The sequence below is a fragment of the Aulonocara sp. 'chitande type north' Nkhata Bay genome, linkage group LG5 (assembly GCF_057382095.1).
Source record: "Aulonocara sp. 'chitande type north' Nkhata Bay isolate Kocher_YH1m ecotype deep benthic linkage group LG5, A_spYH_male_GT1.1, whole genome shotgun sequence".
NCBI lineage: Eukaryota > Metazoa > Chordata > Actinopteri > Cichliformes > Cichlidae > Aulonocara > Aulonocara sp. 'chitande type north' Nkhata Bay.
The window spans coordinates 18859357-19147714 of NC_141348.1; the positions used below are offsets into that span (position 1 = coordinate 18859357).

At 41.6% G+C, this 288358-nt stretch overlaps 2 protein-coding genes across 7 annotated transcripts in view; both read right to left on the bottom strand.

Annotated features, from left to right (window-relative positions):
• Positions 1–46310: 46310 nt before the first annotated feature.
• Positions 46311–227642, bottom strand: plxna1b (plexin A1b). 4 transcript variants are annotated; one of them, XM_086291844.1, is made up of 32 exons: positions 227533–227642; positions 193895–195323; positions 176890–177072; positions 141732–141872; positions 128598–128698; positions 126613–126736; positions 125267–125420; positions 124114–124213; positions 117253–117367; positions 102749–102949; positions 91106–91202; positions 88335–88525; positions 81848–81999; positions 78962–79085; positions 78700–78836; positions 75831–75998; positions 72947–73040; positions 71687–71923; positions 69765–69908; positions 68318–68552; positions 65035–65177; positions 63510–63766; positions 60881–60947; positions 57949–58095; positions 57402–57561; positions 56890–56993; positions 56594–56690; positions 53786–53976; positions 51485–51654; positions 50955–51167; positions 50718–50868; positions 46311–49783 (listed from the first exon to the last, which is right to left on the bottom strand). In XM_086291844.1, the coding sequence occupies exons 2-32, from the start codon at positions 195071–195073 to the stop codon at positions 49688–49690; spliced, it is 5673 nt and encodes a 1890-aa protein (XP_086147970.1). In that variant the 5' UTR covers positions 195074–195323; positions 227533–227642; the 3' UTR covers positions 46311–49687. The 4 variants fall into 4 exon arrangements, with proteins under 4 accessions (XP_086147970.1, XP_086147968.1, XP_086147969.1 ...); XM_086291842.1 differs by having other exon boundaries at positions 56582–56690; XM_086291843.1 differs by having other exon boundaries at positions 65029–65177.
• Positions 227643–283607: 55965 nt separating this feature from the next.
• The window catches only part of chchd6b (coiled-coil-helix-coiled-coil-helix domain containing 6b), a 52293-nt gene continuing 47542 nt past the window's right edge, over positions 283608–288358 (bottom strand). For 2 of the 3 annotated variants that reach the window (XM_086291845.1, XM_086291848.1), the window contains 2 exons: positions 285049–285097; positions 283608–283769 (listed from right to left, as the gene is read on the bottom strand). In XM_086291845.1, coding sequence (XP_086147971.1) covers positions 285071–285097 — 27 coding nt within the window. In that variant the 3' untranslated portion in view covers positions 283608–283769; positions 285049–285070. The remainder of the gene's footprint in view (positions 283770–285048; positions 285098–288358) is intronic. The other variant, XM_086291846.1, reaches the window with a different exon arrangement.

Below are 288358 nucleotides of genomic sequence, written 5' to 3' on the forward strand. Positions count from 1 at the left end.
ATTATACAGCTTATTGTGGTAAAGTTTGCAATGATTTATATTTAAGATGACAAGCTGGTTAATCTATAATGGGCAGTGCATCAGGGCAGCACAGGTCAGCTGATCTGTACACAAATAAAATTATGCAAATTAGTATTTGACTTACACTATATTGCCAAAAGTATTCACCGGTCTGCCTTCACACACATATGAACTTAAGTGGCATCCCATTCATTCATTCATAGGGTTTAATATGATGTCGAGCCACCCTTTTTAGCTACAGTAGCTTCACACAACGATGTGTGCTGCTGGTAAAGTGTCTGGGCTGCCTTTCCTCATAAGCCATCCCTCAAGATTCTCTCCATTTAAAGCAATGCGCTATCAGGGACTCTAGCATCTAGTCCTTTTACTGAATCACTTTTTCGTGGGAGGCTTTCCACCAGGTTTAGGACTGTGTTCTACAAGAAACACATTCGTGAGGTCAAACACTAATGCTGGATGAGAAAGAGTAGCTCGCAGTCTCCACATCCCAAAGGTGCTCTGTGAGGTCAGGTCAGGACTCTGTGCGTAAATTTGGCAGCATGAAATTGTCCTAAATGTCTTGGTACCCTGAGGGCTTAAGAGTTCCTTTTACTGCAACTAAGGGGCTGAGCCCAACTCCTGGAAAAACAACACCGAACCACAATCCCCTTCTATCAAACTTTACACTTGAAACAATACAGTCAGACAAGTACCGTTCTCCATTCAAACCGCCAAACCCAGACTCGTCCATTGGATTGCCAGATAGAGAAGCATGATTCTGCATCTCCACTGCATTAGAGTCCAGTAGCAACCTGCTTTGCACCACTGCCTCTGAAGCTTTGTCTTATACTTGGTGATGTGAGACTTGGATGCAGCTGCTCCTCTATTTAAACCTATCTCATGTTCTTGAGCTAATCTGAAGGCCACATGAAGTTTGGAGGTCTGTAGAAATTGACTGAAGAAAGTTGGCGATCTCTGTGTGCTATAAACCTCAGCACCTGCTGACCCCCTTCTGTGATTTTACGTAGCCTACCACTTCATGGTTGCTGTTGTTCCCAATTGCTTCCACTTTGTTGTGGAAATAATTGGAACACCTGAATTCAAAATAGCAATTTTGCTACACCTGATCTTAGGATTCCTCCACCTGCCAAGTCCCATTTTAACTCCTCTCCAATTCAGTACTAGCAGCATGTAACCAATAAAGTGACCAGTTTATATCATAGAGATATTAAAAGACATTAACTAAAATAAAGTCTTTTTAGAGTCTTTTGTGAATAATTACCAAATGTTACTGTTGTTTTGTTGGAAGTGTTCATTACACTTGATACCATCAATTTGTAACAGCGTACAAAGTTCTTCACATAGGGAGACTTGTTATATTTTTCTTTTAAAATATATTTAAACCCAAATGTGCTCGTCTACAAATCTCAACCAAGCAGCGGGTGAAACAGGGCATGAAGTGCAGTCTCCAGAATTACAGTCCTGTGATTTATGCCACTCTCATTGCACCAGTCTGCCTGTATGCTGCTAAAAGAAGCATAGTGAACATCAGTTTTAACTTTCAATACAGCTATCCAAACAGTGTTTATTTGGGTGTGTGATTATAAAAATCAATGAAAAGCAGCATAATTTTATCTAATCTTGAAGAGAGGACTGCAATCAGTATGTAGGAGCCCCCTTTGTGTGCATGAGGAAAACACATTTTTCACAATGAAGAAGCACAACACTTTACAAAGTTAAGAGATACGTCCTCTGCTCTGTGCACGATGCCAGACTTCGATTTGATAAAAAAACACGCTTGTTAGAGATTTATTAACTATTAAGCATTAACAAAGATCTATAATTATTAATTATCATGTTACAGCAATCATCCCGATCTTAGATTTTTAACAATTATTTTTAAATAATTTTACCATTAATATCAATACTACATGTAGGCATTTAAACTGTTGGGCTCTCCATGAAGGTTTTGTATCTAACGTGACCTTTTTTTCTGATGTAAAACCTTAAATCATATTTTTAACAATGACAGCTCAGTCATAGCCATAAACATTGTAAGGATAAAAAGTATCATTTTCACCATCTGGTCCAATACAACATAAAGTTTGAGTTTGTTCTGAAGGCGTTTAAGTTATCTTAGTTGATTTATAGCAGAAAGTGACCCAGCGTTGTTACGGGGCAAGCTAACAGTGAATAATAAAGACACATCTGTGATTGTCAACTCTCATATCTCGAGGATGAGCTAATGTGCGAATCTTTGCACATGTGCAGTTCGCGTCAGCCTGTTTGTGCTCGCTTGTGTGTATAAGAGAGCAGGGAGGAGGCAGCATTTGTTAGGCGGTGAGGGGAGATTGTGTGGATCATCGCTGTCTCCACTGGCTTTGGCAGCGTGCCCAACATCTGCAGGCCTGTGTTGTAGCTCTAGTGTGATACCAGGGTGGCACAGCCCATGATGGATTACAGTCATTGCACAGGTACCCATGCAAAACTAATGTGTATATAAGCAGGTGTTAACAGCCACAGTGTTGTGTGTGTTTACACGGTGTGTATGTGTGTGTAGGTGTGTGTATGTGTGTGTGTGTGTATTTGGGGGAAATTTAGTATTTGTGAACAGGTGGAACAATGTTGAAAGAGTGTGCTTGTAATATGAATGTAAATAAATATAGAGACATTGTTTGCACAGAGACAGATAATGATGCAGATTGAAAAGTAATGTATATTTATTTCATTCTTTCCTCACTACACTGACAACTGATGAAACAAGAAACCCCTTGAGCAAACATCATAGTGCATGTTTCTGATTTTACATCCTGTAACACGTTGCGCTGAAGACGCTTTTCAAAATCTAAGGAAATGATGCAACATTTGGATTATTTTCAATATATCATACGTTTTTGCAGATATTAAAACATTTATTGCTGTAAAACTTTTACAGCAATAAAAAATGAAATATGAAACTCAAGGCTTGGACCTTTAGAACTGAGGACATTTCACTGGCCAGAAAGGTGCAATGAAAGATGCAGCTAAGTTATATAATTACACTATATGACTTGAATATGTGTATATAGAATCTATTGTTTCTGAAGACTGGCTCACATTAGTTCTAATAGGCAGGATTTCTTTGGTCTCCTCGGTACTTATTAGATTTTCTGAGCTCTCTTATTGCCAACCTCTCCTTGGGTTTTTCCTGTGATATCACATTTATATTAAATGTTAAAGGTACATAGACAAGAGAATCTTTAAAAAAAAAAAAAGGTATGAGAAGAGGCGGGGTTTTTTTTAAATTAGTTTAAGTAAAACATTCTGGAAATAAGCATGCATCTTCTCTCTGACCAAAGTCCAGTTTATGTCTGTGCCTTCAATACTTCCTGAGAGCATGCCCAGTGCTGAGTTCATAACCCCAAAACTAGGTACATCATCCTCATTTCCTGTGTTGTTTTTTAATAAGCTGTCTGAGCCCAGTAACACCTTTTAGTTCCATCCAAGCTATCTCCAATATTTTCCACCATCCAAGCTAAATACTCTTGCAGATTTACATACAGATTAGCCTTGTACATTTTTTAAAGCAGTGTATGTGTTGCAGTGCAATGTGGCATATGCAATGTGACAATTGAAAACAGACTAATTTACAAATATAATCTCACTCTATAATACATTTAAAGCATTATGGTTTAGAGATTGGTCAAAGATACTGCCTAGCGCTGGCCAGATGCTTGTTGTCATGTTTCAGGTTCGGTACAGATGTGGCTAAAATTTGTACTGGTATTTTCAGACCCAGTGTTCACAATGTGCATTCAAATTTAGGATTTTTGTTTTTTGAGGCAGAATGATTTCCTCAAAAAAGAAAACCAATTTCTCCATGTTATATGTTTGTGTTATATTTATATGAACTCTCTTCTACATCTGTGTGTAACTCAGTTCAATTCAATTTTATTTATAAAGCGCCAAATCACAACAACAGTCGCCTCAAGGTGCTTTATATTGTAAGATAGACCCTACAATAACACATGCAGAGAAAAGCTCAACAATCATATGACCCCCTATGAACAAGCACTTTGGCGACAGTGGGAAGGAAAAGCTCCGTTTTAACAGGAAGAAACCTCCGGCAGATACCTTGTAAACTGATCTGCACAGAAGGAAGATTAGAGAGATTAGAGTCAGCAGCTGCAGCTATAATTCAAAGGATGATAGTTCAAGTAAAGACAGGAAGCTGACATTTGTTAAGCTAGTAACTGGATATTAATGGCATCCCAGAAACATTTGATCAGTTAATCCTAAGTGAAAGAACAATTTTGAAATACTAGCTACAGGTTAGATTAATTTGTCTTGCATGCATATCCTATGTGTATTTTAAAGCAGATTCTTTTCATAAATCTTTTATTTGTATGGGTTCTGAGGCTTCTGCCCAACCCATAGTCCCATCCCACAGCACCCCTGCTGTGACTATTTGTTTACTAAACTTGGCATCATGTAAAAACAATATTTAATTTCAGTTTGTGCGTTTTCCTGCGCATTTTCATGCATGCATTCATAGAGTATATGCTGTATGTGAGTGCGTCCATGCGCATACCTCCTCTTCATCAACTGTTACATACACTGCAGTAAGCCAAACAGGCCAACTGAGAGTCTTAAAACAGTCAAAAACAACCAACCTCTTCAAGTCTTGTCTTGGAGCTTTTTCTGTCAGATTTCTGGCTGTTTGAATGTGTTTGGTTTCCCACTTGGCTCTCCTTTCTCTTGATATCGCATGCATTGCAGTAGCCCGACCAGCAAAGCCTGTCTATGAAAAATGGATTTCTCCCAGTCTACATTGCCATGGCGATGCACAGCTTACCCGCCAGTTCTGCCCTTTTAAGTATTTGCATCAAAGTTGCTGCAGTGATGGGGAGGTGAGGAACAGTCTGAGCAGGGATTGATTTCACCCCTTGCTCAGCATCAAAAAAATAATAATAATTTCATATTTATAATGATATGATATACAATAGCAGCATTCTGGGTACAGTGTAGGTTTGTGTGCCTGTATGATAGTCTGTATTTGAGAGAGAGAGAGTTATAGGCTCTATAAGTGATTCCCTATGAAAGCTTATATTTTAGCAGTACAACATGCTCCAACAAAACATGCTCAGTATAAAAAATATGGAATAAAAGGAGAAACTGAGGCGAGGATTTAAAACCTGTCCGAAAGAGGGAGCCCTCTGCCACAAATGATATTATATTTAACTCCAGGTCATAAATAGAGTTAGCAAAACTGGGTCAACATGATCCTAAATTATGCAGATGCTGGGCTAAGTTTCAAGCCAAAGCCATTCATCTGACATCGTCTACTGCTCAAGAAGGTTCTCAGGCATGCTAAAATGTGCCAATTCCTTCAAAAATGTTGAGGTGTGATGTTTTAAACAAAGACGTGCAATTCTTTGTGGATATCTGCCACTCTATCTTTTTATATGAGCAGCACAAGACAGACACGTTGTAAATCAGTGTGAAGCGTGTCGCTGGTGGGTTAAGAAGGATTTGGCATGCCCTTATCTTACCTTTGAACACAGCTCTGATTAAGACAGGGATTTCAGATAGCTTGTATAAACAACCCGAGGTATTGTAGAACTGGAGTCTCATAAACAAGTGTTTGAAGAAAAAGTGCAAAAATATCACAAAGTCTCCAATGCTATGGAGAGCTGAGAAATCATGTTTTTGATAATGAAGATGTCTCTTTATTACACTGAGACAAGAGAAACGAAGGAGAAAAAAGAATCAAAAGTTTTTTTGATCAATTTTTCCTTCCATTCCTTTCTGAAAGGGTTATTGAGACGTGTAGTTACTATTTTAGGGTCATGTTTTAATGAGGCGATGGAGAGACGGTGTTGATCAAACACATTAACTGTCGGCGCATCGCCAGTTAGATGTAGAACATCTGCTTATAGCTGCACACTCCGCAAAGCTGCATTTTAGCTTGCTATGATACCAGAAATGATTTTCTATTGATAAATGTCCAGTTGTGTCATTTGGATTTCAAAGACTAAATGTGGTGCCCACCTCATCAATCTGATTTTACTCTGAGTACTACTGTAAAAATACTTTTCACTCCTGAGTGATGATTAAACCTAAAAAAAAAACAGAGACTACATCGTAAAATGGATCATACAATGAGGGAAATAATTATTTTGAATTAGTAAAATTGCTCACTTACAAACAAATGACCAGTCTCTACTTTTTATGGGATTTACATTTTAACCCTTTAAGGTCTATGTATCATGTTTGACACATACAGTTTTTTTTGTGAGTTTTTGAGAAATAAATGAATAAATTGTACCGTACATTTTTAAGCATTTTTTTTTAAAATGCCAGATGTAGCAAATATGATACAACTTAAAAGTCATTTATGGAAATTAAAAGTGAATCACATTTGTCACATGGTTCAGTAAACTCTCCATTTAAAAAAAAAAAATTTTCTGACAATAATTGCATATTGCATATCAACCAAAAATCCACAAACACACCCTGTGAAAGTTTGCACACATCTCAGGAGGGATTTTGGCCGTCTTCTCTTTACAGAAACTCTCTAAATCCTTGGTTTCTTGGCTGCTGCTTGGCAGCTCAAAGCTTCAGCTCTCTTCACAGATTTTCTATCAGACTTCAGTCTGGAGATTGGCTAGGCCACTCCATGACCTTAACAGGCTTCCTCCTTGGTTGCCATCTTCACTGTTCTGGCTGATAGGAGGAGGTTCTCCTCCAGTATCTTAGGGTACATGGCCCTCTCCATCGGCTTCTCAATGCAGTGAAGTAGAGCTGCGGAAGAAGTTGCTTCTGCTGCAAGATTCTATTTCGTAACGCTCTTGTGTGTTACCGTTGGTAGTTTTGGTGACTGTGGTCCCAGCTGCCTTCAAATCACTAACAAGTTCCTCCCGTGTAGTTTTGAGTTGATCCACTACCTTTCTCATGATCATCCACTCCACGTGAACCAAGATGAGAGGTCCAGACAGAGGGCGACTGATGATCATTTTATATTTTTTAAATTCCTGAATAATCACACCAACAGTTGTCACCTTCTCATCAAGAGTCTTGCTGATGATCTTGTAGCCCATTAAAGCCTCACGCAGGTCCACCGTCTCGCCCCTGACATCTTTTGACAGCTCTTTGGTCTTGCCCATGGTTGTGGAGAGGTTGGACTAGAAGACACTGATTCTGTGGGCAGGTGTGCTTTATGCTCATAATGAGATCAGATCAGGAGTGTAATTTATTGACTGGCTGATCTGTGGGAGACAGAACTGGCTGGGATGTAGGGCATCAGATAGTTCTTTCACTCAGTGATAAGCAAATAAACGTATGTCATACTTTTTTTCCTCTGCATTTCTGGTTGATATTCTGTCTGCCTCCATTAAAATGAAATTACCTAAAAAAATAAAGCCTGTTCATTTCTTTGTAAGTGAACAAACTCACAAATTTAGCAGGAGGATCAAATAAATGGCAGCATAAAAAGCCACCTCCACTTTCTCTCTTGGAGATATAGATGGAAATGAGCATAATGATCTAGCCCAACAGTCTGTCACCTGCTCAGCCAGCCAGTTAGTCCTTCTGCAGCACCTCGTCTATGTCCCAGGACCGATACAAAGGTTAGAAAATGGTCACCACTGTGAGTGCTCTCTCCGTCTGTTGCCCATCCACACCCCATTTCCTCTCTTTCATCTTGCTTTTGTGTTTGTCTCTTTATGCAAAGCTTAACCCTCCCTCCCTCTCTGCCTCTCTTCACCACTATCCTATCACATTGTTTCTCCCCTCCATCTCATATCGCTCCTCCCTGCCTCTGCATCTTACCTCCTCCCCATCCTTCTCTCTTTCTCTCTTGCATCTGTTTGGTGTATTCCCGGGGGCTGTGAGGGGCCAGAAGGGTCCATGAATAAGTCATTAACACTGGCCCCTCAGACTCTGTGATCATCGCCAACCTGTTCAAAAACATGGTTCCCCGCCACCTCTCTCACTCCCTCTGCACCCCTCTTTCCACATCCATAAGCAATGAAAACATAAATAAATAAAGCATTAGGGACTGTGTGTGTGTGTGTGTGTGTTTGCGAGTTTGTGCATCTCTATGTGTTTTTGTGTCTGAAGACTGCTCTGTGTTGAACACAACAGCTTGAAATCAAAAGAAAAAAGTTTAGAGATGTCCTCCGCTCTGGAGAGAAAGGATATTTTATTGGGCCAAATGAAATTGAAGGCTGTCATATACACTTTACCGACTAAATAACAAACATGTTCATATACTGAGTTTTCAAATATTCTTTGTAGTGTTATTGTTGCTAAGCTAATGGTGCATTTTCGTCTGTTTACAGCAGGTCTGTCACAGTTAATCAGCACTAAAAGCATTTGGTCAGCACAGTTTAACGAGCAGGAGATTGTAAAGGCTTCTGTAACCCGTTTTACTGTCGCTCAGGAAATAAATTTATGACGAGCATTGGAAAAAATCAGCTGTCACAGACACGCCCCTTTGCACGTAGTGCCTGAGCCAGTGGAAAACCTGGGGAGACTAGCAAAGTGTAAATCAGTTGCTAGGAAACATGAAAGGCAAATCAGTGTGAAGAAGTCACTGTAGCATCACAATCTTCACTCAAAACACAACCCAACCTAACTTTGAACTCTGGAAGAGCTCATACAACCAGCCTCAGTAGAGGAACTACAGCTTAAGGCATCATATCGTTAGCTTCATAGCATAATTGCCTAAGTCAATGACTTAGGCACTTATGCTATGAAGCTAACGATATTTGATTTCACCACTTGGATGTATTCTTGCTTCTTGATTAAAGCAAAGTAAAAACACATTTTCATCCCACAGTGGAAACTTAAAAAAAAGTTCTAGTACTGCATAAAGTTGTCTGGATCAAAAGTATGTAGACCTAAAAAACAACAACAAAGGAATGCATGAATAATGTACTCACTGCAGTGTATTTCAGTGTGCCTACAGTTGGCCTTCTATGTCAAACCAACCAGACTCAATATCAGGAAAAGACCGCATCACTGACAAAATATGAAATATGAATTAATTCCATCTATCTTTATATCCATTTTCTTAATTGCTGTCTCCTCCAGCTGATTTTGGGAGGCAGGATACACCCTGGGCATGTCCATCACAAGGCCAGCCGTAGTCTGTTCCATATGAAAATATAGTAAAATCAAAAAGACACAGTCTGGTTATGTAGGGTTAACTCAGCAATAAATACCCAAATCACAGGCAGTGAGAAGGTGAGTTAGCATGGAGATAATCAAAGGTAAAGATAACCATAAGTTAAGACTGACTTAAAATGATATGTAGAGATAGGAAGTGAGATTTAGACCTACAGTATTTCAGTCCAGTCACTCTGTGGGCTGTCACATGCAACTTGTTTAGTTCAGACTCTTGGGTTAAAGGTAAAGGACCTCATTCACCCAATCATACACATACATTCATACGTGCATTTCTTTCTATACCCGAGCATCTTGTTAAACACACTCACCCACCGAAGGACGGTGGGCAAGTCGAGGTTCAGCATCTTGCCCATAAAACACATAAACATGCACACCTGGAGGAGAAAGGAAGCAACCCATGAACCTTACAACTGCCAGCCTGACCCTGAGCCACAGCCACCCCAAAAAAGGCATGAAAATACTTTTAGGTTTCTCATTGGTTTCTTTACTTTTATAAATATGTGATGAGTCTGCAGTATACTTACTTCCATCATATTTGATGACAGTATTGTCAAAGCAGAACATTTTTGTTCTACTGGCCCCTCTATGACCTACAAGTGCTCATCAGAAATGACCCACAAAACCCATCTGACAAAGGAGGTTAGAAAAGTTTAAGGAGTTACATGTGTCTTATTTTAACAAGCGTGGAAGAAAAAGGTATTCGATGAGCTGTTTGAAGCAGTTCGGCTTGCAGTGTGATGAGAATTCTAATTCACTGATGTGATTTGGCGCGTTTAAAATTTTGTTGTGGTTACCTATTTAGATAATATACTCTGTTTACTCGATGACATGGCAGAAGTGTCTTGTGAACACTATAACAGCCAGTTTAAATACGCAATATCTTTTTCAGCAGGACTGTAGCTACATTACCTCTGAGGACGAGTCAGAAACGATTCATTTCCACAGTCCCACCATCGTCATCTATCCAGTTTTTCTAATAATCTGACAGAAAATTGCCACAGGAGGAGAAAATGTTCAACTTCCTGGCCAGCTATCTATGCAGACTACTCACCAACAATGTTACCTGAATGCTTAACTAGGTGTTCACTCTAAATAATACAATTTTCTGCACTGCAGTGTTTGAAGATTATTTTTATGTCATGTGGAACTAAATGCATATTGGGATTATTGCTAGGTTAATTAACAGCAGCAAAAAACACATGCTGCCCAAGTATTCTAGCTAAAAAAAAAAAAAAACAATCTCAACTTGCTGCAGTAGTTTCAACTAATTTGCACTGTAAAGGTCATTTATGAATACAAATTAAATCAAATCCAAACTAACTTCTTTGACAAACTCTCATTTTGATGTGTTCTCTGAGCAGCTAAGCAGGAAACAGCTCATTTCAGTCGTGCAGGTTTTTGAAGCAGGATCCACGAATTATGTTTTTTTCTCATATTTGTTGGAAGTTTTTGAATTAAATACATTTATTTATGTTACCTGGCTCATCTGCCACCAATCAAGTAAATACCTGATTTAAGCATACCTGAGCTAAGCCGTGTGAAGAGAATAATGAACCCAGTTTCATCAGTCAGAATAACTCCAATAAACTCCAAAAGAAGCTATCTTGCTGTTCCTAGCACATTGTTTCCTAACTCATACACCTGCTCATCAGAAGTTGCACAAGGTGTATCTTTTCACCAGCAAGGCTCAGCTTGTTTTCCTCTCCGCTGCCTTTGTGTTTGTTCATCCATCCGAAAAATTGTCCGTATTATCAAAGCCTCGGTTGTTGTGCATGTTAACAACCCTATCAAAGAATTCCTCTAATCAAAGAAGGATTATGATTAAATTATGCCATGCATATAACATGAATATATAATTTTAATCAACAAAAGGTGATGCAAGACGATTACCATTATACTTTCCCAGCCCAAAATACCATTGTTTAGAATCTGCATCTTCTTATTCTGGTTTCATTAACCTCAAAATGTCATAGACTGGTGACTTGCTCGGATATTCCTTCCTCCAACAAATGATTGTTGAAAAAATAATATATAGGTTATTTTACAGCACAGCCAGACATTATTATTCCACACTGATGACAGAAGATCTTGGCAGAAAAGGAACAAATGTTGGTTACGTTACTCATAGTCATTTCAAATTTACACCTCTCAAGCTACAGTAAGTGAAGGACTAACTACAGCAAATTACAGTCAAAAACACAAGACAATGCTGTCTCCTCCGCCGCAGGTGCAAATAGTGCCGCTAGGTTTGAATTTTTATTGAAAAAGGATTTAATGACCTAGAAGGATTCCTTCCTTCTCTAAAAATTAACATGCCATTGCAAAATAAATTTACCAATAGTTTCATCATGCCAACCATGTGCCAACTCAAAACCATTTCCAAAACTGCAAATCCAGATGCAGACTATTTCTTTGCCCTTTGTTGGGTGACTGCTGTGAAATGTAAAGCATCAGCTAGATATTTTGTTTGCATTAATAGCACCTTAGAACAGCTTAGTTAATCACATCTGCAAGGATGACAAAATGGTCCAAAACATATTTTTGTGTAGGTTCTCAGTCATCCAGGTCATGGGTGTCTTGACAAAAAGTCAAATGGACTTCCAACTTAGCCAGCTGAGACTCTGTGCATCACCACCAGAAATACTCCCTGTGGTGAAGGACTCAGAAGCTGGAATCTCTTCCAGATAAGGATCCATAAGTGCCTGGTTGATCGGCACAGCCCATCTGAAAGTGTTAAGCAGAATACTTTTATTAGCATCGAGCCAGGTGTAGAGTTTAAAGTTACTACTGCAGATCCATATATGACACAATAAAGAAACAAATAGTTAAAAAGAAGACAGCTTCACTTCTTTATCCAGTTCTTCATCAGCCTTTTTCAGTTCCAAATTCAAATAGTGGAAAGTCCCTGGTATTTAACCCGTATTGGGAGTTTCTCTTTAGGAGGTGGTCCTGAAGGTTGTTGACCTATCATTGATAGAGCAGAGGTCCCCAACCCCCGGGCCCTGGACCGGTACTGGTCTGTGAGTTGTTTGGTACAACAGTTCAGGCTCAGGTGTGAAATATATGGTTTTCAATGTTTTTATCATTTTTTATTGTTATTTTTATATCATTTATATTGTTAACTCGGTTTCCCTGCGTCTTTTCCCGTGTTATGAATAAATCTTCCTTTTTTTAGGTACCTGTACTGGTTTTATTTTGTTGTATTTATCCACGACACCTTAAAGGTGAAAATATTGTCGGACATAAATGGTCCGTGGCGCAAAAAAAGTTTGGGACTGCTGTTGTAGAGAACTGGTTCCCAGCAGTCCAGTTCCTTGGAATTGTTAGTCTGCCTGCCTATCAATCCAGCTTATAGGTTCTATTTGCACTACAATCAGCTGATTTAAGTTCGTGTGTCGGAGCAGAAAATTGTGGCGCAGTCTACAGCGTGGATATGGACATAACTTTTATTTCAGTTGCAGAAAAGGACAAGAGCACGATGGTTAAATTCAAAATGCATCCAGGAGAGAAAGAACCATATTATCCTGCTAACACATCTTCAACTCTTTACAAGCATCTGCTCAGGCAGCATGCTAACGCTAAGCTAGCCAAGAATGCAGAGTGATGTTAAAGCTGAATGCAGAACTCAGGCCGACAGCCAGACCCTGAACTTCAACAGGTAACACAAGCAGTGGTGAGCAGTCAGGCTCACTGTGGCGATCGCTTTGATGTTTCTTTGTGCTGGTTTTCATCTTTGGATTTGTGTTCATACCTAAATATTAAGATACAGAGTGGATGTGTGTCCTCAGATAGGATTTGTGTTGGTGTGTGGGACTGTTGCCTCAGGTTTATATTGTTAAATGGTAATTAAGAGACAAATACTCATTCACCCAATCAAATACTCTCACAAATCTTAAACATGCTTTTTCTTGGTCTTCCGTTAACACGACTTTCTTGCCATCACAGTTAATTGTGGCACTTAGATGCCAGTAAGTAAAAATATAAGAGACAAAGCTATACAATTCACTTTTTCTTTTCTGTCTTATCCAACATAGCTCGGCACTCTCTTAACCTTTCTGGTTATGTGTCTCCCTTTCAAACTAGTCCTCATACAACTGTGAGGCTCATTCACTCTGTCATGGCTTAGTGTTTTTGGTCTCTTAGCTCACATCTGTTAAAAAATTAAACTCTTCTATTATATAACACTGAAATGTAACGGGGCGCTGCAGAACAGCACACACTCTACGGTGGAGAGTGAGTAATGACGGCACTTACCCACTTTCGACAACCTCCTTTCTGTCACTCTCTCTCTCGCACACTGTACACTGATAAACATACAACACAGAAAGTGCACTCTCTCTGGCTCTCTCTCTCGCACACACACACACACACTCACACACACACACACACACACAATAGACCGATAGATATAGAGAGAGAACGTGGAGCCCTATTGTAGATGATTTGTTTGACATTTTAAAGTACAGTACCTTTCCACAACTGCTGTTATTTTACTCAACACAATAAACTGCACTTAAATATCAATACCATTTTAGCCAGGATAACCAAATTTGACTTCATATTTGTGACAGCGGCATTTTACCAGCTTTTCAGATAGATCGTCTCTATTTATTGTTTTTTTCTTTCCATATGAAATAAAGTCTCAAATAGACATCATTCTTCAACTCGGAGTGGCTAAATGTTCCTTATCGCAGCACAGCAACCCAAGTATTAAGGGAATTACTGAAACAACATGTGACTTTTGCACATTTAAAGACCACACAGGCTTAGTTTGTAATTCTGTAGTCCCAAGTGGCAGCAAGAGATAACACTTTGAATTTCTGGCAAAAAAAAATGTTTGAATAGCTTCATTACTGGAAATGATGTAATATGTTATTGTTATAAATGCAGAACTAAATTCCCTATTTTTTGGAGTGTGATAAGGCTAGCAATGCAAAAATCCCCATGACAGCATTTGTAAGTCCAGCTATCTGTAAACTGAGTGCTTAAACATGTTAAGAGAAGCTTGTGTATGCTGCTGGGAAGTTTGGGCTATTCATTGTCCTTGAAAAGACCACCAGCAAGGATTTGGGAAGGAAGCAGGCTTAGAATGACATCAGTGTAACATCTTCAAATCAGCTATCTTCAAATCACAAACAGCTAGGTGGCAAAACGTATAACTTGATAGCAAATACCCTAGACATGCAACAGTTAAATAAAAAACAAAAGGACTGTAGCTGCTTCGCCTGTTCTTTAATAACACTGTACATTTTTGGGAATTGAGTTTACAGGATTAGTAAGGACGAAGTGAGGGCAGATATGAAGAGGATGAAGAGTAGAAAAGTGGTTTGTTGGGACCCGTGGAGGTCGGAGGTGATATCCAGTGACATCTCTTCTCCATAATCAAGACTATCCTTACTAATGTGCTAAAGGAGTTTAAAACTCCACTGCTAAATCGAACATTTAGACCAAAATGATCAGTGAGTAAAAATGTTTCTCTTACATTGATAAATTCACAGAAGCTGATGTACTTGCTAAAGATGTTTGTTTCCACAAACGTGCTGATGGTAACTGATGTCAGAGCAGTGAAAGCAGAGCCAGAGTCTACCACGTAAATCTCCCATCAGTCTCCAGGTCAAAGAGCGTCTCTGGACCAACTAACTGGACACAGTCACACCAATGAAACTGAGACCCATCCATCCAGATGTTCCACTGTGGCGACCGCCAAAGGGAGCAGCTGGAAGAAGAAGAAGAAGAAGAAGAAGAAGAAGAAGAAGGAGAAACCTCGAAGATCCGAGGAGACCAGTTATCCTACTTTTGAAAGCAAATAATTTTCCTTTATTCATGTAGGACAGCTTGTATGTTTTATTTTTTGTTTCATAATGCATATTTTGTTCCAAAACTGATTTGTTAAGCATTAACTGCACCTTTATATGTACTAATTATATATGCACTAAACCCTCCTTGCCATGACCACGGCAGTTACATAAGAGATGCTCTTGACTTATGCACTGATAACAAGGTTGCTAGCTCGTCTCCCAGAGGATGCAGCCTGATGAGCATTACGACCACAGGACAGCTTTCCACCTTGCCTCAATGCCTTGTTTTTTTCTTTAGCACTGCAAAAATTTAGCTTGCATTTGTATATAAATGTTAGCGATTTCCACTATAGAATTATTTCTGTATTTAATGAGAATTCAAAGATTTTTCTGGAGTCTCCTCATCATTTATTTATGCTTTACACTTTCTCACTGAGCACCATCATTCTTGAATTGTTTAGCCCAAAAAGTCTTTTCACACACTGATGAATCGATCACTATAAAACTCTTGCTCTCTGCTCTTTTTACACCTATATTTATGTCACAGGTGTCCCAATAACCTATTTTCCTGCCCTACCCATTTTAAATTGCTATTATATTTCAGCTCATCCATGCCTTTGTAACTTCGAGACTGGATTACTGCAATTCACTCTATTTTGGTCTCCACTCTGCCCTCCTTCATAGATTACAGACAGTCCAAAATGCTGCTGCACGCATTCTAACCAAAACTAGGAAGTTTGCCCACATTACCCCCTCCTAGCTGATTTGCACTGGTTGCCTGTGAAATACCGTATCCAATTTAAAATTCTGCTGTTTACTTTTAAAATCACTAACAACATAGCACCGAGCTATCTTAAGGAACTCCTAAGCTCATATGTTCCTGCTAGGGCTTTAAGATCATCCTCACAGTTACTGTTGGTGCAGCCTAGCTCTCGGCTGAAGTCTAGAGGTGATCGAGCGTTTGCCCTGACTGCACCAGAGTTGTGGAACAACCTTCCGATTGGCATCCGGGCGTCTGACTCTATTCAATCTTTTAAATCACGGCTTAAAGCGTATTTGTTTAATCTTGCTTTTTCTACCGGTTAAATGCTGGCCTTGTTTGCAGTGATTTATTCTATTAATTTTCCTATCATGCTTTTATTTGCGCTGTGCATGTCATATCGCCATTGTGTTTTGATGGCATAGTTATATTGTGCTATAGTTATGTGCTATAGTTATACTTTTTTTTATTGGTGGCTTTTTCCTGTGAACATAATTTTACACTTTTATTTTTTGTTTTTATGACTTTGATTATACTTGTGTTAATTTGTTTTATGTTAAGCACTTTGGCATGCCGTTGGTTTTTAAATGTGCTCTATAAATAAAGGTTGTTGTTGTTGTTGTTGTTATATTTGGCGCTTTATGAAAGCAATAACATTCCTCAGTTTCAGTGAGTAAAATTTCACTTAAATTCAGGGTTTAGATGGTTTGTATTCTGTTTTTATGTACATGTCATAACATTTTTAGAAACACAGTTTTATAATTTATTTAATGATTTATCTAAATCACATTCATTAAATTGGATTTTAGACATTCCCAAAAATCCTTAACGTCAATAAAGTTAATGGCAAAATATAAACAATGCTCATGTTGCTTAACTCTATTTTGGATGGATCCTCAACTCAGCTGCAGCCCCAATTACCGAGTTAGATTAATAAACTGGGTGTGTTTTCATTTGGAGTGTCGTGCCCAGAGCAGCTTTAATGTGCTCTGAGACAAGCCCGTTGCAGATTGGAGGCTCTTTCAGCACACACTCGTGGCAGATGAGTCCTAATGCACAGGAAGTGGATGTGCAGCTGTGTGGCATGCAGGACAGAGGAGGAGGAGGATAGAAGGACGACAGCGGGAGGATAAAGGGAGGGAAAGCAGGTGGGGCGGTCAGGGTGGAGGAGGAGACATCTGCCAGGAGGGCTGGCTTGGCTTGACATTGGAGGGAATAGAAGGAAGAAAGAAAGTCTCTCAGGCATTCCTCTCTACCCATTTATCAGTCTCTGCCTTTTCCTCTCCACCGTTTTCACACTGCATCTGGACTCACTCTGTCCTTTTTTTCCTTTTCATCACCAGTGTTGGATTTCTCACATGGCGTCACTTTCGTCTTCCTGACCAAGCTCTATATGTCCTCTGGTCTTTCATCCTTTTCTCTCGATCCTTTCATTGCTCTCTATCTCTCATTGGCACCTTTCTTTTCCACTTCTGCCTCTTTGTGTGTGCTTTTTAACCATTTTCACATGGCTTCATCTTTTCATAGGGAAAGCTTGCCGTCACATTGGTGCCAGCGGTGTCTAGATTGTGCCGCCCTACCAAGCGAGTGGGTGTCAAACGCAGACATCGGCACAGCTTGCCAAGGATATGGCATCACACTGAAGCCAGTGGCTGCAAAGAAACATGAATATATGTCTGCAGCCACCCACTCGTGTAAGACCTGATACCTTTGATTTACTTTGAACTGAAGCCTAGCTCCATTTCAAATAAAATATAATGTGAAGTCCTTATTTTTTTTGCCACAGTTTTAATGCTGGAGATGGTCAGATTCGAACTGTCCAGATAAATCAGTTGATACCCTTGCTACCTATAAACTGTATAGTAACATCAAGTCAAGGTAGATTTATTTATGTATGTATTTATTTATTGAGTGGCTGCATGCGGCAGCTTTTCATATATACAGTTTTAAAAGCCCTAATTTAAATACTGTGTTATGTTTGACCCACCAACATCATATTTAAATGCTTTTGTCATTTTATGTTTTTCACATTTTATTAGCTTTCATTATCAGGTAACTGTTAAAAAAGCTTAAGCATGAACTGTGCACTGATCTTAATTTTTTTTCTTAAAGCTCAGTAAAAAGTGAACAATGACACAAAACAAACATCTAAACTAAACCTACTAAAAGCAACTTTCATTTATATTCATCAGAGGTCTATAACATTTTTGCTCATGAATAGCTTAACGATAAATATGTTAAACAGGCTATTAACGCGTTGTTACGCCCCACTTAATGAACGGAGTGTCGACTGGAGTGAGGGGTAACACAAAGTGAAAGGGAACACATGAACTACTGGAGAAAGAGATGTCAGTATACAAGATTTATTGCCTAAAACTACTACAGTACAAAAACACAGGGAAGCTCTTTTCTTCAGGGTCTCCAAGGCCAAAACAATAAACAAAACACCCCCTTTTAGCTAGAAATCAAAACCAAGTACTCACTAACCAAAAACAAAATACAATGGCTGAGCTCCCTGTCTAACCAAACCAGGAGAAAACAGGTGAAACAAAAATGGCAGAGAACCCCTACCTGCTTCCACAATGACAAACTAATTATCACAATAAGGGTACACCTTCGCTCACAATAAAAGAAAGAAAAACCAAAGTTCACAGAGGGTAAGTTCTCACACACATACACACAAAGGCCCGCTGCCCAAAACTCTACAGCTCACAGCTCTGGCAACATGAGGAAAATGGCAGGGGGTGTGGCAGTTTAGGATGGCAGACTATATGCCGTGGCTGACGAGCTGGAACACACCTCAGCTGCGGCTCATGAGGCAGACCTGCAACACAAGAAAAGGAGAAAAACAACTCTTCTACAGAGGGAGAGCCACTAGAGGTCAGCGACCGTAACACCCCCCCACATAAAATATCACATACAGTAAACAGACACCTTTAACAACTGCCACCAGGTCCGTTACTGGGGTTAAGGGGTTAATACTGGGTCCTGGACAGTGCGTCAGCCACCACGTTGTCCACACCTCTCTGATGTCGGATGTCTATGTTATACTCCTGAGCAAGCAACGCCCATCTCATCAGTCTTTGGTTATGATTGTACATGTGCTTTAGGAATACCAGAGGGTTATGGTCAGTATAAACCATGACAGGGGTGGTGGTTGACCCCACGTACACGTCGAAATGCTGCAGAGCAAGCAACATGGCCAGGGTTTCCTTCTCAATGGTGGAATAGTTGAGTTGATGAGGCTTGAACTTAGCTGAGAAGTAGGAAACCGGGTGACTGATGCCATCAACTCCATCCTGCAACAGTACTGCTCCAGCGCCCGTAGCGCTTGCATCCACTTCTAGCTTGAAGGCCTTGCTGAAGTCGGGAGCAGCCAGTACAACTCTGTGCAGTCCTGTGAAAAACTAAGTAAACCATCACTGCATCTGTGGGTATTAAGAGGCAGCCAGGTGCAGTGAATCAAATGCACTTGATTAACTGATCATCAGCAAGTGTGAGCACCTCTATAAAAACATACGCTTTGGCATTTGGCTGGTCTGGAGCATTTAGGTGTGCGTTAATCTGCCCACGTCTCAGTAAATATACCCCAAGGTCAGATTGGGCAATGCTCAGAGAAACTCCAAAAAACCCAAGGGCTTTGCAGGCCTCGGTTAGTGCATTAAATGTTAGAGTTCACAAATTAGAATGAACTAGAAAAGCTGAATAAGTGTAGCTTGAAAGGTTTGCCAACAGAACGCCTCTTCGCTCTAAAAAGAAGATGGCAGCACAGCTTAGGTTTGCAAAGTTGCATCTAAACAAACCAAACAGTCAAAAATGATCTGTCCAACAGTAAAGTTTGGCTAGAACCTAGTCATGTAATAATACAATGACCACAAGCAAAGTAGCAAATCTACAAGAGAACGGCTGAAAGAGAAAAGAGTCAAGGTGGTGTAATGATTCGTCATTTCAGTCAGGACCTCAACCCGACTAAAATGCTTTGGCAGAACCTAAAGAGAGCTGCACACAAACCTTAAAATGAAGCAAGACAAGTGGGTCAGCAACAATGTGAGAGACATACAGACTACAGTGCATGATAAGTTACTGCAATGACATAATTTTTAAAACGCACATTTGGATATTGGTATAGGTTAAAAAAAAACTCTCTCTAAATCACTGTTGAAATTCCTTCCACCTGCTATAAATTCAGTCTAACTACAGAAACCAGATTCTGTGCACAGAAAAGAGCTGCAAACTTTTCAGAGCCACCTTTCAGGCCTACAGGCAGTGAGTTTTTGATAGTTGAAAGGCAGATTTCAGTGGAATATTTCTTTAAGTGAACTCTGCTTGCTCTTCTCAGCCTCCACCTGCGTGCAGCGTTGCTGTGCACAGAGACAGTGTTTTATTCATAGCTCGGTTTTTGATTCTAATTTGAGCCTTTTGGTGGAAAGCAACCATAGAGCTCACACAGAAACAGGACTGCAGCAGAAAACACTTCAGGTAACTCAAAGTCAGAAATGCATACATCAGTTCCCATATTAGCAGGCAACATTCAGAAGATCTTTGAAACAGTTAACAGAGAAACAAGTGTTAAATCTTAGTGTTGAGGTTCAGCACTGGTGTGACAACAAAGGAAGAAATGAGGGGTAAAGAAAAGAAAAGAGAGAATGTGTCAGAGCCACGAGAGATAAAAGATCTGCCAATGCGACTGACAAGTGAGAGGTGAGAGATTTAAGACATTAGATGGATGAGAAAGAGCTGGGAGGAACGTACGCACAGACATACAAAAGCACATTATGAAAAATGCTTTAAAAAACAGACAAAAGGAATGATGCAACAAGGACAAAAGAACTGGAAGAGGCAGGTAGAACTGATTCACATTTTGTGATCTCTTTAGTAAAAAAAAGTGTGTTTTGAAATGCTGAGGCCGAAATATTTCACCGTCTTTTAAGTTGTGACAGAGGTCAGCACAGAGTCAGTTGTTCTTTGGAAAGGGCAAATAACATGCTGCAAGTAAATTTGGAGCCAATAAATCAGAAATGGCAAAAAACATTTTTATGAAGCATCAACATCATCCTAGCTGATCCTAGCCTGGTGTTGTACGTGGGAAAAAAAAGATGCTTTATTCATTAATTGTCATGGTCCGCGGCCCGGCGTCTGAGGTGCTGATGGGATGCCCACTCCCGTGGGCGTGGCCCCTGACTCCACACCTGCATCCCATCCCAGGCGATCACCAGGTGGACCATTTAATCCTGCCCAGCCTGCTGCTCCACGCCAGTCCGTAATCGTCCTTCAGCGATCACTGCTCGGCGTGTTTTGAGTCACCAGCCTGTCCAGAATTTGGATCACGATCAACCCCAGCCGCCTCGCCCTTTCTGGAGCTTCTCCCCACGGACCCTCACCCCTCCCTCCGGTTCCCTTGGCCCCGCTATCATCGTAAGACGCGTACACTACCTCCCCTCGTATGCTGCCGGTTTACCCGCACCCCAATAATCCTTTTTTCTTTTTCTGTTTCAGCCTCCCACGGTCCCGCTCTCGGCGTTTCCTGCGCGATTCTTCTCCCGGTCCCTCGGTTTCTCTGGTTCCGTGCGTTTTCTCCCTTTTACTCTCCCGGGACACTCTCAGTTATAATAAAGTTTATTTTTTCTCTCGTACCGCTGTGTGTGTGTGTTCTGCTCCTGGGTCCAGCTTGTGTGTTGAACTTCGGTTCTTGACATTAATAAAATAGAGGTAATTTGAAACCTACTACCTACTTGCAGAACTGTTATTGTAACCGTCTCAAACAGACTCATAATGACAATGATTAGAACTGAGACCCAAACGCAGACAAAACAGGCACAAGCTGCACCCTGCCTTGATCATGACTGCTCTGGTCTCGGTGGTAGCACCCCCGAGATCAGCAGTGCAACAGCAGGGTGGCGACTGGCCCGGGCCGTTGTGATGACCCTGCTCTGACAGAGTGTCAATACAAAGCAATTTACAAGCGCATGAAAAATCGACCCTCGATAACAGGCAATTTCTCTGCTCCGCTGCCTCAAGAGGCATGACCTGCCTCGCGAAAGTGGGCAAGGAGGAGGTGGGAAGGCAAAGAAGAGGAAGAAGAGGAGGTGATCTTGGTCCAGTGGATGTGATTACAGCGCACTGTGCTCTAAGGAGGGATGGGCGGGGGTTGAAAAAGTGGAGCAGTAATGGGGCAGGGAGGTGACCCGGGGCAAGTGATTGTAATAGTGATGTGTGGAGTGGGGAAAAAGATTGTGACGAGTGTGATGGTTGGATTGCAGAAAATAAATCAGGGAGGAGGAAGCCTGAAAGCTCTGAAATATGCAGAGCTGACAATGACACGCAGAGAAGAAGAAATTATTATCCAAGCGACAGAAAAGCAGGGACACAGCCGCTTGACAAAGCAAGGTAGTTTGTGGAGAAGGAGGGATGGGCCGAGGTGTTGCTGTTGTTGATGAAATGCGGATTGTGTTGTGTGTATTTGTGCACGCGTGTGTGTTCTGGAGGCCACAGGTGAGGACAAAGATAATGACCTCATTCCTCTTCTCTTTTGCCGAGACACTTTTTTTCCACAACAGTCTATTCATCAAAGCCTCTATCCGTCTCTCCATCCCTCCTCCCTCCCTTCTTTCTTCTAATTTTGCTCCCTCTCTGTTGAAAAGCCAGAGGTCACACCTTCATCCAAACAGACAGGAACACACACAGAAAAGGAACTGCTTATCACAAACGCACAGACATGGAGGCAGATGTCATGGTTTTGTTTTTTTTTGTTTTTTTATAAAACAACACTTCAGAACGACATCATCTGAGTCATGATCAAAAACTGCCAATGTGCCATAAAATGGGAAGAGAGGTGCTGTAAAATTAACCACAGTCATCATAAATAAATGTTCTGGATGAACAATCATGACTTTTTAAACATTCTTCAACAAAAATGCTTGTGAGAGGTTTCTTCTTATAAAAAAGGGGGCTGTTATGCATGCTTTTATCTTTCATTAAAGTTTTATTTTGTGCTACTAAAATTTTACAGCTACTAATTTGACTGTGTTAAAGGGCGAGGAGTTAGTGGCAGTGATGGTGTTTGGTTGAGGGTGAAAGGTGGGATACACTGTGGTGGTCACCAGTTTGCAAGGGTAACAAAAGATTTATGTTTTTATGTGAAATCTATGCTGTAGCTACATCGTAACTACAAACCCCTCTAAACCTGTACCAGGCAACCTGCACCGTAACCTGATGTGCACCTCCCTAGAAATGTAACCATCTAACACATCGACGCAGCCCACAACTATTGTGACTGGCCTGTTCAGTACCGTAAATTCCTCTTGGATATTTCCAGGAACTTTTTACAGTAGGAAAAAGAACTAGCATTTTATTTATTTATATTATATGGCACCTCATATACAGCTGGAAACACCTGGACATGACTATGATTATTAACCCATAATCCAGCACACACAGTGTTGGGGAGTAACGGAATACATGTACCGCCGTTACGTATTTAAAATACAAAATATGAGTAACTGTATTCCGTTACAGTTACTGTTTAAAAAGGTGGTATTTAGAATACAGTTACTTTGTTGAAATGAATGGATTACACGGCGGTATTTTCCTGTTTCATATGTGAGGTTATGCTCTCTCTATTTTTGGTTTCCACACCGGTGGAAACCCAAACAAAACACGCATTAAGAGGCTCTAATGCCTGTGTCTCAATCTCGCAGCCCATGTCACCTCTACTTGCGGCCCGCATAATGACATGAAGAAATATTTTAAAAAATTATTCACAAAAATGATTTAATATGAAGGCAACAGGCAGCGTGTTACAGGCATAGGCCTAAAGAATGTAGCCCCATGAGCAGTGTAGTCCGTGCTGCAGGGAGAATGGACTGCCATACCCGTTATGTGTCTGTGAGCGAGTGAGGAAGAAAAAGGAGAGTCGAAAAGTACGAGTTGTCACTGAGCAGAAACGGGAGATGGAAGCATGTAAATATAATAATAACCACTGCAGACAACAGTGCCTGACGAGCCCAGTTGTAAATAAGCTATTAAGACTCGACTGTACACCGTGTTGGTGTTTTCCTCCGAAACAATAAGTTCCATTGGAGCAGCCTTTCAACGCCTCTCTGTGTCTCTCGCTAGCAAAGTTGACCCAGACAACAAAGTAAAGCTATTTTTCAGCTACGAGCCCGACACGGTGTTCTGACAAACCATCCTACTTTGGCAAAACGTCCTACCGTAAGTAGTTTATTCACATTTCTGCTGTCACAGAGTAATTCCAGCACAAATTTAAGTCTGTATGACAGTTTGCCACTTAACTTTGCCCATCAGAGTATGCTTGTAGCTCATATTCATAAAGCCAGGACGGTTTGCCACTTCATTTTATCCATGAAAGTATGCTTGTAGGTAACATTCACAAAGGTAGCATGGCTTGGCAATTCATTTTACCCGTCACAGTATGTTTCTAGCTCTTATTAACAAAAATAGGATGATTGGCCACTAAATTTTAGCCGTAAAAGTATGCTTCTAGCTCAGATTAACAAAGGTAGGATGATTTGCCACTTAATTTTACCCGTCAGAGTATGTTTCTAGCTCTTATTAACAAAAATAGGATGATTGGCCACTAAATTTTAGCCGTAAAAGTATGCTTCTAGCTCAGATTAACAAAGGTAGGATGATTTGCCACTTAATTTTACCCGTCAGAGTATTTTTCTAGCTAATATTCACAAAGGTAATAATATTCACTTAATTTCGTGTTGTGCGCATGCGCAGAAACAACGGGTAAGATGGTTTGTCAGGTAGGATGGATACCCAGAACACCGGAACCTGACATGTTAGCCAGAAGTCCCTTTACGGTTTTACAGTTTGGAGCCTTTACGGTTTGGAGCCGCAGACCTGTTTTATATATGCGCGGAATAGTTTTCTATACGAGATCGCTGCAAAAAGTGCAGCCTTACCTAATGTCCACCCTACTGTTACTCATTTTCTATTAAGATTTAAAAATCTAGTTGGTATTGGTATGGCGAGTAACCTTCAGTAATAGTAATAAATCACACAGCAATAGTACATTCATGTAGTTGTTAAAAACATTATAATATATTAAATAATCCAAAGTATTCAGAATACGTTACTCTCATTGAGTAACGTAACGGAATACATTACAATATACATTTTGGGGCATGTATTCTGTAATCTGTAGTGGAATACATTTTAAAAGTAACCTTCCCAACACTGACCACACACCAGCATAAATGCCTGCAACGACAGCAGCCATTCACGTAAATATTCACTGTAAAAGTCTAATGACTGAATTACGCTTTAGCGGGAAATCTACATTGTAGGTTATCATACAGATTTCCTGCTGAAGCATAAATCAGGCAGAACCCTTGACACTCAAAATCACACCTACCCTGTAGGGTCAATTGAGAGTCACCATTTAACCTAACATGCATCTCTTTGGACTGTGGGACAGAGCTGGAGTGCTTGGAGAGAACCCATGCAAGAACACACAGAAAAGTCTCAACTGGGTGGTGGGTTTGAATCTGAGACCTTGTTGTGAGGCAACACTGTTGCAACAACTGCACTTCCAAAATACTGGAAGAATGCTACTGACAAAAGAGGTCAAGCTAAAAATCTAAGAAAAAACAATAGTCCACCGAAACACAACAGAAAAGACATTTTCTCACAAAGAGTTCAGGTCACAAGTCACACACAGCTTGAATACTGCCAAAGGAGCCCACTGACACTTGTTGAGACATTTCTCTCTGCTCTCTGGGCTCAGGTGATTAGCAAGTGGAATCAGCTGCGTTCAATCACCTGCCACGGAGAGGAGAAAGAGTCTGAAGGAGAACAGAGGAGAACCCAGCACACACACACACCACTCAGCAATCTCATGAATGATGATGACAAAGCCTACAAGTTCTTTTTATTTTAATCTAACCTATCAAATGACTCAATTTCAGCTAGAAATGGTGTAGCTCAACAGGATTGCATCATCAAAATAGGTTTGTATTATTTAAGTAGTAGCTGCAGGAGTGCGGGGTGTTATTCCTCACTCTGACTTCACATTTGTTTTTCTCAGTGCTCTAACTCCGCATGAACCTTCACCTCACCAGTGTGGAAACATTTCCTCTCCCCTGCTCCCTGTGGGTTTGATCAAGGGATTTATGAGCAGTGTTATCATGGTTTGGCAACCAGGTCCCGAAATTCAATCTTATATTTCTGTTAGGTCAGTGTGCATGTTCTAGTGTCTTCCTTCCACACAGCCCTCTGCATGCTAATCAGTAAGTAAATGAGATTATTACACTAAAAATATTAAGCTGTAGGGTGCATAAAACTCAATGTATCTATAATGTGAATTGTGTTGACATGCACAAACACAGATCTGACTGCTTTGCCAAATCTTTGTATCATGACAGCAGCAAAAGTAAATCAGGCTATTCAAAATGCATTCTAGCAAGCACTGGAAGTTATACAGCCATCATCCAAACTGTAGAAGACATTTACACCCAAATTGGAGGGCAGCACCAGTAACAGTTGATTTTTGTTTTGTTTTGGGGGCTGAGAGAAGCAGCAGGTTTGGGGGGGAAAGAAAGCAAATGTAACTGTAGGATTATTAAAAACTATAGAAACTTTCTCAATTCGAGGCACTGTTTTCCATCATTATCCAGGGTTTAAGACACAGAGAGTCCGTCTGAAACATCTTCAGTTTAACTTTACTGTTCATTGGAGCTGTTATGGAAAGTTTAAATGTAATTGGCCGTTTAAATGTTTAAATGTAAAGTCATGTATCAGAACGTTGCTTTGTAGTATTTCAGGAACAGAGCATCTGAAAGAATTGAAAATGGTTTATGAAAGAACTGAATTTGAAACATAAACTATTTGGTGATTAGTCTCCCATGAAGCATAGTGTGTAGGAGGAAGTAGGACATCCACCAAGGGTAGAATTAGCAACTAGTAATTGAGTAGGATGTCAAGGGGGGGGGGTTGTTGTGTGGTAAGCATTTCAGGTATTTTCTTTACTCATTTATATAATATAACAAATATATGATCATATTGCGTTTGCTGTTAGCCAAATTTAGGGTTGCTTTGGTTGGTTTACTAGTGATAGTTTTTATAGCCTTTCGCTAGCTACTTGGCTAATGCTAACTAAATGTTTCTATAACGTGACTGGGCAGATGTAATGTTGATCCTGTACCAACATTATTTTGATGATGCAGGAACAGCTCCAACACGGGGATATCAGATTGTGTGCAAATGGTCCCCAGATGGGATTTTAATGGGGCCATATGCCCCCCAACAACTTAGTTATAGCACCGCCCCTGCTTCCTGTATTTAAAACATCACTTAGCGGCAGAAACAATACAACCTTATCAACATGTAAATTATATCTTATGCCTTATGAATTAAACTGTACTCTTATGCTTTGTTGGGATTGTTTGCACTAGTCTGATTTGATTCTCGCAAAGCCCTCCAACTGTTTCCACCTAACTCTGATTTGAATTTGGACGCTTTCTCTGAGATGCAATCTCTGTAATGTTGTAAAAAATCATCCTTGCTAGTGTGACAAGAACACTACGCATAAAAACTCAGGTGAGGATGAAATCCATCTCTGTTGAGGTTTGTCACATCAACATCAATGCTGAAATTGTGATATTAAAAACACAGACATGCTTCAAATAGATGAACAAGAGTGGAGTCACAATTTATCTTCACTTTGGAGATGTGTGTGACTGCCGTGCCATGAATTATGTGTAGGCAGAATACAACCCCTTGTCATTACACAAGCCATTTTGTTCAATGATTTAAGATATTCGCGAGTCCTGTATATTGAATGTCAGCCTGTATGACAGCGTGTTCCCGCTCCCTCTTGTCTGCATCGCCTTCCAAAGCTTTTTTCCGTCGCGTTCTTCATTCAATAGTAATTCTCTCTTTCTCTCTGACTTCCTCTCCTCCTCCCTACATACTCATCTTTTCGCTTGTCACTTTCCCTTTATGTCAATTACCATCTCTCTGCACTTTTCCTGCCTTTCTCTCTGTCCCCGCTCGCCCTGCCCCACACCTTTTCTATTCCAGTCCCAAGATTTCCTCATTCTTTCCAGCTATCACATACTCAATCCCCTTCTTTTTCTTTTTTTTTTCTCCCCATAGTGCTTCCTGCCTGCGTGCAAGATTTCCTCATGCATTTATTGTATATTCCTGCTGTTTTCCAACTTGCTCTCCTCCTTTCCCATCATCTTTCCTCCCATCCCACACATTTCTTTCTGTCCAACATGTAATATCTTCTCTCCTTCTCCACATAAATCCCAGTAGTGAGTGAGCAACCTGAATCTGTCTCTGACCCCGTTCATTTTGCAGTTCAGGAACCTTAGAAAACCAGGAGTGTGCTTACCACCTCACCTCACATCCACTCATGAGTGCATGTGAGGTCCGTGTAATCAAACCTGGAACGATATGGCAGCTAGCTTTTGTATGTTTGCACCACAAGTGCATTTCACTTGGCTGTGCTTGTTCTGCGTTTGCTTATGGAAGCCAGTTTGTTGGAGGTGATGGGTGTGTGTGTGGGTGAGTGTGTGAGAGCACTTACCGTACAGTATGTTTATCAGTATGCCAAGCAGGGAGCCTTAAATGGATTTTAGCTGGAATGTATCAGCTTTTTTTCAGAAAGGAAGAACCTCAAGATTATCTCGCATTGCCAGTGTCTTAAATATGTGTGCATCTATTGTTTAGTGTTTGTGTGCGTTTGTGTGCATCTTTACGATATCGTCTATGTGCACAGTGTCTGGTATGTTGTCTGTAATTGCCTGCGCCTTACCATCCATCACAGGGATGGGGGTTTTCACATTTTCTTTACTCTTTCTAGTCAAGAAACTTGTTCTCTCTTTTGCTCAGAGAAAAGGGGAAAACTTTTTCGTTTTTCAAAAAATGCCTTTGACAAGTGCTTTTTCTCTCTCTCTCTTTCACACACTGAACATGCATAACAAACTTTCTAGAAAGAGATTGCGTAGGGGGCTGGATGGGGAACAAGAAACCTCATATCTGCCAAGTAGAAAAACAATCAAGACAGATAGCACTGACTTGTCAAAGAGTGTGACACCACCAGGTCCCACCCTGGGAAAATGAGAAACTTTGCACTCACACAAAACACAGCATCCCTGCAAACGTGTTTTTGGTTTTTTGGGGTTTGTTTTTTTTTAAACAATTTGATATTCATCTTTTCTCTCGCGTCTATTAAACTTGCAACTAATGCTTTTGAGATTTATCAACCCTTACTTTTTGGGGGCATTTTCCTCACACTCAAGGGCGGCTATGCATTCGCACAGTTTAGTGACACCATTGTTGTCAAACACTAATAGCAGTGACACTTGCAGTGACACAACCTGAACGCTAATTTCAATTTTAAATTGGTCTGAGATCAGATTTTCATTACAGTGAAACAACAAAGTCATTTGTGCTTTTTGTACTTTTACCTTTTCAAAGCTGTCAAACACAGCCTTCAGCCTCGCAGCAGGACTGCATCTCATAAGATCATCTTATCTTTTGACAGTTAACACAAGAAACAATTACACAAGAAATAATTCAGCCGGCATTGGAAACACGACTCTTTAACTGGATCGGGGTGGCCAGCTCCAGGCCTCGAGAGCCAGTGTCCTGCAGGTTTTAGATGTGTCCTGGATCCAACACAGCTGATTTAAATGGCTACATTACCTCCTCAACATTTCTTGAACTTCTGCAGACGCCTGATAATGAAGTGATCATTTGATTCAGGTGTGTTGACCCAGGCTGATATCTAAAACCTGCACTTGAGGCCTGGAGTTGGACACCCCTGCTCTGATATTTCAGTAAGACTAACTCTGGAGCAGGGTGACCAGGTGCACTGCGTTATCTGGAATTGTGGCATTCATAAGGGTGTGTGTGGTGTGCTGTTTTGAGTATATCAGTTAGGCTCTAATTGTCAGAGACAAGGAAAAAAAAAATCTCCTCACGTTTGTGTGGCACAATGAAGCAGAATTTTTTTGTGAAAAAAATTGTCAAAAACTAAACCAAAAGAAACAAGATGTGATTTTTTTTTTATATCTCCTCAGTACAGGAACATGTTAATATGTGTAGTCACACACCACTGAGCTTGACAAGTCTATAGTGTGCGTGTGCGTGTGTGTGTTTGGGTCCACAGAGACAGTGACCTGGACACAATGGTGGAGTGGGTGCAGTTAAATGGACCGTGGCTGAAGCAGTGGACTCAGTCACTCAGAGCTCACCTTTAGGTGGCAGCATGGGAGCCTCAGCCTCTTGGACACACTCGGAAATTACAGAGTCACAGCTCGACTTGCCAAATCAGCCAGGCTGCATAAAACGCTGTGATGTTATTTCACAGAGAGCATAGAATAATATTGATATGCACCTAATTACTACTGATATATTTACCAACGGGAAACAATCTTTTCTGTCTGCCTGGAGCAGTGTGCCCCACAACTACTTGAAACCTTTACAAATCCACTCAAAACTAATTTGAGATGTCAGAGCAAATTAATTTTAGCTGTCGGGTATCAAGAGTTTTGACACATAGGAAGCAGCAACTGATCACTCAAAGCGTAGCTGGACTCACCAGGGATGGTTGCAACTGCTGAAAATGTTTGGGGGGTTTTTTAATGATAATTTTAACTAATACCCAATATGGTATATTTGCGCTTGATGTCGTTCACAAGTGGTTTCTGGGTCACAAACTCCTTTACAGAAATCTCTAAAGAAGCAATGGAATGTATTTAGTTTGTGTTGCTTGTCAGATTTCTGATCCATCTGGCACGTGACATAGATACACAGATGTTTTAGTTCTTTAGACAAGACATAATGTGGATTGCACAACACTGGACATTATATTCTTCATTTCCAGTTAATACTTGTACAGCTGCTGTTATTGTGTATATATTTATTTATATTTCTTCATACATTCTTATATAGTTCTATATTGTATATTTTGTTGTACAGTTATTTTATTTTCAACTTTAATTTATATATTTTATCTTATTCCTTCCTAGTTAAATTTACCCTTTTTAATTTTTCATATTTATTTCCTATATTATTCATAGCCTTTTCCTTTTTTGTTTTCTTTAGGTCACGAGCAGTTGTCCAAGCATTTCACTACATATCGTACTGTGTATGACTGTGTACGTGACAAATAAAATTTGAATTTGAATTTCTTTAGTGCAGGTAATTACACCCCAGTGTCTACAAAGAATTTAAGGATGTGTCTCCAGGAGATTTTATTTTTTGACCTCTGGCTTTTTAGTGATGAGCAAGATATCAAAGGATGGCTTTTAAATGTGAAATCTCATGGTGGAAATTGAGACTTGTAGCACAGAGGTGTAACTAACGATGTAAATGGTGGCCGATGATCAGAAACTCTGCTTACACAACACTGGCACCGCGCATGGTGTCTCGCTGCCATGTACCAACATATTGAAATGGAGCTGTCCCTAATGTTGTTAGTTACACCTGCACTTTTCCTGCTAAGGAGCATAGCAGGAATCCGATGGAGAGATAATATAATAACGGCATCGTATCGGGGAAAGAAATTATCAGTAATTCTGCTGATGAAAATGGCTCGCTGTGGCAGCATGCTGCAGGTCAGATCCCATCTTTGTTCTCCAGCAGCCCAGTCATCGATCTGGCTGAAGAGCCCGACTCTGACAAGTGCCCAGGTGGTGGAAACGATGGAAGGGGCAGCAGAGATTGAGGAAGTGGCTGATAGGATGACGGCCTCATCTTGGTAACAACTCCCTGGACTCTCAGATCCTTTCACCTCCTTCCACCTCTCCTTCCTGTTTTCCTCCCTCTGTCTTCCCTTCCTGTGCCCCACAGGACTCAGTGGAGCGATGGAGGGAAACAGAGCCCAGCTACCTCCACCTGGTCATTATCAGACAAACACCTGCTGCCTCTTCCCCATGCCTACTATCCTCTCATGCTCTAAACTCTTGCCTGTTTTGGGTCCCTTGTTCTCACTCAACCCTTACTAATAGGAATATCTTGTTTTATTTTTTTGGCAGTGCACAGCTACAGGTGTGCAGAATAAAATTGAAAGTCAGTGTGCGTCTTTCATAAATGATCACAAATATATTTGTTTATGTTTGTGAAGCTGACTTGTCCTCTGCCTGTTTTGCCGTTGCATCGAGAGGAAGGTGAAATGTGTTAAACCGGTCGTTACGTTCACTCTCAACTTTCTCCCAACAATTCTGCGGTGATGCCTGTCCGCTAGGTTACCATGACTACCTGACACTGAAGGCACCTCTTCATCCATCTGTGCCGCAGCAGTCGCTTCCACCTTGCCCGGCTCTAACCTATCCACCCACCATTCCTTCCATCAGTTCTTCCCCCTGCAATACAAGCAGCATTCGCCCATAGAAAGGAAGATAAGGTCGAGGCTGCTGGCTTTTTGAAAGCACCGGCACCGCAAGAGCTGAACTCAGTCGACAAAAGCAAGGGAGCGACAAGCAACGGGGGCTATAAAAAATTCATGGCCAATAGAAGAAGGCACTGGGAGTCCTGCAGTATGTGAACTGCACTCTGGAAACTTTTTCTCTATTTTGCAGTCTTTTTTTTTTCTTTTAATGTTCTCGAATGGATTCCAGGCTTTCCAAACTTTACTACATACATCTTTATTGTCGAAAAATACTGAGAGAAAAATCAAATAAGTCAGACAAACTGTGAAAGTGAATTTCAGTTTCAAATGCTTTTGCAGCCCTGGGCTGCAGGACTCGTTTAGATGTGCTGTGCATTGGAAATTAAACTATCAAGTTATTTTTACTCTTCTCTGTAGTGCTTTGTTTTCACCCAAACACGAGTTTTTGTGTTTAAGCAAATGTGAGTTTTCATTCTTTCCAACAAATGTTTTTCCTCAGTAAACATTCAAACAAGTCAAAACTGGGAAATGTGAGGTAAAGAATGATGACTCCACATAGAGGCAGTGAGCCTCATCTTGCTCCCAACTTCTCACTTATGGATGTTTGATTGCTTTGCATCACATTTCAGCTCTCTGAGTCATCCTTTTTAATGTCTAAGTTTAATGTTGTAATCAGTCTTATTTTTAACCCCACCCGTCATCTTTTAACAAACCTAACCAAGAACTTTTGGTGCGTCAATCAAATAAATGGGGAGGGAACAGACTGGTGACTTTTCCAGGATGTACCTGCATTTTGCCCTATATAGTAGCTGGGATAGATTCCAGCCTCCCCATGACCCTGAACTGGATAAGTGGAAGAAGATGGATAAATTGATAATCATTGAGTCACAAGCTGCATGTAACATGGTCAACATGACCAAACCTAATATCTGGTGTCTGACAGACTGGGCCGAGTGTTTCAGACACTGCTGATGTGCTGGGATTTACCCACACAATCAGAGAATCATCTGAAAAAAGAGAAAATATCCAGCGAGCAGCAGTTCTGGGGTGAAAATGCCTTGTTGATAGCAGATGACAAAGGAGAATCGCCAGACTGCTTTGAGCTGATAGAAAGGCAAAAGTAGCTCAAACAGCCATTCGTTATAACCGAAGTATGCAGAAGAGCATCCCTGAACGCTGAATGTTTAAACAGATGGGCTACAAGTGCCGCTCCCGTAACAGGAAACTGGGGCTCACTAAAATGTGTTAATAGAAAGTTGCCTTGTATCAACAGTTCAGTTCAGCTGGTGGTGACGTTGTGGAGGGTATTTTCTTGGCACATTTTGGTCCCTCTTGTGCCAACTGAGCATCATTTAAAGCCAAAGTCCATCCTCTGAAGGCTGCTTCCAGCAGGACAACATACTTCACTGTATTCCAATGGCCTCCACAAGCACCAGATCTCAATCTACCTTTAGGATTTGTTGGAATGGAAGATTCACGTTATGGATGTGCAGCTGACTCTGCACCAACTGTTTGATCCTATATGTCAATATGGACCAATATGGATCTCTCAGGAAGGTTTCCAGCTCCTTGTTGAATCTATGCCTTGGAGGATTAAGGCAGTTCTGAAGGTAAAAGGTAGTCCAACCTGGTACTAGAAGGTTGCACCTAAAGAAGTGTGTAAAATTTCACTTACTGACACTTTTTCTACCTCTGGCAGAAGGTGAAGGTTTTTAAAACAGGACTATTTGCTTGTGGGCTTCAACACATGTCACAATACTGATGAGAGAAGAAACGTTGTGCCTGTCTCAGACACCAGCAGCTTTGGCAGATTTGCAGTAGTTGACACTCCTTGAATGAAAACAGGTTGGGGAGTTCCTGCTGTCGCATGTGCTGGTTCAGTTAATAAAGTTAATAAGTTAACAGTTAATAAAAGAGAACCGTGATCACTGTTATTAATTCCACCTGTGCTTTTTCTACTGTGTCAAGTCAAAATGTCTACTGTGAAAAATGTCTATTGTACCAGAGATGAATGACACAGCCAGATATCTTCTGGCCTTTGGTAGTGAATGGAGTTATTTTTATGTGTTCTCGGCACAAGCTGATGTATGAGCTACTTGGGAATACAGACTGTAATATTCCGGCTACAGTACATAAAAGCATATCTGAACATTTGGCAGCTGAGGGTGGTTGGTAGAAGAGCAGAAGCAGCAGAAATTTCATATCGTGCAGTAATTCAAGCAGTTTGTAGCGTGGAGTAAGCAGCAGCCTGAGCAAGCACTGTCAAAGATTGCTGGACTGCTCTAAGATGAACTCTTAAACAGATAAAAAAGGAAAGACTTTCATCTTTTCATGTAGTACATGAACTGAAATTCAGCAGGTGATTGCTACTAATTTGGAAAAGAAATTGCCTGGTCACTACATGTTAAATCATACATTTTAAACAGTAAACTCGTCATACTTCATATCTGTATGTTAAACAGTTCTAGTAAAACTAGAGCCAGAAGGGGAATTGCCATGTTCAAATATGAGACGTACAAAGAAACAACTGATTTGGCCATATTATTAAAAAAAAGGAGGAGTATTTACTGAGAACACAAACATTCTTTTTTCAGGTACGAGTTTGCTAGGATGAGAAAGACATCTGCATCGGCTGATTGCGACCTACACCCATTTTCATGAGGAGGTCCATTGTCCCTCTTGGGGGACAGTTCCACAGGGCTTAAATCTGGGACTCTACACCATTTGAACTGAAGAAGCGCCTCAGGTGAGAGGTGAAACGTCCTCAAGCAACTTAAAAAAGTCCAGAAGCTTTTCTTTCCAAGTTCCTTAGACTACGATGACCTGGATGACGGAGAACCTTCACAGACATGACAAAGACATCCTTGCTTTCTTCTATATTTTCCCCTAAGCTATCTGCCTCCTGATTCTATCTGACTGGGCTGAAGGATAATGTTAAGCTCAGAAGAAGTAGTTGTACTATACTAGACATTTCAGCTGTTTGTACGAATACGATGCCACATGAGATCAATCATTGCATCTGTAGCAGGTTGAAAAAAGCTACATGTTTATTTTTGTAAGAAAACCAATTACCCGCTTATTTTTTGTTTATTATTGTGACTTATTTTGACATTGTTATGTGTTGTTATATTGGTTATATTTCATTATGCCAGTAGATGGTGCTCTTGCACTGCTGTGGAACTACCAGAGAGACTCTAGCTATAGGCTCTGCGCATGCGCAGCTCAGAAATAAATGAGCTCCGGCCTGAGCAAGACGCTAACTTCGGTGTCCTCTCTATTAATCCACAGGTACTGACAAACAAACTTTTATGTTACTGAACTGGTTCTAAATGTCATGTAAGTTGAGTAACAACTGTTCGGCTATATTTTGAGATGAGAGTGATGATGTTGTTTTGTGGTATTTTGTTGTAATGAGTATTAGTGTATCATCGGCATAATGCTATAATGCTACGTAGCACTATAAGTATATGCTATGACAGTGGCAACCTGCGACTTCCGAAAATGTGTTGTAGTGTTTGTTTTAGTGTTAGCCAAGCAGTACTGAGTACATGTATTAAGAGGAAAGCTTTTTGTTGGTGAAACAACGTTTGCAGTCGTCTGCCGCCATGTTATGTTGCGTTCAAGGGACGCCATGTTCAAAAGTAATAGCGTATATGGCGCGAATGTGGGGAAAGGTTGTGTGAATGTGGTATGTTGTTATGCTTTAACCGTGAGTGTTTTGTTTAAGTTGTGAGTATGTAAAGTCATTTTGAATTAGTTTGTATTTATTTTGCTTTTGAGAGAATGCTTTTTGTAACTTCATTTTTGTTTATGAACTCTGTTATTTTATGGGAAGAATGCATGGTCTAGTGTGATTTGTATTGTGTATATGTAGAGAAATAAATGAGCTCCGGCCTGAGCAAGACACTAACTTCGGTGTCCTCTCTATTAATCCACAGTTTGCTCATATTTGGCTACGCAGTGCTCTCTAGCCTGTGTGCCGCTTGCTGCCGGTCCAGATTCCCCTAGGTCTGGTGCCGGTAACACATCCACATTTCCAAAGCTATTGTTTAAGAGTGAGAACCTCAATAAGGCTTCAAGTCTTGCAGCTTTATGACAGCATCCCATGAGGCATCTACACATAAAACTCAAAGGCCAGTGAGAAACATCAGCAGGAGCTTAAGCTGTAAGGTTTAAGCAGGTGTAGCACAGCTCCCCTGAGCCCAAGTGTCTTCACCAACAAAAGTTAATTACACATTTCTCTTATCTTCTCTACCACACCCTGGTGAAGATCTGTACACCAGCAGTTGAACCTTGATCTCCAGGTAGCTGTCAACTCCAGTATGCACCCCTCCACCACCACTACCACCACCTCTACCCCCGTGGTTAATTAATTGAACTAATTAAGGCTCCCCGTGTTAGTTCCATTGCCAGGCAATGTCCATGCCTTATCTCAATCCCACAATTCACTTGATCACAAGCTGCCGTGTTTGATACGTTCCAAAGAAGTGATTAATTAATTCATGAGCGGCGGGTCGTTAATACACACCACGTCCCTCTGATATCAAAGTCGCGGCGGTGAATGCACGAGAGGTTGTGTGGAGGCGGAGTGAAAGGAACATGTTGGGAGCCACTCTGAAGATGAGGCCGGCAGGCAGGCTCAACGTGAGGGTTAAAGGGCGAAGCATTAGGCTGAACCTTTTGAAGACTTAAAGAAGCATCTGGGATCCTCTGATACGTCTAATTAATAATTTATTGTGAAGTTAATTATGCTCATTGTGAGAGAATGTATCCTGAATTTTATTCACTTGACTGAATTTAGAAACAAGTGTAAACACAGCTTTTCCAATACATCTGCTTCTTTCCCTTATCTTTAAAGAAGACACAGCGCAGCTTTATCTGCTTTAGACCGCGACACGTTATAATTAGTGAGCAGGGATATACGTATATAACGGATATAATTATTCTGCTTATTGTCTATCGAAGTGCTCTTTCAAGAGCCAATCAAATAAATGGAGAAAAATAAGCAAGCAAACGATGTGTACATATCTATTTGACTTCTTTGTTGTGCCCCCTCAAAGCTTAATGCCACAATAGACCTAAAGAGATTCATTCTTCTCTCCGAGCAAAAGCAGTGCCTTTCAAGTTTCACTGAAGCTCCAAGACAGAGAAAATTTAAAAAAGAATCCAGCCAAAGACACCCATTTGAAGATCAAAAGGGGCTGTATTGTGTGTATGTTTTCATGTGAATGTGAATGGGGGGCAAAAAGGAAGAGAGAGAGAAAAAGTGAGATCGCCGAGGACCATTAGCAACAGTTCCAGAGTATTTTATCAATCTGGTGCACTCCATCAGATGGTTAAGTTGGGATTAAATTGACTGATGATGTCTTGCGTGGGAAGGTTGCAGGTGACCGGACTGACCTCCAGACTGCACGCAAACCACTCATGTATGTACACATGGAGCTGATGATAAAATGTATGCATGTTGGAAGCATAAAGACAGACTCTGCATCGTTGTGTGGAGGCGTGCAGGGTGGATGGGCTAATCGGACATATTCCTCTGGATCCTTGGAGGGATGACCCCATCACCTGGCGGAGAAGACGGTTAAGTCCACTTCACAGCAGGGTGTGGGTCTCCTAAGGGAATGTTTGAATGTGTGTGTGTGTACCTGGGAGGAAACTTAAAGGTGAATGAGATGACAGCTGAAAGTCAAGTTCAGCTCATTAATTCTGAGCATTTAGACTTAAAGGAAAACGGGGAAAATACATCAAACAATTTAACTGATCTATATAATCATCATCCACACCGAGTGTCTGGACAGTGTTTGGGAAATATGGTCCAGAAGATACCATAGAAGACCTCTTTAAAAGCTCTAAAATACTCTATATAGATTGTTATCCCATGTGTGTTAATCAGGCATCAGGAAGCCTTAGGTCAGTGGAGCAGGGAATGGATTTTCTGTGGCCCTGACGGAGGAGACTCGGTGCATAATGGCTTCTACCTGTGGAGAAAATAACAAGCCAGACGGAACGGAGGAACATCAGCCAATGATCTTTCATTCCACTGCAGACACTGACATCAAGTGAAAGCTTCTGCCAACATGCTCCTGTTGGCTCGGAGAGGTTGACTATAATTAATTGATGAAAAGCGATTTTTTTCCCTCTTTTTTGACATTTTAATGCACTTAAATTATTATTTTTAACTGCATTAAAGTATTTTTAAACCTATTAGTCAGTGTGCAGCACGGAAGACACCGGTGGCCTGGTTTGGCATCATTACTCTTCGACTAATGATGCGGTGCCTGCAAACTGGAAAAGTACATCTGTGACTTTGCCACTGCTTTGTTGTTGGTGATTGCAGTAACACAATGGCTTCCAATTAATAGTAGGTCTTCCACATATATAAATACTTTTTTTTTTAATATGAAAGAAAATGTGTAGAATGAGCACCCGCCTCCTCTTCACTGAAACATGTCTACATGCAGCACAGTGGAGGGTTTTGGAGGGCTTTAATATCCTTTAACACTAGAAGGAGTTCATGTTGACCTCCTGTCATTTCTAAAATCATAGAACTCTGTTAGAATAAAACCCTACTACCTCAGATTTCTCATTTTCCCCAAATAGGTTCATTTTCAGTTATATTTCAGACTCGTCTTATAGTGATTTTTCTCATGAATCTACACTCAAATAGTAACAATAATAAAACATAATACAATAGCAAGGTCAAAGACTGGCTTTGGTCAGGCGGGTAACCAGCAACCAAATGGCCACTACATGAAATATTTGGTGATGGGAGAACCTTACAAATAGAGTGGTCACACAGAAGTCATATTCAAATTCACCTGAACACTTCTTACACCAGGAGAAGCAAAATCCTCTGGTCTGATGAAATAAAGGCTGAGAAGATGTCCACAATTTTCAGCAGTGTGGTTGAGGAAGAAATTTTTTACTGGCACCACTGATACCATCCCTGTAATAAAGCAGTGACTGCTGGTCACATAGAGGGCAGGTTTAATATAAACATTATAGAATAATTCTCATTCAGATTGCTAATATCTCAGGATGTAAAGTCTGGGTCAAACATGTTTTTGCTTAGTCTCTGTGGAAAGTGATTGAAACCAAAACAGAAAAAGAAACGATCTTCGGTAAGACGAGTGCGACGTGCCAGTGTGTGATCTCTGACGACATTTCAAATGCACTCTGCATTCAGAGCGGAGAAGACCTAAAATACACCAGCAAACAGCTAAATCGTTGTTTGCTTTTCCATTTTTCCATCAGAAACCTGGAGGACAAGTATTAATCAGCCGTGAAATGAATTTATTAAAACTGTTTGCAGTTTTATAGAAATAAGCAATTATGAATCATGATTAAAGTGATTGATTGTAATGTTTGGCTTCTAATTTTGCGTTCAAAACAAAATAATAAAAGACAGCCAGAGATTTATCATAATGCAATGTTTAACCTGCCATACGGATTTCTGTAATTATTTCTCTCTGTGCAGTGATCACACAGTACTACACAGTAAGGGAATCTATAACTGCATTAAATATAAACATGGACCGTGCACACAGGTGAACGTGTGTAATAAGTTTGCACACACACACACATTATCAACAGAACTAAGAGCGTGTCACAGCTTCATTTGAACTTCTTGTCGTTTACAGTACAGTTATGTTGCCGCACTGACCTCATGTTCATTAAAGACATGAGTGGCTGTCACTGTTCAGCTAGAATGTAGATATCATACTAAAAGTTGATTCTATTGATCTGGGCGGTGCGTTTTCATTGGGAGAAACATGAAGTCACCCAGTCCAAGTTTCCCCAGCCTTATAAAGAAACATTTGCATGATGACCAGTACTAGCACCACTGATTAAGAATGGGCCGTGAGGTCAGTTTCATGATCATTAATATGCAAATTGCCATGACCACGTATCAATGGCCGTGAGTACCATTCACAGAGAGCTGGGAATGGCTGCAATCAAAGCATTGTTAAGATGGTGAGTGATGTACCCCTAAGCTTCCTCCTCGGGTCAAAGATGATCGTTGCTCTCTGTCCGAGTTGTGCACGTCTTCGTCTCTTAAAAAGTGAAGAGTAAAAATTTTGAAACATCTCAGTGTTTCGGCCACTGAGACACAACAAGCTGCAAATCCACCCATCCATCTTCTTCCACTTATCCAATTCAGGGTCTTGGGGGAGAGGGCTGGAGCCTATCCCAGCAGTCATAGGGCAAGAGGCAGGGTATGCCCTGGACAGATTGCCAGTCTGTTCCAGGGCTAATACAGCGAGACAGACAACAATTCACGCTTATATTCACACCTATGGGCGATTTAGAAGCATCAGTTTCACTAACTCCACTAACTGCATGTCTCTGGGCTGTGGGAGAGAGCCCATCCACATGCTGACTTTCCCTGTCTGTTGTGTGGCATTGTGCAGATTTCGTCAGCGCCTTTAGCACCTTTAGCTAAGTGATGCTTCAGGCCTGCGGCCCCTTTTAAAGCCCTGTAAAGTTGTGGGAGCTGCAAAAGACTCCCTGCATATATTCTTTTCATTCATCGCTGACTTTCAGCGAGCGTTTGGATTCATGTCACAGTTGAGCCATTAGCAGCTAACCTCACACATTACTTAGTACTCACTATGCTTCAGACTTGCACTTGCCTTGGGGAGCTTTGCATGGCATGACTGTATACATCTGTGGTGGGCTGAAGGTTGGCAGCTCTTGTACTTAACACCCACTCCTCTCCTTTACTGTGGGTCTCTACAGACACACAGCTATTTTTATTTTTTTGTGTGTGTGTGTGCACCCTAAGTTAAGAACCTTGACAGTAATCCATCTCACAGCGTCCCCAACCAGTTCCAGCTGTCACCTTTGCCTCGCCAGCAGCCACTGAACCACTCACTGGATTTAGGGGCCCTATAGATACCACTGCCACTCATTGTGCCCCGGTTCCACCATCCACTTGATGCAACGCACACTGACAGACACCAAAAGGCTCCTCGGTTAAAATAGAATTTCAATTTCACCGGGTTTTAGTGCGTGATAAAACACAGTGCCCTCTTCAGTTGTAGCTAAAAGAGATTAAAAAGGAAAGTAGAGTTGAGGGGGGCAAATATAGATCATGGCTTTATTAACTATGGCAATAGAATTCTGCATGCAAGAAAAGAGGTGGGTGGGTGAAGAAACGAGCATCTTGTGCTTTGCAAGGAATTTATCATAATGTACGCGCGGCAAGATCATTTGCCTCTTGACAGGATCATTACGAGATTCAGTGCTCCCACGACCATTACGCAATTTCAGCGTTCTTCCTCGGATGGAATTTTAATTGAATTAGCCCGGATGGTTACACATGGTGTGAACGATAACATTTTTTGTCAATCTGAGCTCATTGAATGCGCTGGCGGGCGGGGGGAGTGCTAACGGGTCAGGGCAAGCCAAGAAAAAAAAGAAGGGACAAGGTACTTTGGTGTCTTCTCCTATGCCTCTCTTTTCAGTTGCAAAATAGATGCCGTGAAAATCACTGGTCTGGCCGCTCTGAGCTGCCTGATGATCTGCTGTTGTTATACGCTCAAAGCCACTCTTCCACGCAAGTGACCATGTAAGCTGAGGGCAATGCAAGCATGATGTATGGTTAGAAGGTAAATGTGTTAGTATTAGCACCTCCAGAGAATAAAACCCCCACCAGCAGCTCAAGTACAGTCCCGTAAGAATGATTAATGATGCCGGTCATGTTATGAAAGGCAGGGAGATGGAGAAGGGAAGGTATTGTGCTGACAAGAAGGTTCCTCTTTAATGTGAACATTTTGATCCTCAGTTCTTTGATACTAAATGACACAGCCTATTAAGGCGCTGGAATTAATATGAAGGCTGAGCATCAATTGAAAAAATGTCTACCATGGTGCTACCCAAGGTATAACAATTTTCAAGCCACATGAGAGGTCCTGCATTTTGCACTTGGAAAATTTAATAAAAGATCTTCAATACCCACCCAAGCTTAAACGTTTTTAAAACTACTCTCTTTTTTGGCCTGGTTTAACACAATATAGTATTAAAGAGACCAGATTATCCTCACAAACTGTGTTAAACACATTGCAAATTGAAAAATGCTGTAAAAGCACAGAAGACACAAAGGAAGTCGAATAAAACACAACAAAAATAGAAGAAATGTAATTAAAATTGAATAAACAATGGAAACAGAAAAAAATCCTAAAAGCTTCGAGAAGCCTCAAAACACAACAGCTAATATCAAACATGTATCTACAGTATGACGTGAATAATGTGAGAGTTTGCCAACTCTAGTAGTTCTGGTTTAGTTTTTAAGCATTTTTAGGAGACAATAACCTAAACAGTTGTTTTATTATTTTGTGTCTTGTGTGCTTTTGCAGTACGTTTTTGTTTGACGATCTTAAGTTGCAGGACATTTGATCTCTCAGGGCCACCGTAGATTACTCCTGATGACATGAAATACATTCCTAAAATGATTCAGTACCACCAACAACTGTAATGATCCGCAATAGAAACACTGATCACTGTTAAAGGAGCCCCTTTTGCAAGCCCCAAAATGGAATTAAACTTAACAGCGGCATCACACTAACCAAGTCAACATAAGCTTCCTTTCTTAAGGTATAAAAAGTTTTACACAAGTCAACAAATAGATCGTGATGTTTTCCAACTCAAGTAGTTCTGATGATGTGCAGAACTTTACAAGATATAATTTTTAAACATGTGCAGGTGAATATTTACTGTAACATTACTGTGCTGCTTTCTGGTGCAGCTCGTGTGGCTCCATAGTGTGGTGAGGTTCCACATTTGGCTAATAAGTGAAAGATCCTGTTTGATCCTGGAGGAGACAGAAAATCCCTTTGGGATTCATCAGAAAGGGCAGCTGGTGCAAAATTCTGCCAAATCAAACTACTTACTGACATAGATGGGCAGTAACGCGTTACTGTAATCTGATTACTTTTTTCAAGTAATGAGTAATGTAAGGGATTACTATTGCAAAATCAGTAATTAGATTACCGTTACTTTCCCGTAGGAACGCTGTAAAACACAGCAGAAAATAAATAAAGTCAAAGACTCAGCGGTCCTGTTGCTCTATTTTCACCTGTAAAGCAGGAGTAGTGTAGGCGGAGGTTTACCCTGGTGCAGGTGTGCCGCAGCGGTCAGTGGAAGAATCTGCGAGTTTTTCTGTGAGTTTCCCATTACCTCGTTGCGCACTCGGTGCTTGCTTGGAAGTTTAGGGGTTTTTTTCGCTGTAAAAAGAAGTTTTCTTCCCACGCATGATGGACACTAATGTTTTTGTCACTTTTTATGGAATCAAACTCAAAGTAAGGTCAGTAGGGGAGACCGGGGATAGTTGTAACATTTTTGACATTTCTGTCTGTAAATTGAAGCTCTTTTAAGGTAGTGGATTCAAAATGTAATGCAAAGTATTTACATGTCTCTGCTATTAAATAATGCAGCTATTTTCTCTGCAGCACAATTACCCATTGCATGGTATGGTCTCAAACACAAAGACTGAAATGTTACAATTAACCCCATAGTCTGGGTTAGTTGTAACATATCCTGGGGTAAAATGTAACACAATGAAATAAGGGTACTAACAAAATATTAACATGTAATCTTTGTTTATTCAACACATGAATGCACTTAGAGCCATTTATGTAGCTGTGTGTGTGTGTGACAGAATGCAGAAATCTAGCTTTTGAACATATTCCAACCCCCCAAAAAAGACATATTATGGAATTTTCTGCAACTGAATATTTCATTAATTTTGGTTGGTCTTCCTTGAGTTTGGCCTCATTGGCTCAGTGGGCATTATAACCTACAACTCTTGCACCAATTTTGAACATAACAATGAAGCTGAAAAAATGTATTTGTTCACCAGCATCGCAATTCCATTACTTTTTATCATGGCTTACCTTGGTGTGGTTTGCAAAGTGCTTCAGAAAGATGAGGGAATCTGTTTCTTGCACCCATCCTGATTTATTTCCACTACCAGTACTTCCTACTGGTCCATCTCTGACACAGTGGTCTGCATAATGTGGGAACACAAACAATGGAGGAATTGTGTTGCCAATGGCATTAACCGCATATACAAATGTGACCAGTGAACCTCTCTCTGCTGATGTCGTTGCCCCAACTTGTTTAATATAAGTTAAAGTAATAGTGTGGCAAGTTGTAACATCTGCATTATTGTTACAACTAACCCAGACTGTTGCTGTTACAACTGACCCAGACTCCTATAGCCATGAACTAGCTAACATTACAGCCAACGGCTAAAACATTAGCACTAAAGACCTACACAGAATATATCCCCATAGACATACAAATAACATAATTTAAGTTTGATGAGTTTAACTGCAAAGCAGATAATGCTATCACAAATTGAAATAAAGTAGAAAAACTTACTTTTTGGCATACAAATTACTTTTTTTCATGTTAAATTGTCTGTGTTTGACAAAATGTGCTGATTTTTCACGTGTGATAGCAGAACTGAATTGGGCATGCACAGGATGAGTCACATCATTTGAAACTTAGCCCTGATTGGAGAAATTGGAAGTGTTACAACTGACCCACGTTACAACTATCCCCGGTCTCCCCTACTTCCACGCTTTAAACGCTGCACGCTCATACTCTCTCCCGCACTCGATATATTATCCATTGTTGATCTGCACACAGCTGTTGTCATGAACGTTGCACTTGCTTACGTCACTGTCATGCGACATTCTCGCAAAAAAAATCACGGTTTTAGTAACGCAGTAACGCAGCGTTCCTTCGGGAAAGTAACGGTAATCTAATTACCGTTTTTGCAATAGTAATCCCTTACTTTACTCGTTACTTGAAAAAAGTAATCGGATTACAGTAACGCATCCATCTCTGTAGAAGAGTGGCATGGGGTGGCAAGGGCCACCCTAAAATGATCCCTTGTCACCCCAAGTGCCATCCTAGTTTTGCATATGACAGTGTTTATTAAAACAAGATCGCATTAACACTTTGAGCGTAGTTACAGTCAACAGTGAATATAAATGCTAAAACTGAAAATATTGCATAGTGTTACACACGCTCTGCCCCCCACCCCCCTCAACCATTAACAAATGGTTCAGCCCATAACACGGACCGGCTTTTTTCTTGTTTTCAGTAGCTTAAAACCGTTTTAACGCTCTAAGGAAAGCGCAAAAACAGTAAAGAAAAAAAGTCACCACTTTCCTATCGGTGGAAGAATGTACCATGTCGACCAATTAAAAATAAATGTCAACACGTGGGATTTGGTTGTTTAGGAAGAGGGGAAAGTTTTGGGAGTGATGGTAACGCCAGCGAGACAGAGCGAGCGAGTGTGAAAGAGAGTTTTTAGATATAGGAGATTTATAACGTTTAGTGTGGAGTGTATAGTTAGTGTGTTGTCTTGTGTAGTCGTTATTTTGTTTTGTCAGTGAGGGCACTAATGAATGTCACAAAGGCACATTTGTAAACACTGTCACTAAGTAGAAAACCAGCGGAGTGATACACCTGTTGTCAGGCCTGCAGGTTTATCCCGGTGCTGTTCTCCTCTGTCTTTTGGTGGAAAAACTTTTTTTTTTTTTTTTTTTTTTTTTTTTTTTTTACTGGCACACATAATTTTTGGGGCATCTTATTGCGACACCAGATTGTTCTCTCATTTTAGTTTTAGTAATATTTTGAAATGGTTGTACAAAATAAAAATAAAAATGTCAGGTGTATTGGCTGCATTTTTAGATAAATAGTTGTATATGTTTACAAAATGTAAAATTTATATTTGCATTTCAAGTTATAAAAATTTACTAAAACATGTATTTATTTAAACGTGTATACTTACTGCATTTGAATCATTATAACCATATGTAACCACCTGCATATGTGTTTGGGGAAAAAAGGCTTTGATTTTGCTACCCCATTTGATTTCTTTGCCACCCTAAGAAAATTTCTCTAGATCCGCCCCTGGGTGTGACTAGGGCCTTGTGGTCAGAGTAAAGCAGGCAGCTAAACTTTCCTGGCAAAAGACTGTTTAAAGTTGTGAGGGTGACTCAATCGTCCATCGAGGGGGGCAGCATAAATGTAAACATTTGAGTAGCGGATTTTGGGGATCTCAAATTATGTGTACAGCAGACTGTCAAGTGATTAATGCAAGACATGTATCAACAAAGCTGCTCAACAACAACATTTTCATCTCTAAACACGGCTGATGACAAAATAAAAAAAATAAAATCCAAGCCACAAATTATTTAGCAAAAAATGTTTAATCTCTCCTTGATGCGTGTTTATTTACAAGTAGTAAATCTGCAAAATAGGAAATAACAGAATATTTACACAATGAATGTTAACCTGCAAACTTGTGACAGTCGCTTCAAGTCTGAAACTCTAAAAATGTATCAGTTATTGTAGTATTAAAATTCTTTAGCCACTATACTTGAAATTCCTTTGCTTTGCGTTTCCGTGGGTTCTATGCAACTTCCATTTTGAAGGAGGAAAAAAAAAGAAATAATGAATTTCCAAGAATCAGAAGCGAGCAGGAAAAAACACAGAATGATGCCAGGACTTCATTTGATTCAGCAATGGTTTGAAAAGGCAAAAATGTGATGAAGCTGAGAATTAAACATGACTTTGAGCTGAGTCTACTCACTCTGAAGGTTGACAACAGCAGCAAACCCAGCAATTCAATCTACAGCCTACACTCTTAGGCCACCGAGTAACAATAAACACAAGTCAGCTGTTGTAGTAAACAGTGAAAAATGAATAGTAGAGAAGGGCAGCTGGAAAAAAAATACATGTGGACTTGAGAAGAAGGTCAATTTAAAAGGCAAGTAGCCATGCAAATGATAAACAAGCACGACTCCCCCAGCAGTCGTTTAATCAACAGAGCTACGAGTGGAATAGGACACAAATGGAGCATGAACCTGAGAATGGATTGAGAATGTGTAAGTGTCTTTGAAAAGCCTGACAGATCATCAGCTGGACACCACAGCCTCAGTTGTGATGAGGGAGTGAGTGAATTTGTCCCTACTGCACTCATACAGACCATCCAGAGGACTGCTGTTAACAGCACCACTGAGTCTCAGCAGTCATTCATTTCCACGTGATCTATACAGAGAGAGCACCAAAATGTATGAATGCAGTAAAAAGTCAGAAGGGGGGAAAAAAAACAAAAAAACAAATCCAAAATATGATTACTTTTTTTGTTTTTCATAATAGACTAAGAACATTTTAGTGAAGGATTTCATTTCTATTAGAAATAATGTAACATGTGTAACCAACATGATGACATGAAAAGGAGAAATTTCTATCCAAGCATGGCCAGAGTGGTCCCTTTAAGACTGGCAGGTACATAGTGAGCTATCAAGTCCCAGCGAGTACTGGGATGAAGCTCGTAAGCATACAGCTGTAGAAGTCATGTTGCATCTCAGACATGTACAGTAAACAAAAGAGGATTGGACAGCATTTATGATCAGCATAAAATGACAGCCCTAATGTTCGATAGAAAAACAAGGTACAAGAGTTAAAGCAGCAAGTCACATTTCCATCACGACAACACAGACGCTCATCTGATTCAACAATTTCATTTTGATCCTAGAGATCAGGAAAATAAACCTTGAGTTCGGTCAAGTACTTCAACTTCAGGCAAACTGAAGAGACTTTTGTCTTCTGCGTACCATAAAATGTACAATTTACAGATAACAAATGAAAGTAAAAACAAAACCAAAAAAAACAACCTGATTACAAAAAAAATGGCAAACAGCTTTTGTTCATCATGAAAAAGTATACAATTTACAAATGAAGCAACAACAACAACAACAACAAAAAAACAAAAACAATATACAGACCAGTTTGGTTTTCGGCAAGCAGAAATAAACCCCTCTTATTTCTCACCATAAAGTCAAAAACCGTGACTTCAAAAAAAAAACAGAAACAAAGAAATCCTCTTATGAGAGCAGTAATATAAAAAGCTTAAGCCACACATGGCAGTAGGCTAGTTTTGAAACAAGAGCTGCAGGCAAAGATGAGGATTACTCAGCCTCGTGTAGCTAATGAACCAAAGTGTCTCACCTCTGTACACTTCTATACCCTCCTCGTGGACAGAAAGCTTAAACCCATGTCTCAAACATATATGTTCTCGAGGTGGAGAAATAACACTAAGTCTTTTCTTTGCACCTCTGTTGTGAGAACAGAAAAAAGGGGGGAAAGTGGCTTGAGGCTGGAAATGGCTTTTCTGACTTTGTTTCTCCACAGTGAAGTTCTACTTGACCTCACTGTGGTTGCTGAATGAACAGAGTCTGTAAATAATAAAGACTTTGCTCCTGCAGAACCGTCAGAAAATGATCCTTTCAGGGATGGCTAACACAAAAGCATGACCTCTGGAAAGTTAGACAGGGTGGTATCAGCGCAAAGAGGAATATTTAAGGTAGTGCAATGTAGCTACTTCATTGTTCCGTCACTAAACTACGAGCCACTAAAACTGTCACCTCTTGACCTTTGAATTAAAGAAACAGACACCAACGTGGCCATGATAAAGCAACCATCCTGTAGGTATATATTTGGCTTTGTGAAACCAACAGATTGCACTGATTGAATAAGAAACAACAGCAACTTCATGTTATCACCGTGACACCATGAACTCTACCTGGAAGATGTGGAGATGGGCGACTTTGTGTTTTTTCTTTGTCACTTTCAACAAGGATCCTATGATGGGTTGTTATTCAAAAACTTCTTTTCAGTCACTAGGCATGTTCATATTTAAAATCATATGGTAGCACATTCCATCTAACAAAATGTCTTTGCACTAAACAACATTCAAAGAAAACATGGCACAGTACGACTTTTTTGTTTCTTTTTTCGTTGTTTTTTTTGTCCACATCAAATCGTGTTTTGTCTTATTTTTATTGTATTTGTTGGTTTGAAAAGAAAAAAAAAAAGAAAAAAGTTTACTCCCTAATCTTTCTTTAAAAACGTAGCTGTATTTATATATAATATCTATATAGTCTTGCTTTGTAACGTTTCTGTAAATTGTGCAAATTCAGCAGTAATACAAGTGGCGAGAGATCAGAGAGTGGGCAGTTGATTACATTTATACAAAAAAGAAAAAAAATTCTAACTGTGACATCTGGAGTCACATGACCTAGAGAGATCCTCTCTCCATTGGCTCATCACAGATTGGTCCGTTCCGCTAATGATGCCGTATATGGAGTTCTTTCCAGGCTTCCGTTGTTTCTTTCCTGACCATCGCGTCATCACAACAAAACTCCTGAAATCAAAATCAAGCAAACCACAAACACCGACATCCACAATAATCAAATGCTGTCGAGTTGACATGTTCTCCATGTATGTATGTGTGAAAAAACGTCCCGTGTCCTAGCCTCTCACACAGACACACTGTATGGAGCTGCAGACAAACACACACACATACACATGTAAGCGTACACAGGCCCCGCCCATCTCTGCCGAATCCCCCCATTTTGCAGTATACTGCCTCGGTCCTTTTGCAGTTTCGTCTGTCGTATTGTTTGGGGGTTGGAGTTTTGTTTGTTGTCTGGGTGAGAGGAACGTGGGAGAGAGACAGATGGAGAGGAGGAGTGAGGAGGAGCAGGAGGTGCTCGATGGTCCTCAGCTGGTCAGCGCCATTGTGTCGATGACCTGCTCCAGCTTGCTCCTCAGTCTCTGTCTCCTTGCCTGCTCGTCTCGCTCCAAAGCTGACAAGATCTGGGGGGAAAAGGGGTTAGAGGTCAGCAAATGCTGCAAAAAAACTTACAGCTCCTGCTTTCAAAGCACAAAGATGTTATTCCTACATAAGGATGAATAAGGACTCCCACATGGCTGGGTCATAAAGCATGCAAAAGTTGGTTTAATTTATTCAGTTAGCCCGACTAAATCGCCTCTTAAATGTCTTTTTTTTTTTTTTTTTTCGCCTGTCCCATTTGGTTCTTTAGCCGTCAGAATTGTTGTCTGAAGACCAACAAGGATACCCAATGGATTTACTTTTCCAAATGGATCATCGTGGCATTGCCGTATTGGTCCATTTGATCGACCTTTGTTTTTATTATTTATTTTATTTTCAGTTGTTACAGACGGGACAGACATGAGTGAGGGATAGGAAAGGGAGAAAGAAAGAGGAAGGAAAAGAAAAACAGAAGGGGAGAGGGACAGTGAGAAAGGGGGGGGGGGGGGGGGGGGGGAATCTCCTGGATCACCTGTTGAGAGAAAAAGAATAGAAAACAAGCAAAAAAAACAAAAAACAAAGCAACATACTAAACACAACACCATCGCATTAATCTAGCTAAGTGTAAACAGCAATAAATACTAAATATTCAATGTTGTTGTGCAGCACGCAGGACAGACAGCGCACAATGTGCTTTGAAGTAGCAGCCAAGAAAGGTGTAATTTAAGTCTACGAGCAGTGAACACCCGTGTGCACACCTGTGTGGATCAGCGCGCTTGTATTCAAATGGTTTCCACATGTAATGGTCTGCAAGAGGATTTAAAGAGCCATAGCCCTGTCCCCCAATCGCCTCTTAAATGTCAATAAGACTGAAGGTAAGTCTTTGTATACAGACAAAAGTAACAGCTTGTATTTAGTATGTAACATTAGTACAGCTTTGTTTCCTTCTCTTAGGTAGTACTAAGACTTAAATCTCACCTCGTCCTTGTACTTGATGATGTAGGAGTAAATCTCATGTAGGGCTGACATGCTGTTGAACTGGTTAGCATGCAGGCGTGACTGCTCTGCGAGGTAGGCACTCATGTCCTGATCGCTGATAGCCGGCATCCTGGAAATGTCAGAGTAGTACCTGGACGAAAACAGTTGAATATTTGTATGAAATATAACAAAACACACAAATGTAACATTCACGTCTAATCCACCATGCTTACATACCTTTCTACCCAGTTTTTATAGTTGGGGATGTCTTTAGCATAAAGCAGCTTGTTTGATGGTGAGTCCTTCCCTAGTTTATGCTCTGAGGTTGAACATGAATCCATGAAGGTCTGAGCCACCACAGACAAGCAGGCATCTGTAATACTGTTCTTGTGGATGTCAAATACAAACTGTGGGTTCTTGATCACGTTCACCCAGAACCTCAGTGGAAGACTGGAAGCAGTAAGAAAAAAGGATGAGCTGCAGAGCTACAAGGCCTGGTCTATTAATGTGCAGAGATACCACACCAGTGCATTAAGCTGCATACACACTGAACAAGCAGTCTCGAGTGATTAGATACTAGAACTGGCAGGGAAAAATACAAGCGTGGTGCATTCTGTTGCACTAACAATGTAAAAGTGTTCCATATTTGTTGGCTTACTGTCCAATATTGTTCCTACTGAGCAACACCAATGCCAACAAAACACAAACCAGCAATCAAATATTGCCAGTCATGCCCTTTCACAGCTTGCACACGCGCGCAAACTCACCAGTTGCTCTTCCAAGTGTGCCGTACATCAGGGTCTGATATGGAGTGTTTGTCTGCCTGCTCGTCCAGGAAGTCAAACATGTACTTGATGGCGAGAGGCAGAGCGCTGCCTCGGTGCGCTGTGCTGAAGATGGTCTCAAACAGGTCATCCACAAATTTCTGGAGCGTACCCTGAGCACAGGAATCAATACTGGATTAGGAGTTTTACTACACTAGTTGACATTTTCCTGCTCTTTGGGGCTTTCACGCAAACAGCAGCATGCAAAAAGTGGTGAAACAAATTTTAGAAATGTGGAAAACTATGTGCCAGTTTGTTTGTGTACATAAGATTTTGTCTCCAAAGATGGACATATAGAGATAAGTGTTTTGTCCCCGTTACACTTAATGTTTCAACAGTCCAGTTACACAACTGCCTTTGCTTGCACATTCTTCTTTGCTGTCGTGGCTGCAGGCGATGGCTGTCAGTAGCAGGTACTTGGGATGACTCTGCTGTCAGTACTTCAACTTTGGGAGAATTTTTGATGATGTTGAGCACTTAGTGTTCTTTACAGTATTTAGGATAGGGCCCAATGAGAGTTCAGCCTAAGGCTGTTCTGCAGTGTTTTACCACATCGCACAACTCTGGAGAATTCAGAATCCTAACAAAGTTCTCTGAAGTTGAAATGATTTGATATTTCCCACAAGTTGTCACACGTTTGTCCCCGTTTTCAAGCATCCAGGCCACGTTTTACAAAACCTTTTTTGAAGCAGCCACAAGATGAATTTGCAGTTTTGTATTCGTTCACACATTAACAAATCAGCTTCCTAAACACACACACACACACACACACACACACACACACACACAGGTGTGGGGGCTGTAATAAATAAGAACAAACTGCAATGCTTTAGGTGCCCCCACCCCATTTGTCCTCCTCTGGCTTGTATGTTAATCACTTCCCAGTTGAGGCAGCATTGATGCAGCTAACCTTGCAGTTTCATAGCGGGGAGCTCATGGGAGCTCTGCAAATGAGAGCAAGAACCTGACATGGTTTTAGCATATGGACAAATGACATTTTATAATTAATGCAAAGAGGTATGTTTATATTCAGTGGTATATGAGCAGAAACCAACAGAAGGCCACGTGTTTTTATGTGTGTGTTTAAGATGTGCCAGAATTCACACATTAAAGTCGTCCATTTCTCACATTTAACAAGTTTAATAAAAAAATGCTAATTTGGCTTTTCATACATCTAATAAAACCCTTTTTTATATACCCCCTCGTTTCTCTGGCCCGAACAGCAAATGCTGACACTTAACTAGACTAAAACATTTGTGTTGAAGGCAACATTTTATCATATTATATCGTCAAGTTAATCATTGGAATCCATTATTCAGAGAACAGAACCGCTCTTACTCTTGAGGAAATGTGAAACCAAATGGGTGCATTTTGAATAAGAGCTTTTCTCTTAATGACTTTAGTTGGGTTTTTTTCCCTTGTGCTTAAGTGCAGTTTGTAACAATTAATGCAAAAATTAAACAAAGGTGTTTCTTGAAGGTAATTAGCACTGCTAAATTAATCCTTAAATAACATTATTTTATCATCACTTATTTTAGTGGAAGTATGAATTTGGGCAAAAGCTTTTACTTTATAGGAAACGTGTGCTTTAGACTGTACATAAATATATATGGCTGCAAGGCCTTCACAGCCATTTCTTAGCTGTTCTTTTATAGCTCTGAAAAGCTGTTGTTGCTTTAGCAGCTTCAGCAGTTAAAGAAAATAAAATAGTTTCTGTTTCACAACCTAATCTAACAGACATGGAGGCTCAGTCACACACTGCTCCGTAGTGGTTAACAACTAACTCGGGGAAGAAATACAAATTACCTGCCGTTTGTTTTTGCACAGTATCAACAAACACTTGACCTAACTCCAGCCTTTAAACCAACCTCTCTGATCATCATCTGAGGACACATGCTGCATAAAAACCTAAACAGTTTCCACAGTGTGGTCTGGAGGACATGGAGGAATTAGGTGAATAATGATCGTGGGGTACTGGCCTGGGCCTAAAAGCCCCGAGGCCACCAACAGAGGGCCCAGTAACACCAACCAAACAACTCAATAGTCAAAGGTCAACCTCCTAATTAAGACTCTGCATATGTGTGTCTTTGTGGAAAAGGTTACGAAAAATGTTAATGAGCTTAGAGACCACCACCAAACAAAGGTCAACAGGGGCTGCTGGTGGAAATGGGCTACATGACAGGGATGTGGTGGAGTCGGGAGGCTGGGTCTGCGCGTGTGAGAGAATACGCAGCCTCTTTTTACCTTTGTGGCCAACAGTCTGGTCAGGTAGATCTCAGACACCATCTTGCTCCCTCTGTCTCCCTCCCTCTGGTCTGAGTGGTCGTGGTTCTTCACCAGATGCCATAGCTTGGTGCCGCTCTCGAGGTCAGGGGTGATCATGGGTGTTCGGGAGCGCAAGCTGTCTGGACTACTGGCTGTCCTGAGCATGCTCTCTGCACAGAGATAAAGGAGGACGTGTTGGAGAAATAAGTCAAAGAGCCAAAAACCTTCATGCTGCTCTGTGTGTTAAATGCTATAAATTATGACTCATGCCGTCTTAATCACCATTTCAAGGAGAAACATTTATATAAGAAGAAAAAACAATGAGACAAATGAAATATCTGGCATAGCTGAAGACGGCAAAATCTGACTGAAGTTAAAAGCACTATTGAAATGTGACAGCTTTTTCTACTTACATGTCACTCTTTCACTGCAAAATAAATTCATCTATCACTCTCTCACCTGCCCCCTCTCTCCTTTTGTCGGACATTGATGTCATATCTGTGACACAGAGTATTACGCTTCCACTTTGAATGCTTGTCAGCTGCGTGACAAAGCAGCAAAGGACTGAGGGGTTTGAAATTGTCAGGACAGAATGTGAACCAGGTAAGCTCGGAGCAAATATGATGGGGGTGTTAGTGAGTATTATGTGTATGCCACAGTGGCAGGGCTCTGGAGTAGAGTTACTCTGTACAGTTATAGAGGTAGAAGAGAGGGGGGGACGGGGGAAAAACGTCGTGAGGAACTGAGATCTACTTCACAACATTAAACCAGTTATTACAAATATGGCATTTTGACAGCTCTGACATTTTGTTAGCTTAAAAATGTATCTAAAATATGCTGTTCTCCATGTGACTCTTTGATTTCACATATGTAAGAAACTTTCAAGATTTCTGATTCCTTTGCAACAACTTCAGTGCACCACTGCTATACTGTGTTTAGCTACGCTGTTGTTTTCCATGTATGCCCCCAAGAAGGCCAAGCATTTGTTTGAACAGATGTTCGAGGTTAAGGGATCATTAAACAGTCTTCTGCACAATCATGTATACAAGGGAAGCTTCAGGTAGCTGTCTGTGACAGCTACCCCCCCAAGGCAACTTTACTTAGACGAAGGAAGGCAAACACAAGAACAAGTAGTTTAAGTGAGCTAATATAACCAGATGAAAAACAGCTCTATTTTCCTGATCTGCCTCTTTAGGCTGAATGAAGGACATCAGTTTTATGTCTGTTAGACTTTCATGTGAACTAATATTACACCTGTAATAATTTATCACATAAGATATGAAGAACATCAGTGGACAGAACTGTGGCGTAAGTGAGTAATAGGGCTGCCACAAACGATTATTTTGATAGTCGACTAGTCACCGATTATTTTTGCGATTAGTCGACTAATCAGATCATCATCCATTAGACGTAAAACTACAGCTTATTGCACCAGCAGCATCTGCTCTTATATAACTATCATTAGCTTACAGCTTTAAGTGTTTAAGGTATGTGCTCACTAAAAGTAAAGACAAGATGATAGTTTGTTAAATTTTTATGAAATTTGCAGATTGTTTCGGTGAAGTTTAATAAACTCCTTGCTATCTAAACTATAATAGGACACTGGAGTATATTCTGGAGCATCCCACACTTCTGATAATCAGCTGTCTGCTTGACGTTTATTCAGCTGTGCAAAAACTATAACTTTAATCTCAGACAAACTGATTTACTCAGGAACAAATAAAATACTAAAAAAAAAAAAAAAAGCCAAACAATAACATTTTAAGTTATCTAAGTGACTCATATATATTTAACCTGAGTAGCGAAAGACGGCGGTGGGTTTGAAAACGATTTGCGGGGAGTCCGGTGTTCTCACGGCGCTAGTGAGCCTAGCCCCCGGCTCGCTAACGAGCTAGTGGGTAACAGATGTCTCCGAAAACGTCGGAGCGCTTTTGAAAATATGTGGTGTCCTGATAAACTGAGCAGATATTTGAGGTTTACACAGCTACATTCTCGCCTGAAAATATGTTAAACGTTTATTTTGTGACCCAGAAAGAAGAATAAGAGTAACATTAAAACTAACTAGCTGCCGCCATTGTTGGAAACTGCGCTGGGCCGCGCTATGAATTCTGGGACACAGCTGCTTCTTCTTCTTCTTCTTCGGGGTTTAACGGTAGCTGACATCCTTGTACATGCAATGCTGCCATCTTCTGTTTCAGTCCGTTATTACACTCTTAAATCCTGCCACTTATTCCTGCGTCTTTTGTGATCTTACAAAGTTTCAAACGACGCGTCGACTATTAAATCAGTCGTTGACGATTTTGATAGTCGACGTAATCGTGACTAGTCGACAAATCGTGGCAGCCCTAGTGAGTAATAATAAAACTACTATCCACTCCTCTACAGCAGAGAGGAGAACTGACACGAAACTCTTTCAAAGGTTTGGAACTCACTTAAAACACTGTGTGGAGAAATGTACTATATTACTGATAAGGGCACAAATACTTGATTAGCAATATCATATTTAATGGCTTCCAGGGGCCAAAGTATGTAAATTGAAACCAGTATTTGTGGAACAGTTTGAACCAAGTCCCAGGTCATGTAAACAGGTGTGAAAAGCACTGAGCTAATTTGCTAATGTAGATGAGACAGATGCCAAATTAACATGTGAAAGGTTCTGAATGATGTTTTTAAAGGTTCTTTCTATGAACAACATCCCAAGTTTTGCAAATAAATAAATAAATAAAATTAACAAGTCAGAATTTTTATAATTCCACACATACAATACACACACACCTTCTTTCGTACCGTATCTGCTGAGGGATTTGGTGAATGTGGAGGAGTTGGAGATGTTGTAGGCCGAGTTCTGTTTGGGTACCAGGGCAATCACTGAGCCATCTGTCACCTGAAGCAGACATTCAACCAGCAGCAAGATTATTGTCCAGCCAAAGAAACTTTCACAGTGCTCACATGGAATTTATTTCTGGATTTTTCATTTTGATAAGTAACCTAAGAATCCATAAATACGCCATCAATAAGAAGCACAGAGGTTTTTCTCCAGCATAGCTTCAAGGGATTCTGTGCTGTATTAAGAAGCTGGTTACCTGGTAGTGAGCTAGGGTGTTGAGTCTCTTCCAGTCATTGTCGATCTTAGTGGTGACATCTTCATCCTGAAGGATGATACGAGCCATCCTGCCCTGCCGCCATTCTGTCAGACACACACAAGAGTGCTAAGTAAGGTTGTAATGTCTAATAGAAAGGGAATAAGAATCTTTCAAGACAGACAGCATAGACAGAGTCAGTGCCCCTTTTAGGCACACCAATCAATTCTCATCATAAACTTAAACTTCCAAACAGCAAATCAGGTTTCTACGACTTAATCTACTGTAATTAGATCGAATTCAGAGTGAGTGTAGTGCAGTTTTACGGACTTTTAAACACATTACTAGATGTTTTTTAGGATCAGAATTCCCACTCCTGTCAGAAGTGCCTCCCTTCTGTGTCAGAGAGCTCTTGAAGCAATTCCCTCTTTATCTCCCATAGCAGCGCAGCTGTGTGTTATGACTCTCCGTGTGATTTGATATTTGTATGTTGTTCATTTTTTCCAGCTCCTTACCAAGGTCCATATCTGAGGCCTTTGGTCTCTGGGAATAAGGCGTCCCTTTGTACACAGCATCCAGCAGCTTTTCCTTCACCTGTGTCACTGTGTCACAGTTCAGGCTCTTCACTGTCACCTCTGGAGCATTTTCATTCTCCGGGTTCACACAGTGCAGCGTCTACAAATGCAAAGGGCAGAAGGGAAAGAGCACAGGTTACATTTAGACCAGAGGGTCAGCACAGGCTGGAAGTAATAACTATTGATGTGTTAGAGCATGACCCTGTGGTTGTGTTTGACCTGCAAAGAAACACTTCATATGGCACCTCAGAATCAGTGTTAAAGAGCAGAAGGGGTGCACAGCTAGCTATTTATTCCTATCAATACAGGCATAATAATGATTTAGCAGGTTGGATCCTGTTTTGATAAAAGAATATTTTCCAAAATTACTGGACAAATATCAGCTCTGCATCATTGCGCTGTTTTAGTTGTAAGCATCCATCTGCTTTACAACCTTGTTCAGAAACAAATGCGCCTGTGTCCAGAAAGTATGTTTTTGAGTACTGACCAAAGTCTTGTAGTCAATTTGCTGTCTGATGAGTTTATCCTCGCTCAAAGAGTAGCGGGCTTCTCCTGTGATTGCATCTATTGGCCCCTTTTCCATTTGTTGCTTCATGGCACAGTACAGCATGAAGAGAGGTTCCCCGGCACATTCCTTCAAAAAGTGAGACACGCAGTTGTATTATGAAGTAGGAAGAGACAGGTATCAAGGAAAAGTGACAAAAGGTTATATGAAGAAAAGGAGAGAAAGACATACTGTACAAAGTGAAAACTGAACATTGAACTGTTCAAGAACTTTCCAAGCAAAAACACGGCAGCAAAAAGTGCATAGCTTTTCAGAGCAACTCTTCAATTATATTTCTAATCTTCTTTAAGACAACCACAGGCGAAGCAGTAAAGGACAAGGCCACGGCTTGTGTTGGCTACCAGCACACTAAAAACAAAAACCCTCCCCCCCCTGACACAACCTCCAGCCTCTCCCCTGTGTCTCTTCCTCAGTAAGAAAAAATAGCCTCTATTTGTGTGTGTGAGCAAGTGAGTGAGCAAGGAGGAGAGAATTTATAGTGTGAGTGAGTGGCAATTGATGGAGAAGTTAATAGAAGGTTAACGACTGAGGGGTGAAAAACGCTGGGAGAAGCACTTTGGTGTGTGAGACGTGTCAAATGGGCAACAAGCACTGGGATGTTGGGTTCCCTGTCTCTCTTTTCTTCACACTCGTTTCTGCTTCCCCTCTTTTCCATTCACTTGTTCAGCAGGCCTGCAAACTAAGCACTGCCTGTATGGCTTTGTATTTTCTCCTTACAGGTGTCATGTGCCGTCTTTCCTGACTTCTTGTTAATATTTTAACACTGCACAGTGTTGATTTTAACTAATTGAGATATATTTATATTTTATGACCTTCAAATTAGGTGCGCTGATGAAAAAGCATTAAATTATGATTTAATTACTTGCAGCTCAGGAGGTCAGAAAGACTGAGAATTACTGGTTTAGATAATCTATCTTAATCATTGCTTGTTTAGAATAACTTAGTGTTGCAATGCTGTGCAAATCTCTGATCTCAGCAAGCAATTTGTCGAGTACATGTTTATCGCTGCAGACAAAACTGATGACGTAAATGCGAAATGAGGATATGTGTGTGTGTGTGTGTGTGTGTGTGTGTGTGTGTGTGTGTATATTTAAAAGCGTTCATGGTGTGATAATGTTCACATTAGTGTTTTTTAACCAGTGATTCACATTTTCTGTCTGCAGCTTTGTGCCTTGAGGCAAAGCCGAATATTGCAAGTGCTGCCCTCCGAGCTTCATTGGACATGTTCATGCATCAACGCCAGTCAGTCATCTTGGTGAGCTGTCAGATGAACTCTGTGGGATAATCTAGCACTGCCTGCCTCCTATGGTGAAAACACAGCACACTGGCAGACGTCCTCTCTGTCTAGCAGCATACAAACCAGCTCTGCGCTGCGTCTCAGTCCTTCTGTCTCCTTCAAATGGTGCCAGTGAGGAAAAGCAGCACTGATGCTATACGTTTCTAAAAGCATTGTGTCGCGCAGACATTTTGCTGCGCTACAGTGTTTTTGACTTCAGTGTCCTGTTAAATTAATTATAATATATGCCATTTGTTCATTGAATTAATCTAAAGCAATCACATTTTATAATTCGTCTAAAATTCTCTCTAAAGCAGAATAAAGTGACCATGTGATCCCACACAAGCTTGTGCAACAGAGGACAAGTGAATGCTTAGAATAGGGTAATGGATAAAAGGATTTGTTTTCCTATCTCTTGTTCGTTTCGTAGGTTAAAGCTCTATCTCTTTGAACAGGTACTTGACCTTTACCCATCTCTATTTACACCTGGCTGAACTCTGAAATTGTTCCAGGCCTTTCTTTCATGTTACTCCCAAAAACATAGGAGAAAGAAAGGCATTAAACTGCAAAGGTTGGATGAAAGCGAGGCTTAATCTTGCTGCTAGCTACAGAAACTCTTTACTTCAGTACTCATCCCCCCACCCATATTTCCCTACACGCCCTTTAAACCCTCCAAAAACACCTCTGCCCTCTTTTTAACCATTTTCTTTCCACAATCTTCCGTGTTTTTGCTTTTTTTTTTTTTTAATTGTTTCTCTGTTATTTTTGTCTCCACTAAAGTTCATAAACACAGCTGCTGAAAAAAATCCCTAACAGTTTTTCTGATAACCCACTCCCCTTTTACTGAACCACACTCTCGCCGTCCAGTCTCTAATTTGGAGCCAAGACACACATGCGTGCACAACCAGAACGGACACACTCGCATACACAGATGCTAACTGGGATCCCCGAGGGCTTGGCTGGTTTCTTGTCCACCAGAATGCCTGCCCTGGCGGGGGTTTAAGGCCCCGCTGCTAACTGATTAGTTGCAGCAATGTTTGAAAGCTGAGAATGTGTGTGTGGAAGCAAGAATTTATCACATTTTAAGCTATAGTGAGTCCCTGTGATATGAAATCAGAGAGAGGATTTCAAAAGACAGACAGAAGAGAAATAAGAGAATGCAATTGTGTAAGATGTGTGGCTTCCTGTTTTGATAAGCCCCAACTGTCTGAAGAGCCATCCAGACACACAGCCATGCATACACGCACAGACACTTTCCTGGCTCTAAAAGAATCAAGCTTGGGACAAAGAAAGGACAGGTTAGTGCGACAGTCTACGGTGATCAAACCAACATGGCCAGCTGTGTCTGAACAGTGCTTCAGACTCTGCAGATCCCTCAACTGGTAGAAAGAAGAATTTACCACATGAAAGGCAGAGGTAAGGAATAGGAACCCTGCTGCCTCTGCCTTATCTAATGCTGCAGCTGTGAATGTGTGCGCTTGTTAGTGAGACATTTTTCAATTCTCAAACACCAGTGGTGATGCTGTTGCTTCTGCAATTGTGTGTATCTGTGTGTGTGCGCCTCTGGGACAGTTTTACCTTGAGGAACTTGTAAAGCAGGAAGGTGAACCAGTTGGTGAGCATCTTCTCAGCAACCGACTCCGTCCTGGGAGACCGATGAAAGAAAATGGGAGAGAGAAAGGAGAGGGTAATGGGTGAGGGTGAACTGGAAATAAAAGACAGTAGTATGTGCCACAAGTGGAGCGTAAAGTCTCTGTATGAGGAGGTTTTGGCATCTTGGACTGCCTGGTTATAATCTATGGTCAAAAAAACAAACATTTGAAACACGCTTGCATGTCAAAGACACTACATGACATTATCAGTCTTCATGCAGTTAATCTTCAGACAACCAAAGAAAAAGATAATGTAAGAAAGCAAATCCTTCAGTTTCTTACATTGCTCCATCCCCTCTTCACACTACCTCTAGGCAAACCCACTAATCTTCATAAAAAATACAGCAATTAGTATAACTCGCTAACTTCTCTCGTTAATCACAAAGCTGCCATGTAATGAGGGGAACCTCCGCACGTGCATGTGTCAAGCAAACACGTGAGCAACAAGTGCATGAAATGAAAACCGAGCAATTAAATGACTTATTGTGTCTAATTTGTTAAATACCTGAGAGGGACACCGGCACTCTAGGTATGTGGGTGGAAACAGGGGGGGGGCAAATAAAAATCTTTCTCTGTGTTACCGCCACACTTCCATGCTTTTCACATTAGAAACACTTGTTTTCTCTTATATTGACGTGGGGTACACCTGTGTTACTAGGTTATCTAACTGGGCCACGTTCCAATACTTATCGCAAATATTAGTCGTTCGGTCATTAGGACGGCACCATGGGTGAAATGTGAAGACAGCTACATTATGCTGAAAAATTTTCATGCCCAATAAATAGTAAGACAGAAAAGAGGAAACTCTGGAAACTAGGCCAATGTAGTAGTAAAAACCAATAAAGGCCTGTAGCACAAATGAGACACGTACTCCTACGCTTCCTCAAACCTTCCTGTTTGACTGTTGGATTTATTGAATGGATGCAGAGCATTTTTTCTTTTTCATGCCTGTCAGCAAAATAGAGAATGAATGATGAGGCAGCGGAGAACGCAGGTACAGAAAACATAACGAGTGAATAAACCGGGACAAACCCCGTTTCTGAGCACGTGACGTCCACTGGTAACTTCTAATCTATGCCCCTGAACATCATTTTTGAACACGTCGTACGGGAATAAGCGATGACGCATTTGTGTTTTTGCCAGCTGCACACAGACAATGAATCTCAACGCACAGTATACAAAACAACTGCACCCAATGCAAAAGTATAATTTCATCAAAGGAGGTGGAGATCCCCATGGGAGAGGACTTTTACATCTATCTATTGACTAAAAAGACCTAAACAGGGTGAACCATGTGCAACAATTGCAGAGCTTATTAACACCGACTCCTGAGGCAAGTGTAGTTAACAGGGACAGCGTGTTGTGACCATACGCCCCAAGAGGGGATTGGAAAAGACTTCACACAGGCACGCTGGCTGAGAGTCATTTATTTGATTAGATTTTTAATTAAATATCTCTCTGAGGAGTAGGAGAAGAAAAAAAATGTAACTTTTTTTTATCATTTAATGTCTAATTCCAATTTATTTGGAGACAGGCCATTTCTCTAATTGTGTCTTTCCTTAAATATGTGTATCCTTTTCTGCTCGGCTGTCAGCAGTAGCTCATTTTCCTTCTCTTTTCTCCCTCTGCCTATCTGCTCTGTACTACCCTTCCCTGTTCTTTCTCCCTCTTTACCATCTCTCCTCTATATGTTTCACCCTTCATCAATTTCCTTGTAGCTCAAGTCTCCCTCCAGCCACTTGCCCTCTTTTTCTGTCAATCGCTATTTCACTACCTTCTTTTACTTCAGCCACTTTTATCTTGCTACCTTTTCCCTTTTCACATCTCATTTTTGCCTTCCCCTGTTTCTTACTTTCCCCTTTCCCTACCAAATCCTTCTCTCTTTACTCTTCACACCAACTCTTGTAAATCCTCCTCTCCCTCTTTGCATCCCCTGCATCTCTTGTACTTCCCCCCCCCTCTTCATCTTTCTCTGTGTGTTTGTGAGAAATGAGAGAGCAGTATGTCTGACTGTGGCTCCAGTGGGACTGTATGTGTGCTCAGGGGTGTAATCCTCTCTGACAGGGACAGGGTTGAGAAATAGAGAGGAGGTAACGTCACACAGGCCTCTAAAAGCTGCAGTCACTGTCCCCTGCCTTCCTCCCTCATAACTTCAGCCGCAAACTGAAAAAATACATCACTCGATACTCTGACAAAGAATATATGTTCATGTTCTCCTCTTCCCTTTTTAATGCTACAACAGGTCTAATTACGTGGATTATTTGAATGTGCAGCAGCACTGACATGACGAAATGAAAAATTAACACTACTTTTTTCCCTTATTTTTTGTTGAATTTAATATAATTAGTCAGGGGTTTTTTGTTAGGGTGCTTCCTGTCAAGAACATCCCAACACAGCGAATATAAGAAAAAGGAAAAATACCTGAAAACACACACGCACAAATGCATTTCCTCAAACCCGAACCTGCAACTAACTGGTGCACGTGTGGCATGTTTTTTTCCCCAAAGCCAGATTTTAGCCCTTTCCCTCCCCTTCTTATTTCCTGCTTTTTGTACCTCCTGAGTAAGAGCTTTGGGTGGTTCTTGCTTTCCAGGTTTTTGTCAATGAGGTCAGACAGGAGCTGTTTGAGGACACCGGTGGCATACTCCATCTCTCCTTGCAGTGCTGTCATGATGAGGGAGGCCACGTTGCCCCTGTCTCGCATAGAGAAGGACCTCTGTGCTTCCAATGTGCGAATGAAGGTCAACAGAAAGTGCTTTTTGGTGAGTAGCTGGCCAAACAACGTCAGGGCCTTCTCCACATTGGCGGGTACCTGAAGGAGAAGGGGACGGAGGTGATGAAGGGGAAGGAGAATTGGGAGAAGAAGGAGTGTTGAATAAAGAAAAAAAGAGGCAGTCAATTGTTGGACAAGGAGAAGATAAAGTGAATGGAGGTGATCATGGTAGGTTTAAGGAAGCATACAATTCACAGAGGAGAAGAAGACAACGAAGAAGGAAAGGGAAGGTAGAAGGTTGGTAGAAAAGAGTAAAGAAAGATCAAAGATAGCGATATAGGGGAAAATTAGATAAAGGGACTTGAAAAGATTGAAAATATGATGAACTGGTTGTGAGTTATAGCTGTGCAATGGATTCATGAGTATGTTTTAAAACAGGATTTATCAAATGACATGAATAAAGAGCCACGTGTGCTCTATTTTCTCTCCATGCATAATCATGTCAATACTCTTATATTTTCCACATGCATGTAGGAAACGGCACATTGCAGCTTTGAAAACCTGCCTACTGTTGAACCAGTTCTCTCTATCCTACAACCCTCACTGTCATCCCTTTTCCCTCTTCTCCTCTCAACGTAACTGGCAGGCCTCCCCTTCTCAGGTAAAGAAAGTGAGGCTTGAAGTAAGAATGTGAGCTTTAGGCAGTAATAAGAAATTGATCTGCCTGCTAGCGCACTATTGTGGCTTGTGATTGCCTGGGCCATCCAAATGAAAATCCAATGTTGCGCTACACTATCCCTTTGGAATATAGTTGATAGCACAAGCAGATAGTGAATTCCTCTAAAGCTTGTCTCTGTAGTCATAACCTTATGTGCATGTCAGTGCACCATGCATGCATTTTCCAGGTAAATGCGTGCGTGATACTGTAATGTACAGAGAAATGACAGTGGTACAGGTGCACCTTGCATTACAGTGTCCACAGCGCTTGAGTTCATGTTAGTAATAGAGTGTTTCCTCTTGAGAAACGAACAATAGTAGAGCGGAGTGTGTTTTATTGAACATGTGAACACTGCTTTTTCAGGAGCCTCAAACAGGCTCAGTACTGTAGAGGCAATCTATCACTTGTGCGGAGTCTTAGTGGAGCTCAGACATTGCCCCTCAAAACAGCCACAAAACTAGAGTTTGTCCTGAGAGTTTGGACTTGAACCCTTCTGTCTGATATCTTGGACTAAGATGCAGTTTTAGAAGGTTTGGATTCAGATTGCCTACCTCTAACATGATTTTCAAATCTCACCTACATGAAATCTATGAAACATTCCCTCATCCTGTGTTTGTGTGTGTGCAGGGTGCTCTCTACTGACCCGTACCTCCATCTCCTTGAGAACAGGGTGGTCCTCAATCCCAGGAAAGAGGACCCTCATGGCATAGGTGCGGTAGTCCAGGAAGGGGATTCCTGCTCCATCCAGCTCCTGAGTGAGCTCATGGATGTCCGTCTGCAATTCTGCAAAGGCTGAGAAAAGAAACGGGAAATGCTTACAAATGTATTTTAAGTTCCAAAAGAGAGACACATTTCTCAAGATGAAATAAAGAGCAGACTGCCATATACAAGACTGTTTAGTTGATTTTGATGACACATTTGGTTGGAAGTGGTGCTCTGTGCAGTGTTTAGCATTGTCAGCACTAGCACAACACAAAGGGCTCATTTAAACACACTTAATGACTATGACTTGTCACACTTCTTTCTTATATATCCCAAAACAACCACTGCTTAATAGATGTAAAATACATCTGTTCATCTGCAAAAACATTGCGGAAGCATTTTCCTGGAAAACTGAGACATTCTGATTGGTATTTATTAAGTACTGGATGGGGTCGAATAGGATAAAAACGATAAAAAACAAACAAAAAAACTACTAAGGGGTAAAGCTGGGCATTAAAGATTTAAAGGTGTTTATTACTATGTTAAATACTTTCAATTTATATTTTTAAATAGTCAGAAATTGGGGGAAAAACATGCAGAAAAGAGAACCATAGTTTTCAAAATAATCACACTTAAGATCTTGGCTTGTCATGCCATCAATCTGATGTTTGGAAACATTCCTGAGGAGGAACAGAAAAAAGGAACACGGATGATATGAAGAGAAGGTGGAGGTGTCTCAAAGAGCAGCAGTGAAAAGCAGCCTTATGGGATCACTCTGTGCTAAGAGTGCAAAGAAAGAGAGAGGGAGAGATGGCTGATAGAGAAAGTATTCTGGAGCTGCTCAGTGGCTGGAGGGGAGTTCAGGATGCAGTTGCACACATGGCAAGCCTGTGAGTACACACACATTATACACCGCCACCTCTCATGCTTGTATTCCCGCACACACCCACACACACACACAGTTTTTCTGTTGTACCCCACAGCTGAACACATAACCTTGTGCCCAGATGATTTATGTGAACGCACATGTCAATGTTTTCACACTTTTTCCATTCCCACAAAGTGTGTGTTCTGACCCCATTCTGTATACTCCACTGGCTTCACGAGCCACATCTAGAGGGAAAATATGGGATCAAATCCATTCTCTCACACATCACATACAATAGTGTATACAGCTAATGGTTTTGGTGGACTGCCCCAAATCTATTTTATAAACATAAAACTCCCTTGAGGTAGAAAATATACAGCTATATGGTTCTATTAGCACAGCTCTGTGTGTGTGTGTGTGCGCCATATAGCATCATCCAAAATACACTAACACATGGAAACACAACTCAAACAAATAACGAAGCAAAGCCCAGACTAACAGATGGCTTGTGTCACCCTGTCCCTCTCTTCTAATCTCTTTTCTCCCTCCCTTCCTCCTTTCAAAGTGACATCTTAGAGGTCACCTTTCTCCCCCTTATGGTTACCTCCTCTTAACTACATCCTTCCATCTTTCTCTCATTTATCCGTTTAGTTTCCTTCTCCACCTCTCAGCATTATTCTACACAACTCTCTTTGCAAGCCTATAATGTTTTAGTTGATCTCCTGGCTAAGCCTTTCTTGATAGAAGGACTTTATTTCCATCATTCCTTATTCATCTCAAATAGTCCCTTCTCTCCATGTTGTCCTCTTATTTGTCCACCCAGCTCCGTCTGCCACTACATATTTATCTAGCATCCTCCATCTTCCCATCCAAGCACACACTCTCTCCATTTTGAAATTTGTTCTCCGATATTTCTTTTCTCTTCATTTTCCCACCCCTTGCATAATCTTCCTGTCCATTTCTTCTTCTTCTGCCTCCCATCTACTCCCATGACTTGTTTGCTATATTTATCTCCCTCACTCTCCTCCCACTCCAAATCTGCCCTCTTGTCTTCCAGACAGTACTGACAGAGAGGGACAGACGGGGTCAGGGCACATGGACTCACTTCTACACACTCCAGCCAATCACAGTATGACCTGCAATGTGAGTTTAGGTCTGTGTGATTGGAGGTAGTTGCAAAAGAGCAGGATGTAAAGATGCGAGCATCGGGTGAGATGAAGGAATAGCACGCAAAGGAAAAAAACAAACCACAAAATCATCCTCTGAACAGATGACTGACAGTTAAGACTCAAGGAAACTAATCAGATAATCCCAGGTTGTGGCCACAGTAAATCAATTATCATAAATCAGCATAAATAAAGCTATTGCGTACCAATCTTTTTTTTGTTTTTTTTCCTTTTTTACATTAAGACCTGGCTCCTACATGACCCACAATGCAACTTGGCCACATGTACTTTATCCAGATATTCAGGTGTGGTATTAAATCTCCCTTGACACTATAAAAATGCAACTGACCTCTGAATGAAAATTTATATTTTTATATTTAATAAAAGCACAACAAGTCAGTGGAATGAGTAACAATAAATTTATGACATACCTACTATATTTGACATTCACTAAAGAAATGCAACAAGTGAAGTGATCTCAAATTCAAACGCATTGCAATGATCAGAGTTATCAGTATTCCCCTTCCCTTTCTCCCCATCTGCTTTTCTCTCTCTCCTGCCAGACAAACCCACAACAGCATCAGCAGCTTCTCACTCAATCCATGCCGTCTCCAGCCAAATGAATATATGCTAATGTATTGGTGTGTAAGTTTCTCTCCATCTCTCCCCCCGGTTCAGCAGTTGCCAAACCACTCCTTCCTTACAATCTCACACTTCTGTGCCCTGTCTCTATCTAACCTCCATCTAGCCCTCCCCCTCTCAGTGTGGATGGTAGCGAGGCCAGCCAGGCAGCTCTCTCATGGGGTGGAGAGCCAACATCTGGTGGCTGGCTCAGATCAAAGTAGTCCTCTGGAAACACACCAATACCCAAGCTCGCGCATACACACACACACACACACACACGCACCGCTGCCACCTAACAGCGGAGGGACAGTTGGCAGTGAGAGTGAGGGGGAAATAGAGAGCGGGAGAGAGAAATGGATAGGACTACTGAATGGAAGTTGTTCAGCTTTTTAGGTAAGCTGCAGTGTGGGAGAGATTTGGGGGCATGGGAGTTATTTGTGAAGAAAGATGAGAGAAGTATGTGGGAAGAGAAATAGAAAGAAACAAGGAAATACCAACATAATAAAAGTGGGTTTTCTCGTTTTGAGTGGCTAGCATCACACCCCTGACACACAGGTTTTGTTTGGACTCACCTTCCTTGCACTCAAGGGCCACCCTAGACTCCAGGTTGTCCATCTGCAGCTGTAATCGCTTTAGAGTGCGGTCGGCATCCCGCGACTTCCTCTTATAAGCAATCAAAACCACAATGATAACCAGCAGGAGCAGTCCACCTCCTCCTCCAATACCAATGATGGCAGGCAGGGTGAGAAGGCTGTCTGAGTAGATCTGCAGTGTCCCTGGTGAGTATTCAAAGCCTCCAACACGCACCTACGAAATAGACACATTCAGAGGAGTATACTATTTTGCCTGGAGAGCAGGCGCATGAAAGACAGCACACACTTACTCAGAACAAAAGCAGATTGGTTGGGACAGTATGTGAAAGAGAGATGCTGCAAACTACTTTTCTTTTTATCAGCTAAGAAATAAATTAGCTGTGTTACAGGTTTGAGGAGCTATGTATGACTCTCGCACTGTGTAACTGAAACAATCACAAATGTATCCCACATGATGATTTTAGCCCTACGATACAATTAAAATGTATTTCAAATTTTATGTTGGCAAATCAAGTTGTGCTAAGTAAAGCCAAGGGCAGGCTAAAATCCCCCAAAACTCTTTACATGTCTGTCATATCTGTGCTTTGAGACAATTTTTTGGGAATGAGCAAAAGAACATATAGCTTTAGACACACACACACACACACACACACACACACACACACACTTCTTGCTGACAGAAAATGGGAATTTAAAAACCCAACAACATTTGGATAGGTTTCTTTTCCTCTTCTTTATCCTCCTTTTATTTCATCTTTAACTGGCTTAAGTCTATGAAATAGCAAATAGAGGAGGGTAAAAATAGACAGACCTATCACACCCACTAGGCATTTTTTGGTTTCTATTGAATATCAATACTATTGAAATCTGAAGGAGGATACCAGCCAAAACCAGACTGATCAAAAGCCTCTAAGACATAAATACAGTTGCAAATGCTGCCAGCGTATAAGAGAAGGGATACGTGTGTTCATCTGCTTGCAGCTATATGAATGGGTAAAGGAAATCTAGAGTAATTGAAGAGATTTAAGTCTGATGGGTGGGGAAGAAAGAATGAGATGAATGAATAAAAAGGCAGGAAGTGGATTGACATTAAAGAAGGGTGATGAATAGGCACAGTGGAAACAGCAGAGGGAACAGGGGCTGCAGCGGAAAATAGGAGAAATGTGAAAGCCAGATGCACCAGCAATGGAATGAATTACAAAAAAACCCCTAAATGAAGCAGGTTGATGAAATAACAGGTACTATTTAACACAGGATCAATATAACTTAGAGAGAGATGATGTTCAGGTTTTGTAAAGCCAAATCCTTAAACCTGAATGACACAGTGATCTGCTCAGATTGTGATAAGTCAGGGGTGGAAGAGAGAGACACAGCGCGCAAACGGAAAACATTACAGAAATGTAGATAGACCTGAAGTTTCACTCACAGTGACTTTGTGTTCTCCGGTCAGATTAGGCCATTCGCAGAGCAGCTGGCTCTCAGACAGGGTGAGAATGCAGGGCGTCTCCCCGATCAGCACTGTGTAGTTCAGCTTAGCATTTCCTGGGGCTGCAGGAATTAGGTTACGACCCTGGAAACAGACACACTTATGTTACTTACACACAGTCAAGTCTATGGTGGTTGATATAAACAGAGAAACTATACAAAAGCAACATAGTTGGAGCCATGACCACGGTAAAACAAACACTTGTCTCTGATTGGCTCCGAGGTATATGTCAACAGTTCATCCACTGCCCGATGTGCAAGGTGCTGTAAAATGTAGGTAACCATAGCAACAGCACTTCTGATGCTGCCAGATAATACCTCTCAGAGAAACCAACTAAAATCACGAGTTAAACTGTCTGCAAATATGACTATTACTGTGATTTTTGTGAGGTCCCAACCTGTTTTCCTTTAATCTAACACACTAACACTCGTGGTGTTTTTTCATTGATTCAGCTGAGGGCTTACATCACAGCGAGCTGTCGAAAGACTCAAAAAAAATGTGTTGGTTGCATTAAAAGTATTGAGTCCAGTAAATAAATCTCTGTTTGCTTCTGTGCCATCTTCACCTACCCTTCCTCATGCTCTCCATGCTTTCCAAAGAGGGAGAATTAATTGCTGGAAAGTTTTGATGGACTTCTAATTTGTCTGCAATTATTTAATAGGATGCCATTTCTTTGCAGCTTATTTCTGCAGCTTTTTTTTTCCTTTTTTAACCAGGAGCATGGCAAGGCAATCAGAGCATTTCATTATGGTGATATTTAAAGTTACAGAGGAGAGACTCATGAATCTTAATTCTAAAACTCCACCCAGATTGGCTGAGAGAAAAAAGGTTTTAGTTTTCCATGAAATTGCGTGATAATTTCCTCCCTCGTTCCTGAAAGCCTTTGAAGTTCAAGGGGAGAGGTGACATGACAAAAGGCAGCATAAGTGGGAGGGGTAAATTCGCTCTGGATTCAAATGCGCGCTGCCTCTATGGCTTAGAGTAAACATGTCTATGAAGTCTCTCTTTAGAAGTTATCGTATAAAATCTGCGCAGGTGGCACAGCAATGCATGGGCCCACTTTATAAACATTATTTCCCTTTGTAACTGATTTTGAAAAGCAACTTAAAAGCAACTCTTTTTTTTTTAAAATGTCTCTAAAACCCAATGGAGACAGCAGGTGGAGAAATCACATCTCTCGAAGCTGACACATGTAAAAGAACGACGTGTTGAAAGAAACGCGAGAAAAAGGCGAAAGGGAAGAGCCTATACAGAAATGTCTGGAGCAAATCACCTCAAATGCACATCAGTGTCTTATCAGCTGCACTGGAAGCTGACTGGGAGGCATCTGGTTATATTTTTTCAATATCTATTTGAGAGATTGATTTGTTAACACTGTTGACAATACTCGATATTACTAGCACACTGCTACATGTATCTGCCGTTACTGTTTTCTTGTATGTCAAGTGAATGCCAGCACTCAACTAACCTTTTATCCTCGAGTCCTGGGATATGGGCACATTAATCCCTCACCTTTAAAGGGTAACCTTTCGTAAAAAGCTTTAATACTAAATAATTACAAACTCAATTCATAACATATTTCTCCACCCATTCCAGGTAAACTATGTGAAAGAGGAGACACAGGCACAAAGAAAGTGATGCAAGAAGAGACCGATGAGGCTAAAACAAGATAGAAAACATTATTAGAATGACTCAAGAACAAAAAGAGGCATAAAGAAGACAAAGGGTTTAGTGGAAAAAAGAAAAAAAAAAAGTCAAGAGCAAAGTCAAGAATAAAAAGACAAAGAATGTGATGGATGTAAAGTAAAGTCAGGCTGAACAAGGCCAAAACAGATCAATGCTAAGAGCACAAGGCAATTTACCTTGAGTATGAGTGGTGAGCTGGGCTTCAGCTCCAGCATGCCGGTGGGGCTCAGAGGTTCAAACACAGGGTCCGGGTGGTAGCTAAAAGTCTCGTTTACCACCAGCAAAGAGCGCACGTCATCCATGACAAAGCCAATCTCATCAGGACTGCTGCCCACATCCGAGAAGCCCTTGTCAGATCCAGCCACAGAGGGCGCCAGACACACCATTACGGTGTTGTTGAGGACCGTACAATTCTGGTAAGAGAACAGAGTGGGGACAGGTGATGAATAAATTAGGAATGCAGGAGGAAAAAAGTAAAAGGAGAAAAGACCAAAGAAAATGAGAAGAAGTTCAGATTGAGAGGGTGATTTATTTCCTATTTAACAACCTTTCTACTTTGTTTAAAATGCCATTTTGGAATGAAATTAAAACAGGTAATTGTTTTAATCTTTGAATAAAACATATGTTAATTCAAGCGTAATCAATAATATTTATAAGAGCTAAAACACAGGTATATGGTGTGAGTGATTAAGTGTCTCAGTAATAACATAATGAGGAAGAGGCTGGTTTAATAACATCAGTGTTGTAATCAGTGTTGATATCATCTGGAAATTTGCCGCGGGGCACGACACTTAAATCAGTCACCGTAGAACAAATTAGACTGTAATGGCAGAGAATCTGGAGAGGTCAAACTGGAGCTGATAACACAATACAGCAAGAGAGACCTTTGCTGATAACGCAGCATGTCATAGCCATGCATTATGTGCCATATGACGCATACTGAAGCTGGAGGCAAGACATAAAGCACAACTGTTTTTATAGATCAATAGATGCATTAACCAAGAAAAATAAAAATGGTTGCAGAGAGGTGAGACAAGGGAACAACAATGGATATTGTTACTTTTAGCTAAGAGTGGGAGTGGGAAAAAGGTTAGCTAAGCCCCATGGTGCTAGGTGAAGAGAGGGGGATTTGCCAGAGCTACTTTATTGCTGGTTGACATTTCAAAGGTTAAACTGCTAAAAGGAAATTCAACATCAAAAACAAACAGAAAATGGGCCCTTGGCTGGTTGACCGATGGGTCAGGTGTGTGAGTCTGTGTCCCAGGAGTGTGTGTGCGCGCGTTATCACCTTTTTTTCATGGATAAGGAGAGGGAGCCAGCATCAAGACAGTGTGAATGAGAGACCTGCAGTCTATATGGGCTTTAGTCCACCTTACTTGTCCAATCAATGCATTTATAATGTGAAATAAAGTGTTTACAGGTGTGCAAGCACTCACATTTTCCGACTTGGCAGCTCCGTACTTGGCTCTCATTTTCGGCTCCTTGATGGTGGCCAGATTAGTTCCAGTAATGGTCAATTTGGTTCCTCCACTAAAAAAAAAAAAGAAAAGAAAGATGAACATAAAGTTAATCAAGACAAAAGGAGAAAACAAACAACCAATAAAAATATAATACATTCTCTGTGGGAGCAAAGAGTGCCCTCCAGTTGGTGATTCGCCATTTGCCACATAGTCACTCCTGCTGTAGTCTTTCACTCACTTAATCATGGAGGCTGACTTTAAGGAAATGATTTCTCTGATGTTCAAAGTGTGTTTAAACAGCTACACAGGCTGCAGTAAAGAACAAGTAACTTTGTAGCATTACACATGAGAACCTGAAGCTTCTGGCCTCCCAATACCAGCCTGAGACCCAGGGGACGTTATCAGAGTGTACCGAAACTGCAAAGCGGTATGAGATATACATGGCAAAGCAACAGTGTCAGTGATCTGACATTTTCTGTAACCTTTACACCTGTGACCTATTCAGATCTATGTGACGCTGAATAGTAGAGACATAGCTAATACGGGTGTGGGGCCTATTCCCCTACAATGCCTTCTCGTCAGCCTCTGCTGGCCTGCGATGCTGAACTTTATCTGATGTGAGGTGTTCTGACAGGAGCTAAATAAGTTAGCATACAACTAGCATAGAAAGCTGGAGTAGAGAAGCAACACACAGCTATTGTGTGTACACAAAGACACACGCATAAAAATACAAATCATATACTCAATCATATTTCACACATTTTGCAAAAGGCTAGGACTCAAAAAAAAGAAGTGCCACAGCACTGTTTAAGTGAAACTGTTGAACAGGAAGCAAGTGCAGGTATGGAGGTGAGGGCAGTCTCGGGGCCTGAAGTAACACTATCCCTCAGAGGGTGATGGGGCTTGAGGAGCTAGGAGGACGAGAAAACTGCCTGAGGCGAGAAAGTTTACCGCTTTTCAGAGACTTAAAGGTACTAAATGAGGCTGAACAGTGTCTGCTGTAAAAAGTGGGCAAAGTTATTTTTATGTTTTACAGTTAGTTTCACGTGTTGATGGAAGAACAGAAAATTCTGTTGTCGAGGTATAAGGCAACGCAAAAAAGTCCGTCTGCGGTAAGACTATTTCTATGAGGATCATCATTTCCATAGATATAGTGCAAACTACATGATGTACTGTGTACACTGTCCTACTCTGTGTAAACATCCTGTAGTGTCCTGCAACTGCTACAAAGCCATGTATGTGTGCGGTTAATCCAAGAAACTCCTCCTGAAAGAGTGAGAACAAAAAACTCTGTAGTCAAATTTGTGAGAATGAGCACTCTTTGCAAGAGCTCCAGGAAGAGGGTCACCAAAGGGGACACAGCGACAGCATAGCTTGATAAATAAAAAAATAAAAAAATGAAAAACACAAATGGCCCAGAGAAGCATGCGACTGCTACTCTGGGAGCACTGACTGAAACACCAAACACAAGCCGATTGTTAAGGTTATTTAGCCCCAAGGCTGACGACAGTGCCTTCTCCTATCCTCAACCTTTCATTCATTCCACTCCAAATTAGACTCCTTTTCCACTCACACCTGTTTCACATGATGAAAGATTTAGAAGTAAGAAGTGGAGTAAGAGCTGATACTTCAAAATAAATATCTGAGATATAAGATAATTTACTATGCCTTATCCTGAAAAGCTTTTTATGTGAACTGTCTGCACAAAGTACAGTTACTTTTGAAAAACAACTTAATACTGACAAATCTGAACGAAAGGCGAACATTATTTAATTTGCTGAGCATCTTGGAGCAACTGTGTTTAGATTATGAGATGCAATGTTTATTGGTTTTTCATTCAGGATTTACTTTTGAACATGTTTTCAGAGCTGTAAATGAACTTTTATTTAGTCATTTTAATTAAAGCAGCAGGAAAACACCTACCAAAACTTACACATGTGACAAAATAATTGGAACCACTACAGTACGTTTGAAGTAAATGAGAGAGTCAACAGTGTGAGTGTGTTTTGGTGTGTTTGCTGGCTTCATTTCTCAGCTGAGAAGTATGGGAGTTTCTAGGTCATGCTAGTAAGCCCATTAGCATGTGGACACTTTTTTCCCCCCTCTCTCTCCACAACACAGCTTGTGTTTGAAGAGGAAATCTTCCTGTGGCTATGTAGACTCATTTCAGTAAGTCAAGTAATATTTACAGATACATCTCTGCTGCAGCTCATCAACTAGCAGCACTGCATCAGGAGTCTCCTTGACTGCTGTTCCTGCTCTCAAAGATTTGCTTTAGAAACATAAAGATAAACTGAATAAATAATATGTTTAGAAAAGTAAAACAAGTGTGACAACGGTGAGGGAATACGCTCTCCACAAAGTTCACATTTCAGAGTAGTTGAAAAAAAGCCAATAATTTGCTCTAGTCATCACCGGTGATTAATAATGTATTCATGCGTTTGTATTTGTTTTGTTCTGTAGCTCTAGGTTCATCAAGCAGAATTGCAGATAAAACACTGTATTGATATAAATTATAGATAAGGAAATCATCACATGATATGCTGATGCATTATACAGTGAATGTTTGATAGTTCGCCATATGAACGAGTGAGCAAAACATTAAAAATACAGTAACTCATGACAATACACCTCCATTTTCTAACAAGTGCTCTAAAATATTCAGTGTTTATCACCTTCAGGGTTGGAAGACACTATGTAAACAATGAGAATTAATTGATAACTCAAATATAAGACTGCATTGTCTTTGCTCTTCTATACAACACAGAAAAACAAAAACAAAAAGACAAACATGAATCCAAAATGTTCAACTATGTTGTCCTGGAAGCAGCACAGGGAAAAGCTCTGATTGGTTCCTTACCTGGCGATACTCCAGTCAGGCTCGATCTTCAGGATAGTAGGATCTTCTGTGTAGCTGAACTTGACCTCTGGGTTTCTCAGCTCAGCAGCATTTATGTCCACCATGACAGGTGTCTGGCCCGTGGCCTGGCCTGCTGGGGTTACACATACTATCTCCTTGGTGCTCCGCCTGAAAGTGAGGGAGATATAAGAGAAGACAAGAGAAAAGGAAGTCACAGGCTAAGGTGTGTCTCATAGTGATTGAGTTAAAGATTAATACTAATAGTTCCTGGAAACAATGAGTTTTTAGGCACCCCAAACAGAAAAACACAATTACACAGGAAGGAAACTCTTGTTCATCCTTTTAATTACTTGTAACACAGACACGGCGGTGACTGTCATACATCCACAAGGCCAACATCTTTCAGTCTGTCCAGCCCTGGTTTCGTCAGCCTGAATCATACACTGTTGTACTTCAAAGCCCTCACACTCTCCCTCTCTCTGTCCGTCTCTCCTTCCCTCCTTTGCTTTCTCTGGCTAACAGATCTGAAGTGGCAGATCAGGCTGGTTGTCTCTCTGTGTGATGTAACTCCCTCCCTTGCAGACAGCCAGCCAGCTGTGACCTGCTGTGAAACTTTGCGCTGCTGCCAGAAACTTTGTGCTCCACTCCACTGGCTCATTCCACTTTCCCCTCCCCATCGAGGGAAGACACTGCTGGAAGAGAAGCGGTGGGGATGGCAACCTATGTGGGCATACCTGTGTACGTGCACAGTGTGTTGATCAAGTGTACTGTGTAGAGGGTTTGTGAATTTCCATATAAATGCTGTTCACAGGCACACGATTAACACTTACTCGGGGTGTAAGTATGCTTTTTGTGTCAGTCGACGTCTGCCAACGCCCTACAAAGCACTCAAAGAATGTGCAAAAGGTTGCGCGTATGAGTGGTGCAGACACGGAGGCAGGTGGGACAGTATGAAATTTTGAACATGAGAAGAGCAAGCTGATCTGTACACAGATCCTCCCCCACTATCCGCTGTGGAAATAAAATCCACATAAAACAGAAGATGGAGAAGATGAAAGAACAAAAATCCATTTTTGCGTCTTTACTGGGATTTCGGGTGGGGTTTGGCAACTGAACAAGAACGGACATATTGGGAGTCTTTGTCCCAGGAGGAAATTTTATTTTATTTCCTTTTACAGGGTCCTCAGAGGGAAATGCTGCTGAAGAGGGGATGAAGACAGACGGGAAAAACTGAAGGACGAATGGAAAAAAGAAAAAAGAAAAAAAAAGGTTTTTCACATTCCACTAGTGCTGTGTTTCCATGGAAACAGTTTTCACAACGCTGTCACTGTCAAGAGTGCCAGTGGTGCCGCGTACGTATTTTTGACAAGGTTGCGGCCACACAAAAGAAGCCAGAAGGGGACACAGAAAGGAAAAAGGAAAGAAAAGGGGTTGCACAGGGAGATAAGAGGATGAGTGACTCGGGGTAAATAGGTTTTGATTAAAGCAGAGGCCCCACTGAATACAAAGACACATTAAAGAGATAGACTCAACCAGTTCATTACTTTGGCCATAAAGGTTATTGCTGCTCAGTGAATGAAAGGCCAAGACTATTATGTTCACCTTTCTCGGGATGTGCTACAGAGCTTTAAATTGGCCTCTACTTTTGCTTTTGATATGATATAAAAAGAACTTGATGGGTCCAAGCTTATTAGTTTAACCTGTCACTTGTTGCCTAAGAGAACGGAACCACTACAATAAAAAAATACCACTCTAAAGCAAAGAAACAAGAAAAGTGGAAACAAGGAGTATTCCTATACCACTTCCTATCTGACAAACATAACCTCCATAAGGAAGCTTCCATCAGATAAATCTTTTCAGTATATATGCGATTGTTTTAGGGAACTAACAATCTTTTCTGTGATGTTTTCTTGTGCCATCTGCCAGACACCATACATGATTGGATTTAGTTCAGAGCCCAGTTTTTTGTGAGTCTGCCAGCAAGAGACTCAAAGAAACAATGGAGTTCTTGGCTAGGGGAATTAGAGTCATATCACATTGGATCAATGTCTCCTCTCCTTGAAATCCAAACACAACCTCTTGCAGACTGAGTGACAAGTGAAGATAGCAGAGAAAGATCATTCCAAAAACTAAAAAGATGGGAGAAAAATTACATATTTCAAACATCGGTTCAAAGCAGCAAAATGTAAGTTACCAATTACCAGCAACACCATATCATTCCTTTTAAATTATAGTCATATCTTTGAGAAAATGTGGGCCATGCACTTAAGCCATCCACAGCAGAAGTGAACAACGATATCGGCTTCACTGGGAAAGGCTACACTGTCATCCTGCTGGGAATTACAGCACTGCAGGTCATCCTGTTACTCGCTGCTTTTGCTAGTCCTGCACAAATCGAAGGCACTGACCAGGGAAGAATGTCATACATTAAAAACAGGGAATAACTACAATTACTAAACGCAGCAAACGGTGGGAAAAGTTGGCAAAAAACAGTAGCAGATGTAGGCAAAATATTCTGCATTACATGGCTATTATTTGTCTAAAGAGCAGAAATAAAACAGCTACACTTTAACCCAGTAAATCAGTAGTAAATCTGCAAACATTTGTTACAACATCTTGAAACGGTAAGGCCAAATGGTTCCTCTTCACTGTTTGGAGAGCTTTAATCAACATGGTCCCCTGCCTCCACAGCAGCACAACACAAATTTAAACTGTCATTTTATTAGAAAAATCAGCCTCTATAAAAACCTTACATAAACAAGAGTTCTGTGACTTTGTTGTAAACTGCCCCCCCAAAAAATCTTCAGGTTGAAACACTTGAACTAAAAGAATATACTGTAGATACTCCAAGCACTCTGGATTAACTCACCTCTCGAAACGGCAGGGGTGAAGTCCAATCTTCACAGACACAGCGCTGCCCGCGTTGAGATGACTGCCATCAATAGTGATCCTTGTTCCTCCAGATAGCGGCCCGGTGGAAGGATGGACTCGTGAAAAATATGGGGACTAAAGAGGGACACAGACAGAGGCCGAGCAAGTTAAGCGTCACTTATCGACTGGACTGTGGCTGCCAAATACATGTGTTACAATCATCCAAAAACACAGTTGTAATATACATCAACAACATTTACCACAAAAGTGAAGGCCTTGCTTGAGACTGTTTTGTAGTCGGGGTGACTACAGTCTCTGACACACACTTCCACCTGAGCCTCCTGCACTCTGTAACCTGTTGCATCATTTAGCCGACACACAATCCTGAAAACAAGAGGAAAAAAAGTTTATCACTATGTAAACGAGTGAATGTTTTCAGTTTCAGTGTTTGCTTAATAGTGTGACAACTTGGTCAAAAAAAAGGGACAGAAAAAAATGAGGAATACTTCTTTTCTGCTCTGTCTAATCAGAAAAGCATTCAGATATTTATGAGTGAAGTGTTTCATTAGTTTCCCTCTTATTCATAAAAAATAACAAAAACAGACTAAATGTTCTATTAGAGATAATGTGAACTGCTACGAAACTAAAGGCTTTTCTGTGTGTGTTCATGCATTAGCGTGTATTGTAGAACCATAAGCTGCGCACTTGGCCTTGGGCGCTGGCTAGCCAAATGAAAATCCACAGGAGAAATGATTGAACATGGAGAGGAATGGTGGTGTAGCCCACAGGGAGAACACACACACACACACTCATTTCATGTTTCACCCACTGGAGACATAGTTGAATGTTAATTAGCTAGAGCGCACGAATGAGACAGAGAGAAAGCACGAGAGCGCAAAGGAAGGAGGGAGTCAGAGAAGAAAGGAGAAAGAAAGAAGTAAGAAAGAGCTTGATTAATTGAACAAGCTCATATCCTACACATCACCTCAGCTTCCCCTCCCTGCGATGAGTTATTAAGTCTCCTGCTTCCATCCACCCTGCAGGTGGCCATGGCAACTGCATCGCGGCCGCAACAATGAATTTCACATTGCGATGCTGTGCGTTTCCATTGTTTTTACTTTCCCTTTCATTTATTCGCTGTCCTCCTGCTATGACAGAGGCCATGATTAAAATGCTGGACAAATCTCAGTTAGGAATGCAGCTCCGCTTGCATCATTATTGCCCAGATGACAGGTGGCTACACTGAGCTGGTATTACGTGGTTAGAAAGTACATTAGCTAAGATGACAACAACATAAATTATGCCTCACTCAATCAAATAACTTTGGTGGAATGTAGAATGTTAAAAAATTAAACATATGTCAAATTGTCACATAGTAACTACTAATAAGGCAATAAAAAGAGGGAGCTTAGGTTCTGTTTTTCTTCACTGCTGGCAATGATTTACTTTTCTCAAAGTGAAGTTAAACCATGTAGTGAATATTTGATGACTTAGGTGGGAAAAGGCCACACTTCCTTGCAATCCAATTCTTTCCAATCATAGAAACTGATGTAGAAGAGGTGGCAGAAGCAGAAAGCCAGAGTGAGAACAAGGTGTCTACGTTTTGCCCAACAGTCATTGCACATCCTCTTGTCTTTCGCAGCTGACCTTTGACCTGTGCCGTCTATGCTGTGACCCCGTCTTGTTTTCTGTGCTATGGCTCTGATGGGGTCACAGGAATGACGAGTGCAAACGGGACACTAATGGCACCGTATGGCTAACATCACTTTTAATTAGCATGACAGCCTAACTGCTAACCGCGCCCTCCTCTTCCTGCGGGTGCTATGGCAACAGGCCAAAAGCAGCATTATTGAGCTGGCCGGGTTAAACGTCACCATCTTGACGTTTGGATGTGATCACTTGGAGAAAATGAACATGTTTGGAAAAAAAAAAGTTAGGCTACAGCACGGCCTCGTGATAGAAGTGAATGTAAAACTGCTCCGCTCTGTCTGAACAAAACAACACACGAGTTTATAAATTATAAATCAAGACTGACATGTCACTATGCTACTCTAAACCCACTAGTGAGTGTGGAACAGCATTCTGTTTTCCTGACTGTCAAACCATCAAAGTCACATTTCTTCTGGTTTCTTCTTAGCGAGGGTGGCAGAAAGAAAACCAAGTCTGCTGGGACTGTGCTGCAAAACTCAGCAAATGGGGCATTTTTGTACAATGACAGCAACATGGTTGGAAATAGAATATTGAGGACGCCTCCAACTGTGACGAGCTTCACCAATTCTTTCCTCATCAGAAAATGTATCTTGTCTGCTTAGATGAATACAACATAAAAGAGAAAGTGGGACTCATCTTGTAATTTCATTGCCCCAGTATTTGGAGGAGCTATAATGGGGCACTGCCAGTGTGCCAGTGCCCCAGATTTCTTCTTATTCTGAATGTAATTTAATTAATGATTCACATGATATCGTTTACACGTGAAATAAAGAACATTTTTTCAAAGAGGCACCCTGTTAACAGTTAAAACAAAGAGCTCAGTCATAAACTGAACATGACTGTTATACATTACTCTGAGTTCTACTCAGGATATACAACTGCAGCTATTAAATGGGAGTTAAATTACATCTGTGCAATCTGCTGTACTTCACCATTTCCCAGAAAACAGTAAACATAACTTAGAGTGTTCACATGACAACCTTTCATGAAGAATAGCTTTCAGTAGATGTATATTGCACACTTTTGATAATATTAAATCCACTTATATCTAAAAATGGGTCAAATTAATCCTAATGAGGCGAGTTATATGAGGTATTTCAATGCTGCTTGACCTGACCTGAGCATTAGTTGAGTTGAACAGGTTTTATTCAAGTTGCTGTCAGAGTTACTCGGACTGAACATGTACAGAAAGTAGCAGCACCATGCACAGCTTGAGGCTATTTGTGAGGAATTGGTTTTGTCTGTTAGTGGAAAACAGCATTTAACCTTTGAAGGTTTTATGAAACAAAGGTCTGAGAGAGTCACAGCGTTGTGCTTAGCACTCAGTGTCACAACAATAGGGGACAAGACAAAAAAGAAAGCAATGAGTTTTAGAAAGAGTGAGGTTTAAAATCAGTGGGTGTAACAGGGTGAAGAAAGAGACAATGCCAACGTACTGCTCAGCGCTAATGTATTCGTCCTCCTGAGGGTTGCACGCCACTTTGCCGATACGGACTCCATTCTGGATGTCTTTGAACTGTAGACCCAGGTTCTCACCAGTGATGGTCAGCATGGTTCCTCCCTGTCTGGGCCCAGTCTCAGGATACAACTGGGTGGTAGACCAAAGAAAGGAGGACATAAGTGAAGCAGAACAACACATGTGGCGTATATTGTGTTTAAGCATGAATGGCAGTTTACTTAGGTCATTATGGTCATGTTTCATTCTGCATGAATTACATTCTTGCTACCTCATTAAGCACGATGAAAAATGACCTTGAATCCATTAACTCCACCTCAATTCAGTCAAACATTCACAACTTGCCAACTCGCACACTTAACCTGGACCTACCCATCAAACCCTCACTTACGTCCCTCTTTTAATGTTGTGAAGATTTATAGGCTGAATACAATTAGAACACATAGTGACCCCTGGTTTCTGCTTTTTTTTCCCTAGAGGTCTGTGACAGGTGTACGGAGGTGCTAATGGCTACCCGAGGCTAGCCTAGTCGCTAATCATGGCTCTATTCATTCAGCCCCAATGCAGACAATGGTAATCAGTCTTTACTAGTATAATTAGGGCTAAAGCTAATTGGATTAGAACACGGCGGGGCAGTGGGGTCATTTGTTGCAACAGGGAGGGGGGTTATTGGGGGAGACATTAGTGGTTGGATGTCATGGAGTGGGGGTGTAAGTTGCCACACACAAAAAAATGTATAAAAAAAAAAAAAAAAAAAGATTGATTATGAATCCTGCTTTTTTTTTTTTAAACACAGAAATCTTTTGCTTGGTGTAGAAAAAAGTTGCTGTGTGGCACACAAAGCTCTACAAAGACACAGACAAACATGTCAACATTGAAACAAAGGGGTAAAACAGTGACCAGTCTCCCATATGTTTTATTTGATTGGACGGTTCAACGGTCACCAACAACTAGAATATGGGCCACTCCACTTGTAAGTCTTTAGTGGCGCTGGAAGCCTGGTGAAACACTGACTTAAAACGGTTAATATTTGTGCCATCCAACAAATTACTGAAAACCGTGTGCCGCTATGTCAACTCACTCAATTTGACCTCCATATCACTCTTTGTTCCTTCAAAGGTCAGCACTGTCACGAAGATTCATTAACAGTTTGATTCATTTGTCAAGCTTCGCTAAAGCTGAACCTTACGCTGTGCAAATTTACTTTTTCTCTATGAAGAAATCCTTTAATGACAGTGATTCTAGTGAAATTAAGTGATTGTGGTCAAAACCTTTGCCATCTTTAAAAGTGGTGCGACTAGTCCTTTGCTTTAATAAATTTACAAATTTAATCTTGTGGCGGAGGTGTGGTCCCTGGCGCAGCTGCAGGGGAGGAGTAGTGCAGTGAGCTCAAGGGGGCGGTACCGGGAGGCAGGTGAGCCACAGGTGGTGGCGATTGTGTGATGACAGTGTCTTCTTTCTGTTTGTCTATATGTGACGGCAGAGTCGAGCGGGAGAGAGAGCTGGATCGGAACGAACTGCTACCTGTGCAGAACTGTCAAATAAATACAGCTCTTAAGAGCAGAAACATTGTGTGTATCGCATACTTCACAAATCTATTTTTTAAAAAAGGATGGGAATACACCAAGTGCTGGAAAAGGTGACAGCAGGGATAATGTATTCAAATATTCAGGTTTGTAAAAGAAATAATTTAATAGTTTAGGAAATACTATCAGCAGCCAGTTAGCTTAGCACAGCATAAAGAACAAAGGTGGTGGGGAAAAAAGCCAGCTCAGATATCTAAATCATTACAAAATCCAGCTATCAGCACCAAAAGTCACTAATTAACATATTATGGCTTGTTTGTGTAAAACAGAAATATTATAACATGGCAATAGGTAGAGCCATTGCAGCTGCCACATCTTGTATTCAGTCTTTGTACCAAGCTAAGCAGCAGTCGTAGCTTCATTTTTACCACTCAGACATAATGACAGTATCAATCTTACTGACACCATGCCAACAATGAAAATATGTTCTGCAATATTCAGCTTCTTTAAAGCTTATCTACAGTCTTACAGATTAATTAGATTAACCTCTCAACCCACTCAAATATTTCCCCACCTGGCACTACAATGATACCCAGTCTAACAATATGGAAAAGGTGGCAGGTTAGTAAAAGCCACAGGTGTTTAGAAAACCACTAATACAAACACACAATGGGAACAAAGCCCAGTGTCATGCAAGCCAGAAATGAAATGCTGCACATATTAATTAATGGCTATTTATCAGCTGGCACTCCATCTTGAACTTGTGTCTTTTATTTCAGTCTCTGTCTCCGTCTTTGACAGTGTGCCCAAATGTATAGATTTTAGCTGGAGACAAAAGAATGACTGGCATGCAGCAGTGCTCAGTCACAATCTTTAGATATGGTAATCAACCTCTCTTTCTCTATAAGCACTGGCTTATCAAGCACATAGACACACAAAGACACAGAGTGAGACGCATACACGCATGCACGTTGTTCCATCCACAACCAAACAACACAAACAAAGCGCCCTTTTTGATAAAAGCCACCAGCCTAAACACTCGCTCTATTCTCCTCTCACCATCATAACGCTCTACACTCATTCATACTCGCTTTTTTCTCTTTGTGGCTGACTTGTCCCGATGTATTTGAGGCTTTATGTCAGGCCTATTGTGGATGGCTAAGAAGCAGTGCACAGATAGCATCTGCAAATTAGAGGAGGAGGAGGGGGAAGGGGGAAACGGGCAAGGGACACGGGGGGAGATGATATGAACATGGTGTAAGGCTTCCAGAGTTTATCTGTGATATGAAAGGCTTTCAAAAACAAAAACTCACAAGCAATCTGATAGAGGCAATGACGTGAAAGAAGAGAGGGATCAAATAAGTCTTTAAACGTTAAATGTTTCCATGTGACTGAGTCAAACAATATTAGCTCTGAAGATGTGTAGCCTTATAGAACAGGAACAAATCTGTGTCAGAAGTCAGAATCACATCGGGGCCAATTATATCCCTCTGGCTGAACTCTGATCATTAAACAAGTACACAAGCTTAATTAGGACATCATCGTGGCTGACATCCAGTTACAATCCTCCCCTTTATGAATGAGCACGGTAAGTATTTACCCAACAGTGGGTAAATACTCCTATTTTTGTAACAGTGGGGGCTTACTTTTTAGCTCCAAAATACAATCAGCAAATCACAGAAGCATGGTCAATCAACACCCGTAAACAGAACAATATCTATCTCTATATGGATAATAAGGAGGTTGCAAGCAAGAGGGTAAGGAAGATAGAAGGTAAGGGAACAATGAGACCAAAGGATGAGATTTAAAATAAGGGAAAGGAAAATGAAAAATACTGAATAGTTAATAGATAGAGGAAATAGTCGGTGGAAGGGATGGAAATTTTAAAAAAGTGTTGCCAAAAAACCATAAAGGATGAGAAAAACAAATGTGACTAGCTACAAAAAAGAGATGGGACATAAAGAAAACTGGCAAAGGCAAAAACCACTAAAGCAGTACATGAGGGAGAAATGATAGGCCATCAGATCCATTTATGCACTTTAATACATATACAACATCAAGAAACACTCACACATAAACACATGGAGCTTACCACGTGCTAAAACCCTAAAAATGCAACCCTCCCACACACACAGACTGGAATGGCCTGCGTTGTTTTAATTGGTTTCTAAGGGCTAGCTGTGATGCTCTTCCTGTCCCCTAGGAGATGGCAGGCAGGAGATGATGGATAATGGAGGGCCAGGCAGCATCCAGGGCCAGTACCAGGACACTGCTGTGCTACACTGGGACACAGTGGCATAGAGAGTATGTGTGTGTGTCCCTATCCATGTGGCTTTGAATGCCATTTTGAGAATATAATACAGACTACCTAAATTGTAGCTTACTTTATTTTCATTTGGAGGCTTCTGAGAATGTGTGGGCACCATTGTGAGTCTTGCTGGCTTGTGTGAGTGTTAGCGCAGGCTCAAAGACACACACACAGGGAGTATTTTCTTGCTTGCTTGGAAGGAAGTACTAATTAATCTTTGTGCACAATGTCAGTGCACAAAAACGCAGCACAATAAAAATAGCACTTCATCAGCTTAACAGCCAAATTCTTACAATGTCTAAAATCATCATTTAGTACCTAAAACATTAATTGCTGAATTTGGAGAGAAGTACTAGGTGCCAAAGCTGTTAGTGGCACAGTGGCCACACCGCACACTACTGAAAAATATCAACTGGACAATAGCCCACTCAGAAATAACACTAAATAAGTTAAACACTTGCTGCTCTGACAGCTCTTACTGTGTGTATGTTGTGCACACATGTGTGTCTCCAGTGGTGTTTCCTCCCCAGCTGAACACACATTCCTTGGTCCAAATGAAATTAGTGGTTAATCCACCAGCTATTGGCCACACAGCAGTTAGCATGCTGCATAAATGAACAAAGCAGGCTGAATCAGGCAAAAAGAAAAAAAAGATGAAACAGGGAAAAGGGGATTTGACCAAATGGTTGGTAAGAAGTGGAATAATATTCAATTTGTGTGGCCAATGTGATGCTCTTTGGGGGGCGGGGGGCGGGAGAAGATAAAATGGCGGATGAAAAAGGAGAGATTTTCTTTGTCATCTGCAGATGTTCTTTTGGCGTTAAATGTCAAACTGTAAATGTCAAAGGTGGAGAAGAGAGGTGAGGCCAGCGGCGCAGCTTGGTGATAACGCTTCCCCCAGTGTCTCTTTCTTCTCCACTTCTTTGTCTCTTCTTCTGCATTCTCAAACTTGCAGTGCGTCTCTTCTCCTGCTGCTTTTTGAAGCTCTTTGCCAGCTTTTTGACTGCCACCAACATCTTGCCCAAGGGCAGGATTTACCCCTACATATGCATGCAACGGCACATGCTTGTGAGCACAACCCCCCTACCACCTCCCGTTTCTCTCCCGCAAGCACGCACACACAACCCAGTTGCCTCTGCATGCTTGTTTCAAAGAGATAACTGAAACGAGCACGAAGAGAGAGGGAGCATTAGCAAATGGTTTTATCTATGTGCCAGAGCTCCAATTAACCAGTATCTTCATTACACATTCAAAGAGACGAGCCCGTGTCACACAGGAAATGGACTGAGGGCTTCAGTCACACAAGTCAACATCAATGAAATGAGCATGGATATTAAACATATATTTCACACTCATTTAAGTTGAAGAATTTAGATGATTCTTCAGCTTATTTGAGATACATTTAAAGGAAGAAATGCTTGGCTGAAAGTTTGAATCACTGTTGGAGACACAGAAAAAATGGAAGAAGACAGACTGACGAGAGGGCTGAATGTCAGGACGCGTCTCACACAGCAGTGCATTGCTTTCAAACCGCACTGTGTGTGCACTAGTCCCAGTGGTGAGCTGTAGGAACTGTGACCCAGGTCGCACTCAGACGAGGACCACCGCCACGGTTACTAGTGGCAACAGATGGTTACGCTATGGTGTTTAGACGCCTCGGCTCTGCCAGCCTGTCAGATGAACACATGCACATGTGCACGCACATATTCAGCACCCGTGGCGGGACACAATTAACGCACTACCACATCCTCGGCTTCTTTGTCTCTCTCCAGACAACCACCCTCCCTAACTCTTCATTTAGGTGCATGTGTGTGTCTGTGTGCGCTTCTGTGTGAAGCCGTCGTCTCTGATCTCGTCAGTGTGTTCAGTCTTGGAGTGTGTGAACTGCCTCCTCCTTGCCAGCCCATCTGTGTTGCTGTTGCAGTCTTAGTGTTGGCTTCTAAGTTGTCTATCCTCTCTGCTGTCTGCCCTCCTAGGATGTCCCCTTCACTCTCCGGGGCCAAACAATGACACAGAGCAGGAAGACTTTTCAAAGCTCCTCTTTTGAAAAATTTGTTTTTACTAATGATCTGGCTTGGATTCTTGTAGAAAAAACACATAAGAGGCAATCATAGCCTGCTTACAAGTAACATACTGTAATGTGAAGCCTCTCTTCTTAGACCCCTGAGTTGTTTGCAGTGAGTTGCTAGGTCATGAACAACCAATCAGCAGCGTGAGTGTGTGCTTTAGCAGTGCTTAGAGAAGCCTATTCTTTTTACCTTGAATTTAGCTGTTCCATGCAATGTTGTTTTTAAAGTGGGCTAATGATGAATGTGGACACTTTATGATTCACATTCTTTGCTCAAACAGCTTTCATTCAAAAGGGTTTTTGAAATGTTGTGATATAATGAGCTGAGAAATTACAAAAAAATAAACTATTTCTGCTTTATTTTTCTCTTCAATTTTGTTGTGTCAAAGAGAATATTTCTGTTGTGCACAGTCCACTCTGCATGTAGTTATATGTCTGGATATAGGGGTCTGTGTGCATGTGTGGGTACATTTGCACAACAAGACGTGTACCATCTGTTATCTTGGAATCATGCTTAACTGCAATACAATATGTGTAAGCATGTGTCATTATTATCAAGTCTTACCTTGGTGATCTTGGGGTGAGCACAGCGGCTGTTTCCTGTTGTGGCATGCATCCAAGTGCTCTCTGGGGGAGTACACTCCTGTCTCAGGGAGCACTTCTTTTCCCCAACGCACCAGCCGCACTCAAACCTGGGGTTTGCCTTCAAACACATCCCACAGCTATCCCTCAGTGCGTAGCACTTATACAGGTGAGCTGAAGAGAAGGAGGGAGAAATGAAGCATCATGAAATTATTACTGTTGAACTGAGGCTACCAAGTGAATAAAACATCCAGTCAATATAATATGTTAGAAATGACAGGGTGTGCTAGCGGTTAGCACTGTGGCCTCAAAGACATCAAAGAAGGTTTAGACCTACTTCCCAGCTGGGACCTCTCTGTGGAGTTTGCATATTCTCCTTGTTTTTATAAATCCTTGCACCAGTCTCTTATGTTGCTGCTTATCAGCTGGATTGTAACTCCCCCCAGTCAAAGACTATCTTATTTTCAGACTGAAATAAGCAGATAAGAAACCTGACAGTTTTCTTTTGAATGAAATTAAATTGCTTTATTTTCACTTCCTCAGCTTTGTCATAAAATTTCAAAACTTCTTCAGTGTCACTGAGCCAAAGTTGAGTTAAGGCCCGATTTCCCAAAGGCACGAGGAACAGAAGAGTAAATCTTTCCTCTCTCTTTCTCTGCTATTCCTTCCCCAAATCCCATTGGTCATGGAGCAGCTTTAAAGAAACCCTATGCCAATTACTGGCTGCTAAACGACTCGCCTTTAATTACATTAACCTATCAGTATTTAAGATGAGTGAGCATCACTTGCACTCTACTAGATGATTATCATCACTGAGAAATACAGAGGTGGCTGGCAGTGAAGGGAGAAGAAGACGAGAGTCATATTTAGGCTGTAGGTCACTGCCTGATGTGTTACATTTGAGTTAACACACAATGCACAAAGTGATGAAGTAAAGACTACAATACTACAGACACGCCTTTGTTTACATGGTACAAACACATGTAGACCAGTTACACCACTCATACTGAGAGATATCTGACATTTAAGACTACAACAGCTTGCTTGGCTCAATTAGACTACAAAGAGCGATCAATAAACAGCACAGAGTGATGTGGTGTTTCCTTACTGACAAATGGCAATAATCACTAACTCACAAACATGTAAGATATAACGGCAAATTCTGGCATTAAATACTACATCCAAAATACCCATTACTTGTTGTGTCCTTAAACATTAATGAGTAACAACCAGGAGCAGACTATGCTACTCCCTCTGTTGTACAAAACTCAATGTGCTTGTCATCCACAGACTATATCGAACTGGCGATGATGTTACTTTACCTCACAGCAGGGGAATAATGTTACATCCCCCACTGTGCTTTACAACCCACAATAATTACGAAGACAGCATTATAAAGACTTTTACCAGTAATTATATCCAACAGACATGATCTCATTGTCTTCTCCCACAGTGGTGCACTGAGAATGTATATGAGTTTAATTATTACCCCCCAAGGTTCCTGGATGAGGTGTGGTTTCACATTAAATCAAATATAATGCACTCTAATACAGTTTAAAGAAATATATATGTCTTCTATGCACTATCACATTAAAATAACACAAGTCAAGATACACACGGATGCCTACAACACTAAAGAGATTAACAAACAGGAAAATGCAACAATATGCATACAAAACATGGTAAAAATCTGTTTAAAATGCAAAGGGTTATGTGTTTTTGAATATTAGTTGGTGTAAACCTAAGACACTAACAGTGTAGCGGTCTTTTGCACCTCGACTCATGACGCTTGCCAATTTCTGCTTTGTTCAAATTGGACAATTTGCAAACAAAGCAGAAATTAGCCTCATTGCTCTACAACATGCACACACTGTACATCCCAAACATGGCTCAATATACTGAAATTTAAAACATTTAGAGAGAGAAAATATCAATTACATTGATCCCTTTGACACTAGTTGCTACCCATTAGCCATGACAAAAGAGTCTCGTGGGGTGGAACCTGAGCCTTGACGGACATAATTATTATTCAATATATGCATTAGTGAATACAAATGACCAAAACTAGAATATGTGAACTCTCTGGCATTGACAGAAGATTTGAGCACATTCCTTGGGTGCAGTGTTTAACTGTGCTTTTTCTCTTTTGTTAGCACAAACAGTTTAATAATGTGACTGTTTTGCCTCTTCTACACACAAATACACACACAGTCATCTAGATACGGTTCTCAAATATGTAACTGTGAAAGATTGTGTCAAAATGTAACAGTATCTATGGTAATTTAAAACAGCTAACCAACTAAAAACACCCACCCACTAATCCATCCATCTGGGTTGTGGTGGGGGTGGAGCCGTCATAGGGCAAGAGGTAGCTGTGGACAGGTTACGAGTCTGTTGCAGGGCCCAGTGCATTCACAGCTATGGCCAATTTAGAACCACCAATTAACCTAACATACATGTCTTTGGACTGTGGGAGGAAGCCACTCAATCTCTCAATAGGCCAGCAATGGCTGCTTTTTGACTGTAGTATTTGGGGGTAATGTGCCATTCATGAAGCAGAAAAGACGATTGGGTGATTATTACATAATACATACTGATTGGAGTCATAAATATAATTGTTAAGGTTAAAAAAAAAAAAAAAAAAAATGTTGTACGTCACTGTAGGACACTGAATTCCTTCCCGGTTTCTAAGACAAATCTAACGCATTCAACCACATTCAGTTCCTACCATAAGTAACCTTTAATATTACTCACCTTTAATGTTATAGGGGTTGTCAATGACAAAGTTTCCATTCCAAACTACAGACAGGTCGACAGGCAGGTCGCTGATGTCATTGCCCTCATAATTATACTGAAATATAAAACAAAGAGAACAAGATTACAATTCATACTCATCCATTCAACATTTTTCTTACATCAGCATCATCATCAGAAAACATTCCATCTTTCAATAAAATTCTTTCAATAAATTCATATGAGCGAGGGAAAAAAAAAAAAAACACAGCTAATACCAAGAGCAAACTCAGTTAAGCTAGTGGTTGGTAGTAATGTCATACCCTGCGGTGCTCACAGAGTTGAAGGGCCATAAAAATGAATGATGAGAGACAGGCTATATTGTGATTTTTACACATGGCACATCCGCCGCTGCCTGGCAGAGCGCAGAGTTGATTAAGAGATTGGAATCCCCATCACTGTATGACTCATTCCATTCCAGTGATGAATGAAATGCATAATATATCTCTGACAATAATATTCTCATCTAATTTCATTTTTGCATCCTGAACTAATAAGAGTTGAAATGTAATTGACTCATCGTTGGCATAATCAGTTTTACGGAATTGCTTTAAATGAGACAACAAGCTTCAAAAGCGGTGATGTGATGGCGGCGTGTTAACTGAACGGGTAACGGAGAAAAGAGCTCCTATGAGTCCCTGCCCAAACTCCCAACATATAAATTATCAATGACAATTATCACCAGCAAATAAAATGCCGCTTTAGAAATTACACCGCCTCCCCAATAACCCCTGCTGATGTGAGGTAAATACAACATCTTCATCAAGAACTTCACAGACTTCACCGAGACAGGTTTTACATTATTAACGTCTCTTTTGTTAGCTGTATTTCACACGACATAAAGCAGACACTATATGACAAGATGGGTGTGTTGTCAGCAGCAATGTTGAGGTGACGGCTGGTGAGACTTCAGATAATGGCCTAATGGTGCCCAGCCCCTCTCACTACCTCTGGTATGGTCAGTATCTCCAGTATCTCCCTGGGTGAGAGATAGCAGGACTTTTCTCTTCTAGTAGAGTGGTGATAAAATCCAACGTGAAAGCCCCAAGCTTGGGGCTATGAGCCCTCAAAGATTGAATCTAGCTACAACTTTGCCACTATGTGATATCACCCACTCCAGTGTGATACTGTGAGATTTATCCTGACATCTGTAATAACAGTGAATTTGAATATATTTGAGGGAGGAAAGGACTAAAAAATGTGCACTGAGAAGATAAGAAAATGAGAGGACACAGCAATGTCACAATGTGTGAATGGCTGATTAATTCTTTCATCACTTTTTTTGTGATTGGATGATTTACATTTAGCGGGCCCTGAAGGCTGAGACGCTGATATCCGAATAAAGAAAGACGTCTCCATGCATCTCAGAAAAAATACCACTTTGCTCTTAGAGCTGATTTTAAAGGCAAATTCTTTCAAAATGTGTTTTCAGGCTCACTCTAATTTATTTAGCAGCTGTGAACTACTGAAACTTTTACTTGAGCAACTCTACCTGGAAGCTGGCCTACAGAACACTGAAGAAAAAGAAAAAGAAAAGAGACAACTTTTACAGTCTCACTGTAGATATAGTAAGTTCTGAATTTAGACAGTGCTATTGCATTACAACTAGATTTTTAAGACAAAACATTAGCCTTGGCACAGTACAAAATAATAAGGTAGGGTGTGAAAAGCAAAGTGGATGGGCAAACAGAAAAGAAAAAACCGATAGAAGATGTGAAAATACTTGGAATTTGTGATCAAAAGCTCAGAAGTGGAGTGAAAACAACAAAAAGATGGTGAAAAGGAAGGATGACAAAGAGGGTAGGGAGAGGGGGTATAGAGCAGGTAATGCAGCAGAAAGGGTGAAAGGGAAATAGCGAGGGCAAGATGGATAGAGAGGTGATTGTGTGTTATTCTGTGGACACCATTCATTTACACATGGAATAAGAGGCCGGGGCTGGGCTGTAAGCGCGTGAGCTGGTGGGGGCTAAAGTGAAATTGGCATTTTCAATTTGTTCTCTGACATGTCTGCCTCGGTCTTTTCACACATTCCTCTGCCTCTCCTTCTCTTGCAATCCTCCTTTCCAACCCTCCTTTTTCTCTTTCCCTTTCCCTCTCATTATTCCTTCCCTATACCTCTTTACAAACCTCTTCCCCTATCAATCTTAGCTTGACTTTCTCTCATCTGCCTCAATCCCCCCCAAAAGGTCCACAGTCAAACAAGGAAATATGAACCAGATTCCTTATCAGATATACCAAACATTTCCAGAAAAACACATGTGCACACTGTACTATAAATATATGTCCGGCACATGGGACTCCTTCCAGAGAAGGATGCCGGCAAATTCATCAAAGACTGATCACATGGTCTGTACAGGAAGTAAAATATGATGAATAAAAACACATGCAAACACAGGAAGATAGGGCACAGCAAAAACACATTTTGGACATCAGCTATTATTTCTCTTCTGAAGTTTGACCATATGAACCTCTTCAATCTCTCCCTCCCTCCTTCCTCATCGCTCCACCACAAGACCACCCAGTCTGCCTGGGAACAAGAGCACTTCTTCAATTGGTAAAGATGGAGAGAACGTGTGAGTGTGTTTGAGTGTATATCTGCATGCAAGACAATAGGAGAGAAGAACGGGGAGAAAAAAGGAAGTGCACAGGGACACTGCACTGTGAACATGTGCAAAGAGTGAAAAAGCATCAAAGCATCGCAGCGAGAAGGAGATAAAGAGGCAAAAAGAGGCAGGAAACACAAGACATCTGGAATAAAGCTGAGACATAAAAGCTAGAGATGCAAGTGGGAGAAAGATGGTGAGAGTAGAGAAGAAGGCTGTTAACCAGCCAAGGTCAGCTTTGTATTTGGAAATTGCTCAAGCTGATGAAGGGGTTCGAAAATTATCAACCGCTCTCTGAACAGTCAGTTGTGTTTACACTAAGCAGCAGGTAGGTTTCTCATAATCTGTAACATGACACGAAGGTTGTTAAATTGAAGCAGTCAAAATCAAAATGGCAAATAAACAAAATTAAACACTGTTATCCTGAATGCTTTATTTTGTAGAGATTAACAGGGAATACTGCTATATAAATAAACCTGAATTAAATTAATCTAAACACACAAACAGAGAGAAAGGAACTCGCTGCAATACCAATATGATAAAGAATAACAAAAGAAAAACAAATTACCAAAATTTCAATTACTTGAATACCAGACCATTTCTTTCCAAACCATTTTTAAAGACAAAAACATATCTATACATCCATCTGCTGTATTCCCACAGGACAGAAGACTAGCTTTAGTTAAGGACAAGAGACCGAGGTGCCATTTATTTCTGCCCTTGCTTCTCTGCTGAACAGCAAATTCTAAGAGAAGGCCTTTTTCTTCTTTGACCATGTTACCAATTTTACTCAATAAAGTAGAATAGTAACATATTTTAGATGTATATCAGCCTCTTAACACTGATTTTTACCTTGTTGCCTAACTCAAAATGTCCACCACAAGTACACATCAATAAAACACCAAAGCTATCTATCCTCTGTTTTTTGTTGTTTTAAATCTATGATACAAGAATTTGCCCATGTCTGTATATCAGTCCTCAAAGAAGAGTCTATATTGGGAACTGGGACAACACAAACATGCATATTTAGTTAGGGAGGAGAGTGTATGTGCATGTATGTGTGTTAAACGGGCAGCAGAGAGTGGGGGAGCCATTGGAAAGGTTAGGTTATTATCCAGAGCTCATCTTCTCTCATTGCACCAAGGGCTTATTAAACTTTTATACTGAACCACCACTGTTGCACAACACAGCGTTCAGGGAATACACACATGGGCCTTGGACAGGGTTTACGCACATCATACAGCAAATTCCAGTATGAAAATTAAACACCAAGAAATAATTCTAAAAAACAAAGTCACATTGAAAAATGGAACCACAAAATCACTACATTTTACAAAGAGGGCACACAGAGAGAAAATTAGAGATGCAGAATATTTACAATGAAAGAGCAGATGACAGAAACAGGAAATGGAGATTCCATAAAGGAAACAAGAATATGCAGTGACAACAAATAAGCCAGTGTAACAAAAAAACTAAAACAAAGAAGAGAAGAGACATTTGTCACTGGAAACTAAAGAATGGGAGGCAGGTGTAGATGAATGAAGGAGATGAATAAAGGTAGGGTGAAGATGGAAAGTAAGGCAGGTAACAATGGGTAAATTCTATGAGAGCCACAGCCTCATAATTGGTCATTTTGAGGGTGTGCTAAAAAAAAATATCCCTTTTGCCCAGGGCAGGCCCATGCCTGGGATATGTATGTAATATGTGGGTTACCCTCTTCCTCTGTTCACAGATTTCTCAAGGTGATCCAAAAACCATTAGTTGACATAACATAACCTTCAACCTACATCATTCTAGTTCTGACATATTCCACGGTGAAGTAAAGTGAAATGTGTGTTTGCCAGCCTAGATAAGACTCGGCATACAGTGGATGTCCAAGTCTTGTCGTACACACCATCAGTCTTTTATATACACACACACAACTTCTGGGCAGATATAGCTTCCTTATCAAGGATCAAGTGGTAATCCGTCTTATAGTTTTGTGTTTGTGTGTACGCATGTGCGTGTGTGCATGTGTACGGTCAGGCGACAGAGAATCAGCCCCTGCTCATAATAGGAGCCTGTTAGCCAGTGCTAATCGCTAATGCTAACAGGATTGGAGCATGGCTGGGCCCAGTTCCCCAGCTTATCTCCAGCACAGACACAATAACGCACATGTGTGCATACCCGTTTGCACACATGCATGCTTCCTTCATTGATGGAAAGAAAAAGAGAGGGGTGGAGGGGAGAAAAATGCTGGGTTGAGGGAAAAATAATGCTGCCATAGTCAATGTTTCTTATTTTTCAGCCTATGCATTAAGCTAGTGTAAGCTTGCTAAAATTCTCCCAGGACAAAAGGCTGATTTTTGGTAGTTGGCAGAAATGTCCAGATTTTCAGTGGCGTCAGACTTTTTCTCCTACCTCAACTTAATGCCATTCTTCTGGTGGCCACTAACTAACTTCTCTGCCAAATAACACATATGTATGTATATGCTGGTCCCATAATGAGGAAATACAGACCACATTTTGATTTGACTCAGTAACTCCAGTAGTTTGCCATCACTGAGCGCACTCTCCATGACATTAACAAAGCTAACAACAAATATGCAACAAATAGAAGACATTAACTGGCATTAAATGACAAACTTTGTTTTTATGCAGCCCTTTATCACAATATGCAAACAAAATAACATTTAAAGTTTTACACTGTCTCCTCCACTGCGAATTTTTCAAAATGAAGTCAGCATGTGCAAGCCATGCTCTCAGTATTTATTACAAATAAGGTGATGCTGCAACTTAACTTAATGGTTTAATTAATCACAGGATTTCCAGGAAGATTTACCAATTTCTAATATTATATTTTAATGAAAGACTTTAATCTCTTATAGAATGCCTTGCTTATAGTAAGATGCTATTACTGACAATATGTTTATGGTGCTTTAACTGCACAGGCTCATTCTGTGCACATCGATATTTGTAGAACGATGAATTTTCTAATAAAAGGTAGGCATCTTTTGAATGTTTACAAGGAGAAGAAAACTGATTCTTCTATGGCAGCATACTGTGATCAGAAGGTGTTTGACATGTATGGCCACACTTCAGACAGTCACATGAAAAGAAAAGTGTGCAAATGCTCTCTAAGAGATGTGAAAGTAAGCCCAGGTCTTTTCTCTGGCTTGACCTCCTGATGGTCTCTATTCTCACCAGGGTAATGGCAGGAGAGCCTTGCTATAACAATCCCTTCAGCTTTTCAAATGTCTCTTCAAATAATGATTTAGAAAAAGTGCAGCACTGCTATGAGACAAAGGATATGTGGAGTAAATGTTACAAATTGCAGAGATGCAGGGAGACGGAGAGAAATGAGAAATAGATAAGAAAAGTGGGGTGGAGAAGTTGGCATATGCAGATAGCTGTGCTGCAGTTAATTCTTATTTATCCAGGACAGCAGCGTGGGAGCTGTGCTCTTCACCTGCCAGAAGGGAGGAGAGCAAGTGAGCCAGCAACAGGACAGAGATGAAGAGGAAAATGAGGGAGACACACACAGTATGTGAGAGGGAGGTAAAAAAGGGGGCACTGCTGGAGAGGGAAAAAAGAGCACACTATAGGAAGGTCATTGTCTGTTCTTTCTCTCACTTTGAGCTGCTTTAATAGAAGATGGGTCAGCGAGCAGTCAGATAAATGCCAAATAAGCACAGATGAGCAAACACAAGATCTTGTTTAAATATCACAAACTTAAACAGATATGTACACAAGTAATTTGAGCTATAGTAGGAAATCACATGATCAAGACTCATGTTTCTCCCAGCTATAAGATCTACTAAGACAAATACATTAACTTTAAACAACATTGTAACAGATCAGATGAGTCTGGGCTGCCACATGATGATAATCTTTCATCTGCAGCTATCCACAGTAAAACCCAGTGAATGTCTACTGCTTTTTCCCCAAATCCATCCCCACACAATACACACAGAATGTGCAAGCCAATTAAAACAGTGTCAGTGTGTGCTGTGGCTGAGTGCAATGCCAGATCTAGTGTTTATATCTCATTAAGCTGAGCTAGGCCATGCCAGGCCAGACTGTACTCTGCTCTTCTGCACCAACCCTCCACCCAACAGCACCGAGGCCCTCATTAGCCTTTTCCTGCTACTTTTAGCACTATGTGTGTATGAATATATGTGCATGCTATAGTGCGTTTATATTTTAATTTTTTTAATATGCAATTTAGTACTTTAGTTTTATTGTTCCCATAAAAAGTCAAGAGTTTAGTTTGTATTAGGACTGAGCTTCAGCCCTCTCTCTCTCTTTCTTACAAACACACACACACACACACACACATCACAGGGTGTGTGACACCATTAGACCAGTGTGGTTTGTGTTAACCACTCTCCCTGCAGACATGTTTAGCCTCTTCTCTAGACCTCTGTTTTCTCAGTCTATCCATTCATTCATCTATTTATCCATCTTTCTTGTCTGCCATACTTCTCTCATTTCCCATCGGAAGCCAGCAGACAATTTGTCCTCTCCTCAAACTCTCTCACAGTACAGTCTCAATACACCCTTCTTCTTTCACTTCTCCTCCTCCTCATCCATCTTGCACACTGCTCTCTACCTCTCTTTTTCCTGGAAGCTCTGGCTAGAAACTTCCCTTTTGTGTCTTTTCTTTTCCAACCCCGCTCTTCTTTGTTTTCCCCAACACAATCTTCCCCAAATCAGTATGGTTGCTTTCTTCTGCTCTCTTCCTGTATAAGTGAGCTCATATGTGCATACACACACACACACTGATACAGGAGCACTGGTCTCCACTGCCCAGCAGCAATTCATCATCATTTTATCTCCCTTAATTGGATGCCATCAGGACCCCTGATACTTCGCATCTCTACTTTAACAAACAGCTGCTCTCTATACACAGAAGCGAAGCACACAGACACACACTCTATCCCAAACTAGATTTTCTCCTCCTGCCCCCATGTCTGCTTTTTTTCTCCACTGGTGAAGGACTGGGAGAAAGAAGGTGATGGAGTGGCCGAGCTGTTTATCAGACAGAAGGTAATGGTGTAAGGCCCGCTCTGATATTATCTGTCCTCTCATTCCTGCCCTCCGGGGAGAAACAAGGAAGAAGGATAAAGAGGGAACTGAGGGTAGGAGAATGGAGATGCACAAATGGACAAAAGGCTAAGAACACATGAAGATAAAAGAACAGAAACAAAAAGTCTTGAACAGTTTGACTCTCGTCTCTCACCCACAACCTTCAAACGATGTCCAGCTGCGCTACATCAGTCTGTCTGACCCAAGACTGCAGTCATTTGTGTGTGAAAGAATTGTGTGTACATGTGTTTGTTGCTCCAACGACCCCTCTGGCACTATGAGCACAACTTCCCAGCCCACAGCTCAGCATCCTATTGGCCTTTGTACCTTAACCGAAGCCCCTGATTGGATCACACACAAGGAAGCTGTCTGGACCGGGTCAGAAAACCGGAAGGCACCAATGTAGACACCAGCTTGTTGGTTTGGTCGCTGCTGATCGGAGTTAACTGCTACCATAAGGCATAGCGGATGGCTCTGTATGTGTCAGTAGTAATGTGGGCTTGTTTGGCACTAATAAATACGAATAGGACACTTTTTTTCTTCTTATAAAATGATCAGCATTTTTCTCTAATTAACTTGCAAATGGACTTCTGACAATCTGCCATTTCACCAACTTTCACAGGTTCCTAAAGAATAAATGCTGAATTACTTTTGGCTATATACCCAACTTCAAAAGTTAAAAATGTAAAGCAGAAATTAGAGCTCTGAGCAGTGTTTTTAAACCCTTACTCTAACTGCATGACTCTTCAAAGTCTTAACACCATGAAGACAAAGGCTTGTTTCGTGTCCCCTCTTGCAAAAGAAAACCGTTTTCCAATATTGCATTCTTTCTCTGGTCTTATGATATGCTTGCTCTTTCCCCGTTGGGATCAGCTGGTATGTACAGTAACCTTATACAGAAATACCACAGCACCAATATTTTCTCCCATGAGCAGATATGGAAAGTCAATACCCAACAAGGTTAGCATAGAGCTGAAGTTACACTATCATATATCATGTCTGCCACATATGCAGTTGGATATTGACAGCCTCCTGTTAGGAGATACAACGCAAGAGCATTGAGTTATTATGGTCACTGTAAGAGCAGTAAGGTATGGGAAACTAAAGTTTAAACATTATCCGACTGTGGATGTCTTGAATATCCTGTGGATAGTTATTTCTTTCGGATAGTCTGATGATATTGTATAAAAGAAAGGAGAATGAGTTTTGGCCTCAGGAGACACTTTTGAGCTGATTTTCTCTCTTACAGCTTCTCATCTCATTTTCCCCCTCTGTTCTTTTCAATATCACTCTCCCTCTCACTTTTCTCCATTCATCTCACCTGAAATTGTCAACTACGCACCAATTTCCCTAGTCCACGTTGCCTTCTCCTATATTCTTTTTCCACTGATTTGTAGTTGTACCACTCTTTTTATCCCTTCTCCTTTCATCAACATTTCCCACCTTCACGTATACTGTCCACTCTGTACTTCCTCTTCACTTTATAGAAATTCTCAGCACACGTCTCATCTCAGCCCTCATCTTCACCTTTTCCAAGTAATGTGTCTCATATGGCACTTGCTGTGGATCTCAAACAAAAAGCTATATTGTGGATTATGCAGCGCTTGTGTTTATCACACTGATCAGCAAGTGTAATGCCCCTTACAGTCTTCTTCTGGAACTGCACATCCAAACACACTCATGCATAGCTACCCGGGGATCCGTAGCCTAAGGAATATAGAAGCATGCAGATGTGCACACATGAACAAACACTGATCGACCCCTATCCTCACAGCTGTATGCCTGCAAGCTGAGGCAGCAGTGTGCACACAGTATAACAGATAAAGTCTATTTCTACTGCAGAACCATTCATGATTTATTGAGTTGGTTCTGAACACTGTCAAAGTAAGAACAATCACGGAGGGGTGCTTGCAGAAAGTAGAGATATAAAGGTCTATAAATAGATAAACTAATATTTAAGACCCGCTTCTTCCAAAATGCCGCTCCAGAGCTATAATAAGACTCTCAAAGTAATAATTCATGACACATAATTAAACTCTTAATCTTGAGCCAGTATGAATTATGCCCTAACTGCAAGTTCATGCAGCTGGCACCTTTTTCCTACTCTGAAACTAAATATGGATGCATGCACACTAGATGAACACGCTACATCGATATCTGGCCATACAGTCAGGATGCCACTGCTATTTGCTAACAGGGGCTAAGTGTTGACAGTCCCGCGCTAATTACTGCTAGCATGTCTGCTTTGTGGACATCAAATGGAGAAATTCAGCTTTTGGCTGAGGCTAGGCTTTGCTGTTGATTAACACTGGCCTTGCAGCTACAATAAACAGTCAATAAACAAGCATCTCTGTGGAGAGACAAGCCTTGCGTTAGGTAATTAGCCCTGCCTTCACAAACAACTGGCTAGCGTGTGCCAACACCTAAAGACTGTCCGTCGATACAGACAGAATCAAACACTGTGCTAGCCGTCACAGCAGCTACACATCAAGCTATACAGCTAAACAGAGACTACTGCTACCCTGTACTCTAAATGTGTCTGAATTCCTGTGGCAATCTGTGCCTATTATGACCAGTTGCTGCTAATTGAGAAGTGAGTAAGTGCTAAATCTTATTAGGCAGAGACATCCTGAGGTTTCTACTGTCTCTGAATCTATTTTCTTCCAAGTGTGTTATTGTGGCAGCTAAACATCCTCATGTAAAACTAAATTAACAGCAGCAGCTCTAATGGCATCGTATATCTTAGGATGGAATCAGACACGAACAGAAACAAGTAGCAAAAGTGAACTTATGAGAGACGAGGGAGATGGAGTGAGAAAAGTAGGGAAGAGCAGGAAGAAGAAAGAATGACAGTCAGTGGGAGGAAGAGAGACAGGGAGAAAGATGGGCTCTACAGACACAGAGGAAGGGAGAGGGAGAGGTATAGAGTCGAGGTGTAAACATGATCAATCCGCTCCCAACTAGCTTCAGAGACAGACTTCCTCTTCACATTTTCAGCCTCAGTGAAGCGCGACGCTAGCTACCTCTTATCTGTCATGCTAGTTTGAAGCCTCACAAACACACACACACACACACACACACACACACACATTTATATATATATAAAAATATAAACACACAACCACATTTCAACACATTGGACAGGCATGGGCCTACACGCAGAAACACTTCAACCTACCAGCAAACGCTCTACACTTATTAAAAACTTCTGCAAAGAAACAAAATACTCCTTTAGACTGCTTTAATCTGGAAGACACCAACCAACTAACCACTCATCCCTATCAGACAAAGCCATGAATAAATAAAAAAAATAAATAAATAACAGAAGCATTGGGGGGAAAAAACAAAACACTATGGCTGACCATCGTACCTGATCAATAATTTATATATTACACATCAGCCATGACAATCTGTTATGATTTGGACCAGAACAGGAAATGCCTCATTATAAATTTGTATTAATTCAAATGTAAACACTTGCCGTCACAATATCTAATTGCTAACTATCAATTCTATAGTATTACATCATTTATTTTGATCAAGACTATGCTAGTGTCCAAGTAATGCACGACATCTATCAGGACAATGAGCACATTAGTGTCTAGATAGCCATTACCTGTAGGAGACCATTATTTAACCTTGGCCAAGTCAATGCCCGCACTGGGAGCATGATTTAGATACCTAGTTGCATTGATTAGGTCAAAAGTAACAGTGCTTAATGGTTATCCTTCTACTCTGTGTGCAGTTCTTGCCCTGTTCAGTGTTCAGGAATTTTGGCTGCTTTTATTTTACAAGTGAGCGACAGAAATCCCCCCCCCCCCCCCCTTTCAAACTGTTAGTGTACATCACAACACCTGCTTTGTTTTTCACCATTAACATCGCTTCATTCAGCTTGATTGCATAAAATAAATACATTCAATCTCTCCATACTAACCGCAGTTTTCTGGCACTGGATGGAGGTGCTGTTGAATCGCAGTGCAGGCACATTGTGGATCTCCCCCTGGATGTGGAAGACGCACTCATAGTTTCTCTGTCCAGACTGGGGCTGTGGCAGGTTCTTTGCAGCTAAGGTGATTGGCTTTGTTACCCCGACAGGGATGTATATCTGGGTTGACGGCAGAATCTGAGGGCAATCCTGTGAAAAACAAATGTGGGGAAAATAAATGCTTAACTTTTACACCCAAGACAAGACCGTTAAAGAATAAAGAGAGTCAGATAATTCCACAAAGTCAGAAAGGCATGCAAACAAGAAGTGAATAACAGCAAGATAAGAGCTGGGATGACAAAATATATCATTTGTTTGCTGTTAACAGCTGAAGAGGCAAGAAGGCCGAGGCTTGCGTACCGTATTTGCCTTCATGCCAGATTTCCCATAACACGCTCTAGTCTAGAGTCGCGCTGTGATGCACTGTTCGCGTGCTGTATGCTTGTGCAACACTCCTGCTGGCCTTGCACCAGATTAATGCTGTACAACAACATTAGAGCAAAAAGCTTTTTGTCTATAGCTCATAAACTATTATCTACCAAGTAAAATTACTCGCATCACAATGGTGTAACATTGTTTTGGCACGAGGATGCGCTCCAGCGTATTATATCCATGTGTGGAATGGAGTAATGAGCTCATGAACTTGTGTTCAGCCTGTCTGTGTGAGTGTGTGCGCACGCTCTCACGGTGATATTGGCCAGAGCTGAATGTCTTGTTTGGATCATCTGGAAGTAGCCCATCCACTGGCTTACATCACTGCAGTACACAACCCCAGAGGGTGTGTGTGTGTGTGTGTGTGTCCTTCCATAGATGTGTAAGACAAATAGGTTTCTCAATATGCAATTGGACTAATTAAGTATGGTCGCATGTGTTTGCTGAACAAGAAGTAGATTGGGCAGTCTGCTCAGTATGTAATGTTCCCTAGATATGCATTTGTGCATGTGCTGGAAGAAATGAAGTCATTAGAGTGTTCATGCCACGATCTGGCACTGATGCAGATCCTGTCAACAGTTAGAATGAGAGCCAGAGAAAGAGAGCAGGAGGGTGGGTGACAGATCCTAAAAAACATGACTTAAAACTTGGGTGGAACCATCCCACCCCGTACTCTGCCTCTTGAGCCAAAAGGATAATAAACCAGATCAGTGCTGACAAATCACAAATTTTACAACCTAGAGACACTGTAAAGTAACTCAAATTATAAGAGACATGTGCAGATAGAGAATGCAAACTGGACTTCTTTCAGAAGGATAAAAGGCCTTAAAACAATAGATTAAGATTCAGAGTGTTCCTCTAAAAGTATTCATTTTAGATTTCATAGTCCCAGCAAGATAGTGCAGCTCTACAGAGCAACACACTCACGCTGACAAGTCCAAAGGCAAGAATAAGATACACTAAGGGAAAAGGAAAGCACTGACCAGATCCTTGTAAAATATTCACAATACACAGCCTCTCCTTCACTTCTTGTTGTTTCTTTAAGCAGATAGCTGGCTCACTGTCAGTGATTTTTTCTTTCCCCTCCTCTAGCTGTAGCTATTATACATTAGAAGCTACAGCATGTCCCCAGGGCCTGAACACAATGCTGGAGTTTGTTCATTAGCCTGCTTAGCCCTGGCCTTGTGTGTCTGATCACACACAAACACATGCACAACACATAATGAGAGAGGGGAATACTATAGTAGGAAGAAGCGGGTTGCTGAAGACCTGATGTATAATCAACTAGGAAGAAGGCGGCGGGTGTGGGGAAGATTGGTGTGCAGGGAAAATGGATGGTGTAGAAGGAGGGAGTGAAGTAGGGAATGGAGGAAAGAAAGGAGAGGAAAGATTGTTGAGAAGAAGAGAAATAAATGAAGGAAACAGCAGGAACCAGAGGAACCAGTTTAACTGGGGAGCGAGCATCAGGAAAAGAAAGCTGAGTAGTAAGAGAAGCAAAGGAAAAAAGGAAAGGAGAAAAAAAGGATATGAAGACTGAATAAAGAGGGATCAAAAGGAAATAAAAAGAAAAATAATACAAGAATCAGGAAATGACAAATATTCAGGTAGAATGCCTGAATCCCTCTGCATCACTTCGATCTCTTTATCACACATTCATCCAGCATCATCCACACCATGTACCCAAGCCCCATGACAATGTCCTACTTAATTAACTGCCTAGAGTATCTGAAAACACTTGAAAATTGATGGAAGGGTAGAGACAGAGCGAGCGGGAGAAAGAGGAGAGAGATGATGCGGTTTGAAGTCTGCTTCAGAGGGGGAAGAAATGCTCATGTCAAAAGCCGTGGGCTTGCATTGTCCAGGGAGCCACAAGAGAGAAAAGGAAAGGTTTCAGTATCCTGCTGTTAAAGCTAACTAGTAGAAGCCAATGTGTTAGAAGCTAACATGGCCTGTAGGACAAGCTGCAGCTAGCCAATGTTTTATTTATCCGTCTATTGAATTTGTGTCAGCAGAACGTTTTTTCTACCAGTCGTCATTATACTGCCCTTTGCTTCTTTCAGTCTCCTGTATTAAATTCTAATAAAAAGCAAAACAATTATTTAATAGGTTAAAATATAATAATAATAATAATAATAATAATAATAATAATAATACACAACTTTTTTCCTCTTTGGGCATTTTAAGGGTGTCAATGCAGAAAAATAGAAGAAAATTCAATTAAGTACTTTGTTCAAATACAAGCTGATGGTGCTTTCGAGACACAATGGAAAGGAGTTCCGGGAGAAAAAGAGAAAGGAGGTAGAAGGCAGGAAAAACAGGACATTGTGGGAAAGAGAGCAGGATAAAGAAGAAAGTGCTCTGCAAGGAAAAACTATTCCATCAGTTTTTGTGACAGGTGCCAAAACAGTTCAAAGCTTGCATTAGGGCTACAAAGTGCAGGGTGCACCGAAACAATATTTCACTGGGGGGGATTCGTTTGAACCTTTATTTCCTTCCTTTTCCTGACTTCTCGAACTTCAATTCATCTGTGAAGGCGGATACTGTGGCTTTATTGGCTAGATATGACATGTAAAAAATGTAAGCATCTGCAGTCTTTTTGTACCTACCTGCACACACGTTTTATGTTGCATTTGCAAATTTTATTCAATAGATGATCGAAGGCTGATTTGAGTTCGTCTTTACACATAAATGCTTCACACCAGGAACTGTTTGCACAGAACAGCAGCTCGCTTCATCATAAGGATCACTTAATCTCACTGTAGTGTAACCACGGTAAAGTCGCATGCGCCCGTGAAGTGGAAAAGATGCCTGAAGGAATGCGCGCCACAGATGGTTTCTCCAAAAGAGAACACAGCACAAAAACATCTGCTCAATCTTAAGATTTTGATGACTGTCTTTGCATTCTGACATCTTTATAAGTATTTTTAAAAACAACAGATGTAGATAGTGTAACAGAAAACCCCTTTGCCAAATTTAACTCTTTTCTTCTGACTGTACTAATTATGACAATGTCAAATCCTCCCACACTGACTGGACTGTGCTCTAGGAGCATGTACCTGTGTTTTTGAGAATAACAACGAGTGTCGATGTTGCAAAGTGTGTGTGTTTTTTGATGGCTGAAGTCCAAGTCTGCAGCTTCTGTTAAAGTAGCCGGAGGGCTTTCCTCACCTCTTTGTATTTGTTTTCCCTCAAAGGCCCCTGTTAGCTTTGCTGCCTGAGGCTAGTCCCACCACTCTTTTACAGTAAAGGAATATATAATTATATAGACTGTAATATTTAATTTAATTGTATTTAATAAAGACGGGGTCATTAAAAAATGCTACTGCAGAAGTAAGTTTTGAGTGCAAGTACTCAAACTGCCATTCCAGTTCCAGCTCAATCTAATAAATTCCTTCATTTTCAGTGCTCTGATATTTACACGCTACGTCTACCACACCAAATGAGAAAATATACGAGAGAAAAAAATTAATAAAACCAGTGTTCGGCAGGGAAAGGAGATAATCTCTTCTTGCAGGTGAGCAAAACACCTTTTAACATCCGCCAAGAGCAGATAATGAGACAGTCGGCAGGAAAGTGCGCATGTCTGTGTGTTCATGCAGATATGTTGAAGGTGAGAGATTAAAATCAAGACTTCGACGGGGTGGTGTGAAAGGAGAGAAAAAGAAAGCGAGCGCAGAGTGGGAGGATGAAGGCAAAAGTCAGTGTGCGGCGCTATATAAATAAATAACTGTATTAAAAAGCCAAAAGAGTTCTGAAGGCTGTGGCATAGCCTGACAAGATATAAATTAATAAAGCTCCAAAAACACTGCGCATATGTAATGAGGTGGATGTCTGGTCGTTTTTTTTAAAGCCCCCCCTAGTCTCTCTTAGCCCCCACCCCCTGCATCCATCCATAATTAATTAGCTGCCTCTGTGATGTGGGGACTATAGATCAGGGAGGAGAAAAAATAACACGCTAAATTATGAAGTAAAGCGATATGGGGAACCCGGGGGAGAGATGAGATGGCATAGATGGTCACACAGGAGCTGAGGGGGGGCACACTGGTACAATAACAGGGACAGTGTGTATGTGTGCATGTAAGTGTGTCCATGTGTGTCAGTCACGAGGGGGGCAGACAAAAGGGTATATGGAGAGTGTTGGACGCCCACCCCCCTGCCGGCTGTCGACATGGCCCCCAGGGTTTCTGACAGAGGTCTCACATCGCAAACCAAAGAGCTGCAGCCTTGAACTTCAGAGTCCCATTTATCCTTTAGTTCAATCCACCATACATTAATAAATAGCACTGGGTGGATCACACATTTTAGCAGTGTGAAAATTGCACCATTAAAACTGAAGGTTAACATCTTAAACAAGTAACCTTTGTTGAGGGCCACCCACCTCCAGTCAACTAATACGTAATGCTGAATAATTAAAACATAAACCACAGTCACATTGTTATATTATCCGTTTAACTGTATTTGCAGCTGGAATTTCAGCGTTTTAATATCTGTGCCACCAAAGATCATATACAGCCATACAGCATCGTTATGTTCCAGAAAGATAAATACCCAGACACAAAACAGAACACAGGTGGTAAAATTAAACATCAACAGTGCAGTACGATGACGCCAAATCAACAACAGAATCACTTACAAAAGATTCTACGGGTGGAAATGTGATAACAGTACTATAATATACTGCGGTGGTTACTGATTAGACTACATTGTTCTTTTCATCTACATGAATTGTTTAATGCTTAATAACTGATCATTTAAAGACATATGAATGGTTTTCAGGTTTAAGAAACAGCTTTTTAAATGAGATTTGGGGGAATTTAAACCACATTGTTAATTGAAGCTCATTCCTTAATTGATGTAAGCCACGTAACACCATGCCATGACATGTCATACATCATATTGTCATTTCAAGGACCACATAGTCTCTTGCTCCCTTGTCTTCTGTGTAGCAGCTGGCTTGCAGCCATGTGCTTCTTTAAATGAGAGTGTGTGTGTGTGTGTGTGTGTGTGTGTGTGTGTGTGTGTGTGTGTGTGTGTGTGTGTGTGTGTGTGTGAGAGAGAGAGAGAGTGTCTTTGTGCATGTACTAGTTTTGGACTTTGGACTCATACTAGTAAGGAAAAAACATAAGATCCATTAGGTCTGAATATAAAGACCAGAAGGAGAGTGCACAGGCATATTAAGCCTTAAATCTACAAGCCATTAAGTACACAATGATACAATTACTACAACACATGTAATATATGACACCCAGAGGTGCAAGTATTATTAAAAGTGAATAAAACGGAACATCTCCATAAGCTGCAGGGTGTGGTTCATATGCGGAAGCACGTGTGCACACAAAGTTGATGCGAGCTTATTAGCAGGCAGAAACCAGAAAGATGTTCTGTGACCAGACAGACACCTACTGTGGGGGGGGAGGGAGGGAGAGAGACTGTGGGGGAAAGAGTGGAACAACTTAATAAGGCAGCAACATGTAGAACAGAGCAGGAGCGAGGGAAGCAGAGGAAGAAAAGGGACTTTGAACCTTGAAAGGGACTATGAGATTGTCTGCCCACGCCCTGCTTTCTTAGCAGAGCAGCGATGTAGGGAGGAAGACTGAGAGAGAGGGAAATAAGGGGATGAGCGCAGAGGAATGAAGGAGCAGAGAATGGAGAGTTTAATTTAAAGTGAGATGCCAGAGAATGTGTGATATAAATGTAATTCAACATGGATTATCAAAGTCTCACAGAGCAGATGCTTGACTGAACCTACCTACATACATGATCCTCCTATGCTGTGCAAACACACACGCACACTCAGACTGCTTTGATGTAACACCCAAGCAAACATACATATTGATTTCATCTCCTAATCCCTCATCCTTGACTTACAAGAAAGCTGCCAAACCTACACAGTTTATCCCCTCGACACACATGGCGCAGTATGCCATAAAACAATAAAAAGCAAGAATGTGTGAATATTTTTTTGAGAGCACATCCTTTATTTTTTTTTCTCCTTATGGATTTTCATAGAGTAGAGGGGGAGGGGTGGGGGCGCTTGGCACCCCGTTATCATTCTAACCCAGATATGTCAGCAGCAATCAAACCTTGTGCTTTTCAGCTTTTCAAAGACAAGCTTTGATTTTAGAGGTAGATACGCTCTCCTGTCTCCTGCCTCATGCCTCTTCTCTGAAGACAGCACCATAATTCAGCAAAAGGATAGACTAAAACTGACTTTTGTTTTCCAGATTAAGTGGATGAGCAGACCAATATTATCTCATTTCTAATTTTGTTTGCAGATTCCCTTAATGATTAACCCTGATCAGCTTTGTTACCATGATTTACACATTTATGATCTTAAAGAAGCTGGTCATTAAGAATCCAAAGTGCAAAGGTCCGCTGATAAATTTGGAACTGAACAGTGTACCAACACACTTTCTGCACATTCCTTAAAAGGGTAAAATAGTATAAAACAAGTCTAATAAATCAGTCAAAATTAAAGAGAAAAGTCAAAACAATTACATTTGTCTTTTAGCTCACATATGTAACTAATCAAATCGTCAAAGAAATGTTTCCACCCCCAAAATGTGCTGAATCATGTAAAACTGGCAGCATAAGGTGAAGGTTTACTTCAGATCTAATGACGTCTGACTATCGTAGTCTTAAATCAAACTACATGAATTCTACACTTTGTTTTTATATGATTTTATGTGATTTCCCCCCACGTATTTTGATGCCAGCAAGGGTGAGGACTTGATCAGTGCTTCTAATCAGATCCATAACAATGGAACAAAGAGCACTGTGCGAACAACCTCCCCTTAGGCCAATTTTCAAAGAAAAGGTAGGTTAACAACCCTGCTGCTGAAGTAAGGATGGCATGCAAAAGCAGCTAGGAGATTAAAAAAATTAATATACATAAACATATTCTTTATTTATAGAGCTTTGTGTTTTAAAATAACGTCAAGGTTCAAAAGGTTAAAAAAATAACTCTCCATCTTTCTGAAGCTTGTATGTAAGTGCATCACTGTCCATCTTGAGTTTCTATAGGAGTGCAATAGTGTCATGAAATGGAGGCTGGAATAAAAATCAGTGAGAGCCACTTTACTAAAACAGCACAGTGAAAAGCCCAACATGACAGACACAGTTAGCTGGTCTTGTGAGACTGGGCGACTCAGCACGCTACCGGATTTTATTTCCTGCCTCTCTTTCTCTATGCCTCTCCATCCCAGCAGGCAGTTAGCGTTTCTCAATCACAATCGCTCTCCTTTTCTGATCTGCCTGCACTTCGGAGTTTGCTTTTCCTTCAGCTCACTTTACTGTGTTACTACTCCAACTGCTGACATCTCCTTCCTTCAGTGACTCTGTATTTATTTCTTCTATCCTGTCTTTGACACACGCAGGGGTTGATGGCGAAAATGCAATATTCATCTGTGTTCACCATTAGGCAGGCTGGCTGTGAGGGCTGCGGAAATGAAGATTTAACACAGCCTGAATAATTGAACCACTGGGACATGTGACTGACACAAAGAAACACACTGGCACAAAGACAAACACTAATCCACGCGTGCTGCAAACCCCTGTGCATCTATCATGTCATATTCCTATGAGTGTGCCTATGTGTCCATTCCTGTGAATCTTTACTTCACACCTACTCTTCATTTAGCTTTCACTTGTATTGTATTCAGTGCTGCAGCTGGTGTGCTAGCACAGCTGGGGTGATACCTGCAGCATCAGTGGGCTTTGTCGTCTGTCGGCGAATTACATCAAGGAGAGAATTCTTCACATTTTCTCAATGTCGTATGAGGATGAAGACTTTTCAACCAAATACACCAATAACGTGCTATTAATACTCGCTTAACACAAGCTGCATTTGCTAAACTTCTCCCTCTTCCATGAATAAAACTGTCTTTGTGCAGTTGTCTACTACACGAAAGTCCACCCAGCCTCCCCGCTTCTACTGAGCCTGATGGATGGTGCAACGCAGTGCAGAAGTCATAATGGAAGCTTTGAGCAGAGATCCTGAAAGAACATTAGGGGGAAGAAGAAAAAAAGCTGGGATTTGGGAATGTTACGACTAAAAACAGCCACAGACAGGCAGAGATTAAGCATCTGGGATGTATGGATCTTACTGTATGTGACCAATCGTCCAAATACAGTAACACCCAGAGCAGAGCCTCATTTCCAACACTATGATTAGGACGCTAGGAACTAGGAAAACTAGAACAACACACACATGCAGAGTGCTGCAACTTTAATGAAGGGCTGAATTGGATGACCATGGATGTATGAGAGAATCTACCAAAACACCTGATACAATCTCACACTGATTTCCCTGAGGGGCAAAATGCGGTTACTAACTGTTGGAAGTTTCCTCGGGAGCCTCACAAAGAAAAAAAAAACAAAAAACAAACAGAAGAGCTAGAGGACTGAAGCTGTTTGAAAAGCTAAAGAAGGTGCACTGCTACCAAACCAAACCAAGAGTTAAACATTGGACGGTCATGGTCTGACGATGCTCCATCTGGCAAAGAAGCTGTGGTTACTTCAGCCCATCGCCTCCACTTCCTCTCCATGTTCCCTGTCTTTCCCTCCCTCTCCCTTCCTTCCCTCCAACTTTGGAGAGCATTTGGAAAATAAATTGCGTCACTCTGAATGTAATCTGCTGCTCGTTACAGCCAGACTTTCTCTGTTTAACTCCCTGCCCTTGTCTCTGTTTCTTTACATTTTCCCCCCTCTACTCGTTCTGTTTGCATCTGGTCTCAATTACAGCACCTCTAGTCTGTCTTTGGTTTGTCTCTGGTGAAATATATGCACAATTGAAAGTGCTGCATTGTTTTGGAGAACTGCATGAGGGATATTGCATTCCACCTCCACCCATTTCCTAATTTATTTGCTCCCTCTTCACAGCATTGTTTATATTTTATTAAATATGGCTTAGGCACGTCTCCTCATACTGAGCAGAAACTCACATGTGGGGGTGTGTTTATGCAAGTTCAGCTATGAGCTACATGGTGCACTGAGGTGGAGAGAGGAATTCAACAGAATAAAAAGGGAAATTAGGTATTGCAACAGATGAGCAAGTAAAGAAAGACAAACGGATCTGCATGAAGGAACAGTATGGGTAAAGGAGGGAGAAAAGGGAAAAAAGGAGTGTACATAGAGGAGAAAACAGATATTACTAACAGATTAATACACCAGGATGGAGCGATACAAAGCAAAAAAAAAAAAGAAAGAAAAGAAAAAGATGGATATTATTCAGCCAGTCTTTTCTCCACCTCACCCATATAACCCCTGCAGCCCTGTGCTGCTGGTTGTGCTCTGTCCTGATAAGAGCCAGTGACAGTCACACACAAACACACACTAAAGCAGTATAGTCAAACATGCATATATATCCATGCACCAGGCAAGGCGCCTCAAGCAGCCTTGGCCTATGGCCTAGTGTGTGTGTTCTGCTCAGTGTCTGAGCACCAGCCAGGGCAAACACAGAGTGCCAGAATGTCACCGTCCGGGGCCTCACACCTCCATCACAAATAACCCCATCAGCCATTGTGTGTGTGTAAAAGAGAGCGTGAAAACAAACATTAAGCATGTGTTTCTGTGGCTGTTTAAGAATGTGGGAGCAGGCTGTATGCTTTAAGTGTATTTGGTTAAGAGTGTGTGAGGAAAAGCCATCACTTGAGAAAATGTGTCACTGTATTGTTGCACTTTGTTCAGAGAGCAGCCGATATGCAGCATCTCTTCTTAATCGCTGGTCAGTGTGTCACAGACTAACATTTGAGTAAATGGCTTCAAGTGTTTGTTAATGTGTCTCCTACCACCACTGCTCTGTTTCGATATGCACAGTGCCCACACTTATAGCACATAAACACATCAATATGTGTTAATAGAATATCTTACCATTTTCCCCACATGCACACCCCTATTTTCTTCATCTCACCTCTCTTGCAGATGTACAGAAAACCACTTATTTAGGACAGTAAAAAAAAAAAACTGGTACAGCTTAAATTTTGCTTCACCTATCCAGAAACAGTGCAGGCTCTCTTACACGTTTTCTGGCAAAATCTAATCCGACCTTCCTGTTCTCGAGTGTGATCAGCAGTTTGCACCTTGTTGTAAACTCTGTGTAGTTCACTTCATTCACGAAGGTGTGTCTTGATTGTAGACTTGGATGATGACATGCCGGCCTCCTCAAGAATCTTCTTAACTTGACTACATGTGGTGAAGGTGCTTCACCTCAAAAACAAGTTCAACAATTGTAAGCAACTCCAGATTTTTTTTCTGTCCAACTTATCTTCAAATAATGAGGGAACAGGACTCACCTGCTATAAACCTGCTTGACAATCAACAGTTAATGCACTACTTTTGTTAAAACTCTTGAATTGAAGCTGAAAGTCTGCATTTCCATCACATCTTGAGTCTTCATTCATATTCACTCTGATGCCATACAAAGTCAAAATTACAAAAATCCTGTTATTGTCCAAATACCTATGGGTCCTAACTGAATGCATTATTCAGGATCAGTGATTTAAGTCAATGCTGGTTAGCTCCCAGACAGAAAATAGCCTCATGAATTGGTCCATTTCATTTTTTCCCCCTTGCTCCATTTTTAGTGTCCAAAATGGATCAGACATTAAATGAGTATTGCACGGGCACAGAATACTAGCACTCACTGCTATCTCTAGCTATATGCTTAGCATGCACGTGCGGCAGAACTACTGATCTACTCATCTAACGCTCACTATAAAAGCACACATTTCCCAAAATTCACGCACATTACTAGATGAGGGAAAAAAAAGACTTTTGGGTTAAAAAGCAGCAGCCTCGTACCCACAAATCTCAATCAAGTTAACCACCTCCTTGATTGCTCGAGTGAGACTGAGCCTTGCTTTGCAGCAAAATAAACACGTAAGTATGTCTTAACATACCTGAGCCCAGCCACCCCTAACCTTGCCTGGCACTCATCAAGGCTCACAATAACAGTTTATTTCCATGGGTGTGGAGAGGAGAGGAGAGGAGAGGAGAGGAGAGGAGAGGAGAGGAGAGGAGAGGAGAGGAGAGGAGAGGAGAGGAGAAATAAAGGAAGCAATCAAGTTCCTCAACAAATGAGAGGAGACAAAGAAAGTTAAAATTCCTCTAGAAGAAACAGGAAATAATTCATCAAGGAGACCTTCTTCTTTCCTCCCTCTCCAGCTTTTTTTTTGTTTGTTTCTAGAATAAAGTAACTCCTACTCCTCTCCCGCAATTTTCCGCCCGAATGCTCCTTAATTTGAGGATTTGTTTGTTGTGCCATTGGAAGCATTGTTGATTCATGCATATTTGATTTGGAAATGTCACTCATTATATTTATTTCCTCTCTGCTTACTCTGTCTTTGCCTCACTTTGCTCCCTCTTTTGACACAGTCCATTCACAAAAAAGAACAACACTTTCACTCTTTAGTTGGCTTATTCAAAACCTTTTAGCAGGATTTTCATTCTTTAAACTTGTTTATTTATTTATTTATTTACTTTCTCCCATCACAATGTAATTTGGTGGAACAAATTACAGATGGATGAGATAGCACTGGAGTGCTGGTTTTGTGAGAACGCAAACTGTGTGTGTGTGTGTGTGTGTGGGGGGGGGGGTCCCGCATTGGCAACAAACCCATCCTCTGGTTGCCATGGTAACAACATTTAGAAATCGTCAGATGATAGGATGAGGGGGAAAAAATGAAGAGAATTAAGGTTATAGAAAAAGAAATCTTATGTACACCTGTCTCAATTTTCTTTTAAATACTTAAAATAATGGTGCTTGTTTTTTGTTTTATTGAAACAGTGGTTAAAAAAAGGGAACTTCATTCGTTTTATGTCATGCTTCGACTTGTGATCAGCTACCGTCTAGTGAGTAGAACTCCACTTACACCACAGAGTCAGCTGGGCTCCCATCAACCCTGTGTAAACGCTTCTATCTGATTTCTATCTGCCTGAAAATGAGTCTTATCCAGTCCTATCTACTGTGTGTGAGAGTGTTAAAGGTCTGAGTAAAATGCCTGCCATCAGGAGAGCAGATTTCACTCTTATGTTTAACACTGCTTTTTGTATTCAGGATGAAGCTAGAGCATAAAAGGAAACAAAAAGGGATTGTCGGGTGTCTAAATTAGGGGTGCAAGCATATTTGAACACAAACACCCATCCCTGATGTCATGCAATCCCAAGAGGTAAAACCATGAGGTGGATAAGAAAGCGCGGTAAAAATCTCTGTAGTCCTTTCCTTTTTTTTTTAAGCAATGTATATTTTGTACAGCTAGCACAGAAAAAATGGATGAGAAAAAAAAACATGTGGAGACTAAGCATCAAAGTGGAGATGAGGTAGAGAGAGAAGGACCTGGAGAGGAGAAGGATAAGCCTAGCCTACAGGAAGAGCTGTACTTGTTGGGGCACTGAGAGCGCAACTAATGGATAAGGCAGCTAAGAGAAGGATGATGAATGACTTTGTGAATATGTATCTACATGTGTGTGTGTGTTTGTTGTAAGAATGTTTATACTTCGGTTGGATAAAAGACAAAACAGTACTTGTGCGTTTATGCTGTGTGTATGTGTGTGTGCGTCTGTGTGTGCGTGAGAGAGAGAGAGAGAGATGGTGCAGATGATGGTTTCTCTTGTGGAGCATGTGGTCGGTGGTTTCTTGGGCAGACGAGGTGACAGGAGAGGTCTCTCTGTCCACATGCCACTGTCAGCCGATCTGTCTATCCCTTTTGTTTTCCTGCTGTCTTTCTCACTCCGATAATCATCCTCTTTATACGCAGCAAATGCCAACATTTGAAATCCTCATAGTTTGAGATTTATTTTTAAAAGACTTGCTCGGTTAGTCATTAAATAATGTCCAGCTACTTAATTTCCTGTCAAACATCTGATAAACTCATGTAAGCTTATTCAGTTCCAAATCTTACTCTAGCACATGCTATGCCTCAGACAAAAATTCTCCTATCATTCACCAGTGTTACTGAGTTTATATGTTTACTTGCTTCCAGCTTTCCTCTGTTTTTTTTCCCCCTTTCATCCCTGCAGGCCTTTCCTGTTTATCCATCCGTTGCCCCTCTGGCCTCTCTCGGCTCAGAGTATGCTAGCCAGCGCTCTCCCTGTGCCTTGCAGATGGGTGCACTAATCCGCTAACGTTAGCTCCATGAGCCGTGAAGGCTAGGTCGGTGTCTTGTTTTGGACGGGCACTGAGGCTGCGGTTTAACTTGCTAGCATTTGGGATTCTGCACAGCTCAGGTTTGAGGGAAGAGAAAGACGAAAGTAAATAAAGGTCGACCAATTAATAAAGGCCGGTGATTGGGGCTGGCTGACAAGGGGGGACTTTAATCTGCGTAGAGATAACAGCGAAAGTCAGACCACAATATAAGGCGATGGAATCGTGTTTGTGTGTATATGTGTGAAGCATCAATCAGACAAAGCACAGGCATGACTGTCAGTCACTTGGGAGTGCAGTGGATTTACATGCGCAAGTCCACAGAGGAGATGAGCGTTTCAGTGCATTTTTCTGTGTGTGTTAATATATACAGGACTGTGTTTGGTGTGTGTAAGACAAAGAAACTAGAAAACCACCCTGAAAACATAACACGGCTCTGCATCTATCACTAATATCCTTGTTTATACTCCAGCAGTTGACAAACACTTGTTATGCCTTGCATGATGCCTGCTGTAGCTGCCAGAAGGCACGATTGATATTAGCTTTTATGCTAATGCAGCATTTGGCTATGTAAGAACAAGGCAGTATTTCCATAGACATTCATTCATCCAAGCCTGCTTATGGCCTTATGGGCCACGACAGAATTATTGCTGCACAGTACACAAGCTGTTGTCACTGTGCCAAAAGCCACTATCACACATACAGACAGCAGACACACGAAGCAGGATAATATGAGGAGAAAACCACAGTGAGGGTGTGAAAGTAAAGGTAGAAGCTGGATGCTGTATGTGTCAAATCGATAGATAACAAATATACATGCAGCAGAAGATGTTGCAGTGGAGTGACAGCAATGTGCACTAATCTGCTCAATGAATCTTACCTCAGAGTTGTTGACACGGCCCTCCTGAAAAGAGCAGTCGTTGGCATTCTGGGTGCACATGTGGCGGTACTTGCACCAGTGGCATGGGAAGGAGCCATTTACACAAGAAAGACAGCTAAAATGGAGAGAGATTAAAAGAGAAAAGAAGTTAACAGGGTCACCTGACTTCTTACTTCAGGCTCAGTCATTGCACTGCTTTACAGCATCATTTGTTATGGCACAGACACAGAAAAAAGTGAAACTGGTCCATCAGTTTCTATCAATAACCTGATCTAACTTGCTGGAAGAAGACTGCATGTTATTTTATTTTCTCTTTATCCTGTCATCTCTCTTCATTAAGCATATGAAATTCGCTTATGGAACGGACTGTGTTTGGGATGTGTGGTCTGTCACAATATGTCATTTCTTTTTTTCCCTCCCCTTTGTAGGGAAAAACGTGAACAGTAGCAGGAAAACAGAAACCAAATGCCTAACTGTGTGATAGCTGTGTTTTCTGCCTGCTTTTTGGAGCAAGCTACTAGAGCCCAGTCGTCTAGATAGGCTAAGATGCTGAGACCCTTATTTATGAAGGGTGCCAATGGTGCCTCGGCACATTTGCAAAGAGCAAGAGACAACCCGAACGGCAGCACCGGGTATTCATAGGCTACGCCCTCGAACGCAAACCTCAGAAAGTGCTTGTGGTTCGGGTGTATAGCCACATGAAAAATAGCACGTCTTAGATCAATCAATCAATCTTCCAGGCCAACTGCATTTAAAAGCTGCCTCAGTGTTCAAGACCACTTGTATTGCTCTTTTCTGCAACAGTGCACTTATTTCCTCTTCAGTATCACTGCAGCCTCCTTGCGAACAGCAGTTTTTATCATTCTGCAGAAACGAAACCGCTTGACCCGGAACTGCAGAAAGTAACCCATAGCAACGGCTCGCACCACCCACGGTGAAGGGGCGCAAGTGTGCCAGCTGTGAGCAGCCAGCCAAGCTAACCTGCAGCAGCTTGGGAACTTAGGAACATGTACATTCATGCAGTTGTTTGAAGGCACCTATATTGGGGCACGACAATGAAAATACAGCGGGAACACTCGATGTGGTCACCTGAAAATTGAACACACCTGGAATGGGTGCTTCTGGGCCTGTGAGAGCTAGCTGTAGGCTTTCATATGACGTATTGGGAGGATGTCGCGCAGAGCGACACATCGCGCTATATGTGCAGGCGGAGCAGTGCACATGCACGCCATAGGTCGTCCACCTTAACCTCCTAAGACCCGAACTCTTCCACAGCATGCATTTTTAATTTCTCTTTGATATTTGGGCTGATTGGCCCGATGAATGTAAAAACAAAGAATTACCAGATTTTTTTTTTTACCTTATTTTTGTTTTTATGAAAAATCAGAGCCACATATGAGGATATTCATTTAAAATTTTGATAGAACAGTAGCAGTATAATGTCCTCGTAAGCGGGTATCAGGCCCTTGTAGAGCAAAATTTAGTATTTTGGTCTAAATAACCCAAAATGTGACGTCCACATATGTGGACGGCAGGTCCTAGGAGGTTAAAGGCGTGAATATAGGTTTCTTCAGCAGGACACACGGAGCCGTGATATCTCATACTTATGTGTTGCACCATTTGAATCAACTGAAAGGGAACCAGCAGACTGAAAATAAAATGTAAAACAGGGCTGGGATAATATAGTTTGAATACAGTGGTAACACCACACTGACCAATACAAAAAGAATGTATTGATATAAATAAATATTTTAATGCTATTTAGATCTTTTTTCCTCAAAACCCTCTTTTTCCACTTGTTTTTTGCCACCCCATTTCATATTCTCGCTCATATATTCTTCCCATCTTCCAGCTAGCTATCTAACATATGTACCCCCCTCCCTCGTTCCCTCATTCATCACTCCCCACTTGCTTGTAACTGTCCACTGCTTGCTGCCTCTATATGTTCAATAATCTTCCTCAAACTTGGCCTCTCCGTATACATTTCCCTCCAGTCCTTTATTCTGTCAGTCTTTTAAAATCTACCTCTTTCTGTCACTCCATTTCTGCCCCTCTCGCTCTTTTCAACTCTTTCATTCACCCTCTCCCCCTTCCCCTTTGTCTAAACCCCTCTTTCATCCGTGGGACTAAGAGTGCTTCACGATTTTGAATTCACCTGCTTTAACTGAGGCGAGGTGCAGACAGACAGGCTGAAAGATGAGAGGAAGGAAAGAGGGAAAGAGAGAGAGAGAGAGAGAGATCAAAAGCAGGTGGATTTCCCTGACAGAGATGTAGACGCCAGGTATCGTGGGAGAGATGGGAGAGGGGGGGGGGGTAAAGGGGGTGAGAGGTCTCACAGGAGAGCGAGGAAACATTAGGCTGGAAGTGGGGAAGCGTTTATGAGTCTGTATCCACCATCTAAAGGGACCTGTAAGGGACAGCCAAACAGGTTTAAGAGCAGTTTATCTACAAGGCATCATGCTATTGGTGCTCTCTTACTCCTCGAGAGATGCTTAGCCACTTGGTATCTCATTTATGTGTACTGCATAATCTAATGTAACCATTATGACTTAGCAAATAAAATTGTTTCATTTTATTACAGAGCTTACTAAAGCCTTTTGTCTTTGGCATGAACTTAGTTAGAGATTATTCTGTGACTCATTTCAGCTACTGAGCTTTGTGTGAGCATATGGTTTATTGGAAAGACAATAAAATACTACATTTAATATAAGTAAGCTGGGAAAGCGAGCAGGTTGATTCGTATTCAGCCTCATCCACCAGGTATAAATTTGTGCCTCTGCCTGAATGACTCCTGACAAGCTCTCAAGTGTGTTTTAACCCTGTGTAAAATGCGAGCTCCCCTTCCCCACAGCAAATGAAAAATGAGGGTCTTAACTTGTGAGCACTGAGATGGAGCCCATATATGAATCCATCAAACCCTGATGTGGATTCATTTGGATCAATTAGGGCCACTCGTTTGTTAGGTGCACGTTTTAAGCGATCGTTTCTAGCCCAGACCCCTCCTTTTGAGCAACATCAGACGCTCGAGCTTAATTCAATCCCACTGCCTCTTTAATTGACCAATTTAGCATTGTGCTGACAGAAGCTGTCCATTTAGAATAAAAGATGTGCAGCTAAGGAAATAACAGGCCTCTTAATACCACACAAGAGCAAATAGGAGATTTGTCAATGTTGCCAACAAATGGAGGGAAAGCGATTAGGCGACGCAAGGTTACCATACAGTGCTGAGAGTCAAAGAGCAGAACTGGGATTTTAGCTCAACACTGTGTCCCAAAGGAAGTTGCAAGAAACAGAGGAAGGGCTGTCAATGCTGGACAAAAGACCAGAAGACATTACTGGTGCAAGACAAATGAAGGAGAGGTAAGTTAGTCATGCTCATGGCGTTGCTTGTTAGGGTTTCTTCTCTTGCTAACAAATACTATTTTTAATGTCAAAGAATACCTTTTTTGGATTAGAGTTCATCAAAATACAGTACAACACCAACTTAACACAGCAGGTAACCAGAACCAGACAGTGAGCAGTACAAAGTGTAGTTAGTAATTCACACCAGTTAACACATCTGTCACTAAACCCCGATAATAATCCTTTATATCTGTTTTTTTTTCCTTTTTCTTTTATTCATGTCAAATCAGCCTTGTTAGTGTACCAACGACTTTGAAATAATGAGCAAAATATCAGCATGTAACTACTGCCAACTTTTAGTGACTTTTATGGTTACGCCCTTTGAAATAAAAGGCGTCGCCCATTATGCGTGCCACCCAAGGCCAGCAGTAGGCCCTGTCTGACAACCCCCTACTGTTCGCTCTTTGGTTCCTCCAAGTAACCAGGACCCCCTGTAACGAGCTGCCTTAGGATTTCAAGGTCTCTCTTTTAGGCTTGGTGCACACCCTTTTAATAAAAAGCCCACCCAGGGCAATTTGAGGACGTTCAATTCTAGTGTCCAGAGGTGGGCTCTTTTCTTCCGACCCCCCGATAGCGTCCTTATTGCTCCTTCCTGTCACTCCCCATCGCCTGTAGCCACTCAGAGCCTTTGAGCGGCTGGAGACACGCTGCCCGTATGTCCACGCTCATAATGCTAATTTAATCCGCTCATATTCAGATGCTAATGGAGATACGCTAGCTTTGCAGCAGCAGTGGCCAAACACAATAGACTGACTTCCTCCTCTCTCTTCTCCTTGGTCAGTTTGGAGTGTTAAACACAATCAGCTCTCCTCGTGAGCTGCGTTTGACACTTGTGCACTTGGCAAAATGAGTTATTTATTGGTCACGATTCATTTGAAAGAAGTGGAGGTGAATAATTTAACGGCCCTCCAGAATAGTCTTTTCTATCATTACTGCATCCCTTCAAAATTTGAGAGGGATTGATAAAACACATAGGGACTAATGCTCGTGCACATAAATCTATTAATGCGTTTACAAGAGTGTTTACAAGAAAACAAGGCAGTCTATGTGGGCCATTCATTTTATAATTACTCCAAACCTTTCTGGCTTTATTCTTCTACCATTTTCTCCATCACAAAACCATGCCCCTTTCTTGTTATCAAATTTAATACATTTTCTTTCTCCAAAGAGCACCCTCAATCACACAACAAATGATCCAGACACTGGCCAAGCCACATTAACCATATTAAGAAAAGGTGCTTCATGTGGCCTTATTCAGACACCCAAACTCTAATTCATTTCCAGACTGTATGCTCTATCTTTATTAAATGGGGGGCTGTGGAATGAAAAGGAGCGTATGGAAATATTTAATTAAGGAGCAATCATGGCCGCGGGTGATTTTCTATTTCAATCTCAGCAACCCTTAAACTGAAACAGTGGGAATTCTAATTATATTAGTACTGCTATGCAAATTTATGGCATTTTTGAAAAGGCAAGGGCCACGACGCAATCAGTTGAATAAATAAAAAGGTGGGGTGTGTGTCGTTTTTAAAAAAATTTTGTTTTGGTGTTTTTTTGGTTGGGTGTGGGTGGAGGGGGGGGGGGTATTAGCACGTGAGATTAAACTGTTGGCAAAGCAATTCCAGTGTGCATTTATACTCCAGCATACAAGCCTAGACAGCAGGAAGTACAACATGATGCTGAGGAGGAAAAAAGAAAGATGCGTGGGAATTCACTCACAGCTAATGCTCGCAATTCTGCTTCTGAATGTTTCGAGAATGTCTGCTTCCTGCATAGTGTAAGAGCCTGCAGTACTTTAAGTTCAAGGCCATTAGAGGAAAGCCCAGCTCTGCAAAGAATGACCAAGCATTCTGGAAACAGGGCCTTGCATGTGGCTGTGCGGGCCTGAACTGATTACACCAACAACATTACCAGTCTGATCTCATCAGATGGCAAACACTTACGCCTGGGGGGGAACAGCGGGTATGCGGGACATAGTGCCAGCTCCAAATGGAATTCTTATCTCAGCATCTCTCTTCACCATCAGAGTCGCTGCAGAAGATGCAACGTGCCCTACCTCTAACTTCGTTAAACATGTCCATTACATCACTCAGAAGTTGTATTAGATCAGAACAGGGAGCGGACTTAATCAGAGTTCATTGGGCTAATATCGTCACACGGGCGACTCTCTCGTCTCTGTCACTTCTCGTACTTTTTCCAATCGATTTATGAGATCAGTGACATGTTAGAATATCTGATATGATATCGAATTTTACAAAAAGGTGTCCTACTATATTTGTTTTCGTTATTAACATGAGATGTGATGCAAGATGCACCCAAATACCCAAAAAGACATTGAGAGATAACACCGACATTATGGGGTCCTTGTGGGAGATGAATTAACTGTGAGTTGACATCGTAAACCACCACACCCTTAACCAGCTGAGCTAATCATCGTTGCCGTGGCAGGGGATTTGTGTACAAGAGCAGGGGGTTGGGTTAAAGGTCACAGTAACGGATTAGGTGTCCAAGACAGTTGGGGTTTCAGTGAGCGGTAAGTGCAGGAGTGGAGTAACACTGCACGTGTATGTCTGTGTGTGTTTGTAGACAATCCTCGAAGGAGGCTCATCCTGCATCCAGAGGGAAGCCAGGATGGAGCCCTGTGGTACCCCAGGGGCCCCCAAGCCATCTGCTGCCCCAAGGCTAATACCCCAGCAGACGTTTCAGCCTCCCCTAGATCAGCCCCGATTGAGCAGGAGGGAGGGTATTGTGTTAGGGGGATGGAGGAGTTAGAGGATTCTTTTACCCTGGCAGGGCGCACCAGGCTTGTGGTAGGACTGACCTAAGGGTGTGGCTCTATGGGTGGTAGAGATTTTCAGCAGAAGGTGGATTAGGAGAGGCAGTGAACTGCAACTAGGCACAGAGAGCTGAGGGCATCTGGAGTGTGAAGGAGACCAACTCATTGGAAGAGGCACAAGATTTGATTCACACCGTTTCAGTATTATCATATTTGCTTTGATCTTTTTGGGGTAAATAAGTGCCAGGCTGACAATGTCATTGCTAAAAACGCCAACTGTATTTGTTTAATCAAGCGGGTAAAAAACAAAATAATTAAGGTAGAGTCCAAAATTTTGAGCCATTATGACAGACCACTATGCAATGAATTAATCATGCAAGTACCATTAGTGTGTGTTGTGGGATATGATAAAAAGAGTAGAATTACCATCGCATGTCCCGATCGTTTCTCATATATGGCACATTTGATTTTTCTCTTCAACTGTAACATAAGCCTCCCGTGGAGGTCCGAGGGGGGGAGATAGATGTGTGTGTGTCTCTAACTGTTTCTCTCATGGACAGTAACATGAGACAGCCTATGGTACGAATGGACAAAGAGGCCATTTCTTAAAAGAGCAAGAGGGAAAAGACTAAAACAACATTTTCGCCCATCAAACTAGAAAACATGTCGTCACTGTCACTTACGACTGATGGACGCTGCAGTTGTAGAAGACAAAGTCGACACTGGCAAACTTCTTGCCCGTCTCCTTGGACTTCAGGTAAAGTTTCACCACCCGCTTGTCACCTGCATATCAGAAACAGGGAAGCAGCCAGATTAACAGTTATTCTGCTCTCTCTGAAGGCTTAAAAGAGAAAAGTCCAAGTCAAACACATTAGCAAACAATTACATTTGTATCTAAAAACTACTTTAAAAACAGAATAAACACGGGCGTAAATTAAAACAACTTATTTGTCGATACAGAGTGACACTTCTGTATTCCACTTTTGTGCCCTTAACAGATAACACATACACAAAGACATACTGCAGCCTAGCAACACACTACTCATGTCACACCCACAGTAGGGTGGCATTAAAAATAGCAGCACCAATCAGTGTTTGGATGCCAAGGCTGATGAGAACTCATAATGGGGCATAATGGGCTCAGTTGAAGAACTACTGTGATGTTGCTTTGAGGAAACTTAGTGCTCGCTATGTGACATGTTTTCGGTGCTTTGAATGCGAATACAAAACAAGTTTTTTTTATTACCATCTTTGTGGTGTGACAGAATTGGACATAAAACAGGTGCATAATCTCTGGGGAAAAAAATGATGTCGATATTTTTAAACATTACGCTAAACCACACTGAAGTTGCTGCTTTGAAATGAAGTTAAGCACAAAACCAGTCTTTCAGATAAATAAAATGAAAGTGACATCAGTGCACAATGGTTGATAATGGGAATACAAAAACAGTTCTATTTTCAGTAGATAAAGCTGGACTTGTGTTTAGGCTTCAGAAAGCGAGTGTGTGGCTTTTATTGAAACTGACAAGGAATACTGAATATAGACATGCAAAGCAAATCAACTAGTAACATTACAATTCTGTTCTAAAGCTCAAGTGTACTACAAGATCCTTTAGGAGGGCACACATCTGCTACATCTGATGGTGAATATACAGTACAGAATGGCATGGAAATAAGATGATCAAGAGGCCAAAGAAACCAACAAAGATGTATCATAAAGATTTTGTGTCTACATTCTTCAAGCATGTCACCAAAACTTGCCATAACCCTAGCCACACATCTCATTGGGTGCTACCACCCAATGACCTCATCACTCATTGCCCTTCCTGCCCTGACCTTTGTTTCGAGTGATTGGGGCGATGTCCCGGGCAGAAGGAGACAGGCAGAAGATGTGTCCACCCTGGATCTGTCCCTCTGTCTCCACATAGTCCTCAAAGGAGCAGTTGACCCCCGCTGACAGATCGGGCACATTGCGAGCTTGGAGGACCAGCTACGGGTGGGAGGGGGAGAGGGAGAAGGAGAGAGCAAGAGCGAGAGAATCAGTACCCAGTGCTTGATCAATGGAAGGACACGGTGTACATGGATTGTTATAAGATATGACATGAGGGTTAATGGCTGTTGGGACAGAAGGGGAGTGATACATGGGTATGTGTATGTGTGACAGTTACAGGAATAAAAGAGTGAGCGCATGTGCGTATGCATGTGTGCATCAGTCACTGGAGTGGCCATTTCGAGCAAGGTTAATGTGTACAAGTTAATGTGCAGAATGAAAGCGAGGCTAACTGTAATCAGTCAAACCTATATGATTACACCGAGGAGCCACTGATGGAACGAGACCTCGAAAAGCTCAGAGTAAGAATTACGAGGGCACGGAAAGCAGATTTCTAATTAAATCTGCTGTAAATATTCAAAAGTGACTTTTTTGGTGTAATTTCCTAAAGAATCCATGACATAAGATTGCATTTATATCCCAGTGAAAACTGGCAACACTGTACACCAGATATAGAGACGCACACCGTTTCTTGCTTTGCTCATTTCTCTGTAATTCCATTATGTTGTACCAATTTGATGATAGGACGAATTCAATCATTTTACCAAAAAACTGATAGTATCTAACAAACGTCATATTAGTACAAATTAATGAACAAAGCTCATTTGTCTTAAAATTAAAAAAAAAAAAAGGCACAGTGGACACAGAAGATTTCACAGAGCTATTGAGAAGGTGAACGTTAACTATAACGTCACCTTTAAATAAACCAGCTACTTTTCTGCTGAAAAATCCTCATGCATCATACAACCAGCCTAAACCATTTTGAGACGACACTAACCTTAGTTTGGCATTTTGGGAAATGCCACCCTGTCTCTGTCAAATAACAGTAACTAAATCTGTCTACCGGCACCTCTAAAGCTCACTGATTATTATGTTATGTTATGCTTGCTCGTTTAGTCTGAAAACAACAACATGACATTTTAACAGCGGGTTACGTGCCAGGCCATTTCTTGGCTGCACCCGACAACTTTGCCTCGCTTCACCAAGTTAGAGTGGGACACACAACCTTACACTTTATTTTTATACCAGTGAAGACATAAATCTAATGTTTAGGAGGTTTTTGAGTTCTGGCCATTTTACAGTCTTTCTGCTCAAGTAAGATATCTGTGTGCACTGAAACAGGAAGACATACCTGGACTTCAGACATCGTGACAGAAATATTTCTCGGCTGAACAGTTAGCTCCACACACTGTCTCTGGTCAGAGGCAAACCTCTGAGGCTCTCCTGCCCGCTCACAGTGGTCCTTACGTGAACATCTGGGAAACAGCAAGACAAGAAGCGAAAGATTAAAAAAGATGAAAAATGTATAGTAATTACAAGAAGAAAGGTAAGGAGAACGGGGTAAAAGAAAATGAGCTTGACAAGAGGTGAGAGGAGGAAAGAGGCAACAGTGGACACAAGAAACTGTTAAACTAATATGACAATCATATTAAGATGATAAACACACACAGCCATCACAGTCACACAGAAACGGGAGCAATAATAAAAGACAAATAGGCTAATAGCTTCCCCCAGCCATTACTGTAGGGCTTTAGATCATTACCTTATTGGTCGTGACATTTGTGCAAGAACTGCCAAGCTACAAGACCAATCAGCTCGCCTCATCTTTTCACTTTACAGGCCCACCCAATTCACACTTCTCAGGAGATGTACAGGCGATCGTTAAAGTTTCCCTGAACACTAAAAAATGATGCAATTTCCTACCAGATGCATATCAAAGGGGTCAGCAATTTCACCCACGCTTATTAAAAGCCAACTGATCGTGCTAAAAATCAGCATTCAGCCCCGTATCGTAGTGGCTTTACTATAAGCAATTCATAATGCATTAGCTATCACTTTCACCTTTGCGCTAACAACATCTGGTCCCAGCGGTGAGACGAAAATGCTGATGCAGCGTACTGCAAGTCCTTAACAATAATAGAGAGCCAGAAAAAATGCTAACTGCTTCCTTCATACAGCGGTGCCCCCATTCCCTCATTTAGTTAGCCTTCACTCACGGTCGGGAAGAAAAAGCTGTCACCAAGCACCCACCTGAGAGTCCCTGACATACACACACTGTAAGGCATTAGCAGAAAGTAGAAAGATTTGTACACCTTTTCTTATTAGGAACCCTTTTCCCTTCTACTGCTCTTCTGATGTGTGCGACTGTGTATTCGTGTGAATGAAGCGTTTCCCCCGTTTCAATTCCATGTGTCCAAATGGCGGACTGTCACTGAATTAAGTCCATCATGACTGTATGTGTAATTTCAAATGTGTGATAGTCTCCTGAAATGGGTAAAAACAAGTAGTTTGTGTATGTGCTTGTGCATGCCTTGAGGAGAGACGGTTTGGTGATACGTACTATAAGTTTAATTAATGTAATGAAGAGATGGCTTTACGCCCAAAGCTTGAGGCATTCCAAATGTGGTTTAACATGCTGTCACCTCTCAATAACATGCAACTGTTCTCGCCTTACAGTGTGTGCACACAAACCTTCCAGTCAAACAGAAAGAATGACGAGATTGCAGGTAAACAGTGTTAAAATGTATCACTACACTCTTATGAGGGCTAAGCTCAATTTTCCGACTGCAAATCCCTCTATTACATATCTAACCTTAAACAGTAATCTTATAGCAAACAAGACTTAATCCAAAAACCAAAGACTGACAAAGAGACTAATTCTAAAATCTGTAAAATCTGTTCCTGCAAAAGTCTGCAGGTGTACAATACCATGCTCACACACACAAAACTGGCTCAATAACACTGAGAAAAATAGTTCTAATAATGTAAGCTGTCATGTTCTGTAAGTATTTATTGGAAGCATGCAGCAGCTGTAAAATTTAAATTTCCTCTTGAGTGATAATTAAAGGACTAATTTAAGCTTGTTAGAAGAATTTTATTAAATCTATAACAAACATTTACAAAAGAGCTGTTTTGGAGATTAGGGTGTCATCACAGTTTGTTGGGTAAAAGCCTACTAAGTATAATATAAAACTTTTCAGGTTGTTGCTTCCATTCCTAATGTGATCTTCTGAACTAAAACAGCCAACACTGCTTTCTCTGCTATCTACAGTGTAATGCAATAGGCTACATATGAAGTGCACCAGGATGGAGTATGTTAATACGTGCAGCACTTACACATTGTGAAGAACACACCATCCACAGTGAGGGTCTCTGGAGCCCAAACACTCCCCGCAAGTGGTGTACTGCTCACAGCTCTCTACTGGAACTCTCACCACCTACGGAGAGACGAAGCAGGGAAGAGAGACAAGAGATATAGAGCAGGGAGGCAATTAGTGTCTTCACAATCAAACTCATAAAATGAAGAGTATATTCAGCCGGATGGAGGTAAGAATTTGACAGCTTATCAGACTCCTATTTAAAAAATGCAATCAGCAAACAGTTAGTGTGTGTTTGTCTCAGTGTGTGTGTTCCTGAGAGAGACTAAGTGCTAGTCGGTGAGAGGTGTATATGTGTGGGTCTTTGTGCTTATATGTGCTGTGGTGAACCATTTCAGCAATGTGTGACAGCCTCCAGTCAAGCATGTACAGGAGAGGCCTCGCAGTGCATCATGGGACAGCTGAAAGGTGAACATGATAAAAGTGCTGTGATTGACAGGTGACCTCAAAAACCAACAGGAGGCAGAGGACCAGAAGGACAGACCCAGTGTGTTTGTGTGTGTGTGCGTGCCTGCGCACATGTACGAGGGAAATCTGTACAAAGCCTGTGCAACAAAGCTTTAGTGCATCAATGTGACATTACTCGCGCTGTGTGTTTGTGTGTGTGTACGAGTGTGATGATAGTCTGCAGATGTTGCAAGTTTAGCCCTCCACTTCAGTTAAAGGTGACGACAGATTGTTCACAACACGGTCCCAGTGAACGTGAAAGAATGCATGTGTGTTTCAAGATATTAAAAGGTTGAGCTTGTTCAAGAGTGTGACACACCCCGAAAGCAAATGCTGAGAATGTTAGTGGGCAACAAAGTAAGCGTGTGTGTTTGTATCTGTTGCAAGTGTCAGCAAGTGTCAGCACCACATCCAACTTTTCTTCACCATTGGGCCCCCAAGTTGATGATTTGCTGGAAGCCCATTTCATGGTTGTGTGTGTGTGTGTGTGTGTGTGTGTGTGTGTGTGTGTGTGTGTGTGTGTGTGTGTGTGTGTGTGTGTGTGTGTAAGAAAACGTGAGTGTGTATCAAGTTGCCACTGCAGACTGGTTCTAAATCATGCAGCATAGAGAGGGCCAGCTGATCACTAAGTAAAAGCATTTAACAATCTTTCCCCTGGGTAACACTTTCACATCACACAGACAGATTTAACCATGAGAACCTCATCCAAGTGGTATGTGGAGGGACTAAAGTGGTGTCTTTTTTATGAGGTAGGGATTTGGGGGGGTTGGGGGGCAGAGCGATAAGAGAAAAGAAAAACACGGAAGAGAAAAGAGCAGAGGCCTGAGGCTTAAGATAAAGGTGGTTAGCAGCAGGACGGAAAACAGGTGGACAAAGGAATAGAGGAGTGAAATATTAAACTGGGGCCAGGATTCCTCTGCAAGCTGCAAGTACAACTGAGATATGAGATAGATGTGACATGATGGAACTAATTTCTGCTTCAAATGCCTTGCGGCAAACTGGCTTTGGGGCTTTGTGAAGGCTCACAGGACAGAAAAACAAAAACACTTGACACTATACGCTATCATAGCACTTTCTATCCTCTATTTCCTGAGTGCATATCTATTTGTTTACACTATATGATTCTTGTGCCTATATCACTGTTTGTAGCCATCATCCTGAGCACCTCATCTATTAGTCAATGTAGACCTCAGTACAGTAGATGAAATGACGCAAACAAGATATGGTGCTGGACTGTAAGGCAAACGAGGAAGGTGGTAATCTACTGGAAGTGCTGGCTGCATGGATGAGAAGTCAAAGAGAAGTCTAATGGAAGACAGTGCGAATTGGCAAGGACATTTTGCTGAGTAAATGGGATATGGTGGCAGACGCCTGCTATGTGTCATTGTCAAATTGAGTGTGAGTCTAGTTTTCATCTGCAAGGAGAGTTGAAAGAAGGATGGAACAGGGGACTGGGTCTTTTGGTGTCTTTGATAATAAAAGAATGACAGAGGGGGAAAGAAGTGTGAATGAATTAAGACATGATGGATAGAAGGGGAGAAAAGCAGCTTGAGTTTAGGATATGTGATTGGACACCTTATAGGAGGTCTCTATGACTCAACAAAAAAAATAGGAAATCGAAAGGAAAGAATTATGTGTTCCACATATCATCACATATACCAGCCAATTCCTCCACTCACCGTAATTCACCGTGACTCTGATTAAGGACAATGATCCACATAAATCATACTAACGCTACGGGTCCTTGGTGAGCTAGCATAATCTTATCATGGCCCTGTGTAATGATAGGTATGACCTATTGTTCACATTCGTTCCTACAGTAGCAGTGGTGAAGACACTGTGGGCTCAGCTGAGTGGTAGTGACTCAAATCGTAGGGAAGAAATTAAGAAACTATAGTGGTTGTTTTCCCCAGTGGGTAAATAAAATGCTTTCCAATAGCTATGAAAGTATGTGTATGACGTATGATACAAGAAGATACAATAAAATAAATAAATAAATAAATAAAAACCTTAAAAAGAGGTCAGTTTCTCCCTCTGTTAGGAATACAGGCACACACACTTATCCTCACTGTCTCCCTCTTCCTATCTCTCTTGATGGCTCTTTTAATGAAAGCCAATTCCTGACAGCGCGCCACATTACTCCTTTAAATGACCTTATAAACCAAGCCCGCCATCTCCTCTCTCTTGACTTCTCCTTATTTACAATAGCATCCACTGCTGTAGCTCAATTCTCCTTTTCTTGCTCCTACTTCCTCTGTTGTCAACCTTCTACCCTGACCATATCACAATGCCATGACATCTCCTTTCAGCTATAAACTTTCCACCTTTCCCCTTCAATCTGTTTTTACAGAGCGCTATCACCTGCTTTTAAACGTCCAGCTAACAGGCTTTGTGACGGTCACCCCCAAAACCCAGAGGAACTGTAAAGCTTTCAGCGCAGCTTTTCATTGGTTGTAAACTGTAAAGACATAAAAGGATCGGCCTTGTTGCGGCTTCTCTTTTTTTTTTCTTTTTTTTTTAAACATTCAAACACAGAGAGAGGCTGGAGAAGAGGAGAGAAGGAGGGGGTGTAGCTGTAGATGTCTGCAAGAAAAGAGACTGGGTTATACTGTCAGGGGGCCAAGAAGAAGAAATCACTGCTTGTTTTCAGTTATTTTCAGATAAATACTTGAGACTGCATCATAATTTGGCAATGCCTGTGCCTCACTATAGAACCACCACCAAATCTCTCGTGCTTAACACTACTTAAAATGGCTGTAATGCTGCAATTCAGCAAACAGTAGAAAGTGCTGAAATTTGATTCTTACAGGAAAGCCTCAAAAGGTTAGCTTGAAGGACATCACTGGGTCAATTTTCCACAGATTCTTCTTAAATGCACACAGCTTTTATCAAAGCAACAATAAAAATCTCAAACACGTGGCTTTTTATTGCTTCTCTACTTTCATCTAAACTTTGTTCTGTGATCTTTACACAAAAAATAACTACACAACATTTTCCTTGAAGTTTTTTTCCCTTTGCCAACATCTTGGGAGCAGAGATGGGGAAGCAAGGGAGAAAGAAAACAGCAAGATGAGTAGGGTCAGCTCCTCGTCATCATTCTTCTGTGACTTCTTTTCTCTAAGCCGACATTAACCACACCTGCATTCTTTCAATAACCGTCAATCAGCGTGCACTCTCTCCCGGCTTAATCTGTGCTGGCAGTGAATAGCTGTGTGCAACAATGAAATCAATATACCCATCCACACAGCCACTAAACACTCCAGGAGGACACAGAAATAGAAACAAAGACAGATACAACTATTTGTTAGGGTAAAACTTCACTAAACACATTGTGGCTGTCATTACTTTGCAGTGACAGTAACTGGTGTTGTCGTCTTCTGCTGTGGCAACAGTGTATCATCCCAGCAACATTAGAAATTGGAGTGCTGAACTCCCAGTATATCAATGCAAGTGAGCCAGTTCTTCAAGTGCTAGAATACCAGGTCAGGAGAGCAAGTGTGTGTACATGAGGGCGGGGGGGTCGTATCAAAGGCTGGGTTAGCATGTGTGCATTGACTGGATTGTAAGGGGCTTACAAGATCAATGGCAAGCAAGACTAGGCTTGATGTGTTGACTGATTGGAGATAAGCAGGAAAGCAAACAAGACTGGCACTGACAAGAAAGGAGAGATGCTGTAGATGGCTAAGAAATGCCAAAGTGAAAGAAACAAAATGCAAGAAGCAACAATCGCGGTGTCCCATCAGAAACTTATCTGCTGTCACATTGTTTACTGATAGATGTCGAAATACTACATAACTGTTAGAATTCAGTGATGTAGCAATACAAAGAGCCAAGTTTAAGCCTTTATGTACGGCAAGAAAGCTGTAATTTTTCTCTCAGAACAGTATTTTTTCACTTAGCACCCTTTGACTCATTCCCCTCTATCTATTATTTCTTTTATATTGTGCTTTATGTGCCGTTTCTTGTTTCTGAACAGTTCGACTTCTCTTTCACCCTCATTCTTTATTTCTTTCACTGGACTCAGATTTTGTTTTCTCTCTTCTGAAACACACTGATGAAAACAAGAAGCAGGCCTATATAACTATATATTTATTTGCCATTTGCATTTGTGTATGTTATGAATTCAAGGATGACAGCTAAAATCCAAACTATCCTACAAGGCATTTGTGTTAATTCTGAAGTCAGTGCAACAGTAAATCAGCAATATGAAATTTTGAACCAACAAAACAAAAGTGAGAAAAAGAAAAAAAACTTTTAAGATCTGGGAACCAATCTCTCTCCATCAACACCTTCATCACATGGACTTTCCCATCAGCTCTTCTAAAAGGAGCTATTCTCAACAATAAGTCAATATACTCTCAGTCTTTGTGTATCCATTTGTCCATTACACTCTGTCCCTTTGGTGAGAAGGAGCCCGACAGAAAGAGAGAGGAGACAGAAGAACGAAGCAGGATGAGGGAGTAAGTGGGAAAAAAAAATAGAGACGAAGACAAAGCATGAGACAGAGATTGAAAAACTGTAGAAAACAAAGAGCTGGAACAAAGAGACTGTAAAGGGAGAAAAAGAGGTAAATGTGACCGGCTAAGGTAGACAGGCCTAGGGGTCTTCTAATTAAGTGAGGATGGGAGAGGCCGTCTGCCTGGTAAATGACTCTGTCACTTTAGTAAATGGACTTGGTGAGGAGTGAGGAGCCACACAGCTGGCATTTCCATTAGCACTGCCAAGCAACCCACCACCATATACACAGAGAGAGAAGCAGAGAAGAGGAAGAGGGAGGCAAAAAAGGGGGGACAAATGCTGCTTTTCTTTATTTGCGCTCACAAGAGCTGCTGTGTGGAAGTCATGCCTGGGAGGTGTATAACAGATAGTGTTTTTGTGGAGAGAGAACCTAAATCTGACTGATTGGCTTTGCCTTCATATGCAACCCATCATTCAAAATTTGTTACCGATATATATTTATAAAAAGCTACAGAAGTCCAAAGACGTGTTCAGACGTTTTTTGGGGGTGTTTTTCAGATCAATAATATATTTACACGAAGTACTGAAAACACTATGTATGGTGTAGGTGAGGGAAATGCCAAGGCAGTGTGGAGGAAGCCGCATACACGGCTCCCACTCACTATTGGCAAATACACAGAACTAATAAGTGTGCTATTTGCACATCAGCTGAATCAAATGCCACAAAAATTACTTATAAGTTTGTGATTTAAGTGAGAAGTAAGTCACAAATGCAAAACGTACAGAATTTTCTATTTGAAGACACTGCAACAGTACGTACAAGCCAAGTAGTATTCCTTAAGGCAAGTGCAGTGATCTTCACAGGTCCAATTTGGTTTCACACATTTTTACTGAGAACTAGATTTCTCTCTTTCCCTTAAAAGATATGTTTGCCAAAAATGCAAATGAGTTGAAGTGAAATAAAACAATCAGTACTTACAGCCCCGCTTATTGTGTGCAAATGTCTTTCTAGTTCCATTTATCAGCGTCGTATTCTTTCCTGTTGTAATTTATGACAGTAAAACCAGAAAGAAAACGTGCTTTTCTGCTTTTCCACTCAGCTTTCCCCCTATTTGATACTTTATAACCGGGGTCTGACGAGGCCTGCTGTGCATGAATCTGAAAAGAAATTTGACTCAAATTCAAAACAATTCCCTGTGCTGTCATGCATGAGCGACATTTCATTGTTCTACTCAGTGTGACTTCTGGTTAATGCATGAAACTGAGTAGTATAGTGTGCCACTAGGAGCAGCACCATTGGCTATACCAGCTGTTGATTGGCCTCGTTCAAATCAGTCAGGGCCATATCCCTACACCCAATCACCGTGAAGCAACAGGAGAACGGCCGATTGATAGTGATTGAGAAGGAAGGCGAGGAGGGGGAGAAGCCATTAACCTCCCTATCCATCTCACCCTCTTTTCTAACCATATCAGTCGCTCTATCACACCATCCTTTGGGAAAAGATGGTAAAGTATAACAGAGAAAGATGAGAGAAAGACAGAGCTATCTAGTGGCAAGTTAGACTTCCATTAGGGCTGATAGCATCACACACAAGACAAGTGTCCAAGCACACTTTCTGATGAGGCGCGCACACGTTCAAGACTATTGCAGGGATTTAAAAAAAGAAATGCAACAGTGAATGATCTGATATGAACAAGGGCAGTGAGAGGAAAAGCAGGAAACACAATTAAGAGAAAAAGAGAGAAAAAGAGATAAGTGAGGTTAGAGACACTGAAACCATCCCTGCCTGTGTAATGATGCCATCTTGGCCAATTTTGTCTCATGTCTCTGAAGGATTTACTAATATTTCACTCAATTTTTTCCCTTCATCAAGTCACAAAAGAGGGAACTAGAGGTGCAACAGACAATTTTCACAGTAGTTTATTCTGATTATTTCCCCCCCACAGTTAAGTCACTGGTTTGTGTAAAATATATATATATATATTTTTTTTTTAATGTAATCAAATCACCATTCAAGCATGTCTTGATATACACTGGCCTACTGAAATATTCAACCTTATTAAGAATTTGTAAAAGCACTCAGATGATCCATCCATAAATGTAACACAATACAATGTGTTGTGTAGTTGCACAGCAGTCATTTTAATTACAGGTGTAGGTGCTTCATCCTGAGTAGAGAAAGGTGTAGTATTGGTTTGCACTCTTGTAATTGAGTGCCATATATCTGCATGGCTACATGACCAGCTTCCCCCTATTCTAGTCAGTGTACTCCTTTCTCTGCCTCAATGCACCAGGTCTATTAACATTTACATAACAATGACCACATTCTTGCTTAAATTCTGTGTGTAGGACAAATTGACTAGTGACTGTGTACGTGTGCTTAAGTGTTTGGCATAGGATACAAGAGCTCAGGGATCAACATTAAGGCTTATACAGGACAAGTTAGATTTTTTTTTTTCCAAGCCAGTGAAAAAGAAATTAATTTGCTCTACCATACACGTCCAAAAAAACAAAACAATTCTGTCTTCATATTATGCGACATGGATTACTTGGCTTTTGGTTAAATAAGAAAATGTTTAATTCAGAATATCAGTGTGGAAACCAAGCAGAGTTTGTTTGTGAATAAAACTAAAGAAATAAAGCAGCGCTAAAAACTTGAGAAAAAAAATGGTTCTCATCCTCTCTTCATTTACTGCATGCTACACTTACTCTATGGATGATAAAACAAAGTGTCAGCCAACAATGGCTAATGTTTAAACACCACATTATGTGCTTGTTAACTTCAGGAGTTCCTCAGTCAGCCAGAGTTTGATAAATTGTGGAAAATTAATCTTGGAGCCATTTAGAACCGGCTGATTAGCTGTATGTAGTTCACTAAAATGTCAGCTTTGATTGATACAACGAGCTGCTTATTATGTATGTTGATGTCAGTTTGTGCTAATGTGTTTGCTAACGAGATTGGCAGCGAATCAGTAATATGTGAATGTAAACAGATACACACACACACACACACACAGAGGGGATTGATGTCTAACAAAACTCCACGGATAAGATGCTACTTGATGAGGCCCTCCTTGCTCAGAGAGCTAACAACACAATACAGACCATTGTTTGCTATTGTAGGGACTCAAACCAACAGCTTGTGAATGTCACAAGAACTTTGTCTGCGAGCACATCCAGTGTAGGACTGCAGATTCCTTGGAGGGATGCAAGTCTCTGTGAAATGTGGAGGGGGAAATCTCTTTCAAATACTGAATGGAGATTCGGACAATGGTGTTAGCCCACACACACAAAAATATACTCAGATCAGCCAAAACATTGAGACCGCTGACAAGTGCAATGAATACAACTGATCATCTTGTTACAATGTAATGATCTACTGGGAACCCAGGGTGCTGGCATTCATGCGTATGTTACTTTGACACGTAAAACAGCACTCAGTTGTATCAGCACCTCTCCCAGGGCAGGGCGATGTTCACCATGAACACCGTAAAGTGGTGGCCTGGCTTCAGAAACTTCAAAGATCCCAATCCAACTGAGTATCCACAAAAGGTGCCAGAACAGATCCAGTCTGTGGAAACCTCACCCCACAATTCACAGGACCCCCAGGATCCACTACCAGAGGATACATTGCACATGCCCCAAGGACTCGAGGCTGGCTTCAGTGACACGGCCCATCAATGTATGTTTAGAAATAATGTTTGAAAGCTGAGTTTCTGTCCAAATGTATAGTCATATAAAAGTAAGCAAGCTGAATCAATGCGAGTCTAACAATCAGAGGTGCCTCCCTGACACAACAAAGGTTGCCTCATGCATACACAAGATTTTCCTCCCCTGTATCAAGCCTTATAAGGCATTATTGCTTGTTGCCTTCTCACACTTCAAATCCAGTCCCTCATCCAACACCAGAGCAGATGAATATTCATGCTTTCAGCAATTAGCCAGCACCACACACTACAGCACCATAATATGCAAGAGCTGCCATCAAAGACGCAAGGATATGTGCGCCCATGCGTGTATAACACTGAAGGGCTGAGTCAAGGGTGCAAAGATGGACAGAGCAGCATCTGTGGCATCAAATGAAGCCACAGCTTCATTGACCTTTTTGGCTCCAAAACAAAAGATGAGATGATTTGAAGACGGGAAGACTTGACTGAGCCAAAACACCACAAGACAATTTCCCCACAGAGGGAGATTTGCACAGAGCAGGGGCTTCAAAAAGTTTGGGTTGAGTCAAAGAGCTACATTGTTCTTCTTAAAGTGTTGAATATTTTTGTGAAAAGAAAAAAACTTGAGCAAACCAGCAGCACTTAATGAGCCTGCTAATCTGCATAAAGTATTTTCCCGTTTTTGGTAATAACAGGTTTTAATATGTTTATGTGCAATGTATACATGCACTGCTTAGGAGTGAATGACTGGATGTCAACTGGGAGAGACACTTTTGTACATTTGTGCATGTGAACAATGTGATTAAAAAACAAATAACATGCACCAAGTAGGGCTGCCACGATTAGTCGACTAGTCACGATTATGTCGACTATTAAAATCGTCGACGACTAATTTAATAGTCGACGCATCGTTTGAAGCTTTGTAAGATCACAAAGGACGCAGGAATGAGTAGTAGGATTTAAGAGTGTAATAACGGACTGAAACAGAAGATGGCAGCACTGCATGTACAAGGATGCCAGCTGCCGTTAAACCCCGAAGAAGAAGAAGCTGTGTCCCAGAATTCATAGCGCAGCTGTCGACAATGGCGGCAGCTAGTTAGTTTTAACTTTACTCTTATTATTCTTTCTGGGTCACAAAATAAACGTTTAACATATTTTCAGGCGAGAATGTAGCTGTGTAAACCTCAAATATCTGCTCAGTTTATCAGGACACCACATATTTTCAAAAGCGCTCCGACGTTTTCGGAGACGTCTGTTACCCACTAGCTCGATAGCTAGGCGGGGGCAAGGCTAACTAGAGCCGTGAGAACACCGGACTCCCGGCAAATCGTTTTCAAACCCACCGCCGTCTTTCGCTAGTCAGGTTAAACATATATATAAGTCACTTAGATAACTTAAAAATGTTTTTGTTTGGCTTTCTTTAGTATTTTATTTGTTCCTGAGTAAATCAGTTTGTCTGAGATTAAAGTTATAGTTTTTGCACAGCTAAAACTGTCAAGCAGACAGCTGATTATCAGAAGTGTGAGACGCTGGAGAATATACTCCGGTGTCCTGTTATATTTTAGAAAGCAAGGAGTTTATTAAACTTCACCGAAACAATCTGCAAATTTCATTAAAAATTAATAAACTACCATCTTGTCTTTATTTTTAGTTAGCACAAACACTTCAAGCTGTAAGCTAATGATAGTTATATAAGACCAGATGCTGCTGGTGCAATAAGCTGTACGCTGTACGTTCAATGGATGATGATCTGATTAGTCGACTAATCGCAAAAATAATCGGTGACTAGTCGACTATCAAAATAATCGTTTGTGGCAGCCCTAGCACCAAGTCCATAAGAATCATACAACCCTGACTGCAGTGAGAAATAAGCTGATCTAAATTTCCTGCAATAACACACTGTCTCATCAAACACACACACAGCAGGCCGTCCTATCCCGCTGTCATATCCTCCATTGATAATAATGACAGTGATGAATATAGCTGGAACAGAGCAAGTCATAAATCACTGGGCCTCACCCCTAACTGTGACTCACCGCCTTAGCCTCCATTTGTGTGTATGTGAGTGGGTGAGGGCAGAAGGGTGGTGGAACTTGTGGTCCACGCATCAGTGGATATGTCCAGTGACACCTTAATGTGCTTGGCTTGTCTGAGGAACCCCCGCAGGCACCCAGCCACACAACCACACACACACACTCCCAGGGTGAAGGCAGGGCTGTGTGTCTATCTCACTAGAAAAAAGGGGGCATGGCTATATTCCTCATGCAAACTAGTTGTGTGTTAATGTGTGTGCGTGAGTGTATCAGCATCTTTTAGCAAAAGCAGGCCCTCCTACCCACCACTCCATGTATCTATCCCACAATTTTCCACCTTTGCCTCTTTAAGAACGAGAGAGTATGAGCGTGTCTATCTGGTGGAGAGGGGGGCCATGGCAGCGATAGGGGGAGATCATTAAAAATACGGGAATGGGATCAGTAGAAGGCATTTGAGAGGGGAGGACTCAATTTGGGCTTAGATGGAAATATCAGAGTGTGTGTGTGTGTGTGTGTGTGTGTGTGTGTGTGTGTGTGTGTGTGTGTGTGTGTGTGTGTGTGTGGCAGCAAAAGTGAAGATTTAAAGAAAAAATGTAGTGGTGGGGGCATGGTGGGATAGATGGAGGGCAGAGGATAAAGATGAGGGTAGGATGGAGGGTGAGAGAAGGCAATTGCCCCCTCCAGTCATTAGCGCTGGATAGGGGTTTTAGCTATAAGGTCTGGAAGCCACAGCCCCCCCATTCTGCTTAACCCAGGCCTGCTATCCATTAATGGGGATCAAACGCACAGGGAGATGAAGCTCTCTGTGTGTATGCGTGCACACACACACACACACACACACACACACACACACACACACTTGTTTACAAGACTGTGTGTGTACATAAAGTGTGTGTAATCGAGCATATGTTCTGGGTACTAGCGCCTATAAGTAACATTATGGTTTTGTGTGTGTGCCCTTCATGCCCTTAGCTGCTTAGACATGTGCTTTGTTCTTCTAGTATGTGTGTGCATTGGTGTGCGTTTTCTACTATGTTACTTCTTTCCCCAATCATGTGCTTAACCCAAAACTTGAAAATAAGTGTCCCCTCAAAATATATGTGTGTTACCATTAAAAAGAGCAGCACATCCCACAGCTCATGTTCCTTTCTTCTGTGCTCCTATGGTCAGGATTATAATCAGAAACCCTATAGGTATGTTCCTATAGGGTGCAAGGTGTGTATACATGTCCATACTGTATGTGTTGCACTGAGTGAATCAATTTAATGGGAATGAACTTCTTTGACTATAAGTTAAGTTTCCTGAAGTAGACGAACTTGGTGTTGTATCTTGCCCCAGCGTGCAGCTGGGTTCGGTGACGAGCAGCTATCGAACTGATGGATGATTGTGATGATGGGGTGTGTGTGTGCAGATGGAGCCTCACATATGTCATCAAAAGGTCATCTGGCTTGAACAGAGGTATCTTCAGCCAGGACACACAGGGCTGTGATATAACATACTGTTACACTCATAGCACAATCTGCATTTAAAAAAATTTATCTACCAAGCCCCAGCCATGGCAGTGGTTATACAGTGACCATTGATGATCCCACTGGGTGTCAAACAGGCAAAGAATGTTTCCATTTTATGGCCTGACTTTGATTTAAGCCACCTACAGAATCAGCACCTCTGAAAAAGCCTCTCACAGAGCAGACCTCAGATACATCTCACCCATTTTCAATTCGACAGCCTATTTTAGGTCTATTAAATACAGACATATTCCCATCATGTACAACCCCTTTTTTTCTTTCCCCCTCCCTCTCGTTTTGCTTCCTTCACTCACCACACTAATGAGACAGAAGAAGAAAAAAAAAAAAACAACAACAACCAGGGAGCAGCTGGAAATGGGGAGCAGCAGAGATGCGACATGCTCTCTCTGCCTCCTCCCCAATCCCCCCAACCCCTTCCTCTCCTCACCATCACACTAGAGAAAGCCTTCACCAGAAGAAGAGTGCGCGCACACACACACACACCCCCCATCTGACCTATAACTCTCCCCATGTATGTAATGTCTGGCTTATTAGCAAGCCATCATGGTGGCGATGTTTGTAGCTGGTGTGAATGTGTGTTGGTGTGCAATGAAATCCAGTGGGGATGATTTGTGTGAGTACAGAGAATGAGTGTAGAGTTGGTAGGAATGTCAAAATATGCACAAGGGAAGTGTGTTCTGGACATTTAGTAACAGGCTGCTCTACAGGAACTATTCAAACATGCAACACAACAAAAATAAATGTTAGTATTTATGAGTATGTACCTTTGGCAAATACTGAATAGTCAGGTGCTGGATATGGAGAATTTGAATCCTAAAAACTCTTACATGTATCACAAGTAAGAGTTTTAAAAAGTATGTTGTCCCAGCAGACACTATGTCGAAAAAGTATTGCAATGGCAACATGTCTGCTGGGACTGAATGTGTGTCCTAGTGTATTTGTTGGACATGAACTCACCTGTCTGTCAGTCAAAGTGTAGATGTACTGCTGGTCTGGGCTGAACAGCATGTCTCTCAGTAAGGGACTTCCTCCTTCACTTACGGTCACCTTCTCGTATAGCACTGCTGGACGGCTGGCGTTTATGGAGTTAACCAAGATCTGCAAAAAAGAAACACACGGGAAAACTCATTTGGATATGAAAACAATAAAAAGATGATGCAGAAAAGTGATGTACATGAATACAGCAATAATATCAGACAGCAGCTGCTTAAAAAACCCCGTGCTTTTACAGTAGAAACCCTTGAAGCTAAATAAAAATAACTTGTTGCTTGTAGAGAAATGATGCAGCGTTAATCCAAGTGGACCATTGATGCACAATAAAAATAAACACACGCTTAATTCCTCTAGATTTGCCGCACAAATAAAGGAAATAAAATGGTGACAAATTTATCTTCATTTTCACATCTCCCTTTAAATATCCATGCTAAATAAATAAATAAATAAATAAATGAAGTACACTCAAGCTGCACTTTTTTCTACAAACCAAAGTTCAAACACACTAAAGTGTCTATGGATGTTGTTCCAGCTGGTGAAATAAGCTGATTTCACTTCAACAGTAACAGGTGGTAGTTATTATAAGGTGGGAGGCATGAAATTATCAAAATTTTGGAAAAAGGTTGAGAGCACCTGTTCTACAGAGCTGTGTAAAAGGCTTAATTGAAAGGTTGTGTTAATAGCAGTATTGAGTCTCGTATAATTATTGCGAACACAGATGTGATTACAGAGGTAGATGCATGGAAGGGAACAATATTGACAGGATGGTGCTGTTATCATGACTATAGACATCTTTTGTTCAGCACCTGGGAGGAATAAACTTTAAAAATTATGAGCAAAAAATAAAAAAAGTTAAGTATGAAAACAGTGTGGTCCTGTATAATGATAGAAAGCATAACAGTGAGTCACATCTCTGCATGTGAACAACAACCTGATCACCCAAAGCACCTGTAGACAAATATAATACAGAGCAACCAAGTCAGCATATGCACAAACATGCACGTGAACGGATGCTCAAATTTTTCTTTGTGAGTTTTGGCAAATAATTTGCCAAGATATGGAAAGTAATGGAGCAGATACAAGATAGGAGATTGGCTTGCTGGCGTGGCTGTGAGCCAAAGTCATCTCAGCAGCAAATGAAAAGTACAAAGCAGCGGGGGGAGGGCAAGTATCAGCTCTCCATTACCGAGCTTTGTCGACTCGCACTGCTATCAGCCCACAGTGACAAGGGAAGGACAGCAGGCAATGACTAGCTGGAAAATGATACTAAATTCACACACTGACAAATAGGTTCACATCCAGATAGATGAAAGAATGATAAGATGACAACCCACACACCAAGTGATAGATATGCAAGCACTAGTTTGATTGAGATATATATATATGCACACACACAGGAAAAAGAAACATGTGGGTGAACAATGAACACACTTTGTGATGAAAAGTGAAACCAAAAGAAACCAAGGGCAACAATCCCATTATCGCTCTCTGCTGTGTGCGTGTACGCATGTGTGTATGAGTGTGTGTGCCAAAGAGAAGGGGAGAGAGAGATAGTGAGATAGAGTGAAAGAAAGAGCTCATAAGGCTGTGATAAAGCTCTGGAGATGAGAGGAAATATGGATGTTATTATCTAGATAATAGGCCCGTAAACAAAGGATACATTTCATTCACGGATGGTTCGCATCTAGACGAGTTTGCACACGCACACAAACACACATACCAGCACATAAGGCAACACAATTTTTAAGTGCAGACAACCAGAATAAAGAAAAACAGCTGCTGATGCACACAGAGGTGAAAGAATAGCTTTTGTTCTGTGCCCTCTATGTATCATTTTTTTCCCACTCCCTTAAAAAAAGATGAGACATTTCCATTGGCAGCCATATCTATCTCTGGATCCGGCACCCAAGTCCAGTTCACTGGCTAATGACCAGTCTGAGCCTACACTGCACACACAAATGCAATATACCACAGAGAATGTACGTCTGTCTTTCTGACAGCCTTCCTATCTTCTGTTTGCATCCATCTGCTTGTCAGTCTGTGCAAAATCCAGCCTGCAAAATCCCCAAGTTAAAAACCAGTCTCTTTGCTGGTTTTAATATCAGCTTAGAAACAGGGACTGAAACATTGAATCTGACAAATAACACCTTTTCCCCCCTCATCTTTGTTCTGCTCAGGTTTTCCCCCTCTCAGGATGGAGTTCATCTACAGTGCTAACATAAAAAAAAAAAAGTAGTGTGCAGAGAGAAACAACGGTGAGAAAGATAGAAAACAGAAGAGTGGGTGAGTGAGAGTGGGTGACCTGCGGGGGGAGAGAGGGAAAAAAAAGGTAATAAATCATTTCAAATCAATTCATTCCACAAGTGCAGAGTGCGAGGCTGCCCAGAGTTACAGGAAGAGAACAAAAGACTATGGAATATATAAGCTGAACAGATGGATGGAGGAATGGATAGATGGATGGGATACTTAAAGAAGATCTAATTCAATCAAACTGAGCTGCTATGTCTGGAATTCGAGGTTACGCTCTAATAACAAGGTTAACATGGCAGGGTCTGTGCATTTAGAAGGGTTTAAAGCTAATACAAGGGCTAAGTGTGTACAAATACGTGTGAAGATTCCTGTGTGGGTGTCCAAGCTCAACGCCAGCGTGCATACGGCTTGATTTTCAATTGATCTACAAGCATTTGTAGAGTGATAACATGTAGAGATGTTTTCTCACACATATATAAAAATCACAGATTTATGTTTGCATCAGCTTGCATGCACAGCTCTTTGTGTGTGCCTATAAGCTAAGTCAAGAAATCAATGCAATTGTCAGTAATCAAGCGGGAAGCTGTTGCTGTCTGATTGTGTCCTCTGTATTGCTTAGCTTACCATTAAGTCCTTGATGGATGAATCTACAGAATGATGCTGTGCTTGTATTTTCAAAACAAGCCCCATCTCTACTCTCTACATGTATAATGTAACGTTAATAGACTTTAAACACATTAAAGGCACTGTCTTAAGCAACGGTGAGGGAAAGCAGTAAGAGGAGACAGTAGAGAGAGGAAATGATGCGGCACAAACGCTGCTGGAAATGAACCTTAGTCTTTGTCTTTCTGTGGTTCTGACGTAAACAGTCTATAACCTGACATTTCATAACTTTCTTAAGTGCTATTCAGAGTACCTCCATGACCAAAATAGGCATTCCTTCCTGTAGTGATAATGTTTTGTCAGCTAAAATAACTGAGAATACATAGAAGTGAAGAGAAGATGTTTTTACTACATCTGTTCCATGAGAAAGAAAAAAAAAAAAAAAGGAAAACAGTGGTTTTACAACACAGAAAACAAATCTGAATTCTAATATTTAAAACATTAAATAAGAGACAACTTAAACGTCTAGTGTATCCATAAATTTCTAACCTTCCCCAAAAACTATTTTTACAACACTGATACTTCTCCCTCTGGCAACGTGTCGCTTGATATTCAAAAACCATGCATAATCCCTGTATCAGAAGATGAGATTGTAACCAAATAAACCAACAATTTACCAGCTCCATACTGAAACATTCCAAACAACCACCTATCTCATCATCCTGCAACATCTAATATCCATTTTTTTCCTGTTCTATGATCATTAACATCTCTCTCAACCTGCCAATCCATCCAAAAGCCCCTAATGCTGGGTTTATCTGTGCCAGGCAGGCCTGGTTTGCTCTGATAGATACATGGGATAGCTAGCTGGTGATAAGGAAGGTGGGGGTATGAGGGTAAAGAAGCTGGATGATAAGACAGTAGCACGTCAGTGAGAATGATGCCTGTCATTGGCTCAAGTGACAACTGATGAAGCTAGTGTACATAAGAGATGTAAAGATTCAGAAAGAGGCAGACACCATAAGATGCCTTCTATTGTGTACAGAATAAAATGCAGAAAGAGACTCAGAAAGGCTGCAGGAAACAGGGGAGTAAAGATGGGTGGAGGAGAAGAGGCACAAATTTTCATATAAGCATCTGTCTTAAACTGTCGCTTTAAGTATTAAGTCTGACTACAAGTGAGAGGGAAATCACTTAAAAAGAAGGCAAAAAAGGACATCAAATGCCTCAAGACTGTAATTAGCATCACAAGGAGTGGAACTAAACAGACTGGTCCAGGTGTTCCCAGGTCTGTCTGAGAGTTGTAACACTTCAGCAAGACCACGGACTCTGGATAATGGCTTTGACATTTCAGAGCAGATTCGGAGAAGTGAGTGAACATAAAGCTTGGCTCACTAATAGCATGAAGCAGCACACAAACCACACCGCCACAGACACCACATCTAAAGAAGGGTAAACTTGGCATAACTAGGTCCATGCATTCATACATAATGGCTGCAAGCCCCACATTCCTGACTTTGATGTGATGTGGGCCCCCAAGTGAATGTGCATGTGTGTGTTTATGGGGCCCCACCGAAGTAGGCCCTCTACAGAACAAAGGGAAATGAAAGAAAGTGTTAAATGGGTGAGGAACCGAACAAAAGATTGGTATGCACCCACAATCCCTGGACAGTAGGGGTATGATAAAGAGGTTGAAGAGCAAACAAGAGACTTGTGCACCTCAGTGATTCTGTATTCTTGGCTAGCAAGCTCATTTTACAGCCTACCCTACCACACAATACAAAGCAACTGTGCCTCATTTAATTTCCCACTCAGCCAAATTAACTAATACAATAGCCCAACCACAATTTACTGGACACTAGAGTAACCTAATGCCCGCTTCTTGCAAACACCTCTCAAACCTTTTTCCCTTCTTTCAGCACTTTTGTTTCTCCGAGTCGGGGCTTTCAGATAAAGACCTGAAATCACTCACTTCCTATCGCGTAGTGAGCTTGGCAGAACTTGAGCGCAGCACGACACAAAACAAATATATCTGTTGTTCTCGAGTGGCAGCAGTCATCAGAAAACACACAATTTACTTCTTGATGCGTGTGTGTCTGTGTGCATGTGTGTTTAATGGACTATTGCATTGTTTTCTGTTTCAGAAACAGCAGGAGGATGTTGGCCCTAAGGAAGCACTGGACCCTCTAAACTGTACACTCAAAACAAAAACATCTATACTGGGTTACTGGGAAGCAGTACACTCTATTGTATTTTAGTTACCATGCATTGTTAGAGAAAACAGAGCATCCATTCAGTGTGTACAAATGGTTTCAATGGAATAAACAGTTTTATCTTCCACCAAAAAATAAAATAAAACAAAACCCTTCTGGAGATTTAGTTATGTGTGTATGGCTGACTGTGAAGTAGTATGAAGCTGGGAGCAGATGGAACATCACACATGAGTGACTGATGGCCCTGATGCTTCTATGGGACAAATCCCACTTCACCACACACAGACACACACATATACATACACACCATAGGCAGCAAACACATATAGAAGCCCTGAGCAAACCTTTACCATATGTGGGTCAGACAGTCATACCAAACAGCCTTTTCTTTAAGAGAGCCAAGACAGACAAAGAGCTATGGTGACAATGATGGAGGTGGTGTACCCTCAAACACATGTACAGACACACACGAGCTCTGTGTGTCTGCTATCATAACACTGTATGTCTGGAACGGCTTATTTTAAGGTCTGGGAGGGAGAGCAGACACAAACATGGGTTTTTATTCAAAAAGAAGCTTTATTGGTGCAGAATGATTAAACAATGTTATTTGTATTTGCGGGAAAGTTAGTAAAAGGAAGTCTTACTCGCTTCTGGATATTACTTATTCATGTAGGTTTATTTATATAGATAGACAGTACGAGCACCCAAAAGGCTTAACAACCTAGATTAAGGGAAAGAAAAGGCAACGAAGGCAGTGTGCGTCAAAAATGCAATAACTAGCTGCAGCTCCCAGACAAAAACACACACTCCCACACTTCACTAGTACGCCAGCAATTCTTCCACACACCACCACACCCTAGCACAGGTTTCCTACCCAGTTTCGATTTCCATTTAAAAAGTCCCAGACTAGATTTTTCATGGCCACATTTGTGAGCGAGTACACAGTGCTAGATGTTTATTATGTAAAAAGTTTTAAAATCTATACTATGTGGGCTATTATGTTGTCAAATATCAGCCAGAACACTAGTTGAACGGACTATCCCTCACATAAAGCAATTAACTTTAAACCCCAGATGGCAGATCTGTGTAGGCGTTTTCACTCAGTTGCATGCCATGACGTCTTGCCTTCTCCCTAGAAAAACCACTAACTGTATGATCAGTTTATATTTACAAATCCTACATTTTACATTTTGGGGGGGGGGGGGGGGGGACAATAGGCACAGCGGTCTGGGAACAAAATCTTTAACACATTTTGTTTTTAACAGACCTCAAAATAACTCAAATGAAATTCTATACTTTGGAACCTTGTTAGCAACAATAAATCACACATCGTCAAATCTCCTTTTACTTAGAAGCACAAAGAATTCTGGGTATTTCAAGCGCTTGTCTATCACTGTTCCAACTTGAACGAAAAACAGAGTTATTTTAAGCTTTTTTAATGTTTTTTTGTACATTTATGATCTTACACCACAGCACTTGTGTTTTTGTTTTTTCTAAGCTGCACCTGACACGTTCCATCAAGGATACTGAAGCTCACGCTTTACAGTCGATGAAGTCAAATATGTAGCTCTGCAATCTGATTCTGTCATATCAGGTTACTTGCTTTGCCAAATCTTATCAACCGTCTTTGGTATTCGTCCACATGTCTACACCATGGTTATTCATGTGTGAGCCAGTGGCCTTTCACCAGCAGTACTCCCCAAAAGGTCACACACTCGCACACGTGTGCACACACACACACATCTACAGCTGCAGAAACATGTAACAGGCTGTGGAGGAAGAGGAGGGGAGAAAACACAAAAGGAAAAAAGAAAAGGAACAAAACGTCCAAGCCACATGTGGTATCTCTCTCCTAGAGCACATGTGTGCATACAATAACATGAAGGTAGGACATGGAGATAGAAAGTGAGCTGCTTTAAGAGCAAATTAAAGCTATTCATCATTGTTGATGCCTTTTAATCCTCACGCTTGCTGAAATTAAAAGCCCTAGTCATTGTTATATCCTTTACTTCTCTGCCAATACATTGCTCTCCTTTTCCTTAATTCATCTATCACGCATTCTTACTCCCATTTCATCTTTCCTTCTTCATACTGTCTCCTTTCTTCCTCTTTTCACCCTCTGAATTAAATGCCTTTAGCTAACAGTCGTCAGATAAGTGTGTGTAGCGAGTTGCTAGACACGGCACAGCGGCAGCATTTCATCTTCCAACCATCACTAAATCACACTAACTCAATCATCTGCATCTCCACGCGCGCGCACACATACATACGCACACAAGGCTGAGAGCGTGAGAAGCCCTGCATCTAGAGAGGTGCTTTACTATGACTGATTTTATCAGCTGTCTTGCAAACGGGGGAAGAAATTGCACCACAACATTATCATATACAATAAGATGAGACTCGAAGATAGAGCTTTCCAATTGAATGCCTTTTTAGTGTCGCCATTCAAATGAGAAAAGACCTCCTCTTACATTGAGGCGAAACACAAATCCCTTATGGGATATCTCAACCAAAACAATATTACACATTTACATCAAAGACTGCTGAGAGGATGTTTACGTTAAAGACAAAGTGCCTAGACTTAAGTCGAGATTTAATATTGATATGTTTACGAGTGTGTTCAAGCAAGAATGGCAACATGTTATAGGATTCCTGAAGTGACATTGGCATCTCCGGATGACTGCGAAGCCTCGAAGCCACTGAGAAACTGTGAGGAGCTCTGCTAACAAGCTGCTAGCCTCCAGACTTATCAGACATAGGAAGGTGGGAAAGTACACAAAGATCGGGAAGAGTGCTTAATGCAACCGGGTGTGGGGGGTGTGCATGTGGCTTTGAAGAGGGCAGTGAACCACATACAAACACAGGAAGAGATCAGCTGAACAACTCTGTTTGTATTGTGTGTGTGTGCGTAGGAATGTGGAAGGTTGTGTTTGTATGAAAGAAAGTGCATGTGCATACAAACTAAGTGAGGCAGTCTATCAATTTGCATGTGTAGCTGAGTGCTTGCGTGCAGTGAATACAAGCAAAGTGTGCAATTGTGTGCACAGAGTTAATCAACATCAGTCACAATAATAAGGCATCAATTAATAGCTGGAGAAAACGCACAAAAAAAAAATAATACACACACCCCCACTCTGATGTGACACTATGCAGCACCGCTTGACCCACCATTTATTAACTATATCAGCCATTCACTAGGATTACAGTGAATAGGACCTCATCTTCAGCTGTAATTACTAAGGTAGGTGTGTGTGCATGCATGTGTGTGTGTGTCTCTTCCTGTGGGAGAGCCAAAGTGATTACATGGCCACTGGTGCCTCTAATAACATCTTTTAGGGAGAGAGAGGAAGAAAGAGAGAGAGATGAGTGATTTCCATCTTTTCTGGGTAGGACCAGAATTATGGCAAGGAAATTCTATGGTGGTTAAGATGTGGGTCTGTTTTGACTGTGCTGCCATGTAAGAGTGTGTGCTTGCACGTGTGTGTGCGCGCGCGCAGATTTTTGTAATGGATGTAACACAAGAGGCTAATGGGAGCCACGCCAAAACTACACCTCAGTGTAATGTGTGCCAAACCATTCCTGGCCACAAATGCCTTCCTCTCCACAGCCCCTTTCATTTATTTCTCTCCCGCTCTGTTCATTTTATTTTACCCCTACCTAAAAGTTCCTCTGGGAGGAGTACTTTCTTCACTATAATCTTTTTCCCCCTCTTCTCTTTTGTGTTTAGACACTTCTCTACTTCCCTTAATCCTGACTTTTTTCTTCTTTTTTTAAAGGCCTTTCTCTCAACAGCATATTCCTCTTTTGCTTTTATTCAAAACACAGAAAAGTTAAACTCTTATTTGGCTCTCAAACATTGCAAACTCCCATAACAAGTAAAGAGCGAGCAAGAAAAGACTGGGAGAAGATGACATAAACAAAGTCTAAATGTGCACAGGGCACTAAATGGCACAAACCAGTGAAACCACAGCACTGTCAGCTGGCGACAGAGAAGATGTTTTAAATTAGGAGCAAAGTTACTGGTAACAATAGGAAGCTTGGTGGCTTAAATGAGAGGAGATTTGGAGGGCAGAGAAAAGCAGCGACAGAACACACACATACACGAATAAAGTCTGGCAGCTATAAAGGATGAGGAATGCAGATGGTGTTTAAAATGAGCTTTACCGCGTGGTTTGCAGTGATTTACAGCCGTGGTCGCCCATGTGTATGTATGTGGGCTTAATCAGTGAGTTGCAGGGTGCTAGCGTGGTAGATTTTTCATAGTGTTGTCCTGTAAGTGTAATGTAAGATAGACTTAACCATAACACACACACACACACACACACTTTCATCTTAATCATCCTTTCTCTCTTTTCTTGCTCTTTTTTGTTTTTTCTTCTCTTGTTTAGTCTAGAAAATGTCAGACGAGTATCACGCTAACAGGTGTTTAAAGCCTTCTGACAATCCCAAATATACACAATGGCCAAAAAAAGAAGTAAAACATCACATTAAATAAACTGAAGACAGCAATTGTTTGACATTTTCCGTGTTAATCCAAGTTAACTTTCTGCACTTAGGGCTCGCTCTTTTTCCAAAGGTCAGCACCATCAAGACATCTTGCCATTTGTCAGCAAAACTGAATCTGAAAGTTCAACAAAGTTGAAACTGAGGGGAAAAAACTTGTTGCCCTGTGGGGAAATCCATAAGCTGTTGCAACAACAATGAAATGAACCAATTCCAATAAACACAGAGGTGACAAGGCCTTCAAACATTAACCGTTGAATAATATTTAAACACCCAAATCATGTTGTGATAGTTACTCCACCACAGGTTTTTGCCGGTGCCTATTCTGCTGTATGAGGTGGTCAAAAGTGCAAACTTGGGAGAATGAACAGTGTGTTAGGTTAAGAAATAGTTCTGTTTGTGCTGCGTGTGCTGGTTTCTGTATGAGAGGAGGAGGCACATTCCTGACGTGGCCGCCCTAATCCTACACTTCAATACAATCTTCTATTGCACACCAACCTATCAGCCTCTCTGTACATGTGCCAGTGAGTGCTTGTGAGCATGGTAATGCCTCTGTGTATGTAAAAACACCTCTGTGCACATTTACACTCACAGCCGGGCTTCCCCCTTTTTTTAAAATCATCATCTACCAACACTCCATATGTCAGGGAATAACTGCAAAGACATTGGCATGGCAACCTCAAAACAATCAGCTGAAGGAGGAACACAGAACGAGAAAAGAATGTGTGTCTGCGTGTGTGTGTGTGTGTGCGCGTGTGTGTGTGTGTCTGCATGCGTGCGTGCGTGTGTCTGCGTGCGTGCGTGTGTCTGCGTGCGTGCGTGTGTGTGTGTGTGTGTGTCTGCCTGCCATGTCTGAATGTTCTTACTTTTGAGTTTACAGGTGATGTGGTACATGATCTGTAGGTCTGGTGGGATTTCTGCCATTAGCTTGACACAGTTGAACTGTGTTATTGTTTGTCCAGCAGGAGGAACCCTGTTGATCTTGGCAGCAGGATAACTGTTTATCCTGAATGTTGGATGGAGAATTTGTGATGGATGAGATTAAAGTTATTTCTGCAGAGTCTGGATGGGAAGAACGGTGTTTTAATAGTTTCAAAATGAAGATGTGATGAAGTATTTACTTGGCAATGAGTAAATTTAAAGAACTGGATTTTTGAAAGCACATTATGGCAGAGTTAGTTTTTTTGTATTTTTAAGTGATCTAGCACTAGGACTGTTCGATATAACGATATGCATCGGATGACGATATGAAAATGTCTATCGTTGTATTTTACGCTATCGTTTGCAAAATCAACTGTTTACGGCAATATTTTTTTTTCATTGTTTTAATGGTCACTGTATAATTTCCCGAAGTTCTCTCTTCCTCTTATATTTAATATAGCCACACTACAGACGGACAAGCCATTGTTTTTATGCGCTGTCCTTAGCATCAACGACAGTAAAACGATCGCATGGCTCTGCCGTCCGCATGTTTATTTTCCACACAAACCTTTCACAATCAAGCTGAAGATCCTGTTCAGATTTTTCAAACTAAACTGAATCACGTGAAATAGAATGCAGAGTGTTTACGCATGAGAAGCTAAAAAGAGCCGTCAGGTGTTAAAAAACTAAAGCTTAGAACAGGCTTTTCCCTGCAGCACACCGTGTAATAAATACTCTCAGAGAAAATTGAGGCCGTTTCAACTTATGTAACACTCGACTCCAGGTACACGACACCCAGCTGAAAACACTTCACGCAAGTCGACTTGCCCGAGGTTCACAGAATTAGCTGAAAATGTAAAATTTTTGTGATATACATCGTTATCGGGACGATAAATGTCTTATATCGGGATATGAGATTTTAATCGCACAGCCCTCTCTAGCACTGCTGTTTCCGTTAAGTGAAAGGAACTCATGCTCTTTCTCCACCCAAGCAAAGACAACATTGGGTTCTGTCTGAAACCCAAAGCCTGACACAGCAGTATGGTGAGACCAAACTGAAACATTAACTTTCCCCAACCAGCTTTTATACCATCTCTCTTTTCTCTTTTCCCAGGTGAGGCCACCCACTTTTCCCCCAGATTACCAACTCTTGTTTGGGGATAAGCCAGAGAAGAATGTCCCTGGCTTGGGTTTAGCCCTGCTGCTGGGAATTCACCTCTGAAATTAAAGGAGGAGAATGCAAGAAGAACTGGGAAGGCTGCCACAAGCAGGAGTCAGAGCAATGTGCCTCCCAATACACCCTTTCAACACTTTTTCTTTCACCGATTCATCTCTGTGTTGTTCATTCAGCGCTTTCTCTCTTTACATTTTTATTTCTCACTCCATCTCATAGCTTTGTTCCCATTAATTTCCCCAACTCCCTCCCTGCTGGACCATTCTGCACTCCTAGTGTGCCGTAATGGCCCATAGGGAAAGCCTTGGCTGCTGCCCACCAAATACAACAAGCATGACTGATTCAAGAGCCAAACGACTGGACTGGACTGGACTGGACAGAGGGGAGAGGAAATGTTGTTCTCTATCTGAATATGAGGAGGGGGGGGGGGGGGGGGGGGGGGGGTGCGTGAAACTCCAATAAAAGCTGAAATGAAACAATTACTCAAGGATCTGAAAGACAGAAGTCGAGACAAAAAACAAAAAAAAACAAAACGAACCAAACCAAACACAAACACACATGCACACACACACCTATACCTCAACATTATTTAAACACTACACCGTTATGTGTGTGAGAGCAACAGAGGAGAAGGGCAGAGGAGTAGAAAACACACAGTGACATTTACCAGATGTCCTAGGCATGTGTAGAGAGAGGCACACACGCTGAAACAACTAGCTACTTGATCCTTTATATTATACATGAAATGACACCAGTGGAAACAGGATGAGGATGATACATTTTTGACATTTCCTCCATCCTAGACTGCAAAATGTTCAAAACATTTCCCAATATCTTAACATTTTAACTAAAACAATTCGAATTCTCTTGCAAACAGACCATTTTTAGTGCAAATTTCCAACTAAAGCCAACACACAAGTCAGTATGTGTAACAGTAAATATAACTACAGTTTGAGGAAAGGAGGTGGGGTTTTAAAAAGTCGAAGTTTTGCGTCGGTATTTTAAAAAGTTGCTAGGTTTGTTCTCAGTTCCTGTTTGGTAAGTTCTCAGTTGGTTTGAGTTAGTTGGAAAAACATATTGAACCTTGTTATCAGTCATGTAGACTAATGGCAGAATAAGTGAAGAGTAGAGTAACAAGAAAAGGTAGAAACATTAAAGCACTTGAGATGTTTGCTGAGGGAAGGAGAGAGAGGATGGGATGGGATGGGAAGGAAGGGTGGGACACCCTCCGCTCAGGAGAAGACAATGAAGACAGACTTAGCACACTGTAACCACTACTCTGTAACACTGTGTGATTAAATGAACCAAAATACTGGTTGATGACAGCAGCTGTGCTGTCAGATCGGCTACTGGCATTTAAAATGAGTCACGAGTCTGCTGCTGGATATGATTGGATAGTCTATTGGTAATAGCTGCTAATCAATTGGATGATGTAAAAAACACAGAGAATTGCCCAAGCTCATCTATACGGGGTGCTGCCCTGTGTTGTAGCACATCTCAACAGTGAAGGGGGGTGAGGTAAATATAAAACACCAGAGAGCATATGTTGTATTCCTCCCAATGAGAAGAGCTGTAGGGTAATAAATTATTAACGCGCACTTCCCAGTTGATGAAAAGCAATGACAGGTACACACAACCTGGAAGCAAGAACAGCTTTGCTGCCTCTGGACTTTGCTGACTAGACTCCTTGTGAGATTCTATATGTAGGCTTCAAGCATGGTGTGCTACACTTAAATAACATCTATTAATACCGCCACTGCTCAACTAGAGGCACTTTACACTACCTTATGTAACCACAGAGGGCACAGATAGGGACTGACTATAGCTATATAAGGAAACATAACACACAACAGCAGCACAACAGACTCCACACACTGCCTTTGGTAGGGATGCACCAACCTGACGTTTTGAGTCCAGATACTGATACAGATAGCTTGGCTTTGTGTACCAGTTGACACAGAGCACTGATCTGATACCAGTTTTAAATTAATAAGCTGTTTCTTCACTGAGCCAAACAAACTTATCTTGGCCTGATCTGACTAAAGAATGTGCTCCTAATACACCTCAGGCTTTTTTCCATGTTCTTAAGCATAATGTAATCTTGCAGTTTTATGCCAACAAGCAAGAAAAGGCTCTTTTTGGATGTCGTCCACACATGATGCAATGCTCTTTGTATTTTCTGCACCGTCACTTAAATTCTGACTTTCAGTGATAACCTCTGTGCCAAGTCTGAAGCACTTGTGTGTCTAAATTCCACAAATGCATGTGTGCGGCCTGCTTTTAAAAGGATTTTCCACTGCAGTTATGACATGTTACTGTGGCTTATTCCACACCACCTCACTAGTAGTGTAACTGCATCTGGACTGATTTCTAGATCATCACTTTTTTTCTTTAAAACATGACTTTGTCAAATTCTTCGCATCACAATCAGATGTCTTATATCCACTGGCAATTCTTTCCTCTCTTTCCAACTTTCCATGTTGAGCCATTTCCAGTCTGGTGACAGGTGGTCACAGCTCATTTAAGACCCTAGCTTATGAAATTAAGCTAACTGGAATCACAGGAGTACTCTGCTGTGGTAACAGGTTTTTTAAAGCTATCACATGTGTATTTACTTTTGTTGTGATTTCTTTGGCTGTTTCAACTTTGGGTTCTTTTGCACTTTAAATATATTCTCTGATTTGTAGCTTTGTTGGTCCTATAGAAATGCCATTTGATATTTAAGTAATACTTATGAGTACAGTCACTTCTGTAATATAATACAAGTATTATGTACAAACACAAAAACACAAGCCAGCAAGCAGGCTCAGATACACTCCAGGCATGCCATAGCAGCAGTGCTTGAGCAGCTGGTGCGACCAGGTGGAAGACAGATGCCCCGCCTCTGGTTTGGCCTATAGCCATGGTAACAAAATGGGGCCTGACCAATGGCTGCAGTCTCTCAGGAGAAGGTTGGGAGGGGTTTGGTTGACACCCAAAGCTATCCAGATGATATGGCCCACCCACGTTCAACCACATTGCTGCCAAATTATGACAATTTAGAAGCTGTAAATGACTTGCTGTATCCTTCTGTGGGTGCCTAATTTCATCCAGGGCTGGGCTACAGTCATACAATTACAATGAACAGATTTGGCAACATTTATAAACACAGGGGCAGTACTAAGCAAACAAGAAACTTATTGTTTGACAACTTTGTTCTTGTTCATCAGTCTTTTGTTTCAAAATGTTTGTTTCCCACATGAAGAAAACTGAGTTTGTGATTTACAGCACCCAAAACCAGAGCTACAATATTATCTTCAAAGGCCTGAACTTAAAGCAGTCACACAGGGTCAAAGAACAAAACAGACAGAAGGGCAGTGATGAAAACAGAGGATAAAAGGAGGAATGATAAATGAGGAAAAGAGAAGAAAGTTCAAGAGAAATTTAGTGAGAGCGCTTCTGATACCAATGGTTACTGGCTGTCATTTACTAACACGTTATCTGTGTATGACTGTGCTGCTCTGTTTCAATGAGGTGCACAAACCAAGGCAAACACAGAGAGAAAGAAACAGAAGAATGGATCTAAAGCTGTGGTTAGCAAGAGGAAGAAAGCGGAAGGACATACGAAAGTCAGAGTTTAACAAAATTATATAAAGTGTGAAAGAGCTGATGATGAGACACTGGCGATTGGTCACTTTAAACCAACAACAGAGATGCAAAACGATCCGAGCAGTGACAAAGACTAATCTAAATTCAGCTCTCTTCTTTTTGCCTCCTGGCAGCTTTGACCAGAATTCCAAACCTTTAACCTGCATGGAGTGGAGTTTATTTACTCAAGGACATCCTTTACCTCTATTCAGGCAGGGGGATGTTTTATTAGTGTTCCATGTTCCATCTGTTCTAAACTTTGCTGGTAGTACAACAGGTATATTTAAAAGTGCTTGAATGTTCATCTTCTGTACCTACTTGTACAGGGTTGCAAGAGAGCCAAGTGCAACCAAACAGTGACATCAACGGACTGTATGCCACTGATTGGGCAGGGAGCAAACTCACTGGATGAGTCATGGGAACGACCTCTTCAAAAGAATCAAACTCACCAGTTTTTTAAACCTGGGAATGAGGGACGAGGTGCAGGCGTTTTTATAAATGGTGGCTTGGTGGTTGTGTTGTGTTGCAAACAAATGACTTCACGGGACTCCCTGCGCACATTGAGGTGGGACTCAATTATAATAGAAACAACCAAAACAGAGTAGAGTCAAGTTGAGTATGTGCTGGTGGAAAAGAGGCATAAGGGAACAAGCATGTGTCATGTTTTAACCAAATACAGTGAAATTGAGGATTTTCATTCAGTTTGCTGATTCTTACGACATTTCCCTGCAGGCTCTCACTTGTTAGTGGGCTAAGAAACTGTTTGGCAATCACGCTAATTTTAGTTTAATTACAGAATTTAGTAGTGTGGTAAAAGCCCAAACCCCAGGCTGTGGTTACATGCAGCACTTCCTTTTCCTCATCCAAATCAACAGTTCAAACAGAAATACATGCAGACACTGAATTACACAACTCAATTCCATGTCCATATGTATGTATATCTATATCTATCTATCTATATCATCATCTGTGTACACAATCTAAATATAACTCCGTTGACTTAAACAGGGGGTAAATCTTATTCAGCTTGTGATGGTGAAATTCCAACACACACACACACACACACACACACACACACACACACACACACACACACACACACAGTGCTGGCACTGTAACAACACTGTTGGACTTAAGTTTAACACTTGATGTAATGGCTTAGGCAACAGGATACTGTAGTACACTATCAGCATCTGAAGAAACACCTCCAGCGCCCGTGTTTGTTTTTATGCGTTTCCCTGACAGAGCAGAGTCCGACATGTGTTACTGGACATTAAATCACCACTCCCTGCCTTCTTCCTCTTCACTTTGCTTTCCAACAGCTCTCTCCCATTTCCTTCTGCAGGACAGTTTGAATAAAATCAAGACAAAGAGCAGAGGAAAGTGAAGAGTGTGAATTAAAATGTAATGCTCTGACAAAAAAAAGGTTAAGTTAGCGAGAAGGCTGCCCTGGGAGCAAAACAGGCGAGAGGAGAAGAAAGCACAGCAAAGTTTCCAGACAGTCAGCTGAGTGCACTGGACTGTCACAAGACTGCTTTTTATAGAAGTACTCTTTATTGTGTCGTACTCTCCAACACACACACACACACACACACACGCACACACACACACACACACACACACACACACGCATATCTTATCCTTTTCCTTTCTCCAAGTGCACCCCACACAGAGAGGACGTGTGTATGAGAGGAGGAAGTTGTTCATATAGAAAGAGGAAATCCTTCTTCCTAGATTTCTCACATAAGTAAAACCACAAACACGTGAACAGACAATTGCACAGGCAATCAAAGAGATCAGCCCTGCCCGGAGTTGCTGTTATTTATATAGCAACACACAACCCGATGACACCATTCCAGCTGTGCTAACTTGAGTTGAAGCCAAAGAAATTAAATGTCCACTCTCTCACACAGTTTATGGCAAATTGATGTGATTAGATTAACTCAAAATCGAAGCGAATTACAGTGAAAGTGAGGCGCTAATATAGCAACCAATCAGCTGTTTACACTCAAACACACAACTATATGTACAAAGAGCATCCAAAAACCCAATATGTAACTCAACATGGGCGGCTCTTATGCAAGTTAATTGAATTCATTAATTTCTTCTTCTTCTAACCCTTTCTCTCCTTTTCAAAACTACAAAAACACAACAGACGCTAACAATTTCCTCAAAGGGTAACCAGACATTGCTATTAGCTCATTAAGAAGGAGCCCACATGCTTGCTTACTCACTCTCTCCACTCAAAAGTAGAAAAATTCACATCCCAACAGACCTAGACATGCATACACAGAGAAAACACACACGCGCGCACGCATACATACACCATTAAGCAGCAGCATGGGTGCTCAGCAGGATTTAGAGGACAATTAAAAAGCTCAATTAAACCTATATTCTTACTTTGAGAAATACACATGTTACAGATGGTGTGGCATGCTCTCTTTGCGTTTAAAAACACACTTTGGTGCTTTCCTCCTGGGAAAAATCGCAGGAGGGATGTAGAGAAAGGAGGGAGAGATTTGATGTAAATACGTCTAATGGTTCTGTGTTGAGATAAGTGCCTGATGAAAATGTATCCCACATCCTTGAAATGCAATACTGCTGATACTGATATGATATTACACGTTTTCACAAGGCAATTCACTTCTATGGCTGGAAACCCCTTAATGTTTGTTCACTCAGTGATTATAGCTGGAGATAAAGTGTTTGTGTTTTTCCACAGAGACATTCACAAGCTTGTTTTCCCCCCTTTCATGTATCGTTTCCTCTTTCGGGCCATATTTACAGGTCTGCCTTTGAAAACTGTGCCCATTCGCTAGGCGTGCTTGCATACCCCCTTCACAAATTTAGAATACACAATACCTTCCTGTTCATAGAAGTCAAAAGACACAATCTCACGCACAGAAACGCACGCGTGTGCAGGAGGCAGATGGTCCAACCTGTAGGTTTTCCACGGCCCATTTGTGGAAGGGCAATGCTTCACTATCCGCCCTAACCGACTGCACGCACACACACAAAAATACACACTCACTCACACATGCAGAGAGGGCAATAAATCCAAACCAGCACAATACAACCCCCGCAACGGACATGGCAGAAGCAATAGCTAATGCCAGAGAAAACATTTCCAAGAGTTCATCTGGAGGTAAACTTGATTCCTGCTCACAGAAGGGCATGCGATGCAGTTCTTCAACAAAGGAGCAACTTGGCAGCATAGTAAAGACTTTATTTTGGCCAATCAAACTGACAACCTCTCCAAATTTAATTGTTAAGACAAGTAATTAAATCTGCCAGGATCATTTAAACCTCAGCTTTTCCCTAACGGTTAAATGTATCATTATTTATGTTTCATTATTAAGCACTGCTTCTGTAACATTCATGAAGTTATAGAAGTTTACAATGAACTTTGCTCTTTATCAGAGTATTTAGCACTTGTACCCTCTTGTGGTTGTAGCTACAGACCCACATTTTTAAGGGTGAGCTTACATCTTTTTAGCTGTTTAAAATTTTCAATCACTTCTATTCAGTGACTTTAATGCTGTATAAAAAGCTAAAATCCATGTCTCATTTTCAAAGGCCTGAAAATCATCACAAAGTCTGCGCTAGAGCTGGGCGATAGAACGATAACGATATGTATCGCGATATAACTTTTACTCGATAGAGAAATTAAACTATCGCGATAGACCTCGCCGCTCTTGTCCTCTTAAAAAAAAAAAAAAAAAAAAAAAGGTCAGCCAATCCAAATTAAGTAGCGCAGAGCCGAACCAATCACAGCCGCAGCGTCACGTCGCGTGACTTGTTACGTACAGCACAAGTGCCAAGCCGCACGTGTGTTTGTTTGGGAAGCAGCCAGCGCGTAATGGAGGAAATGAGTGTGCCGACTAGAAAAATCAACCGAGCGTGACCGAAGAGAAAACAGATGATGGTTCCAATGCCGGAGAGATTGTCGAACGGAAGAGCCATAGAAGTTCCGTAGTGTGAAGGTATTTCGGCTATTTCAAGTCTGACAAAAAACAGAGTAGCGTGCACTGTAAATTGTGCCGAAAGCAAGTCTGGAAATACAATAAACTGGTGCATGCGTCACACTGCGCGCCACGTTATTGTTTCGGTGAAATGAATTTCTACAATACTGTTACTGTTAATTCTACTCTCTGCAGTGTTTAAATGCTTACACACAGTTACTGTCCGTCCACACATACGACTCGGTTCTGCTTCTATGCCCCAGCTTTGTTTACTTTTTCCCACCGAGGCTTCTAGACTTCTGATTGGCCAACATTTCTGCACGGTTAGGAATCTAGCGCCACCTGCTGCTTTGGCATGTTCATAGCAGCGTTTTCCTTCATTTCTGCCTTTATGTGTGGACGGGATTATTTTTTAAAACGAAAACGGAAAATCTCCGTTTTCAAAAATACCCGTGTACGTGTGGACGTAGCCTCAGTCTCTGACTGGAAGCGCTAATTCGTCATTCGGCTTTTGTCAGACTAAAGTAACTGTTAAAACTGTTTGAAAAGCTCAGCTATACAACAAGGAGAGATTGAGAATTTCCTTTTAGTTCTCAGTTTATTTGATATTGACAAAAGTTAGTCAGTTTTGTCTGTTCTTCTGTAAAACAAACAGATTTATTTTTAGAATTAATATTTTGTTTTTAAGTGGAATTGACAATTTAGTAGTCTGTTTCGTTTGTCCTATTTTGAAACTTAAACGCTTTAGCGGCTGCCTTTTGTGTAGTTTGCAATATTTGCCTTTATTTATCTGAAAAAGTCTCATGTTCCTTAAGTACATCTACCCTGTTGAACTTATTATGGGAAATAAATATTTAAATAAAAACAAGCTGCTGATTATTTCACATTTTACTTGTGAGCAACGGCACAATTAAATCTTACAAATATAGTTATTTGGCTTATATTGTGATAGATATCGTTATCGCCTGAAATGAAAAAAACATATCGTGATATGAAAAAATCTCATATCGCCCAGCTCTAGTCTGCGCTGTTTATAAAACAGAGCCATCGATGCAGCACAACTGATTCTTGTCCTTTGTATTAGGTCACACGTTAATTAACAGTTCAAGCTTGTGTAATGTTTACTGTTCATAAGACAAACTCAACCAGTAAAATAAAAGTAGGACCAGAGTGTTGTCCTGTGGATTATTGCTACACATGCATTGTTAAAAACTGAAAGCCTTATATCTCGTGGGAGTCAATGATTCACAAATCCCAGGCTTGTGGTCAAAAACTGTCCAAGTAAGAAGCTCTGACAAACATCAGATGGTATTTGCAAATTTAACAATATCTCCCTCTAACCAAAAATAAATCTTCCACTCAGTGTTTTTCTTTCTAAAATGATGGTCACACTAACAGCTAACTGATCGTTTGTAGCAGTTTATTGGTGCGATCTCAGAGATGTAGCCTCAATTTTCACCATCACCTTGCTTTATAAACATGCTTTTATTTTCGGTCTCTAGCCTTCCTAAAATCTTAACCCCGGTCTGCAGCCACCTGCGGCCTGAGAGAAATAGCGATGAACACACACACTCTCATCCAGACGTTCACATTTTCATGCACGCAGGCACATGTGGAGCAATTTGCATTTTCACACCCACAAATGCAAGTGCAAGAACTGTGACACACACACGCACAAGCGAACACATACACAGAGAGAGAGTGCTAACTCAGAGCTCGAGTTGAGAAGTCCCAGTGGGAAAAGCCACTTTCCGGAACATTTTACCCAATTTGCATTGCCCCTGGCTCAATCGCTCTCTCTGAGGAGATGACTTGGGAATTGAGAACAAGTCAGAAAGAGAATGTGTGTGTGTGTGTGTGTGTGTGTGTGTGTGTGTGTGTGTGTGTGTGTGTGTGTGTGTGTGTGTGTGAGTAAACGTATGTATCTTCTCCAAGTGTAGGGAGGAGAAAAAACAAAAATCGGTGTGTCAGTAAAGTCAGCACAAGAGAAATATGCATTTAAGTGCAAAAGAAAAAGCTTGTTTGGGCATTTTAAACACTGAATACCCACTTGTTCAACTATTTCTTTCATCTACCTAAGCACTCAGTTAGTCAATACTCTATTTATTTCAAACTCTATTAACTGAAGTATGCAGGTTAGGTCTGACTGCTAATGAAATTGGCTCTATATAACTGTGCTTCAATGAGAGCGTGTACATGACAAGTGTTTTATACACAGCATTTACAGACTTCACTGGATGTGAATCAAAAGTCTATAACCAAGTACACCACCTCATGTTTTGGTCAACACCTAAGCTTTCATAACATGAGGATATGGCCTTTTGTGGCTTGTAGTCTACTGGGGACCCTGCATTTCTAAATCTGTTCCTCACAAACAGCCTGAGAGGGAGATGCAGGAGCAATGCCTTAGAGACGTGATGCAATGAGGAGTCAGAGATGCAAGCAATCAGTCTGATTAAGAGTGTGTGTTTTGTGTGTGAGCGTTGCCTCTCCTCACATCTCCTCTCTCTTTTGTTCCAGTTGTAATCCCTCACTTGCCTGTGAGGTCTGACATCATGTTATCTGGTTAGGTATACAAGGTAAAGAGAGGTTCAAAATAAACATGTCTACTTGAAGAATAAGATGACAATGAGGTACAAATTATTTATAAAATGAGAACTGTTGAACTCCTGCAGCTGTGTGTTGCCAAATTCCACTGAAAGAGGAGTAAAAAGCAGGGATTTAGACACATTTCTGCCACTTTCACGCTCTGTGAATAGTAAACTTTCAGCAAATGACCAACATTTTTAAAATCAATCCACATTACTGTGTACAATACCTCTCACCAGGTCTTTACTTTCTGACCCTGGAGGTCGCTAACAATTACAATGCTACTTTTTATCAGAAGGAACGATCGAAAGCTAATTTCCCTTAAAGCCTGTCTCTTAACTCTAATCACCCGGAGGGACAAACAATAGCCAGGAGCTCTGAAGTCCAACCTTCTCCCAGATTAACTCACCTCAGGACCCTTCCAATAACTCTAAGTGGCTTTGTCTCATTAATGCACTATTTGGTTCTTAGTAATAGCAGTTTTAAACTATTTTCCACCAATTGCAACAGCGTGGCTTTCTAAGTTCCTCAAACAAGCTTGTGAGTCCGTTGGTCTCTTTTGTAATCTTGCAAAATGTTTATGCATGGAGGTAAATCAAGTTTTCTTAATTTAATAACATTAAAGCTGTGCATACATTTACAGAACTGTAACACCGAGTTGGGATTAGAATAAAGGTCTAAATAAAGGGTGATGAAAGCAGTGGGCCCAACAGGTCCATGGCCCCTTTACCACTGACAGGCCCTATCACACAACTCAATTTTGGTGTATTTATAACTTCCCTTATTAAATACGAAGTATAATAATGGGTGTAGTCTGAGAATTCACTTGCATCTGGTGCGATCTCATTCGTGTTAGGCAGTGATTAAAGGAGCAGGAAGTCTGAGCCAGTTAACAGCCATACCAAGCCAAGTGGGATGGTAATACACCATTAATGTTGTTGTGTGTCTGGGTACCGTTTAAAGTTTAATTACAAAATATCCCTAAGTACTATTCTACAACAAAACACAGTTGCCTTTTAAACAACAAGGTATACAAAGAAATGTGTATGTCAACCTTAGTGTGACAGTCGGTGAAGGATCTGTGTAATAAACATATTGTAACCTACAGCATTGATGTCAAATCATACTGTGAGCTTCCTTCACACACACATGCACAGCATTGCAGAAATTTCCAAAGGTGAGTAGGGTACAATTGCAGCTGTGCCCGTTACTGCACATGAACTTTATCTGGCTTCTCTCTGTCTTTCCAACACACTTTATTCCCACCGGCAGTCTTGACCCTCTTGCCTCCTCTTCACTCCACTGCATTACTAAATGCAGCCATTTTGGCTCCCCTAGGGCCCATGATAGAGCTTTGGTCGCCTCCTGGCCACATTAATACCACTAGGAGTGTAATGAAACTATGGATTTTCCATCGGAGCTCTGACACTAACTGCCTGTTTGCTGTGCATCCACTCTGTGCTATGCTGTTCTCCACTGTACATGTACAGAGGAGAGATTTCCCCAACAACAATAGCTCGTTGTTGTTTTTTCTTTCTGGAAATTGTTTTTCAACTGGATGGCATTATACTAAAAGTCAAATGAGTTACTGGCAAGCTTTTAACAGATGTTAAAAGAACTTTGTGTAAGATTTATTTTTACAGCAAAATTTTAAAAATAATAATAAAAAAAGAAAAACCTTGTAGTTGTAAGCAGATGCACTATCAAAGCAATGAAGTGTAGAATGAATCCTGTCCACAGCCACTGTGTAGTGCATGAATGAACACATACACACACACCTGAAGCCAGACTGAACGTGCAGAAGGAGTGTGTGTGTGTGTGTGTGTGTGTGTGTGTGTGTGTGTGTGTGTGTGTGTGTGTGTGTGTGTGTGTGTTGCCTCTGCAATTTTATTTCTCCCTCGCACATCCCTCTCTCTCTCCTTACACACACAAATGCACACAGGGGTAAACATGACCTACAAGCCCACTTATTTCCAACCCCAGCTGAAACTGCATTCCCACTGTTGTGGTGCACAACTCTAACATTCAGCAACATTGCAGCAACCCAGTTTCAGTGTTGTGGCTGCGTTGAAATCCCATGGCTGAATCACAAACATCAATGCTCCCTGTGACTCTCTCTCTCTCTCTCTCTCATCGTTCTTCTTCCTCACTATTGCCAACCGTGGCTGCCCTGACTACTGTTGCCATGGCAACCGAGGAGCAGGCCCAGCGCTGAGGGATTTGGAGACAAGTTGGAGTAAAGACCTCTATGTTATTGGAGCCTTATTATTGGGTGTGCACTTGTGTGACTGTGCTTATTGTTGTATGCTCAAAATGCTCTGATATCTTCTGTACGATAATAAAACGGGGCTCTCGTGGGACCACGAAAGCCATAGCCTGCCACTGCAAAGCAGGATAAATATCAACTAAGGAGCATGGAAAGCTAAACAACACAGTACACGTGTATTAGTCCATCACTGATTTAACTGCAAAAGAGCAGTTAAAGAGAATATAGCTAACCAAAGAAGTCTGTGTACCCACAATCTCTGTCCCTTCCCTCTCTTAAACACCCCGTGTACTGGCCATATCAATTCCAAGGTTATCAGTAATCCAATAGGTTTCCCTGGAAGCAGGCGGTTTTCCAGAGACACAGTCAATATCCTGAAAGTAGAAACATCCGGAAGGGATTCCTACCAAGTGTTCGTTCTTTCTCACTTTCTCAGTGACAAGACTACCTTTCTGTACTTTTCTCTCTCTCTCTCCCCCCGCTTCTTTTTTATCTTGAGAACAAATTTTTCATTGACATTCAAAGATCAGTGCATACCGTGACATGCAAACGTTTTGAGACAAACACCAGCACCCACATATACACAGGAAAGCAGAGAAGATCTACAGACAGGAAAACACTCTTCAGTGCCACACGGCAAAAACTGTCAACCATTCCTTTAAAGCACACACATGCAGACACACAGCAAGGTTAAAGTGAGAGGTTGTGGTGTTATTTCTGGGCCACTGGTTCACTGCCAGTGACCCATAAATAAGACAGCACATGGCTCCTATGGATATTACTGCATAGCTGGGAGTCCTCTGGCTATAGCTAGAAGTGGATACGGACTCCTGATGATCCATTTAGGATGGGTTTGCACAGACTGAAGCTCAGCTCTTTACTGATGACAAACAATTGAGTCTATATAGGAACTCAAAGATAACTACTTTAAACCATAAACTTTATATAAAAGATGGTGTTGTCATGGTGGCTATGCCCAAGTGGTTAGTGAAGTGCAGCATTTCAGCAGTTGCCCTGTTGTTGTGGTCAATCCAGATGTTACAGGCAAGGGATGAATCTGCCTGAGAAACTCAGCTGTCAAATCATGAAGTAGCTTTAATAGTTCCTATTTGGCAGACTGGGGAGCTACAATCATGTTTTACATACAGTCTATGGTCCACGTGATCTTTCGCTCATTTACAGTAGAAAAAGGCAAGAAAACTGCCCATTAAATATTTACACAATGCTTTTTCCTACGAACCTCTGTTGCTAGAGTACTTTCAGAGTGTGATGCATGTCTTTGTACATATGGGGGCTTATGCTCATGGTTCCTTCCTGTTTTTCCAATTGTGTGTGCATCTGTGCCTGCCTTCATTAAAGACTGAATGTGTACAATGTGTGTGTGTGTGTGTGTGTGTGTGTGTGTGTGTGTGTGTGTGCTCTCTGAGGACCCCGCTTGCGGTACTTTAATTAGCCTAATCCAACAGCAACACATGGATGGAGGAGCATAGTAGGAGAGGGATGTGAGGGTGGTTGGAGGGCGTGGGGTGGCAGACAGAACAAAATCTCTCTCCCTCTCCATACCATTTGTTACTCCCCCTCCAAAGAACACAACATGCACACACCTCCATCTTGGCTCTTGGCAGTGCAGTTGCTGGCCAGGCCATTGTAAAATCCACAGGGAGGGGGAAACAGTCTTTGAAACGGCCACATGGGCTGCTGGAGGCCAGCTATACCATTCCCAGGGAGACAGCATTCAAACCATAGCCACGCTAAATGACCAATTAAATATAATAGCGAGGGCTTAATTGGTGTTAGCCAATTTAGAATGACACTGTGCAATTAATGTTATAGAGAAGATATAGAGACGACTGTTGGGAGTGTCTGTGTGCATTGGTATGCTAATTCAGCAACCCAAACCAGTCTTTGTGTCTAAGACCATTTTAGCAAGAAAGGGGATAGATGGAATTGTGCAAGAAAGGAGGGCGGCAGGGGGTGTAAAGAAGGTAGATGAAGTGAGATAAGTTGGGAGGAGAAAAAGAATGACTGCTGGGGGAGAGTGGGTGGGGAGCAAGGGAGAGAGTGAAAGAGGGGGGAGTGAACAAAATTAAAAGAAAAACAAAAACAAAAACAAGATGCACAAACAAATGCTAGCCTTGGGAATAGATGCAATCAGCTCAGTCAGTCAGCTAATGACCAATTCCATGGAGAAAAGTGAGACGGAGAAAGACCGATAGTGTGAGTGAAGCAAAGACAGAGAACAGAAGGACTAAATGGAAAGGACAAGAAGTGCAAGAGGAACAAGAGAAACATGGAAAAGAGAGACTAATTAATCAGGTTGAAACATTTGAATTTAATAAATGGATAGATAAATTACCAAAAGGAGACAATTGCATAATTTGGATATGGGATTAAAATGGGGAATATAAGGACATAAAGTGCCTCACCATTTTTAAAGACTTAGCTGGCGGAAATGTTAAGTCACAAGGTCAGCTACACCAGTAACAGGGCTTTTTTTCTAGCTCCAGTAATACTAATAAGAAGACCCTAGATAAAGTGGAACAAGAGTTGGTCCTGAAACTGAAATAAGTTCACTTTAGCCAGCTGTTACTCTAAGAGACTGGGCAGAGGGCATAAGACCAGTGTGGGGAATTGGCTTTCCGCTTGGCTATCACATACTCTTACGCTAACAGGATTACCCACAGGGTGAGTGCAGTATGGCCAGAAGTGGTCATGAGGCGAGTGGTCTGAAAGCAGGCAGGCTTGGGGCAAGATACAAAGCCAGCTAACACTGTGACAAGGTTTCAGGCTCAAGCTATTACCCCTGGGGGGGGGGGGCACAGGACAGAGGGGTAATTAGTTAGACAGCGGGAGATGCCATCATGCTGTGTGAGAAGGATAAACGCAGGGAGCTGTTGTATTTGGACTTGTTTTTGTTCGTGTATCTCAAAAGTATTTTGAAGTGTGTGCATTTTAAAAAAAACAAAAAAAACACAGAGAGACCCAGTCTGAATTTCATGGCCTTGAAGTGCTACTAAAGCCTACAACGTCCATTTGATGTCACACACTTCAGAAAAAGACATTCACAAATTACAGTAACAGAATATGCAGTCACCTCATACAACACTGTATGCAAATATACGCAGGTGAGTGTGAATGCAAATGTGTGTTTGTTTCCCTACTCACAAATGTTAATCATCTTAACGTCACTAAACCACAGGAACTAATCAAAAACAATCTATTAAGAATCTATTAGCTTTGCAACGTGTAATCTGATAAGCCTGCTACAGTTGTTTCCCATAGGAGGCTGCGTGCACGAGTGTGCGAGTGTGTGCACGGCAGTGCCGTTTGCATTCTTCACAGTAGATTAGCCAATTTGATAGTAACTCACATATTTACACTCATCATTTGGTGTAATGGAGATGGAAAAGAATCCTTGTATTATCTTTTTTTTTATTATTATTATTTTTTCTCAGAGAAGCATCAAAGTGCTGTGCCTGCTTCCATTATGTGTCCTACTTCTGTGTCAGGGTATCCGTCCGTAAACAGTTGCTGATTTCTTCCATTTAATGGCTAAGAGGTTAAGCTTCCACATGTGGCTGTAATGGGCTTGTGGTGAGCTGTGTAGCGAGTTGAAGACAGTCTCTTTTAAAACCAGGAACATACATACTGTGAGCTGCTGAGTTTAATTGGAAAGGAGTGAGCGTATGAGACACTGTGTGACTGTGACTGTATGAGAGATATAGCCTCCAAAGGTAATCTTTGCCTGCTGTGTCACTCATGACCAAACCTCCGGACACTGTGCTGTCCCAGTGTGTTTCCAAGTTGGTATATACCTGCATGAATGGGCTCATTTTACCTTTCAGTATGAGCTATGATATTCCCTCTAGTGTGTGTGTGTGTGTGCGTGCGCGTGTGTGACCTGTCAGAAATAATGACACCATGAGTCCTGGCATTGTGCCATCCACCAGGTGTGCTCTTGGCTGTATCAGCTGCCATAGACAGAGCTCTGCTATAATTCTATGGAACTGATGCCTTAAAGAAAATCATTATTTGCTGGAAAAAATACACTAAGCGCATCAACAGTATATTGTGATTTTCACTATTGTACAGTAAAACTGAGTGCAATTTTAAAAAGTGCATGTAACTTTCACACACACATATCATATGGAGAGCAGGGACTCTTTGATGTTCCACCCCGAGATGCCTAATGGAGATGACCTAGAAACAGGCTGGCCTCGTCCTCACTTGGATCATGTGAGCATCCCAGCTTGCATCCAGACTCTTCTAATCTTCCCTTAAAAATGGATTCTAGCGTGGTGCATTTATAATTCATCTCCCTTGCTCTCTCTTTTCATTCTGTATCCCTTTCTCTTGGCTTTTCCCCACTCTCATCTACTCCCCACTTTGGCTCATTAACCCCTGGTAGTAGTGAATTGTGGAGAGAACGCAGAGGTAGTGAATGAGTGCTGTGCAGTGCAGTCACACACAGTTGAACTGAGCTAAAATGCATTAGCGCTCGAGATTATCAAGGACTGAACCGTTCTCATTTGTGGCATTAGCCTACACAGAAGCCCACTGTAACTTATCTTGCTCTTTAAAAATGATTAGCTTTAAACATTTATTGTAGCTTTGGTTAAAGGACTAGATTGGTGCCAAGATTAAGACACATTTGTTAAGGTTTTGAGAGTGAACTATCAAGTCATATCGCCTCTTAATGTCACCATAGCTTGTTAGGAAGGTAGGAAATATGGCTCGTTATGGCATATGAAGCTCTTGCAGGAAAAAGGTGCAGAATTAGACCCCTGGTTTAATGAGACTGGATGGAATCATGCATGTGTAAAGGATGGTATGGCATTAAATCTTTTAAGAAGACCCCTCATTACTGTCTACCCTTACAATCTAAGTGCTACAACCTATTTTCTGGAGTGGGAAAGAGCATGTATGTGTGTGCGTGGGCATACGCAAACTTTATACATGCAAACTTCCTGTATACATGTACACTTGTACATATATTTATTTGCATTCGGAGTGCATATGGGCACACTCCTCACTTTAATGAGAGAAAATGATTAGAGAGAAATAGCGATCACTGCCATTTCATCTCAACACATACAAACGCTCAGCTATTATCAGGGAGGGGAATCTTTGATCACAGAAGGAGATAGAAAGAGAATATGTGAGCAGCAGATGAAACAGAGAAAACGAGGCAGAGAACAGAAGCAAAGAGGCAAAGTGAGGAAGCAGTGGATGATCCTGTTACTCACTGTGCTTGTTACACTAGTCAGAGTTGAGGGTTATGGATGAGTTTTAGACATTGTTAGAGCTTATATTATCCAACAATCTATATGGTTGCTGCTCATACAATGAGCAAAAGCAGAGATAGCAGAAGTGAACAAACCCTGTATATTCACAGTGTGAATCTACAATGACACCCTCCAAAGGCTCGAGTGTGTGCAGACGTGTGCGAGAGTGCATTCACGGAGAGATGCAGAATGCTATTGTAGGATGAATATAGTCATATGCAAGGATAACCTACATATGAGAGAAAGACTCAGGCAGGCAATGAACAGAGACAACTGATATCCATTTGCTTGAGCGACAATCACACAAACACAGACACATTAGCTTAAGCTTGGAGATTTAGATTGTCAAACATATTTCATTGTCCACTGCCTGCGTCGGTATAAGTAAGACCTTATAATGGTCATTACATTACTTTAATAATATGCATATAGTTCAAGTTTCACTCCCCAAAAAACAACAATAAAATCACCATCTGTGGTCCTCTGAGCACTGTATTAGCCACGGTTAGAATAACAAAGGCAAAATTCATTTGAGGTTACGTGCTAAATGAGTGGTCCTACGGCATATTCCTGGCTCGTCTCACACATTTGTGGCTCAACTGGGCTATTTGGGAAAACACCATTTTACTGTGTTGACAGCACAGAGGGAACAAATTGTAGCAGAAAATGATACATTTAGCTGTTAATATGAGAACATTATGATTAGATTGGAAGACTGATGGCACGCTGGGAGAGAACTAAATTAGGTGGAAAAACTTGGTGTTAAATACAAAGTGCAAGTTATCCGTTTTGTCTAGGGAACTTGATCATAACTCCACAGCCTCTGCCATATCAAATCTCTTTCACAATCAGCTACATCTCCATTTCCTCCGTCGCTTTCTCATCCGCTTCGTGCGTTTGTGTGACCCCATGCAGTTGGGTGAACTAATGACCGAGGGCCACCAAGAGCCCGCACAAAGCTGGCCTCTGTGCTCATGCCCGGGCCAAACAACTCGTGGCTTGGGAGGCTGAGCCAAATGATGACACAAACCACAGAAGTCTCTCACTCAGACACTCACACACACACACACACACACGAACAAACAAAGTCTATGTACCATATTTTCAGACTGTAATTTTCTGCACATTCTCAATTAAAAGACGACGACACAAATAGAGAATCAGTAAAAGACAGATGTTTATTTCATCATTCCTCCCTGACAAGCAACTACTTTATTTTCAGAATGTGTGTTTTTATTTTATTTATTTTATTTATATATAATTGTTTTTTACTATTTGGGCACTGTCTGCAAAGAGAAGGCTGGAACAACAATTTAAATGCAAAGCACTAAAAACAGCCTCACACACACACAAACACATACACACACAGGGGAGTTGGACAGGGCAGCATTATGCACCAATAGAATAACAATCATCAGTCAATTAGGCCATGACATGGTCTCTTGACGGTGACACCGGCAGCCCCAGTGGAATACATCAGTGACTTCACACAGCAATATACACATACAAATGACAAACTGTCACTTCTTATTAACCCCTGAAATGCTGTCTCACTGGTGTAGTTACGGCTTAAACCTCATTTCTGCAGTATTATCTTTACTATGATGAAACATTTTTTTGTTATTTTCAATAGGTTAGAAAAATAAAGATGCAAGCTTTAGATCATTAGATCGCTTTTGGGGATAATCTTTAACACCAAAGCTGGAGCAAGTTTTGTGTTACAGTTACTTGTGTGGGTTAAGTTTTTCTTAAAATTTGACAGTGAGAAATATTATTTAGAACATTTGCTGAGGTAATTTTAGACAAAGCTCAAACTGAAGATGAGACTCAAAGACTTAAAATCTGTAATTCATAAACCTAACTGTGGCTTCATGAGGCCTGCTGTGTGTACAACAGCAACAACATGTGAAATCCCATCTGCCACTTAATGTTTAGATTGCAGCTGCTTAGCTGACGCAGTCATCCACTTAGCTTTTACAATGTGCTGCAGGGTGACAGGACAAATACTCGGTCATGTTCGCTTTCAAATACACCTCAACGGATCCTGTACTGATTAGCTAATGAAAACACTTACTAGGTGTAGGGTCAAACATGTTATTTTTTGGCTCCAAGACATGCTCTCAAACCATCATCCACTGCACTCTCTGCTTTGAATATCCATCAGTTTTCTTCCACATATCCAATTCGGGGTCACAGGGGAGCTGGAACCTTTGCCAGCTGCTTTTCAGCAGTGGGGTACACCCTGGACAGGTCAGAGGATTTTCAAAAAATGATTTCTCATATTCAAAGGATTTTTAAAATGCTATGTTGAAGTTTGTTACATCTATAAACCTATGTGTTTCATGTAGTAACATGTAGTGTAAGGCCTTATTTGTCCCATTCACTATGTTATTCTTATGCTGGTCGTTTACGCTCGTCTTATATTGTCTTCTAACTTCTGTCAGAAACTGCGGGGAAGCTCAATTGATGCACTGATGAATGGTCATTGAACGGCACCTCCGCACCCACACACCTGAGCCTGGCATGGACACAATGGGGGACACATCGAGCACTTGGGGCTCGTACCACCTGGCACACTGGCCCTATATACACAGCAGATGGCTCGCGCTGGCCTCTGATGGAGGGTGCAGCTGAGGAATCCTAACCTGCGTTTGAGTGTTCGTGTGTGTGCAGCACCAAAAGCAGACAATAGGTACTAGATTGTCAAGTGCAATCCTCCCTTCTTCTCTCATCTCCCCAGACCACCTATTGAGATGGTGCATATGTGTGCAAGCGTATGTGTGAGTGTGTCATGGTTGATGCCCATTTATTGTCACTGCTCAACGGGGCCTGAAAGCACAGAAGTGGCTGAGAGAATCACTCAGACTTTTATCATTATAAATGTGTTGGCTAAACAAACCACAGCAGCTTTGTTACAATGCTTCTTCAGACAGAAAGGCATAAAAGAGGAGTGAATAAGGTCCACTATGTAAACTAGAATAAAGCTGACAAAGACACAGGGACCGATGGCAGGCAGAGCCAAGCACCCAGACATAATCACATCGTCAAAGAATCAGAGCTTTTAATCCTAAAAATTAAGTGCAGCAGATAGCCGGTCAACAGTTGTGCCCTTGACCACAGCAGTATCCAGATGACCATTGAAATTAGTTAATCAGAGGGCATCACCTCTCTTCATCGCTTCCTTCCCCCTTCTTCTTCCGCTAACCTCCTATATCTCCTTCATCTTACCATCTTCCTTCCTGATTCTCTCTCTCTAATGTCGGTGTCCCATCAAACCATTACTCATTAGTAAAAGCTTCTCCTGCGAGTGTGTGAGAGACTACAGAGCACAGAGGGACTTCATTAGTGCTTAAAACATGTTGTTTATGCTACTGTCTTGTTGCTCTGGAAAACCTTGAACATTATAGTTAGTTAAAAATAGACTGAGCGCAGATATAACAGATTATCAAAGCACTTCACGTCTAGCCAATAAAGACGTGAACAAAAAGTTATTTAAGGTAAAGTGATGTTCCTTAAACCTCAAAACTCTCCCAGGAGATTAATGTGGATCCATTTGGCAAACATTAGTTGGTTATATTTAAGATTATTGCAACAGTCACTGCCAGATTTGTTGTTTTTCGGATTTGCCAATCATACCTTTCCATGTCTCTTAAAACGCACCTGAAAAGCACACATGCAAGCTGTCTCCTTAAGGCAAATTCATCCAGCCAACCAATACTCTCCTTATTTCTGCCCCTCTTTCCCTTCATCGCCCTCAGGCAGAGCTATATAAACAACATTCAACACTAATGCTCTCCTGAGGAAGGTGTAAGAACAGGAACATACTCAGTAATTCCTTCATGGCCTGCATGGACTCCCACTCGTCCACACAAACTTTAACACTCGCCCTGAAACAGACGGTGCTTTTACTGAAAGGATAATGACACAAATAAAAATCAGTTACAGAAACACTGACGCACACAATCAGAGGACCCAACAATCTGTTATCACACACTATTAATTCAGTTGCTCTTTTTCCATTTTTTTTTCTTCATCTGCCTCTTTATGGCTGCTGTCTGAGTGAGTGAGTGAGTGAGTGAGTGTGCGCGTGTGCATGTCTGTGCATGCTCCAACGTCAGGTTTTAGATATTGTTCCTTCACAGCAAACTGAATCCTTTCCAAGACCAGATTATTTTAGTTGTTTTTGGGTTTGACTGAAACACAAGGCAGCCAAAAGAACCGCGGGCTCCTTGGCTCTGCTGTTGCGCACACGCACACACATGATGGCGCGCACACACATGAAAACGACTTATCTCAAAACCTACTGCAGCAGTCTCTTCCCCAGGTGATGCTCCAAACACACGTATATACCTCAGTCAGAGTGCATAACACCACACAAGAAAAGACATGTGAGAACAGCTAAATAAATAAAGGGACTGTTGCCGAGCTAAGTGAATGGGTGTCACTTTGACAAATGCACGGCACTGAATCTTAGTCGACACTGTATTGTTTGCCGTCTCATGCACTCTCATAAACACAAACACATGCGTGCACACACGAACCCATGCCATCGCAAGCGCGATGCATTATTATGCACACTGTGAGTGACAAACACACAAGCATTGCGTGAATACATAAACTCGTATTAAAAGTGCACAAACACACAGGCTGATTATACATTCATAATATTGAATGGATGACAGGTCTTGAGCAGTGTGGAGAGAAATGGGGTGAATTCTAATGAGATACCATTTACCCCGAGAGCTCTGTCCTCCATAGTCTGGATACACACACACGCACGCACACGCAAAGGAACAATTGCTGAGATTGAACACAACACTGTTACACAAAAAGGACCATAATTGCGGAAAATTTTACATATATCTAACATACTATCACAAAAGGTCAGCTATATCAGTTTAATCAGGCACAGAGGTTTGTCCATTTGTTACATGACCGCACATCATTAATCATTCCTCTACAGAAAAGGGTGCAACAGCCGCATAAGTGCGATGACATAAACCCTAACTTGCTTTGAATCCACAAAGAAATTGACCCAAAGAAAGGGACAATAGTTTCATCAAGAAATGCACTTTAGATTTTCTTCTTCCCCACCAATGCATCCATCACCACTTTATCCCTGTCCAAAGCTCTATCCACCTCAGCCCTGCACAGCTGACCTGAACAGAAAAGCCATTCACCAGTCATAGCTGTTGGATTGATTGAAGGTGAGCTCTTAAAAGACCGTACGTGGCATTGGGACAAAGCAGTTACGTTTTATGCCTGACGTGACAAACATGACAATCAATGAAAGAGTAGGCGCAGACTTGCTTTAAATTGCTTGTTAAATGAAGAGGTTTTAAAGAGACACTCGGATGTCCTGCTGGAAATAGCCACCAGCAAGAAAAATGGTGATGACTGCATTTAGTATAAAAAAAAAAGCATCAGCAAAGTGCCTTATGCAAATCTACAACGATTAGGCCGCCAGTACACAGCTTATGAACTGACAAGCATCACTGGGCAAAACGCTGGTAACCATTCACAAGTAAAAAGATATTTGCCAGAAAGTTGCTTCCTTTTAACTGGATAATAAATAAACGACAAAAATCTAAATGCCTTTTTGGCTTACACACAATTTCCCTTCAACTTCATATTCCATCCAGTTCAAATGGAAAAGAAATATCAGCATCGATAGAAAAAAATAAAACAAAAATTTTAAAAAGACCACACACACACACCAACAATCCTACCTTCTTCAGTTTCCCATTGCGTGAGCCAACAAACGCCACAGTGTTGCCACGGTAGTCATACGCTGCCACTGAAGTCATGCCATCATCCTTATCGATGAAGAGAGGAATCCCCTCGATGGTGCTGGTTCCCCCCAGAGGCTGGTTGAAGTCCTGACCACAGAAGTTATCGTCGATCTGAAGTGGCTAGAGACAGGAGGGAAAGGCAACGAAATGAATCAGACAAAATAAAAGCACTCAAAATTCTATTCTGATCTAAAGCAGATTGTTCAGCAGAAAACAAATTAATGTAGGTTGTGATGTTTGGGGTGATTGTGTGAATGTTTTTCTGTCTGACAAGAGAATTCTTTAGATTTGTTGTGCTTTTAAAGTGGTATTTACAACAAGAAATGGAAAAGTATCTCATTTCAAAACAATAAATAGATTCCGTTTAATCATGAATTCATATAAGGACACATTCTAAAAATGCTACAAATTAGCTTTTATATTCAAAGAAATGCCTTTTTTAAATTCTAAACTAATGTGGTCTCATACTATGGAAGCCGCATGTGAAGCACCTATTCTGAGAATTCCTCAAATGCCCTTAAAAACAATTCGTAAAAGCAGCTAAGCTGCCTAAAAGTCAACTTGCTGCACGTTTCCATATTCAGTGAGAATGGCCAACATATTTGATTGTTGATTGATTATTGAAATTGAGGTTATTCACTCACACTCACACACTGCTGTCTTTAAAGCACAATCCCACCATGCAAACCCCTTTTATTCCACAGTGTTCGGTCATGGTGGTGACACGGCAGTAATGATGGTGACTATGTGACAATATCTGGAACATTCCAGTGTCACGAGGGGTCTATCACCCCAGGCAATCCACTGACCCATATGATGCTTTAACCAGTCATGACATACAAACACAGTCAGGGTATAATCCATGAAGCAGGGTTAAAATGCCACAGCCAATAAATGCTTTACTTCATTTGCACATTTTTGTACACAGTTTCAGGATATCAATCAGGTATCACTGTGGTTAAGTATTAATACATCAATCTGATGGATAACATTTAGTGACTGTTGTTTCTAGTTTCCCACGCTAGAAAAGTGACCAATGTTTCCTTATTTCATCACTATCAACATCTTTTCCCCCCCCCCCCCCCCCAACTTCTGATCAGATGAAAACTAGCCTGAAAACCACTTAAACTCTGGGAAACTGAAAGCTATATTTTCTACATTGTTGTACATCCAAACAATAAGTGATTAATTAAACCAAACCAATAACTGTCACGGCCAATCAAAGTAATTCTCTAGTGCAAAATAAATGTTTTAAAAAAAAAAAAAAAAAAGGTTGTCTGAAGTAGTGCTGGGCATCAGGTGACTTGTCACCATGTTTTTGCTGCTGATGAGATGAAGTTGGTAAGATAGGCTGACACCATCTAAGAGCTCAGACTTTTCTCAGCCTCAATGTGGAACTTTAAGAGAAGCTTAACACTTGTTATCCTGTTAAAAATAATTACACTGTCAAGTTCCAGACGTACAGGACTGATAACATTAATATGGGAGCTACACAGCAAAGGTTATCACTTGTTATGAGCCCGGCCACTAGCCGCTACCACAGTGATAACAGTTGGCTAATATTACTATTGGATTATTGCTAATAGAGTTAAACGGTATGCTGTGTGCTGGCCAGGTTAACATTTATGATAACTGTTTAAAACTTAAATATTTCTCAAACTGGAGCCTGACTCACTTCTTTAAGTTCCTAAGTGTCTGTTAGTGTCAAGAACGTCAACTACTTCAGCTGCTAGTGTGCCTGGCTGTCTGCAGCAGATATGTGTGAAGTTGTGTGTTCACTGAAGGAGGCAAAGCCAGCACTAGGCCTGCACAATAAATCGAAAATTTATTGTCATTGCGATATCAGCCTGCGCGATGGGCCCATCGCAAAAGACGACGTAAAGTGCGATAATTGGGTACCTTAAAATGTTTACACACGTGCTTTAAAGAATTTACCAATCAAAGAAACCCCTTTACACATTTGACCAGTCGAATAGAGCCCTTCACGGCATTAACCAATCAAATGGATTAGAGGCCCGCCTCCTACGCAGGTGGGGAGCGAACAACGCTGCAGCAACGAGTCAGAGTTGTAAAGGTTGAGAGCGAGACGCATGACGAGAACGCTACTGACTATGAACTCGTGCCTAAAAAATAAAATAAAAAAAATAGTACCTCGCTTATTTGGAGGTATTTTGGATTTGATAAAGACGACGTTCTCCAAACACAGGTACTCTGCAAAACTTGCCGAACACTCGTGGCAACCACCAGAGGAAACACGACTAATCTCCACCATCATCTTCAATACAACCACAGAGAACTGTTTGAAGAGTTCCAGAAAGACAGGGGTAGCTAAACAAAGGTTGCTAATGTTAAGACAAAGAGCGCAGCAGTCCAACAGCCATCTCTGTATCAGAGTTTTTCAAGTGGAACTCCTTATGAGAAAACGTCAAAGCGCTACAAAGAAATAACAGAGGCCATTACACATTTTTTAACAATGCCTATAAATACAGTTAGCAGAGAGGGCTTCACCAGTCTGATACATAAAGTGGACCGGAGATACCCATCCCCTCACGAAACTACTTTTCCCATGTCGCCATTCCACAAATGTATGAAACATGCCGGAAGACCGTCATGTTTGAACTGAGCCAAGCTGAAAACTACGCAAGCACTACAGTAAAGTTTCCTCTCCAGTTTTGACTTGCATCATAACTACTTGGTGAGTGGTAAAATGATGAACAACTGCATTGAGATAATTTGCAGTATAATTTAAGTTATGTTTATTTAAAACTAATTCTAGAGACCAGGAAGGATGTCTTTCAGAATTCAAGCCTCAATGTTTTTTTATGGGGGCAATGTTTCAATGTTAAAGTGCACTTTGTTGTTACACTGCTAATACAGCAGCTTTCATTAAATAAAACTGTTGCAGTAAAGCGGAAATTATGTATTCATTTTTTGTTTTTATTTTGCTATTTATTTTATCGCAAGTCACATCGTTATCGCAGTATTGATCACAGTTATCGCACATCGCAGGTTTTCCTAATATCGTGCAGCCCTAGCCAGCATTGTTAGCATCGTTGCTGTAGAAATTGATTATCACCTCAGACAGTAATTTTTAGCAATGATTAGTGTATGAGTATCAATTTTCTTTGACAACGCCAATCAAAAAAAGTCCACTTTGGATGCTGTTATTAACAGAGAATAAATGTTTGTGCATCTGCGACTTAACCACAGCCGGCAAACGTGTGAGTTGCTGTATTCACACACATACACATACATAGGGAGCGTGTAAATGGCGGTGTAATCCATAGTCTTATCACTACATCATCTGATTGATCCGCACAGGAGAAAAGATAACACCCACTCCCTCCTGATCTGCTTAAATTGCCTGCAGCTCGGCACAAGTCAATAAAACGTTATTCTGCCTTTTTCTTCCTTCTCACTCTTTTTCTGTCTCCTCCTAGCCACTACAGTAACTTAGCAAACATCAATATTCCCTCCCTGTCCTTTTCTACTTCTGTACCTTCTCTTTTCATCCACCCCTTCTCTCTCCATTTCTCACAAAGTCACCAACTCCAGCCCTCTGTCCATCACACATCTGCCCACTTAGACCAAGTCCTCCGAGAGGTGGTGGGACAATCAACTCGAGACAACAAAGTGCTTGCCCCTTCTTACTCCCCATTTTTTTGGCCCTAACGTGTCACAGGGTAGAAGGAAACAAATAAAGGGGTCAGTTTAATGGGGGTTTCTGTGTGTATGGCAGTGTGTGCATTTAACGAAGTGAGAGCTAGAAGCAAACGCAACCATTACCTGAAACAACTTTCTTTAGTAACCACTGATGGCTAGAAGGCACTTTCATCCCTCACAACAAAGGCGACTGACAGACAAACATATAAGCACCCATGCGCACACAATAAACCGAGACATTCTTTCAACCTGAGCAAGCAGATGTGGTTACAAGCAACAAAATAATTCCTCATACACATCATATGACAAAAACTAGGGCCAACCATTTTAAACCATGTAGTCATGTGAAAGAAGTGCATGCGTCTTCAGTAGCGTTTCCACACAAACAACCACACACACACAAAATCCCAAGATGTACAAGCCTAAGAGGCAGGACCTAAAAAGGTTAATGTATCTTCTTTAGAGGAGGCCAACTGTGGAAAATACTGTATACAGTTGCCCCAAGACTCTATAAGGGTTAATACACAAACCACCATTACAAACACAGGCATTAGCAAGTGCTCACACAGTAACCTACACAGGTCTCTCTGCGGTACTGGGGGGGTAAAGGTGGTATACAATTCCTGCTGGTCTAAAAGGTTTAAACAGCGTAGATCAGCATGGAATAGAAAGCATTTCCCTTGAGGTCGGAAAGCATTTTAACAGAGGCTACACTCTGATGTGGGTTCTGCAATTTAACACACTAAAAGATTCCCATGTGATTTGGAGCTGATATTTAGTATGGAAAGGATATTCCATCCTTTGTGGTCTCTGCAGAGTTGCTGGCTGGAGACTGCATGTAATGCTCCGCAGTGTTTTCAAAGACACGCAGCTCCGCCGGGGACGAAGGAGTTAAGCCAACAACCTTCCGCTGACTTTGGCAGCAGGGTCTTACAAATGCAGAAGAGGAGGTTTCTTGTTTTGATTTTCACAGGGTGCCTGCGGTGCACACTGAATGAATTTGTGGATTTGCTTTTCACAGAAACTTGGCCTGTTCTCAAGTCCCCCCTCTCAAAAAAGAAAAGGGGGTGAAAACAAAAACAAAAACAAAAAAAAACATGTGAGTGCTGTGCTCAAGGCAAACAGAAGCTGATGGCTCTTAATGACGTGATCATTGTCACTTTATTTTTTTCTAAGTGAAGAAGCATTTATTGGAAATACAATGTTTAAAATGTACCTCCTGAACAATTTATCAAAGCTCCAATCAACATCTGCTGAGTTTATTATAATCAGATACAAAGAGAACCAGATAGTTACTAGATGGTTTTGCACAAACAAACAAAAATAAATCGATTGAATAATTAACAACAAACATAACTTTTAACTGTTTAACTGTTGTTGGATTTGACTATTACTCGATCTTTTATGGGTTATTGAATACACACAATTGTACAATTCTCTCCAGCTGTTGATTCTTAATATGCAGCTCATACTCATGGTGGCAGAGAACTGTCCAACCTAAATACTGCTAGTAAGTATTGAGAACAATTATACACATAAAACCAGAGTGGTCTCTACAACCCTACGTAATCATGTTCATCAACCACAACTGTATTTCTTCAAGAAGGCGGAGCCGCTTCACCCATCTCGTGCTGCAAAATGGCAAAATAGAGTGAAAATGTTCATATGGCTCCAGACACGTGTGCACACAGCTCCACCCACAATAACAGACTGATTACAGATGTGCGCTGGATGGCCAGGCCTAAAGGAAATGGTTGAATAATCATTCCCCCATGATTGCCATTTCTTCAACATATTAAGTCAGGAAAATATGTCTGGGCACACAGACTAGCCTCAAGTGGAATTTGTCAATAGTCACCTCCATTGAGTGAAACATATGGAAAACAGCAGAGTACAACATGGGGTTATGTAAGGGAACATACATAGTGTTGTTGACTGAAAACACTGCTGTGAATTATGGCAATTAAGGAAGGAGGAAACATGGGCGGCAAACACAAAACACTCGTTCATTTAGAAACAGGCAAATAAATTGGGTAGCCTGCTGCAGTAGCAGGCACTATGTTTCTTTGTAGAAACCTGTTAGTAAGAGGAAATAAATGCTCTGTAAAGGAGTGGAGAGGACAGCGGAGAGGGGGACAAAAACTGGCTGGCATTAATGCTGACGGCGTGGTTTCGAGACAAGCCTGTCGTTCATGTGTGTGCTTTTGTGCGTTTCTGAATGCGTGCGCATGTATGTGTGTGTGTATTTATCATGGGCAGCAAAAAGAAAATGCTTCTCTCCCCACTAGTCATCAGCTGTCTCCTCATCAAGCCAACAGAGACGTAAATGCGTTTCCAGAAACATGACATGTACCTAACTGATGCATTTCACTATAACGATGGCCTACTTTTATGATGGTGGGTGCGAGAAGATGAGAAAGAATGAAAGAGAGAAGTGAACAAAAAGAAGTGACAGACAGCAGTATGAAGAGGAAACCGAACATATGCGGCATCAACCACAAGTGCTGGCTGTTCCTCTGCTGTCCTATGTTGATGAAGTTTTCCCACACACACACGGTACCTGCATCTGCCAGCATACACTGTGTGTGTGTGTGTGTGTGTGTGTGTGTGTGTGTGAGTGAGACTGCCTCCAAGCAGAGTGAGGGGTTTTGGGAGAGGGCAGCATCATAAATTACCCAGAAATCTCAGTGAGGGTTTTGAACTCATGGAAGCACTGCAGGACTTTCTTCAAGTAGAATAAACACAAGAAGTGCTACTGAGCTTGTGTGCATGTGCTTGCAAGGATACTTGGAAGTGCTGATTTTCTAACCAAGAGAGCAGCCTAACAACCTTTTACCTGGTGGCTTACAGTGATATCCATGGTATCATAACTATGTGCATGTGCTGTGTTTATTTCTGTAGTCAAAGACAGTCGACATCAATCCCCCAGAGAAACACAGAAATTAATTTCATGTGGCAATATACAGCAAGAAGCAAAGGGGAAAGAATTCATGTGTAACTGCCAGGCACACGCGCGCAAACAGAATACTGGCCTACAATTTCAAAATGATTTACCAGCATAGCTCACTCAGATCTCCGTAATGTATAGCACTAGTGACGGGGCTTAGAGGTTCTCAGCTGGAAATAAAGACCTTATTTGAATACACACCAAAAATTATATTTAGAGGATTTCCCCCAGATATATTATATGGCAGTCTGCTTCAACAACACAAGTGAATGATGTACGTGAAGTCACATGGAAAATAAGCACACTGGAAGAAGGTGGTGGTGTGGTTACAATTTGTTATTTTTCATATTCCTTAAACTGGCTCATGCAACAACTATTTTTGTTCTGTTCTGCTTCCAAAAATCAAAAGCAATTCATCTCTGAGTTAAAGGAATTATTCAACCCCTCATGCATTTATACCTCATCCTATTATAGTGCAGTCACTAAACACGCTCTGTGTGTGTGTGTGTGTGTGTGTGTGTGTGTGTGTGTGTGTGTGTGTGTGTGTGTGTGTGTGTGAGACAGAGAATTTATCAATTTTCCCCCAAAGTACTCCTTTAAAAGTTCAGAGGATTTCACAGTGAGCTCTGGATTATTCTGTAAATCTGACAGTTATTTCATTTATCTTCAAAATATAACATTTCCTGTTCTAAGCCAAAAAGAAATAAAAAAAAAAAGAAAAAGAAATAACACACCCTAATCCCCATAGCTTTTACAAACACAAATTTGCACTTGATATGCTAAGAACATATGTTGAAACGAGCCAAAATTAGAAGCTCACATCCGTCTATGTTTAGGATAAAAATAAGAAGGAAAAAAAAACCCCACCAATGTCAGGTGTGACACCACTGTGTCAATTATGTGTCAATTATGACAACAACCTTGTTTCCCAGCATGTGACAAAAATGATGCATTAACGTCACCATGAGGAAAGAGTGTTCATTTAAAACCAAGGGCTTATCCACAGGGGAAAAAAATCATTTTGGTCCTGTGTGCCATCTATTATTTTTCCTTCTCCTTTTGATTCGTTCTAGCCATTTTCTAGGATGTGTTACTTGATCCTAACTGATCAATAATTTAGAAAAAGAAATTACTGCATCAATTCCATATTCATTGGTAGCAGGATGGTAATTTCTATGTTGAGTGCACTCCAGGCAGACGGTGAAACCTCAAGGAGTTGGCGCCTATTCAGAGAACTGCTTCCAAAAGCTGTCACCACATGTTTAGACCATAATCCAACTGAATAGAAAGAAGAAGAAGAAGAAGAAATATTGCCTACTGGATAATACGAAATGCACACTCACTCATAAATGTACACTGTCACTTGAAAATGTATCTTTGTAAGCACAGTTAGAAAGGAGAAGATTGCATGTGATCAGGAGGCCCATTAGCCCAGCTGGGACATATGGGTGTAGAAAGTGAATGAATAACATACTTCCACCATCAACCACCACAGGTGCCCTTAAGCAAAGTACTTAACCTCTGCTCTGATGGAGCTGCCCAGCGACCAGCAGTGGGAGATCGGGCTCTTTAAAGTGCTGACCCAAACAGCAAAAGATACTTTAACAAATTCTAACTCTGACTGTATCCAAGCTGTATTAAGAGCCTGTAAAGAAGTGAAGAAGAGGTAATGATGTATGCAACACACACCCACACACACAGTACCGATCAATACATAATTACACTGGCAATTAGTATCGTTAGAGTGGTGCTGGAGATGGGGATTTGTTGAACTAAACACTCCACAGAGAGGGAGAGAGGGAGAGTTTTTCTATTGTTCTTTAATAATGGAATGAGAGCAACCGTGCGTATGTGTGACGCTGTTAGCTTACAGGGACGCAAAGCAAACCCGTGCCGTTTACAAAAAGAAAGAAAGAAAGAAAAAAGAAAATATTCCTGATTTTAAAATCCAATTTTCTATCAAATGACCAAATACTAACTGAAACATGATTCATTAGGCCCAATAACTTTAAAGACAACCCACCCAATCAACATCTCCCTGCTCAACTCATTTAGACTGTCAATTAACTCTGTTCATCAACGCTGGCTCAATTAATCAGGTCTAATTACTTAAACACATTTACCGCCACATCCTTTTAGATTAGGCCTGCAGAAAGAGGACTGTGTTTTACAGAGACCACATGCAAGCTACATTCATCAGATCATATTTATAATGACGGATTTAATAAGGTTAGGAGCTGGCCTCAGAGTCAAATCCACTTTGTCTTAACACAGAAATGACAATCTGCTCGGTTAATTTAATGTGGGCTCATCAAGTGCAGAATATTTGTTTTAAGATGCTGCTGTAATGGCAACAAAAAAATATATATCCGGTTGTTCAGTCTGACGTCACTAGCCGTGTCTGGGTCTAAACTCCGCTGCAGGTCCATATATCAAACGATCACTGTGGCATTACTGAGAGTTGAAAAACTGTCTAAAGTCTTTCATCTTTAATAAAATGATCAGCGTTCTGCTCTACCAGGTGTAACAATTGAGTTTAACATCCAGGCATCCATGAAAACGGAATTTATGACATTTAACGGAGTTAGAAGTTAGCAGGGAGTTAGCTCGCTAGCTTCTATCTAAATACAATATAGCATGTCCTGACTGCGGGGTTTTGGAAACAAATTAAAACGTACAGCTCTGTTATCACTTCCAGCATAAATGAAGACAGAAAACTAAACAGCAGTGACGTTTGTAGGGTTACTGAAGTTTGGCTAGCTGGTATATAATGATGTGCTACGTGACCGCTAGCGACATAGCTATGTTAGCATAATATAAACAAGCTAACTTTTTTTCCACTCGATAAAAGTTAACGTGAGTTTTCTCGGTGGTCAGAAACAAATGTAATCGCATGGCAGGATGCTGTAAAAGGACCAAACTTCAGCCAGGAGAACAACTGAGATAATTCATCTACAATACAAAGTTAGTCATTCATATACTGCTGCATGGGCTGGGCTGTAGTTACATCCTAAGGTTTTAAAAACTGAGCTTAAATAAATGATTAGCGGTAATAAAAGCCGAGGGAGGTCAACAGGGATCACTGACTGTTTTAGGAGCTTTTTGAGATCAAATAGAAGAAAATACATAGCATTAAACATGTTAACAACATAAAAGCCATATTAAACGCAGACTACTTTAGACCCGGAAGTAGGATTCGTCGCGTCATCACTGAACAACCGGATTCTAATTTAGTCGGTAACAATGTCACAACACAAGAAATCTGGTAACGAGCACCATTACGAGTACAACTAGACGATTTCCAATACCCAATTCAAAACATATTTTTTATCATTTATATTTCCATTTATATTTTTCAAAGACTGAAATGTAAGCAGGCTACTCAGACCAATCTTAACATTAAGAATTGGTTTTTTTTTTTTTGCCACTGCAAACACTTTAACAAAAGGACCACTGTCGACTTTACAACAACAACAACAAGGCAAGTTTCCCTCAAACAAAATGATAATGTGTATTTCAGGATAAAAGAAGGAGAATAGTTTGGATGGATTATTTGAACAGATCTGGATTTCAGTCCTTTGGGTGTTTCACTAGAAGTATTTCCTCTTTTGGTCTGAAAAGCAAGATAGCATCATTTGCATACTCCACATTTGCAAATTATTTAGGACTGGACATTTACTGCCTGGCTTATCAACAAGTCAGGATGGAGCTCTTGTGACAGGTACACTAGACAATACTTTAGGTGTAGTTTTTTTCCCCACCTTCTTTTTCTGCATGCAAGGATAGACTAGAACATTTGTAGGTGCGTGCTTCCCCCATTCATTCTTAATGAATTGAAGACTTGATCCATACACTGCCTAAAATACCTACTTTACTTTTTTTTTTTTTTTTTTTTTTAAAGTGGTATCAAAAGGTTTTGTAAATATATCTGGAGACTTCCACATTAGAGAGTAAATCTACAATTATATTATACTCTTATAACGAGCAGCTCTTCAGAAGCAGCAATATCATTTTGTGTAGAATAAACAAGAACTAGTTTAATTTTCACAAAACTCATGCTCATTAAAAAAAAAACAACAACTTTAAATTAATTGTAATTATCGTAATGAATGACAGCAGAATCCAAGTAACTTCACAAGTAGTGGCTTTTAAACACTGCACGAGCAGTGAGCACTTTAACCAGATACATAAAATAAATATTGAACACAAAGTGACCACTTCAATATTGATTTCAGGTTTTGCATCAAATATCACCTCTGACACTGTGGGTCAAACAACAGCTGGTCTATGCAGCACACATACACACACAAAAAGTATTTTAGACGGACTCCTACTTGCTATGATTGATTCTACAAATGATTGATGCGTTGGCCTATGACAAAGTTCAAAACCTTCCTATCCATCTGGGGATCGAGAGAAAGCAGTGGGACATTTTGAATAGGGCAAATATAATCCTTATAAAGAGAAATTCCAAAGCCAATGAGCACAAGGGTGGTAGCAGGATGGTTTTCTCCCCTATTGTTACTCAAAATTCCAACAGAAGTATTTGGTTGTTAAGTACTTTGTCCTCACTGCAGCCCTAAATCGATCCCAAATTAAACACTGCAGGTTTTTACTAAATAATGTGTGGCGCATACACATGAAAAGCACAACCATATGTATGGGTTTTTCTGTTTTGTTTTTAATTCAGTTAGTTTGTGTGAGTCCATTATTGTGACTTGGCTCGGTGAATAACCAGTGCAAAATTTGTTCATTTCAAAGGGTTCACCTTTTCTTGCAATACTGTACAGTTCCAAGTGTGACTAATAGCAGAATATAAAAGGCCTACCAAAACAATATTATACACAAGACAATCTTGTGTACAATATGCATCTGTTTGCACTGATCTGTAAAACATTAATGGCATTAAACAGACACAAAGAGTCATTGTAGCTAATGCTGTTCCCAGACCACATGACCAGCATGGTTTAGATTCCATATAAATATCTGCTATGACGGCCAATTAGAAACTGCCTTGAACAGCTCCAATACAAACCCTGGAGACCGCTACAGGGCATCTCCATTGTGGATTGCTGTGTAGTGTGCTAAAAGGATTCAGATGGAGATTTTCTAACTTAATATGGCCATGCTTCCCTCCACTGTCTTGATGTTAAGTCCACAACTTTCCTACGACTTTCTCCAACTACATTTCAGAGCACTTAAAAAAATAAAAATAAAATAAGGTCAGTGCTTGCTAGTTTTCCGTTTTGCTTACTGCAGAGAAAACAGCTGGAAGTGACCATCAGATAAGACAAATTCAGTGAGTAAGAAAACAATTCTGCAAAGTGACCTCCGAGCAACAAGGCTCCCCAACTTCCTCTACCTAAAGTGCACCTCTTTAATTTCTGTAATATTTCACATACCAAGAGTCTTCTTGTGCTCCTCTGTCCTCATTGTATAGCACCACCTACTAGACATACACATGGACAGATGTGCCACAACACACACAGAGTTGACATGACAGAAATGTGTGCCGCTGAAGAGGACAGTGCAGTGCCCAGGTGACGGACACCGATATTATTTGTGCAGCAGCCAGCATTCAATCACACTCTCCTCTCTTCCTTCCATCTTTCTCCCCTCTTTCAGTCATCTACTCTTTTCTCAAGCTGTTCTTGGCAGTGGCGGTGAAAAGATTTCTGGGGCTATCACTCTTCCTCTCACCCTTCTCTTCTCTCTGTCGGTGATTCACTGCCTCTCCTTCGAGCATGCTGGCTGTAAAAGGCTTGCTGCTCTCTCCTTGATCGTTCCTCGTCCTTCCTTACCAGCTCTACATACCATTTTGTCTTTTTAATCCATTCTCTGATAATATTCTCTTTTTGTCCCTGCCTTTCACACATGTGTCATATTTAGGCGGCTACAAGTTACACCTACAAGTTAGTCAGCCATGATTGCAACGCAAAACATGGCTCAACATCAAAGTCCTCATCTTCAAAAAGAAAAAAAAAAGAAAGAGCACAGCGTCATTTTTCATCTTGCCTGTAGCTCATTCATTGGGTTTTGCTTTTAACAATTCAATTGGTGTACACGTAAAGACCCAAAATCACACATCTGAACTACTGCCTGGATATAATACATTTGTAAACAAAACAGACTTTGTAAATGTTCCTGAATTTTGGAAAAGGTATACAAATGCTTTTCACTCCGGTTTTCACTCCCTTCAAGTCTCCACCTTGGCTCACTTTGCTATTTTGCTGTCTTTTTCATCTTCTTAGCACCGTTCTTAACTTCCTATACTCTCTCCTGTATGTTGCTTTGGCATCCAACTCTTCCTCTGGATCAGACTCCCTCGTGTTCTTTCATTTTTAACGCCACCCACGTCTAGCACCTTTCTTTCCCTCTCTCTCTCATCCATCTCTTGTTCCTGCTGCCCCTCTCTCTCGTCTAATTCCCACAACTCACTCACCCCTCCTTGCACTCACTTCTATACTGTGCCTCTCTCCTGTTTCTCCTCTCTTCTGACTACACTTTTTATCTTTCCTATTTTTGTAGTCATCTCCCTCTCAACCCTAACTTAGCAACTCTCTCTCTCCATCTCACTCTCCTCCTGTGGAAATGGTTTGTATTGATCCACTCTCAAACTAGGGAGAAGGTCAGGGGTTCAATAATAAAGCTCAGGGACAAAACACAGGCGCATAAACAATCTTACTCTTGCACGCACACACAAATCTTTTATCACAGAGCTGCTTCTAATACACTCAAACATTTATGTTTACAGAAAACAGCTATCTCACTGTCACTATAAACATATCATCTTAATGATGGCCGAAGGCAAGAAATTACGATCCAGCACAAATCTGAAAATTTCACACAGCGTCTGGTCATGCATTACGGCTGTGTGGCCAACAGCTGTCCAGGCATACCGCACACCCCACCATCAACCACGCTTTGCCCTCTAAACTACTCTATGGAAGGGTCAGCCTAAACGCATTCACCCTTCACACCCACATCACTGAGCATTTCCCACACTACACAGACTGCATTCGAATTCCTGAAGCAGCTGAAATTCAGGGTGGGGCTCAGTACCAAACTTCAGTATCTTACGAGAATGTGTGTGGATATGTAGAGTGAGAGATTGACAATTTAAAAGTGTTAATCACCTAATTCTGCATGCCTGTGTTTTAATTACTAACCAACTGCACAAACATACAGAGATTTTTGCCCCTGATTGAACTATACACACTGCACTGACTTGTGCATGTACACATATCATTCTGATAGTAGCAGAAAACAAACTGCACTTGCACAAACATTATAATTGTCACGGTCCTGGGTCAGCTTCAGCCTCGCCTGGTCCAGTTTCAGCTTCGCCTGAAGCAGCCTCCTCTGCTTCTGCGTCGACCTCACCTGGTCCTGCGGCTGCCACACCGCCACCCAAGCCACGTTCTGCACCTTGGAATCGCCGGCCACTTTCCGGGCCACCAGCTGGACGTCACTGCCGCCCGTACGGTCAGCCCCCAGGACTGTTTCCCCGTCGCCGCCGGGTCCCAGTTAATTCTTTAGTCTAGTGTCTTAGTTTGGCTTTCTTGTATTCTCTTTAGTTTTCTGAGTATTTACTTAGCCGCCCTCTGTGTCTCCCTGTTATCGTTCTCTGTGTTTCTTAGTTGCTCCGTCTCCCCTAGTCAAGTGTGCGTCTATGTTACATTTCCTGTTTTACTTTGAAGGTCTGTGTCCTACGTGAATGTATTGAGTTTCACTGGTTAGCATTTATCATTTTTCAAGTGTTACGGACCATTCAAATGCTTTAAATAATGAGCTATTCATTAATTCATGCAGCACTGTCTTCTGTGCACTTTAAACTATGTTTCTCACACTCCTAACCTATAGCCAATTATGTCTTTAGACTGTGTGAAGAAGCCTTTCGAGTAGCCCACACAGGCCTTTAAACTTCACATTAAGGCCCCCAAAAGGTTCAAACCCTACTCCTAACAACAGGCCTAAACACTGCACCACTGTGACATCTGAGGCATTTAAGTACATACAAATCATCTGTTATTATTATTCTGTCTAACTGAGTTCTGTGCTTGTCATGTTTAATCATTTATGCAATGCTCTAGCTTAAAGGCTGAAAAAAATAGTCTCAGATTTGAGATTGGTCAGGTCACTGGTGGCGGTTAAGGTCAGTGGTGGGCAGCTGACACAAGGTCAGTGCTTAGGGGAAACTTCGCCTACATCATTAACCTGGGTCTAACCTCTCATGCTTTGCTGCTGCCACAGGGTCAGTGGGTCGGCTTATCTGTGAAGCTATTACATCATCATCATCATCATCACTGATGACAACTTGTAAGGGACAACAGTTTTTGAGATGATAAATTAACGGCAGATGTAAGATTACCAAAGCTCCTGTAACAATGGCTGCAACAGAAACGGTGTGGGAAGCAAAGAGAAGGGGCAGGAACAGTGTTATTAACAGAGCATGAATGTGTGATTTGATGAAGGAATCGCTGGCATTAAAGTGAAGATTGTAGCAGTATTAGGTCTGAAGAATCCTTGGTGGGATGTTCTTTGAGAGGAAAAAAAAAATCAATACAAATTGCAAAATGGACAAAAAAAGGGGGGGGGGGAGACAGTTTCAAACTGTCAACAGCACTATTGTGTCATAGCAGGAAATGCGTAGGTGCAACTGATTAATAACAGCTGCATTCCATTAAAATAGAGCCTTGATATGGTGTACACTGGCTTCCCAGTATGATTTATTGGGACACTTAAATGAAAACCATAATTAATGTTATTGGACACACCTGTGCTCCTGATGTAACAAGGGAAGCGGTCTTGGTAAAACTGTGTTAGGCAGGAAATCTATTTTGAAGTCAAAGCCAACAATCTACAGCAGTTTAGACTCTGCCGAGGTTGGGTAGGAGTTATCATGACAGCATTAAGCTTATCAGCACAATGCAACAAAGTTATCTACCTGGTAACGCAAACTTGCACATATAGTATTTGACTGGGCTTCACAGTGAGTTACCAGATGCACTGCACCCCATAAATGGTAAAGTCAAACTCTTTGCAGCACTCTGCACCAGTAGCTCCTGCAGTACCAGTGCAAAGGTCTAATTGAAATAAATGAGATAGGCTGCTTTTTTGGCCCTAGAGCTATTGTCAGTGTGATGGGCCCTAAGAATGAAAAGAACCGTAAAGAATGAAGACAGCCACTGAACAGGAAAAAGAATACATCTACAGAAGGTGGTAAAAGAGGACTTGGCTGGGTCATTCACATCACTTATACTACCACACAAAACACTCCTGCGCACTCAAGCTAATGAAGACCTACAAAGAGAAAGAGTGCTGTTCTTACCAACTATCCCACTCCATTAGACGCAACACAGGGTGAATGGTTTGTGTGTGTGTGTGTGTGTGGTTGTGTGAATGGAAGACACCTGCCGCTAAAGTGGTGTTCACTGACATTTAAAGAAAAAAGCTTTAAAACGGGTCCTTTAATTAAGCTATCTTAAGAAAGAGCAAGGTGGAGGAAATGCATGGGTGCTTTTAAAGCAGACATAGGATGTAAGATGTGGATGCTGAGACAGGTGGTCAGCTAAGACAGAGACACCCCCCCCCCAAAAAAAAAAACACAAAAAAAACAAACACAATTTGGGCAAAAGTTTTGGGTAAAGGGGAAATGGTGAAAAGATCCATGAATATTTTCAGAAAATACAAAGGATGTTAGCAGGTACACATGTTCACAATGAAGAAAGCCAGGCTATGTCTGTCTATTTGGAGTGTGTTGGCTGTAATACATGCAGGGTCATGCACTGTGGATCAGTAAGTAAAAACCAAGTCTAACTCATGCTATCCCACAGGATCTCACACTGCAGTGCACCGAACAATACTGTGTGTATGTGTGTGAGAGCGTGAGGGCTCCTCCTGAGTGACATTTCACAAATCCAGGGGACTGGGCTAATGATGTCCCCTGTCTGGTTAAATCAAAGCACCAAGATGTTGTGGAGTAAAGAAAAATGCATAGAGAAGTGAAAAGAAAGGCAGCAGGAGAAAGAAATTATAAATGGCATAAAGTATGAAATAGTCTAAGTGCAGGCATATAGCAGCAGTCTACATTGGTGATGTAGCACCGGTAGTCTGCATTCAACTAGTGGCATTAAAATGTGTTTTGTCTGAATGAAAAGCATATGCTCTAATAGTTCTTTTATTACAAATTCATAAGAAGAGGTTGTATCCAAGCAAGGAAGTCTTATAGTACACAAGTACAAACATATGTGTGTTGTGACAAAAAATTAAACTTACAAAATCGCTTACTACTAACTAAAAGCAGGAGTAACAAAAAAGATTTGAGCTTACCGAGTTGATACAGGCGAGCTCCTTGTTAAGCAGCCAGGGTAGGGAGAGTTTTCCATCTCCCCTGTAGCAGGACTGGATCCTCTCTTTGATCTTTTTTTTTATCTTCCTAAGGGTGAACAGGCACAATGCTGACTCTTTGGGTGGTTTGGCGCGATTCTTCTGACCCTGAGAGAATACTGTGAAAAGGATGTCTTCATTTTCGGAAATCCCAAGAGAGTTGGCCAGCTGCCGGCCCGGTCGAGCCAAGAAGGCGTCCTGCACCAGGCGGTACTCCACCCCATCTTTAGTGCAGCCAATGGGGAACTCAACGTAAGAGTAAAACTTTGGATCATCCATGCAGAGACGCACAATTTTGGAGGTGAAGAACTGCTCCCCGCTGGCATCAGGTGAAGTCAGTTGAGTATCCAACTGCATTGTTAGATAATAGACAAACTGCTCACTGCTGAAGCTGTAAACATAATAGATGTCAAAAGCAGGGAACTTGGATAAAGTGTCCGAGGGGATCTTCAGCTGAGAAGAGACAAACTCATCCTGATAGACGAAACTGAACATGTCAGCATTTTCTTCATTCTCCATCAGTTTTCGGCTGGACAAGGTGGGGAAGTACTCAGACTTGCCGTCGATGGGAGTTCCGATAAAAAGCTTGCTGGTAGGACTTTGAGGGGAGCTTATGATGACTCCTGACATGGTACCCGACTCTGCCACACTCGAGAGGTAATGCTCCTTGCGGTGGTGGGGCTCACCAAGCTTAAAGAGGTCATCCAGACGCAGGAACTGACAGATACCCTGTGAGGTGCTGCCACAGGCGATAAGTCGGTTTTGTGCATAGTCTATAAGAAGAAGCTTGTTCACATTCGGGGTTTGGGCCAGCTCATGATTGCAAGACTGGACACTGGGAGGTGGGTAGCACTTCTCATTGTCCACCACTGGGCCAGTCATGTGGCTGCGCAGATTGGTCAGGTTTCTGGAAAGCTTGAAAATCCGGTTAACAGCTCCCACATAGACTTCTCCAGTTTTGTTATGAATAGCCAGATGTGTGAGCGAACAATCAGCTGGGATGAATCTTTTGAAGGGCGGGGGCTGGCCTCCAGACAAGGATGAGCTCATGATGACTAAAAGCCCTATGAGGAGAAAGTTCCCCTGGCCAGAGGAGGCCACTGACCGAGCTAGGTGACACATATTTGGTATGTGCACAAGCAAGGCTTGGGAGGGGGGTAGGGAAGGAGAAAGAGAGCGCAAGCTGTGGTTCCAAATCCCGAGTCAGGATTTTTTTTTTTTTGATAGTTTCGGTTCTACTGTCAAAGATTAAGAGGGAGGGAGAGAGAGAAGGATCAGAGAAGAGGAAGCAAAACTCCTATTGATCCGCTGTCCTGTTCTCAGCGTTGTGAGCAGTCACCAGGAACATCCACAGAGCCACGATGTGGGAGCCCTGGAAGGTAAAAAGAGAAAAAACACCTTGAGTGCTCAAGGAAAATTTCTTATTGATTATGCATCAAGGAGGCAGTAAGGCCCACAAATTGCACATCCAAAATTAGAAGGAAAAAAAAAGCCAAGCTGACATTTGCCCTAGTTATAAATAAATGATATCAAATCAAGTCTGGAAGGCAAATGTGTGTCTGCATTTAATTATGAGTGAAGATGCAGGGAAAGCATAGGCCAACTATTAAAGGCTCTGTACACATAATATAAGCCTGTGAATGAGTTATAGACTCACAGCATTGAACTCCTTAATATTTCATATCTTTCAGTGTTACTGTGGTGGCTTCGGAGGAAGTGTGCTCTTGAAAAAGGGCCAGTGGGCACTGTTACATTGACAGCAAGCAATTTATAGCCAGGACTGCTTGAAGGCTTTACTGTCATGCTCTCCCCAGTTTCAACCCAGTCTGATTGTAACTATACCTGCACTTCTGACAACTGTAAACAAGCACCAGGCTTTCATGGAAGCACAGCAGGCAACCACAACTCTGCTTCCTCCGAAAGAGCTATGATTGCAGTATATATCCCTTAGATATCAGGATAAATATAACATAGCCATAGGGCACTATGAAAACCATTGGCTGATACATATGCTGCACGTACAGGAAAATTCTTGCAAGCATTCACTGATTGCTTATAAAGGGCCCGATCCACTGCATTCCAACACTCCTCCAGAGCCAACCGTGCCCCGGTCAGGCAGCAATCACAGCGAGGACCCTTAAAACATGCATGTTATTCATTTACCCTACAATGTAATTAGAACCAATTTCAGAAAGATGTATGAGTCCCACTGAAGACTGCAGAACAAGATTTCTTTTCCCCCCCGCCAAAAGCTCAACTTCTCAACGCAATACATCTACATACATATACCACATATACATACAACACCGAGGGCTAGAGTTCATCCTTTCAAGATGAGGCTAAGTTGAAGACCACGGTGAAAATTGCATCTGGTTAATGAATACTTGAACATTTTAGTATGTGATTCAATTTCAAAATTGTATCTAGTGTTCATGATATACTCATTTTATCACCAGTACATGTGGCAATATGCCTACAAAGTCACAGCACAGTCAATGTTTGTATTTTTCTTTTACACACTGCTTCCTTCATCACTGCTCCCTCAAGCCAGCCAATTCTGGCATTTATTTCATTTCATAATGCACACATATAATGAATCCCAGAATGCAATGTGCTATATGCACACTCAACAGAGAACAGACATTAAAAAGGAGGGAGTGAGATCATTTATAGGGATGGAATTTTTATAGGTAAAGGACAAGGAGGAGGAGAAGGAGAGGAGTCAAAAATGGAGAGGGCATGCTCTTTTGGGTGTCCTACAATGACAATACAGTGATGAGGAGCGGTGTTTGCTGGGCGCGTGCTGGCGGCTGACAGGCCAATCATGTTCCTGCAGCACCAGGACATTAGTTCTTCTGTAAATGCTGATTATGTAAAACAGGAGACAACTCTCCCAGGGATCCCACGCTTCAGTTTCACCTTGACTATCAAAGCGTCTGTGCCAAAGGTGTTTTATGACCATACCAAATCGGAAAAGATGAGACACTACAGTGAGACAAGCAGGGTTAAAAGATGGGGATAGGGGGATGAGGCAAAAACATGAAACAGATGACGAATCAAACGAGGAGGCAGATGGAGGTATGAAGAAGAAAATTCTGGTCTCAGGTTCTCACCAGAGTGTAGGAATGTGGCTGGTAGTAAAGAGCACTGAAGCAGCACATATGCGCCAGTCCACTTGTAATAGCTTACTATTAAGCTTATTTTTGCCCCTAATTAGGCACAAACAGCTGAACCTTTGATACCACAAGACTGTTTCTGATACACAACCTGGATTTTTTTAAAAACCAAAACTGGCTTAGCAGCACCTGAGAAAGTCTCCATTATCGTGGTGCTAAAACATCTGAATTTACGTGATTGCTCTTGATTGTGTAGCAAAAGCTGTAGTTCTTTTTACTTATTAGTGTGGATATACAGGGCAGGGAGCTCTGCCTGCCAGGCTGAGAGAGATGACTGTCAGCTTGTTCCTTTTTTCGATATTTCCATCCTTGAGAAAGGCAGGTATGAGTGACAGATTATAGGTGTGTAAACCCCTCTGAGGGAAAAAAAAATGCACTCTTACGAATCTTGAAAGAATTAAACACCTCAGTAAGAGTAGTCATTGAATTGCTCATAAATTTTAGTCACTGGTGCTGCAAACTGTGTGTGAGAAAGAAAAAAAAGAGAATGAGGGAAAGCAGGAGAGAAGAGAAATAGTAGTGGTGATGTTCATGGAATAGCAAACGATAGCTCAACTGACACAAAGCTAGCCAGGTTCAGGGAGAGGTGGTGTCATCCAATTTTCTACAAATGAAAAGCCCAGGAAAAGACAAATGTATAGGAAGGGGGGGGACAAGGAGAGAAAGAGAAAAAGAGAGAACGTGACAGAGAGAGAGCGAAGAGGATACTGTATGGGCAAAAAGAAGGAGAGTGAGTCAGGAGCCAATCAAAAAGGTGCACTTCTGCTGCATTTTAATCTACCTTCGCGAGAATCAAACACCAGGGAGCCCTGTGGGTCGAGGCACCTCGGCAAGGAAACTGCAGAGAGGAGGGCCTGAGCTGCAGTTATCAGATATATCCCCACTTTCCACTCTGTGAGATTAAAACGGCTCGACGCGGATCGCAGCCTCTTCGACATAAGCAGCCGCAATAAAGTGACGAGCCAGCCTATAAAAAAACCTAATTTCTTGCTCAACGGTACAGTCGCGCCGTACGATGAGAGCAGATGTCAATTTAAAGCGTGGCAGCGCATAGGGAAGCCGGCTGCCTCATTTTCCTTTGTCATTTCCAAGTGAGGCAAAGACACAATGGGGCAGACTGGGCGAACGAGCAAATGAGAGTGGCTGATAGAGAACGAGAGGGAAGCTGGGGGGGGGAAAAAAAAAAAAAAAAAAGTGTCCCTGCAGTAATTCCTCTTCATTTAAACCAGCCACAGCTTGATGTAGGAGAGTGTGAATCACACAACAAATTGCATCTAGGGTCTGCTGCTGCTTGTTATCTATCAGGGCAATAAGACAATGACATCACAAAACACATCAACAACTACAGGTTAGTGAAAAGACATCATGGCGTGAAGGCCTCCGTCTACTTATAGACACCTTTAGTTCCTCTCTTTACTGTCAGGGGAGACACGCCCAACTGTTGAGTTATTCGCTCAACTTCTCACACATGCCCCCACGCCCCTTCAAATTTCTCAGTTTTTTTCCCCTCTCTATTTATTCTTCCAAACCCTCATCAATTTCAATTTCCTCCAGAGCTAAACTGAAATGGGCGGAAGAGTGCTGGGAGAAGGTTGGGAGCCATATCTGGAACCATCAAGGAAAAACATGTCAATCATTTTGGTGTGGAGCACGTCTGTGGCTTTGGGAATGGGCAGTCACCATATCGGGGGCAGGGAAGGTGTTATCACATCAGGGAAAAGCATTAAAGACGGCTGGCTGTAAGGGACAGAGTTTATTGGATTTGATATTGAAATGTCCTATCAATCGACAGGCCTGTACTGCATCCCTATGGGCACTGGAAATAGGACTGAGGGGAAGAAAAACAAAAAGATTATAAAGCAAGGACCCCCATTTTAAAGAGGCAAAGGTGGAGAGGTAATCCCAAATGCTGGTGAAGCGGCAGGTGACTCTTGTGAGCTAAACTGTATAACTTGCTCTCTCACCTTCTTCTCCAAAGCAACTAAACCTGTCCGTTCAGATAATGGTCGCCGCTCAGAGCGTAACTTTGTGCTGATTTATTGCCAGTGGCATATCAATTACAGCACTCTACAATGGAGGGGGGAGAGAGGAAGAGAAGGTGGTGAGAGAAGAAAGAAGAGCAGCATTCAGACATATTTTTTGCCCTCTGTGGCTTGTCACAACATATGGGTCAAGTCTGGGACCAGACGAAGAGGAAGTGGGTATAATCGAGGATTTAAGAAGCCAGGAAATTATAATTAAGGCCGGAAATGCGTGTGAGCAAATAAAATGCAAAGCTCTAAAAATTATTGCAAATTCTCAAGACTCGTGCACAAAGTCAGTTACTGTAGACCAATCACAGCGTAAACACAGGTGGCTGAAAACAAGGTGGTGCAGCAGGAAAAACTACAATTTTATCTGTAGGTACACAAAAAAATAAATAAATAAAAAACCAAAACCATCCCTGTTGTACATAACTGCACCGTCCATGTTTAACTCTCAACCTGGCCTGACTTTTGTTGAACTCAAGTTCCTCTATCACCCCCACATTTCCCATCTGGCTCCAGTATTACTATCAAATAAAGGCATATATGCCAAGATATAACTTCGTTTAAATACAGCCACAGAACACAAAGAACGATCCAATATTTTAAGTGCAAATCATGACACAAATGTGCAGAAATTAAATGGGTTTTTATCTGAATCTCCCTTCCACCTCTTCACAGCTAGTACACTCTCCAGATTGGATATTTGCCCAGGGGACAAAAGAGAGAAGGGTGAGGAGTGGAAGAGGGATTGAAGAGCAAAGTGGGTGGAGGGGTGGTATTACGGGGGGGTTGTATGGTTAGAGAGGAGGTAAGATAGAAGGGGCAGCCAAGCCCTGAAGCCTTAATCCTCTCTCAGGGTCTGCCTAATCTCACCGCCAGTATCTGCATATGGGGAGAATGGATTACCATCCCCCGACGCAGCGACAGACAGATTGACGGGGGAATGGGCGGCAGTCTCTGGACAGAAACGCTCCCTGAGACAAACAGAAACACCCAAAAAGTCTGACTTTAAAAAGTTAGAGGAGAGGATGTGCTTGCTCTTGAAACAAATACACACTCTAACATTCACCCTATCAAACACACATCTGCTGCAGGTAGGTATGTTAGTCAGCTGCAGCTCGTTTTTGCCACCAGTGTAACATATTGTGTAATCTGTCCCGGATCAGATACTGTCTGAGGTGCTGAGAGGGACAGGAGGGGGTCAGCCTACCAATCTAAACCACACTGAAGCTTAAAGAGTCCTCTTAACACACCACAAACTCAAATCTCACTCTAACAAATCAATCATTCCTCCACTGGGGATTATGAGAATATTATATTACAAAAATGAAAATAAAAATATCCAAACCCATCTGTCACTGTATATAGAAATTTGTTTTGCCAAGGCCCTCTTCTTTCCAGCTGAACGACAGCAGAATAGGTATTAATAGGGGAATATGAGGTCTTGAGGGCAATACATTCAGAAACACCCCTTGAAGATAGAATATTCCATATTGTGTTGTGACAAAATGAAAAAAGACATTTGGTGATAGGTAAGGACACTGGGATGGGAAAAAAAATGAGCCAGCACTTTTCAAGTGCCCCCAAAAAATGTCTTTATATCATACTCAAGCCAAGACAGATTGCAGAGGAGGTAAGACCAATTTTCTAGAGGTCGGACAATAAAGCAGTATTGTATATAATGGTATCTTGTATCATTTCCTTCCTGCGTTGGCTGCAAGAACAAGCCGACTGGAAAGCCTTCGGGCGCATAAAAAGCCCTTACGAGTTCTGTTTTAGTGCCAACGTAAATCAGTTTCAGGGGACAAGTGTCTGTGCCCCTTCTCTCTCCCTCTCTATGTGGCAGGTGGCCTGCCAAAACGAATGCCTCGTTTCATCGTACAGAATTGACAAGTGTGTGCATGTGTGTAAAGCATAAGTCAGGGTGTGGAACAAATTGAGCCCCCTGTATTTAAAACACCTTGCTCCACTGACACTCATTCCATCAACATGGCTGGACTAATAAAATCTGGACCCATCTAGTGGCTGCCCTCAACACGAAGGAGTTAAACGTAACAGAGGAGGAAAAGACAGACAACAATGACCCTTCATTAGCTCTATATTAATCAACAATAAAGTATATTTTTATATTAGACAACAATAAAGTCTTTATAGCAGACGCTTTACAAGCTGGAATAATAGAAACTGAAGATTATAAAATGTTCTGTTTTATTAGCTCTTTTTCAATGAGAATCACAACATTTGTTGGAAACATAAAAAGATTATTACATCAACACTTTTTTCTGTTCACATCCTTAATTTGTCATAATCTGAACCACTGTCTTATTTTTCCTCCACTCCTCTATTTGTTTCCTAGGCTTGAATAAGAAGCTTGCACAAGGACAAAGGCAGAAACTAACTGACTATCTACTCGAACACTGAAGGTCTGAGGCGGCAGTAAATACAAGGACAACTGCTTCCCTGCCACCCAATGTGCTGTGGATAACAGGTGTGTGTGTGTGTGTGTGTGTGTGTGTGTGTGTGTGTGTGTGTGTGTGTGTGTGTGTGTGTGTGTGCGCGCGCATGTGGCAGCTGCCACTCTGAGACAGTAGACAGACTGTGGGCAGTACTTCAAACTAATTATTCCATTTCTCATACGCTGCAACATTAAACACACACACACACACACACACACTTTGAGAGGTAAATGGGATTATACACCAGCATACGTTACTTTGGACACAGTGTTATTCAAGTATGTGGTTGCATGTGCGTTAGTCACGACTGGGCGTGCGCACCTGTGCACAGTAGTGACAGTGAGCCACTGAATTTCTTGAATTTAGCCGCCTTCATTGCTGGCTTACAGTAGGACTGGGCGATATGGCCTGAAATCCATATCGTGATATAATTTGAAGCACGTGCGGTAACGATATATATCGCTATATATTATTTTCTTCTGTATAACGTATTTTCCACACTATAAGGCACACTTAAAATCCTTTAATTTTCTCAAAAATCGAGTGTGCCTTATGTATGAATTCTGGTTGTGCTTACTGACCTCGAACCGATTTGGGCGTGCAGAAATCTGTTAAAAAATGTTTTGATGGATTGTCAGAGCATTACAGCTGCCGTAGTGAGGAGCTTTGCGGAGTATATGGGTCCAAAACTCCGTCCTCTTCAGGTCCCAAAGTCAAACGAACACAGAGTTAAAAACAGTCTAAATTCTTTCATCTTTAATAAAATCATCAGCGTTGTTGCTTTACCAGGTGTAACAATTAAGTTTAACAACCAGGCATCCATGAAAACAGAAGTTATTAAATTTAACGGAGTTAATTAATATACTGCAACAACATGGGAATAGAACAGCTGCGAGAAGTTTCAACATTAATGAATCAATGTTACGGAAGTGAAGCGGAGTTTTTGGCTTTCCCCATATTTCAAAAGTGCTTCATCTCTTTGCTATGACTGTCGCCCGGCATAATTTGCAGATGATAATGGTTGTAGCCGCTGTAACGCTTTCGACCAAAACATGCGCAGCTTGATGACATCATCAACATGCGCTATCTCAATAGAGCAGTATAGTCAAAATCTCTATCGTTGGCCAAATTTATATCGTTTCTATCGTATATCGTTTATATCACCCACCCCTAGCTTACAGCATTCAAACAAGCACAGAAGCTGATTTTAATGTTCCTTAAAGCTTCACCAGGACATGCATGTATATAGACATATGATATATATATCAAAAATAAATTAAAAAAAAAAAAAAGCACTTCCTGGGCTGTTGTGATTGGCGGGTAAATTTCAGATGTCGGTTGTTTTCTTATGTGGTTACATACTTTCACACACGTACCATTTTAAAGAAACAAACTTCAGTGAGATTCGATTATGAACAACTTACACTTGAAAGTCTAAACTGTTATGCGAGCTCCTGAAGCCACTGATTCTGATTAGTAACACCACGTCAGCTAAACTGTAATGCAGAGGGAATTTGCACAAGATTCCAAGTTGAATTCATCTCTTCACCCAGAAAAAAACCCCCCAAAAAACACATACCATTCATTTGTGTGTATGATTATCTATACGAAAGGTGATTCACCACACTTTAAATATCAACTCTCACCAGTAATTTGTCATGCAACAGCCTTTATAAGTAATTTGTGAGCAGTCTGAGATGGCTGGTAGATGAACGCCACCATCTCTGGGTTCTGAATGGTTTATGAACCTTGTATCTGAATTGGCTCTTGAACGCAGGGTTGAGTGCCTCAGGCTGCCTTCCAAATATGCAGCCCTTGTCATTACAATAACATATGAAGAGCAGACAGCCTGGGTTTGTCTCCTCCTTTGTATCCACCCCTGTTTCCTTCATCCAATCATCCCTCAGCCTCTCTCCTTTTATTTCCTCATGCAGTTCTCATGCCTGGCCTATTCACCAGCTTTTTAGATGAGCACTACCAAAATACAAATTGCTTTAACACCAAATTTCAAAACACAAGCAAGGAAACCCAGTTCCTCCTCCCCGTTTCTTCTCTCAGGGGTGAAATTCCTTTCAGAAACAAAGGCCTTCATTCTAGCTGCAAAGATAGAATGAAACACTGCTGAACCCAGCATCACAAAAAACCTGCCCACATTTCAAAAAGCAGCACACAGACACACAACCACACTGATGCAGCAGCAACAGATTAGCGGTTTTCTCTTAATCTCTCGACTGTGTTTGTGCGACTGGGTCTTTATTTCCATGACAAATCCTGCATTTATTTGTGTGTGTGTGTGTGTGTGTGTGTGTGTGTGTGTGTGTGTGTGTGTGTGTGTGAGCGAGAGAACGAAGGTGGGAGAGGTAGGCACTATGTAGGTCAGGCCAGAGTGTGCCTACTAAGAGTCAAAGTGAAACTGTAACAGTGAGGCTACAGTATTTCAGCACTAGCTCACTAAAGCAAACACACATTGAGCCTGTGCTATGTCTGAAGCATAAACCTAATACTGCTTCTGTTTGACATGGATTTAAAGCAACAATAATGAAGATGACATAAATTCATCATCAACAAAAAGCTACACAATATCACCATGTCTGCCATGGCAGGAAACTTTATAATTTACATTAAAATTGGCAATCAAAGTTTGCACACTTAGGAATGACAACTTGATTTTTACATATTTTAACTTATTTAGTACATCTACATATTTTCACCTTTTACCTCACAACATAAACAATTATAGTCCTTCCTAAACATTCATGGCTTAAAGCATAGGGTTTGAATTAAACTGAAGTCATAGCCAAAAGAACACGCACCCTCGTTTAGTATAATACACTTAAGGTTTTGCCACTAAACCTTGATTTGGTCAGGTACAACTGCATTTTAATTAGCACACGTGGTCATGTTGGCAAAAGTTGGATTGTCTCAGGCAAGTTGTCAAACAATAAAGTTATTTTTAATACAGTGAATCATGCATTACAGCTTCCGCACCAACAATGTGGTATACCTGCATTGACGTACAATGTGAAAATGTCTGACGAAAATAAAGATGGCTAATTGTTCACTGTAGTCATTTTATGGAGTGATCCGTTTCTCTCAGTGGCATCAAGAACAACGAGCTGTGAACAACTAAAGCTCATCAGCCATATCCAGTGACAGCTGACAAAAAATCTCTGGTTGATTTTTTTCGAGGGGGCCTATACCAGAATAGCCACAGAGCTCAAAGAAAATTCATAATGACGGCCAAACACAACACAAGTCCTGTAATTTAAATGCTCAACTTGCAGTGTGTTTCAGCTTTCTAGGCTGGATGTGCAGGTGCTGATGTAATAAAACCACGGGTAAGGAACGGTTCAGTCAGCGAACTGGGTGAAATGGGACATAAGTGTACTAAACTGACGAAATGATAATGAATAGCATATAGCCACAACAGTATTTCACTTTTCACAAAACAAAACCGCAATGGAGTCTGGACTTTAGACGGGATCCTCTTAAAACAAAGCCTGCACATTCCTCCATGGCGCTGCTTATTTTCTGCCTGCTGAGGTCACCATAATAGAATGCAGACTGCTCTGCCCAAAGCAGCCCATTACCAAACAATGCTGTCCTCAATGGCAACGACTCTCTTCAATTTCTCTGCCTCACACCTTCTCTTTATGAGCTCGACTGACCTTTGACACACTGAGTGCTGGAGCAGGGCTGAGCTGAACTCCTTTGTAAAAACTTGCCAGAGTGTTGATTGCTGTAAAAAAATGCATACCACTATAAATCTTGTTGTTAACGATCTGAGGACAGAGCGGGTGATAGTGGTGTAAGCGGCAGAAGAGAAGTCGCTTCAAGGAGAAAGGCATTAAAATAAAATCACTGTCTCCTTTTGTTTTACTGGTGTCATAAAAATAGCCTCCCCTTTTTGGACTTTCCACAGTAAGCACAAGCTAATACAAGGAAAGCAGCTAATCAACTACAAACTCATTTGTTCATAAGCATGATAACGTAGCTCACTGCCTTTTGCTCGTCTCCTATAAACTAATTGAATCCACCTTTGCCTCATCACACCTGTGGCACCTTTGTTTTTTGGTGATTACATGATATGATAACAAAAAATGTACATATCTGGATAAAGCTGTCAAAACCAAAGTCGTTTGTAATCTTCCGTTTTGAGATTACATCATAAAGAAACTGACACATGACCTTAGCACTTCAAAGACTTGACAAAAGTCCAAACTAGCTCATATCTTATCAGCTGTGGATTTTTCTGGTGCCTCGTCACCTGCAATATGTTTTTATTGAAACAGACAGGCAAACTGACCATCTGCTCTGCATCTCCACTGAGCCATAACGACATCCAACGCATTCAAGTTTATACAAATAGATGGCTCTGCTTTGTCTTAATGGCAGCAGACAAGCAAGCATACACAGTGTGTCTGGACTGGTTCAGTATTGACTCAAGACAGCATCCTTATCCATCTTTGTCCATTAAAGCCATACCGTTTCCGGATATATACTGTTGAGTACTATTAGTAACCATATTGTTGGCTGTGACCGCATGGCTATTTCTCTGCTCTTAATGCCTCAAGACAGGCGTGTGGCTTGTGTCACATGGTGTTCAGCCAATTTATGTCCTGTGATTGGTCACAAGGCAACAGAGTTAATGCAGATCTCAGCCTGGGGGGATGAAGATTTGATTCCTCAACAGCAGGGGGAAACAATTGTTGCATATTAATATACGATCTGGAAAGAAGTCCTCACGGTAGCATAAAGTTTTGCATGAAAATGAAGAGTGACTGGTCAAACTCATCACAGCCCAGAGGAAGACGTGCAACGGGATTCACAAAGACAGCGTCTTGTCCAGGAACTCGTTTATTTTGTTTGGCACCGCTACATCTGAATCATGTGAGGTTAATGCTAATTATCGTACGTTGCCCTATTGTGGAGCTGAAACAAAGGAAGAGCATCTACCCCAGCCATTTTTAGCCCAGGAGCGTAGTTTTATTCAAACCAGCAGACACTGAGCATGTTTGGATGGAGGCCTGTGAGCTCGGACGATTTCCTGTCTTGTCACTGATCATCAGCACATGTTGTATTCCTGGTGAAGCGCAACACACAGCATTGCATGCATCACTGCCTCACTATAGAGGCGGCGACAGAGACAGAGACGAAGGCTTGCGTATGTACATGTGGGTATGTGTGACTAATAGCTTGCATACAAACAGAAGTAGGAACTCCAGCAGGTACAGTAATGAGATGTTTGAAGTTCCACTTTCTTCACTTAACCATCGCACCATATTTAATGATGTCATCTAACTAAAATTATGTGAAAAGAATGAGAGAGTGGGCCGGAGAAGAGAATGAACAAATACCTAATGATGGAGAAAAGAGGCTGAGTGAATAAAATGTGTAATCACCAGATCTGGAGACGAGAGGGGAAAAAAAATGGTGGAAGTGAAAAGGTGTGGTGATGGAAATAAGAAACGCGGGAGAGATAGTGGAGTGAGATGAGAGAAGTTGACGATACCTTTTCAGAGAGTTAGCGAGGTGGAACGAGGAGGAATGGAGGGAGATAAGAGGAGAGCAGTCTGTGCATGTTTAGCTAAAAGGGAATTTTTATCCTTAGCTTGTGGGCAACCGAGTAACTGTCACATAGCTACAGCCAACACCACTTCAACTTCAACTAAGTACTCCAAAACAATACTCCACGTTAGAACTTTCACAAGGATTCCACTTGCTTTTTCAGAGTTTTAATCAAGTGTTTCAATAGGTGAGTATAGGTTTCAAATAAGAGTAGCTCGTCATAATTAAATTCGTCGTAACTAAATTACCCAGTCAGCCTACACAGATATACACATTTCTTTTCTTTTTACCCACCTGTGTGCAGCTTCTCCTTAATAAAGAAAATTTCACCCTAATTTTCACACATTGTTCTGATGCTAACAATGTAAACATCTAACAACAAATTTTCTCAGCTTAAGGGGGAAGCAAATATATTAAATATTAATACTCAAGGCTAAGACTTTGAGCATTACAGTCTCAGTGGAATTACAGCCTTTACTCCAACATTTCCATTTCATAACTGAGCATTATGAGAGAAGACTGGTTTTTCTTGGAGTCATTCCAAATGGAAAAGCTGGACCTACCGGGCAGTCCAGAACGACAAGTAACATCAGCCATTGTATGTCAGTCCCAGGGCAGAGAAAGGGGGGGCGGCTGGGAGGTTCAATACAAGACAATATACACAGCAACCTCAAACGCACGTTCATTAGGTCATATTACAGAGACTGTCTTTCAACTTGGCAGAAAGCTAAATTAATAAAGCTGCTGCTAGTGTAAACTGAGTGTGAGTGCATAGTTTGTGGGTGTCCAACAGTCTTTGTGTGTCTTTAAGTTTACATTTGTCATTCCCGTGTCTAAATGCAGTGAGTGACAGCAAGGCCGGTGAGGGACAGAAAGCCAAAACTGTGTCCAAAGGGCTTGTCAGTATCGTTATAGCAACGGAACCTAGGACGAGGTAGTGCTATGGGGGAGAGGAGGAGGAAAGTGTGGAGGAGGATAAGAACAGAGATGGAGAGAAAGAAAAACAGAGGGAGATGTGTTGGAAAGAGAGAAATTTGAGCGCAGAGGAAAAGAGATAAGGAGAGACTGGTGGGAGCGGGGGAAGATGAGAGGAAGAGTGATGAGTGAGAGGAATGCTAGAGACAAAGAGGCAAGGAGAGCAAGGAAGACAGGAGAGAAGAGGGACTAAATATATAAGTGTCTTGCTCAACATAACACTGAGCTAGATATGAATAATCTAAGGTGCGACAGTGACTTGTAGAAAGACAGGATCCCATACGGAAAAGAAATAGTAAAAACTTATATGTGATTACTCATGAAAGTGGCCACTTTCATGAGTAAATCATATAAGGCTTATATATATCTTTATATATATCTTTTCCATATGGGATGCTACAGGTCTAAAGCCTCTTTCACACGCACAGAAAAAAAAGAAAAAAAAAAGATCTCATAACAGATCCCCACACAGTGTTCCCTAAAGAGAAAATTATAAAATTGGCAATTTTAGTCTCAGGTTCGAATACCACAATACATGATAGATGCAGCCTCATTGGGGGGACAATCACAGAAGACGAGAAATCCTCAGCTCCCTCTGGCTTTGAATGTGTTTAAATGTTATTTTCCACAGTCTAATTAAGTCACCCCTCTGTTTATATTGCAACCCTGCATACTGAATAAATACCATGCCGCCTCTACTCCTCCACCGCCTCTCCTGCATTCTCAGCCAGGCACTTCGCTGTTGTGTACGAGTAGATCACACCAGTACCGGCCAGGCAAATGACCGGCCATGTTCCATGGGCCCACAGGGACCAACTGCCAGTCATAACTTTCCAATCCCGCACTTATTTCAGCCACTCAAAGCAGACTGAAAATATGGCAGAGGCGTTATTTGATTGCCGTTATTCTACACTGTTTGGGAATTTATGCAAGCTAGGTCTCTCCTTTTCAAAGTGAAGTAGATGGCACTGGTAATGAAGCAAGAAATGTTGGGATATTTGCCATAGTGGAAAATATATATGCAAAAAGGATGGAGTGCAGACATGGAGTCTTTTAGTGTCAACAATTTATGGCAGGAAAGGACAAATGGGCATGCTAGCAGTAATAAAGTGCCAAAGTAGGGCTGTATTTAACAGACTGAAATCTTACCTACTTTTCAACTGCTATCAGGAAAAATGAAAAACAAATCTGCATAACTGCCACCATATATCGACCGACCAATCCACTACTCGACCTGGAGACTACGGCACTAAAGCAAAATAAAGCTATATTTCAACAGGCTTTTTAAATATTAACAGCTTTTTTCCATCTGTTCTCTCCAGCAAAGCAGCTGAGATCAAGCTTTATCTCAAGTCCAGTGTCTGAAAAGACTTGATACAAGCAACCTCTTGTTCTCTTGACTTTAAACAGGGCAAAATTAGCTCCTCAAAGCTCTGGAATTAAACCACAACCTAATTTGTCTTTGGTACAAGTGGGCCTTGACCCGCTATTTGACAAACACTGTTTGATAATGGGATTCAGCACTAAGCCGGTCTCCGTCGCCACACTCCAATCCACTTTCCTCTCCAGGTCAGCGGACCCTTTCCTTGATGTGCTGAAGGATGGCTAGTATGATGTGTTATAGCTTGTTAAAACTCATGCGATTTCACAAGGGGGAAAGGTTAACGGTTACACAACGACAAGAACCTGCCACCAGAGCGGTGCTCATGACCTCAACCCACAATACCCAAGCAGAGAGGAGGAGAGAGTCATCAGAAGATCCCCGCTTCTCTCCCGTGTGAATATCAAGTCTCAACCCCCCCATGCTTCATTTGAATTTCAACGCATTCCTTAAACTCACACACAGACACACAAACGTCAGGTTTACAGCTCAACTGTCCACGAGAAAGCACATTTTCTATGAGAAGTGATGCATGAACTGTGAATGTGTGAGAGGTGTCTCACCATATGCCCTGACCTTTCCAAGGAGAGGAACAGAGTGAATGTAATTCTCCAGGCTGTGTTTGTATGAAGCACAAGGCAGCAATTATTAAAGCCTAATGAATAACTGGGACAAAACAAAGTACCGGCACACTCGAGCCATTTCTGCTCACCCGAAAGGCTACATTAGCATCTTAAATGCAAATCAAAATCTTACTCAAAATACAGACAACTTACTTTTGGGGGGGTGGGGGAGTTAAAACAAGATTATTCCTGCCTGAAGAACCAAGGAGTACGCAAACAAAAACCATAACAGTTTTCACTTAGGTGGTTATTTATCCCTGCAAAGAAAAAAAATAGCACAAACTTTTGGGTGCTGTGTAGTTTTGAGGACTAGTCAGTGGTTTGTTGCATTTGCAAAGGGCATGTAGGAGGTTTAAATCTCAGTCCAGCAGTCTTTATTTTGATCTGATAACTGGGTAGTCACACAAATCAGTCTGTCACTAAAGAAGGGATATTGTGCAGCTGCATATGGGGCTTAACAACTACACTGGAACATGATGCTTCTCTGTAAGCTGATTCACTGAAAAAGGAGGAGAAGGGATAAAAAAAAAAAAATGAAGTAAAAGACATTGACAGATTATGTAGAGTGACCACAACTGCTTTGACCACCACCAATACACTCTTAAAAGCCGTACTGTCAAATGACAGAATTCCTGAAAAGCCTCAACTGGGGCTACATGCTGTGAGCATTTATTTTACAAGCTGCTGGCTGAGCACACAACCAAATCTCTCGCTTCACATTGGATTTTAAAGTCATCCATCAATGTATGGACTATGGTGGTTGTGTGTGAATAAATGTTGATTGCTGGCGATGCTTGAGGTGTTCATCCAGCAAGCATGGCTCTGCATGGCCCAGATCCTGCCTGAGAGGAAGCAATGCCACTAATGTGGGTCATTGTTATGCTGGGCTGTGGCTTAAGATTCTCCAAGAACAGATATGAATGCGAGTGCAGTGAGCGTAAAACGGGGAGGGGGGGTTCCAGCTGTGTGTGCTTCCTGCACCAAGCTAAGCTGCTCTTTACTCTCTCTCTCATATGGTCTTGATTAGCAGGCCAGTGGCTGTGGTAGCTGGCTGGCAAAGTTATTCCAGCTATGCATTTGTACTGGGGTGGGTCCTCTGGGAGAAATATGTCAGTCTGATCCACAGCTTAGATGAGACCTTCTGTGTCACTTCATATCATGAATTTGACAGGACACATGAGGAAGAGGGAGGGTGAAGGTATTTGAGAACATGGACAGGGAGAGTGCAGCGTCTATAGTGCTATGCAGTCCAGTCTTTTTAACTGCAGTATAACAGATTCTCTGTTTAAGTGTGCCTTTTGTCTCCTGTGGTTGTTTAAGTACAGACACGTATTGAAGCAGTAAATACACACAGCATACACACACACTTGGCTGTCTCTTGACAGGCATAAACCTCAGCAAGGACACTAGTGAAACAAGATTCTACACCCATCTCTCAAAATGTGCACTGAGCAGTTACAGCTACTGAGCTCCCACAACATTGGAAATGGGGGAAATATAGATTTTCCTGACAGTCTGAGACTCTTTAGGCTCTCAAAGCACACCTACTCTTCTGCACTTGTGATCTCTGAGACGCATTACTAAGAAAGAATTTGAGTTTTCCTCTGATGACTGTTTTTCTGAAGCAGCTCCCTTGTGTACCAACATGAGTTGAATGAATCGTTTAAAAAGACTTTAGAGACAAGCACGTGGCGAAACAATATCATGCACATAACCACATTGTCTGCAGAGCAAATACAGCATTAAGTATTCTCTGTGCAGCGCTTCCTGTTCCACCTGCAATATCACAAAGGAGGAACGCACGCTGCTAAGAGGACATGCAGACATCACTGCAGCTGATGTACAGAGTAAACACGTACTGAAACCCACCACACACATACACACGCACACAGATGTGGGGCTGGGGCTTCACCACAGTGGCGCCGGGGCAGGGCAGGCGGCAGCAGCAGCTACTAATTAAGAGTGGTTGGCTGAACAGCTATAGTTAGGGCTAGAGCTGGAGGGCTGAGGAGAATAGGGCGACAGGTCTGACACTGTGCCTGAGTGAGTCTGCGTGTGTGTGTGTGTCTGTTACTAGCAACCCTGGGGCTATAGGGTAGGGCCCCAGTTCAGCTCTTGCTGACTCAGATTCAACACTGTCTGGCTACAGTGCTACTAATATAGCTAGAAGGGAGGAAGCACAATTTGCTCTTTCCCTTCCTCTACAACTTTTTCCCACTACTGTTTACTTTTTTCTTGTGCTTGGTGCATATTTTAGATTTACTTCCTCTTTTTATTTCGTCATTAAATCTGCCAGCCACTGTATCATTTCTCTCTTTCACTTTTACACACAGTCTTTGTGCTTCAGTACGTTTTATTAGCAGTTTATATGTTCGCATATCAAAGGTGGAGATTATAGTGGGGATTAAAACAAGAGATACATTTGCTGTAAAAAGGTGAGAAACTTCCTAGACAGTGAAATAATCTTCCTGTCTGCTTTTGTTCACACTTTTAAAAACTAGAAATTCTTGCTCTCCCGATTCAAACTTGTTGGGCAACACTGTGACTAACAGCACCACAGACTCAATTCATCATGTCCTAAAATCTAAACAAAAACAAGAGATCTGTCAGCAGGTCTGAGATATACCCTTTGTGGCACAATACACTCTCTGCAAAGTGCAGGCATTTAATCAAATATGTGACCAAGGCTGATTTATCAGTCACTTCTAGCAAAACAAAAAAAACCCCAAAGTGCCATAATCTGTCCTAAAAAACATGAACATATTTCAGTTGCTGTCAGTAAAGTGGTTTGTGCAAAAGCAACTCATTATACGGGAATAACAGGTGACTATATTAACAAACATTTAAAAAAAAGAACTTGTGGCAGTATAATAGGCTTGGGCCTGGGCCTTGGTTATTTAGCAGGCCAGCTAATCCTATTGTTGATGTCTCTAGAGCACAAGTGGTTAAGCTTGATGTGAAATCCTTCCTTTTGTCTCTTTGTGTGTAATTCACAGTCACCAAAATAAATAAGCCTAAAATAACACATTTAAGCACAGGCCTGTTTTTAAAGTCAAGTATCTCTCTCACGAATACCATTATCAAATGCTGGGGTGTGAAGATCACATCAAACAAACTGAACATGGACGAGCATTAAACCAAGGTTACCGACTGGACTGACTTCATTTAGCTCGTGCTGCCAATTTACTGCATTCTAAGCATTTCTGAATTACCAGGAATAGAAAGTCACATTCTTGACATTTGGATGCTTTCATGTGGATGTTAATGGCGTAAATTCAGCAATGTCCCATTTTTAGTCACAGGGCCCTGCACTGCACTTCGCCTTTTATTTATTTATTTATTTCTAGGGATTGCAGCTTGGAGTGTGTACACACAAATACACACTCACTTACTCCTTTGTGTTTGCAGTCTAAACAGAGTGTTATGGGAGAGTGTGTCAGGTTATTGTTTGTCTGTTCCTCTCTGTGTTCCTAAATGTTTACCGCTACAGAACAATGGACTAAGGTGGGAAAACCTGAACATGGAAGGTCTTTCTGTTCTGTCTGTGTGCGTAAGCATGCATTTTTTCCATTTTAGCATTGTAATTTTGTAACAATCTGGCCTCCTGCCTGGGTTCCAGCACACATCCCTTTACATATACCAAGCACTGAATGTCTAACATTAGGTACAAGGGCACAACACACACCTCAAACTATTCTTGTGTCATTATGTAGGAACTGCAACCAGAAATAAGCTAGTGTACGGGACAACTTTCTAGCTTCAGATATTTAGAGACTTGTGGACACATGGAAACCGCAGCAGAAAGCCAATTCACTAAAAACATGAAGCATATGTGTACCACTGAAAATCCTTTAAGCACAAAAAACTCTGGTAAGCATAGTTCAGTTTTTTTTAGCTGAATAAAGTCTGTGGATGTACAAAAATGCATCTACATAGACTGGGACAGGCAAAAAAAAAAAAACATGAGGACAGAGGTAAAAAGAGAATGACCTGAACCTATAGGCTATAAATTCAGCCAGCGCAACACAGAAACCTCTGCGTGTGCGTGTGCGTGCGTGTGCGTGTGTGTGTGTGTGTGGGGGGGGGGGGGGGGGGGGGTAAGTGACATCTGGGCTGCTAGCCAGCCAGCAGTTGGGCTAGATGTCTCATACCGGCTTACCACTGAGGCTAACACTGATATGGCTACCATGGCCAGTGGTTTCAGCCCTAATTGAACAACAAAAGAAAATCTAAGCCTTAAATTAAAGCATAGCATAGTGAGAATTTCTTCATCTTCCTGTGGCATTAAGTCTGTGTAACTAATGCCAGTGAGACTTTACCTATTCATAAAGATTTCCCATATTCTGCTTCTTTGAAAAAACAAATATCAAATGTAGCTAGTATCATATGATATAAGGAGACGGTTGACCATTTAAAAAATGGAAATAAGGAGTGTGCTCAAAAACAGCGCATGTTATTATGTGAAAATGCAGTGTATATTTTCATTAAGAGAGCTCGACACAGAGACAGACAGCAAGAGAACAGAGAGGCCTGCGCTGTGCCCATCCTCACTCTGGCCCTGTGCCAGGCCTGCTCCAGCAGAGGAAAAGAGAGAAAGGGAGGCTGTTGGGAGCGTGTGCGGATGTGTGTCTGTGTGTGTGTGTGAGAGTGTGTGTCTGTCTGTGTGTGAGTGAGAGAGAGAGAGAGAGAGGGGGCAAACATTCCCCTGGCAGGATCCCCGGGTCCCGACGGAGGGCAGGGTTCAGCCTCTGAAGGAGAGGCTGCGTGCCCGGCAGTCAATTAGCGGCTTGCATTTACACAACAAATGGAGCTCCTACAGTTTCTCTAGCCCCTCACACACATCCACACACACCACTCATGAGTGTATCCACTCAGCGCTCATCAGCACACGCCAACGCAAGGTCATAGAGAAGGGAAGGGAGGGAGAGGGAGAGAGAGAGTGTGTAAAGGAGAGAAAAAGAGGGAGAGAAAGAGAGAGAAAGAGAGAGAGCAAGAGGCCACCTATCTGCTGGAGTGGTACTCCACAAATACTATTGGCTATATCAGAAACACAAGCAGAGACACGGTGAGCACGGAGTAACAAAATCCCTGCAGCCCAACATTGCAGCTGCGATGCAGATGTGAAAACTTGTCCCCAAACCTTCTCTGTCCTTAAGAGATTCCACAGAAGACAAAGAAAAGGAAGCTCTAAATCACAGCTGAGTGGCCAATGGACAGACTCCAGCTTTTTCAAATGAAATTACTTTCTGCATCTGCCCATTTGGTGTCACACTAAATTTAGGATCTTTTTCAAACAGCGGTTTAAGACGAAGCAACCAACCACTGCTTTCAACCTTGGGCTCCAGAAAATTATCACTTCGATCAACCATTTTCTGACATTTTACGCACTGTGATTAATCGATTCTTGATTTGAGTACTGGAGTGTCGAGAGCGCTGCTTCATCAGCCTCTCATCAGACATTCTAGTGCTAATGCAAGCGAAGAACTCAAATTTGATTTATACTTGGCAATTCGCCTTGTGGATTCCCTACATTGAATTCATTCTTAGGTCTATAGATGCTAATCTTATATATCTGGGATCTGGTTCCATAAATTTGAACAAGTGAATCTGCCCTCATTAAACAAAGTGCGATGAAGCTCTGAAAGAATTGCATTGGTGGAATACTGTGTTTTAGTATGGTATTCTGACATGCTGAAACATCTTTAATCCCTTGCATTGACATACGTTACTGACTTACATGGCCCAAACCACAGCTGTTCTTATCTGTGTCGCATGACACAGTCACATTTCTGCAGAAGCATATGTCACGTGCAGGTTGCGCCATAGTTTTGTACATTCACCACCAAAGCATGATTTAAAGAGTCATGTCAACACTTCTCATTGTTTTCTCTTTACATTCTTTCTCTCTGACAACTTGCGTGTCGAGTGAGCAGAGATCATCCTATTACTGCATATTTTTGCAGCTTTGCAAAGAACTAGAAAAAGAACCGGGGCCGCTGTAGCTCTCATTTGTGTCTTTGCAGCACTGAGTTGTGCAGTGTTTGGAAACTTTCAAAGCAGAAGCAGACAGCATCATGCATCAGAGCACACAAACTGAACCAAAAACAAAAATTTACTTAGCAGGTTGTTAATTTAACTGCAGTGGAAGCAGCCAAATATCAGCTCTGTATAATTAGACACATAATAAAGTTAATGTGAGCCTACTGACCAGCTCAGCAGTCCTCAACTCACTGGAAACAAAAAATTAAATAACAGTGACAGACACAAGTGCACACACTGAAGGGAGACAAGCATTAAAACAGGGCAGGAGTGACTGACGTCCCTTTGAAACATTTAGCTTCACCGGACACCTTGTGGAAAATTGTCATGTCAGGATGACATGAGAACAGAAGCTGAAGTCAATACTCTTGATTCAATAAAGTTGATCAGGCAATACCCCTGTCAGGACCAGGGGAAATTCCTTTCAATCTTTCTTTGTGAATCCACTGTGAACACAAACACACACAATATTCTTGCGCTGGGCAGGCAAAAGGTTACACTACAGGAAGAGGCTTACTGTACTTTAACAACATGAAATTTAATACTGTTAAACTCCTAAAAGAAAAAATATGTTTAGCTTTAATGTATCTTATGTGGACAGCAATGATGGATGTTTACAATAAATGGTGAAACATGAATTAACTGTGCATATCAGTACCTGTACCATAAACTTGATACCGGGGCAGTTGAGGGCGTGAGTGTGGAAACGAGGCTTAAAGACCGGACACAATCAACACTTCTGTCTGTCTTCACTTCCCCTGCTCCTCCCAACCATCTGTCACTCTCACCCATGGACATTCAGGTGAGAACTGCCTCGTCTTCAAACTGTGTATCTGTGTGAAACGGGTACGCTCGGTAGCAAGAGTGGAAGCCGTTAATTGGAGGAAAACAGGGGTCTCCTCTGCTGTTTGGCGTGTACGCGACTCTCCAAACAGACAGGTCGGCTTGCCATTGCGGCATCTTTTTGCCTATCTGCCCTCTACCTACTCCATTCACTAATCTCCTGTCTATAACATCAATCTATCAGGGACAATTATTAGTGAAATGAGACCAAAGGTAAGTGGATGAGAGCTGGCCTGTGGCATACAGCAATCAAACCCCAGCCCATCTCTCTCTGTAGCTCTCTCGTTCTTCCTCTCACCCCCCCTTTCTCTCTCCCTCCAGCTGTGCTCTGAATAGGCCTTTAAATCACCCGGCCTAGGCCCTTTGATTGGTTGACCTCTCTGCATGATTAAACAGCCATTTTCATCACGTCCTCCATAGAAGAGTGACAGAAAGAGAAAGAGGGAGAGAGATGGAGAGACAGACGCCGATAAGGGAGGTGAGCGAGCCCAACCAAATGGGATTTTACCACACTGATGATGACAGACATCTGGATCACACGGGGTGGGGGGCGGGCTGATACTCTACACAGTGATGGCTGGTGTGAATAGCACCTGAAAGTTTAACATATGGCTCCGCTGAATATAGCTGGCAAATTCAGCGGATGACGTGACAGACGTAATAATGTCTATATGACAATAAACTGCCACAATCACCTTTAAACAAAAAAAAGAAAATCGAACATGACACTTTCTAAATACAAAATTTTCTTCATTTAAAAGAGTCAGTTTAACGCTCGTCTGAAAGGACCATAATATAATGCGTGAGATAAGATATCAGACGGTCATAGTTACCACTGCTGTGCACAGTGTCCACAATGATTTACTAAAAGCACTGTTCTAACAGTGGGAGAGTTTAATTTCCTCCTCTTCCCTGAAAACAAACCCTTTCGTCCGATAAAGTCACCACCCCCTCATAACATCTGTTTGGCTTCCGAATAGAAAAAAGAAGAGAAAAAAAAAGCCGCAAAGACAGTGTGGCGGGGTGGCACAAGCAACAGCAGCTGTTCCAGTGCTGTGTTCAGACTTTAATTAAAGTTTGAATCAGCTCCTCTCTATTTTTTGTCATCCTTCTTTCCCACCACTCTCTTCTCTTCCTTGCCCTGCTTTGAATACAAAAGCTGCTCACTGCAGCAATATTATTTAGTATTTTTCGGTGCGAGCTGTCTTGTTGCTGTTCCGAGTTAGTTAGCGCTGCCAAGTTCCCTCCCTTATTCCTCGGCTGTCTTATTCTTTTCCCTCAGCTCTTTCTGGCCGAGGTGCAGGCTCTGGCGTCGTTTTGTTCAGATTCTTAATATCCCGCCCTTTCACAAATCTAAACACTTTTATGTTGATGCAGCTACAAGCAGACTGGGAGATGGGTTACTTTTGAAAATGTGTCTGTGCTGTGGCCAAGTTTCACTGCGGCAGTGATTGTTGAGGGGAGAATGAGGTGTGTCTAACTGAAAAAAAAGAAAGAAAGAAAAACTAAAAACAGCTTGTTCCTTAAAATGTCTTCATGAGATGTGTGCCAGTGACTAAAAGATGCTCCAACTTGATGATAACTTGGGTTTGGAAAAAGCTACAAATTTCAGACATGTCCATTTTAAATGTAACCACTGGTTTTGGTTATTGGTCATTCCATTGTTTTTGAGCTAACATTTGGTATTGCCTGAAGTGCCAGTTAGACAAATACGATTTGTCATGTGTCAGAGGACACGCAGAGTACGTCTGCAAGTGCACCAGAGGCCATGTCAAGCTGATCCCGAGAACCAAACAAGGTCACACTCTGAAAACAATGAAGAGCTGAGCTGATCAACCAGAACAGCCGCATTCCTTCACATGCAATGGAAACCAAGGAAATCTTGGTGAGGCAGAGGGAGGACAGTCTCGAGAGAAAAGACTGAGTGAAAGGAAGCAACTCCTCCCAGCTCAAGCACATCACCAGGCACAAGCTCCACACCCCATTTCATTTGAAACGGAATGGTATCGCTGATGCATTCCTTCGTGTTTGCTGGCTGTTTCGTCACATGCTCTGCCTCATTATCCAGCCTAGAAAATCTAGAAGCTGAAAAAAAACAGACTCACTGAAGCAAAGATGTTCCTTGCTACTCTACGCCTCTTTATGTGGGGCCAGGCAAGCTGCTGACCAATGCAACAACTGCTGGAAGAAGAGGTCAGAGGTGACCAAGCGCAACTGAAGACATCATGGGATAGCAATGTGTGGCTCACATCCAGACCCATCTATATGCCCCTCCCCATAATGCAGTAGCAGACCAGAGGTTCACCCCAGAATGGGCAAAAAGCAACAACAGAGCACTGGCAATAAAACCTCCATGGCTCTACTCCACCTTCAAAGTACAGATCATTGTAACATTTGACCTCTCTTTTCCCACCCCTCCTCAAAGTTTGGAGCCCTGCTCCTCCTCCTGCTCTTCTTCTATTTCTGGCTACAACCTGCACCCCACCCCCTTCCTGGCGGTCCGCCATTGTCTGGCCTGGAGCACTTATTCCCAGTGTGCCCCTGTCGGTTTGCTTTTTCTCTGCAGGTGGTCGAGGACAGAGAGACAACTTAAAAGAACCCCCAGGATTTGTGCCGTTATTACATGGAGGCAACACAGGTCTGCTAAAAGAATTGGACTGAGCAGTCACCAGTGTTCTGCACACCATGCTGTCTGTGGTTTTCTCCTTAACAAGGTATGTAAGGTAGAAAAGAGAGGGGAATGAGATTTTATAGTCCTCAAGCACATGGTTCCACTGACAGAAGAGAAGCAAAACAAAGTATTTCTGCAGCATCCCGAAAACTTTCCTCTGAAGCTGTGAAATGCTAGGAACGTGATCTAAGGTGCACAGTGTGCATCAAGCTTCGAGTACAGTATAGTTCAAAAGTGAAAAATACTATGCAAAAGAAAAATATGAAAACAACATTTTTCCACTGAGTGAGCTCATAAAATACACGTGTCTCATATCTGCATAACTCTGCAGCAGGTGAGCGTCGTATTACGGGGTAACCGTAGTCCCTGTGAAATCAGAAAAGTCCCATGTACATGTGTCTATAGTCGACATGCTATGCAGTGGCACAATCCCAACATACAATAGAGGCCAGACTCAGTGGGCTACTCATCACTTCTCCCTCTTTAACCCTTTGTGAAGGGTACAAAGAAAGCTGACAAAGAGGCTGTGGAAATAAAAAAGGAGTGAAGAAGGAGGAGGTGTAGGATATTCTATGCTGCTTCTTCACCATTTTAAGAGGAGTTTCAGGCTACATTTTCTATGTGACAAGTCAACTTCACCATAAGCACAGGGACATGAATATCGGGAAACCATTTCTTAGACAGACACATAACATTGTGATTAGGCGTGTGGAGTAAGTGGCCTGGTTTCAACTACAAACAGGGCTATTTACTGTAAAAGGTTTGCACTTTTATTTATGTTCCAGTTTTCTTTTAAAAATAATTTCAGTGGTTCTTTTGGAGTGCTGTTTTAACAGAAATCATTTTTCATCCGGGCTAGAGTTTCAAGAGAAGCAATACTGCTTTTAACCATAGCTTAAAAAAATTGAGCTTGTCCCAAAACCTGACAGGTCCCACTTGGTTTTAGAAAATTGGCTACTGGGAGTTAAACGTGGAGAGGTGAGAAGCTGGGAAGCGCTCCAAAGTGATTTAGGCTAAAGCTACTCAAAACCTACCCTTCTTTTTGCAGCTGAAGTGGGATAGCATAGCGGATTTAAGAAGGCTAACTGCTTTTTCTGTTATGTTGAAAGAGCAAAATGTTTTTTTCTTTTTTTCTCTGTCCCCATGATTGACTGGTTTTCTGCAAAGAGTCTGCCCTCTCCAAACACACACACAGACAAACACACACACACACACACACCAAGCTAGCCAAAAGCACCAGCCGACATCTAATGAGTGCCAAGCACTCAGGGGAAAAAATTACTGGTAAACAAAATGAATAAATGAGCACTTATCTCCATCTGGTAAACACACATGCAGGTGCTGACATCAGAGTGTATGGTTTATGAGGCATAGCATGCGTGTCTGTGTGTGTCACACAAACCTGAACCTGAACGCAACTAAGGGACTAGAGAGAGGGTACATTTACCTGTGTCCTACATGGATATGCACACATTTCTTCAATGCCCACCGCTGCCTCGGGGGCACAGTCACCAAACTGCTGACCTCTGTGGAATGAGTTGTCCTTCCGCTAACATGGAGGTTACTGCTAGTCCCAACACAGACACAATAAAGAGCCCAGACAGGCATCTAGCTGATTTACAGGCTAGCCCACAGCCATGTGGCTCTTTTCAAAAGCCTTCCTTCTATTAGGTCTTATTTACATGGCTGGGGAGTACAGACCATTTGAATTATTTAAGATTCCCCTTGGTAAACACAACAGAAACCAGGAGGGGTGTGTGTGTTAAGCAAGTAGAAGGATGCAAGACAGCAATAACGACACAGCAGATACTATGACTGAGATGGATGAAAAAGAAGTACGCAATTATGAGTTACTGCACCATTACATTAATCAAAACATTCAATAACTACATGCCAGTGAAAACTCTTCACCATTTCATCTCCTTTACAACAGTGGAGAGTTACCTTACATTAAACCAGAGGTCTTTTCACTTTCACGTGCACAAATATGTTAAGATACAGTGTGCACATCAACGATGTGCTGCTTATCTCAATGCAAATACATGCACAGGCACACACCCACAGTGCACTGCCTCCTCTCTCACACAGTGGTTCTCATTAACAAGCCAAACATGCCTGAAGAGGCAGACAGACTCTAGTGAGCACAGTAAACAACCAGTAGGCTCCCTCATCTAAACTGAGACTATCTCAGCATCCGCAAGACACAATTTCTGCCACTTATACTGACAGGCTCCAGATAGAAGCCATTCAAAGGTTAGAATTTTGCCCTATAAACTAGGGAAATTGGTTGTTCCTGCTAAGAGTAAATTTAGGAAGGCAGACACTAGGGGTATGTGGGATACCCTCTATGTCTGTGACTTAATTCTCAGTTCTAACATACTGTTCATAAAAGAAAAAGAAAAAAATTTGAGATTCACATTAAGTAACAATAACTATGATTCTAGGAAGCCTCACTTCACAGATGCTAATCCAGGAAAATATTAAGTGCAACTCAACCTGTCAGATGCACACCTCATCAATAAAATTATTAAACAATATAGATGACATGAGATGAGATTACAGGAAGGAATGATGATTTCCAGATCAATACCAGACTCGCTCTCTTTTTATAAGCGAAAAAGCAACAAGAGAAACCTTTTTTCTTTTCCTTTTTTTGGTCCGTCTGCAACAATCAGACCCAAGCTGCCCGTCTGAGTCAGTGTCTGATGGGGGAAGACAGACTGCTGACAAGAGCATTAGCCTGCCAGGTAGGAAGCCTCATATGCTGAGGTTGTGCCCACTAGCTGCAGGTGTAGTGGGATTCTAGACAAGGCCACTAGGTCAGAAGTGGAACGAGCTTAATTCTGCATCGCTGGGACCTTCGGAATGACTGTAACTCAATCCAAGTAGTGACATGCTGGGGGTCAAGGGTCAAATACAGCCAATGACACTGGTTCGCTTTGGTTGGGAGGAGTCTTTCCCACAAATGAAATGAGGGATTGTCAATTTGACTTTCTTTGAAAATAAACTCATCGCAGTATTGTCCTCGAGAAATGTGAGTATGCACATAACAGTGAACGACAAAATTTCTTCTTGCCCTACTTAAGTCAGTCTTGTCCCTCTGCCTTGCATTGTAAGCAAACCAACCAACAAATCTTTGAACAATAAAGGGAGCCATGTAAACTCTGTTCCCCAACATGCAGCACAGACTAACACTGGAGCTTCTTTCAATTTGCAGCCAGATTAGCAGGAGTGGTTTTGATACTGTCAGAACGGCAGAGATTTTTCTATTCCGAGTTGTCTTGAGTGAGTGGCCTTTTCAGTGCCTGCTTCAAAAAGCATCCCTGTACCCGAGCAGCTGTCACTTTCAGCAGGCACTGAGGAAGACGGAAGCGGGGGAGGGGTCCTTTGAAGAAACAGTTAAAAGTGAGCGATAAAAATAAACTGGGAGAGAGGAGAAAATTAATTATACATAACAGACAGTTCACTTGGATGAGCACGGCGGAGAAACTAAAGCTGCCTTCCTCAAAGAAAGAAAAAAGCCATTTTCAGACTGCAGACATTTCTGCTCTGCTCACAGTGGTCATATTGAATCAGCTATACTATAGTAAGGCATGCAACAAGGATTTTGGGTTTTTAATGGTCAGAGCATCAAACAGTACAGCCTGAGCCCTCATTTAAATTCCACAACCACTCACTTTATGCATCCTTTCTAGTTCAGCCAGTTTCCCCGAGACCAAAATAAAGCTGTCACACCTGATCACCCCCCTCCCACACCCCCCCTTTTTTTTTTGCAAAAACTTTGATGAAGCTTGCAGATAGCTCAGTCTACCTTTAAATTTGCCTCTGATTGGCACTGATGAGGGTTTATGCTGCCGGCTCACCTGCAAACTCACCTCTTGATATGATTCGTAATGCACCAGCACTTTGTAGTTCAACACCGCCCACTGACTCTCAATCCCAGCTTCTTATTTGGGCCAAATGGAGGTCATTCCTATTTGAGCAGTCAGTCAAGACAGGCCCGCCAGGTATTGGCGAGTGAATTTATTTCATATTAAGGCTTGTCGGCTGGATAGGTGTTAGCACCATGAGAGCTGTGAGTGTGTGTGTGTGCACAGCATGGCCTTCGGGTAGAGCCCTACTGCTGGACCCTCTTTCGTGCTTTTTAATATTGCTGTTGCTGAGTGGCTCCTCACCTCAGGGCATCACAGAAACCCTGGAGAGCCTAAGTAAAATACTGATGGAAAGACAGGAAGGGAAAGGCTCAGAAAGAGATATAGGGAGGTGACCGACGGAGAGGCTGGGCAGGACGTGACGGAAGCAAAGAAGGAAGAAAAGATCAAGACGTGCAACGAAATAAATAAATAAATAAACACTAGTTCAACAGAACCCAGCAGGCAACATACCTCTCTGCCTAACCTCTTTAGCAAGACTGACACAAATGAAAACTCATGTAATAAAAACATGCCATCTCCACCGGCTGTGATATGAAAGCAGATATTGCATTACAACATCGCTGAGCCAAAAAAGCCCTCAGTCACACATGGGGGGGGTGGGGCAGAGTTAACACTACTGTGTACGTGACACTCTCTGACATAACCACTGTTTCAGTTCAAGAGGGGATCCCGTTTCAGTTAGTAGTAAACGCTTCTTCACTGAGCCAAAGGGGCATCAATGGACAGGCACTGGCAAACAATGAAGACTAGCCATCTCGTAAATGAAACATAGTGAGGAGCCAGTTGTGAAACAGACAGAGAAGCCTGGCCTGGCCTGCTAGTCCAGTCTCTCTCTAGGAGGAGGAGGAAAAGGGAGACCAGAGGAGAGGAGAATCGGCATGCAACCTGACAAGGTGTAACTTTGCTGGAGAAGAGGGAAAGTGTTCGATTTGGGGGGTGTCGGTGGCAAGAACGGACTAGGAAAGGAAGTCTGAGTGGCAGCATGAGGCTGGAGCCAGGAAGAGCAGCAGAAAAGTGGAGGCAGAGAGTAGGAAATGCCTAAAAGTTGAGGATGTTACACTGGTCAAACATTGAGGAACACCGGAAAAGGACCTGGATTCTGCAGTGTAGCAACACACAGACTACAAAACTGTGAGTGCAAACACAGTGCATATATCTTCCCACTGCATGAAAGCCATGAATCATAGTGCAGCATACCCTCAAGAATACAGTTACACTGTGAAAGTCCTTTCCCATATATAAACAATTTCCTTAACCCAGTGAAGTAGTTTTTCACTCCAGCTGAGAAAGTCCCATGTGTGTCTGCAGGAATTTATTTCAAATCCTTGTTTTTATTTCCTTTTCTAAAATCCTCTATCAATATAAGCAGTAAAGCAAAAATATATCAAGCTCAGTCTTACAGCATGCCAAGATGCAATTCAGTCCTCACTTTAGCGCAACCCCTCTGCTTCATCATCCATCTACAATCTAATTAGACCTTAAATATGCCGCTCACTGAAACGTCCGGAGCAATGCGACGTGGGGGGAGCCACACAAAGGCCGGACCAGAGGGGTGCAAAGAGCACATGTCAGCTCGAATTCCAAAGTTTGGACATCACAGATTTACTCTTCACAGCGGCAAACGGCAGCAGGCAGACTGGACAGGGCAGACTTTGAAAATTCACGACACTGCTGCTCTATTGTGGGGCAGATCTGTATCATAATTAGGGAAGATTGAGGGAAATTGCTTGTAATTTTCTGGCTGGGTTGCCAGCTTTCATGTTAATGCCGTACAAGATGACATTTGGACTAGTGGGACTTTTTGAAACAACAAAGAAACAATCACGTAGGTGAGATCCTCCCATTTCTCATAGATTAGGGTCAAAACAGGCAGTTGTTTGGGCATGTCTAAACATGCACATGTGTAATCATGAGCATATTATTATATCCATAATCACTTGAAGATTTTTTTTGTCACTAGGAGAACTACACTGAGCTTTTTGTCATTTCAAGCCCCGTCGCTGCTAAATAAGAAAAAGGTCATTGTTTGCACACAAAAAAAGTCAATGATGCCTTTGGTTCCTCTCTGTCAGTCACACGCTGGTGTGAATAATGCCAGTTTTGATTTTGACATGTTCAGTATGCTTGTGTTGTGCAGCTGGTGAGATGTCCCTGGTCCTGTGGTTAAGTGATTTAAAGCCTTGTGTCTAGGCACCACCTCTTAAACAAACACTCATGTCATGGTTGAAATCCCACAGTATTTACATGTGAATGCATGTCATTTCATTGAACTGTCAATAACAAACTGTTGCTTCCCCTATCTCAGGCCAAACAGGGTCACACCACCTCTAATACAGAATTATGCCATCATCACACACAAACCGCCTCTGTCTATTCCAGGGGGTGCCACATGTAGTAAAATCGTCCGACGGGTGCCACGATGTGCAGATGATACACCCACGCGCAAATATTTAAGGAACACAGATGTGACTTTTCTCATTAACCCCCAGTCTTGCACCCCACCACCCCGAAAAAAGGTTCAAATTATCTCTAAGCCTTTACTCATCTAATATGATTCATGAATGCATGTTTAAAACGGGCTCCAAATGAATTCATGCTGCGTGCGGGGGTCGGGGTGGGTAGACTAATTTGGTTAACCAGGATTTGATTAAAAAATAGAACTGAGGAGAATCCGATAGAGCAATGAGAGCATTTTCAATAGCTGACAACCGATGCGCACTCAAACACACCCACAGACAGCCCTCACCACTCCATCCCTGCTCAGAAGAGAGGGATTCAATTGCCGTCGAATAACAAAGCTCGCAAATTGCCACAAACTGGTTTGCAGATTAATGGCCCAATCACATCACGCCGACATACAATTTCTAATTATTTTAAAGCTAATACGGGAATCGCTTTATTTATTTGTTTATTTTTTAGAAGGGTGGGGGGGGGGGGGGGTACTACCTTGTTCCCTAGAGAAATCTAACACAACTCCTCCCTTAGGTCCATTTATTAAAGCCGGGGCAGTCAAACATAAAAAAAACAATAAATAAATAACATTAAAAAAAATAATAATAAAACGTTTAAGGCCAGGCAGACTCTTCAGACTCCCCCCGATTATTTACCCAGGCGACAGTGAGTGTCAGCTCCTTGAATACCTGTAATTATGTATGGTGGTGGCATTCCTCCTCCGAGGCAATGCAACCGCCCGGCGCACTCCGAGCCAGATTAGGCTGCGAGCTGGTCCGCGTTAGCCCGGTGCCGGTAGTTTGCTTCCCCCCCTCCTCCTCCTTTTCCCATTCTCCCAAAAACTCTTATTTTTAATTCAACAGCCGTGCTTCAAGCAGAGAAAAACTCAACACACTGCACCAAAACCCGCGGATACTTAAAAAAAAAACCCGCAACCATCCCCTTTTTTCTCTCAAAGCACCAGGTGTTCAGCGCGAGGCAATAGAGTAATAGAGTTAGCTAAAGCGGCGCGCGAGCTCAAAATATCCGCAGTTTTAACAGTTTGTGTGTGTCTGTGTGTGCGCTTCTGTGTTTCCAATCCGGCTGGTGGTCACACCGGGGCGCACATTCAACACAGCGCAACACAGAAACGCAAGTCTACACACACCAGCGCACACCTAAATAAGTAGATATCTCTCTACAGGTCCTCCGTCCGCACGGCTTTCCACGGCTGCCTTTGGTCGGAGCCACAAGCCTCCACCTTTCTCCCCGGCAAACTCGTGGAGAAACCACACAGCGCGAGCTGGGAAGACGTTGGGGAAAAGAGACGAAACACAACCCCAAACTCACCACACGGTGTCAATACAGAAGGGGGGGAATGTAAGCGCAATATTTCCACCAAAAACTGCTCCTTCCACGCGAAAAGAGCCCTGCTCCAGAGTTTTCGCGGTACTTACAGGTTCAAGTGATCCTTGGGGTAGATATCCTCGCCATGGTTTTAAATTCCAAAACTTGTGGACATTTCCACACTGGTCACAGAGCGGGTCTGCTCTCTCTCCGGCGGCTCCCTGCGTGTGAATGGAGCGGAGAGGAGAGGAATGCAGCTCCGGCTCCAGGAGTAGGAGGGAGGGAGAGAGGGAGGGAGGGAGGGAGGAGGCGCTCTGCCGCCGCTGTCCCTGCTGATGCTGCAGTACCCAAACAAACCCATAGAGGGCTTCCACTGCTTTATAATGTGAAGGCTGGGGAGACCTTTACATTACATTCATAATTTGGCCAAGCTTAGCTTCCACACGTGCAAAACTATTTTTTTCACGTTTTTAATTGAATTGTAATTATGAACTATTATGTTCGTACACTGTTAATTATCTGGCTTTCTGTATTTCCTCCTTCTCAGTTGTAGGTAATTATGTAGTGGCAGGCTCTGTAAATGAATATTTATATCTACTTAATAAAAATCTAAAAAGAAATGCAAAACTGTGCAAAAGTCTTGAGTCACCATTCATTTTTTTTATATTTTGCTTCCAAGGAGCCAGAGTTTCCTGTAATGTTTTTAAAGCAGTCTTGAGCAAGGTCTTTTAAAGTTGTTCCTTGCAAGTTGGCTGCAGTTCTTGTATCTGACCATTTTCAGAGAATTTTGTTTGTTTTTTTAAGTCACTTAACACTGACCTATGAATCATTCAAGCATAAGAAAAGATCATAACTCAAAGGATGAGCAAGTCTTGTAACTACACATAGCAGACGACTTAGCAAAGCAGCAATTTTAAATTGTCTTTAGGCACTTTGTTACTAGCAACCTGTCACAAAAGCATGTAATTTGTTCCCATTTCTTTAGCCGATTATATGAAAAATACCAAAGATAACACAGTTTGACAGGCATAAAATAGTATTTTTGCACCAGCAAGGTGATTTTCATAGAGTTATTAGCTGAAAACTTGGCACATCTCAGCATGGTGTGTAGCATGTCCTTTAAAAAACTGACAACACTGGACAAGTGGAGGACAAAAGAAGAAGTGGCTGACCTAAAAAGCTATTTACAGCAGATGATGGTATCTGAAAGTCATGTTCTTGAGAAAGAAAATTACAAAATCCAACAAAGATCTCACACAGGACCTGAAAGATGCAGCTGGACCTTCAATTTTTCTATGTACTGTTTGCTGAAGCCTCATCAGAAATAGTCTCAGTGGAAGGGTGGCTGCCAAGAAGCTATTCTTAAGGAAGGGAAATGGGGGAAATTACACAGGAACTGCACTGAAAGTCAGTGGCAACAGGTCTGATGGAGTCCTGAATTACAGTTTTTGGTTCAAATGATGATCAGTATATATGGAGGAGGTTCAGCATGGATCAGGACATTACATAAAGCAATGACAAAAAAGCTCTTCTGAGAAAGTTTGTGCTATATTTAAGAATAAATGTTGACTTTCAAGCTCATGCAAACTGTTAAAAACTCAGTTTTCACCCTATATACTTTATTTCCATGTATGTTTGCACAAGTTTCAGTGAATCGCTGCACCAATTCCCCATTTTCTTGGTAAAATATAAAGAAATGACTTTAGTTCAATTTAATTATATTTAATTAACATAAAACAAAGAGAACAAGAAAATCTGGAGGCCACTTAAAATATAATCATGGACATTGTTACTTTCAACTACCACTCCAGCAATCACAACTATCACAGTTGTGAAAGTCATTATTATCACAGTTATTATTACCTACATAAATATGTTTCACAGCACACATCTCTCACTTCAAGTTAAAACAAATAGCAGACGCAGGAAAAGATTACATTAGAAGTAGACGACAGCAGAGGGGGAGAAACCCAGGCAGTACTGTGTGGGAACAAGATAGAGGTGATGACAGGAGTGGACAGAGTGACAACAAATATTTGCAAGACAACCAGTTGACATTAAAGCCCTGACAGGCACAGTTTATCCTGTTGCAAGATATTGCATACCTGCAGGTCGTGAGCAGAAAATCTAAATCTACAGTGAATGGTGTTCAAATTAGAACTTGCCCGGGAGATGATCGCAGACAGATTTTAGTTGTGATCTCCACAAAACAAGTCAGACTTCTAATTAAACGAGGAGGCCCGAAGCCTGTCTGTCATGTCCCATCAGCTGACACATTTCCACAGCCTTACTTAGACTCAGTGTCACTTTGATGACAGATTTTCAATACAAACTGCCCCTGTAAGCCTATACCCCAACCAACTTTTAATTCTTCCTCTTCTCCTATGATATTGAACTTCACAATGGTGAAAGCCACCTTCGAAGCTTTATTTCAATATTCCTCGAAGAGCGAGTGAATATTAGGAGCTTAGGTAAGCCATGTTTTTGGGCACTTTTCCATGATGTCTGTGCAGCAAGGAAGCTTTTGGGATAACTGAGTTACTCAAACAGGCAGCTCAGGTTACCAATTGCACTCAGGAGAGCAGAGACCAAGATCTGGCACTAACCACACCACCTGGCCTCACGAGCTGTGTGTGTATCTAAGTGTGAGAGGGTGAGAATGAGTGTTTCACGGACGAAGATGCAATGTGTGTTTTTGATTAAAAACAACACAGACCTTTGCGTGCCTGCACATTAGAATAGAAGAGTAGCTGAGTTTCGACACTTGCCAGAAAATTTCCCCCAAGTCTATCAAACCTCGCAGCTTTTCAGTAGTAGTCAAAAAGCCCACTGTGTGCCTTTAGAAACAATTGGTTTGGGCACACTAATACTAAAAGATTAGCCTCACTTAACATGTGAAAGGCCTCTGGACAAAACCTCTATCTCGCAGTTAAACAGTAACACATTGATTAGCTTTGTATTAGTGTGACTCACGTCTGTCCAGTTCACTTCAGGCCGGGTGCAAATTCTCATGGGAAAATTTTTCATGTAGTATGATATACAATAGGCTTATGTGAGCCAGAATGACTATTTGCTTCCTCTGTCTTCCACTGAGCTGTTTGTTGAGTTCTGGTTGCATATTATTACAGTAATAAATAAAGACACAGCACTCCTAATATGCTTAAACAAAAAAACTCTGCCCTTTCTGTGCATATACCTACAGTGCAAACCAAAAGCTGTTTTGTCTATAGTGCTCAGTGGTGGTATTTTTTTTAATGAGCCTGATTAATCTTAGCTGTCATGACTTCACTAGATAGTGCACGGGTCGAGTTGCTTGGGCTGAAAGCTGTGAGAATATAAAATAAATGCATGCATGGCTGTTTGGATGCTTTGCTGCTGTTTTGCTCTCTGCTTGTTTTGTTTATTTAATATATATTCATGTAGTATTAATGGGCCTACGTTTGGCAAGAAGAGCAAATATTTTAAGTGAGCAACAAGACACCAAGAAATGTTTGAAAAGAGTGAAAAAGAGCACCGGTCGTCCTTGAAAATACACAAAGTGTGCAATCGCACAGACGCACATAAATGCAGTTTTGTGCAAACACTCCAACAAGCAAGGATGTTTGCATCTATATACACAAACAGATCCATTCAAAGATCTCACATCTTTTCTGTCCATAAAACACAAAAGGCTGCTTTTATACACAGGGAAATGATCACACTCAGATACAATGACAGTACCTTGAATTTCCAGTTATTCCTGACACACAGATAACAGCAGATTAAAATGTGCTCCAGAGACACAAAAATAAAAGAGAGATGGAGAAAACTTTGTTTTAATTCTCTTAAAGTGAAAGAAGATCACTGTTTGTTCTTCCCTAGCAGTCGATGCCATCTCTTTTACTGCCCATGAAACCCGATCCTTGGTACATAAAAGCCAAAAAAACATCTGATCTGTGCCAATTAGGCGCAACTAATCAGATTTGAACCAGCGAGTGAAGTGCAGCTTTGGTAGCCTTGTAACCTGAGGTGGCACAGCTCGGGCTAAACAGGTAATGAGCCATTAATTGGCTAACAACAAGATGGCTGACTGCTGGGTAGCAGGGTTACAGGATATCATCTGGCTAAACCTGTCTGATCTGTTTGTACAGTCACTTCAATCCTATTTGAGCTCTGAGGATCTTGGGCCATTATGGAACTGTGCCATCTGTGCCCTCCATCGCCAGATCAGGACAAACAGAAACTTTTTGAAACGTCTGTTTGAAGCCAAGTCAAAATAACAAAACATAACTATCTGTCTTGATTATTTCAGGCAATTGAAGATGTTGATGTTAGAACAGATTATAACATTTAGCACAGTCATAATGAGGCAAAGTGTTCATTAAAATAACGCAGTCCAACACTAATAGTACAGAAAGATACACAGAAGCACAAAGCTATTCATTCATCAAAACTGTCCCAGAATTCTTTGCTCTGTTGTTCAAATATAATATATATATTATGGAGGGACAAGATGATTTTCTAGGCTTCATTTATAAACTTCAACCACTTTCATGAGTGAAAAATATTACATTGAACTTACATATTCACACCGTCATTTGCCTGTGATGAACCTATACATTTTCATTAGGTAGACCTTTTCAACTGCTCATTAATGCAAATCTAATCAGCCAATCAGATGGCCACAGCTGATTGCATATTAACATGGTCAAGGCAACCTGCTGAAGTTCAAATTAGCACCAGAATGCGGAAGAAAGGTGTTTTAAGGTGGCATGGTTGTGTCTTGCCAGACAGGCGAGTCTGAGTATTTTAGAAACTGCAATGAGCTGGGTGAAAATGCCTTGTTGATGCCAGAGGTCAGAGGAGAGTTGCTAGGCTCCTTTGAGTTGATAGGAAGGTAAAAATAACTCATGTCAACTAAGAACAGGAAACTGAGGCTACACATAGGCTCATGACAGTCGACCGCAGATGAATGGAAAACATTGTCTTGTCTGATGAGTCTTGATTTCTTCCGCAAAATTCAGATGGTAAGGCCAGAACTTGGCATAAACAATGTGAAAGCATGGGTGCATCCTGCCTTGTATCAACGGTTCAGGCTGCTGGTGCTGGTGTAATGGGGGGTATTTTCTTGGCACACCTTGGGCTTCTTGGTACCAACTGAACATCATTTAAATGCTACAGCCTACCTAGTTGCTAACCATCTTCATCGCTTCATCCCATCTTCCGATGGGTGTTGATAGTTGGTTGATAACACACCGTATGAGAAAGCTCCTTAAGAACCCCCCCCCCCAGTCACCAGATCTCAATCCGGTAGAGCACTTTTGATACATGGTTTAATGGGAGAATCACATCACGGATGTGCAGCAATTGTGTGATGCTATCATGTCAAAATATCTGACGAATGTTTCCAGCATTTGGTGAATCTGTGTCATGAAGAATGAACACAGCTCTGAGCTCTGGATCAGAGCTACTAACATGATGTAACTAATAAAAAAGGCTGGTGAGTACATGATAAGATCAGTGATCTCAAACTAACAGTGTGTGATGTAATGGATAAATGAAACACAGACAAACTTCCCCCTAGTTTATTTGCATACAGTACACCAGTGTATACTTTTGTATTATGTTACACGCTGATTCTGAAGAGGCACTCACATGAGTGTATTGCCAAGCACAGCATTCCAGTTACTAGCTGCAAAACCCATCACCTGTGATGTATGTGATCACTACAATAGCTTAGTGCTTTCCTAATATGAACAAACAACTTCATTTCCATTAGTAAACACCACAGACATGCACATTTTTAATGCCCTTCTAAATTAAAGCTTCTGAAAGTTTACATCTATTGTACGGCATCTGTTCATGGCAAAGGGAATCAAATTGTATCTGCATGCACATGTATTAAGTTAAATGTTGTTTTTTATTACATTTAAGTAAATTGCAGGATCACACCTGGGCTTGTTAGGAGCGATACTAATCAAACAGTAACACGAGGAGAAATCAAGAAAGTCATTAGGGGATTGAGAAACCTGGTATTGCTGGAGGTTAAATTGTTTATGCATTATAAGATTATGCTTATGCAACTGTTGTGAAATCGTAATGTCTTAGTAAGGTAATATGAGTTAAGAATACTTCCACCTTAATTATTCATTCAGTTTGCATTTCAGTTGTGGGAAACCTTAAGAGACTCTGGAGACTTGCTCTTTAAAATTGCTGCAACCTTATAGGCAGGCTCATTGGCCATGATTTAATGTGCATCTTTTCATAGACCTCAGTTATCAATTAGCTGTAAGTGTACACCACTGGGAATATCCTCAGTCGTGCCTGCCACATTAACATCCATTAGAAGTGAATCACCTGTCTGTGCTAGAGCTCCTCATCTGCTGAATGTTTTCCTCTGGGCTGCAATCTGTCATAGTGGGGGAAAAAGACTGGTGAGATAAGAAATTGCTGCAGCTTGTGAATCATTTTAAGGTGCTCACAAATCTCAGAATTAAGTTTGCTTCACACCAATGAGTGCCGAGCCCGAAGACTTATTATGAATGTGGCAAGGGAGCACGGCCAGCACAAAAACACAGCAAATTTGTAACGACGACGGTTTGTGATTTCACCTCTGATGGACCTTAATACGTTCTAAATTGATAAGGTAGATTCTCCTCTTCGTGAATATTGAAGAGCTTTATAGAAAAACAAATACGAGTCGTGTAAATGCAGTGGGAAACAGAAATAAGCAATAGCGCATGGAGTCAATTAGTGGCAGAAATGCTATGATGTATGTAATTAGTATCAAAAACAGTAACAACTTTGATATTACTTGAGTGTTGCAGCGTAATTAGAAGCATGTTGTACCAGAAAGCACACCTCGTAAGGCACCGGAAAACACAACACCATTAATTTTCCACGTGCTGTGCTGGGCATGCAAACAGTAGGTTCCTCTATGCTTGGCTGTTTAGCAGCAAAGCTTGTTTTCTGCTCATGCCCAGCTATTTTTTGAAAGAATGCATTTGGTGCAGAAATTTTTGAAGTACCCAATCATAATTAAAATCTAGGTGAGGCGAACTGAACCTAATTAGTTACAAACAGCCTCTTTGTGTCATCTCTCAGCTGCCATCAAACACTTTATGTGGCCCTTCTCTGCTGGCTTCTGATGTGCACGCCTTGGTGTGCTCATAGTAGGGAGACTAGCTAACACCAGTCTTTTGATTAAACTTGACATATTCCATTGTGATCAAAAAATTACAGGAACCTGTGTTGTGACTGTCTTTTGATTTTGGTATTATTATCCCCCCCCCCTTTTTCACTTCACAGTCACAGAGATCTGGAGGACAATGAGGAGGGAAGGAGAAAGAGAGGTGAGGGAAAGAGCTTTGATGTTTCTATTTGTACAACACATAGCTGCTTTTGTAGATGTCCTTTAAGAGTGTGGCTGACTTTATGGCGCGGTGATGTCCTTGTGCTCAATGTGTGAGCTTAAATATTGTCAGGACACATGGCTAAAAATAATCACAAAGCTATCCTCTCCTGTCATGTAAAATATGTATACGCAAGCTGCAGCATTGTGGGTTAATACTGAGCTAGCAAAAAGCATCCATTATTTTAGCATGACTGTCGTTTATATTTTTAGCATATTTTATGGCAGTGTTAAATAGATTAACATGTCATTAAGCAGACATGCTGACCCTCTATTCGTATATTTTATGAAGAAATGTATTTATGTAGTTTATGACAAAGTTTATAAAAGAAATACATCCATTTCTATCCAAACAGCTTGCTAACATGGTTGCAACAAGCTAGGAGGATAGCAAGATCTGGACCTCTGTAATCTTTTTCAAAACACGGCAGCACTCCAGAAAAAAAGTATCTGTGTTGTGTTTAGTTGGATCACTTGATGCAAACCTCAAGAGGAGGACAGCTGGTTGGTTTAGGCAAGAGGAGACGTTACTTCTTCCTTCTGTGATTTTAATTTCAAGCTCCCTCTTGGGGTTGCGTCAGGAAGGACATCTGGGGTAAAACTGTCAAATCAAATATGGGGGGCTACCTGCTGTGACAAGGCAGGGGCTCAAACTATTTTAATTTCAAGTGAAGGGAGAACTTTGCTGATCTGTTTTTATGTAGTGGTTTTATGCAGGCAGCATTCATCTTCCATATTTCTATACACACAGTTGTGCCTGCTAAAAAAGAGAAATGTACACAATGAAGTACTTTACAAGTGTGACTTTCCTTTTGGTTTTTCAACACCTTAAATACGATACATTCTGAGAGATAATTGTGACCAAGCCTTGTTGTTCCTGAAATTTGGTGCTAATCAAGTGCTAACATGTTCAATTTATTCTGTATTTAATAGGTGGGGAATGTCCAAGTTTAAATGATGAATTCCATAGTGATGGGATTTCCGGCTCTTTTTAGAGATCCGGCTCTTTCGGTTCGGCTCACTAAAAAGAGCCGGCTCTTTCGGCTCCGAACCGGCTCTTCGGGTTGTTTTGTTGCTTTAATTAATTTATTATTAACAATAATATAAAATTATGCACAAAAGGAATTACTAACGTAAAAACAAGTGGTTTTATTTATATATGTTTATATATAAATATATGCGGTGGCCCCTAGAGACAAAACACGTACAAACTCCAAAACACATTTCTAGCATGAACTGAACTTCCAAAGCAGAGCTACTAGATCACTTAAATTACACAATTGAAAGCATGTGTGTATTGTTTGTGTATTTATACACAGGCACTCATATATATATTCAAATAATTTAAAAAAAAGTTCATTTACCTGTTATTACCACACATCAAATCCGGTCGTTGGTACTTGCTGGCTTGTGTAGCCACAAGATAACAAAGGCTCAACACTGCGCCCAGCATCCTGGAGCACTTCTGTTGTCTTTTGTACGTGTTTTGAGTTTTTATGTGCTTCTGAGTTTTTACGTGCTTCTGAGTTTTTACGTGCTTCGGAGTTTGTACGTGTTTTTACGTGTTTTGGAGTTTTTACGTGTTTTGGAGTTTGTACGTGTTTTTACGTGTTTTGGAGTTTGTACATGCTTCAGAGTTCGTACGTGATTTGAAGTTTGTATGTGCTTTGTCTCTAGGGGCCACCGTAAATATACTTTTATTTATTCACTCCACATAAAATGTAATAAATAAATCATATAATACAAAAATCAACTATTCACATTTCAAGTTTTAACTATTTAAATTTTCAGCTTTTTCCTTTCACAAATTTAAAGTGAAAAGAACACAAAACACTGCAAACCACAACACAATTAAATATAAATTATAATATGAAAACTAAAAGAACATGCATATTCTCTGTCATATGGACCTGCATGAATAAACTTTCTCAATCCTTTATCATCTGCAACCGAAAATAGTTGTGGATGATTACTATACCTTTCTAATGTTGTTGTCCCTGCCTCTCTTTCTCTCTCTCTGGCTCTGTTCCTGTGCTACTGAGTGTAACTACCGCCCCTCCCCCCTCTGCCCAGCGTAAAGCACAAGGCTCGCGTGCAGAGTGAAGCGGGAAAAAAGTGCGAGAGAGAGGCTGAGAGAAAAAAAAAAAAAAAAAAAACACGTGACGGCTCGCGATAAGGAGCCGGCTCGCGTCGTTCACGTCAAAGAGTCGGCTCTAAGAGCCATTTCGTTCGCGAACGACCCATCACTAGAATTCCAAGCTTAAGTAAACAATCAACACGGCAGGCAGTGAGAAACAGCGAGGCAGAGTTTCATTTGATATATCAGCCAAATGGAAGTGTAAATAATTTATATTTTAATATCAAGTCAGAATATTATAAACTTTAGCCCTACCATGTACCATCAACCTTAAATGCAGCCTTTATTTTTGCAGACTTTGCTTTCATGAATAATAGTGGAGCAAAATGTTTATAAAATAGACGTGTTTTCAGACTTAATGTAAGACACAAACTGGACAATCTGGAGACTAATATGTAACCATTTATAATGATCCATCCTGTGCGCTTTCTTAAGAAAAGCTTCATCACCACGAGTGCCGATCTCAGATCAGCTCAGCCTTTTACATGAGGACGAAAGACAGTTAGCGGGCCTCCTCGGGGATTCCAAATCAGCACACTCACATTTTGGTCCAGACACGTTCCTGGGTGCCTGTGGGAGACGGTATGTCAAAACGTCTACTTCTAATGACTGCCTACTTTGTCTAGCTCATTTAAAATCGAGGGCTGTATGCCAAGCCTTTGCCCATGCCAGGTTTTAGGTCCCAGTGACAGTAACAGTTTTAATCATATCTTGGCAGGTATGCTTATGCTGAGGGTTTCTTTGTGCAGGAAGTTTGCGGTTTGCCTGGTGTTAGATTAACAGAGTCTGTCATCTCAGCCGAGCCCAGAGCCGAAATCAGATATCACGTTAGGCACCTCTCTGCCCAGCAGAGAAGGATTGCATTGCCTCTTGACCTCTGAGAACTAGCAGAACAATACCCATGTTAAAGCATGTCAAAATTCATAAATTAATATTGCCCCCTGTATCTAATAATGACATTTTTAGGTGTAAAATTAGGAGTAGCCTCCTTGCCTCTCAGTGCTGCTGAGGCTTGTCACGATTTTAGAGCTGCTTTGTAACTTTCGGAGTTGAGTTCTCACTAAACAACAAAAACACCGCATGTTGTCACAGCGTTTTCCACCCAAATAACTTCCACCCAAATTACCTGCAGTTTCATCATCTCATATTTAGCTGAAGCTTTTGTCATCCGCAGTGCCAGCAGCACCTGCTGTTGCTGTGTCTTTTAGTTCTCTTCAGCAGTGTAAAGCTTGTTCCCATCTTGCCCTTGACAGAGGAGCTTGTCACCCTCACACAGTAATTATACGAGAGCTGATGTCTCCTCTTTCCATTGAATTATTGAGAAGGTGGAGAGGACACCAGATCCTATGTAGAGAGAGACATCGCTGTTCACTTCCGAGTGGCCTCCGGGTATAAAAAATCCCAAACGGACAATGCTGTGCATGTAATACCATTGAGTCTTCTTCCTGAATCCAGCTTCAGTCGTCTCGCTGGATCCCCGATACACAGCTTCATTATAACATAAGAGCGTCTTAGCTTGTGAAGACTGCAGTAATGAGCAATTTGATTGTAAGGCGACATGCTATACATCTGTCAAAACAAAAGCAGTGAACTATGTATATAATGTAATTTATGCAGTATATAAAATTACCATTAAACAGCATTGATCAAATTTTAAGACTTGAGATTGTCACTTGTATTTTCTTGTAATTTTGCCTCTGTAAAACCCCACTGAGGATTTTAAATCAATCAAGCAAGAGGCAGACTTTCATCTTTAATTTAAGGGTTCTGGCAAAAGCATCGCATTAACTGTTTAGGGAATACAGCCATTTATATTCATAGTCCAATTGGACAACTGACTGACGAGCAGTTTTATGGCTTCCTTATGCCGTGACAAACTAAGCATTAAAAGATGTGCAGTTGACTCCAAGTGTTGATCTTCTCTTCTCTCAGTGTGAGGTCCAAAGGTGTTAGAAAGCCATGATAGCCAAATCTATCATAGAGATAGCAAGAACTTAAATCAACAGTCTGGTACATGCTGAAAATGAAAGATTGCACTGGCCAGCTCAGCCACACCAAAAAGCCCAAAACACCACAGAAGATAACTAAAGTGGATGATTGCAGAATTTTTTCCTTGGTTAAGAGAAACAAATTCATCTCTTTATCTAACCAAGTCAAGAACACTCCAGGGTTTCATTGTCAAGCTCTACAATCAATAAATGGTTTAATGAATGGAAACACAGAGGCTTTGGAACAAGGTGCACTCTACTAGTTACACTCAAGAGCAAGAAGGCTGGATTAGACTTCGCCAGAAAACATTTAAAAGAGCCTGCGCAGTTTTGAAAAGACAAAAAGTCTTTGTAAAAATTGAAACCAATATTAACTTGCACAAAAATGACAGGAAGAGAAACATATGGAGAAGGAAAAGAACACCTCATGAGCATAAAGCATATCACGTTATCTGTCATGCTGGAGATGCTGGAGCAAAAGTGGTTTCTCATCTATGGTGCTATATGAATGCACCTCAGCAGTGCATAAATACGGGCCACAGTGATCTTTCTCCAAAAAAGCAGACGGACGTCCCTGTCCTTTAAAGATGCATAATGCAAATGTCAGCACTGCAATTGTGAGCAGCCACACTCCCCTTAGACAAGTGTTATTACACAGGAAATCCTGCCACGCGTCTCTCAAAACACAACTCTGCTTCTGCTACCACCTCACCTTTGGACACCTACACCAGTCGTATATTTCGTGAAATGCACGGCATAGCGTGCGTCTGCACGAAATCATTTTATTGCAGGAAAAAGCAGCACGCTTGTTTGCAAAGCTGTCTGATTCGCTTCATTGTCGCGCCAGCGTTGGGCTTTTGATTGCACAAATGAGTCTTTTTGTTTTAATCCTCCACTGAACAGCCCAAGGTCATTACATTTCTGTGGAGTATGCTAACTTGCCAAGAGGTGGATTTTCCCCTAAGGTAACCTACACTGGCTTGTGTTTTAAACCTGTGAGAAAGAATGAAGAGACAAATAATTCTGGCACAAATGAACCCGCCTGCGGAGAAAGTGGCTTTATAATTAAATGTACTCCAAGAAAAGCATTTCCACTACTCGCACGACAGAAAAACCTTTCACCTTGTTCCCTTTCAGAGCTCACCTCTGCACTGCTTAGTTACCATGGTGCCATGGAGGTGGTGTGATTCATACACCACTATCCTTTTTCCTGCTACCCATCTGTATGCGGGTTATGATATTATTTCACAATTTAAGCAAATGGTGTACCGATGAAGTCAGAAGGGAAACAAAAAGCAGTTGAAGAATTTCCTAATAAAAACATGTGGTAATATGTTTCACAGTGAGAGACTCTTGAAATCAGCTTTGACGAGATGGTCTCAAGAGAAGTGACTAAATGTGAACTGCCTTTTGTGTTACACTCTGTCCAATACTGAATGAACTGAAGTGCCTGAAAACTTCAGTTATTTCTGATCATTTCTCACACTCAGCTGCTCGAGCTTTAACACACATTGTCACACAATGATCCAACCCTTACAAGGCAGCTTATATAATCTGTTCTATGGTAAGACCTTGAGGTTTCTGTAAAATTTTGCCTGAGGACTTGATGTGACTTGTTTATGCACACAGTTTTTCCCTTTCTCCTCTTCACTCCAAGCTGTCTTCCGCACAGGAACATATTACAAAGAGAAAAGGTGGCATGTAGGAGTAGCATAGGATAGCTGGCCTCAGTTCAGTGCCTCCATCTCCAGCCCTGACAGAGCAGTGAATGACCCTCACTCACAGCTGTCCTGGACCCACTCAGCCAAGCAAACTTAAAGCCTGGAAAACAACACACTATACTAGGATGCTAAGATGCGGTCGGTAGAAGAGATAGATGGGAAAAGAGTTATTTAAATGCAAAGCAATGCATCTTGGGAAAACCTCAGAAGCTAAAGCCAGAATGTGGCCGTGCATTTTATGGACAGCGGTGCAGACGCCCTTAACGGCAGGGTGTGATCTCTCTAACTGATCTTTACAATTATGCAAGTTGTCTGGAAATGCTGCGAAACAGTATTAGTAGACACAGAAAACACACTTGAGATTTTCTTCAGCAACACGTCACAAATGCCACTCATAAAAGCTATCGGTGTTAGTGAGACCAGATCTATCCTAAATGTCTTGACATTTAATTTTTGATTTCATATCTCGATGGTAGCCCTGAACTTCTATATGCGCAGCCAATCTAGATCATTTATTACCTGAGCAAAGTTATCATCACTTCATATAACGGCCACCTTGCGATATAACGCGGAGCTCAAGCTATGCTGTCTCCGTACTTTATCAAATGTGACATACTGCTCGGTGCCATATGGAGGAGAAAAAGGCACGTGTTGTAAGAGTAGGAGACTTAATGAAAGTTCATATATTTTAATAATCCACAGGTCCATTAGCCAATGTGACAGCTAATAAAGAAGACAGATCTCAGCTGACATCTTCCTAACTGCTACTGTTTGACCTCGTGATATGGTGATTTTTTAAAACGAATATATATATATATATATATATATATATATATATATATATATATATATATATATATATATATATATATATATATATATGAGGTCTTAATAGATTAATTAATTAAGAGTAAACAGCATTTAAATGTTGTGTTTTTGTGTCATCGTTGAGCTGGAAATAAAAGCCGTTTGGTCCAGATTAAACACAAACATAAAAACGTCATTGAAATACAGAGTACATACTAGTAATTTTGCTTTCCCTTTATACTGTTTGCATGTATTTACTTCTCATACAGATACCTTGTACATACTGCTTCGGTTTATATCAATAATAAAGAAAGATTACTCAGGATAACCCAGCCTGCTAACTCTCATCCTGACCTGCTCTACCATCTGTGTTCTAGTATACATTAGATGGAAATAAAACACTGTGCTACATATATACATTTGCCAGTAAATACAAACTCTAATTCTGAACTACAACAACATCAACTTTCTTCTTGTAAGAATGGGTCAAATGACTATGTGTAAGAAGAGAGCGAGAAAAGTGCAGCGGCAGTCCTCCTGCAGTCCTGGGGCATTTTAGCACCTTTCATCAATTTATTTTGGATTTACATCCTCAGTGTGTTTTCATTCTTTGTATTTCTTCTTATAAACCTATTCTACTGGATACGCAGCACCAAATTATAGACAAAGACAGATTTTCTTATTGGTATGTGGATCGCAAAAAACAGAACCACAAAGAGAATGTCTATAAAATGCAGATCGATCGATGAGACAAAAACGTAACTTTAAATATATATAAATTTTTATATCATAATAATGTTAATATGCTATGTTTGCCTAATCAAACTCTATTCTACTCCTCTGTGTGTTGTTTTCTCTCTTTCGTTCAAGTTCTTCTTTGTGTGCTGTGAAGACGCGCCTCTTCTTCCACTAATCTCAAACACACCTCAGTGTTATTCTCAAAATTAAATTACCAAATGGAAAAAAGAAAAAGAAAATGAAAAACAAAAACGACCAGCTGCAGCAGCTGTTTTATTAAGGCCACTGTTCCATATTTGCACTCTACATGTATTAGTTCAAAGCAGCGATAACTGCACCCAATTCTCTTTCTTTGCCGGAGGTTCCCTGGCTGGCGAGGAACTTGGTGATATCATGAATTATATTTATTTTAGGTGATATGTGAGGCATGTTACACAAAATGATGTGTGCTGTGATTACCAGGATAAATATATTAGCAATGAGCACACGCGGGACAGTGGTGAACAATACAAGTGCAGCTAAGCAGCTTCTTTTCCCCCCTAAGAATATGCAGAATAGAGTTAAGTATTATATATGTATGAGTTAATGTTTTCTATTGTAAGAGGAAAATAAACCACATCATTCTGTCATTCATTTTCTTCAATAGCTGTTCTATGACAGCAGAAAGAGGAGGAATGAAATGCAGTGTGTGTTTGTGTGTGTTAAAAGGTGTGCTTACAATCCAATACAGCCTCCTGCATTTACTCACTGTATGAAACAGAACTGATGGAAAAAATTACTCTGCCATTCATTGCTCTAAACTGAATGCAGCTGCAGTGAGAGTGACAAGGTGCAAACTGTGCAATCCCAAATGTTATTAAGCAGCGCAGACAGGTAGTCGAAACCGAGGTGCTGTGCTATGCTCTATTGTTCAACGTTTCCGTCCTGTTCCTTCTTTGTTTTTACACACTCACGCGCCAAGTGCAGAAAGCTCTGCTATGGGTGCACTTATCTAATGACCTTGGACATGTAGTAAAGATATCCCCGTTTGACACAGCTAATTGGTCGACGTGTCGGAGGATGTTTAGCAGCTTAGTAAATCACATCTACCCATTGATTTCTCCCCCCTTCACACCCCCTCCATCAGACATTGTATTGCTTAATCCAGTCTACAACTCCATTGTTGCAACTCCTCAATGGATTCTAAGGCGGAGGAGGAGGAGAGAAAGAAAGCGAGACACGGGGAGAAGGAAACAGAGGAAAGAGAACAAGTGATTAAGAGGCACTTGGGATGGGGAAGGTAAATTAGAGACTGCAGGTTAGTGTTTGTGAGAACAAGAATCAAAGAACGGAGTAGATGCTGTCAGAAGTGTCGGGATCCAGAAGCGAGGGCAGAACGGAGTTCACAGCCGTGCCCCCGCTCGTGCTGAAGCATATTTGATGGCATTGGGTTTTCATGCGACAGCATGCCTTCAAATGATGCTGTGTCGCGCTATTTGTGTTGGTGCAGAACTGCTGTGCTAGCTGAAGCATGCAAAGTTGTGTCATGGCATCAGCTCTCAGCATTAAGCTATCTTCCCTCTGGTTAATCGTGAGAGTTTCTCTGTATTGTCTCTGCAGGGAAAATTCGGAGGCTTTTCAATCCACTTTTCGAGCTGCACTTCCACGAGTGAAAGCTCGTCTGCTGCAGTTAGATTATATAGGCAGTGTAACCAGAACATGGAGAACTGGCCCTTTAAAGTTACTTTTGAGTGCTATACTTGGAGACAAGGCACGCTCTATAACAAATACAGAAATACAGCCTCTTTAAGCTGTCAGTACAGTTGCTATGGAAACAATATTTGTCCAGTTATACAAATAAAGCCTTACATTTTTTGTGACCTTGGTTTTTGGGCAAAACTTGTCAGTCTTCATACACTCCATCATGGTCTGATTTTAGTCAAAAATATGTGAGTCATTTAAAACATGTAAATTATTTTGCTGCATAATCATATTAAGACATTGTTTGAAAAGAACAGACTAGAATAGAATAAACTTTAATGTTGTTATTCAAGTGTGATAGAATTTAGACTGGCATTTCTATTATGCCCATCAGAAAATACAATAATAACAATAATAGGTAGATGTAGATTATTACATCCAAGGGAGTGATTACATAGGATGCAATGATAGTCCTGAAAGTTATTATCAGCGCAAGTTATCATAGTGTATTGGAGGGTAATGGAGGTCACAGCTCAGAGGAAAAATATATACCTCAGTTTGTTTGTGTAGGATTGCATTAGTCTGTATCGTTTGCCTGATGCAAAAGTTCAAATATAAGGTGACTGGTGTATGAAGTGTCTGAAATGATGCTATTTTTCTTGTCCTGAGACGACTGATGTAGACATCCTCAAGATGGGACCTCCAATCTTACCGCACGCTGTGCAATCTTCACCATATGGTGTAGATCCTTCTACTCGGCAGCTGTGCAGCTTCTGTATCACAACGTGATGCCGTTTGTGAGGAAGTTTACTCACATTTTAACATCGTAAACTGATATTTATTAGTAACCACTTTGTTAGCTCAGCATTTTTAGGATATCTCAGACTTCAGCTAAGAATTGTGCAAAATTCAAATTCTAATAATTCATATCTTTTAAAGTCTAAGGTTTTACATAAAAAATAGCTACTTCTTACCAGGTCTTAATATTAGGTAACTACAGCCTCACATGAAGAAGAACACATAACATATTACATTGTGTCATTTCTTATTTAATAAACTTTTTTTTGTTTGTTGCCTGTCCCGTTTGGATCTTTAACCATCAGAATTGTTGTCTGAAGGCCAAGAAAGATGCCAAGCGGATTTACTTTACCAGTTGGATCATCATGGCCTTACCATATTGGTCCATTTGATTGACCTTTAATATAATTATGTATTTATTTTATTTTATTTTCGGCTGTTACAGACAGGACAGACATGATTGGGGGACAGGACAGGGAGGAAGAATGAACGAAAGAGCGGGAGAGAAAGAAAAATAGAGGGGAGAAGAGATGGTGAGAAGGGGGAAGAAAAAAAAAAGGAAAACAAACAAAACACCTGGATCACCTGTATGGAGATAAGAAAAAAAAACAGAAGAGAAAACAAACAAAAAAGAGCAACATAACAAATACAACACCATCACAATTACCACACAAATTAGCTAACAGTAGATACCAAATATTACATGTTATTGTGCAGCACACAAGATCGACAGCGCACAATGTGCTTTTAGGTAGCAGCCAAGAAAGGTGTAGTTTGTGTCTGTGAACACCTGTGTGTACACCTGTGTGCTCACCCATGTGTACACCTGTGTGCATCAGCACGCTTGTATTCAAAAGGTTTCTCCATGTAACAATTTGTTAGGGTTCAGAAACAACCTTGAAAACCTTTCTGCTATTTTCCGCTTGGAAGGATGAGACTTTCTCATGAAACCCCTCCAATCAAACCATACTTGATCACAATCTTTAAAATTTAAAAAGCTAACTGAGGCCGGTAGAGTCTGAGATGTAGCTCTTAGGCTTTTGCAGTTTCTCTAGGCATTGCACAGTTTGACCTTGGAGTGAATTTCCATGGATATCCAATCCTGGGAAGACTGGTAACTGTCTTGAATGCTTTCCACTTGTGAATAATTTCTCACTGTGGAATGAAGGACTTCAAAGTGTTTGAAAATTCCCATATAACACTTCCCAGATGGATGGGCAGCAGCAATTGCTTCTCTAAGATCACTACTGGCATCTTTCTTCTTTGACACTGCAACAACACATACCTTATGATCGATCGAGTGAATCTGATTAGGAGCAATAAGGATGCCCTGCTTCTGTTGTTTGTCAACAAAATGATGACATGGTGTGATACCTCATGTTTTATTGTTCATCTGAGCGTTTATTTTAAAACCTACTGAGAACCAGATGATTTTTATTATGTCCTGAGAGGTAAAACTTTAGAACTGACAAAGGGTCTACTATCTTATTACAAGGACTATATAAGCACTGATACACACACATTTTCATTTAACCTACAATAGCATTGGAGTCGAGCCCGTTCTTTCTTGACATGACTACACGCGATAGATTGGAGCTGTTATTTCTTCTCACCTTGGGTGGTAATATTGCTGAAAGAAAAACAGGCATAAACTGTGAAAGAAACACGGCATTGCGTACTTGAAACTGATCTTGCGGTTGAATAACTGTTTATCCCCCCGGCTGAACTGCTGACATGACAAGCATCGCTGGGAAAACTTCAAAGGAAGACACAAAATTTTACATGGCCGATGTTTGCTTATTACACAGTAAATGATCGTGCAGTAAAACAGACAGAGATGGTAAAACTTGTGCCAGTGTGTACTTTTTAAGGGCCTGCATTCTTTAAACAAGAGACATTATAAGGTTTTTTGTTTAAAAAAGAAAGAAAAATGAAAGAAAGATCCCTGGGAATCAGTCAAGGAAGTATTCATACATCTGAATCTTTTTAAGCCATCCCTGTGACATAACTACAATAAATAAAATTAAAAACAAACAAAGCCAAAAAATTTATTTGTGCATTCAGCCTTAATCTTTCATTAGTAACTGCATAACAATTCCATTATAATTTAACCAATCATGCATTGAAATAACACTGCAAAAAGTCCCTAAGCTAACAGGGGGACTGTTCAGTTCAGTTCAGCTCATTTTATCTATATAGCACCAAACCACAGCAACAGTTGCCTCAAAGCGCTTCAGAAAGAGGCGAAAACCCCAACAATCAGATGACCCCTGTCAGCAAGCACTTGGTGACAGTGGGAAGGAAAATCTCCCTTTTAACAGGAAGAAGCTTTTTGCAGAAACAGGATTAGGAAGAGAGGCGGCCAACTGATAAGACTGCTTATGGGGTAAAAGGGGAGGAAGACAAGACAACAGGCACACTGTGGAAGAGAGCCACTGTTGGGAGCAAGACAGAAAGACCAACAGTGGACAAGCATGTGGGTCACGTGCAGTGTGCGCCAAGGTTAAAAACACAGCAAACAGAAAAGGTGCATTCACAGGTACTGCCTGGAAACAAAGTGTATGTTTGCGTGAGCATGGCACTGAGCTGCTTAGACAGATTTCTGAGCCGCCTGTCGGTGTGAGAGGAGTGAAGTCATGATGCATCAATCAGCAGCCTGCCGCCTGAGGTGCTAGGACTTTCATTGTACTTGAAGCGTTGGGAATAGTTGAGACTGCACTTCATCCTCGGCAAAACACCTTTTCCACAACCTTGAAAAACCCACTTTACACATGTCGTCAAAAAAAAAAACAACACAAGCCCGGCTCACTTGCTTTCACTAACTTTACTCGTCCCAACGACCCCTCCCGATCCCATTGATTCACTCCTTTTCTTTTCTTTTTTTAATAAAAGTGGAAATAGTTGAGAGCGGGAGGCGAATCATTTGACTCTGCATGTGTCCTTTGAGATAACATGCCATGCTCAGACCAGAAATTTCTTGTCTTTAGAAGAGAGAGAGAGGAAGAAAGAGGAAACGGGAGTGCAGAGAAACAAAAAGCTCTCTCAAGTACACAGCATACATTTGCACATGTCTAATTTGGGGGTCAGAGGGCAGACGGCAGAAAATGTTTGTTTTCACACTTCTTTTCTTTGCCTCGAACATACACAGGAGTGCATTTGCATAAAGCCAAAACATTTCAGATTTGCGCCCCAGCTTGTGTGCATACAGCCCCCCCCCCCCCATGTGTAAAGTGATATTGCCTTTGATGACCCTTTCCTTTTGATCTCTGTAATATATTTTCCTGAACAACAGAAAGCCACAGCCATGATTGATAATGCATGCATACTCCGCTGGCTGCTGGCACGTTGCTTTGATCTCCATCAAAACTGAACGAGAGGAGCTGATAAAATGTAGGACAACCCTCGTTCTGCTGGGAACTGGTGATGCTCGGGATGGATGGCGAGACCTAACGGCGGTATTAGTGCCACGCACGGAGCGTTGGAAATCAAAGCACTGCAAACCTGCCTGCAATAATGTTCTCAATCAGTCTCCCGAGGGCGGCACTGGCCTGTCTTTCACCCCTGCGGGAGTTTCGCCGAGGACTTCTTCCTTCCACTTATGTTGAAGGACTATATAAGATGGAAGAAAATCATCTGACATGAGACTGTGCAGACATCTCTTCTAGTGCAGGATGTATATAGACTAGATCTAAAGCCCCGTGACAGCTTTGGCCTTTCCATATGAGGCATCAACACCAAACAGACCTTGACGCACACATACACACACAAACATACACATAGCATCTCTCATACGCCGTCTTTGCCTCTCCCTCTCTTTTCTCTCTCTTTCTGCCCCTCTGTCTAACAGTGCTGCGCGAACATGCATGTATTATTCATTTAGCAACTAGCTGGATGTGGGGCCTTGTCAAGAACTGAACCCACCACGGCGGAGTGCAAAGGAAAGCAGAGGGCGGCAGAGGGGGAAGGGATAAAAGAGTAGAAAGAGCAAGAGAAAGATGGAGGGATATATTATCTATTTTCTGTGGGTAAACCGGCTTCACACTATTACACAGACTCTGGATAAAAAAAAAAAAAAAAGCTTCATATTTCTCCCTTAGGACCCTGCAGCCTCACTCTTTCCCTCCTTTCTTCCACACATACAAGGAGCTGAACCGACAACCTCTCGGTGCTCCTCACCGGAGTCATCTCTGCGGCAGGAAATTGTTACTGAAGTTGAGGGTAGCCGCTTGTCTCACGGGGCTGTCACCAGCGCTAAATCTAGGTGGAATATTTAAACTCTCAGCCAGCAGAGATTGGCTGTCTGTCTCCCGTGGCTTATCTTAAACAGCAATCTGACTGGCATTTTCTCCTCTTTCAGGCTGTCACTCAAGAGACATTTGTGGTTGAAAGAGTCGTAACACTTGGTCAGAATGAGCATTTACTCCGGAGATGGGCTCGCAGGAGGCTCCCTGTAGGAGAGGAAATGGATGGAGAAGAGGATAAAGAGTGAGGGGGGTCGGGGGAGTTAAAAGAGAGATAGGGGATGCTGAGGACAGGGTAGAAGGGGCGTGGATTGCCAGGTTGAAGATAGTGAAGAGGGAAAATGATAAAGACTGGCAAAGAAGGAACATACTACTATATGTGGATAACAGAGCAGGGAGGAAAATTAATGGTAGGTGGAATGGGTCTGAAGGGGCTAAAACAAGGACCTGAGGATGTGCTGTCAGCAGTTTGCAGCTGAAGTAGTGACATGCTGATAAGTTTAGGCCTAATAAAAGGTCACCTATTTTTACTGCTTTTAGTGATGTTATCAGGAAAGGAAACAATGTGTTACATTTTTATGCGCCTACTTATGCTAATTAAAGCTACCGTAATCAATATTTAGAGATGGGGGTCACACGAGGTGACAGATCCACTGAGAATTATCATCAGATCCTACAGTTCCCCTCAGCTCTCTCGGCTCAGGATGTTTTATGATGAAGCTTCAAGTTTTTGATTCAGGGTCATTGTGGTAATTAGCATCCTTTTCAAATTTGGCAGCCAATTGTTTTCACTGAATAAAGCTTTTAAAATCCTTTGGATGCTATACCTACCTTGCAAAAAAACCAAACCAAAACAAAAAAAAAAACGGTGAATAAAAGTGGAGATTTAGCAGGAAAATACTTCGATATTCCCCTTAGGGGGTTACGGCAACTGCTGAAGAGCTATAAAAATTGCAGTGAAGGATAATGTTGCTCCCTAAATTTGTAAAGAAAACACTGCAGAATAATAAGCTGAAATTTTAGCTTAATCAACCTTATAAGGTAATGTCAGAGCTGTTCACCTGCCCCAAGGGGACAATGCCACTTTATGTTTTGCAATTTTGTTCCAGACAAAAGAGCAAAATTCTCACTGTTTTTTGTTTTTGTGTGCCCAGAAAGCACATAAGCCATTATTTCTAGAAAAAAAAAATCTGACTTTGATGCCTCCCAGTAGCATTAAAAAAAAAGACATGGTGGCAAGCGGCGATGCAGGCTGCTACAAATAATTCAAAATGTGCTACACTCACAAAACAGTTCTACACACCGTCACTTTAAACTGACATTGGTCCAAATTAACACCTTCAACAGTGTAGCTTGTATTTTTTTTTTCCTGTGCTGATGCCTGCTGTTACATAAACTGCCACAAAAGATCACAAAAGTACTTTGGCAGGTTTTTATATAACTGTCTGTATGTGGACAGAAACTTTACAGGGATGTGATCGAGATCAAAAGAAAGGTCGACCACACCTAAACTAAAGGGTGCTTCTTTAACCCCCCATTCCGGTAATCTTCAATTTTGCGATGGGTAATCTTTATCTGGTGTGCAAACATATGATATTTTTCAAAGATGGGTATGGTTTGAAAACTTACTGTATTAACAGCTGAAGTGCTACCATTGTGAGAGTTTCTACTGCCTTCTCTCTGACAGTCAGCAGCATTAAAGCGAGCATTAAAATCAGAAAGAAAGAGAACCACTGAGGCTCTTCAGGCTCCCCCGATGTAAAAAATCTGAACAAAAAGCACCACTGCTGTGAGTAAAAACACGACCCAGGCGAGGGGCTGACCCCAAACCATGTGGCCCACCCTGACTGGTCACCACAGAGCGAGAGGGCACATCCGCACAATCACATTATGCTTGATAAATGCCCAGCTTGCACCAAAATATGTGTGGCTTCTTAAGAACAGAAGGCTGCCACATGGCCCAGTTTAGTGAAAAAAAAAAAAAACCCTAACTTGCAAGGCTGAAGATGACACTGTGTGTATGCGGGGTGCACAGGCGCGTGCGCGTGGCACCAACACATGGTTATTATGCCCCCGAGCGAGGCTGGAGACAGCTGCACAGTCGTGAAGTCAGTGGAGAACAAAAAGAAAAAAAAAAGCGTACTGAATGCGATTTCTCTGAATCTCATGCTCATAAAATGGTGCCTGGTGGCCTGGTGGAACTATTTCATCAACAAACACATCATGTGACATAACAGATAAATGATTTCAGGGCCTCCGCTCCTCCCCAAATCACAATCTAGCCCCAGATGTAACAGTTATCGGCGTACAGAGCATAGCGGTGCCGTCTAGGTCTTTGAGAGGCCTTGCGTGCGTATTTGTTGGATGATGAAGTGAAGGTGAGTTGAGGTGAGTAGCGTTACAAACCCTCCAAAACCATCTTCAATCTGCTTCTCACTTCAGAACAAACTGTTTTGCTTTCAGCAGTTAATCTCGCCCCGAGAGTAAGTGAGAGTCGTGGGCTTGTTGGCAGGTGTCATTACCCGACAGCCCGTGGCAGCGAGGGATTCGCAAACAGGAAGTGATGATATTACATTTCTCCCCCCAGGCTGCGGATTCCTGTCAGGTCTGCGGGAACGCTGTTATTATCATCACAAAAGCACTCATTTGTTCATCAGCTCCAGCAGCCGCAGCTATTACTTTGCACGGCGAAGATTAAAACAAGAATAGCCGACATTTTTCATAACCCTCCTTCTAGTGTAATATCTCCTGAATAAAAAAAAAAAGTAGTTTATATATTTAATTCTGTGTTTTTGAGTAGATTTGGGGAAGATTAATATTTTGGATAAAGTGAAGAGAAATGAGAAGTGATTTCCCCTGAGGTGGCGCTGCAGGCTGCAGCAAGGAGCGCTGCTGGTTGATTACACCAGCTAGAGTGAGCCGTGGGTGGGGAAGTGAAGAATGGGAGTGCCCTCCCTGGCCTGCGAGGAAGAGATCCATAATCTGGGAATAAGTTAATCCCGTAATGACTTCCGAAGGTGGCCGAGTCGGATTGGCTTTCCTGGCTTGGAAAAGAAATAGAAGGTAAAGGAAAAAAAAGGGAGGGTGAAGGAGATGGATGATGAGAATGGAGAAAGGTGGAGTGAGGGCTTGATACCCCCCCTCCACCTGGGGCAGTGTAATTATATCTGAGGATGAGATAAATGTCCTTTTAGAAACACTCTTGCATACACACACATGCATGCATACACGCACACAAGCACACAACGATCCCAGGTAACGTATAGATGTTCCAGACCTTGGGCATTTCTCCACAAGTCTCCAACTGTGTGAGTGATTTCTCTAAACTGCACCCCTGGGCCAGCGTATGAGCATAAGCCAGCCTGTCAGGAAAGCGGGACGCACATTTGGTTAACTTCCCAGTGCAGAAACACTCACACATGCACACACAAGCAATCTGGGGAGCGTGGGCCGGCAACGGTGTGAAAGGGAAATGGGTGATAAAATCCTCATTTTCCTTCATTGCCCGGTCGTTTGTCTTCGTCGAGCAGGCTGCTCGCCAGTCATGGAAATGCTGGCTGGCAACGAGAGCTGAGTCACGTCAGTCGTTCATCGATCTTTCGACTGTTTACTGTTACTCTCACTCCCTATTTTGTTATTTCTTTCGCTCTGCTGTCTAGCTTGTTGCTGTTTCTCCTGTATAGTATGACATCACACTATTTTTTTTAGTTTTTCATCTTCTTTTCCTATTGCCTTTTTTCTACTTCTGGCATTAATTTCTGGAAATATTGATAGGGTGGAGGACTGATTTATTTTAAGTAAGTATGCTGACAGAACAGAATGTTCACAACCCAAGACAACATTTTAGTATAAAGGTTTTGTCAGCTGAGGGTTTTCTCCGTAGAAAAGCAGGACTGGCAATATTTGTCAAAGTGAAAGTGGAGAACATTGGATATAAACTGTATCTGAAAAATGCAGCATGCAGCATGAATTCAGCAGAGCAAAAAGCCTTTGCTAATACTGAAAATGTCTTCAGCCTGTAGATGCAACCTTGTTTCGTACCTGTTTGCTTGATTTATTCAAGGGAATTTCATGTTATTTCACCAGTCATTGGTTAGTAATCAGGAGCTGTCCCAGTAGGGTGTATGTGAAGTAAGACAACATCACAGCTCCCCAAAAAGCGAAATGAAAACACCTAAACCGTTCTCCTGGAGGCCTGCTGCAGATTCCAACACAAACCCAGCCTCCTCCGTGTTAGTAGATGGGACACAACCCAAACTAAGATTGTATCTGACATTTATCACTCATGTGTGGTGCTGTGTTCATTTATCTAGTAAGTCTAGTTTTGGCAATTATTTTTATTTATTACGTTTATTTAATAGAAAAAAAAGAATGTTTACCTTATAAATATCTGTTTATTAGTCTCCAATTCTTCCAACAAAGTGATGCATTCTCATAAACTTAGAATGAATCCCTTAAAAATACACAGGAATAGGTGCTGATCTGCCAAAGCAGCTTGAATACAGTTGTTGAGATGGACCTGGTAGCCTGGCTGGCCCTGGGTGGGTCCGGGATGGGCGTGAGGTTCTGGGGGCGCTCCGTCTCTGGGCTGGGGCCCGGGCCGGGCCTCGGGGGCTTGGATCCTGGTTGGTGTGTTGCCGGGGTTGTGGGCGGGTGGGTGCATGGAGGCCCGGCCCTGGAGCAGGGTGCCGCCGGTGCGTCGAACCGCCTGGGGGGCTCTTCAACTGGTGGGGGAGATTGTCACATCTTGCAGGAGCTTTCTTCTCTTCAGGAACTCTCTGCAGGAGGGGGAGATACAGGAGAGGTGGAGGAAGATCTCAGCCTGGGCGTTTACTGTCTTATGTAGTCTGGAAGATGAGCGGATGGTGGGGTGGGTGCAGTTTTCTCTGTGGTGGGGTTGGGTGGACTGTCCCGGGCTCTGTGGGGCCGGGAGGCGCTGCTGCACTGGGCCCCGGTCTGGATGGGCCTGGGCCCCCTTTCCCTGGCGGGTCGCGGAGTGTGGGAGTGCCTACTGGGGTCAGCGGGGGAGCTGGCCCCAGGGAGGGGTTACCTGCCCCTCCCTTCCTTCCCTCCCCATCTCCAGCTGCCTCCCTCTTCCCGCTCCTCCACAACCACCCACACATACAGGGCCTTGGAGTAGGGGTATGTCAGCAGGGTGCAGAGGAGGCTACCCCCCCCCCCCTCTGTCCCCTTCTGGCTGCCTCTGCCTCAATTTTATCCCACAACTTAGACATTCACATTATTCACACTCTCATTACACATACATATAGGATCTTGGGGGTGGGCACAATCACGGAGTCCAAATTACCATCAGGGTGTACACCTCACCCCTGGCGTCGTTGCCCACCTCTCAATTTTAAATACACTTAGACATTGAGGGCTATCAGGAGGGACTATGCGCTTACCTGCTGCTCCTTGGCAGGTAGCTCCATGCCCTCCTGGGTTTTAATTGCACCTTAGAACACACATGCATCAACACTACAATGAGCGGGTGGAGGGAGGTTTGGAGTCTTCTCCCACCCCCATTCTCTGCGGCCTGCTGGAGCGGGAGGGCTAGGTGGAGTTGGCCGTCCGACTGCGGTCTGGAGTGTGGGGCCTCCCTGCTGCTACGGAGTCGGGGTGGTCTGCCTCTCCCCACCGCAGGGAAAAGGGTAACACCACCTGGGTCTGGGTGCAGTTCCCCCCTCCAGGGGCAAGGGTACCTAGACCCGGTTTGTAGAGTACGCTTGGGGAGTGTGATCGTGTGTACAGCGTCTCTTTATGTCTGTCTCCACGTTGGTTGAGTGTGGAGTGAGTGCATATGAGAGCATGAGGGGGGGAATGGATGTTTGTGTCTGTATGTGCCTGTATGTCTGTGTCTATATGTCAGGTTGGGTATCAGACGCCACCTCTCTGGGGACACCTCAGGCCCTCCAAGGTTTGGAGGCCTATCTCCACCTACCACCACTTCCCCTGCCGGTGGCGGACTCCCTCAGGTGTCGGTGCGTTGGTGGTTCTTTGTGTCTGGGGGTGGGCGTCCAGGTACACACCGGCTCACTCCTTGGCGGCCGCTTATCGGGGCCTGGAGCCTGGGGCTCGCTCGGGCCCCTTCGGGGGTGGGGTGCCCCCGGCCTCTCGGCCTGGGGCTCGGTCACTCAGGCGCAGCTGGCTGCCGGCGGAGCTCACGGGCGCGTCACTGCAACTCCCCCTGGCTTCTGCTCCGCGGCTGCTGAGTGAGCCCTCATCTGGGACTCTCCTCAGCTCTTACTGGAACAGTGGCGCGGCTGCCCCTCTGTTGGTCTTCCATGGTTTCTTGTGTTCTGGGGGCCTCTGGATGTCTGGAGTTTTGATCTCCTCCATACCTGCTTCACACCCTGGAGGACGGGGCTGTGGCCCCCCCACACTCCCTAACAGATCGTTACATGGAGAAACCTTTGGAATACAAGCGCGCTGATCCACACAGGTATGCACACGGGTGTTCACTGCTCGTAGACCCAAATTACACCTTTCTTGGCTGCTACCTCGAAGCACATCTGTCCTGCGTGCTGCACAACAACATTGAATATTTAGTATTTACTGCTGTTTACACTTAGCTAGATTAATGCGATGGTGTTGTGTTTAGTATGTTGCTTTGTTTCTTTTTTTTGTTGTCTTTTTTTGCTTGTTTTCTATTCTTCTCTCAACAGGTGATCCAGGAGATTTTTTTTTTCTCTCCCCCCCTTTCTCACTGTCCCTCTCCCCTTCTGTTTTTCCTTTCCTTCCTCTTTCTTTCTCCCTTTCCTATCTCTCACTCATGTCTGTCCCGTCTGTAACATCTGAAAATAAAATATAATAAATAATAAAAACAAAGATCGACCAAATGGACCAATACGGCAAGGCCATGATGATCCGTTTGGCAAAGTAAATCCATTGGGTATCCTTGTTGGTCTTCAGACAACAATTCTGATGGCTAAAGAACCAAATGGGAGAGGCGGAAAAAAAAAAAGAAAAAAAAAAAAAAAAAAGAGATGGACATTGCTGTTCCACCTAATTATGTTTTAAGTATGTGGCTTGAGACCAGCCACATATGTGGGAGATCAAAAGCAATGGAAAAAAGACCTTGTAGGTATTAATGTGTCCTGGAGGAAAATTGTAATTCATATCTGCACCTTCAGACACCTTCAAAAGTGAAGGTTCATACCTGTATGTTCTCAGTATGGAAAAAAACAAAGTTACATAAACTTCAAAGAAAATGTTACTAAAACTGGCTAACAGATGCTAACAAAAGCTAACAGTAGCTAACAGACGCTAACAAAAGCTAGCACTGGCTAACCGTAGCTAACAGAGGCTAAAAGCTAACTTTACTTCAGTATCGTTGTCATTGGTATCAAGTGAGCTTCATTGGTTCATCAGCTCGTTGACTCCTTTTATAAAGTTTTACAGCTTCCTTCAGATTAACTAGATATGGACACATCTCCAAAAGTTGATTCTGTTCATCTGGACGTAGCATTTTCAGTGACTAAGCGAAAACCTGTAGTGATCCCGTATGTGTCATGAGTATTGGAACAGTTGAGACACATTTTTTCTAAACACCGTGTCTCTGTGGCTTTAAAACCCCAAAACACTCTGCGCCAAACGTTGGTCCACCCCAAGGATCGGATCCCCCGACACAAACAGAGTAACATAGTGTACGCTGTGAAGTGCCAGGAGGATTGCCAAGATTTATACCTCTGACGAAGCGGATGGCACAACACAGAATAGCCACCTCGTCAGGTCAGGACTCTGCAGTATATTTACACCTACAGGCCAATGGACGCTCTTTCATTGATGAGGATGTACACATCCTGGACAGGGAGGAACGCTGGTTTGAGCGCGGAGTCAAGGAGGCCATTTACGTGAAAAGGGAGAGACCATCTCTGAATCCAGGATGGGGCCTAAGGGTACATCTTTCGCCATCTTACAATGCTGTGATTGCAGCCATTCCCCAACTCTCTGGGAATGGTACTCATGGCCATTGGTCAGTGGGCTTTGATCAGTGGTTGTTGATCAATGGTCATGAGAATTTGCATAATCATCATAAAGAAACTGACCTCCCAGCTCATTGTTCCTTCAGTGGTGCTAGTTCCAGTCATTATGCAAATGTGCTGTTTATAAGATTGGGGAAACCTGCAGTCAGCTGAGACTGAAGAAGTCACTTGGATGAGTTATGAAACTTTTCTCCCACTGAAAATGCTAAGTCCAGATGAACAGAATCAACTTTTGGAGATTTACTTACCTGGATGATTGAGCATGCATCAAGATGTGGACACATATTGACAGTTGAGGTAAACGGCACGCTGACAGTTTACACTTAACTGGCTGAGTTAACACCAGCTAATGCGACATCGCAATGCAGCTGATTGAAATGAAAACCTCGACTTTGTGGGGGTCAAAGTTTGCAGAACTACGAACGCAGCTGGAATCCACAGGTGTGCGTGTTCATGGAGCTTTTCACCTGCTGGATATCACTACCTGAGAAGTTTAACTCTCTTCAGAACATTGCAGAGGCCTTATTGACAGTATTTGGCTCTACATATCTGTGTGAGCAGATTTTCTCTCACATGAAGAGGTGTCCTCAGGTGGCCGTCTGAATGCTGGACACTCGGAGACCTGTGTCTCTGAGTGGGAGACCAGAGATCACATTAACATGTGTATCTTTGTATTAACAAACATGCCATATTGGCCCAGTTTATTTTTCTTATCATTATTGTGAGGAGACCATGAATAGCATTTGCATTTTCTGTTGTACAGTTCATTTGCTCTTCTTGTTATATACAAAAAGTGTCTTTTTTTTGTTTCCAAATAGCTGACAACTATTCGCTGATAGCTGCCAACATCTGCGAACAAATATAATTCTATAAAGTTGTTCTATATAGTGTGTAACTGTTAATATAGAGCGTTATTACATTTATTGCTAATGCAATCATATGGCACATTGACTTCTGAGGAAATTTTAGACAGCACTCATCATCAGAAAGGTTGGCAAACCCTGTTCTATGGTGACCCCTTGTGAATAAGGAAGCAGCTGAAAGTGGTTGTATCTGTAACTATTTCAAACAGAAATGCAGTCAATTTGTTGCACATACTGAAGTATGCAATTAACTGAACTGATGGTTGTACGCTAAAAAAATGAGAGGCCTGTTTGTTTCAAACTATTACTAGTTACTATGAATTTGTTATCGTAAACGGCATCTGTGCCTGAAAGATTTGTCAGTTGCAACAGAGACAATGGGTGGCTTGTTTAGCGAAGGGTCAGGACTGTTCAGCAGCTGGGATTATTTAAAACAATCTGTGGCCTACCAGCAGCTCTAACAAATTTCATTCAAATATGTTTTTTTGCCCTCTCTTAACAAAGAATGTAGTGAATTAAAAGTAAAACTTAAGAACTCCACTCTCCTGCTACACTCTGACTGACCTCCACCATAGAAAAAGTTTCTTCACAGAGGTAAGTCTCTACCTGCTTTGTAGCTAAGACTTTAACCTTTTAGTCTCCCATCTATAAGGCACATCTATAAGCAACATATATCACTTTCTCCAACTAGAGGGAAGCTTCAAGAAAAGTTAAGCCTAAAGAGCAACTTTCAGCTTGTGGAAAAATGCTTAAAAACATCCAATTTTTGTGGGATGCAGGAGTTGAAATGATTGACAAAACTGAATAAAGAACAGGTGCAGATCTGGACGTGTCAAACTGTGTGTCTGAGTAATCAGGTAATGTCGACTAAAAAAGTCGCGAGGTGACGCGAGAGGGACTGTCACCAAATCTGGTCTCACACTGCTGTTTTAACAACCTGCACAGGTGGGGGGAAAAGAAAATGTGTGTATGGGGAGGTTAGTAGCGGTGGCTACATGTAACATTATTGTTTCTGCGCCTATCCCCCCCTCACACACACATGCCCACACACACAACCATGCATACTGAACCTGACACGCCTACACTGTAACACTCCCTCTGGAATCCAGCAAGTCAAACGCTCTTGTGTATGTGCAGGTGAGTGTATTTTCCATCCAGCTGCCAGAGTACATGTGTGTGTGTGTGTGTGTGTGTCTGTGTGTGTGGATCAGAAAGAAGACTTGTACTGTTCGGCTTCTACAGGATGACTCAGCATCATTCAGCCCCCACGGGAACACTGCCTGCCTGTTAGCGCTCAGCTAATAAGACGCTTGCTTGAGCCGATGCATCACCATCCCACCTGAGCACTGCAGAAGGAAGAGGGAGAGAGAAAAGAGCAGGGAGGAGGGAAAGGAAGAAATGCAGATGTAGATATTAGAAGGAGGGGGAAGTGTCTTGAAGATGAGTGCACCTGTCTCCAAGCACAAGCTTCTGCTCACACTCACTGTCTTACTTCTGAGTGCGTATGCGCCAAAAAAACTGAGATATTTTCACTGAGAATTTTATATAAATGCTGCTATATTATGCTGTAAATCATATCGTTTGAAAGATTTTGCATAATTGAGATCCAAGTATGCAGACGTGCATTACAGGCTTTGTTAATCGGCAGGTGAGGTCCAGTAATATTTACACATTGCAGAGAAAACATGTCACTTATTTGTTTGCAGATGAAAAAAAGAAAAAGAAAATTAAATACAGAAACACATTTTTAAATGGTGGGGAAATGCATCTCCATCAGAACCGCTGGCCAGGGTACGTGTGACATCAGTCACTGATTTGAATCCAGTGAGTTCTAACAGAGTTCATGATGTTACAGGCAGCAGCTTTCATGTGTAAATTAGCTCAGCCAGTCTCCACTTTAACAGGTTAGTTAGGCCATCCTTTGAGTCTGTGTTGTGTAGACTTAGGAGAAGGAAACACGCACGGTGGCCGCTTCTATTTCTGTGCTGCCATTTACTATCTGCATAAGGAAAAGGACACGTATACTGGTCGGTTATGCAGTCGGCCTGACCACATACCTAGCGTAACGCCTGCGCAAACTGGCAAAGCATCACTGGCAGCAGTGTGATTTACCCGCTGAGAGACAGCAGGTAATGTTAAACTTCCTCATATATAAAGAACCTTTAAAAAAACCTTACCATGATCTCCTCTCAGTTGTCTAGCAGTAAGCACTTTGCTAAACACAGACATGCTCTCAGTCTCTCTGCCTCATTCACTGCAGTGATGTGGTATCCCTATATAGTAACTCGAATAATAAATGCTACCTGGCATCAATCTTCCCTACCAGTGGCTTCATCTCATCTCTTTCACCTTGTTTTCTACTTAAGTTCATGGCTACTCCTGACTAAAACATCTGTGCTGGTGTAGTATAACAGCAGATGGCAAGACACGTGTCAGTTTAAGCTAATTTTACAGTTATGGATCAGAGAGTTACAAATGGCATTCTCAGGACCTGCAGGTCCTTACAACTGCAAGTGGAATTACCGTATTTTTTGGACCATAAGGCGCAATGTCGATGAACGGGTCTGTTTTCATACATAAGGCGCACCAGATTATAAGGCGCATTAAGCGAAACAATACACTCAAATAATTCAAACTTTACTCAACTCATTCTTCTTGCTTCCTCCATTTTCATACCATTGATTCATTAATGTTGAATTCTCTCACAGCCGCTCTATTCCCATGTTGTTGCAGTATATTAATGACTAACCTCGTATTCTGGATGGATTATCTCAGTTGTTCTCCTGACTGAAGTTTTGGTCCGTTTACTGCATCCTGCCATGAGATTGCATTTGTCCCTAACCTTCGGGAACCCCCGTTAACTTTTATCGAGTGGAAAAAAGTTAGCGTTCATCCTCCAGCTTCACTGTGTTTATGTTATGCTAACATAGCTGTGTCGCTAGCAGTCATGTAGCACATCATTATATACCAGCTAGCCCAACTTCAGAAACCCTACAAACATCACTGCTGTTTAGTTTTCTTCTTCGTTTATGTTGGAAGTGACAGCAGAGCTGTACATTTAAATTTTTCAGAAATCTCTCAGTCAGAACATGCTATATCATGTTTAGGTGGAAACTAGCGAGCTAACTTCCTGCTAACTTCTAACTCCATTAAATGTAATAAATTCTGTTTTTTATGGATTCCTGGATGTGAAACGTAATTGTTACTCCTAGTAAAACAGCAAAGCAGATCATTTTATTAAAGATGAAAGAATTTAGACAGTTTTTAACTCTCAGTGATGCCGCAGTGTTTGTTTGTCTCTCAGACCTGAAGAGGACGGAGTTTTGGACCCAGATTACTCCGCAAGGCTCCCGACTACGGTAGCTGTAATGCTCCGACAATCCATCAAGCGGTGCGGGTTCATAGCTTACCAAAGTCTTACTAAAACATTTTTTGACAGATTTTTGAGCACCGTGTACCACATGAAATCGGTTCGAGGTCAGTAAGCACAACCAGAATTCATACATAAGGCGCACCGTCGATTTTTGTGAAAATTAAAGGATCGTATCGTAAGTGCGCCTTATAGTGCGGAAAATACGGTAAATAGGAAAATGAGGCTCAGGTTGAATTAAAAAAAAGAAAAGAAAGACAAGTGAATATTCAAGTTAGTGGTTCCTACAACAAGCCCATACTGAGTGTGAGTGTGAGAGTCCGTGCATCTATCTGTGTCTTCATGTCTGTGCAATGAAGACACAGATAGATGCATGGACGCACATGCGCACACTCACACGCATGCACACAGACACACTTTCCTAAGCCCACTGGCGATGTCTGGCACATCTGTGTCTGTAAGAACTGGACCGTGTTTTTTGAACAGTTCAACTTTGTGTGCATGTGAGGGTGTGAGAACACGCCATAATGTGCCAGGTCATTTCAGGTCATATTGGAAAAGGTTGTTCATAGTCCAGATGTTATGCAGCCATCCAAGTATCTAGTCCAGCAAGGCACAGACCCAAAGAATTCAGTCACATTGGCCCCATTCTCACTGCAAAAAGGGGGGAAAATGCAACAGTGGAGCAATAACACTTTAGTGCATATAGAATTTTGCAAATTAAGAAAGAAGAGTTTTAAAACCCACAGAAGAAGAACAGATTGGATCTGTGTGAATATAATCTGAACTTTCCTTTGACAGGTGTGTCACTGGGAGACGTGTTAATAGGCTTGAGGATGAAAGTGCATTTTCCCTTCTCAAAGATAAACGCCCTTAGAGGCCACTGCACACAAACACATCCTTTGGAAACACAGACTTCTACTGTCTCCACTGCAGCATTCCAGTGTGTTTATGCAGACTCTGTAAAGGAAACACAAGCAACAGAGAAGGAGTGCACAGGATGAAGCAAGCAGGCATGCTCTGAGCTTGTATTTAGGTGTCGCTTTTTTTCTTGTCACTGATGATGTGTTTGTCTTTCTATAGCACGAAAACCTCATACCACTGCAAGGGTTTTTACTTCTGACCCTTCATATATACTGACTGAATATTTATATACCCTTTTATTGGCACAAACCCAATGTTCTCATGGCCACATTGAAAAGCAGCAACATGGTGTTTAACTTTTCCTTCTAAGCAGAGTCACAAATAGATCAGGACTGCCACTAAGGTGGGAAAAAAAAAAAAAAAAAGAGTCTTGGTTGTTATTTAAAGATGCTGGTAAAGTGGGCCGCAGGGATCCAGGACCATTCAAACAAAGTCACCGTCCACCCTCAGCTGATTTCTACTGATACACTTCAGCTATAAGTTACACTAATTTATACAATTTGGTGATGAAAATCATAAAACACTCAAATCGCCAATAAGTTACTGCAGTGAAACCTCAGTTTTATTTACCTACTTCACGGTAGTTTAGTGCTCCTGCAGCAATCGTGATAACCAGCGTGACTGAGGAGGACACTGAGCAGACGGGCACGTGCAGGTCAGAGTTTTGGAAAACATTCATAAGCTTGTTCAGCTAGTTTTAGAGCGTGATCCTACTTGAAAACTGCCAAACTAATGGAAATGTGTTGAAGATGTGTTGAGGTCACGTTCACAGTACACTGTCCTAGTGTGCAGTCTCTCCTGTTTGTCTCCTGCTTTGCCTCTGCAATTTAAGATTAAAATTTTTGGACTTTTATAATTGTGGCTACATTTCTCTATGAGTGTACAATGCGTATATGACTGTAAATATGATTGCTATCCTAGAAAAAGAAAGCTACGTGATTTGAACCACAATTCCCCCCACCTCAGTCAAAGTTTGCCCGTCCCGTGTCTGCTGACGACCCTGTGCTGCTAACACAACATAGCACTTTGCAATCATCTGCACATACAGCATGCTAACGCAAAGCTAGCAAATAACCCAGAGGGATGATGAAGTCAAGTGAATGCTTACCCCAGCCAAACAGCCAGAGCGTGAAGTATAAGCAGCATACTGCATTACTGTTCAGAAAGGTAATGTGTAATGTGTAATATATTTCTTTTTTGTAGCATCAACCCCAACACTACTCCTAACATAACTCCTCCTAGAAGAATACAGAAAGAGGACCACGATTTTCAGATTTAAAGAGATGAAGAACACAGAGTTGACCCTGGCTCTCTGCAGATGCTTCACAGTAAAAAGCATCCAGATATTTTTCTGATTCATGGCAACTGAAGTGCTTACTGTGATGTACCATGTTTGCAAGGGTCCAGGTTCATGATACCCGAGTCTAAGGGCTATTCTATTTTTACCCATGGAAGTACTTGGTCATAAACTAAAGCGCTTGACAAAGTAAACTTTTGAACTCATGGCTAGAAAACGAAAGTTACCACGAGTCGAGCTAAGGTGAGCATAAATGTCCCAATTTTTGTCGGCCCACTCAATAATTTTACTCTCAGCCTAATGATGCTGTGATAGTGTACACTCTGCATTATTTGTTGCGATATTTCAAACAATGCGCTAACACACAAGTCAAAACAACTCTCTTTACACAAAGGTTTAGCAGATAAAAGTACTGTTTGAAAAATAGCACAAAGTCCAAATGATTCACAATTAACCTGGTCAAAAAACTGCAACACCACAGATACTGCTGGAGTCTGTCACAACACCAGCAAAGCACATCCACTGATTACACTGCTTGCCTGGCAAGGCAAAATAATCTGCAGCAGTAAAACAGGAAGGCTTTAATTAGATGTGACTCTACACTGCGTGGTGACAGCAGTAAAATTCTCTCTGCTCACCGCTGTGTTGATGAACACCATAAGGCTAAATAAGGTGTGTGTGTGGAGGAGCCTTGCATCCACCTCATGAATTATAATGTAAGCTGTCAGACTGAGGGATGGTAAGTGACCAGTTCATGTCAGGACGGGACAGCTTGCTGCTTGATTACAACCCTGCCTGTATTGCAGACACACACACACACACACACACACACACACACACACACACACACACACACACACACACATTGTGACCACCTACTTCAAACCAGGGTGGAGCAGGTCCTGCTGTAACTCCAGGTCCTGTCTTGTTCATTAGCATCACATCAAAGAGAATTAAAAAATAAAAAAAGATAATCACAGTATTAGAAGAACTTTAAAACTCTTTTGTGGACTCACAACACCAATAAACGAATAACACACTTGTCTCCATCCTCCTCCTCCTCCTCCGACCCTTCTGTCCTAGGTGGTAACTCTCCTCAAACCTGTGTGTGGGTGGTCTGCGTTTGTCATTCGTGCGCACCCTCGAGTGTGTGTATGTGATTTTGTCTGTGCCTCCAATCATGCTTGGCTGCATCTGCGTGTTGGTGGTTGTGCCTGCGTGTTGCCGGTGAATACAAGTGACAGTTGGTATCAGACCATAGCTGGGAGAGCACCAAACAGGCAACATGGTATTGGGGGGGCTGGGGAAGGGAAGTGAGAGCGAGAGACTGGGAGAGATCACCTGAGGGGCTTTCCATTGTGCCGGGCGAGACGTGAAGGTCATGTCGCTAAGCATCAGATCAGGTGGGCTGCTGGCCTGGGTGTGGTGCCTTTGTGTGTTTCTTAAAGAATGGTATCATGAAAGGCTCTCGAGGCATCTCAGCGTTTCTTTGTTCGTTCAGTTCAGTTTGTCTGCTAGAAGCAAGAATGATAGTCCTTTTTTCACAAGGGATTCTTGAAATGTATCAAACGCACATCTCCTCCATCATCATTTCGACTTGTTATGAGTGTCAGAAAAGTGTTGCACGTGCTCTTCATTTAGTTTTACGGCAGCAACTTTAATCAGCCAATGTGGTTTCGGACCAAATTTTGTTAACTAGCTGCTCGCTGTGCTTAGTATGATGAGAACGAGAAGGATTGCAAACATGATCAGGGAGGCAAGATCAGTTTTAGCGGTTTATTTGAGAGAGATTTAATCTTACAAAAAACAAACACAAAAGAGAAACAACCCGAGATCGAACAGCCGACACACAAAGCAAAAAAAGAATACATCTGCGTGTGAAAAGGCCAAGAAACTTGGTTAAGATGGCAAGTGGAGATATACGGGGTGATAAGTGGTGAATTGCGGTGAGTGTGTGAGTCAGGCCGCAGACATCCGGTGGGTGGATTGGTTGCAAAAAGATGCAGGAGTGAAAAAGCACAAACTAATTAGAGCTCAGACAGGAATGGTGGCAGTTAACTGATTGGGATTTTTCAGCCATGGGCCAAATATTTCTCTCGGGAAACGCTGGAGACTGAAAATGGAGCTGCAAAGAGAGCCAGCTCCACGTAAATGATGATTTTGAATTGTAAACAAGCAACTGTGTGCCAAAGTGTTTAACTTCTCTCCACTGCACTTGGAGCGTGATGGTCATGATTACTGACCCCAAGTAGTCTATAATTGTGTTATCTATCATGGTCTAGGAATGTGAGGGTGAAGCCAGACACAGCGAGACCCAGAATTGGTCAGCTAGGTGGGGCACATAGCTGGAAGATAGTGGGAGACATGGGCCAGTTAGAGACACATCAAACCAACCTTAGACCATCATGATCTTTCAGTGCTCTAGGATGACGCACTGGAGGATACACATAAGAAGGTGAAGTACACTGACGCTATATTTTTAGAGTTTGCAGCTATGTTAACATCAAGGTCGGTGGAGATCTAAAGGAAAACCCTCCAACAAGAAAAGATGTCCCTAGACCTGATGAAAAATGGTAGCTGGTGGCTCTTCCTGAAGGGAAAGGCACGCAGAATCTAGCAGCATTTCTTGGGGATGCAAAGTCCTAACAGCAGGAAATCACTTAGAAATAACCAGTAATCCCTTTTATGTCCACTGAAACATAGCATACTCTACTACTTCTGGTGATAAATTCACATCTCAATTCCGTGCATTCAAGTCCCACTGGATAACCATGAGTAATGGACTTCTTAACTCCTGAAAGGTGATACAATATTTTCATTTGACAACAACAAAATTAGGTTAAATGAAGGAAAGGGTGATAAAATCATATTACACAGACCTGAGAGTCAGTTGTACTGACTAGACCGGATAATGCTGTAGCTACAAAAAGCTCAATTGTGAGTCAGGGAAGAAGAGTGGCACGAAGAGGGAGAAAATGTTCTGACTGCAGAGCAAAAGGGATCCTGGCTTGCTTGAAGTTACCTTGATATTCTTCATAAAAGTTCCCTAAAATAAAATAGTATTTGTGTGTCTGTATCCGTGGGCGTGCGTGAATCTGTCAGTGAATCATCAAGTCTCCTCTCTACCAGTTCAATAAATAACCATTCCCCAAAAAATGCTTTCTTTACTCACAGGTCAATTTCCCCTGCAGTCTGACAGAGAGGACTCCCCAGGGAGAAGGGAATGAGTCAAGGTGTAGAAGCTGCTTTCCAATATACAGAGAGTTGCTCCAAAAGAACCAGAATCATATGACTCACCAGTCACCCAAATATTTCTCCACCTTACCTAACACCTGCTTGCTGCCGTGACCCTCTGTTTGAATAACGATTTGCCTTCTCAAATCCCTATTTCTGATTGAGGCTGGCTTTTATCACACAGCAGTGCATTCAGTTTGATATGTGCTTCATCAGTTAGCCAAATAATTAAAGTGTCATAATCGCTGCAAGAGAACGTACACGTACACGAGAGAGAGATGCTATGCAACTACAATGTTCCCATTTTGAAATTGTGTAAAAAATCAGTCTGATAAATGCAGCTGCTTTTCAAATACAGAAGAGCTTGAAAGGGAGAGGTTTACCAATTGCTGTATATCATGTGTATGTTGGTGAGAGAAAGGTCAAAGAGTAAACGAGAGCACATCCTGTGGTGTTGTGTGCTTTAACGTCTAATGGGTGCTGACAGGTGTAGGTGGAAGAAGCCTGAGGACAGTAAGAGAGAGCTGGGCAGGGGTTTAGGACCAAACACTCCCACGAGGATCAGTACTTGATAATGACAGTATGTTTTGCACTAAGTACCGCAGCAATTTCCTAATGTTGTAAACCTGCATTCTGATCTCTCTCTATGTAATGCAAAGGGAAACTGAGAAAGTGAAACACACACACAAAATGTAAAATAAATATATATATATAAAAGCATATAGACTGTACATGGAGATCTACTTGCAGTTTTTCATATGAACAACAGGAGGCGACCGCTTCGTTTCCAAAAAGAAACCCAGTTGTGTACAAATCTGATACAAGCTTACAGTTTGTAGCTGTAGTTTATGGTGCGCATCATCTTTCAGTTCCTCCGTTAGAACCATCGCTTCCTCATCATGTCTGGCTGTCAAATAGTTAAAAAAAAAAAAAAAGAACAAAAAATGACCCCCTACCTCATTTTCCTCATCTCTCTTCCTTGACCTGGAAAGCATCATCAGGTCAAAGAAAGATGTGAAGGAGAACTGGTAAGGACTCAGGAAATCCAGCTGCTTTCACCCTGTACTCCTTAACAATGTTATCAAGTTTAATGAGAAGGAAGATGTTTGTTGTATTGAAACTATGGTATCCAGAAGACGGACTACAAAATTCACATTTTACTTCATACTGTGCTCTTACCCTTGTTTTGTGCAGGTCAAATAAAAGAGAACCATCAGAGAAAAATATAAAGCTGGAAGTATAAAGAAAAATGAAGATATTAGCATTTAAAATAAAACAAATCTTATTTTTATATCTGCCTGCTGGTGCGTGATCCAGTGTAATTCCTTTCCAGTTTCTGGTGGATTTCTATGACAATCAATTTTCTTTCGCTATATTCTTTCTATATAGTAAAATTCTCTCCGTCAATCACTCATCTGAGTTAATTCAAAGTAAAAATTAATTCACGATAATCCAAAAAGCCTGGAAATACAATGGACATTGCTAATGCAAAATGAACCTTAAATGCATCTTCACGAGTTAATATAGGTTAATGTTGCTCATCAGAATGCAGAGAGATTATATAGATCTACACATGCAAGTCAATGTCTCAATAAAAGCAAAAACAAAACAGATTTTGTTCAGCGGTGCGATCTTTGTAGTAAACCTGCGGGTTTAAAGGCCTGTTTTTGAAAATTCAAAATATATCACCAGATTATGGAAATTAAAAACACATTCATAATTAACATTTACATAATCTGCACCATCCAATGTTGGATGGTGCATCGCTATTAATTATGGGATGGAATTATCTCATCTACTTTCATTAAAGATAGACCAGTGTGAAGCACTTTTCCTAAGTATTGGGAAAATTCAAAACAGCTCTTATTATGGCTGCCACACAAATACTTCCAGGTCTTTTCACTCATTTTGGTCATGGATGGGCCAATCAGGCCCGTCCATGACTGATAGTGCTCCACTGTTTCTTAAAATTGGTTATTTCCTAATGTTTCTTTGATGTGTACAGAAAAAAATGATTCATCCCTTGAGTTAGGTGCCTTTTCATGATCTTGTGCCTTTATTTCATGTTATTCATATTATGCGTGACTAACAATTTAGAATTCAGCATATGGTAAAATGGAACTCAACTTGAGAATAAGTGATTAAACTATGAGTGAACCAGAACAATTTAATCATCCAAACCCATGTCAATACATGTCAAAATTTACGCCAAGGTTCCTGATAAAAGATTTAACTAAAGGGACAAGTTGCCATTACCAAGGACTTCTGTTTCTTTATTAATAATTTGGAGAAAATTGTCTGCCATCTAACTTTTGAAACAGTCCAAGATCTGTAACTTAAAAACATCTTAGGGCTTGAAAATGATATATAACAGTATGTCAGCTGTTTAATGGTTATAAGAAGAAATGTACTGAAGAGATAGATATAACCGAAACAGTAAGGGCTCCGAAACAGAACCTTGTGGCACACCGCAGGCAAGAAGTGGGAGTGGGTCTGTACATAGAAGCAACCACAGAAAAGCAAAGCAGACCATGATACACCCACCCAGTATCTCAGCCTATCAAGCACAATGTGACTGTCAACAGTATCAAAGTCAGAGGTCAGGCCCAACATCGGCAAAACAGAACATTTCCCTGCATCACTATGCATTAAAATATCACTGGAGATTGTAAGAAGAGTAGTTTCACGAGAATGAGTGAAAGCAGACCAGTTTTAATCTTCAGCCAAAACTTTTTTAAAATCTTCACAATAAATGTTAATTTTCAGAGAATTATTGATCAAGACCACTTTTCTTTTAAACTGCCTGGCTCCTTAGAAGCAAAATATGAATAAATGAGGAGTGGCTCATGAGCTTTGCAAGGAACTGCACTTTCCAGGCACAATGTGAGCCAACGCTTCACTGGATTACTTTAATTCTTCATCTCTTTCCTTCATATCAATTAAACCTTGCACAACATTTAACAAAGATTACAACACTGTACTGTAACTGCCAACATTGCCTTAATGTTCTTAGCATCCTCCTATTTTTTAAATGAGAATAATGTATGCATCCACAACATCCATTATGTCATTTACATTTCAAAACTTCAGGTGTTACAATATCAGCTATGTGTCTTTGTATGCAAAGCACAAATAGCTTCATAATGATGAAGAAGAGCTTCTGGCAGCCAGATCCTGTTAAAACCAGCTGGGTGTTGTCTCTGTGGCCTCAGCCCAGCAGAAAGCTTCATCTGCCTTTCGGGCTGGACAGAAGGACCTATGTTCACACATTAGTGTGTGACCTCCATTGGTTGACAATGTGAGATTGAGCCACAGGCTGCAGGGAGGATGTGTTGCGTTTGTATCTGCAGCGTGGACAGAGCTTTGACATAAAGGCTTGCACACATGCGGACACAAACAACACACACATTCACAGTTTTGAAATCTAAACACACCATAACACTTTTAACACCTTCTTTCAAATCCCCCGAAAATCCCACAAGTAGGCGGACACACAAGTGCATGCCGACACATGCGCACAGATAATGTGTCTTGATAACATTATGAATGGATGAGTGAACAGCTTCATAGAACAGTGATTACTGGGTTCTGTGTGTGAAAGGAAATAGAGTAGTCACTGTCTGAGCTCTCTCTCTTTTAATAACACAACATATAAACGCTGCTTCATGCTGTCTGAGTGGAGGGGGGGGGGAGGGTCTCAAAACGCAATGCAAGGGCTCCAAGGAAACTGCTTTTTAATAGAGCACAGCACAAAGTGAAAACAATATGAATTACTGCGATATCTGCTTCATACCCCCTGAAAATGTCTGCTTTAGCTTATTAAACAAATCTGAAAAAGGATTTTTAATAAACACCTACATTACTGTGAAAAATCACAAAGGCTACTATTACAGTCACATTTGTGTGACTGTTCTTTTGTGCAGCTTACTCAAAGCCTCCAATAGACGTGTCGTTAAAGACAATCATTTTAAAGAAAGTGCCTCCAAAAAAAAGAAAGAGAAATAGACTGCAGCAGCCTCACTGAGTTTCCTTGAAAGATGTGAAACTCTAGGAGATGAAAGATTGAATAGAAAGAACGGACCTTGGTCAGGTGTTAAAAGTGCTCTCCCCCATCACAGGTATATTTTGGACAGATGGGAGATGAATCCTGCCCTTTAGCAATTCTTATGCAATGTCATATTTTTCTAAAAGGATGCACTAGCAGCAAGGACAGACCGATAACAAGCTGCTGTTTGGATGCGCTCATAAAAATCCACAATTTTTCAACAAAAAAAGCAATCATGGCAAAATTAGAGAACAATCAGATTGCCTGATTTATAAATGGGAGGAGTTAAAATGGACCACGGTGTTGAAGCTGGTAATGAGTTTGACATTATTTTGTCTCACAGAAAACACAAAGACATCACGCTGACGAGCGTGACGCCTCGCCTAATCCCACGCCGGTGCTGATGAGAAGTTGTCCGACAGCAGCGGACACACGCGCGCGCGCGCGTACATGCGCACGCTCTCACACTAAAAGGTGGCAGAGAGACAGCGGCGACAAAGGGTCTTGTTTATTGAAGGAACTTGAGAGGTGACAAATGAAGCATGAAATGAGTCTCTCGCACACAACGCAGAAATACCAGGTAGTGTGGCGCGAGAGCGCGGAGAGAGAGCGGGTGAGCAGCCAGAGTCGCTGGGAAAATGCTTACAAAACATACAGATAAAAAGAATCAATTTCATGGGTCGTGATAGCAAACAGAATGTAGAGGCATCTGTACAACAGATTGCGTGACCCAGTTTATGGGGGTTAGTGGGCTTGTGTGTGCAGCAATCTGGTTTTTGAATGGGGACTAGTAAACCAGCAAAGACAGAGTTTGGAAACCTCCAGATGGGGGTCTGCTTTAGAAAATCCCCCCCAGGCACTTTTTAAGAAATAAAAATATGTTCTAAAAGTATTTTCAATAATAATTTGTCTGATATGGGTTTTTCACATTTTCCTCCCACACTGCAAAATTACAGAATGTATGACTATGCTGGACATCATTTTCTACACAGACTCTTTTAAGAGGAAACGGTCTTACAAACAGTGGTTAAATTAATTATAATTTGATAAGGTTTGTTTCGAATTATAATTCTACATCAAAATGGGTTAATTCCTTGTTAACTCTGTATTTTTTTGTGATGTTACACCTGACAGGTGTTGGGACCACTGAGAGCGTCAGGTGAGAAAGACAAAGTGGGAGAGAAATCAGCCTTAAGAAAAAGGATGAAAACAAAGTTTTATTGCTCAGGAGAAATTAAGCAGAAATGAAAAGCACATTTACATGCACCATCAGCCCCCACATTAGGAGGAAGGTGGCAGGAGGGGGTAGGTGAATGATCTATTCCTGTCAGGTGACCTACTGTGCTGAAAAGGAAAATAACTTGATTTGAAAGGGCACGGAGCAATACACAGTGTAACGATGTATTGGAACTGTCATCAGAATTTTAACGAAACCAAGTTACAAAATCTGACTTTGTCTCCTAATCAAGACAATTACAGCAACAAACCCGGGATGTTTAAGTTTAAGGAGGGCACAGCCTTCGTGTGCAGCCTTAGGGGTGAAAAGAAATCCTGCTAATGTGTGAGAGTGAAGGCCTGAGCCGTGCTGCATGGAAACGGGTGTGACACATGCAGATGGCTTTGAGTGTAATGCTGCCATCTATAGGTAGGAGTAAATTTCTGCTGATGTTTCAGCAAACAGCACACACACACACACACACACACACACTCCTCTTCCTCTAACACACTCTCAAAGTACAGCAGGAAAGAAGCCATCGCTGTACTGTATTCATCCACGATTCATGTTCCACCATAATATATAGAGCACAGAGAACAGGGGACACATTCCATTTAGCTTTAGCTCTTCTCTCTTTAGCCATCACAGCAAGGCCCCCTCTCTAAAAGCCAACATAAAAACCAGTACAAACATGTTAACTGGTAACCAAAAGCTAGCATTCTTTAAGCAGACACAATACAAAAAGTGTTTAAATGCATCTAATGCTTCTTAAGTTGTTCACTTATACCTCAGCATGTATCAAAATCCATCTCCTGCCTGCAACATAACCTTCACGATACACATCACACCATATTATGCAGCTACACTCATTAAAACATTACAAAGTCCGCACTACACCTCATCGCCCTCCTCCTCTAACTAAAGTTGACCGCATATGACCCGCAGGCCGCTGTTGATTGGCATTCAGTTGCCCTGCTGGCACTGACCAGCTTCTCACCTGGCTGACTCCCTGCCAGCAGGTAAAGAGAGACAGAGCTTCATTGAGAGGTCCTTCACCCTGTCACTTATCTTCTACCACACACACCTCCTGTCTTCAGGGTCTCAGCTCACACACAGCACCCAAACTCACGCGCACTCGAAGGAGTCACGTCTCCTCCGGTTCCATACGTGAAGGAAACTAAATATCAATTTCCCTTTGCTGTCATAACTAGCTGCATTTGATGGATTCAGCCTACACGCCTATCATCAGAGTCAAATTGATCACGGTGCGGCTGATGTGCATCGTGCGGCAGAAAGAGAAAGCCTTTCTGGAGAGTGACTGATAGCTGAAGTGAAGGCGGCTAATTGGAAGTTTAAGGTAAAATCACGCTGTCAGTAGGAGAGGAAATTGGCTGTGTTTAATTTATGCTCTCTAAATGATTCCCAGCTGAAGCTACAAGATGAGTGTCGGCACATATAGGAGTTTTTTTTTATGTTTCTTTTGGAGTATTAATAACAAACAAGGAGCGGAAAAACAAAGCAGAAGAGCTGAAAGGAAAATTGAAAACGATTTGATGTATTGAAATCAAATATTCTTATCGGTGCTTTTATAGGGTTCCAGACTGAGACGCATCATTTCGCTGCCTCAACTTGCAGCGAGCCATCTTCAATAGAAATTCACCATGTAACGCTGCTTTTGTCCAAGTGATACAAAGGCTCGTGCCTGTCCCCAGTTAATCAAAGCTTCTGTTGACACAGGAAGTCTTGTGGCGTACACCATGGCAGTGGGGTTCGGTGTGTGTGTGTGTGTGTGTGTTGACGGGTGATCCACTTCTCCTCTCACTGCCTCCCTTCCCTTTGTGTGACAGACAAAGCCGATAGCACCCCGTCTATCTGGGAAGATAGGATCATTATACAAACAGCGCCCAGCCATTATTGACACTACGCTTGTGTGACTGCACTGATGGCACAGAGAGAGCGTTAGTATGTTTCAAGCATGTAAAATATGTCAGTATTAATAACTTCTTGAGATATTCCATTTACCCTAACCACTTATCCAGACCTAGGTCACACCTAAACGTCAAGAGGGAGGATACACAGGACGGATCGACTGTCCATCGCTGGCCCAACGCACAGAGAAATACATACTCACATTTACACACAAAGCCCATTTAAAATCATATCCTTTTAGGCTGTGGGACTGAGTGAGAGGTATGTGACTTTCACAGCTGTGACACCAGTTTATGAGGGGAAAACAACTCTGGAAGTCCCTCCTACAGTTTGTAGGAGGCCCAATTTGTTAAGAAATAAACAAGCAGTCATGCTTTTAGGAAGTGCTGTAGATAGATCTACAATCTATACATATCAAAGCACCTAAACACTAAACATCAGTACTATGTGATGCTACAGTACTAATATCGATACTGGATACTCCATAATTAGCTAACACAGCAAAACACACCTTAAAGCTTTTCATTTATTTTGAGCTTTTTTTTTTTAATGGAGACTTGTTTAATATAAATGATACCAATACCAGCACTAGTATCGATGGAATCAATATTTGGATTGATCAGCCCACCTCTGCTAAACCTTCTAACTGTGAGTGCTTGAAGATCAAGTCTCAAAAGACAGCTATCTCTAGCATCCTCTTGTGTCACAACCAGTGTTGGTCAAGTTACTTGAAAAAAGTAATCAGTAACTAATTACTGATTACTTCCCCAAAAAAGCAATCCCGTTACTTTACTGATTACTTATTTTCAAAAGTAATTAATTACTTAGTTACTTTTTAAAAACACGATTTACAACCTGAATAGGTGATAAAGCGATAGATCTTTCAGCCCAATTCTACTTTTTCTACATAATCCATCATACAAAATGTAATCAAATGGAAAAGTCCCTTTTTAAAACTTGTTTTATCAGTTTTAATCTTTTAACTTTATGCATCAAGCAAAAATGTAATTATATGCAACATTCTCTGACTTGAATAAATTAGTTTAACATTTAAACCTATTTTCTACACATTCCAGCACATAAAATAAAATATTTTTTGTGTTTACACTCACTCTTTCAAATAGATGCAAGTAAAACACAGCAGAAAATAAATAAAATCAAAGACTAGCGGTCCTTTTGCTCTATTTTCACCTGTAAAGCAGGACTGCGGTAGGCGGAGGTTTACCCTGGTGCAGGTGTGCCGCAGCGGTCAGTGGAAGAATCCGCGAGTTTCTCTGTGAGTTTCCCATTACGTCATAGCGCACTTGGTGCTTGCTTGGAAGTTTAGGGGTTTTTTTTGCTGTAAAAATAAGTTTTCTTCCCACGCACAATGGACACTAATGTTTTTGTCACTTTTTATGGAATCAAACTCAAAGTAAGGTCAGTACTTCCACGCTTTAAACGCTCATACTCTCTCCCACAATCGATATGTGATCCATTGTTGATCTGCACACAGCTGTTGTCACTAACGGCGCACTCGCTTACGTCACTGTCATGAGACATTCTCGCAAAATATCACGGTTTTAGTAACGCAGTAACGCAGCGTTCCTACGGGAAAGTAACGGTAATCTAATTACCGTTTTTGCAATAGTAATCCCTTACTTTACTCGTTACTTGAAAAAAGTAATCAGATTACAGTAACGCGTTACGCGTTACTGCCCATCTCTGGTCACAACAACCCTCTGCATGTCCTCCCTTCATGTCCACCATCCCTCCTCTGCACATGTCTGAACCATTTCCGGCTCACCTCTCTAACTTTGTCTCCAAACTGCACAACCTTATCATCAACTCCACCTCCTGTCTTTCACTGAGTTGTTAAAAATGAAACCAAACCTAAAACTCACACTAAGATCCAATGAATGCACGATACTCACCCACTGAAAAATGAATGAATGAATAAATAGATAAATAAATAAGAGACCGGCCCATTTTAGCACCATGCAGCGTTTAGATGCTAATAATAAAGCGAGCACGCTGGGCACGTTCACACCTGTTCACCTCACTCAATTTGATGCCATTTTAGGTGATCGTGTGCTATTGTGTTTAAGGCCTATCACCCTGGGCCGAGGTGCAACTAAGGGATGCTACAGAATTAAAATTGGATTTGTTAAGAGCAACTTTCATGTTGCCTTATCATTTCTATTTTCTTTCTTATCAAGGGAAATTTAATAAGGTGTAATGCCTTTGTATAGCGGGCCCTTTAGGGGAATGAGTCATTTAACAACTGCACATTGCACAACAAGCAAGGCTGCCAGAATGTGTTTGTTCTCATTATATCAAGTTTACCACTCTCAGAGATTTCTGGAAAAAGGCGACGAGCAGATTTCATCTGATTAAAACCTATATATTTTTCCAGCTCAGTTTCTAGACAGTTGGCCTTAAAGACGAGGCTGGCAACATTCTCTCTTTATCTTACTGTCAACAAATCCCATAAACAGAAATAAACCAAAAATGCATCAGTCCATCTGTGAATGCTTTCCAGCCTCCCACTGCCAGCTCATCGGTTACTGCTTAACACGTACTGTAAATCTTGGACTTATTTAGCCTGTCGGAGTCACTGGAAGTGTGCGGATCATTTAAAAAGTTCCATGAAGATGTAACAGATCTTAGATAATATTTGTAGGAACGTTGCTGGTGCTTTTATGGGACTTGCTGACAGTATGAAGAAGAAATAATGAGCTGACTTATTAAAAGCTCTGCGATCTGCACTGACTGTGCAACCTTTTTCATGCAAACATCTGCAACCAAAGGAGCAGGAAAGGTTTGGTGATCCTTAGCCACCTATTTTAAAAACAAACCTCATATTTTTACCTCCTACATTTCAACATATCAGATACTCCTAGACCCGTGGCTCCATTCATAAAGGTAGTTGTTGTCACTTCTCCTGGAATAATATCAGTACATCACACCTTTCCAGGAGCAGGTGGTGCGATTGCTGATTACAGCAAAATCTTTCTTCTTCTTCTGGAAAGCTGCTCTCAAATCCTGTGCACAGCCTGGCAATAAAGAACCAAAGAAGTGTGGAATCCATGAAGATTCCAGGCCCTAAATACAGAATAATGAGGCATTAAAGTCTGGGGCTGAGGAGGGTAATAATAAGATTGAAAGAGCGGGTGGGAGTGTGGAGGGTATGGTGGGAAAGGGACAATAGTTTCCAGAGGAAAGAAAGAGTGAGAAGAGCAACGAGAGGGGAGGAAGGAAAGATAAGGCTGGTGGCTTATCCTAGTTACTGGGAAAGGATTAAGTGATGTGCCACTTTGGTTTGCTGAATGTGTGTGCATGCATGCACGCATACACACAGAAATAGGCCTGATCAGTCTTTCGGGCATGTGCGCACCCTTTTTTTTCCTCATTCAATCACCCTCTGAGAGACACACGCACATCCAGGCATGTGCTGAGAGGGGTTAAGGAGCTACGTTGCCCTCTGAGCCAGTCTTACTGGGCTGTAATGACTTTAGAGGATGTCGGATTCTTTTTATCCACCAGTGTAATATAATAAAGCAGAAAGGAGGGAGCCGTCTTCTTCGAACTGCTTCTACTGGCCTCAGCGGACTCTCTTACCCAGTCTCTCTCTCGCTCCCTCTTTCACCTTTCTAACTTATGTCATGCTCATCTCTCTCTCTCTTTCTGTCCCTCTCTCTCCTGCCCTCTGGTCCCAGATGAAATTCTTTGTCCTTCCTAACCTTGACCTCTTTCCCTTGTTCTCCTCCCTTACTCTTTGATTTCACTGGTGTATTGGGTTTGTTCAGCCTTCTGCTTTCCCTTTTGTTCCAAGCTCCCCTACTCCTCTAGTGTCACATATGACAGTGTAGGGTTCCTGAACTGCTTCACACTCAAGTCACATGCTGTTTCCCTCCAGACACCTGGGTCAGGTTCCCTGCTGCTTCCAGACGCTCTGGTTATCTCTATTCCCTTTTCATAGCCATACCATCCCTTGTACTTTTTTCACTCTGTCAGTGGACACAAACTGGATGAGACAGACAGTGCTTCTCTCTGGGGGACAAATGCAGACAAAATTTTCAGGGCAGCTAACTGGGACCTATGTAGTGTGCACTTTGGAGCTGGTGGCAGATCCTTATTTATCTTATCTTGATATTAGAAAACTGGACAAACTTAAATAACATTTTCTGGGTATTTGCAGAAAATATGTTATTATCTGTCCTTTAGAGTGGAAGAGAGAGCCTGACTTTGAGGAGTAAAGAGAAAATGATTACAATGGGAAATTGTTTTTACTAGAAAATTATTTGCAGCATTTGGGAGACTGGTCTGGGACATGATAACTTGCGCAGGCAACGAAGCTGTTCAGTGTTATGTTTAGTCATGTGAAGAAGAACCACTTTTAGCATCACTAACTTGCAGTAGTCATTTACTGCATGACTTTATCACTCTCTCATATCATCGTGGCCCACTCTTCTTTGCAACATTGCTTCAGTTCAAGCATTGTGACCATTCATTTCTAAACAGTCCCTACACTGCATTTCTGTTGTCTTGAGGTCTGGACATTGACCGTGCCACAGTGTGACGGCCTCGGCCATGTCCCGTCTTTACTATGTCCTGAATGAGCCGGGCACAATTATTGCTGCACCTTGTTTCTTTTCTTTATCAACCATTCTGTTGTAGATTTGCTGCTATGCTTGGGATTACTGTCCTGCTGCATGACATAATTTCAGCCAAGTTGTAGCTGTCAGACAGATGGCCTCACATTTGACTCTAAAAAACTCTGGTATACAGAGAAGTTCATGGTTGACTCAAGGATTGCAGGGTGCCTAGGTCACCCTTCTACCACTGTGCTTGACAGCTGGTATGAGGTGTTTGTGCAGATGCGCTGTATTTGGTTTCCTCCAAGTGTGTTGCTATGCATTGTCGCAAAAAATGTCCACTTTCAGAAGTCTTGTGTTTTTTTCGGTTGCAACTTTGCAAACCTAAGCTTTGTTCTCTCTAAAATGAACATGGCAGCAGACTTTCAACTGTCAACCCATCCAAACAAGAGATATTCGGTCAGTCTACTTCTAACGGTGCTGTTATGACGTTTAACATGCTAACCCAACATATAGATCTTGTTTTTTTGTAATTGCTCCGAACACTGCATGGTCTAACTTGTGATGATGACACTGGTGGGTTGTCCACTCCTGGGAAAACGGTTATATTGTGTTAGCACACACCTGAATGCTCCAGAGCAGCAAACTGCTAAAACGTCTCTTTTATAGAGACGCTCACACTTTCTGACGATCAATAATCACGTGTATTGGATCATCAGCACCTGACTGCTTCTTGGTCTCTTAATTTCAATGAAAACATTATGGGAGTTTTCCACAGCATTGCAGAGTCTGGTGAAAACTCTTTTTCACACGCCTATACATGGTCTCCACCCGTCGCAGCTTCACTTACTTTCATGTTTCACAAGATTACAATTTTCTTGCATTCTTAATGCGTCTAACTTTTGCAGCTTCACTACATGGACTGGACACATGGACAGCTACAGGCAGTAGACTTGCTGATCGTAAGGCTAAGTCACTGAAGACATTGTATTTTCACCCTATTGTTTTTGTGTGAGAATCATGACATCTAAAATTACTGAATACACCAGTCAATCACTCCACACCCCCACCTGTGGCTGATGTAGAATCAACAATTAGCTCAGTTGTTACATTTTGCCTGTGGAAGGAAATTCTCACAGGCACACTGAAAACATGCAAGTCCCACAGAAAGGCCCCAGCTGACTAGTAGGTTCAAACCGCCTCCTGTCTGTGAAGTGACAGTGTAACAACACAGCGGCTCCTTACAAATCTCCTAAATCGCAAGCATAACGCTGAATGTAACTCACCTCTTACTCTATTCCCGTTTTCTCCTCCTCTTCGTCCCTCCAGGCTGAGGTTCCATCCATTCCACTGCTTCGCCGAGCTGCATGTTTATGCATATGGTTGTTGGTAGGGGGTCTAATTAAAATCACCAGCAGACAGTTCCAGTTCACATTCGCACAGTTTAATAAAAGACTATTAAAATTAGCAAAAGAACCTCATGCGAGCGTGCGCAGAAACAGAACGGTGACTGTCACTGATGCAGCCACACACTCCAATTAGGCTCACTGTCGAATTCACACTCATGCAATGCCAAGTTGGCCGAGCGAAGACGGAAGAACAGAGAAGTGGGGGAACAGTGAGGGAGGGAGAAGTGTAGGGCAAATAACTTTACTACTGTGTGAACTCCAGAAAGAAGTAGTTACATGTGTGGGAATGTGTGTGCATGAAAAAGCATTTTTATCTGACTGCATGTGAATTCTAAGTGTCTAACTTTACTTGAATTGATCCCCATTAAGTCTTTTCAAAGGGCAGCAGTTTGTCAAAGCCTGACACCTCTTCAGCAGGATGAGAAAGAACAGCCGACAAACAGCATTTCAAGAACGGAACAAAGGAGATGGTGCAGAGCTGATAAAACATACAACATTAGGCTCCGCGGCTGACTGTCAAGCACGTGTCGAGCTAAAGCTACGGGATGTCTGACAGGTCAAAACTGTGGCAACAGCTCAAAGGATCACTTTTCAGACAAACACATGCACTTAAGTGGGTGGAAAAAAAAGAAAAAAGCAAGACAATTACTGCATGCTGGCTGCAAAATGAGCATTACAGTAACACCACCCTCGGCGGCACGCGCACACACACACAGCGTCCTCTGCTTTATGCACGTTTTCTGGAACTCGTTGTATTCAGCTGGGCCCGGTAATTGGTAAAGACTGGAAATCAATAGTGGCACACTGCAAGGCGTGAGTAGCCATCTTCTAACCTTGCACCGAGCAGCTGCCTCTCCCAATCAAAGCCCGGCTGGTTTCCACGGCAACCTCAATCCCGTGTCTTCCACTGTAATAGGGCGGGAAAAGAAAGCCACGGTGCTGAGGGTGTGCGGTTGAGATGGAGCTCAAGAAGGTGGAGGCAGCGAAAAATAAATCCAGTCTCGAGGGAACAAAAAAAAAAGCCATTAAAAATGAGTTTTAGCGGTGACATAAATTTAATGAGACTCATTCAGATTGTACAAACTCCAGTTCCTTAAAAAACAAAACAAACATCCCCCGCACTATCAAGATAGTGTTTATCTCATTTCATCACCAAACCACATTCAAAGCATCTCATAAAGCCCATTCTTCCATTATTTTTCACCCATTGTGCTCTCTTATCCAATATATTGGCAAAATATCCCTGATATTTCTGTAATTCAACCAATTTAATTAAAGGGGGTGGGTTTCTAATAAAAGCCAAATGGCAGATAGCAGTGCCTGGGCTTTTCAGGAGCTTGTTTAATCAGAGAGTTGTTGAATGGAAGAAGGCAATAACAGAGTGAATAGAAGCTGGTATTTGTAAAGAAATGTCAGGGAGAAGGAAGCGATATGAGAGTCACTGGCTGAAACCTCTAATATGGTGCTGACTTTAATATAGGTAATATGTGCGCCATGTGTGTTGGGTTAGAGCTGCCTAATCCCAACTGAGGAAGTGGAGTTTGTAGACGGAGGCAGTGACAGACAAAACTGATGGCCATGCTGGGCTTCATTTCTTTATCATTTGACTTGCTGTCACTGTCCTATGCTAGCTTTCTGCAACAGAGCAAAGAGACAGCATGCAACAGTTAATGGCTAACAGTTGATGGCTCTCCCTTGACTCGTGTGAGGTGCTTCACTGTTAATCTGTTAGTGAAAAAAACCCCCACCCCAAATCAAAGCTAAAAATATCTAACACTATGCTAACAACAAGAAGTTACCTGTGGTAGACAGTGGTATTCTCACACTCTGTATGTGCTGAAACACTTTTGTCACAATTCAAATGAGCATATGTCAGTTATGGGCTACTACATTTTTGTAGGTTAGGCTTAAGGGTTTTGACAGAGTGCATTCTTACAGCTAGCTAGATAAAAGAGCTGAGTCACAGAGACCTTGAGAGCAGACAGTGACACCCCGGTAATGACTGTTTGCTGAAGAAATTTCTGTATTCTGCAACCAGTTGGCAAGTGTTTTCTGGAGGTCTCTGGCCTGATTAGTCATTAGCAGGTAGCAAAGGTCGGTAGTAATTTACACAGATGATGCTGGCTTATATGCCAACACTTCTAAAACTACTCGTCAAGCAGCGGTGAAACTGTAGAGTGCAACGCAAACTGGAAATGGAGAATGTTCGCCTCAAAGTAAGGCAAAACTTTTTACATTGCATTTCCAGTTAGCATCACACTTTTTCAAATTTCAGTACAGTTTGAAGAGTAATTGGAAGAGTAAGTGTTCCGTGGAAGCTACAGATGACTGTGGAGATGTGCCAATGACCAAAGAAATCAAAAAGATGTTTTTGTTGCACTCTTTTTGCAACAGCATTCACAGAATTTACACTTTCTCCTAGCTCCTGAAGGTTGCCAACGGATTGACGGCCAGTCCCAAGCCCGTGTGACTGAGGGCTAAGCTGTTCTCACACATGCATTGTGCATTCAGTTAGACATTAAAAGGTATTCAGATCACATGTATGTGACAATAGTGGAGGTAAATGTCCTGCCTTCTGCACGCTCGCTGATTTAAACCAAATTAAATATTCCTAGTAGTGAGAACACATCTGAAGCTGAGCCACGCCTGCTGTCATACAGGTAAGCATGTGTCAACAGCTATCCTCTTAAAGATATTTGGCTAACTTAAGGCACTTCATTAGCATTAGTGTGTTGTGGGCAGTGTTTTCAGGGTATACAACTTTGCACTTTGCAGAGTCAATGGATCGATCCACTGTATTGTCTGATATCATGTTGTGATGGTGATGAATGGGACCCAAACTGTGATCAATAGATCACTCCTCACAGATATCATTAACAAACGCACTCCACTACATTCACATCGACTGCCACTTGTGTGAATACATTCTTACGTTCAGGAAGAGCTGTGTGGGTACACTGTAAGGCCATTAATATTCTATGTGTCTCTGCTGTGTGAATGTGTGCATATTGCGTGTACAATGTCTGTGTATGTGCGAGTGCATGTGTGTGATAACAAGCTTCTGTCATTCCAAGGGTGGCCAACCATGTCCATATATAAGTGGAAATGCATCTTGACAGAGTCCTTCTCCTTCACACACTCGTATATATACACACACACACACACACACACACACACACACACACGGAGGGGGTTAAGTGTGTGAGTACAGAGTAGTGCTGTGAGCTGTAGCTCTGTGTGCTGACCTTCAGGGTTATCTGGAAGGTTCCTCCACACCTTGCTGCTAGCACGAACCCCTGCTGTCACCATGGAAACACAGCTAGCAGGGACAATGTGTGCCCCGTCCGGTGTGTTGCTCATGTGTACACATTCACCTATATGTGATGACACTTACAGGTTCGGTACAGCGCAAAAGCACGCACGCACACACACACACACACACACACACACACACACTCTAATTGGTGCATGCTTCAGTATTCATCTGTCCTCCAATTCATTTATCCCTCATTTCCTTCACTCTCCTTTCGCTTCTCTCTCTTAATGAAACCATGCACACAGTGCACAATAAGCCCTTGGGCCTGCACAGCATTGTCAGAAGGGTGCACACGACCCCATTTCCAGTAGTGGAACCATTATTAGCATGCTGTGACAAGAGACAGCCATTCACCACAACACACACACACACGATACAAACCTGCAGTTTCATCACCACTGGATCACTGGGATTTATTTCACAGACAGCGGGAATGTGCTGGCACAACGTGACCGTAAATCAACACATCGTACACGCTGGAGTGACAAGTCAAGATAATACACTCAAAAACCAAGTAGGATGAGTTTTTATTTATTTATTTATTGACATGGCTAAATTAATGGACGGATTGATAGAAAGGGAAGCAAAAACAAACAACAAAAACAGGACAGACTTGACATGCACTCTTCCTTCAGATCTCCTCCATTTCTTGACTTTTTCAACCATGATTCGTCAGAGTGCTCTGGAAAACGGGGGGGGGGGGGGGGGGGGGGGGGGGGTATGACAAGGGAGTGGAAAAAGAAGAACAACTGTCAAATAATACATTTACTTTGCTAGAATCCAAAAGACAAGTAAGAGAAACCAGGATGCATCATGGGAAATCTATTCCCTACTATAAACAAACTAGCCTGATGATGGATGATCAATATACAAAGAACAGTACCACATTAAATACCTAAACATCTTAAAATATCTGGAACTTAACGCAGAAAATTACAGTTCCAGCTAACAACTTTGGGGACACGATCATCGTTCTAGTCTGGAGAATATCAATGATTACCCAGAGATATGGATTTGTATGGAATTTTCTTTAAACAATAATCCATTTTTAAAACTAAATTAGATTTCTAAGTGTCAACGTATCCCAAATAGTGTCAAGAACATGTCATCACAATGATGCACAAAAAGTACACATCCGTATTTTGTAAGCAGAGCTTATTTATTCTGCTTTTAACCTTCTTTCGAAAGGTAAACAAAATTCATTCAGGTAGCTGCCAAGTGGTGGAAGACATAACTATATTTACTTTCTCAATATGATGGATCCAAAGTTGTGTAGAAAAAACAAAAGAACAAAAATGCAACCTATTTTTTGTTTCACTGGACTGGAGATGTCAACAGCCCTCGGGATAACGGGCTAATGCTAAGACAAGCTTCTGCAGAAGGTCTGACCTCTGCAGGAACGTGTTTAGCCTGTAGCTACTTTCACTGCTGCTAAACTACATTTAGAAAAATGGGAAACAATGTAAAGACAAACACAGTTCCAGAAAATGTCTTCGCCACCAAGGTCTAAAACTCATACTGGTCTTTACAAAGCTAGCTGGACAAGAACACACACACACACACACACACACACACACACACGCACACACGCACACACGCACACACAGGTTCTAATCCAGTGAATCAGAGTAGCTGCAGGGAAGGTCTAAAGTGGTTTATTGCTACAGTAGACCTACACTTGACATACTTTAGCCACACTCATAACAGGTGATTTTTTGGGGATTTGCTGTGCAGCCCAAGAGCTGCAACAGGCACTTGAACAGAAGACAATCTGCAGAGGCTGAAGATGTCATCGTAATTTATCTGATTTTACTCATTTTCATTCTGTCATCAAGAGCACTGGATCATATTTGCTTGGTGCCTGTTAATATAGACCATTCCACAGCAGCACACACACACAAAATACGATTTTTCTCTTGGTGTAGCATGCAGTTTGGAGCGGTTTCTTATTGGATTCTTACTTTCAGTACCAGATGGTGACGTTTATCCCACCCCAAGAAGAATTATCGCCTAAAAGCAGAACAATATATTGTGATATTAGCACAGCGACTGTACTTAATAGTTGCCAAGTAAGAACCAGTCTCATGGTTTAATAATTTAGAGGACACCTCATTTTGGAACCAAGCAGCGAAAAGATTAAATGGGGGATGAAGAATAGCAGCCTTGGAGATTTACTCTGTATCAAAATACTTTCCAAGTGACCTGGCAGTCTCTTGAAATAAGATTATTAAGTACTGTCTTTATATGTTTACACAGAGTTACACTTGTAGCTAATTTTGTTTCGGAAAGCCAATTTACTATGGGGTTACATTGAACTCCTCTAGCGTAAATACACATCCAAACACACAGTTGCAGGGAAGAGACGCGGGGCAACACAGGGTTAGTGAAGCATTAGCTTGACGCTGCTGGGTGTGCTAGTTGGCATGCTAACTACCCCTGTGCTCGGCTGGCAGGCAGATATGCTGGCGGGCAGGTTAGCTGTTCACTTGCCAAGTGCATCCGAGGGCATCGCAGCCTGTGCCTTTGAATTGGAGATGAGCGGCAAATGTGACAAGGGGATTTAGCTTTACTGTTCCACTCACGTTCTGAGATATAAAGGGGGACAGTGTGTGTCTGCATGTGTGCGTGAAAACTCACTATTTGTGTGAAAGCGGCTGTTTATGCGAGCAGGAGTTGATGCATACACCAGTGTGCGTGTGCGCGCGCGCGTGGCGAGAGGGGTGTTGGTGTTGCCACACTCTTACACAGCACTGTGACGGAACATTATGCCTAATGCATAGTGTATGAAGTAGTTCCTGAATTTCAAACTGACCCCTGGCACCCCCCACAGTACACACAGTTCAATTTGGTGCCCCAGGTCTAAATTTGGACTGCCGCCATCCTCACTTGGATAATTTAAAGACAGGAAAAGCTTTTCATGCACAAAACTGTGGGCAGCAAGGGCAGCCAAATATTCTAGCTCAAGGTCTGTGCTGAGGTTTAGACATACACCAGCTGCCGGTTTATTAGGTACACTGAGCTAATGTATTCTAATGCAGCTATACTGGAAAAAAAATCCTACCCTTTACAAAGGTTTTAATGTTGCCTTATGGATGTGTTCCTCAAGAATCTGTGCTAGATTGGAAAACTATAGCTTCACACCTGGAGACTGAGCTGTGGTTTGCCTTGATCTTTATCTTTTATGCTTTCTATTCACCAGCACTGAAAGTTTAAAGTTGACTTTACCATCACTGTAAATCTGTCTGTCATAATTAGATTTAATATTCACAAAAACATGGATTCACACAAAGACAGAGACAACATACAGTCACACAAACGCATGTTTTCTTCCACCTGCCAGTGTCTGTCCAATTAGCGAGCAGTTTGAGGAGTAGATCGTTGCGTTTGTTGGCTGCGAATCAACTTTGAACGTCAAAAAGGCACAGAAGCAACGCTGTGCACACCATGCGCGTGTTCACACTTCCACAGTTTTAAGCTAATAGGCAACATGGAGACAGTGGACACACGCGTAAGCATCTGCAGCACACAGAAGAGGAGCCTCACTCACTCGCTCACTTGTTTCTTCTCTGCAAAAAACAAAAATAATAGACAAGCAGAAAATCAATAACTGTCTCCTCTGCTCAGTGCTAACAGCACTCAGTTCTCTCCCTCTCTCAGGAGGAGACAGAGACAGTTGCCAGGCAGAACTGTCAATCAGATACTCACAGTGGACGTGGCTATGACTGCTTTATAAACACACAGCGATTCACTCATTACCCAGTCAGTACGACAGCCACACACTCCATTAGTCAATCCAGGAAGCCTCCAGTGCAGTTAGTCAGCTGGTTGGTTACACGTGTAAGAACATTAAATTGTTTTGTTGGTGGTGGGCGGGGTTGCACCGGAAACAAGTTGCAAAAACAATGCTTACATTGTGCCTTTTAAAATGATATGGCGGCACACTGGTTATCAAATAATGCTTACTTACACAACCGTGTGACTCTTTTGGAGTTGTGTTTCCAGTTTTAGAGTTTCTGTTGTGGGTTATATTAACCAGTGAGGCAAATGTGGCACACTTTAAGCTGGGAGCCAAGCAAAAGAGTCCCAAATCCAATCAGGGTGCTTCATAAATGAAAGCCTTGAGAGGTATTGATAAGACACCAATATCATAACTATGATATTGTTGGTAAATGATGAACTTTGATCAGTTCTGCATCATGATCACTGAAAGCTTCACAGATTTCCACTCTTAGCAAATAATCAAAGTTTCAAGGTGAACTTCACGGGGCGAGTACAGAATCACTAAAAGGTTCTCTCTCAGTCTTTCTTTTGGTTTATAGTTGTTAAAGAAACAAACTCCCTGACACTTTGAATTCATTTGATGATTTCTTTTTCACTGTTATGCAGAAAAATAGTTTCTAAACCAAACATGTCAACATTCCTTTGGAACAGCATTTTATTATCCAGTATCTTTGATTCTGATTAATGACTGCAAACATTAAATAGAGGATTATTTAAGTCGATAATGGTAGTCACACTCTGAAATTAAAGAGCTCCCCAGTCCTCATATAGCAAGTCTCTTTTGTCACAATTTACACTGACACGTTATTTTTAGCCAAATGAAATAAGACACGTGGCAGCTGAAACCTGGCAAAGGGGGGGGGGGGCAAGGATCGATGGCATGTTGGTGATTGCGGTCCGTGGAGTGTAGCAGCATGGAAGACATGTTTGGCTGGATGCTGATGGAGTGTTTCTATAGGCTTGAGAGACAGGCACATGGTGGGGTGGGTAGGTGGGAGTGGAGGGGATATAGGGGAGGGACACGAGAGAGACCAGCTAATCTTTATGTGGCCTGTGCGTTCATGGGGCGGTCGCCTTGGAGATGATGGATGTGAAGGAGAGATGGAATGGAAGGAGGTAAAAGGTTTGGGTTGTATGGAAGCCCCAAACGCAATTTCATTGTTCTTGACAATGACAATAAATAAATAAATACTAAATACTAAATACTAAAAGGGTGAAAGAGAAAGACAGTCATAAAAAGACAGAAATATGTGCCTGTGTGTATGAGAATGTGACACACACACACGCAAAATTACATGAATGTGTTCTCACAAGCAAGCAGGAGCTATAATCAATGTAAGAGCAAAACTAGGACTCTATAAAAATGATATTAATAACAGGGATAATACAGTATAAAGAACTGACTGGGTCTATATACGAGTGTGCCTGCATGAGTGCACATATAAAAGAGTGTGTGTGTGTGTGTGTGTGTGTGTGTGTTGGAGCAAACCG

Bases quoted from the DNA above. Each gene is read 5' to 3' on its own strand.
- plxna1b (XM_086291841.1), bottom strand. From the start codon at position 195,073: ATGTGTCACCTAGCTCGGTCAGTGGCCTCCTCTGGCCAGGGGAACTTT. The intron at 141,873-176,889 runs GTAGGATTGTTG...TCTTTTTTGCAG, and splicing joins GCAATGGGAAACTGAAGAAG to ATCTTGGTTAACTCCATAAA. The intron at 71,924-72,946 runs GTGAGTGCTTGC...TTCTCTTACCAG, and splicing joins GAGCTGCCAAGTCGGAAAAT to AATTGTACGGTCCTCAACAA.